The sequence below is a fragment of the Pongo pygmaeus genome, chromosome 1 (genome assembly GCF_028885625.2).
Source record: "Pongo pygmaeus isolate AG05252 chromosome 1, NHGRI_mPonPyg2-v2.0_pri, whole genome shotgun sequence".
NCBI lineage: Eukaryota > Metazoa > Chordata > Mammalia > Primates > Hominidae > Pongo > Pongo pygmaeus.
This window is the reverse complement of record NC_072373.2, coordinates 19714272-20002629: the sequence shown is the minus strand read 5'-3', so window position 1 is coordinate 20002629 and position 288358 is coordinate 19714272. Positions and strand designations below refer to the sequence as shown.

The window sequence follows — 288358 nt, the reverse complement described above, 5'->3', positions numbered from 1 at the left end:
CATAGCAGATATTAGGCCCATCTTACAAATGAGGGGCCTGAGCCGCCCAGGCAAGGGGCTGGCCCAAGGCCAAACCCAGGGAGCAGGCAGCAGCCTTGGTTGCAGGTCCCTCTGCACGGCACAGTGGACGAGGAACTGGGATTTCTGTTGACTGGAATCTTTTTTTCCCCAACATTGTATTATGAAAATTTGTTTTAAGAACTACAAGCAGTTCTGATTTTAATTGGTATAGGAGTATTTTCCATTTAAAAAAAATTTTTTTTGAGACAGGATCTCAGTGTGTCACCCAGGCAGGAGCCCAGTGGTGCAATCATAGCTCACTGCAACCTCGAATTCCTGACCTCAAGCTGTCCTCCCACCTCAGCCTCTCAACTAGCTGGGACTACAGGAGCACACCACCATGCCCAGTTAATTATTTTTATTTATTTATTTATTTATTTTGAGACAGAGTCTCACTCTGTAGCCCAGGCTGGAGTGCAGTGGCGTGATCTCGGCTCACTGCAACCTCTGCCTCTCAGGTCCAAGCGATTTTCCTGCCTTAGCCTCCTGAGTAGCTGGGATTACAGGCACGTGCCACCACGCCCGGCTAATTTTTGTATTTTTAGTAGAGATAGGGTTTCACCATATTGGTCAGGCTGGTCTCGAACTCTTGACCTCATGATCTGCCCGCCTCAGCCTCCCAAAGTGCTGGGATTACAGGCGTGAGCCACCACACCTGGCCGCTAATTATTTTTTTTTAGAGATGGGCTCTCACTATTTTGCCCAGGCTTGTCTCAAACTCCTGGGCTCAAGTGATCCTCCTGCCTCAGCCTCCCAAAGTGCTGGAATTACAGGCATGCTCCACAGCACCCAGCTAGTACTAAATTATCTGGAGTGAGGGGTAAGCTTCTATCATCATTGTGAAACCATGTTTTTTTTTTTTTAAATCTTGCAAGTTTGGTAGCTTGCTTTTTTTGACTCTGCCTCGAGCAAATTGAATTCAGTAAATTAAAAGTATTACGGGTTGGAAGTACATGAGTGAAAACGCATGTCAATTGGCTTTCAGAATGCCTGTCACCGTCTACTTCTCAGCGGTTAAGGCAGTCTGGTACTGACGTGTTGGTTAGATCTTCCTCTCGTTAAGGTGAGAAGGTGCCTGTGAGGCCTTCGTGGGGAGGCTGTTCTCCACACTTTGTGATTGGATCTGCCTTTCTAGCCGCAGCATTTAGTGTATTAATTCTGGCGGCATTCCTGTGCTGTCTGCCAATAAACTATTGACCCACGCTAGCCCTCACCTGTGCTACTCATCTCTACTTAGTCCTTGAGCAAGAGTAGAAGAAAAATTTCATTATTCACTCATGAATTTTTCTTTAATCTGTAACTATGCAATTATTCTACTACTGGCTATCCTCTTTTCCTCTTTTTATTTCCAGGAATAATTTTGGCTTTAAATGCTAGCCTGTTGCTCCAGACTTCTACCATATGTAGTTACATTTTAGGAAACGTCTAGTGGCCTGAAGTTTAGGCACAGGGTCTGGTGTTTGTTCACAGGGATCTTCTGTGGGGATGATACTTTACTCTGGTTTGTTCCATGGCTGGGTGACACTACACAGCAAAGGAATACTTGAGCTGGGCTTCAAGGAAACATTTAGCTATGTGGTCATTGTAGAAAGCACAGATGACAAACGGGGGCTGAGTGTAAGTATCCACAAGTGAGCACAGGTCAAGGCCTGAGGGCAACGCAGGGGCAGGCTGGGTTGCCATGCATTGTCCATGGGGCAGCACGAGAGGCTGTCCTAGGAGGCTGTTGCCAGGATGTATGTGCTTGGTCCAGACTTCCCAGGTTCTCGTCAAAGACCAGACAGCAACCTGGACACAGAGGAACTCCCCAGTTCTTCTGAAATCCTGAAGCTCTAAAACAATGAAACAGAAATGGATGCAGCAGCTGTCATAGGTATTAGTCAATACCTAAGTGTTAAGAACAGTAAAACGTTAACTAATAGCGATGTTAATTTTCACAAAATAGTCATCTTTCTTTTTTTTTTTTTTTTTTTGGAGATGGAGTTTTGCTCTTGTTGCATAGGCTGGAGTGCAGTGGTGTGATCTTGGCTCACTGCCACCTCCGCCTCCCGGGTTCAAGTGATTTTCCTGCCTCAGCCTCCTGAGTACAGGTGCCCGCCACTACACCCGGCCAATTTTTGTATTTTTAGTAGAGACAGGGTTTCACCATGTTGGCCAGGCTGGTCTTGAACTCCTGACCTCAAGTGATCCACCCACCTCAGCCTCTCAAAGTGCTGGGATTACAGGCGTGAGCCACCCCCACACGACCAAAATAATCATCCTTAACTGGTTTGGACCATCTTGCATTAGTAAAATCAAAAGCATGTGTGCACAGTACAATTCCTAGCTGCAGATGATGCAGGCTCACCTCCCACAGCCAACCCCTTAGCCCCTTGAACTGCTTGCGTGAGGACCTCAGACACACTTCTCTGAACACCCCTTTTCATATGAAAATACTGGAGGCAGAGTGTCCTTCCATTTGTGGGTTTCTGTTTTTATTTTTGAGACAGGATCTCAGTCTGTCACCCAGCCTGGAGTGCAGTAGTGCGATCACAGCTCACTGCAGCCTCAACCTCTGGGGCTCAAGCAGTCCTCTTACCTCAAGCCTCCCAAGTAGCTGGGACCACAGTTGCACACTGCCATGTCTGGCTAATGTTTTGTTTTGTAGAGGTGGAATTTCACTATGCTTCCCAGGCCAGTCTTGAATTCCTGGGCTCTAGCAATCCTCCCACCTCGGCCTCCCAAAGTATTGGGATTATAGGCGTGAACCACGACACCTGACCCATTTGTGTTCTTAGCATGCTTTAAGACTGTTCCACGCTTTCCTTTTTTTGCATTTCCCCGTCAAGGTCCAGCTTATGACTAGAGGCAGGCAGTGTGGATGTGACACAGTCTGATCCGTGTCCTGTACCATGTGAACACCTTTGTTCAGTGTATCTGCACATACGGATGTATCAGAAAACTTTTAGGAGCGAAATTGCTAAATCAAAGGCATACTCTTTAAATACCAATAAAGGTACATTGCCCTCTGAAGAACTTGACCAATTTACACTCCCACTTACAGAGCAGGAAGCCCAACCATTTAAAATGCACAACTTTTTAAAAGAGATTTATGATTTATATTTTGTCTTTATTGTAATATTGGCCATCAATTTTATGGTAGCCATGAAGACTGTGTCCTTTTATTCTACAAGTAACAGTCACACAGGCTTCTGGAGCATTGCATTATGACGTACACATTGTGGGAATCCCTGGCAACAGTCCCTGCTGTGGAAGAAAGTGGAGCAGAACCTGGGTCCAGAACAAGGGAGATGAAGTCAGACCGAGGGCTTTCGGAAATGCTGGATGAGCATCAGCAGCAGTCTGAAGATGCTGTACTGTGTATTTTGTTGTGGGTTAACAGAATCGTGTCAAAATTCTGTTCCTAGAAAAAGTTCATTGTTTTAGTGAAAATCCAGGATTTATACCTTATCATCCAAAAATTGCATGCAGAGTTTTAAATATTGTAATGTGCCAGAGCCCCATTCCAGACCAGCAGGCAGTGGAGGGGCCCCGCGCTGTTCTCCTCTCTGCTGCCAGACAGTGGCCTCCTGAGTGGGAAACTCCTAGCAGGAGCCCAAAGAACATTCACTTACAGGACCCCCCAGGTGGCTCAGTTATTAGTCTAGCTTAAGAATCACACAGCTGAGAATCTTCAGTGGGAGGGCATATCTTTGAAGAGTGAGTGAGTGTATTTGTTTCTCTTTTGTTTTCTCTAGGATTATTTTTTAATGGTTAATGCATTCTTAACAGTTTAAAAATCAAAGCCGCATGAAAAAGTGAACACTGAAGGCTCCCTCCCCATCCCATCACTCCATTTCTTCCTCTAGCCCTGCAGGTAACCTCTAGTTAGTTTGTGAATCCTCCCAGAGGTTCTTAACGTAGATACAGATATTTTTATTAGCCTTCCCTTTCTTAAAAGATAACATGTTACATACACCATCTTTTGTACACCTAAACTCTATCTTGGAGCTTTTCCACTTCTCAGTACATTGAGAGCTTTCTCATTAAAGGCTGCATAGGGTTCCATTTTGTGGAAATAATGTTTTCTTTAGCCAGTTTCTTATTGATGAACTGGGTCATTTCCAATTGGGTCATTTCCAGTTCTCTTTTGAGGTAGTTGCAAAATAATTTAGTTAATGACAGCATCCTTAATTTTTGTTTTCACTGATATGCTCCTCTCATTTATCAGAAAAGGTAATAATTTTCTTTCCAATTTAGTCCTTTCCCTATACATTGGCAGGAACCATTTAGAAAATTTGATGGAGGTGGGGAGCAAATCCAACAAGAGGTGTGCAAGACTTTTTATTCATGAAAACTTTAAATCCTGCTGAAATAAATATAGGAAGACCGACCTAAATGGAGACATACTATATTTGGGGATAAAAAGACTCAATATTAGAAAGCTGTTAATCTTCCAAAATTAGTAAATTCAGTGCAGTTTAATGAAACTGCCAAATGGAATTAAAAATAGAATTTGACGTGCTCATTTTAAAGTTCATATTTAGAAAATAACCAAGAAAAGAGAACAAGGTGGGCATGTGGAGACTTGGCCTCCCAGATATAAAATAAACTACAAAACTTGTTTTGCAGTTTAAAAGAATATAGTGAGCTCAGGTTTGTCCAAACTGATCCGTAGAAGAGCAGCATCTAGAAACCTTCCCATGTATCTAAGAAACCTTCCCATGAATTTTTTTTTTAAATGATGTAATACTTTATATCAGTAAGGACTGTTCACAGATGGTGTTAAACCCATCTGCTACCCATTTGATTAAAAAAGGAAGGTTGGGCCAGGCAGGGTGGCTCACGCCTGTAATCCCAGTAGTTTGGGAGGCTGAGGCCAGCAGATGGCTTGAGCCCAGGAATTCGAGACCAGCCTGGGCAACATGGCAAAACCCCATCTCTACAAAAAATGCAAAAATTAGCAAGGCATGGTAGTGCATGCTTGTAGTTCCAGTGACGGGGAGGCTGAGGTGGGAGGATCACATGAGCCCAGGGAGGTCGAGGCTGCAGTGAGCTGTGATCACACCACTCCACTCCGGCCTGGGCAACAGAGTGAGACTTAGTCTCAAAAAGAAAAGGAAGGTTGGATTTTTAATTCATATTCAAAAAAATTAACTTCAGTTGGATTAAAGAGCTAAAACTAGAAGCAAAGTTTTTCTTTTAAAACATTGGAAGACAATATTGCATTTTTTATAATCAAAGGGTCTTTCTGAAAGTGACACAAAGTCCCCCATCTGTAAGGGAAAAGTTTGAGATTTGAGTATGCAAATTGATATTTTCCATAAGACAAAAGAAAGCATAAAGGAAAGCAATGGGCTGTATAAAATATTCACAAAATATCTATCCGAAGATGGATGTCAGATATATAGAGAGACTCTAACAAGATCAGTAACACAGAAAGAAACTCACTTAAAAAAAGTCAGTGCGCTTTTCTACATTTTTTTCCAAAATAAAGGATTGGCAAAGCACATAAGCAGACCATTCATCAAAGAAGATGACTGATTAATAAGAAAAAGATGGTAACATCACTAATAATCAGTAAGGCCAGGCACAGTTCATGCCTGACTTTGGGATCCCTTGAACCCAGGAGTTCGAGACCAGCCTGGGGAAAATGGCGAAACCCCATCTCCACAAAAAATACAAAAATTAGCTGGGCGTGGTGGCACGTGCCTGTAGTCTCAGCTACTTGGGGGGCTGAGGTGGGAGGATCACTTGAGCCCAGGATTTCCAGGCTGCAGTGAGCCGTGTTTGCGCCACTGCCCTCTAGCCTGGGTGACAAAGTGAGACCCTATTTAAAAAAAAAGAATCAGTAAAATGTAAATCCTTGCATTCCTGATGTTGATAATGCATGGCTTCTTTTTAAAAAATGTTCAGTCTTACTAGAGGTTTCTCAATAATTTTTTCGAAGCAACAGCTCCCGGCCTCATTCATATTCCATTTTTGTTTTCAATTTCATTGATGTCTGCTTTTTGTCTTCCTTTGTTCTGCTAGATGTGGGTTCATTTTACTTATCGTTTTCTGTTACTGTGGAAGCTCAGATTATTGATCTGAAACCTTCTTTCATAATAAAAGCACTCAATGCAATAAATTTCCCTCTAAGCACTACATTATCTGTGCCCACATATTTTAATATGCTATAATTTCACTTTTCTCCCCTTTAAAATATTTTCTGATTTCTCTTGAGAATTTGTCTTTGGTGATTTATTTATGACTATGTTGTTTAACTTCCAGGCAATTTCAGATTCTCCTGTTATCCTTCTATTACTGAATTTTAGTTCAATTCCATTATGGTCAGAAACATACTTTGTATGATTTCAGTTATTTTACATTCGTTAAAGTTTATTTTATAAACCAGGATATGGTCTTAGAGATATGTTCCATGTGGCCTCGGAAGAATATATGTATTACGCTGTTGTTGGGTGGAGTGCTATAAATGTCAATTACAGCCACTTGATTAATGATACTCAGTTCTTCCATCTTGGCTAATTTTCTATTAGTTCTATTACTGTTAGGAGTATTGAAGTCTTCAACTGTAATGGTGAATTTGTCTAGTTCTCCTTTGAGTTGTCAGATTTCTTTCACATATTTTGCCTCAGCACAATCTTCTTTGTCATGTTAGCCTTTTTCCAGTAATTCACCTGTCCACCATAGCCATCTGCTTCCTGTCATAACCCTGCTTTCCCTGGGCGTACGCAGAATCCTATGTTCTATTGTTCTGCACTGTCTCATTTTTTAGGGATTATGCTTGCCTCACTTACAATAAGTCCAGCAGGTTTTAGAGAGTGTCGCTATGCTTGTGCGCTATGAACACAGAAGCTCATACACAGTGAAGTTCCGCTGCCAGGTGCGTATACCTTTAAACATGCTGTGTCTTCTTGGTGAATTGACCCTTTTATATAAAAACTCTCTTTATCTCTGGTAATTTCCTTTGCTCTGAAATCAACTTCGCTATTGCTTTCTTTTTTGGTTAGCGTTTTTATGGTCTTTTTTCATTATTTTTATTTTTTTAGAGACAGAGTCGCCCAGGCTGGAGTGCAACGGCGCGATCTCAGCTCACTGCACCCTCCACCTCCCAGGTTCAACCAATTCTCATGCCTCAGCCTCCTGAGTAGCTGGGATTACAGGCATGTGCCACCACACCAGGCTAATTTTTGTATTTGTTTTTGTTGTTGTAGAGACAGGGTTTCATCATATTGACCAGGCTGGTCTTGAACGCCTGGCCTCAAGTGATCGACCCTCCTCAGCCTCCCAAAGTGCTGGGATTATAGGTGTGAGCCACCACGCCCGGCCTGGTCCATCTTTTTCTGTCCTTTGCTATTAACTTACTCATATGGTTGCATTTAAAATGAATTTCTTATAGACATCATATAGCTGAATCATGTTACTTTTAATTGGTGTGTTTATACTATTTACATTTAATGTAGTTACTAATGTGTGTGGTTGCTTTTTGTTCTCTGTTTTTTGTTCTTTGGTTCCCCCTTCCGTTTTCTTTTGGGTTATTTGAACTTTTTGTTGTTGTGGTGGTGGTGGTTGTTGTTGTTGTTGTTGAGATGGAGTCTCGCCCTGTCGCCCAGGCCAGAGTGCAGTGGCGTGATCTTGGCTCACTGCAACTTCCGCCTTCTGGGTTCTGGGTTCAAGTGATTCTCCTGCCTCAGCCTCCTGAGTAGCTGAGACTACAGGCACCCGCCACCATACCTGGCTAGTTTTGTATTTTTAGTAGAGACAGGGTTTCGCCATGTTGGCCAGGCTGGTCTTGAACTCCTCACCTCAGATGATCCACCTGCCTGGGCCTCCCAAAGTCTTGGGATTAACAGGCGTGAGCCACTGCATCTGGCCTATTTGAACATGTTTAGTATTCCATTTTATCTATTATGATTTTGACTATATCTTTGTATAAAGTTTTGAAAGGAAAACAGCCTATTTAGAACCGTTTTTGTCACTTAAATGTACTTGGAATACAGAAACCTTCCCACCATGTGGGTCCCTTTACTTACCCCTCTGTTACAGTTGTCTTATATATTGCATCTACATAGGTTGAAAACCCTATCAGATGATGTTATATTTTTTGCTTTCAAAAATCAAACATGTTATAAAAACTCAAGAGGAGACTAGTCTATCCTATTTTACCCAGATAGTTATCATTTTGGTTGCTTTTCTTCATTCCTGATGTTGCAGGTTTCCTTTTGGTGCTGCTTTTCTCTGAAGGACCAGCTGCCTGTGCAGTTCCTTTGAGTGGGTCAGCTGCTGCCAGTCCTCTCTGTTTTCATGCATCTGACAATGTCTTTATTTCACTTTCATTCCTGAGGGATACCTCATTGGCTAGGAATTGCGAATTGACAGTTATTTTCTTTTAGCACTTTAAAAAATGGGCCACTTCCTTCTGACCTCCTCGGTTTCTGATGAAAATTCTGATGTCACACAAATTGTTGTTTCCCTATAGGTAATGTGTCATTTTTCTCTGGCTGTTTTCAAGATGTCTTTTAGTTTTCAGCAGTTTATGATGTGTCTGGGCATTGACTTCTTTGAATTTATCCTGTTTAGGATTTACTCAGCTTCTTGAATCTGTAAGATTTCACCCATCTTGGGGATTTTTCAGCCATTAATTATACAGATGTTTGTAAAGCTCTGCACTTTTTTTTTTTTTTTTTTTTTTTTTTTTTTTTTTTTTTTGAGACAGAGTCTCGCCCTGTCACCCAGGCTGGAGTGCAATGGCATGATCTTGGCTCACTGCAGTCTCCGCCTCCCGGGTTCAAACGATTCTTCTGTCTCAGCCTCCCGAGTAGCTGGGATTACAGGTGCCCACCACCACGCCCAGCTAATTTTTGTATTTTTAGTAGAGACGGGGTTTCGCCATGTTGGCCAGGCTAGTCTTGAACTCCTGCCCTCATGATCTGCCCGCCTCGGCCTCCCAAAGTGCTGAGATTACAGGCACGAGCCACTGCACCCAGCCAGCACTACACTCTTTTATCGATCTGTGACATGACTGTGAGACCTGTCAGTATCATCCCACAGGTCCCTGAAAGTCTGTTCATTTTTCAGTGACCTTTTTTCTGTTCATATTGGATGATTTTATCAATCTGTCTTTCTTTTGTCATCTCCATTCCATTGAGTCTATCCAGTGAATTTTTAAAATGTTATAGTATTTTTCAGTTCTAATATCTTCCTTTGGTTCTGCTTTATATCATCTATTTCTTTGCTGATAATTTCTATTTTAATATGTTTCAGGAGTGATTGCTTATTTGAGCTTTTTATTATTAACTAAAGTCTATAGTGGCTTCTGTTGTCTTTTCCCATTAGAATTATTTTCATGGTTCTTTATATGCTGAATAATTTGGGATTGTATTCTAGATATTTGAATGTTACATGACGAGACGCGGCTTTTAAGTCCTATAGAAAATGTTGATACTATTGTTTTATTATAGCAGGAAATTGATCTGGTGAGGCTCAGGCCGAAAACTCCAACCTTCTGTGAGTTTTGGTCCCAACGTCACTTCAGTTTTCAAAGCTTTTGCAGTGCTATTTGGATTCATCCCATATAGGCCCCATCTTGTGGTCAGTCTGAGGCCTGACAGGGCTCACCTGCAAGCTCGGTTCTCTGCTGTCTTTGATATGGACTTAGGATCAGCTCTACCCATAAGCACTGTGAACATGTGAGTAGGTGGGGAAGGGCTCAGGTGTTCATAAATAACTTTGTGGAGTCACTTTCTTAAGCTCTTCTCTCTCTGCTCTCTCCCTAGCACTTTCTAGTTCCCTGGGGCTCCCCTTTTTTGGTCCTGTGGCCCAAAATTGCCCACTTCTGCAATTAAGCCATATCCTTCAGAGAGAAAAAAAAAGCATTAGCTCAGCCCCACGCTCTTGGTGATGCAGCTGTACTCAGTGGAGATGTGCGAGGCTCTCCCTCAGGCTTCCGACTCCTGCAGGCTCCCACTGTCAGCCAGGGGGTTATCTGGGAGCTTCAGCACGAAAAAATGGGGAAAAGGAGAGGTAAGGGGGGCATTTCCCCCACTCTCTGAGCTTCAGCTCTTCCTTCCCCTCCTATCCCTCGAGCCAGGCTGCTTCTGGATCTCCGCATCACAGTGCTCACTTTTGTGTTTTGGCCTGTGTTAAGGCTGGATGATACATGAAGAAGAAAAAAAAGGAAGACTCACCACCACTTTAGTGGTCCTTAGAAGTCTAGTGTACCCAATCTGTGCGTTGCTATTTACTTTTCAGAGTCCTCAAATAGCTGTGTGACACAGTCCGTCCATATTTTATAGATGTGTTCAGTAAGAACAAAGTGGGGGAAATGGGTGCTTCCTCCATCTTCCTGGAACTAGAATCTTCCCTAAGATATTAAGGGAAAAAAAATTGGAGAATGTCTATTGCATTATCCGATATTTGTGCAAAAACAAATGTGTGCATGTATCTCCATAGATAAATTCTTAGAAAAAAGGTCTGCAAGTTTACACACAAAACTTAAAAATGGTTTATTCTAAGAAGAGGAGTAGAATTTCGATGAGCAGGGAACTTTCACTTTTAACTCTATACTCTTTTTTTTTTTTTGAGACGGAGTTTTGCTCTGTCACCCAGGCTGGAGTGCAATGGCATGATCTTGGCTCACTGCAACCTCTGCCTTCCGGGTTCAAGCGATTCTCCTGCCTCAGCCTCCCGAGTAGCTGGGATTACAGGCACGTGCCATCACACCCAGCTAATTTTTGTATTTTTAGTAAAGACGGGGTTTCACCATGTTGGCCAGGCTGGTCACAAACTCCTGACCTCAAGTGATCTGCCTGCCTCAGCTTCCCAAAGTGCTGGGATTACAGGCATGAGTCACCACGCCCAGCCAACTCTATACTTCTTGAGTTATTTTAACCATGCATTATTACTTTTGTAACTTTCAAAACAATAAGAAGATGTGATGGAAAAGACTGGGAAAAATTATAGCTCAACTCAAAGTGTATATACACTATTTATCTTTTCCTGGACATAACTAATGTGTCTTGTTAAACATTTATCTACTGAAAAATCCATTTAGGAGTCAATATGATCATACATTTTCTTCAAGTCATTTATGTACTAAGCAGAATTACTTCTCACAAAAGAGTCTCAGCTTGTAATGTTAATTAACTTTATTCACATTTTCCCAAGTAAATACAATATTAACTATAAGCTAAAAACAATACATAGTTCTTAGAAAATACAACCCCGAATTACTGTGTGGCCTGGGCTTTGTGATTATATGTGCCCAGCCTTTGTTCCTCCAGAATTTTAAAGTGAATGCAGTGCTCAAAACAAACTTACAATAGCACAGGGAAACCTTCCCTAAATAAAGTTTTGTTATTAGAAGAGAAATCCAAAAAGAGGCCTCTACTGCCTTCATTCAAGTGTCCAGAATTTCAAAATGGAAATAATATTAAAAGAACAATCGATTTTTTTCCACCTCACACTAGTAGGCTTGAAGGAGGCAAATTTGGACCAAAAATCTAGACATAGCTCCTTGCATAGGGTTTGATATTAAGCACACACTTGCACTGAATAACTCCATATCTACCCTATAGTACAAAAATTCATTTCAAATGCAAACATTGTGAAATGACCAGGTCATATTTTTAAGATCACTCTTTAAAATATCATTTTACTGATCACAAAATTATCTAATAAGGATCTTATATGGGTTAGGTATTAAGTTTGATACCAAAGCAACTATAGCGTCAAGCTACATAAATATTAGCACCATTTTTTATCTAGTCCAGTGAAATGTAAAACTATCCATCAAACTGTTTTTTACCAAAGCAGTCAACAAGAAAAATTGTTTTACTTCTGATATATGCTTTGCTCCTCCTCCTCTTTGCTAGTAATACTTTTGAACACTTTAAAGAAAGTACAGTCGGCCCTCTGTATCCGTGAGTTCTGCATCCATGGATTCAACCAAATACCAATTGAAAATATTTGGGGGAGAAAAGGATGGTTTCACTTGTGCTGAACATGTACAGGCTTTTTTTTCCTTGTCATTATTCCCTAAACAATATAGTATAACAACTATTTACATAGCATTTACATTGTATTAGGTATTTTAAGTAATCTAGAGATGATTTAAAGCATACAGGAGGATGTGTCTAGGATATATGCAAATACTACACCATTTTATAGAAGGGGTTTGAGTATCCATGGAGTTTGGCATCCTAAGGGAGGCCTGGAACCAATGCCCCATGGATACTGAGAGGCGACTGTACCATAACATTCCATTTACAAAGTCTGTGCCCAGAACAGCATTATCAACCTGAAAAAGGATAGTGGAAGACCCTACAGATTTTTTTTAACTTACAAATTGTGCAGAATTATCTTCTGGAAGTTATGGCTTCCAATAACAGCCATCTTGCTTGCTCTCGTTCTTACAATTTAGTCAGCTGAGTTCAAGTGACCCAAGTATAATACCCTTCAAGTTGCTAGCAATTGATCTTCGATGAAACACAATGACAAAGATATTATGTATGAAATGGTATAAATATATGCCTCCTACCTAATACGCAAGTAAGATCACCTATAGCCTATTATACATTTATTCATTTTTGAAATGAATCTTTTGAAGATTCATTTATTCATATTTTTCCAAGTAAATAGAATATTAACTATAACTACTAACTATAATCTTTTAAAGATTCATTTTAAAAGTGAATAAATGTGCTTAGGAATTTTAGGGGGGAGAACATACATATAACCAGAGGTGCCAAGTATTTTAACAGCTCCTAACTAAGGGCAGTTAAAAGACAAAGAATCGATTCCTATTCACTTCTCCTCCTGCGGACTTAATGTCCAGCAGAGTGCTAGACAATATTGCTTCAATATTCTATTACTTTTATATTAAAAGCAGTAACAAAATAAAAAAGCATATTTATGACATTGTTTTAATTAAGAAGTTAAAACCAAAATTTTAAAAAGAGTTTTATGTAGCATTTATTTTAAATATCATTGGGTTCTCCGTTTCAGACTTTTTCAACATGAAAGGTAATTTTTAAACTGTCTCACTGTCTTGCAGGTTGTCCCAAGAATTAGGAACATGATTACAACCACATTCATTTCTAGCATGAAAAGAAAGAATTAGGACCATCAGATTGTTAACAACTATAAAATTTTCACAGGTTCAAAAGGTAATTGGACACTCTTTAAAGAAGAAAGAAAAGAAACCCTAACCAACTAAGGACTTGGACATAAGATGAAGGCTTACAATTCATACTGATTTATTAACCATTCATACACTTTAAAAGTACTTTTAAAATCCCGTTCATTTGTCTTCCACTTAAAAAGAGGAAAAAATTGGCCAATATTTGCCTTCTACGTTTTATCTCTGTCTGGAGTTTTAAGTAGTAAGTACATTAAATATGTTTGTTTTCTAAAGAGAAAAGTCTGGCGGTTCAAAGTCTAGAGGAAGTCGGGTTTCTAAGGCAGTCCGTCAGTGTGGGGCCTGAACCACTCTCTAAGGCCGTCTTTCCTAGATTGTCAGCTGCAACACAAGCCTGAGCTGGATGGCTAACACCGAACATGCAAGAAGCAACTTTAAAGGAACAGTTTTCACAATCAGCTAGCTACACCATCACAAATTGCCACATTAAGGTGATCGTTAGGTACCTGTGTCGTTTAAAGACTTTAATAATAGTTAATACCAAAATTCACCAGTTACTAGCAAGGCTGTTTTGGACAACATGTAAAATTTCCTCTTTTGAAATATACATCTCAATGATTAGGAGAGATCTGTACGGAAACAAATTCACCTCAAAACTATGCAAATATTTAAAAAGTTTTTTAAGCTCACAATACTTCAGTATGTGTTTTCAAAGCTTAAACAGTTATCATGTGTGAAGATTTTATGGGGAATGAAAGCAATATGTTCTAAAAATTGACTATGGTTTTCCAAAGACCCAGAGAAAAATACTAAGGTAATACTCAGCCTCACGTCCACTCACACATCTTCGGGTGCCAAGCTGGCATAGGCAAAGCACCATTATCTCTTATAAGGAACTTAGCACATATCCTTCTAGCAGATTCTTGTCTCCACAGGATGGAGAAGACATCATTCATTTGATGGAAACCAGTGTTTGTTAAAACCATTTTTCTACCACCAAAGCAAACATACTAAAGAGAAGGAGCACTATTTACATAAATTTGTGCCTACCCACACACCGCCATTCTCTCCCATTAAAGTGTAGATAAGATCTACTGGCTAGGAATCAAAGAGTAATGTCTTTCAACCTAAAGTTTGAATACTGTACATCATCAAGACTTTGTTATTGTTAAGTGCTATAAAGAAAAAGAGAAAGTGGGGGTGGGCAGTCTGTCTAACAGGCATCTTCACACTGGTCCCCATCCCAGTGGAACAAGCAATGCCAATGTACCAAGTGCAATTCCAGATTATAAGTTTGAAATGTCATTGCCAGCCATTACAGAAGAGGCAAAAGTCCACAGTGGGTGTATGCCAAAAGGTCAAGTGTGACAAGGGACTGAATCCACAGTATGTATTCTTAAAAAAAAAAAAAAATTTGCAATAAAAAAAGTGAGTCTTTGACTATTCAAAAGAAACTTTACTACTACTCAACACACATATTGTGTTGTGTGCACTTCGTCTATTGGAATGTACTTGAGCTATTAAACTATTAAATAATAACTGCCTAGATGATCACTGAAAGAGAAAAAGAGACCCTCGCCCAGCCCAGATAATTCTTAAATATCACAATCTACATAAAGATGCTGCTGAACTGAAATACAAATAAGTTAAACATTTTCAGGAACTAGCAAAGTTCTAGTTTCATTATACATGGAATCAATAGTAGTGCTGACACTCATTTTTGACTTGATATTCTTTCACAAACAAAACGGCACATAAGGAAAACGAGTCTTACGCTGTAGGATGGAATGATCTTATAGCTATGGAATCTGGAAAGTTATTTAGAACAAGATGATAATAGGCTCTACCTAAGCTTATGAAAAGAATACTGAACTGTAAGCATCTGTTGCCATTTAAAGGCATTTGGTGTCAGTATCTTAAAAGATTAAGATGCTTTAAAACAAAAACCTTATAAGAATATCAAAGATTTAGGGAATTATCTTCATAAATAACCAAATGTCTATGGCTTCAACTGTCTGCCCTACTGCCGAGGTAGGTGACCAATATTCATCAAAATAAAACAATCTTTTACAAATTCCCTAAAAAAAACCTTGCATAATCAGTTGGTTTCTTAAACCTGTGTCCAGTTTCTTTTGATGATTTTTGTTTTGTTTTTCCTTTCAGTCATTTACACGTTTTAAAAGAGGCTGTCCACGCAAGTGTTTCTTTAAGCTCTTGCCGAATAGCACCTCATGTATTCTGTCATCCACGGGTTCTCTGAGGAGGAAGCCTTCATCTTTCTGTTCTTCTCCACATCCACAGAGTGAGCACGCTGCCTTTGAGCAACCAGTTTCCTTTTTTCCACCTGTCTTCTGTTCTTGGCTCGTAATGCTGATTCATGAATCTAAATAGAGTTCAAAATAAAAACACAGTAACTTAAGGGGCTATTATACTAATGTGCAACAAAGGTTGCAATGAAGCTGGCTACTGCCAGGTCAACTGCAGCAGGGCAGAGTCAAGCCCTGCCTCTCTATATAGTTCTTTACATAAAACCTTCCACAGAAGAGCCATTTTCACTTGATGCTGTTCTCACTTGATTCATATCAGGGATAATGAAACTAAGCAACAGCAAATTAAATGTTACACAGAAATGGTAAGCAACTAATTTGCATGTGCCTCTAGAGTTGGCTCTGGAAAACTGTCCGAACTGCTTAGCATTAAACATAAGTATTTAATTAAAGACTTATAAACAGCTCATAAACAGCAGGGAAAATAAAAGAACTTTAAATGTTTAACATCAGTATACCAAAGACATCTCAAGAGATTTTACCACCTAAGATGTCTTATACTACAGACAAATCCTGTTAAAATTAATCCCACGGACTTGTCAGAGATCTTTTGTTAAACGGCAGCTTTGTTGTCTCAAATATCACTCCAAATAACACCATCTGCTAGGGTTCAGATGTCTGTTCAGTGAAATTTTCATTATGCTATTTATCTAGAACTCAAGCAGTTTGCAGTTTCTCTTTCTGCTTCCTTAAACGCATCCTTTGCTTTAGGCTATCGTAACAGTATTAATGCTAACATACATGTTTTGTGACTACACACATGAAGGTCCTCTCATCTGAAATGTTTCCGGGTCTTGACACAGGAGAGACGAGCTAAGGCTAAGTCAGGGGAGGACTAAAGCTCCTGAGAGTAAAATGCATTCGTTATGGATGAACAGGGGAAATGCAGCCATTTGAATTTAATCAGAAGAACAAAAGGGAGTCTATGGCAGATGCCAAGCAATCAATCAATCAGACAAACCAAAGATAAAGAAGTGCCAGGTTATCGAAGCTGAAGGAAGCTGAAACAGCTCAAGAGACCAGTGGCAAATCCAGATGGGCCATCACCAGCCTTGGCTGTGCTGCTCCTCCTGAACTCCGGGCACCCCAGGAACTTGTGAACCCCAACTCTATCTACATCTTTACCTGGCTTGGTGTCACTAAACCCTTCTGGGTAACTCCGAGCCAAAACCCCTCGCTCTGCAGGCCACTAACATGCAGAATCCTCCTTTGGTTAATCAGAGGCTCCATTCTGGAGTTCCCCAGCCCACCATGCTATCCGCTAAGATCTCCCATGGGCCCAAAGCACCCAGTGGCCAAAGGACATGATGCCCGATGACAGGCGCATGGCCCAGCTCGCCACTCTCAAAGGGAACACAGAATCGCAAGGGCCCAGAGCGCACCTCGTGCACAGGAGCGGACGCACAGACGTTGTGAGTCTTCTGGCTTCCGGTATCCGTCTGTTTTTCTCCCCAACCATAAAGAGCAAATGGATGCTTGTTTTCTTTTATTTTACTCGATGATCTTTGGGGACTTTTGACCGCTTTCCTGTTTCCTCTAGCAAATAAGGCACTTGGTTGCTGTCGAGGCTCAGTACTGGTGGGTGATTTGTCAGTCTCTCTTGTTCTGGTTTGTTGTTCAGGTTTATCTTCTACATCTTTCACTGGCAGTGCTTTTGAAAAGAGATAAATGAGATGAAAATACTTTGAAATCAGATTTATATATAATTACTTAAAATATTTATGTTGAAAAATCATAATAATTAAGACAGTAACATTTTCACTTATGGCTCAACTCATACGATCCACTTAAAGTAGAAATACAGGAACAAGTTAGCATAATTTCCAAACCATTTATCTCATTTTAAAATCAACAACAAATATACCAAGATTGAACCAAGCTTATTCAAAAGCAACCACTGCCACTCCGATTCTGAGACTTAGCATCTGGAATGTTAAAAGATAGAGAGCACCACACCCTAAGGGCTTTCTCCACAATCCCCCAAGATAAATCCAATCATCTCAATTTTGCTTTCCTTCACGGAAAGATCTGGATTTGTGGTCATCCTCCAGCAGCTGGAGGTTGCTGTTTGAGTTACTCCACCCGAAAATGCTCCTTCGTCCTTCCGTGCTCCTCCTGAGAGCCGCTTCCTTCATTCAAAAGCCCCTCCGCACAACAGGGAGTGGTTTCCATCGTTACCGCCTAGGTGCGCAGCCAGGCATTCCCCGTGCGAAGAGTTAAAAATGAGGGCCCCGGCCGGGCGCGGTGGCTCACACCTGTACTCCCAGCACTTTGGGAGGCCCAGGAGAGCGGATCACGAGGTCAGGAGATCGAGACCATCCTGGCCAACATGGTGAAACCCCGTCTCTACTAAAATACAAAAAAAAAAAAAAAAAATTAGCCAGGCGTGGTGGTGCACGCCTGCAGTCCCAGCTACTCGGGAGGCTGAGGCAGGGGAATCGCTTGAACCTGGGAGGCGGAGGTTGCAGTGAGCCCAGATTGCGCCACTGCACTCCAGCCTGGTGACAGAGAAAGACTCCGTCTCAAAAAAAAAAAAAAAAGAAGGCCCCAGTTTTAAGGGACTTCCCCAACACTTGCAACGGAAATTATTCCATGAAATCAGGCCTGGGTCTGTACCACAGCCCTAAATTCTGGGGAACCCCCAGTGGTGAATGTGGCTGCCCCACCTAAGGGGAACCTCAGATAGCAAGGATGTACTCCAAAAAATACCTATTCCCCTGAATTACCTTTTATGATTTTCCTGTTTATTATTTTGTAAGCCTTTCTCTTTATGAAATCAGTACGATTCAGTATAAACACTTTGTGAGCCTGTGTTTCCTTCCACCTATGGTTCTGCTGAAGTAAGAGTTCGTGACGGGTCTAGGGCTCCATCTGAGGTGCCCCAGTTGTTTAGGCCACAGGAGACCCTTTGTTTCAGATGCTCCAGAGTTTTGCTCTCAGTCATGATTTTATTTTTTTTGTTTCATTTTTTAGAGACAGGGTCTTACTTGTCGCCCAGGCTGGAGTGCAGTGGTGCGATCATGGCTCACTGCCGCCTCAACCTCCTGGGCTCAGGTGATCCTCCCACCTCAGCCTCCTAGGGAGGCGGGACTACAGGAGTGCATCACCGTGCCCAGGCAATTTACAAAAAAAATTTTTTTTGTAGAGATGGGTTCTTGCTATGTTGACCAGGCTGGTCTTAAACTCTTGGCCTCAAACAATCCTCCTGCCTCGGCCTCCCAAAGTGCTGGGATTACAGGCCTGAGCCACCGCACCCAGCCATCAGTGATGATTTTATAGACTGCTATTACAATCTATATAAGGTCTTATCACCTCTGTAGGACAGAATTTTGCCATTACTTTCAGTTGTGACTCTTCTCTTGCCTATTTCTACTTCCCTTTAAAGTTGAGGGTACCTGCATGGGCAGTGCATGCAAACTGGCACATACTTATAAGAAACCTTTATAGGTCATCTGCCACATCTGCCTTCAGTGATGATCTTGACTCTAGCAAACCATTACATTTATTACTAAGCATTTGAAGGAACAGACACTTCATGTCTGAATCTGGGTGTAATATTCTGCATTGGAGTGCATCATCTCTTTAAACCCAGCACTGGAGTTGCTGGGGATGAGGCAGGACACCAGCCTTCCATTTCATCATGAGACAATATCAATTCACTGCTCAAACGTTTATCTGAGTGATGTGTCCACACGCTCTTTCCTCCTCTTCCCTGGTGTTTAAGAAGAGGAGGAAAGAAGAGATCATCAGGACCAAGACTAAAGGGAAAGAGAAGTGGGGAAGTGCAAGAACCGGTGCAGTGGCACAGTGATACTGAGAGAGAGAACAGAAGCCACCTCGGTCATCTGCACTGATTCACTTCCCCTCTCTTCCTCCTGTTCCAGGCGTGTCTAGCCCAGATCTCCCAGAGAAGCCTGCCCACAGAAGGCAATAAGGATTTCATTGATAGGACAATCTGGGGCTAGCCAGGCAGAGAACAGGAAAGAGAATTCCAGAAAGAGGGAGTGGCTTCTTCAACGGCATGGAGAGAAGAAGAAAGAGGGAATTATAAATAGTTCAAAATGGCAAGTACATAGAGTCTATGGATGAAGGCCTGGGGTAGATAGTGTGGGGGAAATAAAGGCTTTCTATGCCAAACTCAGGCATTTTTATTTTATCTTGGAGATGAAGAATCATCATGGGAGGACTTTAAGCTGAAAACTGACATGGTCCTATTTGTATTTTAGGAATGAGGCCCCTAGCTCCACACGTGGAGGATGGGTGAGATCAGAAAGAGGGGCAGAGAGGCCAGTTAGAAAAACACACTGATCAGACCAGCTGGGAGGTGGTGCCAGGATGTTTTTTTTAACAAGGCCCCTCCAGCCAGGTACGACGGCTCAACCCTGTAATCCCAGCACTTTGGGAGGCCAACGAGGGTGGATCACCTGAGGTCTGGAGTTCGAGACCAGCCTGACCAACATGGTAAAGCCCTGTCTCTACTAAGAGTACAAAAATTAGCCGGACGTGATGGTACACGCCTGTGATCTCACCTATTTGGTAGGCTGAGGCAGGAGAATCGCTTGAACCCAGGAGACGGAGGTTGCAGTGAGCCAAGATTGCACCACTGCACTCCACCCTGGGCAACAAGAGCAAAACTCCATCTCAAAAAAAATAATAATAAATAAATAAAAACAAGGACCCTCCAAAGCAGACAGCCCAGCAACACTGCATCAGACTGACAGGTAGACAGACAGACAGACACCAAGAGGACACCAGGAAGGACCATGTGGGCGCTCAGTTCTGTGGCTCCTGCAGGTGTTCTGAGTGGATGGTCATGCTGTCCTCTGACATAGGCCCCCTAAAGGATGAGGAAAGGGTGCTTGTCACCTTGGATGCAAGACACTCGTGGTCCCGGCGGCCAGACCTTCAACTGGACCTCAGGAGAGAAGATGGCATGGAGATGAAAGCCATGGCTCCCGGTGTGGACCAGGTCACCCAGAAGAAACACAGAGCCGGAAGACAGGAGGTGCAAAGAGGCCCGGAGACACCGTCATTTAATGCACAGGCAAAGAAAGGAGAACCCGAGACGGGAGCAGAGGAAGGGTAGCAAAAGAGTGAAAAAGAATAACCAGGAAAGAGGCTGAGCAAAGAGTTTCAGAAAAAGAAAGTGCAGGCCAGGTGTGGTGGCTCACACCTATAATCCCAGCACTTTGGGAGGCTGAGGTGGGCAGATCACGAGGTCAGGAGATCCAGACCATCCTGGCTAACACGGTGAAACCCCGTCTCTACTGAAAATACAAAAAAAAATTAGCCGGGCGTGGTGGCGGGCGCCTGTGGTCCCAGCTACTCAGGAGACTGAGGCAGGATAATGGTGTGAACCCGGGAGGCGGAGCTTGCAGTGAGCCGAGATCGCGCCACTGCACTCCAGCCTGGGTGACTCCGTCTCAAAAAGAAAAAAAAAAAAACAGAAAAAGAAAGTGCAATTAACAGTCCAAAAATTACAGAGAGATTGGTACAATAAAGATGAAGAGAATTTGCCTTGGCAGCTCGGTGGTCACTGGTGCCAGAGGGGAGGTGTGGGGTGGGGGAACCAGACCCCAGCTGGCTGAGGACTGAACAGAGTGGAGCCTACCCATCCTGGTTCTTGGGGGCTACTGGACTCACCCTCCCCACTAAGGATGACCTAGAAAAGCTAAATGAAATTCAAAAGTGACCCCAGGCTAACAAATGTCTATAGGTACCCAACACAAGAAACTAAAATCTTCTCAGGAAACCCTTAGACCTCAAATTATTCCTAGAAAAGCTTTTCCAACACAAAGACCAGTGTGTTGTAAAGATAACCAGGCACACAGGAGGGTAGGCAAAGAGGGGGACCTGGAGAAGCAAGAGGCCTGAAATCCAAGGAGTCTTATTCAGACTACAAAATAGCTGTGCTTATAGAAAAAGACAGAAGAATTATCTGCAACAGGAGGAGAGAAAAGATGGAAAATACAGAAGAGAAAAGGTAAAACTCATCACTGTAACATTAATATTTATAAAACTCTTTTGTAAAACTCTTGAAATAGTGGCTGGCACAAGAGAAGTGTATATAAGTGTGGTATTATTATATACGTGTGTGTCTGTGTGTGTTCATTTTTGTCCATAGTTCGTGGCTCCTAACTCCCATAGCCCTTGTTCCAGTCTTTTGTTATAATGTTGGGTGTGTTAAACCTCAGGGGCAGGCCCCCAGAAACCGAATCTCTCCTGCTCTCCTTTCCCCTGCCCCTAGGCAGGACTCTAATCTTCCACACCTTCCAATTGTAGCTGAGCTCGGGAGGTTCCTGGAGGCTGGCGAGAGAGCATGGAAGCTTCTCACCCCTTTCCCCATATCTCACCCTGTTCATCTCTTCATCTGTGTCCTTTCTAATATCGTTTTATTATTATTATTATTATTATTATTATTATTATTATTGAGACAGAATCTTGCTCTGCTGCCCAGGCTGGAGTGCAATGGCGCGATCTCAGTTCACTGCAACCTCTGCCTCGCGAATAGCTGGGATTACAGGTGTGTGCTGGGCTCAAGCAATTCTCTTGCCTCAGCCTCCCAAATAGCTGGGATTACAGGCGTGCGCCACAACGCCCTGCTAATTTTTGTGTTTTTAGTAGAGACGGGGTTTCATCATGTTGACCAGGCTGGTCTGGAACTCCTGACTTCAGGTGATCCACCCGCCTCAGACTCCCAAAGTGCTGGGATTACAGGCGTGAGCCACTGCGCCCAGCCTCTAATATCCTTTATAATAAACTGGCAAACATTAAGTGTTTCCCTGAGTTCTATGAGCCACTCCAGCAAATTAATCAAACCTAAACGGGAATCATGGGAACCCTAGTTTGAAGCTGGTCGGTCAGAATTTCCCAAGGCCTGGACTTCCAACTGCTGGGAAGGAGGGGGCAGTCTGTGAGACTGAGCCCTCAACCTGTGGGACCTGACACTATCTCCAGGCAGACAGTGTTGGGACTGATTGCTTGCTTGCTGGTGGGAAAATAGCCCCACATATTTTGGGGCTATTTCAGAAGTCTGTGTTGATTGTTGTTGTGTGACAACAGGAAAGAGTTTGAGAGATTTTTCCAAACAATAAGTATATGTTTCTAAAATCCTGTTTGAAAAAATAGTTTAAAATAAAGACTTCTTCAAGCAAAAACAGCATTATCCACCAGTTACAATGCCCCTTTCTCAGTAATTGGCAGAACATTCAAATAAAAATAAATTCAGTCTCAATTTAGAACTGGCCGGTCCAATACAATAGCCATGAACCACACGTGGTTACTAAATATAAATTTTAATTAATTAATTAAAAGTAAATAAAATTAAAGATTCAGTTCCTCAGTTACACTAGTTATCGTTCAAGTGCTCAATACCCACATGTGGCTAATGGCTACCCTGGTAGACAGCACAAATGGAGAACATGCCCATCATCACAGAGAGAGCTGTACTGAACATCTGATTTTTCAAATGTATTTAAACAGAATTAATAAACGACCTAATGGAGATATATAGAACACTGTACCTAACAACAGCAGAATATAAATTTTTATCAATCGTATATGGAAAATTTATAAGAATCTGCATATCCAAGACCATAAAGAAATCTTAAGATATTTACAAAATTGAAATTATATAGAATGTATTCTCTAACCACAATGTAATTAAACTAGATACAACAAAAAAACTTCAAAAAATCCCTCCCAGTTTTGAAACTTAAAAACATTTCTAGGTCAGGCGCGGTGGCTCACTCCTGTAATCCCAGCACTTTGGAAGGCCAAGGCGGGCGGATCACGAGGTCAGGAGATAGAGACCATCCTGGCTAACACGGTGAAACCCTGTCTCTACTAAAAATACAAAAAATTAGCCGGGCGTGGTGGCAGGCGCCTGTAGTCCCAGCTACTGGGGAGGCTGAGGCAGGAGAATGGCGTGAACCCGGGAGGTGGAGCTTGCAGTGAGCCGAGATCGCGCCACTGCACTTCAGCCTGGGCGACAGAGGGAGACTCCATCGCAAAAAAAAAAAATAAAATTTCTAAATAACCCATACGTCAAAGTGAAAACAGAGTTGCACAAAAATGTGAAGGTACTTAATGCCACTGAGCTGTACACTTCATTTATTTATTTATTTAGAAATGCACCCGGCCAAACTGGACACTTTAAATCAGTTAAAGAAGGTCAGGCGCAGTGGCTCACGCCTGTAATCCCAGCACTTTGGGAAGCTGAGGCGGGTGCATCACCTGAACTCAGGAGTTCAAGACCAGCCTGGGCAACATGAGGAAACCCCGTCTCTACTAAAAATACAAAAAATTAGCCAGGCATGGTGGCGCATGCCTGTGGGCCCAGCTACTCAGGAGGCTGAGGTAGGAGGATCACTTGAACCTGGGAGGCAGATGTTCCAGTGAGCCAAGATGGTGCCACTGCACTCCAGCCTGGGTGACAGAGTGAGATTCCATCTCAAACAATATTAATAATAATTAACAAATAAATAATAAAATGGTTAAAATTGTAACGTGTATTTTATATATTTCAGCACCATTTTCCAAAATTCCAAGTAGTGGTAATAGAAGGCATTCCTTTCTTAATTCTGATATTATTAGGAATGTTTCTAGTTTCCTCATTGAGCATAACGTTTGCATTAGGTTTTTTTGTTTGTTTGTTTGTTTTGAGACACAGTCTCACTCTGTCACCCAGGCTGGAGTGCAATGGCGCGATCTCAGCTCATTGCGACCTCCACCTCCTGGGTTCAGGCGGTTCTTCTGCCTCAGCCACCCAAATAGCTGGGATTACAGGTGCACGCCACCACACCCACCTGATTTTTGTATTTTCAGTAGAGATGGGGTTTTGCCATGTTGACCAGGCTGGAATATATGTTTTCTTTAAAAAATAAATGTTTCCTTATGTGGATACTATACATAAATGTTAAATTTTATGAATTTTTGTGACTATTTTTAAAGATCATAATGAAAATTTGAAAATGAGTTTGAATAAAAATGTTATATGGCAAAACATGCGTGATGCAGCTAAAGCAGTTATCACAGGGAAATTTATAGCCTGAAATGAACATATCAAAAAAGAAAGGCGAGGGCAAAAAAATCAATAAGCATCTATCTCAAAAAGTTAGAAAAAAGCTCTCCCTCTCCCTCTCCCTCCCCCCTCCCCCTCCCCCTCTCCCCTTTCTTCCGTCTCCCTCTCCTTCTTTTTTTGGTCTCCTTCTGTTGCCAAAGCTGGACTGTACTGCCGAAGCTGGACTGTACTGCCGTGATCTCGGCTCGTTGCAACCTCCCTGCCTCGGGCTCCTGTGATTTCCTGCCTCGGCCTGACGAGTGCCTGGGATTGCAGGCGCGCACAGCCACACCTGAATGGTTTTTGTATTTTTGGTGGAGACGGGGTTTCGCCCTGTTGACTGGGCTGGTCTCCAGCTCCTGGCCTTGAGTGATCTGCCCCGCCTCGGCCTCCCAAGGTGCTGGGATTGCAGATTGAGTCTCGCTCACTCAATGCTCAATGTTGCTCAGGCTGGAGTGCAGTGGCGTGATCTCAGCTCGCTACAACCTCCACCTCCCAGCCGCCTGCCTTGGCCTCCTAAAGTGCTAAGATTACAGCCTCTGCCCCGCCGCCACCCCGTATAGGAAGTGAGGAGCGTCTCTGCCCGGCCGCCCATCACCTGGGATGTGAGGAGCGCCTCTGCCGGGCCGCCCCGTCTGGGAAGTGAGGAGCGCCTCTGCCCGGCCGCCCCGTCTGGGAAGTGAGGAACACCTCTGCCCTGCCGCCACCCCGTCTGGGAGGAAGTGAGGAGCGCCTCTGCCCGGCCGCCCCGTCTGGGAAGTGAGGAGCGCCTCTGCCTGGCCGCCCGTCTGGGAGGAGAGGAGCACCTCTGCCCGGCCGCCCTGTCTGGGAGGTGAGGAGCACCTCTGCCTGGCTGCCACCCCGTCTGGGAGGAAGTGAGGAGAGCCTCTGCCCGGCCACCCATCGTCTGGGAGGTGAGGAGCGTCTCTGCCCGGCCGCCCCGTCTGGGAAGTGAGGAGTGCCTCTGCCCGGCCGCCACCCCATATGGGAAATGAGGAGCGCCTCTGCCTGGCCGCCCCGTCTGGGAGGTGAGGAGCGCCTCTGCCTGGCTGCCACCCCGTCTGGGAGGAAGCGAGGAGCGCCTCTGCCCGGCCGCCCCGTCTGGGAGGTGAGGAGCGCCTCTACCCGGCCGCCCATCGTCTGGGATGTGAGGAACGCCTCTGCCCAGCCGCCCCGTCTGGGAAGTGAGAAGCCTCTGCCAGGCCGCCCTGTCTGGGAGGTGTACCCAACAGCTCCGGAGAGACGGCAACCATCGGGAGCGTGCCATGAGGACGATGGCGGTTTTGTTGAGGGGAGTGGGGGGAAGTGTGGGGAAAGGAAGGAGAGATCAGATTGTTGCTGTGTCTGTGTAGAAAGAGGTGGGCATAGGAGACTCCATTTTGTTCTGTACTAGGAGAAATTCTTCTGCCTTGGGATGCTGTTGATCTATGGCCTTTCCCCCAGCCCCGTGCTCTCTGAAACATGTGCTGTGTCAACTCAGGGTTAAACGGATTAAGGGCGGTGCAAGATGTGTTTTGTTAAACAGATGCTTGAAGGCAGCATGCTCTTTAAGAGTCATCACCACTCCCTAATCTCAAGTACCCAGGGGCACAAACACTGCAGAAGGCCACAGGGACCTCTGCCTATGAAAACCAGAGACCTTTGTTCATGTGTTTATCTGCTGACCTTCTCTCCACTATTATCCTATGACCCTGCCATATCCCCCTCTCCGAGAAACACCCAAGAATGATCAATAAATACTTAATTAAAAAAAAAAAAAGTTTAGAAAAAAGCAAAATAAACCTGAAGAAAATTAAAGTAAGGAAAAAATAATAAATTAATGAAAATATACAATAAAGAGAAACCACAAATCTTTAGTGTGGGGAAAAACTAAACAAATTCACAAACCTCTGGTAAGTCTGATCAAGAAACAGAGAAGAAAGTAAAAATAAAAATCAGTTAAAAAAATATAGCAAATTGGAGGATTCAGGTTAAATATGCACTAAAAACCTGTGCCTTATTGTTCCTTAAAGCTTATAGTCTCTTCCTCTCCAAATCCTACTAAAGGAAGGAAAAAAAGGTATAAAGCCACAAGGACAGAGAGCAAGGGAGGTGATGACATCAGGCAAAAGGCATCAGTAAAATTTGGAGGAAAAGAAAAGCAACTGAAGAGGTAAAAATGGCCTCACAGAACTGAGTAGGATGAATCCTAACTGCCAGAGGGAAAGGCCTCCAGGACAGAAGCTGAGTCCTAGAAAGAATCACATGAGCCAGATGTGGTGGCTCACGTCTGTCATCCCAGCACTTTGGGAGGACAAGGCGGGAGGACTGCTTGAGCTCAGGAGTTTAAGACCAGCTAGGCAACATAGCAAGACCTCATCTCTACTAAAAAATAAAAATTAAAAAATAGCCAGGTATAATGACGCACACCTGTGGTCCCAGTTACACAGGAGACTGAGGCTGGAGGATTGCTTGAACCCAGGAGGTCAATGCTGCAGTGAGCTTAGATCATGCCATTGCACTCCAGCCTAGGCAACAGACTGAGACACTGTCTCAAAAGAAAGAAAAAAAAATGAAAGAGTTGTATGAGGTGCCAGCTTCCTCAGAAGGCTAGTGAAGTGGATTCTCTTTTCCAAAAGTTCAGCATCAATCAGCACCCCAGCCCTCATGCTCTTCTGACTAAAATATGGATGTGCTCTGTTGAGAGTTGGGATCCATGGGTCCTCCCCTTGAACCTGGGCAGACTTTTATATTAGGTTGGTGTCAGAATAATTGCACCAAGTAATAACTTCCCCAGCGAGGGTAAAATGGGGTGAGAAAGGGCCTGCAGAGCTCCTGAGGATAAAAGAGAAAAAGCAACACAGCATCCACCTGGGTCTGTCTCCAGACGCTGTCCTTACAGGCCAGCCAGTGTGTTCTGAAGAAGGCCAGGCACAGGAAGAGGTCATGCATGTGAGGGTCCCAGCAACTGGAGCCTTCCAGTACAGGCTGCAGACAAGGTATCTCACTGCCCAGGGCCAACTTCCAGCCCAGGAAACCAGAGCAACAGCAAAGGAGGACAGCAGGCCGGGGGCCTCCGTATCCAGGGGTTCTGCATCTGCAGGCTCACTCAACCATGAATTGAAAATATTCAGGAAAAATAAACAAAAAATAATACAACAATAAAAAGTAATACAAATTAAAAAGATAGTAGAAAAACTATTTACATAGTATTTAATTGTATTAGGTATTATAAGTAATCTAGAGATGATTTAAAGTATCCGAGGGATGTGCACAGGTTATATGCAAATACTACACCATTTTATATAGGGACTTGAATATCCACGGATTTTGGTATCCATGGGGGTATCTTGGATGCAATCTCTCACAGATACCAAGGGACAACTGTTTTTACTAGTTTTAAGCTACTAATTTTCAAGGTAATTTTGTTACACAGCAATTGACACTTCTATATTCTTTCCCCTAGCACATATGCCAGGTGGTCGCTCCTCTCCTACCCAGAAGGTCTGTGGATTTCAGTCTCGAGTAGCAGAAGCAGGGGAGGCTTGGACTTCAGATGACCCTAGGGACAGAAGAAACCAAGGGAAACAGCTTCCTGAAAACAGAATTAGGTGAAAGGCCTCATGGTAAAGGAGACCCCTCCTCAGCACCTTCATCCACCTCTGTTCCCGGGATGCTGGTGCCAGGCTTATTCCCCGTGAGACAGGAGACTGCAGATGCACTGTCTGGGCAGCTCACTCAAGAGACGCTGGCAGGTATACATGTTTGCAGTCCCCAGAGGAACAGCTGGGTCCTCAGCCAATTACAGAAAACAGGCATCCCCCGTGCACAGAGCTCCTAAAAAGCTCTTTCAGGCCTTACTCTTAAATATGAGCAGACAGGCTAAGAGCAAACATCTGAGTACATCCTCTATTAGTAAGGAAGAGACCAAAATTATGCAGAAAAAGGCAAGGCAGGGAATGGAGGACAGCTCTGAAAAGATATTTCTGGCCTTTTTCTTTTCTTTTCTTTTTTTCTTTGTAGGTTAAAAGAAATCTGAAAACAGAATGCTATTTTTTTTTTTAATGTAAAGAACATTATGGATCAAAAATAGATGATCTCTTCGGAATTTAAAGCTAAGGTGAGAATTAAAAATTTCAATAGAAATGTTGGGGAATAAAATTGAAGGGTTCTCCCAGAAAATAGAACCAAAAATTCCGAATTCCAATGTAGAAACATTTTTAAGTAAAAATGTTAGAGGACTGATCCAGGAGGCACACCATCCAACTAAGGATAATTATAGAAAGAGAAAATAAAGCATATGGAGCAGAGAAAATTATTTTTAAACAGGAAAATAGGAAATATCACTGAACTGAAAGAACCTTCCAGAATGAAAAGGGCCAGCCAAATGAATGAAAAAAGACACACACAGGCACATCACAAAATTTCAGAACATCTCCTAAAAAGACATAAAGAATCTCCTAAAAGTTTCCAACAAAACAACAAAAACATGGTGGGGGTCACACACACAAAGCTGGTGTCAGAATGGCATGGTCCTTCTCAACACTATGACCTGAAGCTAGGATTCAGTGTTATTGTAATGCCTCAAATGCTGAGGTTTCCAATCTAGAATTATCTACCTTGCCAAAATATCAATCCTGGATATAATAAAGGCATTTTCAGATATGCAAGGTTACAAAATTTCTAATTCCCACGCAATATTTTACAGGATCTACAGAGGATGTGTTCCATCAAAAGGAAAGAACAGGCCAAGCAAAAGGAAGACTTGAGATGTGCAAGGCAGGGAATCACACAAAGGAGGGAAATGGTAAAGAAAGCCCAGTTCAGCAGCTGTGCCAGGGCTGGACAGCATAAAATCTAGACTGGAACAAGATCAAGGGCTCAAAAAATATATATATATATATATGTGTGTGTGTGTGTGTGTGTATATATATATGTGTGTGTGTGTGTATATATATATGTATATACATATATGTGTGTGTGCGTGTCTCCAAGGGAAAAAAAAAATCAGATGAATAGAACACCTAATATGTCTGACAAATGGCAAGTTTCATAGTACTATCAGGCCATTTCAGGCATTAGTGATAGCTAAAATAAATAAGAAATAAGAAACAGTGATAGGTAGCTTATTTTTTAATAAACCTATTACTGGAGTAGGAGCAAAAAACAAAAACAAAATGAGCAAACAAAAAAGTGGAACAATTATTAATTTCAGGAAAACCATAAATTTTAACAAAAAATGTAATCAGAATATATTACATGGCTCACCTGCAAATATTTACACGGCCATAATTCAAACACAGAACACAGATTAAACAAAGCAATCATATAGTTAATATTGTGGGGATATGGGGAAGAGGAAATGGGTGTTGGTATGTGTCTGGGGGTAGAATAGGGAAGGCAGAGCTAAGATCCTGAGCTAAATCTTCATCTCCCATAATGGGAAGTCAGTAGATAATGTTCACAATCAAAAAGCCAACAGATAACTTTAAATAAAAAGAGGGTGGCCAATGCTGAAAGGAAAGCAAAACTGAGTGAAAGGAGCAAGGGGCATGGGTAGGAAATGGGGCAGGATCATGTTTTTTTTTCATTTTAAGCAAAATGTTTTAAATTACTGCACATGTAAACTTTGCTAAAAATAAAATCTAACCTAAAAAGAAAACGTGACTATGAAGCAAGGAATCAGAGACAGTCTAGAACACTCTTCATAGCATATTGGCTATGGGAGGAAAAGAATCCCATGCTTCACAAGCACTTCCACCCCCAAACCCCAACATACACACACATACACACACACACACACAGAATTTCCTAACAGCTTTTTAGTATCCATCCCTTAAACAAGAATGAGAAACGAAGGATCATTAGATATTTGAGTAAAGTGCCTAACATGAAAATAGAGAATTACCAGCAAAAAGAAACAAAGAGGCAGAAGTGAAAGATTGTGCTGAAGAAACACAGAAAGAGAAGAAAACAAACAAAAAATTCTAATATATATCCTCAGTAAGATAAAACCCTATATGCATGAATCAGGAACAAGATACTGTATTGTAAAAAGAAATAAAAAGAGAAGGAAAGGAGGGAGGGAAGGGAGAGAATAAATGGCAGCCCAGAAAACAATTCAAGAGCTCTTAAATTTAAAAGAAAAATAGGATCCCTCAAATGGAAAATGTAATAAGAGATTTAGAAGATACAGCTGAGAGTGTCACCCAGAAAACAAAACAATAAAAGATGAAAATCTGTCAAGAAAAAACTTAGAAAATTAGAGGATAAAATGATAAAGTCTAATATCCAACTAAGGACTTCAGAAAAAAAAGAAATGGGAAAAAAAACAGAAATAAGAAAATAATTCCAGAAAACTTCCGGGAATTAAAAACATGAGTTTGTCTATAAAGACCCGCCAAGTGCCCAGCAAAGCAAAGGAAAACAGATCTAGATCAAGGAAAAATGTCAGAACATAAAGGCCAAAGAGAAGACCCTGAAAGCTTCCTGAGGGGGACACGTTACCTACGAAAGATCAAGATCAAGAATCGTAACGAGGCAGGCTGTAACATCAGCAGTCATAACACATAAGGAGGAATGCCTCCAGAGTTTCTACGGACAACTGTTCCAACCTAGAATTCCATGCCCAGCCACACTCACTGAATTGTAAGGGCAGAATAAAGCTATCTCTTGGCATTCAAAGAAAACTAACCTCTGAACCATCCTTTCTCGGGAATCTACCAGAAGATGTGCTCCACCAAGAAGGGGTAAACCAAGAAAGAAAATGACATGAGAGCCACACAACAGACTCAAACCCAAGAGAGAAGCCAAGAAAGGTCCTAGGAGGATGGCCAAGGGCCCTCCCAAGATGCCAACCAGGCAGCAGGCCACAGGAGCAGCAGCCAGCCCGGACAGAAGTAGGTCAGGGGCCCTGGGAGGGGCGTCTTAAGATGACGAGAGTGATAGTGAACCTGATGTGTTGGTTGTATTGTGAAAGAAAAAAAGGGAATCATGGGAAATAGTATGGGTCAGCTTTGAGTAACTTTTTCCATGGGCACAATATGGTACATACTAATTATGAATCCAACAAACTCTATGAGGACTGTATTGAGCAGGTGTGGAGACGGGCCGTGTGTGTGTGGGTGAGGAGAGCAGTAAAAAAGAATTAAAGTCAATAGATAATGTTAAAAACTGAAAAAAAAAAAATCAAATGTCAATAAAAGCCATGTTACTTGAAGATACAGAAATAAATACCAAAGGAAAAACCAGGGTGTTATGTATGGCATGGGGCTGATGTGCTTTTGTAATAAGTCAGGTGGAACTATGTGATTCTATGTGCATATATGGCTTCAGGGAAAGTAAGAAATTTTATATTTTGTAGAAACTCAGAAGAGTGCTCATTGCACTAGTATTTAAAACCATCCACTTAAAAACCAGGATATTTAATCTTGTGCAAGCAACACAGGAGTCAAGAGGGCCTTATAGGTAGGAGCAAAACAAAAGATGCTGCGATTGAGTCTTGGAAGCAGAAAACATCCTTTCTTCTTCCTGATGCCTAAACCAGAAATGTTAGCAGGGAAGAAATAACTGAGAGGACGCTATATTTAAGGAAACCAAAATAATCATGAACTCAGAGCTTACCTGAGCTGGTAAATACAGGCACCATCCATATCACAACGCTGCCTAAAAATCGTATTTATATTGCATGCAAATATTTGACAGCTCCATCACAAACAATAAAAGATCGGGGAGAGAAAAGCCATTTAGCCTGATAAAGTACATCTCAATTTAGCTAGCAGATCAGTACCCACAGGAATAATCTGGAAGGCATGTTCCCTACCCCCTCCACCTTCTGTTATTTTCATTTCTAGCAGTGATCACTGAAGCATCAGGATTTGTGGGGATTCACAAGTAACATCATGATGGGAGGAGGCAGCCCTGCCTCCGATGATGAGCTGAAAATAGCTGAAGATGGTAAAACCAAGAGCAAAGCAACCCGGCTCATAGCCGAAATTTCATCTCCTCCTCAGCCTCTCACAGAGAAGCCAGGAAGAGTCTGATTGGCTTGCAATCGGGTAAACAAAAATAAACACATAAATGAATAAAGTCACTGATCCTGAGCTTCCGTTTCTTCATCTATAAAACTGAGATTAGGGCCGGGCATGGTGGCTCACTCCTGTAATCCCAACACTTTGGGAGGCCGAGGCGGGCGGATCACGAGGTGAGGAGTTTGAGACCAGCCTGACCAACACAGTGAAACCCCGTCTCCACTAAAAATACAAAAATTAGCCGGGCGTGGTGGCGTGTGCCTGTAACCCCAGCTACTCGAGAGGCTGAGGCAGGAGAATGTCGGCAGAGGTTGCAGTGAGCCGAGATCGCGCCACTGCACTCCAGCCTGGGCCACAGAGCGAGACTCCGTCTCAAAAAAAAAAAAAAACACACACACACACAGATTAAGGCATGGTCTCTTTTGGGATTGTTTTGAATATTAAATGACAACATACATATTCCCAGATCAGTGACTGAATGTCTAACAGGCTCCCAATACATTTTCCATGTTTTCCTCACTCGAGCCTTTTTAAAATCCAGTGATCTGGAAGGAACCATTGGTTACTCCAGGCTGTACTGAGGCGTTCAACTGGGTCCCCAGCCCTGCACGCCTCTGGGCAGGAAAGGTGAAGGGCCATGGCTGAAAACACGCGCAGCGCCACCGGCGCTTTCGGATCTGGAGAGGCGAGGGAGGATGGGGTGGGACGGAAGGGGAGAGGACCTAGCACTTATAAAGATGCTCTCACAGCCAAGTTATACAACACTCCACGTAAACAAATGCAAAACATTCTTTAGGGACAGCGTAGCGAGGTCGGGGAGTTAATACGGAAAACAACGGCCCCATTCATCAGACAGAAAGCTTAGCTTTGTGGTTCTTAACCTTTTGGGTTACCTTTGAGAATCTGATTAAAGCTGGGGCTCCTCTGATCAAAAATGGGCGCCTAGAAATAAGCAGATGGGACTCAGTGGTTCGCCAAGAAATAAGATGGGATTCAGTGGTTTGCCAAGCCGCAGAGGCCCGCGAGGAAAGACCCCGGACTCAGCCAGCGGCGCTTCAATTGAGTTCACCGCTGGCTCGACCGAAAGCCACCTAATTAAGGAAATAAAGAGTGGCAAAGGCTGCCACCTTCCCTATTTTGTCAAGAGAGACGGATTCTGTCAACCGAAAAAAAAAAGAAGAGCCAGCCCCGAGCGGCGCAAGAAATAAGAGATCAGCTGCTCAGAGCTTACAGCAAACCGTCCCTGCGTGCAGGCCCCTCGCGCTCCCGTGCAGGCCCCTCGCGCTCCCCTCCAGGCCCGGTACCTGGCAGAGCCGCGTCCTCCGCGTCCTCGGCCTCCGCGTCCCCGGCCTCCGCGTCCTGCTCCTCCGGGGCCCCGCGCGCCCGCCGTTCCGCCTCCTCCTGGGCCGCCGGCTCTACGGGCGGCGGGGGCGAGGGCGAGGGCGAGGGCGGGGCGCACCGGGGCGCGGGGCCCCCGGCGCCCGACGACTCTGACGACGCCGAGTCCTCCGAGGAGCCGGCCGGGCCCCAGTCGTCCCAGAGCCAGGGCGCGTGCGCCTGCTCCAGCAGCCGGCGGCCTAGGCGGTAGTGCAGCAGCTCGCGGTAGCACGGCCCGTACTCATCCCAGCGCGGCTCCTGGTAGCGCTTCATGTACTCGCTCTTCACCCCGCTCCCCGGGGACATGGTGCCGTCCGCCGCCTCGAGCCCCAGACGCTCCTCGCTGCCCGCAGCCTACGGGACCCGGTACACGACACAGAGGCCGCCCCGCCCCTCCGCCGGCCCTGCCCGCCGCGACGTTTAAACCCGGAGCCCCGCCCGGCCGGGAGCAGGGGGCGGGTCCCGGCGAGGGCGGGGAGGGGGCGGGGCGGGGGCGGCCTCACCCGGCGGCCGGGACCGAGAGCAGAGGCGGGGACCTGGGCTGCTGGGGTCGAGGGGCGCGCAGCCGAGGAGGGCTGCTCAGAGGGCGGAAGGCAGGGAGGCTGCGGGCTGGGGCGAGAGGACCGCGGGAGACTGGGGCTGAGCGGGAGGAGGAGCGAGGTAGGGGAGCGGCGGGGCCCGTGATCTGGCGGTCCTGGGGTCTCCGGAGGCGTCCCCTGAGCTAGGCGTGCGGTCCCGCGGGGCTGCCTTACCTCCTTCCCGCCGCGCCCGGCCGATCCTCTGTGCCCAGGCCCGAGGCGCGCGTGGCGCAGCAGCTAAAGCGCAGCTCGCTCTCCCGCGCGCTTTCCTCCTGAGCAAGATGTCGCCGAGGCGGCCCGCGCTCCAGCTGCAGGCGGGAGGCGGTGGCGCCGCCTCAGTCCCGGAGCCTCCCCGCGCGCTCCCGGCCCCCGGGCCTCCGCCCGCTCCGTGGGGGCGGCTGCTTCCGTGCAGAGCGCAAGGCGCGGGGGTGCGGGCGTGCCTGCCAGTCCGAGGGGCCCAGGCCCAGGTCCCTGGCCCACTTATTTGAGGTGCCCGTCCACCCTGGTCCCAGCAGACGCTGCCCCAGGCACGCGTCACTCTGCAGGAGTCGTCAGTTAGGGGCAAGAGATGATCCCTCCAGAAATGCAGCCCCCCCAGGCTGCGGCCGGGGGCGACACTCTCTGTCCTCACTCGAAACCTACCCGTTCTTCCTCTCTGTGTTCACAACACCTGTTATTCTGGCTTTAACGCCCTTTTATGTCTACACTCCCCAAATTCTTTTAGATTTTGATCAAAACCATTTCACTCGCTCAAAGACCCGTTTGCACATAAAACCTTGACAGATTCACTTACCTTGTGCAGAAGTATACAACGTTGTCCCATTTGTTACAGTTTCAAAAGTGGCCCCACACTGTTTTCCCTTTTTACACATAAAACCTTCACAGATCCAGTTACCTTGTGCAGAAGTATACAACGTTGCCCCATTTGTTACAGTTTCAAAAGTGGCCCCGCACTGTTTTCCCTTTTTGCTCATAAAACCTTCACAGATCCGGCCGAGCGCTGTGGCTCACGCCTATAATCCCAGCATTTTGGGAGGCCGAGGCGGGTGGCTCAGGAGGTCAGGAGATCGAGACCATCCTGGCTAACACAGTGAAACCCCATCTCTACTAAAAAAAAAAATTAAAACAATTAGCCCGGCGTGGTGGTGAACGGCTGTAGTCCCAGCTATTCGGGAGCCTGAGGCAGGAGAATGGCGTGAACCTGGGAGGCGGAGCTTGCAGTGAGCCGAGATCGTGCCACTGCACTCCAGCCTGGGCGACAGAGCAAGACTCCGTCTCCATTTGTTACACTTTCAAAAGTGGTTCTGCACTATTTTCCCTTTCTTAAAAAAAGAGCCTTGATACAGTAGCTGCAAAAAGATTTGAAAGGAAAAAACTTTTGGAAAATCAAAATATATATAGCAGTTAAAAAGCAGGCCCAGGCCGTGAGTAGCGCTCACGGCTTCCACGTCAGGATTCCCACGAATTCACCTACTTTCTACGTGTCCGCATCCTGCCTCCCACCACCACCCCCCACCTCATCATAGCTAAATGATTCAGAGGCGGCTACTGGCCCAAATGGGGCGAGTCAGACCGCCTGCTCTGAAAACTTGAAGTTACTAGTCCAGTCATTAGCACGGGATTGTGTTAATGGCAGTTTTCTGGACGGAAACTCCAGGATACCCTGCTGCTAATGAGTCTGCGGACGCCATGATTTCTCCCCTTCCCAACTTTATTGTCTATTCCTTGACTTACATTAGGGACATTCTAATGCACTTTCCTTTTGTTTAAACTGGCTGGGGTTGGTTTCTGATGTTTGCAACCAAAGTAGCCTTAGTAAAGATTGAATAAGGTGGGGAAATGGTTATATGTAGTTCTATGGGACATGCAGGACACCATCGGTTTCAGCTTTTGCTGCATAATTCACTCCAAAACTTAGTGGTTTAAAACAGCTGAGATTTATTACTTCTTATGATTCTGAGGGTTAGCTGGTCAGTTCCTCCGCAGTTGGATTCTGATGGAGAGACAGCAGGGCTGGAAGGTTCCAGATGACCTCCTGATATAGTTGGGATAATTCTCTCCTCCAAATCTGAAGTTGAAATTGATCCCCAGTGTTGGAGGTGGGGCCTAGTGGGAAGGGAAGTGTGTGGGTCATGGGGGCAGATCCCTCATGCATGGCTTGGTGCCATTCTTTGGTAACGAGTGAGTTCTCACTCTTTTAGTTTGCATGAGAGCTGGTTGTTCAAAAAGAGCCTGGCATGTCCTCCTCTCTCTCTCTCACTCCCTTTCTCTCTCCATGTAACATGATAGCTCCCCTTCCCCTTCCACCATGATTGGAAGCTCCCTGAGGCCTCACCAGAAGCAGATGCTGACACTGTGCTTCCTGTATAGCCTGCATGAGCTATACATGAGCCAAATAAACCTGTTTTATTTATAAATTACCCAGCCTCCGGTATTCCTTTATAACAGCACAAAACAAACTAGTACACCTCCCTCACATAACTGGCAGTGGGGTGGGCTGTGGGCTGGGCTGTCTTGGTCACATCCTCCAGAAGCCTGGACTGGCATCTCAAGGTCATATACATCTCCTGCTGCATTCTCACGTTCAAAGAAATCACAAGGCTAAGAGTCAAGGGTGAGAAATAAACTTCCCTTCTGCATAAGAGGAGCAGCAAATTCACATTCCAAAAGGGATTGCATACTGGATGAAGGAATTTGCGGGCATATTTTACAATCTTCAACACAACACACACACACACACACACACACACACACACACACAAATAAAAGGGCACTCTGGGAGGCTAAGGCAGGTGGATCACCTGAGGTCAGGAGTTCAAGACCAGCCTGGCCAACATGGCGAAACCTCATCTTTACCAAAAATACAAAAATTTGCTGGACTTGGTGGTGCATGCTTGTAGTCCCAGCTACTCCGGAGGCTGACAGGAGAATTACTTGAACCTGAGAGGCAGAGGTAAGCTGAGATCATACCACTGCGCTCTAACCTGAGCGACTGCACCCTATTTACAAGGGAGGCTTGCAAATATCTGGCTTTTCTAGGTTCTACACTGGCATGGGAATTCATAAAAAGTGTCAAGTAGGTAGGGGATGTCTCCTGAGTATGTTTGTAGTTGGAAGGGGCAGTCAGGGGCTGGGGACGGGGGGAGAGAGAGAGAGAGAGAGAACAGCACCATCCAGAGACGAATGGGAAGGAGAGGGCAGAGGAGGGAAGGAGCACTGTGTGGGAGGAGCGGGTACAGAGCACGTGAATTGGGGAGGAGTCAGGAGGAGTGGGTACAGAGCACGTGAGATGGAAGATTAGCTTTTTCTCAGAAGCAAGGAAGACGGAAGTTGAGGAAGCCCTCGGAGGATGGCCTCCCCTGGCTCAGAAGAAGAAAATTATTGAGATAGGATGGGCTGGCAAGCTGAGGGAGTGATACTGCCAGAGGCTTAGGGTGGAAGGGCTCCGAGAGGTTCAGCCACACCCCCTGAGAGGTGGACAGCCTTCATGTCCCTGTGAGGCTGCCTGTTCTGCTCCTGGCCAGTCTCGGTCGCCAGCAGATTTTCTCCTGTGGAATCTGTATGCCTGTGTGGCAAATATCTATTGTTTATCTTTCAGGAGTCCAGCTCCAGACCCTTTTTTTTTTTTTTTTGGAGATGGAGTCTTACTCTGTCGCCCAGGCTGGAGCGCAGTGGCGCGATCTTGGCTGACTGCAACTCCCCTTCCTGGGTTCAAGCGATTCCCCTGCCTCAGCCTCCTGAGCAGTTGGGACTACAGGCACCTGCCACCATGCCCGGCTCAATTTTGTATTTTTAGTAGAGAGAGCGTTTCACCATGTTGGCCAGGCTAGTCTTGAACTCCTGACCTCAGGTGATCCATCCGCCTCGGCCTCTCAAAGTGCTGGTATTACAGGCGTAAGCCACTGTGCCCGGCCAGATCTTCCTTTCTATTGGCTCCCCAATCTCCATCAGGGGAAGATGCCCCTCCTCGCCCAGGGCTGCCTCCCAGCCAGAGCTTCCTCTCAGCCAGGGCTTCGTCTGCCAAAATTGAGGGCACGAATCCTCCCTCTCCTGCCTATGCCTGGATCTTGCAGCCTGGTTTCTGGATTCTCCTTGGTTTCTCTTAAATTTCCACCCTTTCCATTTTTTCTGCGAGCCTCTTAGGCCAGAGGTCCTGGTACCATCCATGGCCTGTTAGGTTCTGGGTCGCATTGCAAGAGGTGAGTGGCGTGTGAACAATTACCACCTGAGCTCAGCCTCCTGTCAGATCAGCAGCAGGATTAGATTCTCATAGGATTGCGAACCCTTTTATGAACTGTGCATGTGAGGGATCTAAGTTGCGCACTCCTTATGAGAATCTGTCTAATGCCTGATGATCTAAGGTGGAACAGTTTCATCACTAAACCACCCTGCCTTGCTGCCCCACATCTGTGGAAAAATTGTCTTCCACGAAACTGGTCCTTGGTGCCAACAAGGTTGGGGACCACTGCCTTAGGTCATTCCTAAAAGTTCCCTCTTGCTTAAGAAACCAGTCCCAAGCCAGTAACATTTGCCACAGTTCTATCTTTTAATCTCTGCTCATCGGTCCTCATCTCATCTGCAGAACAAATTGACACCCTCGTCCATTGTGGCTGTTCTTCAGTACTGTACGAACAAGGGATTCTCTGGAGGGAGGCTTACCTCATCTGTTCTAGAAATACAATCTTATAGGTTATGCTTATGACTATAGTAGATTGTTTAACATCTAGACCTTACATATGGTCAATTATATCCCAGAGAGGAGTCCTTCCCACCCCATGAGTGCTGTCCAATTTGGTCTTTCTCATCATGTTCTTGTTATTTTAACACAAAGGCAAATGTATAAATGGACACGTATTGCTTCATCTGCTCACTGCTATTCCCTGTCCCCCCTGTGGTTCTTGTGGGGCTGTCAACCCCAGCTTCCCACTCTGTCCCCATCTATAGGGAAAGGGATGTGACCTGGGCTTGGCCAATCAGATCATCTCATGCCCCTGGCAACAGCTGCGCATATGATGGAAGAATCTTTGTCTATAATTGGAATACCAAGAAGTTCTCTTTTGCTGGTGGTCTTTGGCTCAGACAATATAAGCTTGAGGCTATTAAGTGGCACTTTCTCCAGCTATAGGGAGGAAGTCCTTTTCCAGTGGGAGAAGAAGAGGCCAGCCTTCAGCAGGAAAGCAGAGCTCAAAGACAAAGAGAAGGAAAGAGAGTCCCAGTGACATTGGTTGAACCCCTGGCTCTAGCTCTGCCTGAGCCCACAAATATCCTTTCTGTTTAAGCTAGTTTGAATTTTTTTTGGTCACTTCCAAGTGGATAAGTCCTGACATAATAATATGCTATTAGCTCATGTGGGAGCTGGCTGTTAAAAAGAGCTTGGCATCCCTCTTGCTCCCTCTCTTGCCATGTGACATACCTGTTGCCTTTTCCCCTTCTGCTATGGCTGTGAGCTTCCTGGGCTCCCCCACCCAGAAGCAGATGCCAGCACTGTGCTGCTTGTACAGCCTGCAGAACCATGATCCAAAAAAACCTCCTTTTTTTTTTAATAAGTTACCCAATATCTGGAATTCCTTTATATCAACGCAAAATGGACTAGTTCACAGAAGATAAGACATATTAAATATCTTAATTGGAATCAATATTTAAATGTGCTTAGATTCATTTTGAATTGAGGAGGAGTATAAAGAAAACATAAGAATGGATACAAATTAAAATAAAAGAGTTTTTGTTTCCATTCTTTCTGTGGTAGCTGCTATTATCTTAAGTCCTCAAGCGAAGGTAAGGCAAAGAATGCTAACACAGCCCTGCCACATCAACAGTTGCCCCCTGTGCCCTTCTGTGAAGTATAAGCCAGCAGTGACGGTCACAGTTGTGCAGTTTGAGGGATGTAATCAGCACCCTTTCCCAATGCAGCATGTGAAATACTCAGCTTTGAAATGTTGTTATTGGACTGAAGAAGTAATTTCAGAAAACTTTTCACAGTGGGCATCTTTGTGTGGAATGAAGACAGGTGACAATTTCAGGAACCCTACTGTCCACGGCCTTGACCCAGCTGCTACGTTCCAGTGAGGATTTGATTCCACGCACATTAGTGAAAGCTTGCTGTATCCCTGGCTGTGCTGAGGGCAGGAAATGTAAAAGACGCAGGTCTCAAACTTTAGGCTTATTTATTTATGTATTTATTTATTTATTTTTGAGACGGAGTCTTGCTCTGTCACCCAGGCTAGAGGGCAGTGGCATGATCTCGACTCACTGCAACCTCCGTCTCCCTGGTTCAAGCTATTCTCCTGCCTCAGCCTCCCAAGTAGCTGGGATTACAGGCTTATGCTGACATGCTGCGCGAATTTTTGTATTTTTAATAGAGACGAGATTTCGCCATGTTGGCCAGGCTGGTCTTGAACGCCCGCCTCAGCCTCTCGAAGTGCTGGGATTACAGACATGAGCCACCATGCTGGGGCCCTTTTAGATTCATTTAAAGCTCAGTGGTTCCCAACTTTTGGGGGTCATATACTCCTTTGAGAATATGATCAAACTTATGGACTTTCTCCCCAGAAAAAATAAATATACACACAAAACATTTGCCTGCCTGTAACCCTCCCCCATGCCGGCTTATGGATCCCAGGAAAAGAACCTACGTGCTCTATTCCACAGACAAACAACATATAATTAGATGACTAATAGTACTAGCATCCAATGCCTTCTCAATGTCAGGCATTTTACTCACATTAGCTCAATTAATTCTCATAGCAACTCTGTGAGAATTAGAAATAGAATCTATTATGTGCCCATTTTACAGATGATGAAATTGAGGACTAGACCTAATAATGAATAAAGAACTCGATTAAGATTACACAGCTAGCAGTGGTGGAATTGGAGCTCAGAGATGGCTGACTCTGGAGTTAATAGTCATGCGAGGTTGGCCGAGGGATAATTAGCCAGGCGCTCCGAGGCAAAAAATAGAGAAGGTGGAGACTGCAGTCTGCCTCAAGGCAGAGCCAGACTGCCTGAGTTTGAATCTTGGTTTTCCCACTAACTACGCGACTTTGCTCAGGTAACTTCTCTATGCTTCAGTGTCCCTAGGCATGAAACAGAGATAATAACAGTTCCTGTGAGGACTGGATAAAATTGCAGTTTATGAAGTAGTGAGAACTGTGTCTGCATCGAATAAGCAATCAATAAATGGTAGCTCTTTTTATTGTTAAGCAGGATGGCCCCAGTGCTTTGAGGATGGCTCCACATACGAAGGAAGAATGACAAAGAACAGATGTATCCAGAAACACAAGCAGAGAACTGGCTTAGGGTCTTCAAACTGCAGGTGAAGAGTTGTCACTAGTACTATGTAATTTAGGATAGTGAGGAACGAAGAAAACTTGAGTTCCACAGTAGAATAGTTTACTGGTGAGTTTCAAGAGTGAGGTTTTGCCAACCACGGTGGCTCATGCCTATAATCCCAGTACTTTAGGAGGCCAAGGCAGGAGGATCACTTGAGGCCAGGAGTTGAAGACCAGCCTGGGCAATGTAACAAGACCCTGTCTCTTAAAAAATAAAAAATATTACCCAGGGGTGGTGGAGCATGCCTGTAGTCCCAGCTACCCAGGAGGTTGATGTGGGAGGATTGTTTGACCCCAGGATGTCGAGGCTGCAGTGAGCTATGATCACACCACTGCACTCCAACCTGGGTGTCAGAGCAAGACCCATCTGTTTAAAAAATGAGGTTTTGGCTGGGCACAGTGGCTCAGGCCTGTAATCCCAGCACTTTGGGAGGCCCACGGGGGTGGATCACCTGAGGTCAGGAGTTCAAGACCAGCCTGGCCAACATGGTGAAACCCCATCTCTATCAAAAAATACAAAAATTATTCAATCATGACTGGCGCATGCCTGTAGTCCCAGCTTCTCTGGAGGCTGAGACATGAGAATGGCTTGAACCCAGGAGGCAGAGGTTGCAGTGAGCCGAGATCGTGCCACTGCACTCCAGCCTGGGTGACAGAGTAAGACCATGTCTCCAAATAAAATAAATAAAAATAAAAAATAAAAAAATGAGGTTTAATAAAGGGAGAGGGTAAACATGAAATCTGGGAAGCTAAGGAATGTGTGAATAGTGAGAAAATGAATGTAGCTGGTATAAGTCACTCATTTAAAAAGTCTAATACAAAACCAGGCTTGTTATCATGCTGATTTCGTCATTGATGGATTGAAATAAATCAGGCCAGGCAAGGTGGCTCACGCCTGTAATCCCAGCCCTTTGGGAGGCCGAGATGGGCGGATCACCTGAGGTCGGGAGTTCGAGACCAGCCTGACCAACATGGAGAAACCCCGTCTCTACTAAAATACAAAATTAGCCAGGCGTGGTGGCGCATACCTGTAATCCCAGCTACTCGGGAGACTGAGGCAGGAGAATCCCTTGAACCTGGTAGGCAGAGGTTATGGTGAGCTGAGATCACACCATTGCACTCCAGCCTGGGCAACAAGAGCAAAACTCCATCTCAAAAAATATATATATTTGTGTTTGTAAGGGAGTCATGTTGATAACTTTTTGGGGAATTATACTGCGTTAGTCTGCTAGAGCTGCCATAAAAAGGTACCATAGACTGGGTGGATTAAACAACAGAAATTTATTTCTCACAGTTCTGGCTGTGAAGTCCAAGAGCAAAGTGCCAGCATCGTTGGTTTCTGGCAAAGAGTTTTCTTCCTGGCTTGTAGATAGCCCCTATCTCCCTGTGTCCTCACATGGCTGAAAGAGAGTTCTGGGGTCTCTTCCTCTTCTTATGAGGGCATCAGCCCTATCAGATCAGGGCTTAAGTCTTATGACCCCATTCAACTTTAACACCTCCTCACAGGCCCCATCTCCAAATATAGTCACATCAGAGGTCAGGGTTTCAACATAAGAATTTTGGATTAGCGCTTCAACATATGCAATTCAGTTCATCGCACATACTTTGACAGTTTTGGATATCTCATTGAGATGTCCAAGTGGACTCAACTTCCGGAACCAATTAAACTTAATTAACCGAAAAAGTGCACTTCCTGGCCAGGTAAGCCCAGTAGCACCTTTTCTTGGCTCCTAAAGTGAGTCTCAAATGCCAATAGAATTTATCTTCCTTGACTCTGTTTCTCTGTGCATCTCACCACCCGCTCCCCGCTGCCCTATCTCATTACTTTTGCTTCTGTTTCTGGTCCTTAGACAAATTTGTTTCCAGTTCAGATTTGCACATGGCCAAGAATTTATTCCCCAATGGTGGCAGCAATGATTAGGAATGTAGTTTTATGGTCCAACCATTTTGTGATATAGCTAGGTTGATGTGAATCTATTCTCTGCCATGTGAGATACAACAAAGAATTGGGTAAAAACCTTGCTCATTTGTCTGTCTATGAGTTCAAGTGAATTGAGAAAGTATTTCATGGACACTGGAAAGGAAAATGATGCTTTGTAATATGGACTGGCTCTGCTCTAAGCTATAGATTCTAAAACTTAGATCTACAACAAAGAAGGACTGTCTCAGAGTGTTGGTAGAAAGGACTGTACCAGATACTTCTAACTGCTGATGTCTCAAGGAATGGATTTATGACTATAGACTTGCAAGCTGATGCTGCCTAGACAACTGTCAGGATTCAGGACTGAGTGGGGATTTCCAGAACTCTTATTAGTGGTTCTCAACTGGTGTTGATTTTGTGCCCCGGGCAGCATTTGGCAAAGTCCAGAGACATTTTTGGTTGTCACAGCAGGGGAGGGGATTGCTACTGACATTGAGTGGGAAGACAGCAGGGATGCTACCACATACCCTATAAGACACAGGACACTGCCCACAACAAAGAATTATCTGGTTCAAAATATCAGTAGTGCTGAGCCTGAGAAACCCTGTTCTAGAGGCATGTGCCTTTGTTTGGTTATTGCTTAGGAAATGTTAAATTCTGTAAGGATTGATTTAACTTGTGAAATGCAAATGATTTTTTGTTGTTGTAGTAGAATATATATAACATAAAATTTACCATTTTAAGAAAGAAAGAAAGAAAAAAATTACCATTTCAACCATTTGTAAGTGTACAATTCAGTAACACTAAGCGCATTTATGTTGTTGTGCAAATATCACCAATGTCCACCTCCAGAATTTTTCATCATCTCAAACTAAAACTGTACCTATTAAATGATATTTCTCCATTCTCCTCTGCCCCAAGTCCCTAATTATCGCTATTCCATTTTCTGCCTCTATGAATTTGCCTACTCTAGGTACCTCATGTAAGTGAAATTATACAGTATTTGTCCTTTGTGTCTGGCTTATGTCACTTAAAATAATGTCTTCTAAGTTTCATCCATGTTGTAGCAATGTGTCAGAATTTTCCTCTTTTTAGGCTGAATAATATTGTATTGTCTGGATAGACCACACTTTGCTTATCCATTCGTCTGTCAACAGATACTTTGGTTGCCTCCGTATTTTAGCTATTGTACATAATGCTGCTATGAACATGGATGTACAAATATCTCTTCCAGACCCTGCTTTCAATTCTTTGGTATATGCCCAGCAGTGGAATCACTGTATCATATGGTAATTCTATTTTTAATTTTTTTTGAGGAACTGCCATACTATTTTTGACAGAAACTGTACTTTTTTTTTTTTTTTTTTTTTTGAGACAGGTTCTCGCGTCCAGGCTGGAGTGCAGTGGTACAATCTCGGCTCACTGCAACTTTTCCCTCCTGGGCTCAAGTGATCCTCCTACCTCAGCCTCCCAAGCAGCTGGGACCACAGACACACACCACCATACCTGGCTAATTCTTGTATTTTTCGTAGAGATGAGGTTTCACCATGTTGCTCAGGCTGGTCTTGACATCCCAAGCTCAATCAATCTGCCCACCTCAGCCTCCTAAATTGCTGTGATTACAGGCATGAGCCACCACACCCAGCCACCATTTTTATCTCCACCAGCAATGCACAAGGATTCCAATTTCTCCACATCCTTGTCCACACTTGTTATACTCTGTTTGTTTTTTTAATAGTAGCCATCCTGATGTGTGTGAAGTGGTATCTCATTGTGGTTTTGATTTGCATTTTCCTAATGTTAGTGATGTTGAGCATCTTTTCATGGGCTTCTTGGTCTTTTGTATATCTTCTTTGCAAAATGTCTATTCATGTTATTTGCCTATTTTTGAATTCAATTGTTTGTCTTTCTGTTATTGAATTTTAAGAGTTCTTGGTGCGTTTGAATACTAATCCCTTATCAAGTATATGATTTGCAAATATTTTCTCCCATTCTGTAGATTTCCTGTTATTCTACTGATAGCTTCTTTTGATGAACAAATTTTAAAAATTTTTTGTAAGGCTCAATTTGTCTATTTCTTACGTTTTTGCCTGTGCCTTCAGTGTTACATCCAAGAAATCACTGCCAAACCCAGTGTTATGTAGCTTTTGCCCAACATTTTCTTCTAAGAGTTTTAAAGGTTTAGGTCCTACATTTAGGTCTTTGACCCATTTTGAGTTAACTTTTGTTTATGGTGTTAGGTAAGGGTCCAGTTTCATTCTTTTATGTGTGAATATCCAATTTTCCTAGCACTATTTGTTGCAAATACTTTACTTTTCCCATTGAATGGTCTTTGCACCCTTGTCAAAAATCATTTGACCATATATCTGAGGGCTGATTATTGGGCTCTCTATTCCATTGGTCTATATGTCTGGCTTTTTGCCCATACCATACTGTTTTGACTACTATAGCTTTGCAATATGTTTTGAAATCAGGAAGTGTGAGTCTTCCAACATTGTTCTTCTTTTCCAGATTGTTTTAGCTATTCAAGGTCCCTTAAAATTCCATATGCATTTTAAGATGAGTTTTTCCATTTCTGCAAAAAAAACTGCTAGGATTTTCATAGAGATCGTATTGAATCTGTAGGTCAGTTTGGGTAGTAATAGCATCTTATTATGTCTTATTAATAGCGTCTTATTAAGTCTTCCAATCCATTAACATGAGATGTCTTTCCATTTATTAGTATCTTCTTTAATTTCTCTCACCAATCTTTTATAATTTTACCTGTTTTTTTAAAAGACAGTCTCATTATGTTGCCCAGGCTGGTCTCAAACTCCTGGGCTCAAGAGATCCTCTCACCTCGGCCCCCTGAGTAGCTGGGACTGCAGGCACACACCACCATGCCTGGCAACAATTTGTAGTTTAAATGTGCAGGTCTTTTGTATCCTTGATTAAGTTTATTCCTAAGTATTTTATTCTATTTGTTGCTATTGTAAATATTATTTTTTAAAATTTCCCATTGGATTGTTGATTGTTAGATTATAGAAGTGCAACTGATTTTTCTATGTTAATTTTCTATTCTGCAACTTTGCAGAAGTCATTTATTAGTCCTGACAGTTCTTGTATGTGTTGTATGTCTTTAGGGTTTTCTATTTATAAGATCATTTATCTGCAAACAGGTAATTGTACTTCTTCCTTTCTAATTTGAATGGTTTTTATTTCTTTTTCTTACCTATCTGCTCTGGCTAGGACTTCCAATGCTATGTTGAATAGAAATAGTAAAAGAAGGCAACCTTGTCTTGTAACTGATCTTAGGGGGAAAGCTTTCAGTCATTCAACATTGACGGCAATGCTAGCTGCAGGGTTTCATATATGGCCTTTATTATGTTGAGGAAGTTTACTTCCAATCCTAGTTTTTTTCAGTGTTTCAGTTTGTTTTGTTCACAAACAAGTGTTGAATTTTGTCAAATGATATTTTTCTGAATCAATAAAAATGTTCATAGGATTTGTTTCCTTCATTCTGTTAACATGGAGTATTACACTGATTGATTGATTGATTTTTTTGGGGGGGGGATAGGGTCTCACTTCCATCACCCAGGTGAGAGTACAGTGGCACACTAACACAGCTCACTGCAGCCTCAACCTTCTGGGCTCAAGCAATACTCCTGCCTCATTTTTTTATTTTTTTTGTAGAGATGAGGTCTCACTATGTTGCCCAGGCTGGTCTTGAATTCCTGGGCTCCAGTGATCCTTCCACCTTGGCCTCCCAAAATTCTGGGACTATAAGCATGAGCCACTGCACCTGGTCAGATTTATTTTCATAGTTGAACTATCCTTGCATTCTGAGAGTAAATCCCACTTGGTCATGGGGTATACTCCTTTTATTATGCTGCTAATTTTGTTTCATAGTGTTCTGTTGAAGCTCTTTTTTTTGCATCAATATTTATAAGTACAGATTTGTAGTTTCTTGAGCTGTCTTTGGCTTTGGTGTTAGAGTAATACTGGCCTCAAAGATCAAGTTAACAAGTGTTCTCTCTAACATTTCAGCAGAATGTGAGAAGGATTTGGTGTTAAATCCTCTCTAAATGTTTGGTCAAATGCACCAGTGAAGCAATATTGTCCAGAGTTTTCTTTGTTGAGAGGTTTTTGATTACCAATACAATCTCCTTACTACTTAAAGGTCTATTCATATTTTCTGTTTCTTCATGATTCACTCTTGATATCTTGTGTGTTTCTATGAATTTGTGCATTTCATCTATGTGTATACAATTTGTTGGCATATAGTTGTTCCTCTACTCTCTTATAATTCTTTTCACTCCTGTAAAATCAATATGTCCCCACTTGTATTTCTCACTTTAGTAGTTTGAGTCTTCTCTTTTTCATGGTCAATATGCATAAAGATTTGTAAATTTTGTGGATCTTTTTCAAGAATCCCCTTTCATTGGCGTTCTCTGTTGTCTTTCTTTTTTATTTTATTTTTCCATAAGTTATTGGGGTACAGGTGGTATTTGGTTACATGAGTAAGATCTTTAGTGGTAATTTGTGAGATTTTGGTGTACCCATCACCCAAGCAGTATATGCTGAACCATATTTGTAGTTTTCTATCCCTTGCCCCCTTCCATTCTTCCCCCCAAGTCACCAAAGTCCATTGCATCATTCTTATGCCTTTGCATCCTCATAACTTAGCTCCCACCTATCAGTGAGAACATACAATGTTTTGATTTTTCATTCCTGAGTTACTTAGAATAATAGTCCCCAATCTCATCCAGGTCACTGCAAATGCTGTTAATTCATTCCTTTTTATGGCTGTGTAGTATTCAATCATATATGTATATACCACAGTTTCTTTATCCACTCACTGATTGATGGGCATTTGATTTGGTTCCACGATTTTGCAATTGTAAATTGTGCTGTTATAAACATGCGTGTGCAATTATCTTTTTTGAATAATGACTTTTTTCCTCTGGGTAGATACACAGTAGTGGGTTTGCAGGATCAAATGGTAGTTCTACTTTTAGTTCTTTAGGAATCTCCACACTGTTTTCCATAGTCACTGTACTAGTTTACATTCCCACCAGCAGTGTAGAAGTGTTCCCTGTTCACTGCATCCACTCCAACATCTACTTTTTTTTATTTTTTTATTATGGCCATTCTTGCAGGAGTGAGATGGTATTGCATTGTGGTTTTGATTTGCAATTCCTTGATCATTAGTGATGTTGAGCATTTTTTCATAAGTTGGTCGGCCATTTGTGTATCTTCTTTTGAGAATCATCTGTTCATGTCCTTAGCCCACTTTTTGATAGGATTGTTTGTTTTTTTCTCACTGATTTATTTGAGTTCGTTGTAGATTCTGGATGTTAGTCCTGTGTCAGATTATAGATTGTGAAGATTTTTCTCCTACTCTGTGGGTTGTCTGTTTACTCTGCTGACTGTTCCTTTTGCTGTGCAAAAGCTCTTTAGTTTAATTAGGTCCCAACTATTTAGCTTTGTTTTTATTGCATTCACTTTGAGGTTCTTGGTCATGAAACCCTTGCCTAAGCCAATGTTTAGAAGGGTTTTTCCAATGTTATCTTCTAGAATTTTTATAGTTTCAGGTCTTACGTTTAAGTCCTTAATCCATTTTGAGTTGATTTTTGCATAAGGTGAGAGATGAGGATCCAGTTTCATTCTCCTACATGTGGCTAACCAATTATCCCAGCACCATTTGTTGAAAAGGGTGTCCTTTTCCCACTTTATGTTTTTGTTTGCTTTGTTGAAAATCAGTTGGCTGTAAATATTTGGGATTATTTCCGGGTTCTCTATTCTGTTCCATTTGTCTATGGGCCTATGTTTATACCAGTACGACGCTGTTTTGGCGACTATGGCCTTATAGTATAGTTTGAAATCAAGTAGTGTAATGCATCCAGATTTGTTCTTTTTGCTTAGTCTTGCTTTGGCTATGCAGGCTCTTTTTTTGGTTCCGTACAAATTTTATAATTGTTTTTTCTAATTCTGTGAAGACTAATGGTGGTATTTTCATGGGAATTTCACTGAATTTGTAGATTGATTTTGGCAGTATGGTCATTTCCACAATATTGATTCTGCCCATCCATGAGCATGGGATGTGTTTCCATTTGTTTGTGTCATCTATGATTTCTTTCAGCAGTGTTTTGTAGTTTTCCTTGTAAAGGTCTTTCGACTTCTTGGTTAGGTATATTCCTAAGGTTTTTGTTTCTTTTTTTTTTTTTTTTTTTTTTTGCAGCTATTATAAAAGGGGTTGTGTTCTTGATTTGATTCTCCACTTGGTCACTGTTGGTGTATAGAAGAGCTACTGATTTGTGTACATTAGTCTTGTATGTGGAAACTTTGCTGAATTCTTTTATCAGTTCTAGGAACTTTCTGGAGGAGTTCTTAGGGTTTTCAAGGTAAACAATCATATTGTCAGCAAACAGTGATAGTTTGACTTCCTCTTTACCAATTTAGAGGCCCTTTATTTCTTTCTCTTATCTAATTGCTCTGGCTAAGACTTCCAGTACTATGTTGAAGAGGAGTGGTAAGAGTGGGCATCCTTGTCTTCTTCCAGTTCTCAGAGGGAATGCCTTCAACTTTTCCCCATTCAGTATCATGTTGGCTGTGGGTTTGACATAGATGGCTTTTATTACATTAAGGTATGTCCCTTGTATGCAGATTTTGCTGAGAGCGTTAATCAAAAAGTGATGCTGGATTTTGTCGAATGCTTTTTCTGCATCTATTGAAATGATCGTGTGATTTTTGTTTTTAATTCTGTTTATGTGTTGTATCACATGAATTGATTTGCATATGTTAAGCCATCCCTGCATCCCTAGTATGAAACCTACTTGATCATGGTGGATTATCTTTTTGATATGTTGTTGAATTCGGTTAGCTAGTATTTTGTTAAGGATTTTAGCATCTATATTCATCACGGATATCGGTCTGTAGTTTTCTTTTTTGGTTATGTCCTTTCCTGGTTTCGGTATTAGGGTGATGCTGGCTGGCTTCATAGAATGAATTAGGGAGGGTTCTTTCTTTATCTTGTGGAATAGTGTCAAAAGGATTAGTACCAATTCTTCTTTGAATGTCTGGTAGAATTCTGCTGTGAATCCGTCTGGCCCTAGACTTTTTTGTGTTTTTTTGGTAATTTTTAAATTACCATTTCAATCTCGCTGCTCGTTATTGGTCTGTTCAGGGTATCTAATTCTTCCTGATTTAATCTAGGAAGGTTGTATGTTTCCAGGAGTTTATCCATCTCTTGTAGGTTTTCTAGTTTATGTGCATAAAGGTGTTCATAGTAGCCTTGAATGATCTTTTGTATTTTGGTGGTGTCAGTTGCAACATCTCCTGTTTCATTTCTTAGTGAGGTTATTTGGATTTTCTCTCTTCTTTTCTTGGTTAATCTTGGTAATAGTCTATCAATTTTATTTATCTTTTCCAAGAATCAGCTTTTTGTTTCATTTGTCTTTGTATTTTTTTCTTGTTTGTTTCAATTTCATTTAGTTCTGCTCTGATCTCTGTTATTTCCTTTCTTCTGCTGGGTATGGGTTTGGGTTTGGTTTGTTCTTGTTTCTCTAGTTCCTTGAGGTGTGACCTTAGAGCGTCAGTTTGTGCTCTTTCAGTCTTTTTGATGTAGGCATTTAGAGCTATGAACTTTCCTCTTAGCACCATGTTTGCCATATCCCAGAGGTTTTGATAGGTTGTGTAATTATTGTCGTTCAGTTCGAAGAATTTTTAATTTCCATCTTGATTTCATTTTTGACCCAGTGCTCATTCAGGAGCAGGTTATTTAATTTCTGTATATTTGCATGGTTTTGAAGGTTCCTTCTGGAGTTGATTTCCAGTTTTATTCCACTGTGATCTGAGAGAATGCTTGATATAATCTCAATTTTCTTAAATGTATTGAGGCTCATTTTATGGCCTATTATTGGTCTATCTTGGAGAAAGTTCCATGCGCTGTTGAATAGAACAGGTATTCTGCGGTTGTTGGATAAAATGTTCTGTATATATCTGTTAAGTCTATTTGTTCCAAGCTACAGTTTAAATCCATTGTTTCTTTGTTGACTTTCTGTCTTGATTACCTGTCTAGTGCTGCCAGTGGGAGATTGAAGCCCCCACTATTATTGTGTTGCTGTCTATCTCACTTTTTAGGTCTGTTAGTAATTGTTTTATAAATTTGGAATCTCCAGTGTTAGGTGCATATATGTTTAGGATTGTTATATTTTCCTGTTGGACAAGGCCTTTTACCATATATAATGTCCCTCTTTGTCTCTTTTAACTAAGTTTGCTTTCTCTGATATAAGAATAGATACCCCTGCTCACTTTTGGTGTCCATTTGCATGAAATGCCTTTTTCTACCCCTTTACTTTAAGTTTATGTGAGTCCTTATGTGCTAGGTGAGTCTCCTGAAGGCAGCAGATAATTGGTTGGTGAGTTCTTATCCATTCTGCAGTTCTGTGTCTTTTAAATGGAGCCTTTAGGACATTGACATTCAATGTTAGTATTAAATTCAACATGCATTCATCATGCTCTTTGTTACCTGTGTGCTTTTGTTTTTGGTTTTTTGTTTTTACTTTTTAACTTCTATTTTTGCTTTATAGGTCCTGTGTGATTTATGCTTTAAAGAGGATCTGTTTTGATGTGTTTCCAGGATTTGTTTCAAAATTTAGAACTTCTTTTAGCAGTTCTTTTAGTGGTGGATTGGTAATGACAAATTCTCTCAGCATTTGTTTGTCTGAAAAAGACTGTATCTTTCCTTCATATATGATGCTCAGTTTCACTGGATACAAAATTCTTGGCTGATAACTGCTTTGTTTGAGGAAGCTGAAGATAGGACCCCAATCCCTTCTAGCTTGTAGGGTTTCTGCTGAGAAATCTGCTGTAAATCTGATAGGTTTTCCTTTATAGTTACCTGGTGCTTCTGTCTCACAGCTCGTAGAATTCTTTCCTTCATCTTAACTTTGGATAACCGGATGACAGTGTGCCTAGGTGAAGACCTTTTTGCAATGAATTTCCTGGTGTTCTTTGTGCTTCTTGTATTTGCATGTCTAGGTCTCTAGTGAGGCTGGGGAAGTTTTCCTTGATTATTCCCCCAAATATGTTTTCCAAGCTTTTAGAATTCTCTTCCTCCTCAGGAACACCGATTATTCTTAGTTTTGGTCATTTAACATAATCCCAGACTTCTTGGAGGCTTTGTTCATATTTTCTTATCCTTTTTTCTTTGTCTTTACTGGATTGGGTTAATTCGAAGACCTTGTCTTCAAGGTCTGAATTTCTTTCTTCTATTTGTTCATTTCTATTGCTGAGACTTTACAGAGCATTTCATGTTTCTAAATGTGTGTACAAAGTTTCCTGAATTTTGCATTGCTTTTTCTTTAAGCTATCTATTTCCTTGAATGTTTCTCCCTTCACTTCTTGTATCGTATTTTGGATTTCCTTGCATTCGGTTTTGCCTTTCTCTGCTCCATCCCTAATTAGCTTAATAACTAACCTCCTAAATTCTTTTTCAGGTAAATCAGGGATTTCTTCTTGGTTTGTTGGATCCATTGCTGGTGAATTAGTGTGATTTTTGGGGGGTATTGAAGAGCCTTGCTTTGTCATGTTATCAGGATTGCTTTTCTGGTTCCCTCTCATTTGGGTAGGCTCTGTCAGAAGGAAGGTCTGGGGCTGAAGGCCGTTGTTCAGATTCTTTTGTTCCAAGGGGTGTTCCTTTAAGGTGGTACTCTCCCCCTTTTCTTATGGATGTAGCTTCCTGCGAGCCGAACTGCAGTGATTGTTGTCTCTTTTCTGGGTCTAGCCACCCATTGAGTCTACCCGGCTCTGGGCTAATCCTGGGAGTTGTCTGCACAGAGTCCTGTGATGTGAATCGTCTATGGGTCTCTCACCTATGGATACCAGTGCCTGTTCTGGTGGAGGTGGCGGGAGCAGGGGTTGTAATAGGCCTGTTGTTTTTCTTCTCTTTTTATTTATCCCTCCTGTGATTTTTATTTTTCCTTCTGCTCGTTAGCTGTGGGTTAAGTTTTTTCTTCTTTTTCCTATTCCTTAAGACATAAACTTTCGAGATGGGTTCTCACTCTGTCGCCCAGGCTGGAGTGCAGTGGCACGATCTCGGCTCACTGCAGCCTCCACCACCTGGTTCAAGCGAGTCTCATGCCTCAGCCTCCTGGGTAGCTGGGACTATAGGTGCCCACCACCATGCTTGGCTAATTTTTTTGTATTTTTAGTAGAGATGGGGTTTCACCGTGTTGGCCAGGCTGGTCTCGAACTTGTGATCTCAGGTGATCTCCCTGCCTCCCAAAGTGCTGGGATTACAGGTGTGAGCCACAGCACCCAGCTTGGCTGACTTTAATCTGTATCCTTTCACTGTAGTAAACTATAATCAGCCAGGTGCAGTGGCTCACACCTCTAATCCTAACAGTTTGGGAGGCCAAAACAGGAGGATCACTTAAGCCCAGGAGTTTGAGACCAGTCTGGGCAACATAGCAAGACCCTGTCTCTGCTAAAAATAAAAATTAAAAAAAAAAAATTAGCTGGATGTGGTCGTATGTGCCTGTAGTCCCAGCACATTCCTGCCTTGGAGGTGAAGGCAGGAAGATCACTTGAGCCTGGGAGACTGAGGCTGTAGTGATCTATGAATGCACCACTGCACTCCACCCTGGGTGATAGAGCAAAATCTTGTCCAAAAAAAAAAAAAAAAAATTACAACAAAAACAAAAACAAAACAAAACAAAAAAAAACTGTAACCTGTAACTATGGGTATTTCAGCTTTCAGCGAGTTCTATGACTCTTTCTAGAGAATTATCAAACCTTGACAGTGGTCTTGGGAAGCCTCAAATTTGCAATCGGTGTTTGAAGTGAGAGTAGTCTTGTGAACCATGCCCCCTAACTTTATACTGCGACAGACTAAACAAAAGCACACGGTAGATGTAGGAATCAGAGGTTGAGAAAAAAGTATCTGAGGCTTCTGATCATATGACAAAGTTAGGTTAGAATTCCTGTCGAAGAGGTCGGATATAACAAATCCTTTTTCGTGGACCTTCTGAAATTCAGAAGCTGCTGAGATATTGGTTCCTCTACATCCCCTTAGTCTGGAAAGTTGAGAATGCATTTTTTTTTTTTTTTTTTTTTTTGAGACAGAGTCTCACTCTATCGCCCAGGCTGGAGTGCAGTGGCGCAATCCTGGCTCACTGCAATCTCTGCCTCCCAGGTTCAAGCAATTCTCCTGCCTCAGCCACCTGAGCAGCTGGGACTACAGGCTCATGCCACCATGCCGGGCTAATATTTTGTATTTTTAGTAGAGACGGAGTTTCTCCGTGTTAGCCAGGATGGTCTCGACCTCCTGACCTCATGATCTGCCCACCTCGGCCTCCCAAAGTGCTGGGATTACAGGCGTGAGCCACTGCACCCGGCCGAGAACGCATTTATAAGGTTCTAGTGAAGATGAGTTTTTGATCTTGGGAATCAGAGCTGAGACTAGAATTTGTCGTGAATGACGTCATGTTAGTCATTCACACAGGAAGAATATACATTGTATTTTGAGAGTGTGCACCTGATTTAAGCCCCTAGGATGATTCAGGGGGAATACTGCTGTCCATGATTCACAATAAAGGTGTTTCAAATACACGATTTAGATCTACAGGATGTTAAAAGACCAACAAGACTATAGCATCAGGGAGGCTATGGATCCTAGAACCGACGGCCAACGCCATAAGCTTTCCTTGCCAGGATGTGGAAATGCACTATTTTATAATAATTGTTGCTGTTACATAACTCCTCTCTCTGCAGTGGAAAAGTATAATATCTGGAAACAGTTTATTAGCTCTTTCCTTTTCCTAGACAAATCCTTTGTTTTCTTAAAATCGAAAGACACATACCTAACATAGTGGTCCCAGTATAGGAAGAAATAAATGACTCTAGTCATGAAGCATTTACGAGAGTCCTGGGAGGCAGATTTTCCCTTTGGGTAAAGAAGAACTTTCTTACAAATTAAAAAAGACCAGAGCTGTGATTGGCTGTTCTTCCAGGTAGGAAGTAAAAGATCCTTGTTGAAGATTCGAGCCTTCAGTGAATGACTGAATTAGACCAATGGAGTCACTCAGGAGTTAGGAGCAAGCGCTCTGCAGTCAGACAGAGCTGGGCTGAAACCCCGGCTTTCCCTAGCCACTCCCAGTGTCACTCAGATTAGCCATCCACCTCTGTAAGACTTAGTTTCCAAACCTGAAAAATGCGGATAGTGACAATATCTACATCACAGAGGTGTTATGAGGAGTAAGCCAGATAACACACACTGAGGGCTTTACTGTGAGCAGGTGGTTAACCAGCCTCCATTGACACCAGTTAATTTCATTTATTTTATGCCTTGCTTTTTTTTTTTTTTTTTTTGCAAATGAGTCTTTTATTAAAGAAAATCTGATTGGCCAGGTGCAGTGGGTCACGCCTGTAATCCCAGCACTTTGGGAGGTCGAGGCCAGTGGATCACGAGGTCAGGAGTTCAAGACCAGCCTGGCCAACATGGTGAAACCCCGTTTCTACTAAAAATACAAAAATTAGCAGGGCATAGTGGTGCGTGCCTGTAGTCCCAGCTACTCGGGAGGTTGAAGCAGGAGAATCGCTTGAACCCGGGAGGTGGAGGTTGCAGTGAGCCGAGATGACACCACTGCACTCCAGTATGAGCAACAGAGCGAGACTCCGTCTCAAAAAAAAAAAAAAAGAAAAAGAAAAAAGGAAAATCTGATCAATAAAGCTTAAACAAGTGTGCTACAGTTTGGATGTTTGTTCCCTCCAACTCTCATGTTGGAATATGGCCCCCAAAGTTGGAGGTGGGGCTGAATGGGAGGTGTTTGGGTCCTGGGGATGGATCCCTCATGAATGGCTTGGTGCTGTCCTTGAAGTAACGAGTTTTCACTCTATTAGTTGCTGTGAAAGCTGATTGGTAGAAAGACACAGGCACCTCCCCTCTCGCTCTCTCTCTGGCTTCTCTTGCTATGTGATCTCTGCGCATGCCAGCTCACCTTTGACTTCCGCATGAGTGGAAGCAGCGTGAGCCCTCACCGGATGCCCAGGATTCCGGCCAGCAGAATAATGAGCCAAATAACCCTTTTTTTCTTTACAGATTCTCCAGGCTCAGATATTTCTTTAGAGTAACACCAATGATCTAAGACAAAGTGAGATAGATAGAAAAAGTGTTGTTTTAGATGAAACTGAGGTGAGAATGCTCACTCTCTAGAAACGCAGAGAAATCTACATGAGGTTTTTACTTTTTGTTCATCTCATCTGGATAAGGACAATGCCTGTGAGCATTTTCTACTCGGTCAGTGTATCAGACAGGTGTATTCACCACCAGCATCTACAGAAGGCAATTCCAGATTTATTTCTCACCCAGACAAAGAGCAGGCTCTCCACCAGCCAGTAAGTCAGAGATCCAGGACCCCTTCTTGTCACACGGCCATCCCAACATGGCCATCCGTGGTCCCAGGGAGGAGACACACCAGCTCTTAATATCCTTGGCCAGGAAGTATCACGCATCATTTTTAGATCTGGTCACATGAACTCAACTGAAAAAATGGAAAGTGCAAGGGAGCCTGTGGATTTACTCACTGAGCTCTGTCTCTGCCAAGGGCAGCCATCTGGGCCTTCCAAAGCGGGATGGGCCGCCACACTTCTGAGATTCTGTCTGCATGCACTGTTCCCCCTGAAACCCCCTTGTCCTGGTGTCAGGTGGCCGGGCTGTGACTCGTCCTTAAACTCAACTCAAGAATTCAATCCTCAAGACCCTGACCAGCACCAACTCTCAGGAAACACGGAGCACTTCTTCCAGATGATTTTTGGCACACACTTGCATTTCAGGAATTACCCTGTGGAATCCATGTTGTTTGCCTCTCCCTACCAAACTGCAAGGTCTTTGAGGCAGGGACCTGACATCCACTCAACAGATACTGATGAGGCTCCTACTGGGTTCCTGGCACCCATGTAGGGACAGAAGGCACAGCATGAACAAGACCTACCCTCCAGGAGGACACAGAACAAACAAGTGAAAAAGCAAGTAGGATAATTTCTGGGATTGAAGGACATAAACTGGGGGAAGACTTCTCTGAAGAGGGGACATTTGAGCAGAAACTGAAGCTATGCAAACATGGCAAGGAAATGAGCCCCAGGCAGAGGTGACAAAAATGAAAGGCCTGAGAGAAGAAATGCCACAGCTGGCTGGGAGAGGAGGAAGGAGAGTGGTCAGACAGTTCGTGACGGGACCCCCGTGTCTTCCTGATTCCCACCAGCCTGTGACATGTGTGACATTTGTGAGAGAGCAGGATTCAAGAGCTGTCATCCATGCAGTTATCCTTCCTGAACTTTATCCAAGAGTTCTTAATTTCCAATCTTGCAGGAATACCAGCATTTTCAAAGCAAATCACCATCTTAAAATCATGGCTGATACTGAAATCTACTGAGAATTCCTTATCACTGAAAACTTAAAAGCAGAAAGGAAAAAGCAGGAAGAAGGCCAGTAGGCCTTCTTTTTTTGAATTATATTTTTTGAATTTTGAATTATAGTATTTTTAAAGGTTTATATTTTTCTGGATGTTAGTGCAATGTATAATGCAAATTAAAATGCATCTGGGTACAGCTAATTAATTTTTTCTCCTTAATATCCACCTTTTTTTTTATTATATATATTGATATGGTTTGGATTTGTGTCCCCATTCAAATCTCATGTTGAATTGTAATCCCCAACATTGGAGGAGGGACCTGGTGGGAGGTGAGGCGATTGGATGACGGGGGTGTACTTCCTCCTTGCTGTTCTCGTCATAGTGAGAGAGTTCTCATGAGATCTGGTTGTTTAAAAGTGTGTAGCACCTCCCCCTTTTCTCTCTTCCTCCTTCTCTAGCTATGTAAGACTTTCCTTTCTTCCCCTTCACCTTCCATTATGATTGTAAGTTTCCTGAGGCATTCCCAGCTGTGCTACCTGTACAGCCTGTGGAACTGTGAGTCAATTAAACCCTCTTTCTCTATAAATTACCCAGTCTTGAGTAGTTCTTTACAGCAATGCGATAAGGGACGAATACATATTTTTTTAATTTCAATAGCTTTTGGGATACCAGTGGTTTTTGGTTACATGGATGAAATGTATAGCAGTGAAGTCTGAGATTTTGGTGCACCCATCACCCGAATAGTGTACATTGTACCCAATATGTAGTTTTTTATCCCTCATTCCCCTCTCAACCTCCCCATTCTGAGTCTCCAAAGTCTATTATACCACCCCGTATGCTTTTGTGTACCCATAGCTTAGCTCCCCTCCCACTTACAAGTAAGAAAATATGGTATTTGATTTTCCATTCCCGAGTTACCTCACTTAGAACAGTGGCCTTCAGTTCCATCCAAGTTGCTGCAAAACACATTGTTTCATTCTTTTTTATGGCTGAGTAGTATTCCATGGTGTGTATATACACCATATTTTCTTTATCCACACATCAGTTGATGAGTATTTAGGTTGGTTACATGTTTTTGCAATGGTACAGCTAATTATAGGACTAATTAATGAGCATAACCAGGCTTTCATAGTTAGACATCATTATGTAGTGGCATGCTATGAAAACAGAAAACCTTTCATATGTATACATTTGTAGTTAGACCAGGAACATGAAAAGGTACAGCAATGGTCTTCAATTTATTGGGGTCTCTTTGAAAAATCTTGGTATTGTCAGGCACACAGTGGGTCATACCTGTCATCCCAGCAGTTTGGGAGGCCAAAGTGGGAGAATCACTTGAGGTCAGGAATTTGAGATCAGCTGGGCAACATAGTGAGACCCTCATCTCCACAAAAATAATTTAAAAAGTTAGCCAGGCATGGCAGTGCACACCTGTAGTCCCAACTATTCAGGAGGCTGAGGAGGATGGCTTGAGCCCAGGAATTTGAGGCTGCAGTGAGCTATGATCACACCACTGCACTCCAGGCTGGATGAGAGTGAGACTCTGTCTCAAAAGAAGAAAAAGTCTTGCTATTTAATAACTTTTTCCTTTTTTATGTTTAAAGTTTTGAAAATGCAGAGGAAGAATTATTTCAACACCTTTAGCACTGAGTAAGAATTTCTCTCCTTTTTTTTATGAGACAGGGTCTCACTTTTCACCCAGGTTGGAGTACAGTGACACAATCACAGCTCACTGCAGCTTCAGCCTCCCTGGGCTCAGCTGATTCTCTCACCTGAGCCTCCAGAGTAGCTGGGACCATGATGCACACCACCATACCTGGCTAATTTTTGTATTTTTTTTGTAGATACAGTGTTTCACCATGTTGCCCGGGCTGGTTTCAAACTCCTAGGCTCAAGCAATTCACCTGACTTGGCCTCTCAAAGTATTGGGATTACAGGCATGAGCCACGGCCTGGCAGGAATTTCCTTTCTCAACAAATGCAGTTTTTTAATAAATGGTGTCTGGATTAACGAGGCTTTTTTTTTTTTCGAGACAGAGTTTCACACTTATTGCCCAGGCTGCAGTGCAATGGCATGATCTTGGCTCACTGCAACCTCCGCCTCCCGAGTTCAAGCAGCTCTCCTGCCTCAGCCTCTCAAGTAGCTGGGATTACAGGCAAGCGCCACCAACCCTGGCTAATTTTTGTATTTTTGGTAGAGATAGGGTTTCACCATGTTGGTCAGGCTGGTCTTGAACCCCTGACCACAGGTAATCCACCCGCTTTGGCCTCCCAAAGTGCTGGGATTACAGGCATGAGCCACTTTGCCCTGACAAATGCGGCTTTTGTAGGGGTTGAGATTCAGGAATTTAGAGGAATTTTAGAAATCTTCTCTTAGCTGGCTGGACATGGTGGCTCGGCACTTTGGGATGCCGAGGTGGGCAGATCACCTGAGGTCGGGAGTTCGAGACCAGCCTGACCAACATGGAGAAACCCTGTCTCTACTAAAAATACAAAATTAGCCAGGCATGGCGGTACATGCCTATAATCCCAGCTACTAGGGAGGCTGAGGCAGGAGAATTGCTTGAACCTGGGAGGCGGAGGTTGCAGTGAGCCGAGATGGCGCCATTGCACTCCAGCCTGGACAACAAGAGTGAAACTCTGTCTAAAAAAAGAAATCTTCTCTTAGCCAAACTGAAAGTGACAGGTGATCATTGGTTTACCCCATATCAGTGTACTTGACACTTGACAAGTTGTCTTAGTCAGTTTGTGTTGTTATAAAGGAAGACCTGAGACTGGGTAATTTATAAAGAAAAGAGGTTTATTTGGCTCACAGTTCTGCATGCTGTACAATAAGCATGGTGCCAGGATCTGCTTCTGGGGAGGGCTTCAGGCTGCTTCCACTCGTGGTGAGAGGTAATGGGAAACAGGGGTCATAAGGTGAGAGAAGGGGAGCAAGAGATAGAGAAGGGAGGTGCCAGGCTCTTTTTAACAATTTGCTCTCAGGGAAAGTCTCGTGGGAACTGGTAGAGGGAAAGTTCACTCATTACTGTGAGGACAGATGCACCAACCTGATCATGAATACCTCCCACCAGGCCCCACCTCCAACACTGGGATTAAATTTCAACCTGAGCCTTGGCAAGGCCACACAAACCATATTCAAACCATAGCACAAGTAGCCCTCTCTAGTTTCGGAAATAGAGAGTAAAGTTTTCTTAGTTTACTTAAGTGTCACCTCACCCACTGATGGGGTTTCATCTTGTGGAATTCAGAACAGCATTGCTCAATCTGCTTCCTTTGATAGCCTCAGAGCATTTCAGCTGTTGGAGACAGCCATATCCTATCAGTAAGTCATTCATTTCTAACATGAGAAGGGTCCTAACAGACCATCAAGTCAAGCCCTTTGCATTAGCGATGAGGAAATGGAACCTCAGAAGCCAAATCCGTGCCCCTGAGCCCTGGCCAAGCTCACTCCTCGCCTCCCCAGCCTCATCTTTGCTCCTTTACAAATGGCTTCTCCTTGGTGGGAATATGGGCATTTTCTTCTCTACAGCTTCTTTATTTTTTCCTGATTTTTATAATATGCATTTTGTTGGTTTTCTTAAAGTAAAAAACTAAAAACATACATATATTTTAAACATTAAAAAGTTTCTGGCTTGGCGTGGTAGCTCATGCCTGTAATCTCAGCACTCCGAGAGGCCAAGGCAGGAGGATCACTTGAGCCCAGGAGTTTGAGACCAGCCTGGGCAACACCGCAAAACCTCATCTCTACCAAAAATATTTTGAAAGTTTACTAGGCGTGGTGGTGCATGCCTGTAGTCCCAGCTACTCAGGAGGCTGAGGTGGAAGGATCCCTTGAGCCCAGGAGGTCAAGGCTGCAGTGAGACATGATGGCACCACTGCACTCCAGCCTGGGTGACAGAGTGAAAACCTGTCTCAAAAAAAAAAAGTTTCTTTAATTTTGACTCCCCAGTTCTTTTTCACATGAATTGCCAAGATGTTTCCCCCATGGTTAAAAATCTGAATCCAAACTTGACATTTCTCTGGGCTGGCTTTTGACTCATTGGTCTGAGCCCATCATTCCAGGCCTGTCAAGCTTCTAAATTAAATTGGGTCACTGACATACTAGCTTTCCCTATAAGTTTTTTATTATTTACAGATTTAGCAGCAAGTTTAATATTTCTGAACATTGAAATTCAAGAATAGACTACTTCATTCTCCAGGATAATACTGGTCCAGTTTTTTTTCCTTGTATTATATAATTTATTATATATACATAATTACACTTGCCCCCATGCAAATTTAGTGAGAAATAAAAATACAGCAAATCTTCAAAAAGGAATGTGGAAATGACATATGGGGTAGACATATTTAAATCTTGAGAACTCTAGGATTCTAACCACTTTGCAGTATTTTTGAAAGTCCCAAGGTGGTTTTCTCCTTTTAAATTTACATTGTGAATAGATGTTCTGTGGTTGGAAGGGAATGTAGTGATTAAAATTTAACCTACCCCAAACTAAAATCTCTTATGCAACCACATCAAGAGATCCTTAAACATGACCCATGTTCTTGCCTTCAAGGGTTTTCTCCTCTCTTATTTTATTTTTTATTTTTAAAATTGATATATCATAGATGTATATATTTTGGGGATACATGTAATATTTCGATACATGTGTACAATGTGTAATGAGCAAATCAGAGTAATTGGGACAGTGCAGGTTTTTTACTGTAGTTGTTCTTTTACCTGTCCAATTGTGCTACCACCCAGACCATATTTCTTTATTTTATACATGGGATTTTATGTCAAATGCTGTATAAAATGTTAAAATACGCTTTCTATGGGATTCTTCTGAGGTATGAACCAAGTACCACCCTCTAAACAAGGAACAGTGTGAGTTTGGCATGGCCTGCTCTTCTGAACTAGGACAGATTCCTGGCAATCTCTGTATTTCTTCCTAATGTTCGTAAATCATATGCTCAGCAATCAACCCCAGGAGTTTTCAGGAAGCTACGTCAAGCAACCCGACAGTTTCTTACGATCTACTCTATTTTCCTTTTCAAAAAAATGAAGAGATGCCTACCTGATTCTAATCTTTTTGATACTTCTACCATTCTCTGTGATGCATTAAAAATCATTAAAAAAAAAAAGTTTCAAATTATATCCAGGAGCACGGAGCACCATCGGAAAGCAGAGTTCTAGATCATCTGGGCCTGGAGTCTGCAGCTTGGTTAAAACATCTCGCTCTGCCCTGCACTCTGCTGTTACCTCAGAGGACAGCTCAGGATGCTGGGGCTGTGGGAAACTCCGGTCTCCATCGTAACTCATGAAAACTTCTCTGGGGGTGTGAATTGACACAGAAAACTGAGTGCCAGTGAGTTCTCCATGCCCAGTGCAAGTTACTGCTGCAGACATTTTCAAACCAACCAGCTGGGGTCCTCAGGGACTGAACTTTCCCATGGGGCTCCCTCAAGGGCTCAGATGGCATTCCCTGGGCAGCAGGCCAGGGCCGATTAGAGGGTAAATGATACCATGTCCTCCTCCCTAAACATCCAGTTCTGGGTGATGCACTTGCCGAGCCCAGCATCATCGTGTGCCGCATTTATAAATAGCTCCCCACTTCTCTACAGTGGCTTAGGAGCCTTCCTGCACACACAAAAAAAGGGCACTCACTGGATAAGAAAGGAGAGAAATTTTACAGTTCTTTTTCAGCAGGCAGTTTGCATGAAATGAAAGTAGCAAACCAAGCCCTTTACAGAATCAAGGATTTTCAGATTAATTTCCTTTGGGATTCAGATCTGGGGTTTTATGACAACAATGGATTATTCAGCATGTGATGGAAAAATTCCTTAGAGGTTGGGGAACTAAGTTTGAGGGGGAGATGTAAAGAATTGAGATGCAAAATAGAATATTAATATATGACTTAGTTCCTAAAGACACTGATGACCTAATTTGTTTGAGAAGCTGGAAACCCTTTCTAAGCTTTCTTTCTTTTTTATTTTTCTTTTCTTTTTTTTTTTTGGATACAGAGCCTCATTCTGTCACCCAGGCTGGAGTGCAGTGGTGCGATCTGGGCTCACTGCAACCTCCACCTCCTGGGTTCAAGCGAGTCTCCTACCTCAGCCTCCCAAGTAGCTGGAATTACAGGTATGTGCCACCACACCTGGCTAATTTTTGTATTTTTTTTTTTTTTTTTAGTAAAGATGGGGTTTTGCCATGTTGGCCAGGCTGGTCTCGAACACCTGACCTCAAGTGATCCACCCACCTTGGCCTCCCAAAGTGCTGGGATTACAGGCATGAGCCACTGTGTCTGGCCCCTTTCTAAGCTTTCTGATTTGCCATTGCATTCAGCCCAGTCCTCTCACAACACCTCAGTGGAGAGCTCAACAGCATCTTCTCACAACCACTGACGGAGGACTAGATCCGGCTTCTCCTGAGAAACAGGAATGGAATCTACTTGAAGAGTGCCTGGCAGAAGTGATTCAGAGAGCAAACATCCTTACCTGGTGGTATTCCACCTAAACCCGGGCAGAGGGCTTCCATCCACAGCTCGTAGAACACCAAGGGCTGTGGTTTGAAACACGACACACATCACCTGACAGCCGAAATGAGGGACTGAGGCATAGGCTTATTCAGCCACTTTAGGGAACATCTGGAAAAACACAAGCCACAGACACATCTGTGGCTGTTTTTCCAAAGAGGTTTTCAGGAAGTTTTGTATTTATACATTTACTTAAAGGAGGGTGGGGGCAGGTATGTAGGAAGAGGGGCAGACAAGTGGGAACAGTCTTATAGTTAGGTTGGTACAAAATTACAAGTAATGGCAAAAACCACAATTAGTTTGCCCCAACTTAATACATTCTTGTGAGACTTTAGTTAGTGCCTAGAAAATCTATGTTTTTACATAAGAGAAAAAAGAGAGTAACGGAAGAGTCAATTGTGCAGGGAAGGTGGAGGAAGGGAAGGTGGAGGAAGGAGTCTTTGTTCTGCACCTGGGAAGATAAGCATGTAATCCACATTCTCAGTATGGAATGAACAGACTCATTTTAGGAGCTAGACTTGGCTTGTAGACCTCAAGTTACAATTGGCATGTCCTCTTTTATAGGAGGCCAGGAAATAACTCCTTTATGAATGATCTGTGGAGGTGGAGCCCTTCTGGTCCTTCGCAGATGCCTAAGGCCTTCCCTTTACCTTTCCATGGGGACCTGGCTGAACGCTAATGTCAGTAACTGCTGTTCATTTGGAAGAGGATGTTGCAATGACTCGGCCTCAGAGCTTAATCTTCACTTTTGCCTAAGTTTGGGAGGTCCTGAGATCTTCTTTTTTCCTTTACACATCTAAATTGCAGATCTAAGGCATCCAAGATGCTGACCCATCTACTTAGCACTCTGCATGATCAGGAGTGTGAGCTCAAGGCAATTCTGCTCTAAGGATTGATTTTCCCCTGTAGGACACCACCACACTGATGCCCTTATCAATACTTACTGCTTACCACATCCCCAGATGCATTGTATTCCTAGGCCACTGAGCAGTGTTCTCTGCCCAGGGAGCATGCACACCAGAGCTCAGGGCTTGAGGGCCAAGGCCCAGCAGCAAGGGGGTAGCAGAGCCAGGGTCCAGTTTGTGCTGCCCACCTGCAGGTCCACAAGAAGTGAGGGTGCAGCTGGGTCAGAGCAAGGTGGGGAGCCCCATAGAAGCCCCCAGGAAGGATGAGGTCACTCAGGGTTCTCTGATCCCTTGTCCCTCTCCCTGTCTGAGGAGTGCTGTGGGGTGGGGTTGGGGTAAGTCCAGGCTTACAGGAAGAGTAGTAAGTATACTAACACAGTCTGGGCTTCAGGTCCCCACAGAACAGTACAAAACCCAGGAGTCATCTCCCTCTTGGGAGGAAGAGTGTTGATTTCTAAAGAAGAGGCTGGAAATTCTCTCCTGCCTACAGTGGGACAACTGGATAATACACAGCAGAACCTCCTGCCAGAGACAGGGATTCACCACCTGGTGTCCACGGGGAACCCAGCTGCATGTGTGAGCCGGCTTGGTTTCTCAGGCTGACCCCGACCCCACCCACTTCCTCCCACTCTGCCCCAGCTACACTTTAAATCATGATTATCACCTACCTATGTAAGGATCTTGGTTTCCAAACTCACCTCAGGAATCCATGAAAATACCTTCCCTGTGTCTGCCCCTCACCCTCAACCCCAACCCCAAGAGTTGGGCTCTGAGCTAGGCATGGTGGGCATGAGCCAGTAGTTTCAGCTACTTAGGAGGCTGAGCCTGGAGGATTTCCTGAGGTCTGGAGTTCGAGTCTTGCCTGGGCAACACAGCAAGACCCTGAGTCTTTTTTTGTTGTTTTTGTTTTTGTTTTTGTAGAGATGGGGTTTCTCCATGTTGCCCAGGCTGATCTCGAACTCTGGAGCTCAAGTGATCCACCTGCCTTGGCCTCCTAAAGTGCTAGGATTACAGGTGTGAGCCACTGTGTCCAGCCAAGACCCTGACTCAAAAAAAGAAAAAAAAAAAGAAAAAGAGCTGGCCCTGTTTTAATCCAAGCTCAGGAATCTGGGCCCTCAGACTTTACCAAGTCCTCTGAACAAACCTGCTGGCCCCCTCTGTGGTCTGCTCCTTAAAACTGCCATGCTGTTTGGGAAACTGGGAAAAGTGGTCCTGTTATTCTGCACAGCAGCCCCCAGCTTCAAGACTTTGGGCCCTGATATCTGAGTGTGAAGAGACACTATGAAAGAAGGCTCTAAAAGAGTGAATAGTGTTTGACTCTCTAAGTGGTCAGGCCAAATCCAGGCCTTCTCTGGCTCTGCGGTCTGCTGCACAGGCCATGCTCAGGTAGGCTCAGAACCTAGCTTGGGACAAGATGTCCTGGGTTCTGCAAGTTTGGGTCTCTGCACTATGGTGTGAGCTTTTCAAAGCCTGGGCCCATGTCTTTTACTCAATTCAACAAATATTTGCAGCAAATATTCACCAATGTGGCTGCCCAGTAAAGCTAATTAAGCTTCAGTTTTAGGGACATTCATTTGCATAGGTCCCTATCAAGACTCTGGGAGGAACTTTTCAATGCTTATGTAAAAAGTCAGGTTTTGGTAAAATTTGCAAAAGTAAGATATCTTCCCTACCACTTTCCCTTGATTACACTTCCCTCTACATGGGATGGGGTAGCCACAGGGGATTCCGGATCTAGCTAGAGGGATGTTGGGATGGAGATCCTTTAACTTGGATTTGGCGGGCTGTTTGATGATGAGCAGGAAGTGATAGTCACTTCCACACGTAGCCACCTTGGGAAGAGCTCCCACGCCTCCTCCTGCCCACTGTGCTGACTCGCTGGGCGCCCGGAGGCCACGATGCAGCACAGGGGGTGTGCCATGGCCTGAATGTCCCCTACTGAGCCCAGCACTGGGCATGTGAGCAAAGGTGGCACAACAGAGTGGAAATCAATGGTGCCAGAAGCTAGTCTGCAGACAAGCGCTTCGGAGACAGGCAAGTGAGCTAATTCACAAAAAGATATGTGATCGTCCTACATCTTAGGATAACATGGCTTGCAAGGCTTTTTAAAACCTGCAATTGTTATGATTTTTCACTCTAAATGAATTATTTTGAACTTTTTTTTTTTTTTTGGTGTTCCTTTTTTTTTTTTTTTTTTTTTTTTTTTTTGAGATGGAGTCTTGCTCCTTCGCCCAGGCTGCAGTGCAGAGGCCCGATCTCTGCTCACTGCAACTTCCACCTCCCGGGTTCAAGCAATTCTCCTGCCCCAGCCTCCCAAGTAGCTGGGATTACAGGCACACACCACCTTGCCTGGCTAATTTTTGTATTGTTTAGTAGAGACGGGGTTTCATCATATTGGCCACACTGGTCTCGAACTCCTGACCTTGTGATCCGCCCACCTCGGCCTCCCAAAGTGCTGGGATTACAGGCATGAGCCACCGCGCCCAGTCTCCTTTTCTTAAAGAAGCCCTCCAGGCCAGGTGCGGTGGCTTACTCCTGTAATCCCAACACTTTGGGAGGGCCAAGGTGGGCGGATCACCTGAGGTCATGAGTTCAAGACCAACCTGGCCAACATGGTGAAATCCCATCTCCACAAAAATACAAAAATTGGGCTGGTGTGGTGTTGCATGCCTGTAATTCCAGCTACTCAGGAGGCTGAGGCAGGAGAATCGCTTGAACCCAGGAGGCAGAGGTTGCAGTGAGCCGAGATTGTGCCATTGCACTCCAGCCTGGGTGACAGAGCAAGACTCCGTATCAAAAAAAAAAAAGAAGAAGAAGAAGAAGAAGCCCTCTAATATTGTCTGTGCTGTGAGCCTATGGAAACTGGATATGTCTCTAACGGCATGTTCACTCTGCAGACATTCTTCCAGGCAGTGAGCAAAACAGATAAGACACCTGCCCATAGGTACTACCAATGCCTGCAACAATGCTGGCACTGGGCAGACACCTCGTGAATGTTGATGTAAACCCAATGGCACCCTACAAGAGTCAACTTCTCGGGGCGGTCCAGGCCTAGTCCCAACAGCATCCCAGGGTCACTGGGTGTCTTAGTCTGTTTGTGCTGCTGCTGTAAAGGAGTGCCTGATGCTGGGTAGTTTATAACGAAAAGAGGCTTATTTGGCTCACGGCTCTGCAAACTGCAAGAAGCATGGCGCCAGCATCTGCTTCTGGTGAGGGCTTCAGGGAGCCTCCACTCATGGTGGAAGGGGAAGGAGAGCCAGCTTGTGCAGAGATCACACGTCAAGAGAGAAAGGAAAAGATAGAGAAAGGCCGGGCACAGTGCCTCACGCCTGTAATCCCAGCACTTTGGGAGGCTGAGGCAGATGGGTCACTTGAGGTCAGGAGTTCGAGACCAGCCTGACCAACATAGTGAAACGCCGTCTCTACTAAAAATACAAAAATTAGCTGGGCGTGGTGGCGTACCCCTGTAATCCCAGCTACTTGGGAGGAGAATCGCTTGAACCTGGAAGGCGGAGGCTGCACTGAGCTGAGATCGTGCCACAGCACTCCAGCCTGTGTGACACAGTGAGACTCTGCCTCAAACAAAAAAAAAGAGAGAGAGAGAAAGAGGAGGTGGCAGGCTCTTTTACTGAGAGCAAGGACTTACTCACTACTGTGAGAACAGCAGCAAGCCACTCCTGAGGGATCCGTCCCCATGACCCAAACACCTCCCGCCAGGCCCATCTCCAACACTGGAAATCAAATTTCAACATGAGATTTGGAGGGTCAAATATTCAAACTGTAGCACTGGGTCAGGCTTTCAGAGCTGCTCTCTAACCTGTTCCAAGAGGTAGAGTCCACTCTTGACATCAGCCTCCCCCGCCTCTGCCGCAGGGCGGAAAGATAAAGAGGAACCTCCCTCCAGGCCTCTGCAGTGAGTGATGAGCTAGTGTCCCGCAGCCAAGCTCCAAAATAGCTTTCACTGGCCCGTCCCACGACCTAAAATACTTCCATAAAGATGATTTTCTCGTCTGAACGTTTGTGTCCCCGCAAAATTCATGTGTTGAAATCGAATCCCCAGTGTGGTGGATTGAGAGCTGGGGTTTTTGGGAAGTAGGCTCTGCCCTCATAAATGGGATCAGTGCCCTTATGAAGGAGGCCCGAGGGAGCTTGTCCACCCCTTCTGCTGTATGGGAACTCAACAAGGAGGCGCCATCTATAAAGCAGAGAAGCGCTCACCAGACACCTAATCTGCTGGTGCCTTCAGATTGGACTTCCCAGCTTCCAGAACTGTCAACAATAAACTTCCGTTGTTTATAAACAACCTAGTCTGTGGTGCTTTGTTATAGTCACCTACATGGACTAAGACAATGACCTTTTGTGTTTTTTGGGAAACACTCTAAAATACAAGGAATCCCCGGCTTAGTAAAGTCGGTCAATTTATCACTTATGTCTTATCCAGGATGAGAATAATCCGCTCCCTTTTCTCTGTGATTGGAAATTAAGACCGGCTCACTGGAGCAAATGCGTTACCACTTGGGAGAGTGCTTATCAGCCAGGTGGCATCATGAAGGCCCTGGAAGCCAGCCTGTAGGGTAGGAGAGGGTGCAGGGAGTAGGGGATGGGTACAGAAAAGGAAGCAAGAGGGCCCAGAGAACCTGCCCTATGCTGTATAATTGTGCCCAAGCCCCCGCCTCCCCTGCAGGGAGAAGGGCAGTCTCTCCCTCACCCATGGGGGAGCACTGAGTGGCCACCTCTGCGCAGGCCCTCCGCAGGGGCAGATGAGGCAGCCCGAATAGAACCCTCTGCCTGCCTGGCCAACCAGAGCCCACAACACTCCATCTGGCCCAACCGCAGCCGAAGGCGGCACCAACTCGCTGCGCCTTCAGGGACTTGCCAGGGCCACTTGAGTGTGGTAAACATGCATTTTAGGCTAAGTGTTTAAAAATAATTATTAGAAAGGTCATATTTATTGTAGAAAACTGGCAAAGGCTGGGCGTGGTGGCTCATGACTGTAATCCCAGCACTTTGGTAGGCCGAGGAGGGTGGATCACCTGAGGTCAGGAGTTTGAGACCAGCCTGACCAACATGGAGAAACCCCATCTCTACTAAAAATTCAAAATTAGCTGGGCGTGGTGGCACATGCCTGTAATCCTAGCTACTTAAGAGGCTGAGGCAAGAGAATGGCTTGAATCCGGGAAGCGGAGTTTGCGGTGAGCTGAGATCGCACCTTTGCACTCCAGCCTGGGCAACAAGAGCGAAACTCCATCTCAAAAAAAGAAAAAGAAAACTGGCAAAATATATAGAAATAGAAACATTCCTTTAAAAGAAAACACTCATAACCTCCCCATGTGGAGACATGTGCTTCTAGTATTTATTTATTTCATACACATTTTTATTTATTTATATTTATATTTATTTATTTGTTTATCTCTCTATTTATTTATTTTTGAGACAGAGTCCCATTGTCACCCAGGCTGGAGTGTAGCGGCAAGATCTCGGCTCACTGCAACCTCTGCTTCCTGCGTTCAAACGATTCTCCTGCCTCAGCCTTCTGAGTAACTGGGATTATAGGTGCCGGCCACCACGCTTGACTAATTTTTGTATTTTTATTACAGACGGAGTTTCACCATGTTGGCCAGGCTGGTTTTGAACTCCTGACCTCAGGTGATCAGCCCGCCTTGGCCTTCGAAAGTGCTGGGATTACAGGCATGAGCCACCGTGCCCAACTTATTTTTTGTTTTTAAATTTTAATTTATGTATTTTAAGAGACACGGGGGCCTTGCTCTATCCCCTAGGCTGGAGTGCAGTGGTGCCATCATAGCTCACTGCAGCCTCGAAACCTTGGGATCAAGTGATCCTCCTGCCTCAGCCTCTAGCTAGGATTATAGGCCTGTACCACCACACCTGGCTAATTTTTTAATATTTGATTTTTGTAGAGATGGGGTCTTGCTATGTTGCCCAGGCTGGTCTGAAAGTCTTGGGCTCAAGAGATCCTCTGGTCTCAGCCTCCTAAAGTGCTGGGATTACAGGCATGAGCTACTGCACCCAGGTTATACACATTTTAAAAAATAAAACTGGGAGCATGCTGACTTTATGATGTAATATGCTGCTTTTTTATAGAATCTGGCATCACAGTCATTTTCCCATATCACTTCAAAACCTATGAGTATATGCCTCTAGTGGCCACACACAGTACATCATAGAGCACAGGCAGTACATCTTAGACCCATCATGCTAGGCTGTATTGTTACATGACCCATCGCTTCCTACTCAGTTCAGGATTAGCATAAACAGCACAACACTCATTGTCTTCGTATTCACATCTCTGCTGCCTCATTTATTATTCCCTTCAGATAGATTTCTGAAAGTAAGATCACAGAATAAGACATTTTTATGGCTTTTGGTTTTCATTTTCCAAATTGCTTTCTAGAAACGTTTCCAATTTCCATACCTCCAACAGTGTGGGGGAGGGCCCATCTCACCGCAGTTCCCTAGCACATCTCAGAGGTCTGTGTTTGGTTCTTAGTCTGCCAATCTGATTTGTGAAAGGGCTGACTAAGCTGCTTAGATGATCACTACCTTGGTCACTCCTAGTGTTAAATATTCTTCATGTGTATTGATTTAGAGATTTCTTATTTTATATTCCCAGTGCTTCTATATATTATTTACCTTAAGCTCTTATTTGTTTACATATGTCCTTTGCTTGCTTTTCTATTTGGGTCTTTTTAAGGTTAATTTTATGTTTTCTTCAGGTAGGAATATATTAACTGTCTCTCAAATTGTGGCAAGTGTTTTCCCCATTGATTGTTTGAAGATGAATTTGGTGGTTGGTTCTGTCAGTCCCGCCACCTCTGTCTCAGGCATGAGGGATGTCTTCATTGAGCAAATCTATCCAGCACACTGATATCTTTCTTGAAACGCAGCCTGAAGGGTAGTGGGCAAACTGATCCATAATGGATGCTTAAGTCTGCAAACTTCCCTCTACTAAATCAAGCGCAGAACTGATTCATCTGCCAGGTCTTTCTTTCTGGCTGTCAGCTGTGCATGAGGCCTGCACACGCCTCCTCCAGCATCTTCCTCAGCAACCTTACTAAATGCCCCATTGCTTAAGGTCTTAGGCAGCTCCTGTGGAGGGAAAGCCAAACCCCTTGGCAGGATACAAAAAGCCTTTCCTGCTCTGGCCTCTGCCTGCCTTTCTATCCTCATCTCCTCCAGCCCACGCTTAGCCTAAGCTCCAGCAATGCCGGGTTGCTCATCCACAGATCTCTGGGTGAGAAACCTTCTATCCTCAGTATGTTTCCCTATGAAGCTACTGCTCCATGCCCAGGGCTCTCTCGAGGCGGTGCCCCTTTCCGGAAGTCTCCCTCTGTCCACATGCACCTCTCTCCTTGCCCTCATCAGAGTGGCGTGTGCTGTTTGTTTGCTTCTGTCCTGCCAACATGCTGTGGCTGGCTTGGTACTGGGAGCTGGATTTCTTCTCTCTGCAAAGCCCACTTCACATAGTAGGCACGCAATGCAAATTTGCAGAAGGAAAGAGGGGAGGGAGCAGAACAGGTTGTTCCCTGTCTCTATAGATTTTGCATTACAGAAGAGTGCTTTGCAAAGTGTGAGTCCTTCTACCCATGCAGGGCATCTTAGTGGCTGTTGGCGGCAGCGGTCATATTAGGGTTGTTACTATCATCTACTTTAAAATTAAAGTAGGAACCATCTGTAAAGTCTCACACTGAGCAGGCAGAAAAACACAACCTTCATGGAAGAAAAATCTTTCTTGAAGGGTGAAATTTCTCACTTGGCAAGAGAAATGAATATATGAAGCCAAGGTGATTTGTTTGCTAATTGCACTCTCTTTCTAGGGTTTCAGCAGCCACCAGGTGTGAATGTCAAGGGGACCACACCATCTGCTCGATAATTCTCTGGGGGGCCTGTGATTAGATCTGTATATGACATGTCACCCACATTTTACAAGCACAGAATAGAGTGTGTGTGTGCACCATAGGGGCGTCACAAGACAATGCCCTACCAGGGGCTAGGCAGGAGCAGAGCCTGCCGTGCTAAAAACACATTTCTTTGCAGTGTTGAAGGTGGATCTGTTGGGAGACTTTGCCACCCGCCACGTCAGAGGACATCAATGCTGCATCCTGGGTTGGCATCCAGGGTCCTGCCTGCCAGCTCTGCAGGGGCCGCCGCCTTGCCGCCCGCATCCTGCATGAGTGACTTCTCTTTGCCGAATGCTGGAGGTGCAAGGGATGTTCATGAAGGGCCCTCCCCATCTTGTCCCCGCATCAGGCCCTTCTGAGTTGTTTTTTTCCTTTAGGCAGCATTCCCTGTAGGCCTTCCTTATCCCAAGATCTGAAGTGCTAATTGTCAGAGCCATCCTGGGAAGCACATCTCCCAATTCCAGGAGTCAGGAGGCCAAGACCTGGGGCTACAGCAGCAGCACAAGCCCATGGACCGTAGCAACCTAGGCTCTGCCGGGGATGGACGGATACTTCTGTTCCCCGGAGCAAACATTCACCAACATTCATCCACTAGAGTCAGCCGGGACTTGGATAATCTGCAGGGTCCAGGTGTCCTGCCCTAGCTGCTGACTGGATGGGAGCCCCGGAATCTGCATGTTCCCATCCCCCGCAGGGGACTCCAATGAGGCAGCCTGAGGCCCAGTCATCAGGAAACAACACTCTCACTGGGCTGACACACACAGTAAGCAGCAGGAGGGGGAAAAGAGCTTCTAGCATATCAGGCAGCACTTTCGCCACCGCATTCTGGATCAAAATAGACACCATCTCTCCCCCGACATTTATCAGGTCCCTCCCTGCCCCATGCATTAAAGGATGGTTCAAACCAGAGTGGTTTTTTTTTCCAAAAAGGAATTAATGTTGATATTTTTAATTGGATTACATTAGAGTTATATTTTAACTCTAACTTTAAATATAGAGTTACATTTTAACTGGGAGCATGGGTAACTATAAAACTGTTGTTTTTCTAAGAACAGGTCATACATTTGCTTTTTAAAAATTTTTTTAGAAGAGGGTCTCACTCTGTCACCCAGGCTGGAGTGCCCCTCTGTGACAGCCTGCCCAAGGGTGCCAGTGCCAGGCTAACTCCAACCCTTCTGGCCCACCCAGAAAAGGTTACTAGAATGCGAGTCAGAATGGCATTAATAGAGGGACCACCTTAACCCATCAGACACAGGCTCAATCATTAGCAGATGGTTTATTATTACTATTAATCATTTTGGATTGTTTACTATTAGGGCAACAAACTACATGCAATCCAGCTATTCAGGGCACCTTGACCTGGCCAGAGGGCATGGAATTCCTCCCCACCCCCAGGGATGGGTACAATGACAGGTTGGCAAGTGTGGTGGGGCAGACAGTGGAGTGGGCGGCTGGAGGGAGGGGGAGGAGATGCTCAGAGAGCAAAAGGATACAAGTTCAAAGCAGAGTTTTGCCTCAAGCAGGGCTCAGAAATGTGTACCTGCGGAACTGGGACAGGTCACCGGGGGATTAAGAGAGAATCAAGCGTCAGTTACAACCTCCCTGAGCGCAGCCTGGTGCCTCATGACTGAGGCCTGCTGGCCTCGGCCTGAATGCTGACCCTTCCCCTGGTGTCGGGAGGCAGAGGAGTTTTGATGGGGCCACACACCCCCAGCACCAGCAAGGGGACCCCCAGGGAGCCACTGCCCATCTCAGCGTGTGAATAAGGAGGAGTCAGGGCTGAATGCTCTCGTAGGCCATTCCAGCTTTAAGGTTCTGTGATTCTGGGTCAGAGATATTATATATATATATATATATATATATATATATATATATATTTTTTTTTTTTTTTTTTTTTTTTTTTTTTGAGACAGGGTCTCACTCTCACCCAGGCTGGAGTGCAGGGGTGTGATCACAACTCACAGCAACCTCGACCTCCCAGGCTCAGGTGATCTTTCCCAGTCGGTTTCCCGAGTAGCTGGGACCACAGGCAGGCAGCACTACACCCAGAAAATTTTTGTATTTTTTGCAGAGATGGGCTTTTGCCATGTTGCCCAGGCTGGTCTTGAACTCCTGAGCTCAAGTGATCCACTCCCTTTGGCCTCTCAAAGTGCTGAGATTACAGGCATGAGCCACTGCATCCGGCTGAAATTTAATACTCGTCGATTATTTTCACTCAAGACCTAGGGGTAATTATAGGCTAAGGGTGACTCCCCCGCAAAAATCAAAGTATCAGGCAAGTAAAACGGAATGATTTACCCTCAGAGTTCAGCATCAGGCAACATCACTAGTGGAAAATTTTTTAAAGAAATCTGTCTTGGAGTGCTCACTTCGGCAGCACGTATACTGAAATTGGAATGATACAGAGAAGATTAGCATGACCTTCCAAAAAAGAATAAACAAATAAATCTGTCTGCAAAAGCAAATCAGATGGAAAATGTGGCCTCAATCATTCATGAGAGACTGAATGAAAGACTACCCAGGAGGGAACCTCTAGGACCCACCTTGCCAGTGCTTGACATAGTAGATGCTCAATAAGTTTGTTTTTTGAGACAGGGTCTTACTCTGTTGCCCCAGCTGGAGTGCAGTGGCACCATCACAGCTCACTGCAGCCTTGAACTCCTGGGCTCAAGTGATACTCCCACTTCTCAACCTCCTGAGTAGCTGGAACTACAAGCACATTCCACCACACCTGGCTAATTTTTTTTCTTTTTCTTTTTTAGACAGAGTTTCACTCTTCTTGCCCAGGCTAGAGTGCAATGGCACAATCTCAGCTCACTGCAACCTCCGCCTCCAGGGTACAAGCGATTCTCCTGCCTCAGCTTCCTGAGTAGCTGGGATTACAGGCACCTGCCACCATGCCCAGCTAATTTTTTTGTATTTTTAGTAGTGACGGGGTTTCCCCATGTTGGCCAGGCTGGTCTCAAACTCCTGACCTCAGGTGATCCGCCCGCTTTGGCCTCCCAAAGTGCTGGGATTATAGGCATGAGCCACCATGCCCAGCCTCTAATTTTTGTATTTTCTGTAGAGGTGGGATTTCACTATGTTGCCCAGGCTGGTCTCAATAAGTGTTTTGTTTTTTTTAAGTACATGGACATACATAAAATATACCTAAACTACTGTGTTCATCAGAGATTGCTAGTTGCCATCCAAAACCATTCTCCTTTCTTCCATCTTCATTGAACCCCCACTTTTTATTTGAGCATATGCACCCCCAGAATAAAAATTACTTTTCTTAGTCAGAAGTAACATATGATCATATGACCAAGTTCTGACTAATGAGATGTAAGTGGCAGTATCCCATGGCAGCTTCCAAAAGTTTTCCATAAAAGACAGCCGCTCATGTCCTTTCCCTTCCTCCTTCCTTCTGGCTGGAATGTTTGTGTGATGACTGGACCTGTGCAACCATATTGGACCAGGAGGCAACCATATGAATTGAGATCATGCACAGCAACATAGAAGAATCCGGGTGTCTGAGGACTCTATGGAGTAGACTCACAATTCTGGCCCTGGACTACCTACTGCCAGACTTTTATAGGAAAGAGAAATATATTTATATCTTGTCACTAACAATGTCTCTTACTCACAGCCGCATCTAATCCAAACTGATGTACCATGCCATTAGGGATTACAATATCCCTAATCATCTCACACTTTTCCAATAAAACACAAATAAATGTACCCCTGGCCATAAGATTATACATTATCATAGCTAGCATTCATTCCTCCTTACTACAGACCAGATACTGTTATGATAGTAACTCACTGGCTCTAAACAACAAATTATGATTATTATCATTTCCTACTTGGCAAATGACGAAACCAAGACACAAAGAGATTTGATAATTTGCCGAAGGTTCTATGGCTAGTAAATGGTTGAGCTGGGATTAAAACACCATTTCTCATGCGCATGTGAGGATTCAATGAGGGTGCACACTTTCTGCTTTATTCACTCACCTGTACCCACTGACTAGAACAGTGCCTCAGGAGTGTTTACTTACCAAATAAATGCCACGGCAATAATGCCCATTGTCAAAAAATGATAAAAATGAAGAAATACAGACAAACTATTTTCCTATAAGAACGAAAGAGAAAATTTGAGGCTCATCTTGAGTTCTGCCTACAGCTATAGAACTGGGTATTAGTGAGCACAAGACAATTGTTTGCACTCTAAATGCCAAAATACTGTACGCTGAGCTTCCCTGGAACCTGAGAGCTCAACCATGTGAAAATGAAGCCGGATTTTCCTATAATCAAGTTTTAGTTTTGTTTTGAGCCCCTATTTTCTCCCAAGAGCAAATAATCTTGTTATTTCCATACCAACTCCATTAAATGGTTAACGATGAAGTTGTTTCAGGATTTAAATTCAGATATTCCCCCACCCTCACCCTGCTGTGCCCTGAGGATGTGTGGAGACTCTGGGAGACTCAGGCAATGCTGCAAGTTTAGGGAGCGGGTAGGTGATGGCCTCAGTCCACCTCTGCCTGCATTGCCCTTCTGCAGGGGCTTCATCCCCTGCCTCCGAATCTTTCTACTCTGGAGGCTGAGGCAGGAGGATCACTTGAGCCCAGGGGTTCGACATTACAGTGAGCTATTATGGCGTCACTGCACTCCAGCCTGGGGAACAGAGGGAGTATTTTCCCACAACGTTAAGTTACACAGATCTATTAAGTCTCAGAAAGTGCTCAGAGGTGAAGCAAAAACAAACAAATAAAAAACCAAAAAAATCCTAAACAAGCCAAGCTCCGCTGGAGCTGTAAATTCCCTGGAACCACTCTACCTCTGAACTTTGATGTTTAGGCCCCTTTTAGTCAATTTCCTAGTCCTTGCTGAGGAAGCATTCTAATGGGTCCGGAGGGGCTCCGCTATGGATGTGGCTTTGAGGACTTTGCTTACTTCATGACACCTCTCTTTTAAGGGGGCTCACAGGAGGCAATGACGTCTGGCCTCATTTTTATGAATCATTCTGCTTCTGAGCAATTGGCTTCTTTTTCTCACTGGACACCATGAATTATTGTAAACTGTACCTGGATTGTTTTACTCAGGGATGGTAAGACAAACAGGCACAGAAATGACTGTCAGGAAGGAAGCAGTTCATACGCACAGGTCCCTAGAAACAGGAGGCATATCACAGCATGCAGGGCCACTGGTGAAGCACCAGCGCGGGTCAGGAGGCAGGAGGAGGGGAGAACTGTGGGCAAGAGCCTTGATTGTGGTATCTAGGGAAGGGAAGGCAACACATGCAGGCTTGGGCTTGGCTGGTGTCTATTATTTCAGCAGGCTCTGGGACATAGAAACTGTCCCCAGTTGTCTGGTAGCCGGCCCTGTGGTGATTGGGTAAGGGATAGTGGTCCAGATATGACAGCCCCATAGAGAAGGTGGCTGGGGCTGTGGGCTCTGGAGCGGTTGCTTTGCTTCTGAAGGGCGTGCTTAGAGTCCTAGTCCTTTACTATCTCTGGGAACTGGCCAACCCTGGGAGAGGCAGTCTTCCAGGGTCAGTAAGGCTCCCAAAATATCTAAGCATCAGAATAGAAAGACATGATTAGCTGGGTGCAGTGGCTCATGCCTGAAATCCTAGCACTTTGGGAGGCCAAGGCAGGTGGATCACCTGAAGTCAGGAGTTCAAGACCAGCCTGGTCGACATGGCGAAACTCTGTCTCTACTAAAAATACAAAAATTAGCCAGGTGCCTATAATCCCAGCTACTCGGGAGGCTGAGGCACGGGAGTCGCTTGAATCCGGGAGGCGGAGGTTGTGGTTAGCTGAGATCATGCCATTGCACTCCAGCCTGGGCAATAAGAGGGAAACTCCATCTCTCTCTCTCTCTTTCTCTCTCTCTCACAGACACACACACACACACACACACACACACACAAAGATTAATCAGTCATAAAACTACTTGTATGTCCCTCCCAGTATAGCTGTTAATAGTCTCTGACCAAATTTACGGTTCACTCTACACCTGCCTGTGTACTACTAATCCACTCCTACATGTATCTTAGCTTTCCAGTCTTAGGTCCCAGTTTATTCACTTACTTATTTTTTCTTCTATAATCTTGTATAAACTATTTTAAATCTTTCCTGGAATGAGACAATGTATAAAGAAATAAATAAAGAAAAAAAGCATTGCAGCCTCTTGCAAGGCTTTGCACCTTATGAATAAAGACATACGATAATTTTATAAGAAATAATCATGAACCCCACAGTACAACATCCTGCAGCTCATAAAAAAAGGTATTGCAGGCTGGGAGGGAGGCCAAGGCATGCGGATCATCTGAGGTCAGGAGTTCGAGACCAGCCTGGTCAACATGGTGAAACCCCATCTCTACTAATACAAAAATTAGCCAGGCATGGTGGTGCATGCCTGTAGTCCCAGCTACTGGGGAGGCTGAAGCAGGAGAATCACTTGAACCTGGGAAGCAGAGGTTGCGGCGAGCCGAGATGGCGTCATCGCACTCCAGCCTGGGCAACAAGAGTGAAACTCCGTCTCAAAAAAAAAAAAAAAAGAGGCATTGCAGCTAGGTCATGAATGTGACCTCCTATTGTACTGTCATAAATGGGTATTTGTTACACATTTAGTTGAAAATAGCTCTGTCCTGGAATGTAACAGCAAGTTTTAGGGGTAAGGAGGAATTCCGTCTTTAAAGAGCTCTCTGGAGAAATGGGAATGGTAGTTGTCTTCATCTATTCAGGCTTCCATAACAAAACACAACAAATTGGGCAGCTCCAAACAACAGACATTTATTTCTCACAGTTCTGGAGGCAAAGATCAAGGCACGGGCAGATCTGGTGTCTGGTGAAGGTCACTTCCTGGTTTGCAGATGGCCGTCTTCTCATTGTATCCTTACATGGTTGAGAGAGAGCAAGCTCTCTCATTTCTTCTTTGTTTATTTATTTCAATTTGGGGTCTCACTCTGTGGCCCAGGCTGAAGTGATCCAAACATAGCTCACTGCAGCCTCAAACACATGGGCTCCAGTGATCCTCCCACCTCAGCTTCCCAAGTAGCGGGAACTACAGGCACACACCACCACACCCAGCTATTTTTTAAAAACTATTTGGGGAGATAGGATCTCACTATGCTGCCAAGACTGGTCTTGAATTCTTGACCTCAAGTAATACTCCCGCCTCGGCCTCCCAAAGTGCTGGGATTACAGGCATGAGCCACCACACCCGGCCCTGGTTTATGTCCCCTGCTCAACCAGGACAGCGACAGTAGCTGGTTGGAGATGTCTGAGCAGATGGAGAGGCAGACCAAGAAGTTAAACCACTGCACCTGGCCTGCTTCTTCTTCTAGAAAGACACTAATCACAACATGAAGGCTCTACTTTCACGACCTAATTACCTCCCAAAGGTCTCACCTCCTAATACCATCCCCTTAGGGATTCAGGCTTCAGCATACGAATTTAGAAGGAATATGACTATTCAGTTCATAACATTTATTTTATCTGTCAAGGGAATATTCAGAGACAAGGTCTTTCAAAAGGAAAAAAGTTTGTGGGCATAAAAGGGGAAGGAAGCTAGGCTTCAGTAAGACTAGCTCATCCAACAAAAAGTCGAGCAAGTAGTTAACATTTTTTGGTTTTTGCTTTGTTTTGTTTTTTTGAGACGGAGTCTCACTCTCTTGCCCAGGCCGGAGTGCAGGGTCGTGATCTTGGCTCATTGCAGCCTTCGCCTCCTGGGTTCAGGCAATTCTCCTGCCTCAGCCTCCCAAGTAGCTGGGACTATGTGCCACCACTCCTGGCTAATTTTTGTATTTTTAGTAGAGATGGGATTTCACCATCCTGGCCAGGATGGTCTCGATCTCCTGACCTCGTGATCCACCTGCCTCAGCCTCCCAAAGTGCTGGGATTAAAGGCGTGGCCTTAACATTTTGTTTCTAAAGCCCACAAGATCACCATGTTATACCCATCTTTTCATGGTGGAAAAACACCAACTCCTCTCATAATTACCATGCACAATGCAGTGTTACTTCCTCCAACATCAACCCTGCAAAAGTCAGAGATGAGGTTGTTTCTGCTCAGGAGTCCGGGCTTACAGGAAATGCTCAAGATTTTCTTCTTTGGGAACCCAAGCTAGACAGAGTGGCGGTATTATTTTTGTTTTCTATAAAGGCACAAAGTGTTTTTTAATCCCTGTCTGTGGAAAATGATCTGCACACACATTGTAATAAGGGCTGAGCCATGTGCCGATTTCCAACATGATGAATCATTTGTTTACATTTTTATCCATTTCTTTTCTCATTGCAATATCATTTCAGCCCCTTCAAATACATAATCAAAATCAGTGCCACTCCTAAGAGGACACTTTTTCTTCTACTCATATCAGGAAGTTCATGGGACCATATGGAAAAGTGACTTAAATAAAAGTGACATCTGTCATTTTGTATTAGAGAAGTTGAGAACGTCATACCAAGGTTGCTAAATTCTGGTTCTTTCAGATTTTTTCTTATTCCCTGAACACAATCTGAGACATATGAGTCATTACATCTGTTGATCTTACTGAAGCAGAAGAATATCTGGAATTATCACTATTCTTGGGACTTCCTTTCCACCCTATGACTGTCATATTAAAGAGGCTGAACTCAGAGACAGCAGAGTGCGTGTATGCTCACTTTGGCTTCGAAACCAGGCTCCTAAAACCCATACAGTTTCAAAAATCAGCATCTTTACTTGCAAGCACCTGCCTTACCTGAGAATAATAAGCATATTGAAATCTCACAAAAAGACCCAAGGCAAAAGGATCACACACACACCTGCACACGCGTACATGAACATACACACAGAGTTTTGGAAGGGCTCATGCTTTAGCCTGTCTTCCCACCGCTTTCGGAGGAGAGAAAAATTTTCCAGGCAGGGACTCAGGGGCCTGTTCTGCCAAGAAGACCCAACTTTGATCCTAGTTTCTGCCCCGTGGCTCCTGGAGTCTTTGAGAAGTTGCTTGCCTTTTTCACTCATTCGCTGAACACATAGTTGTGGAGCATCTATTTCACCCATTCCAAAATACAGACATTGAACTAGGTTGACTTTAGCTCCCTGACACTCATGGAACATTCAGGAACAGATTTTGGGCTCACTCTGAGTGTGATGCCAATGGGGATACTACCCTTGCTTTGTGTTATCTAGTCTGCTTGCCTCCACTTATATTTGGAGGGGTTCTCAGAGGGGAACTGTTAAGGGTTGAATTGTGCTCCCTTGAAGTTCACATGTTGAAACCCCAATCCCCCGTATCTCAGAGTGTGACCTTATTAGGATTTAGGGTTTTTACAGAGGTAATGGAGTTAAAATGAGGTTGGTCTAATTTAGGGTGGGCTTGAATCCAATATGTCCTGTGTCCTTATAAAAAGGGGAAATTTGGAGACAGTCATCCATAGAAGGAGAATGTCCTGTGAAGATGAAAAGGGCCACCTGCAAGTCAAGGAGAGAGGCCTCAAAAGAAACCAACCCTGCTGACACCTCCATCTCGGACTTCCAGCCTCCGGAATTAAGACAACACATTTCTGTTGTTAAGAGCGCTCAGTCTGTGGTGCTTTGTTACGGCAGCCTCAACCATAGAATACAGGCACCAATTCGAGCCTTTCAAACCCTTTGTCTCATGACACACACAGATGCCCCTGAGCAGACTGAAGTCCATTCGTGTTTTAATGTCTATGCATCCACCAAAGACTTCACGGACTCCACTCATCCCAGTACAGGTGAAGAGGAATCCAGCAGTGGGTGGGGTGGGTAGGTTGTGGCGTCTCTTGGCTTTGGATTGCTGAACTTTCTGTTCCACCCATTCTTTTGAGGGTTATCTGTTGGAGTGCCTGCCCACCCACAGGCCAGTGACCCTCTTCTTTGGGAGCTTTTCTCTTCTCCTCCTTCTATCTGTGACAGCAAACTCCCGTAGGCCACATTATGCTGGGGAACCCCCTTCCCAGCCATTGCTTACTGGACCGGGGACAGAATCTTGATTCCAGCTAGATTTTCTTATTCCTGGAATCATCAACTAGAACTGAGAGACAGCTGAGCTCTGCATATATGACTGGACCTGGAAGTGAATTTGGAGCTGAAGGGTGCCCGTTCCCTAAGAGAGGCCGGAAGAGCCCAGGAAACCGCCGGCATGAAGGGAGGAACAGAGCAGATGGGCCAAGAGAAAGCAGCGGTGGGGAGCGGCGCCCAGGCCAGTCCTAGAGGCTGGCTGCCGGCACCCTCACCATGGCTCCCGCCCACCCCACTTTGCTTAAGCTAGCTGGGCTACTTTCTTTGTTCTCGCTATGGAATTTCTAACATACCTCCTTCTCTTCATGTAGCTAAATACCTCATAATACTAATTAAATAGCTGAAAGCCATCTGCGTAATCCAAAAACATGGATCCATTTCTCTTTTTCTTGTTTTGTGAGACAGGGTCTCATTCTGTCACCCAGGCTGGAGTGCAGTGGCACCATCATAGCTCACTGCAGCCTCAACCCCCTGGGCACAGGCAATCCTCCCACCTCAGCCTTCCAAGTACCTAGGACCACAGGTGCCTGCCACTATGCTCAGCTATTTTTTTTTTCTTTTGTAGAGAAGGGGTCTTACTTCCCAGGCCGGTCTTGGACTCCTGGGCTCAAGTGATCCTCTTGCCTTTGTACCCCAAAATGCTGGGATTACAGGTGTGAGCCACTGCGCCCAACCAGTTCTTAGTACAAGTACAGAAATGACAACTTCTTTTTGGTTGGAAATAAATATAACAGTTAAACGTATGTACTTTATATTAAGCCAGAGTTGAATTCAAGCCCCAGCTCTGCCACTTACTTGCTGGGTGATGTTGGACAAGTTTCTTAACCTCTCTTAGCCTCAGCCTCTTTGTGTATCACACAGGGATGATGATAAGAGTACTTAGCTGAATAGGTTGCCATAAGAAATCAGGTTCACTGCTGGGTGCGGTGGCTCATGCCTGTAATCCCAGCACTTTGGGAGGGCGAGGTGGGCGGATCACCTGAGGTCAGGAGTTGGAGACCAGCCTCAACATGGAGAAACCCCGTCTCTACTAAAAATACAAAATTAGTCAGGTGTGGTGGTGCATGCCTGTAATCCCAGCTACTCGGGAGGCTGAGGCAGGAGAATTGCTTGAACCTGGGAGGCGGAGGTTGCAGTGAGCCGAGATTGCACCATTGCACTCCAGCCTAGGCAACAAGAGCAAAACTCCATCTCAAAAAAAAAAAAAAAGAAAGAAATCAGGTTCACATACAGTGTGACAGGTATGTCTCTAGCCACATGGAAAGATATCCACCATCTCATCTTTATTTTGGATAAGGTTACAGAAGTATGATACCATTTGTTTAATTACTCATATTTACTTGCACTGGAAAAAATCTGCATTTAAACACAGCAAAATCAGATCTCTGAGTGATTTCCACTGTTTTTCTTTTTGCCTCTATTTTCTCATTTTTCAACAAAAACACACATTACTTATATCAAATAAATTAGGAGGACTTTGTGATTCTCTCTCTCTCCCTTCCTTCCCCCCACCTGTCTCTCTCTACCTCCTTCCTCCTTCCCTTTCCTGCTTACCTTATTTCTTTTTTTTTTTCTGCCATTTTTTTTTTTTGAGACGGAGCTTTGCTTTTGTCACCCAGGCTGGAGTGCAATGGTGCAATCTCGGCTCACTGCAACCTCTGTGTCCCAGGTTCAAGCAATTCTCCTGCCTCAGCCTCCTAAGTAGCTGGGATTACAGGTGTGCGCCACCACACCTGGCTAATTTTTGTATTTTTAGTAGAAATAGGGTTTCACCATGTTGGTCAGACTGGTGTTGAACTCCTGACCTCAGGTGATCTGCCCACTTTGGCCTCCCAAAGTACTGGGATTACAGGCGTGAGCCACCGCTCCCGGCCTTTTTCTGTCATTTTTTTAAAAATTATAAGTAATAAAAAAGAAATTAAGAAAAAATACCTTCCTTGGTTGGTGGGGGGTGAGGGAACCTGAAATCTTTTCCTTGGAAGAGTGCCATATTTGTCATCTTTGAAGTCAGACGTAACCTTAAGGATCATTTCATTGAAACACTTCTCTGTACGAACAGACTGAGGAATTAATTCCAAAAATATTTGGACAAGTTACATACCTGCAACTTACCTTAAAATGCATCTAAATATCGTGGGTAGAGGGCTGGCAGGTGGATAAATAGGTGATAAAGCAAGTGTGGCCAAATGTCAGCAGTCGACTATAGATGCTGAGCGCAGGATGTTTGTGTACAATCCTTGCAACATTTCTGTCTGCTTGAAATGTTTCATAATACAATATTAAGAAAACTCACAAATGCATGCCGGTGATAAAAACTCAACTGGGCCAGGTATGGTGGCTCACACTTATAATCCCAGCACTTTGGGAGGCCACGGCAGGAGAGCTTGAAGCCAGGAGTTCAAGACCACCAGCCTGAGTAACATAGCTAGACCTCATCTCTACAAGAATCAAGAATTTTAAAAATTAGCAGGTGCAGTGGCGCACACCTGTAGTCCCAGCTACTCAGGAAGCTGAAGTGGGAGAATTGCTTGAGCCCAGGAGTTTGAGGTTGCAGTGAGGTATGATCTTATCACTGCATTCCAGTCTGAGAGGCAGAGTGAGACACTGTCTCAAAAATAAATAAATAAATAAATAAATGAAAATAAACCTCAAGGGCCAGGTGCAGCAGCTCACATCTGTAATCCCAGTACTTTGGGAGGCTGAGAGAAGCGGATCACCTGAGGTCAGGAGTTCGAGACCAGCCTGGCCAACATGATGAAACCCCGTCAATACTAAAAATCCAAAAAAAAAAAAAAAAAATTAGCCAGGCGTGGTGATGCACGGCTGTAGTCCCAGCTACTTGGGAGGCTGAGGCAGGAGAATTGTTTGAACCCAGGAGGCGGAGGTTGCAGTGAGCGGCAACAAAGTGACACTCAATGTAAAGATAAAAATAAAAATAAAAAATAAAATAAAACCCAAGTGGAACAGAAGTATAGAAAGGAAACAGTACAAGTTCCCTTTCACATCTGCTCTCCACACTCACTGCCCTCCCCAAGGCAACCGCTGCAGACCCCCAGTCCAACCCCCTAAATGTCACCGCCTTACTTTTTAGATGAGCCCTGGAGAAATTCCATTTCTTGCCAGGATCTCATTACAAGTTAGGAGGCTTCTGCCTCCCAGTCTAAGCCCTCATCATCATTCTCCCTGTCACCCAGGGCTTTGAACTGCCCAATATTTCTCTTCACAACCAACAAGCAAGGGAGTCTTAAGAGCTGGTAAAACCCATAAAGTACTCTCAGCCCCATTCATTCAAAGACACTTGAGGGAAGCAAATTTATCATCTCTAGTGACAAGAGTTTTCCTTGCCAGCATGCAATCCAAAAATTGGCTCCAACCATAGAAATGCACACCTACGCTGACTGATAGTGTGTAAATAACTGCACATCCACCTCAACGTGGCCATTCAGAAAGAAGTTTCCTGGCACTGATGAACCAGAAAAAGTGATGTACAACATGCAGATCAGCCTGGAAATTAGAATGTAAATAGTCCTTACAAACTAATAAGGAAAATGGACACACCCTTCAACAAATTGGGAAAGGATACAAACAGGCAAGTCACCAGAGAAAAAATCTGGCCAACAAGCATCTTTCACACACACTCAACAAAAAATAAAGTTCTGACCCAGCAATCCTATTACTGGGTATATATCCAAAGGATTATAAATCATTCTACTATAAAGACACATGCACACGTATGTTTATTGCAGCACTATTTACAATAGCAAAGACTTGGAACCAACCCAAATGCCCATCAATGATAGACTGGATAAAGAAAATGTGGCACATATACACCACGGAATACTACGCAGCCATAAAAAAGAATGAGATCATGTCCTTCGCAGGGACATGGACGAAGCTGGAAACCATCATTCTCAGCAAACTAACATGGAACAGAAAGTCAAACACTTCATGTTCTCACTCATAAGTGGGAGTTGAACAATAAGAACACATGGACACAGGGAGGAAAACATCAGACACCAGGGCCTGTCCGGGGATGGCAGGCAAAGGGAGGGAGAGCATTAGGACAAAAACCTTATGCATGTGGGACTTAAAACCCAAACAACAGGTTGTTGGGTCCAGCAAACCACCATGGCACATGTATACCTATGTAACAAATCTGCACATTCTGCACATGTATCCCAGAACTTAAAAAATACAATAAAATAGGCTGGGCACAGTGGCTTACGCCTGTAATCCCAGCGCTTTGGGAGTCCAAGGCGGGTGAATCACCTGAGGCCAGGAGTTCAAGATCAGCCTGGCCAACAAGGCGAAACCCCGTCTCTACTAAAAAGTACAAAAATTAGCCAGGCCTGGTGGCGGGAGCTTGTAATCCCAGCTACTCAGGAGGCTGAGGCAGCAGAATCGCTTGAACCTGGGAGGCAGAGGTTGCAGAGAGCCAAGATCTCGCCATTGCACTCCAGCCTGGGCGACAAGAGGGAGACACCGTCTCAAAAAAATAAAATAAAGAAAAAAGAAAAAGTAAAGTTCAACTTCACTAGTAAACAAAGAAATACAAGTGAAGTCAACAATTACATTTTTTTCACACATCGGATTTCTAAAGGTCAAAACAATGATAATAACCAGTGTTGGGACAGGTTGGCCCCTTCACACCCCTCCCATGTCCGCCCCTCTTTTTGTTTTACTGATTGACTCTTTTCTACACTTTTTCTGCAGCTGGGGGCTGGCAGCCCACCTTCCCTGAGTCTTTGTTTTCTTCTGGTCCAGAAAGTCACTTGCTTCGGGGGCCTCCTGTTTCTAGGGACCTGCGCATATAAACTTCCTCCTTCATAACAGCCATTCCCGTGCTCCTGTGTCTCTCCAGACCTCAGGAAGCAAATCCTGGGTCCCCTTAAAACAGTTTCTCTGCCAGGAGATGCTTCAGCTGATCTCTGAAGGGTGGGAAGAATGCCCAGACAGGAGGAAGGTTGGGACTCACGGGCAGAGGGAGCAGCTGTGCAAAGGCCTCAGGGCAGAAAAGAGATTGCTTGTTTGAGGGTCTGAAAGAGACCCCAGTGGGCAGAATATGGTGAAGAGGGAGCTACCAGCAGGTGCATCCTCCACAGCTGTTTTATTTGTTTGTTTGTTTTAGAGATGAGGTCTCTGTCACCCAGGCTAGAATGCAGTGGTGTGACACTAGCTTACTGCAGCCTCTAACTCCAGCCTCAAGTGATCCTCCCTCCTCAGCCTCCCGAGTAGCTGAGAATACAGGCATGCACACTGCCCCAGGCCACACCTGAAGATCTGGAAGCCTGTGGTACTTGCAGCTCCTTCTTGGAGTCATTGATGAAAAGGGCAGTGATACAAATCCACACAGAGTGCCCTCGTAAGGCTCGGCTGTGAGCTCCTCACACCACCCACCACAGCCCGAGCAGAGCTCTCGGCCTTCCACCTCTGGAGAGGAATTGCATGAGCTCCTGCTCATAAACAACTTGATATAGGAGCAAATTCTTTTGAAACTTTCATGAAAATGATTTAAGAGAATATTTTTTACCAGTTAGCGTGGTGTTTAATAATTGAGGGCAGAAAGAACCTTTCAAATATTAAACGTTCATGCCCATTTTTCTTGCTATCTGGAGTCTTGTAAACTCTTCCCTCAGTAGATTACCTATTGCATTCTTCATTAGGATTCCACAGCCGAGTTGCCTTGGAGCATTTAGCTGTGATGTGTGAAGTCTCCACTGTGGGAATTGCAACTGTCTTGAGATTACATCAGCTATTGGTGAGGGGACTGAGATACGGCTTCTTTCCTCTCCAAACTGCACTTCTGAAAGAAAACAGGAAGAGAGATAGGTGAGGGAGGAGGACTGGCGAGGGAGCTGGGGGGCAGAGGTGGAGATGAAGAGTTGTGGAGCCCTCATATGCTCCAGGCACTGTCTTGGGCACTTTTTTTTTCCATTTTAACTTTTTTATAGATGTATAATATACATTCAGCAAAGCATCAGATCATGTGCATAGCTTGATGAATTTTCACACACGGTGAATGCACTGGTATATTCCACACCCTAATTAAGAAACAGAACATAACTGGCAACCCAGAAGTCCTTCACTGTCCTCTTTCCATCATCATATCCTCGCATGAGTAATCATTGTCTTATTTATTTATTTTTTTAAGATGGAGTCTCGCTCTGTTGCCCAGGCTGGAGTGCAATGGCACGATCTCTGCTCACTGCAACCTCTGCCTCCCAGATTCAAGCGATTCTCCCACCTTAATTTTTTATTGAGATGAAATTAAGATAAGATTTACCATTTTAGAGTGAACAATCTACTCAGTGGCATTTAGTACATTCACAGTGTTGTGCAGCCACCATCTCCCCCTGGTTCCAAAACATTTTCATCCACCCCAAATGAACCCTACCTCCACTAGACAGTTCTTCCCCATTCCTCTCCTCCCCTGGGCTCTGAGCAGCTGCCTATCTGCTCTCTGTCTATGGGGATGTACCTGTTCTGGACATCCCATACAAATGGACTCATACAATATGTGGCCTTTCATGTCTGGCTTTTCGCTTAGCCTGATGTTTTCGAGACTCATCCATGTTACAGCGTGTATCAGCGCTTCATTCCTTTTATGGCTAAATAATATTCCATTGTATGGATAGACCGCATTTTGTGCATCCATTCATCTGGTGGGGACAATTGGGTTGTTTCCACCTTCTGGCTGTTGTGGATAGTGCTGGTATGAACACGGGTGTACAAACATCTGTTCGAGTCCCTGTTTTCCGTTCTTTGGGGCATATACCTAAGAGTGGAATTTCTGGGTCCTATGATGAGTTTATATTTAATTTTGGGGGAACTGCAAACTCTTTTCCAAAGGAGCCGCACTATTCTTTTCTCCCATTGAATTGTCTTGGCGCCCTTGTTGAAAATCAACTGATCATCACAGATTATACAAGACTCAGACTAATCCAATTAGAGTTACTGCCTCACAGCCAAACAACCTAACATAGGAGAAAATTCTCTCTCTGATGGGGAGAAACAATTCTTTCTTGGAGAGGCCAGCAAGACTCAGACGTGAGTTCAGTCCAACTGGAACCTGAGCACCAGCTACAAATACCTGTCGTGAAAGGATGCAGTGTGCTCCTCTTACATGCCTGGCACCATTCTGAGCACCCTACAAATATTATCTCACATCATCCTCACAGGCATCTCCAGGATACCTAACAGAGGAGGGAACGAAGGCACTGAGAGGTGATGAAGTTTGAGCAAAGCCATGCAGCTGATAATAGGGGGAGCCAGGACTCAAACCCAGGCAGTTTGGCTCCCACCTTTGGGCTCCCAAACACTATACAGGTTGGGTATTCATCATCTGAAATACTTGGTACCAGAGGTGTTTTGGATTTGGGATTTTTTTTTTTTCTTTTGAAACAGGGTCTAGCTCTGTTGCCTAAGCTGGAGTACAGGGATGCCATCATAGATTACTGCAGCCTCGAACTCTTGGGCTCGAGCAATCTGCCCAGCTCAACCTCCCAAAGCACTGGGATTACAGGTGTGAGCCACTGTGCCCAGCCAGAATTTTTTGAACTTTGAAATATTTGCACATATTATATAATGAGATCTCTTGAGGATGGGACCCAACTCTAAACACGAAATTCATTTTTGTTTCATATACATCTTATACACATTGGCTCAAGGTAATTGCATACAATATTTTAGATAATTTTGTGCATGAACCAAAGTTTTTATTTCATTACTCTTTGTGGGCATGCTTGCATGGGGGGATCTGGACATGTGTGGAAAAGATATATTGCAGCTGAAGGGGGCTGGGAGGGCCTTTTCCCCCTCAGGGATGCTGAATAAACTGTGTGTAGTGCAACTGCATTTTGACTGTGACCCGTCATATGAGGTCAGAGGTCAGGTATGGAATTTTCTTTTTTTTTTTTTTTTTTTTTTTTGAGACGGAGTCTCATTGTCACTTAGGTTGGAATGCAGTGGCACAATCACTGCAACCTCCACCGCCCAGGTTCAAGGGATTTTCCTGCCTCAACTTCCCGAGTAGCTAGTATTACAAGTGTGTGCCACCAGACCCAGCTATTTTTTGATTTTTAGTAGAGATGGGATTTCGTCATGTTGGCCAGGCTGGTCTTGAACTCCTGACTTCAGGCGATCCGCCCGCCTCAGCCTCCCAAAGTGCTGGGATTATAGGCATGAACCACCGTGCCAGACCAGGCATGGAATTTTCTACTTGTGGCATTATGTCAGTGCTTAAAAAGTTTTGGATTTAGGAGCATTCGGATATTGGATTTTCAGATAAAGGATGCTCAACTTGTACTAAGTAAGTAAGGTACATATACTAAGTAACTAAGTAAGGAGCCTAACACAGGCCCTGCCAAATCTCAAGCTCTCGAAAAAGAAAAAGGAAAAAAGCCACACGGTGGCTCATGCCTGTAATCTCAGCACTTTGGGAGGCTGAGGTGGGAGGATCGCTTGAGCCGAGGAGTTCAAGACCAGCCTGGGCAACATAGCAAGATCTTGTGTCTACTAAAAATAATAATTTTTAAATTAGGTGGGAGTGGTAGTGTGTTCCTGTAGTCTTAGCTACTCAGGAGGCTGAGATGAGAGGATCACTCAAGCCCAGGGATTTGAGGCTGCAGTGAGCTATGATCGCACCACTGCACTCTAGCCTGGGAGACAGAGCGAGAACCTGTCTCAAAAAAACAAGGAAAAAAAGAGTAATTATTCCTTGTAAAAGGGAATAATAACATCTACCTCATAGGTTTGAGATTATACATGTGCAAGTACTGCTACATAAACTCCCGAGTCCCATTTCAATGTGGCTTCATGAGCTCCAGATGAAGGACCGAGGTTCTGCCAGTTTTTTCACTGGCCACGTCTGTGAGATAACCGAGGACTCCTATTTGTGGAGAGTCCTGCTGGCTGGCAGAGGAACCTTACATCAAGGGACATATTTCTGGTTTAATCTTAAACCAGCTACAATGCCAAAGAATAGAGCAGGGCTTTTTTTTTTTTTTTTTTTTTTTTTTCAAGGCATCCTCAAACTCACTGAAAGCTCAGCCCATCTATTTCTGGAGAGGCTGAGAACACATGGAGCCCCCACACTCACAGGCACGTGCACACACACACCAACTCCACCATCCCACATGCCCAGCTCCAGGAAGCTGCGTTTCCCTTGGAGACGCTTTGTTATTTGGAAAGAAAAAGCAACGTGTGAAAATAAATCTTCAGGTTGCAGAGGATATATCTATAGGATATTGTTGTCATCTTGATATTCAGGAAATGAAGATGCTCTAAATAGCAAAGGAAGATCATTACTGCCTTCCAAGGAGAGTTGGCAAGAACTCCAAAGAAGGGAAACCGAGTTTGCCTCCATCCAAGTAGGATTGATGCATATAACAAATTTGCTTTTGATGTGGAAGTGGTGGAAATGAAAGCGTCAACGTTAATTACCCCAGGGTAACAAGTTTGTAATATGGATCCCAAAGAAAAACATGCCCCTTTGCAACATGGTCTCTATTTAGCCTCTGTAGAAGGGTTGGCCCATCCCAAGAAGAGGCAAATCAGCCCAGGAAAGGATCATTTTTCATAACACACTTTTATCCGTTTTCTATTGCTGCAGTAACAAATTACCACAAACTTAGTGGCTTCCAAAATACAAATGTATTATACTTTAAGAGGTCACAAGTTTGAAACGGGTCTCAAATCAAGGTGTTGACAAGGCTGTGTTCTAGGGGAGAATCCATGAGCCCAGGAGTGAGGCCACCTGCAGTCCTGGGCTCATGGTCTCCTTTTGCCATTGCCCCTCCAGCGCTGTGTCTATTGTCCCACCTCCTTCTCTGACTGACCCTCCTGCCTCCCTCTCATAAGGACGCTTGTGATTAATTTGAGCCCATTCAGAAAATACAAGATGTTCTCCCAACTACAGAGGTCCTTACCAGTCCTTTTTGCCATATTAAGATAACAAGTTCACAGGTTCCAGGGATTAGGACACGGACATTTTTGGGGGCCATTATTGTGTCTACCATTCAACTGTAGCCTTTTCTGCTTCCAAGGGAACAGGTAAGGAGACCACTGTGCCTGCTGCAAACTGAGGCAAGCACAGAAGGGAACAGGGTTGTGGTCCTGTTCTTCCAGGAGCATCATGGAAGATGCAGCATTGAGATTGTAGGGGATGAGAGTAGCCAGAGCAGGTGGCCTTGGACTTGGCGTTCCTTTTTATTTATTTAGGGTTTTTTTTTTTTTTTTTGTACAGGGTTTCATTCTATTGCCCAGGCTGGAGTGCAGTGGTGCAATCATAGCTCACTGCAGCCTTGAACTCTTGGGCTCAATTGATCCTAGTGATCCTCCCACTTCAGCCTCCTGAGGAGCTGGCACTACAGGCACGTGCCACCATGCTCCACCAATTTTTTAATTTTTTGTAGAGATTGGGAGGTCTCACTATGTTGCCCAGGCTGGTCTCGAACTCCTGGGCTCAAGCAATCCTCTCACTTTGGCCTCCCAAAGTGCTAAGAATACAGGTGTGAGCCTCAACACCCTTTTAGAAAGGCCCTTCCTTTCTAAATAACAATGACGGCTACTACCAGTAACTGAACGGCTACTGTGCACCACACACTCAGCTGCGTGTTATGTAGACAACATCACCTTTATCCTCACAATAATCTTGCAAATATTTCTCTTGTTTTATACACAAAGAAGTGGAGGCTTGGGGGAGCAAGGTGGATCCCCCGAGATCACACATCTGGATAGTGATCACTGAGATTCAGTAACCATCAGACTCAGGGTCTGCTCCTAAACATCACACACTGCCTGCTCTCTCCACCCTCCCCATCCCCAGCCTATGGGAAGCCTTCGTCAAGAGGTGCCAGCCCACAGAGGTCACACGGGCCCTGAACATCTGAACTGCATGACCGGGACCCGTGCTCCCAGGGTGGTCCCTGCACATCCTACATTTTCCTGAAGACCGTGAGCTCTTCGGGACAAGAGCAAGGTCTCCCCTTGCCCTGTTATTTCCCCCAGTGGCCAGCAGAGTGCTGGGTACACAGCGGGTACACAATTAGAGCCTATCTCCTTGACTTACCTGCCTCAGATTTACATATCAGGATGGAGCACATATTAAGCACTGCACCCCACATGCCCTCAGCACGGCCCCACCTGGTAAGGTCTTGAGCAGAAGGAAGAGTGAGGACGCCTTCTCCACACAGCCTCTCCTCAATAAGACCCTTCATGCTTCATCCTCCAGGATGTTTTCAGCCAAGATTCTTTCTCCTTTAATCCAGAAGCATCTGGGATCTATGAGCCCTGTATGTCCCTTGGATGTGTCTTCTGTGTCCTCGACTTGCAGAGTGAGCGAGATCTAAAGCTCCAGTGACACAGCCCTTTTGCCCCGCTGCAGAGGAGAGACAAGTGGAAGGGAGCCGGAGCCTGCTCCCACCCTCACCACGAAGTCCTCTACTACAGGCTGTGGGGGATGGTGGCCAGTCACTACCATCGGCCCCAAGGATGGAGGCAGAGCTCAGACCATGACACTAAATTCAGGGCCACTTTTCGGACTGCAGGACCAGGAAGCCAATAGCACCTGGCAGTGGGAGGAGATTGTGCTGCGAAGGAGGAAGACTAGAATGACCTTTTCCTGCAGGAGCAAAGACCAGGTTTCTCATGGTCCTTGTGGCCAAAGCAGCACCTATGGGCACACCTGCCCCTCGGGAAAGGGGAACCTGTGGACGCTAATGATCCAGCCAGGGCACCTAGAGGTTTCCGAGCAAGGACACCCCATCCAGCAGGAGGTGCCTGCATCAGCTCTAAAGTGACCAAGGAGCTACCAGCATAGTAAGGGGGAAGGGTGGCACTCAGAGACCAGAGAAAGGATGCCCAGAAGACAAAGGCCAGACCATGAGGACAGGACTCCTTCCCATCCTTACGAGAGCTGGCTCTGGAATGAGGGGCCATTTTGTGGGGATGTTCCATTTGCATCTGACTCCATTGGTAGCTATATGATGGCAGGCAACTGGGTGAAAAGTAAAAATAGAGTCCTCTTGAGATAGATACAAAAGTAAAAATACATATGTCCTCTTGAGATAGAAATTAGATAAGCAGCCAGGTGTGGTGGCTCATGCCTGTAATCCCAGCACTGTGGGAAGCCGAGGTGGGATGACTGCTTGAGTCCAGGAGTTCAAGACCAGCCTGGGCAACATAAGGAGAGCTCATCTCTACAAATAATAATTTTTAAAAAGTTAGCTGGGTGTGGTGGTGCACGCCTATGGTCCCGGATACTCAGGAGGCTGGGGTGGGAGGATTGTTTGAGCTCCAACAGTTGAGGCTGCAGTGAGCCAAGATCACACCATGGCACCCCAGCCTGAGAGACGGAGCAACGCCTTTTTTTTTTTTTTTTTTTTTGAGACAGAGTCTCGCTCTGTCGCCCAGGCTGGAGTGCAGTGGCGCGATCTCGGCTCGCTGCAAGCTCCGCCTCCCGGGTTCACACCATTCTCCTGCCTCAGCCTCCCAAGTAGCTGGGACTACAAGCAGCCACCACCACGCCCGGCTAATTTTTTGTATTTTTTTAGTAGAGACGGGGTTTCACCGTGTTAGCCAGGATGGTCTCGATCTCCTGACCTCGTGATTCGCCCACCTTGGCCTCCCAAAGTGCTGGGATTACAGGCGTGAGCCACCGCGCCTGGCCTGAGCAACATCCTTAACAGAAAGTAAGGAAGTGCTGGATAAACAGAAGTATTATGGCATGTCAAAAGAACACAGGAGCCAACCCAAAAGAGCTTCAGATGGGCAAAGGTGGAACCATTTAAGCAACAAAATAAAGAACAAATAATCGGATTATAACCCAAGGTACAAAATAAATATATGTACATTCATATTGATGTAAATTATGATTGAATAGTGAGAAGGGGTGGCTCCTCCCTACAAAGGATTCCAAACAATATATTAGATGCATCCCCATCCAGGAGGTAGAGTTTAATCTCCCCACTCCCAACAAGCCTGGGCTCCAAAGAATGTTGTAGAAAAAGCAAAAAATAGTGACTTAAGAGTAGAGAGATCTGGCAGACACCACCTTAACCAAGTGATCAGTGTGAACATTACCAGGGATGGCATGCCATGTACCCGCTGCTAGGATGCCGTGAGAAGGGCATTCCAGCTTTTTTTTTTTTTTTTTTTTTTTTGAGATGGAGTTTTGCACTGTCGCCCAGGCTGGAGTGCAGTGGTGCAATCTCAGCTGACTGCAACCTCTGCCTCCCAGGTTCTAGCAATTCTCCTGCCTCAGCCTCCCAAGTAGCTGGGATTACACACAACCCACCACAACCACACCCAGCTAATTTTTTGTATTTTTAGTAGAGACGGGGTTTCACTATGTTGGCCAGGCTGGTCTCAAACTCCTGACCTGGTGATCCACCCGCCTCAGCCTCCGAAAGTGATGAGATTACAGGCGTGAGCCACCACACCTGGCTGGCACTCCACCTCTTTAGTGTTCTTTCCAAACACCCATAATCCCAGGCTAATCATGAGAGAAACATCAGAGAAAATCCACAGTGAGGACATTCTACAAATCTCCATCTACAAAGGAGTATTACCAGACTTCTCAAAACTGTCAAGGTCACGAAAAACAAGGAAAGACTGAGAATCTATTACAGGCCAGAGGAGAATAAGAAAACATGATGGCTATGTATAACGTGACATCCTCAATGGGATCCTGGAACAGAAAGAGGGCATTCTATGGGAAAACAGGTAAAATCCAAGTAAAACCTGGAGTTTAAGTAATGTGAATGTACCAGGGCATGGTGGCTCACACCTGTAATCCCAGCACTTTCAGAGGCCGAGGTGGGAAGAGCCCCTGAAGCCAGGAGTTCATAGACCAACCTGGACAACAAAGCAAGACCCCTCTCTCTACAAATAATTTTTTTTACAATTAAAAAATAGGCCGGGCGTGGTGGCTCATGCCTGTAATCTCACCACTTTGGGAGGCTGAGGCAGGTGGATCACTTGAGGTCCGGAGTTCGAGACCAGCCTGGCCAACATGGTGAAGCCCCGTCTCTACTAAAAAATACAAAAATTAGCCGGGCGTGGTGGTGCATGGCTGTAATCCCAGCTACCTGGGAGGCTGAGACAGGAGAATCTCTTGAATCCAGGAGGTGGAAGTTGCAGTGAGCCTAGATTGTGCCACTGCACTCCACTCTGGGCGACAGAGCAAGACTCCATCTCAAAAAAAAAAAAAAAAAAAAAATGGAATTTGCCACAACTGATTCTTTAGTGTGATAGTTGTACCAAGGTAATGTACAGTGTTAACAACAGGGGGAACTGGGTACAGGATATATGGAAACCTATGTCCCACCAGAGCAACTTCAAATTTTTCTGCAAATCTCAAATTTGCCCAAAATAAAAGTTTATTTGAATAAAAGCTTGAGTTCTAATTGAGGTTTTAAAAAAATGAATCCTTTTAAAAATGCATTCAATGAACACACATATAGAACTTCACCTGCTCAAGGCACTATTCTAAGTGCAGCACAAATGTTAACTCCTCATTGTGGTATTGTTATCACATGTAACCCCTCTGCTGCTGTCTGGCTCAGCGGGACATTCTCCTCTACTTACTATCCTACCTCTCAGCTCATGTTTGCAGCCTGTGGTCGGCACCATATCAACCAAGGTTGGTCTCAGCCCCTGCTCTGATTGCCATCAAAAAGTGTCGTGCTCTCCACACAGCTCCCAAAAAACAAACAAAGGCCATTCACAAAAGACCTCTGTGTGTATCAGATGTCTCTGCTGTTTCAGAAGCAGCGGTTGGGCAGTCTCCACCAGACACAGAGCCTGGCCTCTGACCCCTCTCCCCCTCTCTCCTCCGCTCCCGCCCTGGTCTCTAGGTTTAGTTCATGCTGAGGTTGGTCGCTTCTTTCATTCACTGTCTCCTACGCAGTCCATGCCACGGGGGATAAGTTTTTCACAAGTGGCTTTTTTTCCCCACAGTGAAGAGACGTGGCCTGGGTCTGGAGTTCCTCAACTGGCAAAATACGACGTGAACAGCTTCTGCACACAAAAAAGGCCCCGAGTTAACTCTGCTGCCTAGGCGAGGGAGGCACCGCGCCGCCAGTCGGGGACGCAGAGCGAGCGCGTCCTCTGGGATTTGAAGGCCGCCCCCGTCAAAATTGGTATTCGGAGGCCTGCGTGTCCCGGAGCTATGGAGCGGCAACCGAGGCAGGAGCTCAGGGCTGGGCGGGGGCGGGGAAAGAGAGACCCTGGAAGTGATTAACGTGTCCCTTGCTTTACAGATGTGGCAGATAAGACCCGAGAGGGAGCGCTGGTCCCCGACGGGCTGTCCCGGGAGGGAGCGAGGTGGGGAGAAGGAGCAGGCCCTGCCCCGAGCACCCCGCAGACTGAGCGTCTGGCGTGCACGGCGGAGGGGTCACCGCGGGGAGGTGACACCCCAGGGTGGTGAGGGCACGCAGATGAGGCTGGCCTGAGGGGTGCCTGCTTTGGCGAAAGCAGTCTGTGGAGGGAGGGTGGGAAGGAGGGCGATCGCGGCCCCAAGCGGGTTGTGCTGCTAAGTCTCCGAGCCGCAGGAAAGGCACCCTAGCCGGATTCGCCCTCGGAAGCCCCAGCTGGGCGCACTCACGCGGCTCACCCGCAGCGTCTCGGGAATTCGCCTCCAGGGCAATCAGCTCTTCGCACAAACCAAGGTGAGGAGCTATCAGATCCAGCCAGATCTGCTTCCTAAGCCTGGCCAGGGCCCTAAGCGCCCGCACCCACCCGCTTAGAGGCGGGCTAGGCTGAGGCATCGCGAACCCGCCCCACCTGGTCAGCTTCAAGGCGCCCTGTTTAGCGTTACTTCTGCGACCCTGGGATGGGCCTGGGCAGGAGCTTGCTTCCCCTGGCTAAACGCAGTCAATGAAGGGGGTTCACTTTCCTAAATACACCGGCCCCTGCCCATATCCCCCGTGCAAAAACGCAGGGCCCCTCTCCCTCCAGTCAATGGTCCTTAGGCGTCGGAAAGGGCAGGAGAGTTCGCTTTCCTCCCAGCCCGAAGCTTAGCCTAACAGGGCCCTGCCTGTGGGGCAAGGTGGGCCCTGCCCTGGATGGGACCCCACCCACCCCTCCAGGAGCAGCAGGTCCCGTTGAGTCACGATATTATCCACCTTGGTAAACTTGCTCGTATGTTACCAAGAGGAGAAGGCTGTTAGGCCCTTGTCAGCCGTGAGCTAGGATAATCTAGAGAACAAAAAGAAGCCATCAGGTGCAGGGTGCCAGAGGGACATCTGAGCAAGGCAGGCCGCATGTGGCCTCAGGGACAGTGGGGATGAGAAATGGCACCTTCTTCATTCTGCCTGGAAGCAGGCAGTGGGCCAGGTCTCTCTCAGCCGGGCTGAGGACCCTGGACAGAGCTCAGATCCGGCTACAGTTCCTCCAGAGTGGGGTGGGAATCCGGTGGGCCCCACCCACTGAGGCTCACCCAGGCTGCAGGAATCCCTGGGACCTAATAATACACACAAATCAGAAAGCGGGCTGCAGGCCCTGGCCATGCAAGGAGAGAAAGAAAGCTGACACCTGTCCTAGCCTGTCCCCACTGGCCTTGCCCTAAAAGCAGCAGGGCGTCTGGTCCCAGAGCCCAAGGCCTCACTGGCTGGGCAGCCAATAGCATCCCTATATCAAGAGGATGAGCACGCTGCAGGGAATGGCAGGCATGTGGCCCAGCTGTCGCAGTGAGCACAGCCCCGTGGGCCTGCCGGCGCTGCCTGCCTCAGGCTTCTCCCACTCCACAGCCTCTTTCCTGCCCCAGGCTCTGGAGCCAGCAGAGGAGCTGCAGTCAGACCAGCTTGGGCACTTTCAGCCTAGTTAGGAAGACCAGGCAATTGTAGGGAGGGGAAGGGGAATAAATACAGCCTGATAATGGGGAGCCTGTGAAATGGAACACAAGGAGGTCGCTTAGATGACAGCAAAGGTAAAAACCTGCTTAAGGAAGGCAGAGGGTACTGTTCTCAACACTGGCTCTGACTGGCGGGATCTAGAGGGAAATGCTCCCTTTTATCTCCCACCCAGGAAGGAGTCTGAGAGCTTCCATGCCCCAGACTTGCCCACCATCCCCACCACCACGTCCCCTCTGAACATTCCATGACACTGGAGACACAGGCTCCATGACTTTATGATCAACCATCAGCCTTGTTTTTCAAATCTACTCAATGGGAATACGTCTAGCTTTCCTCTCAAGCAGGCAGCTCATTAAGTTCTTGGCCCTGGAGGAAAGGTCCCTTCACCCAGCTCAGGGTGGACACAGCCACCGGGCCCTCCCTGAGCCGTCCCTGGGTGTAAGGACCTACGTGGGCTCCTAGGGAGCACGTTATAAAGGAAACTTGGTCACTGCTCTCAAGGAGTACCTGAGATTAAGAAGCCCCAAGTCAGAAAGCTGGTGCCGAGGGTGTCCAAGCAGTTCAAGGCTACCTTCTGCCCAGAGTCGTGGACCCCACGCACACAGCTCCGTGTGCATGTGCAGGAAAGGCAACGCAGTTTGAATTCCTGATCAGAAGGGTGGGAGCACGGTGGGGAGTGAGCTCCCAGGCCTCCCTGGAGCCAGGCACCTGAGGCACTGAGAGACAATGTCCCTGAGAAGGGGCCAAAGTGCAGAGAAGGAGGGGGTGGTGCAGGGGATGGGGGAGGGTGGTGCAGGAGAGCGCAGGGTGTGCACTGAGGCCGAGGGCCCGGGGAGCTCCCAGGCAGGGTCTGGATGCTGTTGTCTTTCCCCCAGAGCATGAGAACCCCGTGGAGATGCCCACCAGAGCCGCTCTTCTGGCTCTTAAGTTTGGATTTCAAGCTGTGCTTACTTATCCAAGGGGCTGGGGGAAAAAACAAGCCCTTTGTCAGCGGCCCTCTTCTTCCTTCTACATTCAGGCAGAGTGCGGGAAGGAAAGGACAGCTGATACCCAGGAGCCTCCAGAAAGGAGAAGGCTGTGCCATGGCCAGACACTCCACCACCACCACCCCAGGCATGGTCCTCGGGCCCTTGGAGCTATGCCGGGGCCAGGACTCCGCTTCAGCGTGCAGGCAGGCCCTGGGAACCTGGGTCTCTGGCATCTTGTTCTGAATGTGGGGATTCTTCCTGAGGACAGAGCAGACATGTACCCATGCCTCTTCTCCACCAAACCCAGGAGCTGGGAGTGAACAGCAGGGCCGGCATCCATCCCAGGCACACAGGGGCACACATCAGCTCTGGCTGCCCATCCCTCTCTGAGCATTGCAGAAAGGGGGGTGCCGCAGGGCTCCCAGCTCACCCCAAGTTCCTCTTAGCAATAGAAAACCTGAATTCCCCTCTTCTGAGTATTTTGAAGGCAACAGGATGTACATGTTCAACATTCATCTTCTGGTTTGAGCTCGTTCTGCGGTTCTAGCAGGGGAGTGGTATACACTTGACCACAGAACAGTTGTCCTCTATCAGAGAAGATCCTCCTCTTCCACCCAGCACGCAGCTTCAGGAGAGATCCACATGGAGCAGTGAGAGAGGAAAGGGATGCTGGCCTAAGCCAGCAGGTGTCAACCCATTCGAATCAACCCTCTGCAGAATGGTAGCCCCAGGTGGCATGCCTGCCATTTGCTCTAATCATCTATTATGTGCACCGCATGATAGCAGCAGCCCCCCACCATCTGTTTAGGATCCTTATTATGTGGGTGTCACATTTAAGTGTCTATTAGCACAGCTTCCCTGAGCCCCTCCTGCAGCTGCTACCACCCTTTGGTGCCAAAGCCCAGGCGGTTGTTCTGGTTGACTCTCTGTTCTCCTTCCCAGAACGCTGATTACTGCTGGGAGGGCTGGCAACTCCCCACAGCCCTCTAGAGCAGCAGCTGAAAGTGCCTGGTTATTAAAAAGGCGAAGAGCTCCTGATAAGAGAGAAGGATCGCTCTATAATTCCTATGTAGACTTCTAAATTATTCCCTCGGCCCTCATCCTCTGCCACCAGATTCCCCTCCACCAGTTGGAAGGCTTAGTTAACAAGTCAGATATGAGCAGGCGCTGATATAAAAATAGAGGCAGCAGTGGGAGCTGGCACTGTGACTCACCGTGTGGCAGGCGTGGGGCTCTGCAGACAGCTGCAGGCCTTATGCCCTCCCCCTCGGCCTCCTCCTCCACTCCCCTACCTCTCCCTGTCCCCTCCTCCCCCCGCTCGCCCTTCCCTGTCCTCCTCTCTCCTCTCCTAGTTCCCTCTCCCTTCCTTCCCTTTCCTCCCCTTTCCCTCTCCCTTCTCCCCTCCCTCTCCCCTCCCCCCTCCCCTTTCCAGCCCCAGAGCACAGGCCTTCAAGCAGACCCTGGGTCCAGCCAGGCTTTTTGAGCAGGTTTCTCATTTATCATTCCCTCGAGGCAGTGAGTGAAATGGGAGGGAATGCTGAAATAGCACAGACTCTCATTCTCCTGTGGGCTTTTTGAGTTTTCTGCAGAGAACATTCTAATAACCCTCCCTACCAGCCCCAAGGCTCCAACAGACTGCGAGGAAGTAAAAGGGCTGCTGGGACCCAGGTTGTACCACAATCTCAGGCCCAGCCTGCTCCCCTCTCCCAACTAGGCACGCCATCTCCAGGGCTCCCAACCTGCCTGGTTCCCCACACCAGCCAAAGCTCCCAAAGGAAGGTGCCCTCGTTGAGCATCCAAATCTGTGAATCAGAGACCTGAGAGCTGTCATTCAGTTCTCCCTCCTACACCCACCGAGGCCAGGTTCTGTGTATACGTGTGTGTATGTGTGTGTGTCTCTCTCTCTCCGTCTCCTTAAAACAGTTCAATGGATTTCCATTGCTCTTAAAACAAAAATTCTATATACATTTAGTAGTGGAGGTTCTGCACAGGCTAGACTGGCCGCCTGTGCCTCCTTGACAACCCCACGCCACCCCTACCTGCTCTCCCAGCTACACTGACCTCCCTTCAGGACCTAAAGGATCCCAGGACCTTGCTAGAGGCGTTCAACCTGCCTTTCAGAGCTGCACTTGCTCTGGAAGCCCTTCCTGACCCGAGGATTTGTCAATGCTGTCCCATGCCACACCCCTCCTTTATAGCATGTGTGAAATGTGCAGAGGCACATTGGTTCAAGTTGCTATTTGGTTGTTTGTTTGAGACGGAGTCTCACTCTATTGCCCACGCTGGAGGGCAATGGCACAATCGTGGCTCGCTGCAACCTCTGCCTCCCGGGTTTGAGGGATTCTCCTGTCAGGCCTCTGAGCCCAAGCTAAGCCATCGCTTCCCTGGTGACTTGCACATATACGCCCAGATGGCCTGAAGTAACTGAAGAATCACAAAAGAAGTGAAAAGGCCCTGCCCTACCTTAACTGATGACATTCCACCACAAAAAAAGTGAAAATGGCCCGTCCTTGCCTTAAGTGATGACATTACCTTGTAAAAGTCCTTTTCCTGGCTCATCCTGGCTCAAAAAGCTCCCCTACTGAGCACCTTACGACCCCCACTCCTGCCCGCCAGAGAACAACCCCCCTTTTGTCTATAATTTTCCTTTACCTACCCCAATCCTATAAAACGGCCCCACCCCTATCTCCCTTCACTGACTCTCTTTTCGGACTCAGCCCACCTACACCCAGGTGAAATAAACAGCTTTATTGCTCACACAAAACCTGTTTGGTGGTCTCTTCACATGGACACGCATGAAATTTGGTGCTGTGACTCAGATCGGGGGACCTCCCTTGGGAGATCAATCCCCTGTCCTCCTGTTCTTTGCTCCGTGAAAAAGATCCACCTATGACCTCAGGTCCTCAGACCCACCAGCCCAAGGAACATCTCACCAATTTTAAATAGGATAAGCGGCCTCTTCTTACTCTCTTCTCCAACCTCTCACTGTCCCCTCAACCATTTTCTCCTTTCCACTCTTCAATCTCTCCCTTTTCTTAATTTCAATTCCTTTCATTTTCTGGTAGAGACAAAGGAGACACGTTTTATCTGTGGACCCAAAACTCCAGCACCGGTCATGGACTGGGAAGGCAGCCTTCCCTTGGTGTATAATCATTGCAGGGATGCCTCTCTGATTATTCACCCACATTTCAGAGGTGTCAGACCACGCAGGGATGCCTGCCTTGGTCCTTCACCCTTAGCGGCAAGTCCCGCTTTTCTGGGGGAGGAGCAAGTACCCCAACCCCTTCTCTCCATGTCTCTACCCCTTCTCCACCTTTCTGGGGGACAAGAAACCCCCAACCCCTTCTCCTTCACTCTTAGCGGCAAGTCCCGCTTTTCTGGGGAAGGGGCAAGTACCCCAACCCCTTCTTTCCATGTCTCTACACCTTCTCTGCTTTTCTGGGGGAGGGGCAAGTACCCTTCAACTCCTTCTCCTTCACCCTTAGCAGCAAGTCCCACTTTTCTAGGGGGCAAGAACCCCCAATCCCTTATTTCTGTACCCCAACCCCTTTCCCGCTTTTCTGGAGGGTAAGAACCACCAAACCCCTTCCCTCCGTGTCTCTACGCTCTCTTTTCTCTGGGCTTGCCTCCTTCACTATGGGCAAACTTCCACCCTCCATTCCTCCTCCTCCTCCTGTGTTCTCAAGAACTTAAAAACCTCTTCAACTCACACCTGACCTCAAACCTAAAGGCCTTATTTTCTTCTGCAATGCCGCTTGACCCCAATACAAACTCGACAGTAGTTCCAAATAGCCAGAAAACCGCACTTTGAATTTTTCCATCCTGCAAGATCTAAATAATACTTGTCATAAAATAGGCAAACGTTCTGAGGTGCCTGACGTCCAGGCATTCTTTTACACATCAGTCCCTTCCTAGTCTCTGTGCCCAATGCAACTCGTCCCAAATCTTCCTCCTTTCCCTCCTGCCTGTCCCCTCAGTACCAACCCCAAGCGTCACTGTCTTTCTAATCTTCCTTTTCTACAGACCCATCTGACCTCTCCCCTCCTCGCCAGGCCGAGCTAGGTCCCAATTCTTCCTCAGCCTCCGCTCCTCCACCCTATAATCCTTTTATCACCTCCCCTCCTCACACCGGGTCCGGCTTACAGTTTCATTCCGTGACTAGCCCTCCCCCACCTGCCCAGCAACTTATTCTTAAAAAGGTGGCTGGAGCTAAAGGCATAGTCAAGGTTAATGCTCCCTTTTCTTTACCCCAAATCAGATAGCGTTTAGGCTCTTTTTCATCAAATATAAAAATCCAGCCCAGTTCATGGCTCATTTGGCAGCAACCCTGAGACGCTTTACAGCCCTAGACCTTAAAAGGTCAAAAGGCCGTCTTATTCTCAATACACATTTTATTACCCAATCCGCTCCTGACATTAAATAAAACTCCAAAAATTAAATTCCGGCCCTCAAGCCCCACAACAGGATTTAATTAACCTCACCTTCAAGGTGTACAATAATAGAAAAAAATTGCAATTCCTTGCCTCCACTGTGAGACAAACCCCAGCCACATCTCCAGCACACAAGAACTTCCAAACGCCTGAACCGCAGCGGCCAGGTGTTCCTCCAGAACCTCCTCCCCCAGGAGCTTGCTACAAGTGCCACAAATCTGGCCACTGGGCCAAGGAATGCCCACAGCCCAAGATTCCTCCTAAGCTGTGTCCCATCTGTGTGGGACCCCACTGAAAATCAGACTGTTCAACTAACCTGGCAGCCACTTCCAGAGCCCCTGGAACTCTGGCCCAAGGCTCTCTGACTGACTCCTTCCCAGATCTTCTTGGCTTAGCAGCTGAAGACTGACGCTGCCCGATCGCCTCAGAAGCCTACAGGACCATCACATACGCTCTAGATAACTCTCACAGTAGAGGGTAAGTCCATCCCCTTCTTAGTCAATACAGAGGCTACCCACTCCACATTACCTTCTTTTCAAGGGCCTGTTTCCCTTGCCTCCATAACTATTGTGGGTATTGACGACCAGGCTTCTAAACCTCTTAAAACTCCTCAACTCTGGTGCCAACTTAGACAACATTCTTTTATGCACTCTTTTTTAGTTATCCCCACCTGCCCAGCTCCCTTATTAGGCCAAGACATTTTAACTAAATTATCTGCTTCCCTGACTATTCCTGGACTACAGCCACATCTCATAGCCACCTTTCTCCCAAACCCAAAGCCTCCTTTGTGCCCTCCTCTTGTATCCCCCCACCTTAACCCACAAGTATGGGACACCTCTACTCCTTCCCTGGCAACTGATCACATGCCCATTACCATCCCATTAAAACCTAATCACCCTTACCCCACTCAATGCCCATATCCCATCCCACAGCACACTTTAAAAGGATTAAAGCCTGTTATCACTCGCCTGCTACAGCATAGGCTTCTAAAACCTATGAACTCCCCTTACAATTCCCCCATTTTACCTGTCCTAAAACCAGACAAGGCTTACAGGTTAGTTCAAGATCTGAGCCTTATCAACCAAATTATTTTGCCTATCCACCCCGTGGTGCCAAACCCATATACTCTCCTATCCTCAATACCTCCCTCTACAACCCATTATTGTGTTCTAGATCTCAAACATGTTTTCTTTACTATTCCTTTGCACCCTTCATCCCAGCCTCTCTTCGCTTTCACTTGGACTGACCCTGACACCCATTAGGCTCAGCAAATTACCTGGGCTGTACTGCCACAGGGCTTCACAGACTTCCCCCATTACTTCAATCAAGCCCAAATTTCTTCCTCATCTGTTACCTATCTCAGTGTAATTCTTATAAAAACACACATGCTCTCCTTGCTGATCGTGTCCGGCTAATCTCCCAAACCCCAATCCCTTCTACAAAACAACAACTCCTTTCCTTCCTAGGCATGGTTAGTGCAGTCAGAATTCTTACACAAGAACCAGGACCGCACCCTGTAGCCTTTCTGCCCAAACAACTTGACCTTACTGTTTTACCCTAGCCCTCATGTCTGCATGCAGCAGCTGCCACTGCTTTAATACTTTTAGAGGCCCTAAAAATCACAAACTATGCTCAACTCATTCTCTACAATTCTCATAACTTCCAAAATCTATTTTCTTTCTCACACCTGACGCATATACTTTCTGCTCCCCGGCTCCTTCAGCTATGCTCACTCTTTGTTAAGTCTCCACAATTACCATTGTTCCTGGCCCGGACTTCAATCTGGCCTCCCACATTATTCCGATACCACACCTGACCCTCATGACTGCATCTCTCTGATCCACCTGATGTTCACCCCATTTCCCCACATTTCCTTCTTCCCTGTTTCTCAACCTGATCACATTTGGTTTATTGATGACAGTTCCACCAGGCCTAATCGCCACTCACCAGCAAAGGCAGGCTATGCTATAGTATCTTCCACATCTATCATTGAGGCTACTGCTCTGCCCCCCTCCACTACCTCTCAGAAAGCCGAACTAGTTGCCTTAACTCAAGCCCTCACTCTTGCAAAAGGACTACGCGTCAATATCTATACTGATTCTAAACATGCCTTTCATATTCTGCACCACCATGCGGTCACATGGGCTGAAAGAGGTTTCCTCACTACACAAGGGTCCTCCATCATTAATGCCTCTAATAAAAACTCTACTCAAGGCCGCTTCACTTCCAAAGGAAGCTGGAGTCATTCACTGCAAAGGCCATCAAAACGCGTCAGACCCCATTGCTCTAGGCAACGCTTATGCTGATAAGGTGGCTAGACAAGCAGCTAGCTTTCCACCTTCTGTCCCTCACGGCCAGTTTTTCTCCTTCACATCAGTCACTCCCACCTACTCCCCTGCTGAAACTTCCACCTATCGATCTCTTCCCACACAAGGCAAATGGTTCTTAGACCAAGGAAAATATCTCCTTGCAGCCTCACAGTCCCATTCTATTCTGTTGTCATTTCATAACCTCTTCCACGTAGGTTACAAGCTGCTACCCTGTCTCTTAGAACCTTTCATTTCCTTTCCATCCTGGAAATCTATCCTCAAGAAAATCACTTCTCAGTGTTCCATCTGCTATTCTCCTATCCCTCAGGGATTGTCCGGCCTCCTCCCTTCCCTACACATCAAGCTCGAGGATTTGCCCCCGCCCAGGACTGGCAAATTGACTTTACTCACATGCCCCGAGTCAGAAAACTAAAATATCTCCTAGTCTAGGTAGACACATTCACTGGATAGGTAGAGGCCTTTCCTTCAGGGTCTGAGAAGTCCACCGCGGTCATTTCTTCCCTTCTGTCAGACATAACTCCTCCGTTTGGCCTTCCCACCTCTTTACAGTCCAATAGCAGACCAGCCTTTATTAGTCAAATCAGCCAAGCATTTTTTCAGGCTCTTAGTATTCAGTGAAACCTTTATATCCCTTGCGGTCCTCAGTCTTCAGGAAAAGTAGAACAGACTAATAGTCTTTTAAAAACACACCTCACCAAGCTCAGCCACCAACTTAAAAAGGACTAGACAATACTTTTACCACTTTCCCTTCTCAGAATTCAGGCCTGTCCTCAGAATGCTACAGGGTACAGCCCATTTGAGCTCCTGTATGGACACTCCTTTTTATTAGGCCTCAGTCTCATTCCAGACATCAGACCAACTTGGACTGTGCTCCAAAAAAGTTGTCATCCCTACTATCTTCTGTCTAGTCATACTCCTATTCACTGTTCTCAACTACTCACACGTGCCCTGCTTTTGTTTACACTGCTCGTTTACACTGTTTCTGCAAGCCATCACAGCTGATATTGGTGCTATCCCCAAACTGCCACTCTTAAGTCTTAAAGTGAATAATCTTTGCTGGCAGGACTTTGCTGAACCTCCTTAGGCACTCTCTAATTAGATGTCCTAGGTCCTCCTAATTCTTAGACTTTTAATACCTGTTTTTCTCCTTCTCTTATTCCGTTTAGTTTTTCAATTCATACAAAACTGTATCCAGGCCATCACCAATAATTCTAAATGACAAACGTTTCTTCTAACAACCGCACAATATCACCCCTTACCACAAAATCTTCCTTCAGCTTAATCTCTCCCACTCTAGGTTCCCACGCTGCCCCTAATCCCGCTTGAAGCAGCCCTGAGAAACATCGCCCATTCTCTCTCCATACTACCCCCAAAAATTTTCGCTGCCCCAACACTTCAACACTATTTTGCTTTATTTTTCTTATTAATATAAGAAGGCAGGAATGTTAGGCCTCTGAGCCCAAGCTAAGCCATCGCATCCCCTGTGACTTGCACATATATGCCCAGATGGCCTGAAGTAACTGAAGAATCACAAAAGAAGTGAATATGCCCTGCCCTGCCTTAACTGATGACATTCCACCACAAAAGAAGTGTAAATGGCCGGTTCTTGCCTTAAGTGATGACATTACCTTGTGAAAGTCCTTCTTCTGGCTCATCCTGGCTCAAAAAGCTCCCCCACTGAGCACCTTTCGACCCCCACTCCTGCCCACCAGGGAACAAACCCTCTTTTGACTGTAATTTTCCTTTACCTACCCACATCCTATAAAACAGCCCCACCCCTATCTCCCTTCACTGACTCTCTTTTCAGACTCAGCCCACCTGCACCCAGGTGAAATAAACAGCTTTATTGCTCACACAAAGCCTGTTTGGTGGTCTCTTCACATGGACACGCATGAAACTCCCACCTCAGCCTTCCTGAGTAGCTGGGATTACAGGCACCCACCACCACACCTGGCTAATTTTTGTATTTTTAAGAGAGATGGGCTGGGTGCAGTGGCTTACGCCTGTAATCCCTTCACTTTGGGAGGCCAAGGCGGGTGGATAACAAGGTCAGGTGGCCTGAAGCAACTGAAGATCCACAGAAGAAGTGAAAATAGCCTTAACTGATGACATTCCACCATTGTGATTTGTTTCTGCCCCACCCTAACTGATCAACATACTTTGTAATCTCCCCCACCCTTAAGAAGGTTCTTTGTAATTCTCCCCACCCTTGAGAATGTACTTTGTGAGATCCACCCGATGCCCACAAAACATTGCTCCTAATCCACCGCCTATCCCAAAACCTACAAGAACTAATGATAAAAAACCAAACACCGCATGTTCTCACTCATAGATGGGAACTGAACATGAGAACACATGGACACAGGAAGGGGAACATCACACTCTGGGGACTGTTGTGGGGTGGGGGGAGGGGGGAGGGATAGCATTAGGAGATATACCTAATGCTAAATGACGAGTTAATGGGTGCAGCACACCAACATGGCACATGTATACATATGTAACTAACCTGCACATTGTGCACATGTACCCTAAAACTTAAAGTATAATTAAAAAAAAAAAAGAACTAATGATAATCCACCACCCTTTGCTGACTGTCTTTTCGGACTCAGTCCCCTTGCACCTAAGTGAAATAAACAGCTTTGTTGCTCACACAAAGCCTGTTTGGTGATCTCTTCACATGGACACGTGAGACAGAGACCAGCCTGGCCAACATGGTGAAACTCCATCTCTACTAAAAATACAAAAATTGGCTGGGCGTGGTGGTGCATGCCTGTAATCCCAGCTACTCGGGAGGCTGAGGCAGGATAATTGCTTGAACCTGGGAGGTGGAGGTTGCCCTGAGCCGAGATGGTGCCACTGCACTCCAGCCTGGGTGACAAAGTGAGACTCTGTCTCAAAAAAAAAAAAAAAAAAAAACAGAGAGAGATGGGGTTTTACCATGTTGGCCAGGCTGGTCTCAAACTCCTGACCTCAGGTGATTCACCAGCCTTGGCCTCCCAAAGTGCTGGGATTACAGGCCTGAGCCAGTGCGCCCAGCCCATGTTGCTGTTTGATCAATATCTGCCTCTCAGCTAGACTGCCAGCTCCCTGAGGGCTGAGACACTGATTTGTAGGTGCTCAGCAAGTGTCGGTTGAATAAATTAGTGAATTAATTGAGGATTGGAGGGGGTGCCAATAAGCAGGGCAATAGCAAGGGAGGGGGTTCTGGATCCGTTTGGAAAATAAGCTGAAGAATAATATCAACTAGATTTTAGATGTCTTAATTTCTCAGACTAAGGAGCAGCACTGCTCCCTCCCATGTAGTCCCATAACCAAGAAAGTGCATGGAGGAAAAAGGACACAGACACTTCCCTGGCTGGGGGGCCACAGTGCCTGTGCTCTCCTGTAGCCTGGAACAATTCGCTTTGCCTCATGGTGCCCCGGGCTGCCCCTTGGAAAAAATACAGCCACCCAGTGCAGGGCTGGGACTGGGTGTGGGAAGTGAGGTGCATCCTCTGTGCTGGTGGTACAAGTGTAAGTGCGGATTCTGGAGCCTCTCACCTCATCCTCATCCTGGCCTGAACCAGTGCTTGCCTTGCCCATGTCAGAAAGAGATCCCATGATAATTTCAGAGATGCTGAGTTTCCTGGCTTAAAAATTCCTGGTCTCCAGTGCCAGCGTGGTGTGGGAAAACACATGCAGCTCCCCCATCCCCCAAACCTGGGAGAATGACCCTGGTAGGTTCCGCCCCAGGGCACCTGGAGATCTGAGCATGGTCTTCCTGGAGCCTCGCTGTACCTGCATGGTCCTGCTTCCACCTGCCTGCCTTGCACTGAGCACTAGAGGCTGAAACAAACATTAGCAGAAAATCCAGATTCTAGAAACAGATGACATGCGCCCTGAGATGATGCCCTAACATGCGCCCTGACATGCGCCCAGGGATGACAGGCATCCTTTTGAAGCATTTACTTGAGAAGTTCAGGTAGGATTAAGTTATTCCATATAACTATATTCCATATCATACGTCTCTGTGCCTGCAGTGGTAGAGATACTCCATGAGTATGTGTTGATGAATGGACAAAACGAAAGGGAGGGAAGAAAGTGGGGGAGAATCTTGAGCTCTGTAGCTTTGGAGGGAGAAAGAGTACAGTGGAGCCTTTTCTGAAGCTCTCAAGGAACATGCCCATGGAAAAATGTGACTCTCCCCCTTCTCCTAGCTTGCTCCCTCATCCTACAGAAAAGCTGCTCCTCCCTCTCCCATGGCAGAATGGTATTGGAGGGGGAAACCCAAAGTGCTAGGCAGAGCTGGGACTAGAACTCAGTCTCCTGAACTCCAAGTGTTCTCTTTCCACTGATGTCTTCTAAGTGCATCCCGAATTGCTCTGGTGCCCGGGGCAGGTCAACGAAAGCAGCAACTCGAGCTCCTTCCAGCAGGTGCCGCCTTGCATCGCCTATGATCCCGTGTGTCATACACGTGTATGATTGTGTATGATCCTCTGATCCCCTGCCCAGCCCAAGCCTCTAAGCTCCTCCATCTGTTGCAGGAGATTGGCCTCTGGTCATCAGCAGGATTGTGAACGGATCCGCCCAAACTTGTCCTACTGGAAAGAGAATTCTGGTCTGCCGGACTAGTAGAGCCTTTCTTTTCTGTTTAATTATTCATTTGTGCCTTTTGATTTAATATTTTTAATGTTAACATAACACGTATTTGTTGAAAAAATAATATTGGTGGAAACAATGAGGTACAAAAAGGTCAGGAAAAGAATCCCCCACTCTTCACCCACGGAAGCTGTCATGATGATTTATCACTTTGACCTACTTTCTTCGTCCCTTTCACCCTTCTTTTTTTTTTTTTTTTTTTTTTTAATGTTCATGGTTCAACTGATCCCTGTTGACACATGGCACATTAGCTTTGGGCTGCCAGGGCTGCAGGCATCTCGGCCTCCCAGCTGGTGTCCTGTCATCTGGGAAAATTTTCAGATTCAGTGCATTTTTAGGCCCAGGAAAAAGGCAACAGCTTTAAAATAAGGCATCAGAATTTGGGGCAAACTTTCGGAAGCCTACATGTGAGATTTGAGATGTTTTTCAGGGGTGGCTAAAGACAAACCTGGGAAGTAGGGTATGTTGAGGTCTATTTTTAGGGAATATGGTGGGCTAAATTCTTGGGATTAACACTCCTATGGAAACCAACTAAAAATGCTTGATAGAACGTTTTTTTTCTTGAGACAGGGTCTTTTTTTTTTTTTGAGACGGAGTCTCGCTCTGTCGCCCAGGCTAGAGTGCAGTGGCGCGATCTCAGCTCGCTGCAAGCCCCACCTCCCAGGTTCTCGCCATTCTCCTGCCTCAGCCTCCTGAGCAGCTGGGACTACAGGCGCCCACCACCACGCCCGGCTAATTTTTTTGTATTTTTTTAAGTAGAGACGGGGTTTCACCATGTTTGCCAGAATGGTCTCGATCTCCTGACCTCGTGATCCGCCCGCCTTGGCCTCCCAAAGTGCTGGGATTACAGGCGTGAGCCACCGCGTCCGGCCAAGACAGATCTTATTCTGCAGCCCACGCTGGAGTGAAATGGTGCAATCTCGGCTCACTGCAGCCTCCACCTCCCAGGCTCAAATGACTCTCCCTCCTTAGCTTCCTGAGTAGCTGGGACTTCAGGTGCATGCCATTACCCCTGCTAATCAAAAAAATTGTTTTTTTCGGGGTGGTTGGGAGCAAGGGAAGGGAGAGCATTAGGACAAATAGCTAATGCATGCGGTGCTTAAAACCTAGATGACGGGCGGGGCACGGTGGCTCACGCCTGTAATCCCAGCACTTTGGGAGCTGAGGCGGGCAGATCACGAGGTCACGAGATCGAGACCGTCCTGGCTAACACGGTGAAACCGCCCCCCCCCCCCCCCCCCGTCTCTACTAAAAATACAAAAAATTAGCCAGGCATGGTAGCGGGCGCCTGTAGTCCCAGCTGCTTGGGAGGCTGAGGTAGGAGAATGGCGTGAACCTGGGAGGCGGAGCTTGCAGTGAGCAGAGATCGTGCGCCACTGCACTCCAGCCTGGGCCAGAGGGAGACTCCGTCTCAAAAAATAAATAAATAAAAAATAAATAAAAACCCTAGATGACGGGTTGATAAGTGCAGCAAACCATCATGACACATGTATACCTATGTAACAAACCTGCATGTTCTGCACATGTAAAATGTGCAGAACTTAAAGTAAAATAAAAAATATATATATATTTTTTGTAGAGACAGGGTCTCACTAGTTGCCCAGGCTGGTCTTGAACTCCTGGGCTCAAGTGATCCTCCTGCCTCAGCCTCCCAAAGTGCTGGGATTACAAGCATAAGCCACCATGCCTGGCCTCAGATATTTTTTAAATCTTCTTATAAACACTGAAGAATTGACGGATGGTAAAGAATTACTAAGCCAGAGCGTGGCATGATGGCACATGCCTGTAGCAGCAGCTACTCAGGAGGCTGAGGCAGGAGGATCGTTTGAGCCCAGGAGTTCCAGATCAGCCTGGGCAACATAGTGAGACGTTGTCTCTAAAAAATAATAAATAAATAAATATTTTTTAAAAATTCAGACCAAAAAAAGAATTGGCCAAAATTTAAGAAAAGCCATAAGGGCAAGGATCCTAGAAATAGCTCTTGTCCAGAGAATGTTTGCTTATTCCAACTACATTGCACTTGGGGTTTAACAGCTTTGCAAAGCCTGGGGCCTCCTTACAGGAAACTAAGACCCTGACGGTCTATACCATTGGGTGAGCTTATAGGAGTGAAGTATAAGCTAACCCTATCCTACACCTGCACTCGGAATTTGCAACTTGTCTTGGCACTGAGCTCATGGTCATGGTATGGAATGCTGATGGTCATGGTATGGGATGGAATGCAAACTTCTAGGAAATGATAAATATAAACTCAGTTCTCATGCATAGTTAGGACAGATTCAAAATTCATATCACCTGGGGGACCAAGAGTCCTAAAGCTTTGAATTTACTTTAACACGGTCTTGGATTAGAAGCATTTTTCTGGAAGAAGCAAACATAAACCCTCTCTGGGGAGAGTCACGTTTATTTTAAGTGTCCTACAAGTAATTCAAGGACAATGAACGTGGCACATTTAAGTGCACATGGCAACAAGGCAGCAGGAGTAAGAACTAAAGCAAAAATAACAGAAACAAACACAATGATTTCAGCTGCTGAGATTATCATATCTGTATTATTATTATTATTATTATTATTATTATTATTATTATTTTGAGACAGAATCTCACTCTGTTGCCCAGGGTAAAGTGCAGTGGCGTGATGTTGGCTCACTGCAACCTCTGCCTCCTGGGTTCAAGTGATTCTCTTGCCTCAGCCCCCTGAGTAGCTGGGATTACAGGCATGTGACACCACACCCAGCTAATTTTTGTATTTTAGTACAGATGGGGTTTCACCACATCGACCAGGCTGGTCTCGAACTCCTGACCTCAGGTGATCCACCTGCCTTGGCCTCCCAAAGTGCTGGGATTACAGACATGAGCCACTGCACCTGGCCTCATATCTGTATTATTAAGAAACTATGCCTGCTCTGTTAAAGAAGTAAAAGATAAAATAACAAATTTTTTCAGGGAACAGAAAACTATAAGAATGTGACCTAGTTGATTTGGAAAATAACAAAACAATTTCTAAAACAAAAAAAATTTAATACTAGAATTTAAAACTCAATGATATTGGTTAACAGGATATTAAGCAAGTTAAAGGAAGAGTTAGTGAACTGAAAGATCAGCTGGAGGAAATTACCTACAATGCCATTCATACAAACCCCCCAATAAAAATACAAAAAAGAAGTTGTAAAGTTGTAAAATGTAAGCAGCCTGGGAAACATAGCAAGACTTTGTCTCTACATTTTTTTTTTTTTTTAGCTGGGTGTGGTGGCACATAGCTGTAGTCCCAGCTACTTGGAAGGCTGAAGTGGGAGGATCACTTGAGCCAAGTTTGAGGCTGCAGTGAGCTGTGATCGTGCTTCTGCACTCCAGTCTGGGTGACAGAGAAAGACCCTGTCTCAAAAAAAAAAAATTATAAAAAGTAAAAATTAAATAAAATGTAAAGAATATCAAGAAGTTTTGACATCCTAGTTTTTGCTTACAAAACAATTTTGCTTCTATTAAAAGGCATGTAAAGTAAAATGCACATCTTAAGGGTATAGTCCTGAATTTAACCTGTATATCCCAATCCTTTATCAAGATAGAGAACATTTTCATCACCACCAAAAGTTTCATAATGCCAGTTATTAATCTCCTTCTCCACTCTCCAGAGGCAACCACAGTTCTAATTTTTTTCCTAGTTTTGCCTATTCTCAAATTTCATATACATGGAATATTACAGTATATACTGCTCTGTGTAAATTTTCTTTTACTCAGCATGTTCTAGGGATCCATCGTGTTGTTTTGTGTATCCATGGTTTGTTCCTTTTTATTGCTGTGTAGTATTCGTTATAAGCCTACACACAGTTTGTTTATTCCTTTTCTTGTTGATGGATACCCAAGCTGTTACCAGTTTCTACTTTTATGAATAAAGCTGCTATTAGCATTCTTGCTCAAGTCTCTTTTTGAACATATGTTTTTATGCTTCATGGGTAAATTCCTAGGGGTGAAATTCTCAGGTATTAGAATAGTTGTATGTTTAGTTTTATAAGAAACTGCCAAATGCCTTTCCAAAGTTGTTGTACCATTTTATATTCCCACTTAACAGAGTATGAGAATTTCAGTTACTCCACATGCTTGCCAATATTTGGTGTTACCAGTCTTTTTAATTTTAGCCATAATCATGGATGTATAGGAGTATCTGATATATCTTTTATTTTGAATCTTTCTGATGACATCAAGGGAATGGGCACTGTACAAAAGGGAATGTCAGCTTGGTGCAGTGGCTCACGCCTGTAATCCCAGCACCTTGGGAGGCTGAGGTGGGTGGATCGCTTGAGGCCAGGAGTTTGAGACCAACCTGACCAACATGGCAAAACCCCATCTCTACTAAAAATACAAAAATTAGCTGGGCACGGTGACATGAACTTGTAATCCCAGCTACTCAGGAGGCTGAGACATGAGAATCACTTGAACCCAGGAGACAGAGGTTGCAGTGAGCCAAGATCATGCCACCACACTCCAGCCTAGGTGACAGAGTAAGTGAGACTCTGCCTCAAAAAAAAGGGGTGGGAGGAATGTCCCACAAATACAATGTTACCCAGCATGCTGTTGACATTGTTGCAAACAAACAAGGGCAAGATTCTTGCCAAGATAATAAATGCGGTTATTGAGAATATTAGGCACACAAGATAAATTCCTAAAACACATTGAAGGAAAAAAAAAGATCAGTAAAAGAAAGAAGCCAAAGAGAAAGGTACCTAGGTTCAACTGAAACACTAGCCTACCTCACCTGGAACAGCACACTTCATGAGAACCAAAGAAGCCTGAGCTGCTGGAACCTATTCCTTATGAAATTGTGCCATAATAGGTGTAAAAAAATTAAGATTTCTGGTTGAAGAAGAAGAGGAGGAGGAGGGAAGGAGGAGGAAGTGGAGGAGGAGGGAGGAGGATGAGGAGAAGAGGAAGAGGAGGAGGAGGGGGGGAGGATGAGGAGAAGATGAGGAGGAGGAAGAAGAGGAGACGAGAAGGAGGAGGAGGAAGAGGAGAAGAGAAGGAGGAGGAAGAAGAGAAGAGGAGGAGGAAGAGGAGGAGGGGAGGAGAGGAGGACAAGAAGTGGGGGGAGGAGGAAGGCGACAGTCAGGTGAACACACAGAGATACATTGAAACACACGGGGAGAAGAAGGCCATGTGGAGATGGAGGCAGAGGTTGGAGTGACGCATCTACAAGCCAAGGAATGCCAAGAATTGCTGGCAACCACCAGAAGCTGGGAGAGGCATGGAAATATTCTCCCTCAGAGCCTTCAGAAGGAACCTATCCTGCCAGCACTGGGATTCTAGGCTCCTGGCCCCCAGAACTGTGAGAATACATTCCTGTTGTTTGAAGCCACTCAGTTTGTGGTACTTTGTTACAGCAGCCAGAAGAACAGAACACAGGCACCATGTAGGAATTTGGACAAAATGGGGTGGTAAAGGCAACCCTGATTATATTCACACCCATGAGAACCACCAATGTCATCTTTGCACCCTTCAAAATTTCCCTTTCCCTCACTCACCATCCGCAGAAATGGTTCAATATCAGGATAAGCCATTAAGAAACTGACAAGGAAGGCAGGGCCAGTCAAGTGCTTGGGGATCCTTCACCCAGTGACAGGCCCTCCAGCTTCCTACGTGATATGGATGGCCTTGGGGGAGCCGCCCATGTTCCTGTCTCCCATAAGCTACCCTGCAGTTGCTTCTGCCACCTCACACCCCTTTTGGAAGTCGCAGCCCATGGCCTGCCCTAACAGTGCTCTGGCTGGGAGTGACAAGGATGCAGGTGGACATGGGACGCCCGTGTTCCCAGCGTGCCACCTGTCTAACCAAGAAAGCAGACTTCCTCAGCTTCTTTTTGAGAGCACATTGAAGCTCAAAAGCTTGTGGTAGCTCCTCAAAAGCCCAAAGACATAGCGACAGTGGTAAAACGAATGCTTTCCAGAGGACATAGCAGGGCAGAAAGAAAATGGAAGGGACAGAAAGGGAGACAAAGAGGAGAGGCAGGCAGGCAGGCTGACCCCATGGGCAGAGCCCATTTCCCTGCAGTCCTTCTGGCTGAGGCACTGCTGGGTGAGGCCATGCCACTTTCTGTGTCCCTGGAGCCCGGGAGAGAAGCAGGCCTTCTTGAGCACAATAAGGGATGTGTTTCCTCCATAAGAACGAGGATCTGGAACTCATCCCATCTTGTCAGAAAGCAATACTGTGCAATGGAGCAGCCTCACAGCCACAACTAACTGCACAGAGTGAGAAACAGCCCAGCACCCACAGAATCCAAACAGTTCACAGTCAGGGGGTGCCCCGGCCTCCTCTCCGCCAGCAGCCCCCAGTGTGCTCTGTGGCAAAAAGAGACTCAAGAAGAGCCTCGTACCACGGTCCATGCCTGTAATCCCAGCTACTACACCAGCCTGGGAAACCTAGTGAAACCCTGTCTTAAAAAAAAGGATGGGGGGCGGGGCAGGGGGCAAGAACAGTGGCTCACACCTGCAATCTCAGTGCTTTGGAAGCCTGAAGCAGGATTGCTTGAGCCCAGGAGATCAAGGCTGCAGTGAGCTATGACTGGACCACTGTACTCTAGCCTGGGTGAGAGAGTGAGACCCTGTCTCTAAAATATAAAAAATAAAAATAAATTTTAACAAAAAGAGCCAAGGCATGAGAGGCTAGTCGTGGTAAGGATCATGGCAGCAGACTCCTAAGGATGGGACATATCTTGGCCTTCTCTGTACCCTTTGCACATAGAAGCTGAGCAATATGGCCGGGCACGGTGGCTCACGCCTGCAATCCCAACACTTTGGGAGGCCAAAGTAGGAGGATCAGTTGAGCCCAGGAGTTCAAGATTGGCCTGGGCAACATAGCAAGACCCCATCTCTACATAAAATTTTTAAAAAATTAGCCGGTTTGGTGGTACATACTTGTAGTCCTAGCTACTTGGGAGGCTGAGGCAGGAGCATCATTTGAGCCCAGGAGTTCAAGGCTGCAGTGAGGTATGATCACGTTACTGCACTCCAGCCTGGGCAACAGAGCTCGACTCTGTCTCTAGAAAAATAAAACAAAAAACCAAGAAGTTGGGCAATACAATAATTCACTAACCCTTTGTACGTTCTGCCACATCTGAGGTGAATGCGATAGACCATGGGACAGATGCAGCAGGAAGGACCTTGATATCCCCAAATTCTAACCTCCAAAGGTTTAAATGAGAGAGCCCAAGGTGTGCCCGAGTCCTGAGACCTTTCATTCTTTTTTCTCAATCGTAGTCGCACGCTTTAATCTGGACACATTGTCTCTTTCCATTTTCTTCTTTCCCCTATCGTTCTCCTCCTGTACAATAGTAATATAGATTTAGTAGGGAAAAATTTCAGTGGCAATTTAATGAGCTTTTATGAGAAGGAAATAAGTCTAGTTAGATCCTTGATGAGTCCTGTTTCCACGTCTAAGGAAACACGATAAGAAATAGGTGGGGGGAATCTCTGTAGCCTTCACTTCTCTCACAGCTCTAAATGGATTCTCTGAGAAGGCTTTTCGGTGGGAAGTCTGCTATGGCATATCCCCTCTGCAAGGCCCAGCACAGTGTTGCCATGCAGGGTCTTGGTTCTTGTTACCACAAACACCTGTGTAGCTGCTGAAAATAGTTATTTCTGTCCTCATGTAGTACAAATATTTGTATATGTTCTAGATTGTTTTTAAAGATTCATTCCTGACCACACCGCACCACAGAAAAAATCCTCTTTCAGGCCTAATATTGGTAACACAATTTACAAAATACCTGTAGCCACAACCCAGTATGAGAGCAGAAAAGATACAGAATACTAATAAAATGCAAGATGCTTGTTTCCTTTTAGGGAAGTGTCAGAAAAGAAATGGCATTTTTGGCCGGGCGTGGTGGCTCACGCCTGTAATCCCAGCACTTTGGGAGGCCGAGGCAGGCAGATCACCTGAGGTCAGGAGTTCAAGACCAGCTGGCCAACATGGTGAAACCCTGTCTCTACTAAAAATACAAAAATTAACCGGGCTTGGTGCACACCTGTAATCCCAGCTACCCGGGAGGCTGAGGCAGGAGAATTGTTTGAGCCCAAGAGGCGGAAGTTGCAGTGAGCCGAGATTGAGCTACTGCACTCTAGTCTGGGTGACAATACGAGACTCCATCTCAAAATAAATAAATAATAAATGATATTTTTTAGATTTCATGCATTTCCAGTAAAAACATGTAATTCATAATTTTTGCGCTTATTTTTGGTAAAACAGTAATGCCAATGGTGGGTTTTAAAAATTGGCGCTTGACAAAATACTATCACAGTATATCGAAAACTTCTGTCAGTTCTAAACTATTATGAGTCATTTACAGATTATGATCATAGGAGAAATAGACCTTACATATCTTACTTAAATCCCAATCGATTTAGGGTTCTAGTTCAAAAATCGTTAGCATGACAGTCAGTTAACACATGCAATAGTGATATTTTACCAGGCTGCTGGCTACATGAATGAATTTATTTATTTATTTTTGAAACAGGGTCTCACTGCATCCAGGCTGGAGTATAGTGGCATAATCTTGGCTCACTGCAAGCTCTGCCTCTTGGGGCTCAAGTGATTCTCCCACTTCAGCATCCCAAGTAGCTGGGACTACAGGTGCACACCACCATGCCTAGCTAATTTTTGTATTTTTAGTAGAGACAGGGTTTCACCATGTTGGCCAGGCTGGTCTCGAACTCCTGGCCTCAAGTGATCCGCCTACCTTAGCCTCCCAAAGTGCTGAGATTACAGGTGTGAGCCACTGCACCCAGCCACGAATGAATTATTTAAGCTATGCGTGTGTAGGTTATGTTTGCTCAGATATGCCTTTGCATATTCAATATTACCAGTATGTTAGTGTATTATTATATCAGATATGTCTATATGTGGTTAGTATTATCAACAAAAGCTGTATACCTCTGATAGACTAGTATTTAGCCCATTTTTAACCTTCATCCACCCTGAGTGGGACAATACAAGGTTTTCAATGAACATGGTATTATATACTTGTTTTATTAAAATCTTAAATTTTAGCAATATTGTCAATTTTCTTGATATCTGGATTTGACAGTACCACACCTTTTGAGGCCTCAAAGATTTCTGAAGTTTTTCAATAAGCCAGAAAATGAGGGATTAAACATGTGACTATGTGGCATATGACATAGCTATTTTATCAATTGCAACTATAAACTTATTTACAAAAGAGTTTATTACTTTGAGTCTGAATACATTATATTTAGGGGCCACTGCTCTTGAGAAACTTGACTAGGAAACATTAAGCTCCTTTTAAGGAATAGGTATTGCACTCTCCCACAGAAATTCAAACTTGATAAATTTGATGCCTTTAAAACCTCTTTTGTGGGTGAGGGTGTTCCTCCTCCGCTTGCTTACCTCCGCGTCTTCCAGTGCGAGCCTCAGCTTCCCATCCCTCCGATGCTTCTTTGCTGCCCTTCTTTCTGGAGCTCTCACTTGGCCCTCCCTCACCTCCTTCCCAGGCCCTGCACGAGGGGTTGTTTCTTTCTACCAGCAGCACCCGGTGTGAAGCAAAGGACTTCCCCATTGGAGAGAGACAATGACAGTCTTCACTTGCAAATTAAAACTCATTTATTAAGCCTGGACATAGTGGCACAGACCTGTAATCCCAGAACTTTGGGGGGCTGAGGCAGAAGCATTGCTTGTGGCCAGGAGTTCGAGACCAGCCTGGGCAGCATAACAAGACCCTGAGACCCTGTCTCTACAATAAAAATAAAAAAGTAGCTGGATGCCGTGGCACATGCGAAAATATTAGCAACTGGGGAGGCTGAGGTGGGAGGACCCCTTGAGCTCAGTTAGAAGATACAGTTGGGCTCTGATCACACCACTGCTCTCCACCCTGGGCGACAGGGTGAGACTCTGTCTCTATTAATAACAAAAACAAAACCAAAATGACTTGTTAAATGCAGAACATAACCCCCTCTCAGATCTGGAGATTCAGTAGGGGAACACCATAGGCGGAGCTGAGATGCCCTCTGAGAAACAGCTCTCCGACCGCAGCACCATGGTCAGCGCCCGCTGCCTGACGGGACCCAGGGCCACCAGCCGAGGCCGCCCCGGCAGTGCCGGCAACTCTTGGGAGCGCTGCGCAGAGGAAGAAATCTGCCTCGCCACACCCCAGAGGGTCAGGTCAGGCCACCACTAGCTGCCAGTGATCTGGAATGGATCTGATCCACTGGGGAAACCGGCAGGGGAGCATGGGAAGATGTAACTTTTGTCTTCCAAGGAGCCCATTCATTTGGGGTATTGTGAAAAGTGACTTAAGAGGATGTGGGGGATGGGAATCCCTCTTCCTGCTCCGCTCCCGCCCCAAGCAAATAAACACGACCACTTTACGCAGCTTAACAGAATGACTTTAATGCTTCTTCAAGTTTTCCATTTTCTTCCACAGGGCTTTGTTTCGAAAAATAGCAAAATGAGGTAATAAGTTAATGTATGTACACGTTATAAACACTGTGTCAGTTTACGATGGCAGCAACGGAAGTTGTTACAAAGAAAGTGACTGCGGGGTGGCTGGATCTCAGCCGCCCCCCCATTGAGAAGATTCGTCGTCCTGAGAAGTCGCGCGCTGGAGGTGGAGTGTGTCTAGAAGCATTTGCGGTGGACGATGGAAGGGCCGGCCTCGTCGTACTCCTGCTTGGTGATCCACATCTGCTGGAAGGTGGACAGCGAGGCCAGGATGGAGCCGCCGATCCACACCGAGTATTTGCGCTCCGGCGGGGCGATGATCTGCAAGACAGCGCGTGAGGTGGAGAGACCTCACCCCGGAGCCCGCCCCGCCGACAGCCCGCGCAGGCCACCACCCACCTTGATCTTCATGGTGCTGGGGGCCAGCGCGGTGATCTCTTTCTGCATGCGGTCAGCGATCCCAGGGTACATCGTGGTGCCCCCCGACATGACGTTGTTGGCATACAGGTCCTTCCTGATGTCGATGTCACACTTCATGATGCTGTTGTAGGTGGTCTCGTGAATGCCCGCCGACTCCATACCTGGGGACCGCGGGGGGGAGCGTGAGCAGAAGCTCGGGGCGCCGGGGGCCGGCGGGGCCTGGGGGCCGGGGCGCGGGCGCGCGGGGCTCACCGATGAAGGAGGGCTGGAAGAGCGTCTCCGGGCAGCGGAAGCGCTCGTTGCCGATGGTGATGACCTGCCCGTCTGGCAGCTCGTAGCTCTTTTCCAGGGAGGAGGAAGAGGCGGCCGTCGCCATCTCGTTCTCGAAGTCCAGGGCCACGTAGCACAGCTTCTCCTTGATGTCGCGCACGATCTCGCGCTCAGCTGCGGAGGGCAGAAGCAGGAGAGGAGCCCTCACTCAGGGCCCGCCGCCGGCCCTCCCTCCCGGGGTGCCGGGGCGCCGCGCACCTGTGGTCACGAAGGAGTAGCCACGCTCAGTGAGGATCTTCATCAGGTAGTCGGTGAGATCGCGGCCCGCCAGGTCCAGGCGCATGATGGCGTGCGGCAGCGCGTAGCCCTCATAGATGGGCACGTTGTGGGTGACGCCGTCGCCGGAGTCCAGCACGATGCCTGTGCGCGCGCGGGAGAGAGTGAGTGGCTGGGGGCGAGGCCGAGGCTGGGCGCTCAGCGCTAGCGGCGGGGGCGGGGGAGGGAGAGGGGCCTGGGGGCAGCGGGCACTCACCGGTGGTCCTGCCGGAGGCGTAGAGGGACAGCACGGCCTGGATGGCCACGTACATGGCGGGCACGTTGAAGGTCTCAAACATGATCTGGGTCATCTTCTCGCGGTTGGCCTTGGGATTGAGGGGGGCCTCGGTGAGCAGGGTGGGGTGCTCCTCGGGAGCCACGCGGAGCTCGTTGTAGAAGGTGTGGTGCCAGATCTTCTCCATGTCATCCCAGTTGGTGATGATGCCGTGCTCGATAGGGTACTTCAGGGTCAGGATACCTCTCTTGCTCTGAGCCTCGTCGCCCACGTAGGAATCTTTCTGACCCATACCGACCATGACGCCCTGCGGAGCCGAGACAGCACGCACCCGTTAACGCCGCTCCGCGTGGCACCAGGCTGGGTTACGCGGGGACCCCGAGCCGGCTCCCTCTGCGGAGGGGCAGCCTGACCTGATGTCGGGGGCGGCCCACGATGGACGGGAACACGGCCCTAGGGGCGTCATCCCCGGCGAAGCCGGCTTTCACCAGGCCGGAGCCATTGTCGCACACGAGGGCGGTGGTCTCGTCTTCGTCGCACATTGTGTCTAATTTCTGCAAGGACAGGAGACCGCGAAGAGGCGCGGTGCATCAGCGCAGAAGTCTCAGCGGCAGGGGGGTAGGCCTGGCTGGCCCCGAAGTCCGCCCTCCCCAGGAACCTAGGGACATCCCCTGCCGGAGCCACTCAAATTCTGCCAGGGCGGCGACCAGGGGGTTCTCTTCCCGACCTTTGCCCCTGGCTAAGGGCTGTCCTGCACCAGGAAAAGGGGCACAGGGTCGTGAGACCACACTGAGAAGTCCTCTGTCCACATAGCGAGGGGAACATGTTCCTCAAGACCTGTCTGCCCTCCCTGCCTGACACCTGCTCCAGGAGCTGGACGCTAGTGCCCATCCTCTCTGCGCCTCCCTGACCACATCTGTCACCTAGGGAGATAAGGCCTGGGCACTGCCTGCTCGCTGGACCAGCGTGAGGGTGGAAGGAGATGCCCATGGGAAAGGCGTTGGCACCCCATCCAGGGAAGAGTGGCCTGTTAGGAACCCTATGACATTTCAAACTCAGAAAGGGCCTTTTCGCCTGTTGGAAACCCAGAGTGGGTGGTCCTGGCTGCTCTCTCATTCGCTCTAGCACTAGTTTGGAAGGGAACTGCCTTGGCGACAACTAAAGCAAAACCGTTTGTCTCCCTAGACACATCCTACATGCCAGGTAAAGCAGCCCAGAGGGGCTAGAGAAAAATTTGGAGACGTCTAATTTCCAGAGGCTGACGGTCTTGTCTCCTTTTTAAAGCGCGTGTGGCTCCGGAGATGAGGCATAGAGCTCAGGGCGCAGGCCTGGGGCTGACCAGGTGAACCGACTGGGTTCTGCCCCGGAGTCCTTCAGGTTCCCCTCGGTAGTGCCCTGTCCCCCTGTCCCCTCCCAACTCCCGCCCTACCTGGGCGGGTAGCTACAACTGCTACTCTCGGCTCGGGCCCTGGTCGCCGCGGGAGGGAAGCGAGGCTTCACTTGGCGCTGTCCGCTGCGGTGGCCGCTTGTCCCTCTGCTCAGGTTTTATATAGCCCGCGGGCATTCCCTCCGCGCCACCCCGCAGGAATGTCGCTGCCCTTCTCGAGCCATATTTGGGTGTTGGGCACTAAAGCCCCCTCCCTCGGCCGGTTCGCGGCCTGGGCCCCCGCCCGGGTCCCCTGCGTTGACCAAAGAAGGAGCGGGTTGGCCCGGTCCCAGGTAACGCGGGCCGGGCCGTATATGGAGTGTCTCCCTAGCGGGTTTGCCCCTCCTGACCCGACCCAGTTGCCCGCTGGAGGGGATGGGGTGGGGCGAGGGTCACCGCGTTCGCCGGTGGGTCCATGTGTGCGCCTGCGCTCCGGGAACCGCACCTGTCCCAAAGGCCTCCCCACCCATGTCCACTCTGAGCGCCCTGGGCGCTCGGGAAGGTGCCTGACTGCTGACTTCCAATATTTCAACTCCTCTTCGGGTTCTTTGCTCAGATCCCCAAACTCCCACTTGCGACTACCGGGAGGAGGGACACGTGTGGAGCGGTGGGCTTGGGAGGATTGGAGAAGCAATCACTCCTGAGTCTCGGCAAGGAAGGAAGGCGAACTCCCTCTCCTTTACGCCCCTGGAACTCCATTTCTCTTTTGCCACCCACGAGCTCCCTGAATCCAAAAAGCTGAGCCACTTCGACCCCTTCCCCCACCGCAGAGAGGGCCACCGGCGGCCGGAGGGCGCGCAGCTGTCGCAGGATAGACAACTGGCGGGGGGAGGCGAGGGCGGAGCGCCGGGGAGGAGGCGCGGGGGCTCCCGGGGATAGGCCTGTCAGACACAAAGCCTGGGCACACGGAGCTGTCCGCCTCAGGGACGCGCAGCGCGCTTGGGTCTCCTAAAGGGATTGAAGGGGTGAAGGTTCCCCTCCTCTAGGACGCACTGGCCCCAGGTTTTGGTGGGTTGAGGCCCCCCCCCCCCAGCCTCTTTGGTGGCACTGTATGTCCCTCTCCTGGGGCTGAAAGACAAGGGTCACAACCCAGGACTGGCTAGACCTGGAGTGGAGGTGGAGGTGGGTGAGGGGCTCTTCCTAGATGAGGCTTTGCTGGTCCTTCCTCCCAATAAATTGGAGGGGGGTGGGAACAAGGACGCGGCACTCTAGGTTGGGTGGCAGTTTTTCCTTCTGCAAAGGCTGAACAAACTCATCTTTATATTTAGAGGATGATGCCTGCCAAGGCCGGGCTGCCTCCCAGTCCACCTTGGAGTCATCATCTACCAGAGCCTGCTGCAGGTTCTATTTATATCACTGATATACGGGGCTATGCCTTTTAGATTTTCTAGAAGGATTTGGAGCTACTTATGGTAAAGTAGAGTGGGGGTCAGCAGAGGTTACCCAGTTGGTGCCTGTCTCTCTCTCTCTCACTCTCTCTCTCTTTTTTCCCTAAGACAAGGACAGTTCTAACCTTGTGGAGGGCACAGGAGCAGTCTTTTGTGATGAACTCAGTGACATGCTTTAAGGGGGTACATCAGTGACGTGGTGTGGGCCAGAACAGAATCACTCATTTTTTGGATGTGCTTAAGTGCGCCTAAAATAGTTGCAATTCACATTTGGTAGTGGAACTCAGCAACTGGGACAGGTGTGGATTCTCTAAAAGGGGGATAGAAGCATATGCGACCCTCCTCTGTAGCCGACATCATGGCAGCTCATCCTAAAAATAAACAAGTATTAACAAAAATGTTTTAGTGAATAAAATACTACCTTCCTAAAAACGATGAGTCAATTAAAAAATAAGGAGTTTGGCTAGTATAGGGACTATGTGGTGAGTATAAAGGCTCCTATGGTTTCATATTTAGTTCTTCCAAGTATTTTGGAGAATAAGAATAATTGACAGAACTGTATTTCCTTTTTAATATCCTGTGTCCTCCTGTGTCAGCGAGTAGTGGAGATACTAGAAAAAAACCACCTAGCAAATGAGCTGCATGTAACGTAAGGGGCTAGCTTACATTTGGGCCTTAAAGGTAGGAAATTTGCTGCCGTTCACTGGATACCTCAATATTTGCGCGCATTCCAAAGGAGAACGGGATTGTCACTATTTTTCAAAACTCTTGCTCAGTTCAACTCTTACCTTTCCTTACAGAAAGCTTTTCTAAGCTCAGTCTGTTACATTCAAAACCACACTAAAAGCTGACCATGATTAAAAACACTCACAAGCGAACAGAGATCTGCTAGTACAGCAAACTGTGGGAGATGGCCCCTGAGGTGGCCAGTCCAGGCATCTGTTCCCTGCCCACATGATTTGCAGCTGGTTTAAATAGTCCCTGACAGGTCACCACAGGCCACCCTCAGTCCCATTCTGGTCTTGTTGCATTCTCATTGGCTTAGAGAATAGACTGAACGGTGGGTGGCAAAGCCACGTCTCCATACATGTACGTTTTGGGGGAGCGCAGCGGCACCCTGCACAGCCTTTTGAGAACTGTCACTAAGTAAAGGTCAGCCATGTAGGGTATGCTTGACAGGGAGTTCCTGCTTCTAAGTTTTCAGGGGCAGCCTCAGCTCTTCATACCCTGACCGGGCCCTTCTGCTACCACTATGCCGGTGTGTTCACACTTCCCTTCTCTCCAGTTGTGCCCCTCAACACTCCACACACCCGTACCCCAGTCTTGCTCAGTTCCAGTCTTCCCTACTGTGTTTCCTATCAATTTAAATACGAATTGGTAAAACACTTTATAATATGCTTTCATGTTTCAATTAACCTTTTAACTCTCCTAAGGTAAATAAGATAGGTATTACTCATTCCAGTTTTTTTTTTCTTTTAAAGAAAACAGGCTTAATGAGCTAAAACACACCCCAGGTTCCACAGCAGCCAGTGGAGGAGACGGGCTTGGGCTGTCCTGCCTTCTACTGCCAGCGGCCAGGGAGGGCAAGGACTGCTGCTTCTCTCTAATCTTCACCAACACTGGGTACAGTTTGAAACAGAACAGGCCCTTGAGGGATCTTTCCCAATAATGAGCCAAAGACATCCTGACATGAAAAGCCGTGGCTTCCCCAGAAACTCAGCTTTGAGGGGCTGGCTGGGCACTCCAAGTTAGAGACATTCCAGGCACAGGGTAGACAAAGACAAACCCTTCTCCTCACAAGCTACTTAAAAAGGTCGGGTCGGCCAGGCGCCGTGGCCCATGCCTATAATCCCTGCACTTTGGGAGGCCGAGGCTGGTGGATCACTTGAGGTCAGGAGTTCAAGACCAGCCTGGCCAACATGGTGAAACCCCATCTCTACTAAAAACACAAAAATTAGCCAGGCATGGTGGTGCACACTTATAATCCCAGCTACTCGGGAGGCAGAGGCTGGGGCAGGTGCACACAGTGCAGTGGCAGGAAAGGTGAGAAAAGAACATTAGAAGTCATTGGCCTGCTCAGTATACACGTATCAATGTCACTGCAACTGAGCAGGGAGAGTCAATGTCATGTTCACCGTATTTGGAGGGCATAAAGATTTTTGTACAAAGATTTATTCTAGCATTATTTAAAACGGTCAAAAAAAAAAAAAAACCATGTGTCTTAATTTTTAAGAGAGCGAGCGAGCTACAGCAAGAGAATAAGGGCTGTTACATTAATTATGGTTCTGCCATATGGTAAAGTATCACGCATTTAAAACATTGTATTCTAAAGAATAATTAAGACAGGTATTCTCAAAGGGGGAAAACTTGGTTCTTAGGGAGTGAAAAAAATTCAGATAGTACAATGGTTTGTGGCTTCCAAAGGCCACAGTACATTTAAAAGATAGTGGGCCAAGTGTGGTGGCTCACGCCTGTAATTCCAGCACTTTAGGAGGCCGAGGCAGGCAGATCACCTGAGGTCAGGAGTTCTTAGACCAGCCTGGCCAACGTGGTGAAACCCTGTCTCTACTAAAAATACAAAAATTAGCCACAGGCATGGTGGCAGGTGCCTGTAATCCCAGCTACTCGGGAGGCTGAGGCAGGAGAATTGCTTGAACCCGGGAGGCAGAGGTTGCAGTGAGCCAAGATCGCGCCACTGCACTCCAGCCTGGGTGACAGAGCAAGACTCCATTTCCAAATAAATGAATAAATGAATGAATGAATGATATACAGTAGGTCTGTGGTATTACACTTTCTTTGGAGTGGGAGGTGATTAGGAAAAACTGTCTAAAAAGGCTCCTCAGGAGGGGTGATAAAAAAAAAAAAAAAGGTCAAGAAACACTGGATTAAGGATCCAGCGAAATGCTCACATCTCCCATGAGAAAAGTAGGTTACAAAATGGAAAAGCATATGCAGTCCAGAACATTCCATTTCATAATGGTGACTAACGTTATTTCCAGCTGGTGGGATTACAAAGGTGTATTTTCCTTTTCATTTTCTACAGTGTTTTTCTTAAAATTTAGAATTACATAATATTATTTGAGACAGGGTCTTAATCTGTCACCCAGGCTGGAGTGCAGTGGTGTGATCATGGCTCACTGTAGTCACAAACTCCTGGGTTCAAGAAATCCTCCCAACTCAGCCTCCCAAGTAGCTGGGGCTACAGGCACACATCACCACACCTGGCTAATTTTTGTGATTTTTTTTTTTTTTGTACAGACAGGGTCTTGCTATGTTGCCCAGGCTGGTTGTGAATTCCTGAGCTCAAGCGATTCTCCCATCTTGGTCTCCCAAAGTGCTGGGATTACAGGTGTGAGCCACCATGCCTGACCCAGTATTATTTTTTTAAAATGTATGTTGGCTTTTAATGAGTGGATTTGTTTACACGGGTATATATATATATATATATATATATATATATATATATATATATGTATATATTTTCAGGCATCCTCAGTATAAAATGTCAGGAACAGGCTACACTGCTTTTGTAGTTAGCCTCAAAATGTCCAGGTGTGTAGGATGTAGGTGGGTGATGTTAGGAAAACTACGATTCAGCCCCTAAAGTAAAAAAAGAAACACAGTTCAATCATTAAAAATGAAAGCCCTCAAAGAGAGGCGTCAGTAGCCTTTACCTCACTCAGGAGTTCGGCAAGTTTTTACTGTCTATCTCCAGGTCTGCTGCAATCCTTGACACCATTCTGTTCAAAAATCCTCAAGACATGCCAGTCCCCATGCCTGCGTACACTCCCCTCTGCTCATGATCACACACAACACTTTACTCTTGTATTCTGTCAAGGTCCCAAGCTGGGACTCTCAGGGCAGCACTTATAGACAGGCGTGATCACGAACCTTTTCCAAGTCAGTAAAGTATCTCTTTCCACAGAAATGTCACACAGCATCTGTATACTTATCAGCTACTTGATTTATATAAAAACCATTAATAACTCTTTGATGAAGACTATGTTGTGAAACCAATTTTTAAAATTCTAGAGAAAAAATTATTCAAAATCCTAGGTCTTAATTTCATTTTTACTGTTAAAATAATTTTTAAAAACTCAACGATTTGGGTGTAATAGCTACTGAGACAGAGAGAAACAGGTTTAAAAGAGTGAGCTTTTTCTTCCCTTGAACAGGATGACTCTACTTCACACCGTAAGAGCAGTCGTTTTACGTCCACGCGATCAGTGGGTTCTGGGGCATGATCAGATCGGCTTTCTTGTGGTACTGTCCCATATACCAGGGATCACTAGGTTTGCAGCAGCACAGGAGGGTGGTGGGAACCTGTGTGTCCCCCAGCACGTTATTACCTGACACGGTCCTACAGGTGAGAAGTGAACACTGACAGCTGACCTCCATGTAAAAGCAAAGCCTCATCTTACGATACAAGTACTCAGCGGTTTCTTACTGGCCATCTGACAAGCTGCTCTTCCTAACTTCTCTTAGTATCTTCCAACATGTTCCTAACCCAGACCCTAATGCTGTCCTAACACACAAGCTGCAAAGAGAACAATACCAGGCTGCTAATTTCTTCCCTTTGATTTACAAACAGCTCCATTAACCTGCTCTTCCAAATATACTCAAGGGCTGGCCTTGCAGCCTGCAGGGGAGAGGGCCTCATGCTGGGCTCTGTGAATCCAGGAACTGGACTCTTCACCATGTTTAACTTCTGACCTTTTCAGCTGCTGGAGCAAGATGGTTAGTGGGCATTCTACTAGGCCAAGGCGTGGACATGCCAGCAACTCCCTGTCCAACCTCTGGCCTTTATTTAAAACCCAGATAAACACTCAGTGAGTGATGACACTGGTCAGGACAAAGTTCTGAGAGAACAGTACTTTTAGTCACATCAATTGCCATATTAGGAAAACCTGTAATGGTTTCTAGTATCATTCATGCTTTTGACTAGCTAGGCAGACTGTGGTAAAGATTCATGAGTCATTCTGAAAATACATGAGGCTGACTGAATCCCCATACTGAAAGATTAGAACTAAACATCAACAGTAATTTCTAGATAGGTTAGAAAACCACATAAATGTTTCATTCACTAAAATACTTTCATTAGTGCTCATTTATTATTTATGTAGAAAAGTTTAAAACGCTCCCGATGAGTTCATCAGTTATCAAGCTCACATGAGTTAGGCCTACTCTCCTTTGGTTTTTCATCTCATAATAAGTCAGCAAAAGTTGACATTTATCTTACTGGACATTTCCCATTAGCCCTAACTGAAACAGATACCAAACACCCTAGATTCTCTTCGCTGCAAAGTATCTGGAGTCACAGCAATGTTAGAGATAAGCTAGTGCAATCTAGTAATTTTCATAGTCACAGAAACTGAGGCCTAGAAGTGATTTGTACATGTGAGTAGCTAGAACCAGGACAAGAACTCCAGAACCTGGGACCACGTCAGAGTAAAAAGAAAAGGCACCGAGTACAGGAACAACAACTGACACATTTCAGGTGGAAAAAACAAGTCACGTAACTGAAAACCAAAATCACAGTTACATAACTATTTTATATTAGCTTCCTACATATGAAGTATAAAAACTCAGCTATACATGTTACGAAACTGTACAAACTTATACTTGTTTATGGCCTAAAATTTTTATAAGGACACACTTATACAAATTTCATAAACAATGGCCATTTTTAGAAAAAGTTATATTTGTCCCTGAACATAATATTCATAATTTGCTTTCAAAACAAACTCGAAGTAAGGATTGGACTTCAAGTTTCCAAGCTGATCCGCTTGTAGCAGGTCTTTCACCTCTGGTAAGTACTCACTGAGCTGAATGCCTATAAACACAAACACAAGAAGTCATTTTTCAATTATTATAAAATGCTCAAATGAATTCAGATGATTGATGACAAAAGCACCTGTGCTTCTATTTAAATATAACGTCACTTTGCTGTTGGGAAATACTCTCTTCTAAATTCCTTCCATCTGTCAAACATACTTTCAAGTCTAACAGTGTGATATCCTTTACAGGGGCTGCCTGAGTGTTTTTCCCTCCAGTGGTCAAAATAGCCATTCTATTTAAAGTGTTTAATAAGATCTGAAACGTTTTCATGTATTCCCAAGCTTGAAAACAAGTATTTCAAACACTTATATGATCCCCTATTTAGGGAATAATTTAGTAGAAACTGTTATGAACACTAGCTACAGGATCTCAAAATGTATTTACAGTATAAATCTAAAATTAGATAGGCAAAAGAATCATTTCTTCACAAGTCATCCATAGAGCTGAAAAGCCAGTGAACATGAACTAAATGGATTGTTTGACATCTGTGTAGTTACAAACAAACATATACAATTTTCTTATTTGACAAATAGAGAAAACTGGATGAAAATTTTCAAATTAATAAGCCAATAATATTTTTATAATTTGTTACATTACCATAAGATTCTCAAAATCAAATACTGGTTTAAAAAAAAAAATACTCAAAGGGCCTTGCATCATTTTTTGGATCTTTTTTTTTTTTTTTTTTTCCCCCAGACGGAGTCTCACTCTGCTGGCCAGGCTGGAGTGCAATGGTGTGATCTTGGCTCACAGCAACCTCTGCCTTCTGGATTCAAGCAATTCTCCTGCCTCAGCCACCCCAGTAACTAGGATTACAGGTGCCCACCACTACACCTGGCTAATTTTTTGTATTTTTAGTACAAACGGTGTTTCACCATGTTGGCCAGGCTGGTCTTGAACTCCTGACTTCAAGTGATCCACCCACCTCAGTCTCCTAAAGTGTTGGGATTACAGGCATGAGCCACTGTGCCCAGCCTATTTTTTGGTTCTTAATTGTAGTTTTTATTTCTTATTGAGTCAGGGTCTCCACTCTGTCACCCAGGCTGGAGTGGAGTGGCACGATCGTAGCTCACTGTAGCTTTAATCCTTCGACCTTCCGAGCTCAAGTGATCCTCCCACCCCAGCTTCCTGAGTAGCAGGGACTATAGGCATGCACCACCAAGCCTGGCTAATTTTTTTTTTTTTTTCTGTAGAGGTGGGGTCTTGCTATGTGGCCCAGGCTAGTCTTGAACTCCTAAGCTCAAGGGATTCTCCTGCCTTGGCCTCCCAAAGTGCTCAGATTACAGGCGTGAGCCACCATGCCCGGCAAAATAAGACTTTTATAACACTATTCTCAACTATTAAATGCTGGTGACTAACTAGAAAAAAATTTAAACTCCATTTAATGAGACATGCATTTTGTTCTATATGTATAATGTATTTCAGGTAACATGTAAAAACAAACCTTGTGGGTAATTTAAATATGTCTGCAGGAAGAATGCACAGGCTGAAGTAGCTGTTGCGCTGTCAATGCCTATGAAATATAATGCAAGGTTATCTGTATCTCCCTACCTTCAGAATCTGTCCTTTAAAAACACTATTGTACATGAAAGCCGTATTAAGAAGGTTCCAAAAGTACATTTGTCCTGTTATTAAAAAACGGCACACCTTATATATGTAAAATATACATAGATAATACACACACACATATATTTTTTTTTTTTTTTTTTTGAGACAAGATCTCACTCTATCACCCAGGCTGAAGTGCAGTGGCACCATCAGAGCTCACTGCAGCCTCCACCTCCTGGGCTCAAGCAATCCTCCTACCTCAGCCTCCCCAGTAGCTGGAACCACAGGGATGCACCCCTGTGCCCAACTAATTCTTCTTTTTTTTTAAACAGGGACAGGATCTCCCTATGTTGCTCCAGCTGGTCTTGAACTACTGGGCTCAAGTGATTCTCCCACCTTGGCCTCCCAAAGTGTGAGCCACTGCACCTGCCTATATTTTTATTTAAATAAAAGTTTCAGCTGGGCGCAGTGGCTCATGCCTGTAATTCCAGCACTTTGGGAGGCCGAGGCAGGCAGATCACAAGGTTAGGAGTTCGAGGTCAGCCTGACCAAAATGGTGAAACCCTGTCTCTACTAAAAATACAAAAATTAGCCAGGCGTGGTGGTGCGTGCCTGTAATCCCAGCTACTCAGGAGACTGAGGCAGGAGAATCACTTGAGCCCAGGAGATGGAGGTTGTAGTAAGCTGAGATTGAGCCACTGCACTCCAGCCTGGGCAACAGAATGAGACTCCGTCTCAAAAAAAAAAAAAGTTTCTACTGTTCTTGTCCTTTATGAAATTATGACTTTCCATTCCTGTTTTTCACCTGTTTTATAATGCACTAAGAATGACAAAAACTACAAAGCTGCCCTTAAATATTAGTGCTAGATACTTAATTAGACACAATTCAGTCTGTGGCATTTTTACAGCTATGAAAGGAAGCTACAAATCTGAAAACTAATGCTTGGAGATCAGTATGGATAGACTCCAAATGAAAGTTTCTTGGTTCTTTTTTTCTTTAGACAGAGGCCAAGGCAGGTGGATCACAAGGTCAGGAGTTCAAGACCAGCCTGGCCAATATGGTGAAACCCTGGCTTTACTAAAAATACAAAAATTAGCCGGGCGTGGTAGCGTGGGTCTGTAGTCCCAGCTACTCCAGGGGCTGAGGCAGAAGAATCGCTTGAACCCGGGAGGTGGAGGTTGCACTGAGCCGAGATCATGCCACTGCACTCCAGCCTGGGTGACACAGCAAGACTCTGTCTCAAAAAAAAAAAAAAAACAACCAAAAAACTGAGCAGTGACACTGTAATTTCCAACAGTACAGTAACAAACCACTTACCATCTTTTAAAAGTTTCTGTAAGATCTTCACAAATATGCTGTCTTTAGATACTTCAATTGGATCATCTTTGCCATCAGAACTGGACCAGCTAGAAAACAAAATCATTATGAGGGAAAAATGAAATCACTGATATAGCTGAAATAAATGATTTGTTTGCTATCATGGTTTTATTTTGATGGCTGTGGGGGATGGAGAATCTGAGTTTTGTGATACTGTTTCAAATCATTTAAATAAAGGCACTTTACATGCTGAATACACTGACAGTTTCTACATTAGATATAAGACATTACACTCTAGGGAACATGCAAGAGAAGCCAAGGAAAATACATTTAAAAAAAGATGTTACACTCAAGGTAGCTACTGACTCAATATAACTCTTATGTATTTGATTTCAAAAACCAAGTAGTGAGGTATCTTTCTGAAGAAAATTCTATTAGTAAGTAACATATTCAGTATGGACCCCAAAGTATGACTCACTGCAGCTTTGAACTCCTCAGCTCAAGCGTTACTCCCACCTCAGCCTCCCAAGTAGCTAGGACCATAGGCATGCACCACTTTGTGCCTGGCTAATTTTTTACTTCTGTGTCAAGACAAAGTCTCGCTATGTTCCCAGGCTGGTCTTGAACTCCTGGGCTCCAGCAAATCCTCCTGTCTTGGCCTCCCAAAGTGCTGGGATTGCAGGCATGAGCCAATGGACCCAGCCAGAAGCTTTATGTAGTTGTGACTATCTACTACTAAAATAAAAATACCAAATCACTGCTCTGTAATCAATGGACATACCTTTAAAATTTTTAAGCAAGAAACTAAGACAAGGAATTCTAATCAAAATGATAGCATCCTTTTGTATGACTGGGATGCGACCAAACAATCAAGTAGGCATAAAGCTACAAGCTTCAGGGACTGACCTCTAAGACTAAACTTAACAGTAATTTTAACTATTTTGGAGTGATCAGAGGAGGGAAGAAATGCTTTAGTAAAAATAACTCTTCTATAATATTTTACCACAGGAAAAAGGAAAATTGTGAGTAGAAGGCTTTTAGCATTCAAGTCATGCTTTGTCTAAAATTCTTTTCCTGGAAAGAATTCGTTCCTTCAACTGATTATTCTTAGTCTTTGCCATTGAATCGTAACATAAACACCATTTCCATAGGTGGCAGTCCTCCTCTGCAGAAAGGATACTATTGTGAGAAAGTAGTACTTGCTGCGTGCAGTGGCTCACGCCTGTAATCCCAGCACTTTGGAAGGCCGAGGCAGACGGATCACCTGAGGTTGGGAATTTGAGACCAGCCTGACCAACATGGAGAAACCCAGTCTCTATTAAAAATACAAAAAATTAGCTGGGCGTGGTGGCGCATGCCTGTAATCCCAGCTACTCAGGAGGCTGAGGTGGGAGAATCGCTTGAACTTGGGAGGCGGAGGTTGCGGCCAGCCGAGATTGAGCCCCTGCACTCCAGCCTTAGGTGACAGAGCGAGACTCTGTCTCAAAAACAAAAAACAAAACAAACAAACAAAAAAAAAAGAGAGAAACTAGTACTTAATGCCTTAGAAAAGGGCACTGACCCTCAAATTGTAGTAACTTAAAAAAAAAAATAGGCCGGGCGTGGTGGCTCAGGCCTGTAATCCCAGCACTTTGGGAGGCTGAGGCGGGTGGATCATGAGGTCAGGAGATCGAGAACATCCTGGCTAACACAGTGAAACCCCATCTCTACTAAAAATACGTAAAAAAAAAATTAGCCACATGTGGTGGCGGGGGCCTGTAGTCCCAGCTACTCAGGAGGCTGAGGCGGGAGAATGGCATGAACCCGAGAGGTGGAGCTTGCAGTGAGCCAAGATTCTGCTACTGCACTCCAGCCTGGGCAACACAGCCAGACTCCGTCTCAAAAAAAAAAAAATTAAAAAAAAAAAAAAATAAAAATAAATAAATAAATAAATAAATAAATAAAACAAAATCATAGCTTCAAGTCTCGTCTGGCATGACAAGCCTTACTTCTGTGAAAATAAGGGATGTGGCCGGGCATGGTGGCTCACGTCTGTAATCCCAGCACTTTCGGAGGCCGAGGCAGACAGATCACAAGGCCAGGAGTTCGAGACCAGCCTGACCAACATGGAGAAATCCTGTCTCTACCAAAAATACAAAATTAGCCAGGCGTGGTGGTACATGCCTGTAATCCTAGCTACTCGGGAGGTTGAAGCAGGACAATCACTTGAACCCGGGAGACGGAGGTTGCAGTGAGCCGAGATTGTGCCGTTGCACTCCAGCTTGGGCAACAAGAGTGAAACTCCGTCACAAAAAAAGAAAGAAAATAAGGGATGCGTATTTCTATGCAAACTGACAATCTAAATTTTAAAATCAAAAGTAGTGATTTATTATATGAGTGGTCCTAAGTCTTTAGGCTATTCTTGCTATTCTTAATTATTAAAATAGAGAAGACCAAGACTAAATAAATATTACTAATGTAACCATTAAAATTTTCATAATACATATGTTACAATATGGTTAGAAGGTTATAAAACTGTTTTACATATAATATCATAATCTTCCTGTGATACTGTGAAGTATGTATTTAGTCTTCTTCCTCACCCCACTTTCTGCTTTGCAACTCCTACAATCCTTAGAATCTCCAGATATGTCTTTTTTTTTTTTTTTTTTTTTAATACTATTTGAGTTGGCTGACAGCTGGTAGCTCCCAGCTAGCTTCAAGATAGGGGCTGGTCACCAGAAAAAGCATAGAGTTGGGACTTTTCAGCCCTATTCCTCAATATCCAGGGAGGGAAGAGGTGCTGAAGGTTAAATTGGTCACCAACTTTAATCAATCATGTCTACATAACGAAGCTTCCATAAAAACACAAAACGACAGGGTTTGAAGAGCTTCCTGATAGCTGAACATGTGGAGGTTCCTGGAAGGTGGAAGGCCAGAGAGGCTTCGGAAGCTCTAAGCCCCTTCCCCCATACCTCACCCCATGATCTCTTCATCTGTATTCTACCTGATACTTTCAGATGCGTTAGAATCAGCATTCCCAGGAGGTTAGGAATTCTTAGTCACAGGATGAGACAGGAGGTCAGCAGGACTGGTATCACAAGACACAGGTCACAGTGACCCCACTGATAAGACAGGATGTGGTAAAGAAGCCAGCCAATACCCGCCAAAACCAAGAGAGTGGTCTCTAGTCGTCCTCGCTGCTCATTATACACTAATTATAATGCATTAGCATGCTAAAAGACACTCCCACCAGCGCCACAACAGTTTACAAATACCGTGGCAACGTTGGGAAGTTACCCTATATGGTTTAAAAAGGGGAGGAGCCGGGTGTGGTGGCTCACGCCTATAATCCCAGCATTTTGGGAGGCTGAGGTGGGCAGATCACCCGAGGTCTGGTGTTCCAGATCAGCCTGACCAACCTGGTGAAACCCCCTCTCTACTAAAAATACAAAATTAGCCAGGCATGGTGGTACATGCCTGTAATCGCATTTACTTGGGAGGCTGAGGCAGGAGAATTGCTTGAACCCGGGAGGCAGAGGTTGCAGTGAGCCAAGATCGCACCACTGCACTCCAGGCTGGGCAACAAGAGCTAAACTCTGTCTCAAAATAAATGAATAAATAAATAAAAATAAAAAGGGGAGGAACCCTCAGTTCTGGGAACTTCTCATGCCTTTCCAGAAAAACTCATGAATAATGCACCCCTTGTTTAGCACATAATCAACAAATAACCGTAAGTATACTCAAGTCAAGCAGCCCATGCCGCTGCTCTGTGTAAAAAGTAGCCATTCTTTTATTTTCTTCTCTAATAAATTTGCTTTCTCTTTACTCTGTGGACTCACCCCAAATTCTTTCTTGCACGAGATCCAAGAAGCCTCTCTTGGGGTCTGGATCAGGACCCCTTTCTGGTAACAATACCCTTTATAATAAATTGATAGGTGTGTGTTCCTGAGTTCTATGAGCTGCTCTAGCAAATTAATCAAACCCAAGGAGGGGGTTGTGGGAACCCCAATTTATAGCTGGTCGGTGAGGAGCACAGGCAAAACCACCTGGGGCTTAGATTGGCATCAAAGTCGGGGCAGTCTGAGCCCTCAATCTGTGGTTGTAGATAGTGTCAGGACTGAACTAAATTAAAGTACATTCAGCTGGTGTCCACCAACAGAACTCACTGGTTGCCTAGTGTGGGAGGTGGGAAATCCCAACACATCTGATCACAGAAGTCTTCTGTTATTGACTGTCGTGTGGTGAGAGCAGAGAAAAAGCAGTTTCTATACTTTCCAAAGAAGCGATACCATGAGTACTTACTTATCTCTCTGAAGAGCTTTGCAAAGGATTTCCAGTTTTAGATCATTTATATTTACATCTTCTTCCTTAACAGCAAAACAAAAAATCTTGATTAAATCCTGGCTTTGAAAGAAATATGTGCTTAAATTTTCATTATGTTAATACTACATACATAGAAGCCAATTAATATCTATGAATTACTTTCACGTTACTCTGTGATGATGATTTTATCAGCAACCTTGAGAGGGGTAAGAGTTTTTCTTTTTTTTTTTTGAGATGGAGTCTCACTCTGTCACCCAGGCTGGGAGTCTCACTCTGTCACCCAGGCTGGAGTGCAGTGACGCGATCTCAGCTCATGGCAACCTCCGCCTCCCTGGTTCAAGCAATTCCCCTACCTCAGCCTCCCAAGTAGCTGGGATTACAGGCGCACGCCACCACGCTCAGCTAATTTTTTTTGTATTTTTAGTAGAGACGGGGTTTCGCCATGTTGGCCAGACTGGTCTCGAACTCCTGACCTCAGGCAATCCGCCCGCCTTGGCCTCCCAAAGTGCTAGGATTACAGGTGTGAGCCACCTCGCCCGGCCTGAGAGGGGTAAGATTTTAAAATAAGGTAATGTAAAAGTCAACATGTTATGTTTTTAAAATCTACCAAATTACTTTCAATCGCATGGACAGGTAACAGAACTACTTATCCTACAGAATTTTCACTATAACCTGTTGAAACACAAGAAACAGCTACTCTTAGGATGAATACTATGAAGATTTTATATACATATATACTTTTTTTTTTTTTTTTTTTTTTTGGAGACAGTCTCACTCTGTCACCCAGGCTTGAGTTCAGTGGCGCGATCTTGGCTTACTGCAATCTCTGCCTCCTGGATTCAAGAGACTCATGCCTCAGCCTCCCAAGTAGCTGGGATTACAGGCGTGCACCACCACACCCACCTAATTTTTTTTTTTTTTTTTTGTATTTTTAGTAGAGGTGGAGTTTCACCATGTTTGCCAGGCTGGTCTCAAACCCCCAACCTCAGGTGATCTGTCTGCCTCGGCCTCCCAAAGTGCTGGGATTACAGGGGTGAGCCACTGCACCCAGCCAGAATAAACTGATACAGTCGTATATTACATTCAGAAACGAATGACTTAATACATGAAAGAGAAAAAAATATTTCAGGACTTTGGAAAGCAGTACTTATTTGTGCACAAAAAAAGATATCCAGGAATGTGTGAGAATTATCATGAAAGGGAGTCTCTTGACCTTGACAGCTTTTCTAAAGAGTTGTATACATTCTAATGATTAAAGGTAGTTGAACCACAGATACAGTTTTTGCTTAATTCATTTTCATGATTGACTAAAAGAGGCATCTCCCTCTTTTTATATATGTATTCAGCTGCCTGAGATCATCTCAAGCGATTTTACTTACCTCATCAATATATTCCAACAAGTCCAAAGCTTTCTTGAAATCATATTCATTAGCTCTTCTATTTTCTTCACAGATATATAGCTATGACAAGTTAAAATAAGGTAGAAGATTATACAATCATGTAACTAATACTAGAGAGATTTATGGAGAAAAGAAGTCATTACATCTTGTAAGGAAGTTGTAGTTTTTTTGTTTTTTTGGGTTTTTTTTTTGAGACAAAGTCTTGCTCTGTCACCCAGGCTGGATTGCAGTGGCACGATCTCAGCTCACTGAAACTTCTGCCTCCCAGGTTCAAGTGATTCTCCTGCCTCAGCCTCCTGAGTAGCTGGGATTACAGGAATCCTTCACCACACCTGGCTAATTTTTGTATTTTTAGTAGAGAAGGTTTCACCCTGTTGGCCAGGCTGGTCTCAAACTCCTGACTTCAAGTGATCTGCCTGCCTTGGCCTCCCAAAGAGCTGGGATTTTAGGCGTGAGCCACTGCGCCTGGCCAGTTGTATTTTTATAGTAAAAACAGCCTCATATTTGGAAACTGTATTGCATCTACCTTAAAATAAACTGTCTTTAAAAAAAAATGCGTATTTTAGGAATGGCACAGTGGCTCATGTCTATAATCCCAGCTCTTTGGGAGGCGGAGGCAGGCAGATTCCTTGAGAACAGGAGTTCGAGACCAGCCTGGGCAACATGGCGAAACCTCGTCTCTACAAAAAGTATAAAAATTAGCTGGGTATGGTGGTGCACACCAGTGGTCCCAGCTACTCCAGAGGCTGAGGTAGGAGGGTCACCTGAGCTTGGGAGGTCAAGGCTGCAGTGAGCTGTGAAAGGGCCACTGCACTCCAGCCTGACAGCCCGAGTGACACCAAGACCTTGTCTCTAAAAAAAAAAATTGAGACCTACAATAAAGTGTACAGTTGATCTATATTTACTTAAAAAATAAAAAAAACACATCAACATGTTACCAACACTTATCCCTGGTTAGATTACAGCTGACTGCATACTCACTTCTGTATTCTTCAAATTTCCTGTAATTTTTATGGTCAGAAAAATACTTACCTTATTAAAAATATCAATTTGAATTTTTCCCATCTTCCTTTCCCAAAAACTATAACTAATTTCATTTTTTAAAAATTGTATGTATAATCCTTTAATAGCAACAATACTCAGACCATTCCAGAAAAAAAGCTATCTGCTTGTGTTCATTGTCTTACAGCACTCAAAAGACAATACTTTTATTTCGTTGTTCTTGAACATTCTTTCTGATCCACCATCTCTGAAATTGGACTGCGGTATTAAAATTAATGATGCATTAGACTAAAATTGGCACTACTTTTTTCTTAGTGATACATAATAGTGAGTTACAATAGATAGTACCTTACATTTCTAAATTAAATATATATTCTATCAGGAGAGGATGTTGTAAATTCAGTTATAACAGGAAATCTGTTACTGATAATGGCTAAAATGCTAATTTTTTAAATTGTTTGCCTTTTCATACAGATAGAACACATTTAAGGTGATCCTACATCACTCTGGCAAAGAGATGCTTCTTCTCTAGACTGCAGCCCATGTTCCGGCTCTGCCCTCAGGGATGTGTTGGGTTGCAGAGGAAAGAGGTAAGGACAGTGCTGCTAGACCATGTAAACTGAGTTCCTTAATCCATTTTTTCTTATAGAAGAGCTTAAAAAGTAATTTTGTGGGGGAAATAAAGTTATTTCATGGTACTTATTTGTCCTATACTAGAAAAGCAAAATATAAGTAATTTCTCCTGGCCACCTAGATAAAGCACCTTTATGTGGAGGTGTATGGGGGAGGCAGATGCTGATTAATTTTTCTCTAATTAGCTTTCTGTTCCCAAGCAGCTTCCAACAACGTTTTTCTAGGGGAGTTTTCTGGAAGGTAGGCAATAGAATGATAACTCCTCTTACGAACTATACTACATGGCCCAACAAACACCAAGAAGGTTTTGAGTTTAAGAAATAGCGTTAAGGATTTGAAAAGCACATACACCAATGAGTTGTGGTGCAGTCAATACTGGCATCGCACTGAGATTTAGCTGTTTCTCCGCCAGCAGCTGTTCAGGTAGGGTCTCCTGATGCAGTAGAAAGCGCTCCTGCTCAGCCATTTCTAGTATTCAAGATGAGAGACGGGGAAAGAGAATATGATGAACTTTGACTTTTGCTGTCATAAAACAAATCTGAATTTTAAAAGAAAAAAATTGCTCCAGAGGTAAACCTATCGTTATTCAATGATCTTAGAATGCTTTTAATTCTTATTCTTGATTGCTGGTTATGTTTACAATATATCCATGGTTTGATCAAAGTCCTAAGAATTATCACAGCAACGAGAAATAGGAGGGGAGAGAATAGGCGAGGAAATACGTTCACTGCTTGAAGAAGTTGGAGAGCAGATAGGAAGCTTATACCTCATGAAATAGCTAAGTGTGGAGATCTCTCCATCATATTTCATAATTCAGTAAAATTTTTCCCACTAGAATTTATAGTATATAGTTGGCCCCTGAATAACAAGGGGGATGGGCCACTAAGCTCCCGTGCTGTCAAAAATCCCAGCATAACTTTTTAAAGAGATGAGGTCTTGCTATGCTGCCCAGGCTGGTCTCAAACTCTTGAGCTTGAGTGATCCTCCTGTTCTAGCCTCCCAAAGTGCTGGGAGGGTAACTTTCGACTCCCCAAAAGCTTAACTGCTGCTGCCAGCTTCACAAATTTCCATTTTTTTCTTAATAATGGTCATTAAGCTAGACTAATTTATATTGAAATGGGGGTAGCCAAAACTGCAGACCTCAATCTGTGGTGCATATCAAGCAATTCCACTTCTTGTAATGTCACGACTTTCCTATGCTTCTTGGGAGCATGTCTAGCTTCACTTAGTGGCACTTCATATGAGTCTCAAGGTGTTATTTAAGGTTTATGGTATTGCATTAAACATAGGAAAAAATACTCGAGAACTATGAGAAATCACTTCTTACTGCAATAGGAAATTTACTTTTTGCTGCAATAGGCAATTTACTGGAGTGTAGACAAACTTCTCACACAGAGATGATCAGAATCATTTTAACTGGATCATCACTTTAATTGGGGTTTTAACTGAATACTGTTTACACTTCAGCAAGCGGACACTCGCCCACAGTAGCAACAGGAGGTGGCTATGAAATTATTACAGTAAGTACAGTATGTATTACAGTTAATTTTGTGATTTAATGCTGCCTATTTACATGGTTTACATTGCCTTCACTGTGAATGGTGCTATGTGAGGTCTGTGTTTGTATGTTGATAAATTTTAACTTTTTATAACATCTGTGTATGTTCTATGGTAGTAAATGATAAAATAGACTACATATGTTTTATGTATTCATAACCTGTCTTTTTCTTAATTTTTTTTTTGGTATATCTAGGCTACACGGTTATACATGGTGTGTGTATATGAGTGTTTTCATGTTGTTGAAAATCTCCGAAATATATTGATTGAAAATAATCTGCATGTAAGTGGACCCATGCAGTTCAAACTCATGTTGTTCAAGGGTCAACTGAGTTTCATTCGCAAATGGAAATGATGTAAAAGCTACCATGAGTCTATCAAGGAAAACAAGACCTGGAAGAATATACAGCACATCTCCTAGGCAGCAAGGGTTATCTCCATTGGATGAGGTTAACAGGGGCTTCTGTTTGCCACAAACTCTCCAGGTTGCAGCCCATGACCTGACTCCGCCCCAGGGAATGTGCTGAGTTGCAGGAAAGGGTGAAAACTGCTAGGTAGCCTCATAAACACAGCATTCACAGCAAAACAGTGACCAAAGCACAGATACTTTCGTTCAAATACTGGCAGCACTCCCCATGATCCTGGTTTTGGAATAATTAAATGGAACATTTTTGTCCATTTCTATACCTAGAAAAACAGACTGGGAGGAAACCTACAAAACAGTACCAGTGGTTATCTCTGGGGAGGTGGGACTACAGACAACTTATTTTTCCTATTGTATTTTTTCTATAATTTACACATTTTCCATGAGGAATTATTTAACTACCGGAAGAGTTATTTTTAAAAAGCCTATCCCCTCCGATTAGATACATTGTGCTAACAGTCTGTAAAATCACTAAGATCTGCAAATGTTCCTTCCCATTGTGTTAAGAAATAAAAGCTAAGAAGTGATCAAATGCAAAGCAAGGAGAAAGAAGAAATAGGAAAGCCTTGTGTTAAAATACTTTGATTAACATGATCTATCTCTGGTGGCCAGGCTAAAATATGGCTTCCCCTCTTAGACTATCAGCCAGTCCCATAGAATATAAACACACGTTTTTTAGAACAGGCCCTACTAGTGCAAAAAATAAAAAGACTGAAGGAAGATTATCCCAAACAGTAAAAAATAATTTTAATAAAAGGGGCTAATACCTACAATTTATTGAGTACTTAATATATGCAAGCCATTTTTCTCAAGACAGTGCCCTCAATCCTTACAACTACCCTTGTTATAGATGAACAAACTGAGGCAAAGGAGCATAAATCAACTATCCAAGGTCACAAAGCTAGTAAGTTCTGGAGAAAATATTTGAAATCCCGATTCTTCCTACTATATCCACTCCCTCAAAAGGAAAAAAATGACAGCGGTATAATTTAAACCCAGATCTTAGGCTGGACTCTGTGGATAAGCCACATAACCAGATATCCATATCTGCATATACTTGATCCAAACCACATAGCTGAGATTCCCCTCTCCAATTTTTATTTTGAAAAATTCTAGGCTGGGTGTGGTGGCTCACGTCTATAATCCCAGCACCTTGGAGGCTGAGGTGGGCACGCTGCTTGAGCCCAGAAGTTTGAGACCAGCCTGGACACACATGGTGAAACCCCGTCTCTACAAAAAAATACAAAAATTAGCCAGGCATGGGAGCATGCACCTGTAGTCCCAGCTACTGGGGAGGCTAAAGCAAGAGCATCACCTGAGTCCAGGAGTTCGAGGCTGCAGTGAGCCATGATTGTGCCACTGTGCTCCAGCCTGGGCAACAGAGTGAGACCCTGTCTCAAAGAAAATAAATAAATAAATAAAAATAAAAAACAGAAAAAGTCCAAATCTACATAAAAAATTTTAAAACGCCAATGTGCACTTTATATCCTCCAGCTAGAGTCATCTGTTGCTGACACTCTGTCCCTTTTGCTTTCTCTATGTATATAGGTAATTTTTTTTCAGCATATGAAGGTTGTAGACATTATGACATTTCATTTCTAAATACTCAGCATGTATCTCCTAAAAACAAGGACATTCAACCACAATACGATTATCAGGCTTATATAATTTAACATCAATACAGTTATATCATCTAATATTAAGTATGTTCAAACTTTCCCACTTGTTTCCAAAACATTCACCATAACTGTTATGGTTATTTTGAGGGTGATTCAGGATCAAGAATCTTGCCCTGCATTTGCTGATGTGTCATGGCTCTTAGGTTCCTTTCATCTAAAACAGCCTGTCTTTGTCTTTCATGTTGGTAAAGTTTTTGAAGAGTCTAGGGCAACAGTATTATACAATGTCCCACCAGCAGGTTATGTCTGATTGGTCTTTTGTAATTAGAATCAGGGTGAACATTTTGGCAAGAACAGGACACACGTGACGGTAGTACATTGCTTCAGGAGTACACAATGTGGTTTGTTTTGTGGTTGATGACAGGGTCTATTAGATCTGTCTACTGATACTCCAAAAACACGGGAATATCCTGTTCCCCTAGTCCCTAAACTCAATGGTCTCAGCATCCTTTGGTGACCAGTTATTCACTGTGGTTGTAGTAGTGACTTCTGCCCTTCTTTCCACACGTATTAGTTGGCATTCTCCTGTAAAGAAGCATTTCACTTGACCCTCTCCCTTTTTGAAAATCACTGTAGACTCATGAATTTTTTTGTTTTATAAACTGTGGAATATATCCTTTACTACCAATCTTTTGATGTTCAAATAGTCCCCAAACTTGAACAGTGGGAGCTGTTCAAGGCTCTTGTATTATTTTAATATCTCTACATTAACCTTGCTTTCTGGCCCAATAAGACTCTCCAAGATTTCGTCAATAAGCCCTCACTTCTTTTACTGGAAAACGGTAGTCAGAAACCAACATATGGAACTAGGTATACTCACGCTACTGGGGTGTCACTGCAAAGAGACAAGAAATATGTATGTGTGTGTGTATAGATAAAATGTATATATATGCGTATGTATTGTGTGTGTGTATATATACACAATTTTATATATACACACACATTTTATTATCTATATCTATCTATCTACATATTTATAGAGAGGGACTTTTTTTTTTCTGAGGCAGGGTTTTGCTCTGTTGCCCCAGCTGGAGGGCAGTGGCACAATCACATCTCACTGCCACCTCGACCTCCTGGGCTCAAGTGATCCTCTCGCCTCAGCCTCCCCAGTAGCTGGGACTACAGGTGCACACCACCACACCTGGCTAAGTTTTAAATTTTTTGTAGAGACAGGTTCTCACTAAGTTGCCTAGGCTGGCTCAATGACCTCCTGGGCTCAAGCAATCCTCCCACGTCAGCCTCCCAAAGTGTTGGGATTACAGGCGTGAGCCACCACACCCAGCCGATGTATTTTTTTAATTGATGCATAATAATTATACATATTTATGGGGTACAATGTGACGCTTCAATACATGTATACATTGTGTAATGATCACAGGGTAATTAGCATATTCATCACCTCAAACAAGAAAATATATTGTTTTTAAAAATCAGATTCTATCTGGTATTTCCAATCCAAATTCAGTAATACAGAGTTTTTCTTCACTGTCTTTCTATATTTGTATCTCCTCTCTGCTTGGTTCTAAAAAATAATACCATCAGGCCTCAGTATCCGCTGACAACTGGTTCTAGGACCCATGGGAATACCAAAAAGCTCAACTCCCTTATATAAAAACGGTAGTTACTTGCACATAACCCATGTACATCCTCCCATATACTTTAAATCACCTCTAGATTATAATACCTAATACAATGTAAATGCTAAGTAAATAGCTGTTATACTGTATTGGTTTTTTTAAAATTTGCATTATTTTGTTTTAATTTTGCATTATTTTTGTTTTAATTTTTTGTTGTTTAATTCTGTTGTTATAATTTTAATTGTCATTGAATTATTTTTAATTCTTTTTCCCCAAATATTTTTGATGTTTGCTCGAATCTGCAGATGTGGAATCCAAAAATATGGAGGGTCAACTGTACTATATGTAATCGTTTTCATCTACAATATACACAAAACAGTTCAGAATTATTGCACCTATACCACACTACCTACAACAAACCCATGTGTAAAGGTCAAGATTGCTTTGTAGTTCTTTTCGCCCTTGGAATATGTATCACTAAGGGTACATAATCAGACCTCTCCATTCAAAATCATTTGAATCCATTCTTTAGGAATTCTTATTTAAAATACAAATTACTTTTCTCTAAAAAAATTCCAAGTATATAACTGAGTAACTACACATGGACATTAACTAAATGCATTCCTCTTAGAGACAGGTCCTGTTTCTAAGAGATAGATCCTGCTAACTGATGACAGGAACACATCATGAGTTAATTGGTGGCATGACCAATTTGTAAATCTTTTTGCTCAAATTCTTTCACCTTCAATTTTTTCTTGCAGTATATCCTCTGAAAAGTCTGAAGCTAATGCAGCCAATTTACTCAAGCCAAGAAGGGTTTTCTTCTTTGCAAAGTAACGAGTTTCCATATTTGCCAAACCCAGAAGTGTTGCATGAGCCTACAATAAAATATGCAAACCATCTTAAGATACTGAGTACCAATTCAAGCTGAAACAAAGGTAAGTAAACCCCAAACTTGTTTTTCTCCCCTAAGCCATATCAATGAATGAAAAGTCAACATTTAGCAAACCTAAAAACACATGTATACATATGTAACTTACCTGCACATTGTGCACATGTACCATAAAACCTAAAGTATAATAATAATAATAATAATAATAAAAGAAAAAAAAAATAAAAAATAAATAAAAAAAAAAAAAAAAAAAAAACTGAGCAGTACCGTAACATTGAGAGTAATTACACAGCAAAATATCAACCATCCTCACTAAATATTGGGAAAAGAGACATGCACAAAACATTTGCTCTAAAACAATTACATATTCACTTGAACATCCTGTCAAGAACAAATTTTAAAATTAATTTGTATGTTTTTACTCATAATTTGAATATTTATTACAACAATATATTCATTGCAAAAAGGCCAATGACTGTTACAGACACATTATTAAAATTTTTGTGATTTTAATGTGATGTCAAATCACGATGGACTACATTTTTTTTTTTTTAGAGAGAGCCTCACTTTGTCACCCAGGCTGGAGTGCAGTGATACAGTCTCAGCTCACTCAACCTCTGCCTCCTTGGTTCAAGTGATTCTCCTGCCTCAGGCTCCTGAGTAGCTGGGATTACAGGCATGAGCCACAGGCACCCAGCCTGGACTACATATTTTTATTGAGATATTAGAAGTAATGGCAATACCATCACAAATTAAGAATGTTTTATGCAAATTATGTGAGAAAATAGGAGTACACATTCTAAATAATCCATAAGAAATGCTTTTAAATTTAAAAAAATTATTATTGTATACTGACGAATTATAATTGTATATATTTATGGATACAGAGTAATGTTATAATATATGTATGTGATGTGGATTCAATCAAGCTAATTAACATGCCCATCACCTCAAATATCTATCATTGTGGTGAGAACATTTCAAATTTGTTCTCTTGGAAATTCTAAAATGTACAATACACTATTATTAACTTTAGTCACCATACTGTGCAATGTATATAAAAAATGTTCCTGGCGTGGTGCAGTGGCTCATGCCCATAATCCCAGCACGTTGGGAGGCTGAGGTGGGTGGATTGCTTGAGCCCAGGAATTCAAGACCAGCCTGGGGAACACAGTGAGACCCTGTCTCTAAAAAAACAAAAATAAAAATAAAAATAATCTTCTTCCTCCTAACTGAAACTTGTACCCTTTGACCAACTTCTCCGGCCCATTTCCCCATTTTTAAATTGGGTTATTTGTCTTCTTACAATTGAGCTGAGTTCCTTATATGTATGTATATATGTATATGTGTATGTGTGTACGTGTGTGTGCGCGCCTATAACATCCCCTCCTTCTGACAGCCACCACTCTTCTGCTTCCATGAGTTCAATTGTTTTGGATTCCATATATGAGTTACTTGTCTGTGTCTGGCTTATTTGGTTTAGTGTAATGTTCTCCAGCTTCATCAATGTTGTTGCAAATGAGAGAATTTCCTTCTTTCTTAAGGCTGACTACTACTGCATTGCGTATTCTATATACAACATCTTCTTTATCATTTACACTGATTGATGGACACTTAGGTGGATTCCATAACTTGGCTATTGTGAAAATGCTGCAATGAACATGGCAGTGCAGGTATCTTTTCAACATACTGACTTCAACTCCTCTGGATATATACTCACAAGCGGGATTGCCAGATCATATGGTATTTCTATTTTTAACTTTTTCGGAACCTCCATACAGTTTCCCATAATGGTTGTACTAACTTACATCCCCACCAAGAGTGCATCAAGGTTCCCTTTTCTCCATGTCTTCTCCAGCACTTGTTACCCTCACCTTTTTGATAACAGCCATTGAACAAATGTAAGGTGATGTCTCATTGTGGTATAAATTTGCATTTCCCTAATGATGAGTGATGCAGAACATTTTTTTCACACATCTATTGGTCATCTGCATGTCTTCTTTTGAGAAATGTCTATTCAGGTCTTTTGCCATTCATTCATTCATTCATTTATTTTGAGACAAGGCCTCACTCTGTTGCCTAGGCTGGAGTGCAATGGTGCAATCTCAGCTCACTGCAGCCTCGACCTCCAGAGCTCAAGTGATCCTCCTGCCTCAGCCTCCCAAGTAGCTGGGACTACAGGTGTGTGTCACCACACCTGGCTAATGTTTTTGTTATTTACGTTTCCTAGGCTGGTCTTGAACTCCCGCACTCAAGAGATCCACCTGCCTCGGCCTCCCAAAGTACTGGGATCACAGGTATAAGCCACCATGCCCAACTCCCTTATATATTTTGGATAGTAACCCCTTCTCAGGTGTATGACAGTAAACAGTATTTTAATTACTAAAATCAAAACTAATTAAAACTACCTAAATAAATTGCACACATCTGCTCCATAGAAAAATCCTTCTTACCTTTTCTAATTCTTGGCTATTAATTTCATGTAACCAGCTGAGATGTTCATGAGCTTGCAAAAAATTTGCCAACTGTCCATGCTGAGAAATGGGCTGAGATAATAATTTGCCTCGCTTTCCTTTCTCCAGATACCAACGGAAGAGAAAGTCTGAAAAATTCTATAAATAACAGAACATAGAATTCATTCATAATAGTTTAAAAAAAATACATTTCTGATAACAAAACATAACTTTGTTCTAAAGGCCTCCAAAACAGAAAACCTGTTCTAAACAATAATTTCCTATATTGTAGGATCTCTTAATTCAATCATCTCACTTGACAAATGCGTACATTCTGATTCAGAAAGGGCATCTTGCTCAAGATCACTGACAAGATTAATGGCAGAATCTAGATGTGCGCTGGCCAATATGGTAGCAACTGGCCATATGTAGCTGTTTAACTTAAATAAAAAATTAGATTGAAATTTAAAATTCAGTTCCTTAGGTATATTAGCCACATTTCAAGTGCTCAGTAGCCCCATGTGGCCAGCGGCTCCCATTTGGACAGCGCATTATCAACAGCTCCGTTATCACAGAAAGCTCTGTGGGACAGCACCAAGACTGTAACATTCCAGAATTCTGCGCTAGCTGGCCACACGGCCTGGCATGATACATCAAACTTTAGAGAGGCCCAAATGCCCAGCCAGTTTTCCCCACTGGCTGTTTGTGGAGTGTTGGGGTGGTGTGGAGGCTGAGCTGGAGAGGAAGACCAAGACGTCCCACAGTCTCACAGTGTTTAAGAGATACTTCCCCTAAAGCAGGGATCCTGCCATGAAAGACTTCTGATACCAGAAATGAAATGAATATTACAAAAGCTGAGACCGAGTCCTGGGCCACCTCTATTCCTAATGAACTGAGTCATCTTCCTCTCCTCTAAATTGCCTAACAGAGAAAAAGGAAAATCCACGAGGGGACAAATAACGTCGATTTCCATACTATGGAGTTTTAAAAATATACAATGTCTAAAATACAATTTAAAAATTACCAGATATAAGAAGCAGAAAACTATGATTCAAGCAACATAAAAGCAGGCAACATAAACAGACTCAAAGATGATCACAGTAAGCACAAAAGAACTTTAAAATAACATTTAAACATGTTAAAGAAAATATAAGAAAAAATGCAAAAATGCATGAAAAGAGAAAGAAAATCCATAAAAATAATTTTAAAATCATGATCAGTGCAAAAAATATTTATTTAGCAATGTTTTGAAATACTAAATAAGCCATGTCCAACAACTGACCTTTTATATGACTTTTTTTTTTTTTTGAGACAGAGTCTTGCTCTGTTGCCCAGCCTGGAGTGCAGTGGCACGATCTCGGCTCACTGCAACCTCCTCCTTCTGGGTTCAAGCGATTCTCCTGCCTCAACCTCCAGAACAGATGGAATCACAGGCACACGCCACCACGACTGGCTAATTTTTGTATTTTTAGAAAAGACGGGGTTTTGCCATGTTGGCCAGGCTGGTCTCGAACTCCTGACCTCAGGTGATCTGCCCACCTCGGCCTCCCAAAGTGCTGGGATTACAGGCATGAGCCACCTCGCCCAGCCCAACAACTGATCTTTGATCAAGTAAGTCATACCCAGTCAATGAAATACTATAATGCCATTAAAAATGCTGCTGTAGAATATTTAATGACATGAACAAATGTTTGCTATGTATCAAGTGAAAAAAGCAGTTGACAAAACATGTTTGTCTATAATACACAGACAGGAAAGACTGAAAATATAAACCAAATGTTTAAAAGGTTCTCTCTGGATAGTGGCATTTTGAGTGATTTTTATCTTTTGTGTTTATAGTGGTTTTCTAAATTTTATACAATATCACTTTTACAGGAATTAAAAAATAAGCTTTTCATAGTAATCAACTGACTGAATAGACTGGCTTTAAGAAACAACTTTAAATTCACTTAAGATAGTGTCACAATGGAAACTTTTTTTTTTTTTAAAGATAGGGTCTTCCTCTGTCACCTAGCTGTAGTGTAGTGGCACAATCTTGGCTCACTGGCCTTGACCTCCTGGGCTCAAATGATCCTGCCACCTTAGCCTCCTGAATAAGTGTGGCCATGGGCGTGTGGTGGCATGTTTTTAAAAAAATTTTTTTTTGTAGAGGCAGGGTCTCACTATGTTGCCCAGGCTGGCCTCAAACTCCTGGCCTCAAGTGATCCTACCGCCTTGGCCTCTCAAAGTGCTGGGATTACAGCATGAGCCACTGAGGCTGGCTGGGAACTTTGTTTTTTAAACAGGAAGCATAATATCCCTCAAGAAAAATGAGAATGTTAGGTGTATTTGTAAAGCTAAGCTCTCTTAAAGTAGTGTTCTATACTCCCGAGTATCTTCTATCCAATTTTTAAGAACTTTACCAATATTCATATACCTAAGTACTTTTATAATAACTAGAAAATATATAAACAGAAATGAAAGTTATATTTTCCAAAGGTCAAAGAATCTTTCAGTAATATTTATATATAAAGAATTGTGTGGTCAGGCGATGGCTCATGCCTGTTACCCCAGCACTTTGGGAGGCTGAAGCAGGAGGATCGCTTGAGCCCAGGAGTTTGAGACCAGCCTGGACAACATAGCGAGACTTTGTCTCTACTGAAAAATGAACAAAATTAGCCAGACATGGTGGCGAGCTCCTGTGGTCCCATCTACCGGAAGGCAGGAGGTGTGGGAGGGGGTGAGGTGGGAGAAGTGATCGGACCCAGGAGGTTGAGGCTGTCGTGAACTGTGATCTCGCTACTGGACAAAATTTACAAAGAAACGCAACATACAAATTACTATCTTCTCATCAAAGTTAACTACAAAAAGATCGTATCATATTCCAAAAGCCCTGATTACAGATTTGAAATGGCAAAGCCATTTCAAGAAAAGGCAACTAAAGGACTCAGTGGCCATATACCCAACACTCATCACCTGATCAGCAAACTGGGTCATGTAGCGCTGGAGTCGGCTCTGGTTGTCAGTCTGCTCACACATTTGTACCAATATATCAAAGTCACAGTATTTCTCTGCTAGAGAAGCAGCCCACAGGTACTGGCCTAGTGTAACTGTGGGAATGAGAACAGATGGGAAAAAATCCTGTTAGCAAAACTTAAAATCTGTAATAAAAAATGTTACTTGAAATTTTATCTTTATTCCTATTATAAACCAACAATCATTAATGGAATGGAAACCTTCCCACTTACTGGCACTTAGTTTCACAATTCACATCAATTCCTTAAAGATGCAAATTCAGGCCAGGTGCGGTGGCTCACACCTGCAATCCCAGCACTTTGGGAGGCTGAGGCGGGTGGATCACCTGAGGTCAGGAGTTCGAGTCCTGCCAGGCCAGTATGGTGAAACCCCATCCCTACCAAAAATACAAAATTAGCCAGTTGTGGTGGCACACGCCTGTAATCCCAGCTACTTGGGAGGCTGAGGCAGGAGAATTGTTTGAACCCGGGAGGTGGAGGTTGCAGTGAGCTGAGATTATACTACCGCGCTACAGCCTGGGCGAGAGAGTGACACTCTGTCTCGCCAAAAAAAAGATGCAAATTCAGACCCTTGTTTCATCACTGCCTCCCCAAAACGCTATTCTCTTCCTTCATGTAAGAGTAAAACAAACTCTTCCCAATCCTAGCCTGGAGTATAATGTGTCCTTGGCCGAACAGCCATACTATCTTATCTGTACCCCTCAAGCAGCCCTCACCAGGCTCTACTTTGCAATCCAGTTATTCATGTAAAGGTCTGTGATGCTAAGCTCTTTAAGGGTAGTCTCCACATGTTGTTTATTTATGTATTTATTAATTATCTTCAGTATCATCTATAGTACTTATACCTAGATAGTACTGGAAAAAAAGTTGAATAAATGAGCACAGAAAGCTGTGCATATTTGCTTTAAGTTCTTTATTACAGTTGGATTAACACTACTACACTGAATATACTGCATTAACTATTCAACCCTTTCATCCATTCAGCAAATTTAAAACTCTTGCCAAGTATCATGAACTTACGAAGAGGAGATAAGAGATCTGATCTTTTCTGTAGGTATTCCATCTCCAGATTGTCATATCTTTCCCGATTACTGGATTTATCCACAGACTTAAGCTGAGAAACATAACCATCTAGGAAGCAATCGATCAGGGCTACCAGTTGCTCGGTCACGATGTTTCGGAGGTTGCTGTCTGCCTGTGGATAAACCACCTTCAGGACAATCTCATGCTGGCGTATTATTACCGTTCGGATGCCACCAGGACCACTCGTTGCTGTGAAATTACACAAAATAACATGGTTAAAGTAAGGGCTCTAGTGATGGCTAAAGGAAAGACTAATGGGCATAAAAATTATGCCTCTTCATCACTGCTGGAAAATTAAATTGAACAGGGATTCAGGTGATACTTGTCAATGCCCTGCTTGAACCCCATCTTCTCCAAGGAGATTTCCTCAGCAAAGCCAGGTAAACATGATTCTTCTTCCTTCTAAATTCCTTTAATGCTACTCCACTTACTTTCTTGTATTAAATCAACACAAAATATAGTCCATACCTCCGGGGCCAGGACCTGCTTCTATGAATAACTATTTGAACTAAAACCTAGTAAATTTGTAAGTACCAGTTGAATACATAAACTATAGAGAGATCGATAAATAAGAGCAAGGGAAGAATAAAGTGATTTTGACAAGAGCTGCTCATTTTGGAGATGGCACTTTTTCATTTCACTTAGAAACCTACAATAGGGGAATAACACAACTTCTAAAAATGATGGGTCATTAGAAATATATTTTGAACAACTGTTAATAAATCAGTATATTACCCGTCCATGGAACATATTCAGGTTCTTTTTCTAGAGATTCTTCTCCTCTATACAAAGAGTTTCTATTTTGGCGATAATGACTAGCAGCCTGCAGCATATCCTGGAAAAAAAGTTAATGTGTTATCACATGCAAAAGGTGATGGATCACAGTATTTCTGAAGATAATTTAAGACAGCAAAGTAAATTAGTAAAAAAAAAAACTCAGGGGCCAGGAACGTTGGCTCACACCTGTAATCCCAGTGCTTTGGGAGGCTGAGGTAGGAGGATTGCTCCTAGCCTGACCACATAGTGAGACCCCATCTCTACAAAAATTTTAAAAATTACCTGGGCATTGTGGCATGCACCTGCAGTCCCAGCTACTTGGGAGACTGAGGCAGGAAGATTGCTTGAGCCCAGGAGGTGGAGGCTGCAGTGAGCTATCATCAAGCCACTGTAAACCCAGCCTGGGCAATGGAGTGAGACCATGTCTCACAAAAAAAAAAAAAAAAAGGGAAGAAAAAAGAAAGTAAGAGAAAAAAGTCAGCACAGATCTGCACGATTACTTTTTGGTTCTTTCTGCTTTTGAAATTTGTTTTACTCCATAATTTAACTTCAGTTTTGGCAAATAATAGTAACCAAAGTAGGAAAATCATTACTACAAGTCCACTAGCTAAAATTAAATGCAACATTTTAGTCAATAGTAAAAGTAGCAAAGTTTTGAGTAATTAAAAAAATAGAAATGAGAAATATTTAGACAGTTATATTAACAATACATTTGTAATCAGGCATGGTGTCTCAGGTCTGTAATCCCAACATTCTTGGAGGCTGAGGCAGGAGGAACTTGTGAGCCCAAGAGTTCAAGGTTACAGTGAGCTATGACGGTGCCACTGCACTCCAGCTTGGGTGACAGTGAGACCTTCTCTCCGAAAAAAACCAACTAAAAAAATTGCAAAGATACAAACACATCTTCCCAAATGAAAGGTTTATTATTCTACCAAATAGAAACTCAGGATTATAGAAATTAATAGGCACCAGGCTAACATTCAAAATACTCATTAGCTGATTAATGATAAAATGACTGACATTTTTCTAACTTTTTTGGGATTAACAAATGTCTACAACCTTATAAATTATCAGCAATACAGAGTAGGAATATGGAAACCACTTCCTTGTCTATCCATGCTCTGGGCTTTGATTTGCTGAAGCCTTTACTATATTTTTGTACCTTGAGAATACTGTTCACATTGATCACCACTTCAGCCCATTCAACGGAATCCATAGGTGTATCCCTCAAGACTTGCTCCTCATGCTCCAGTAAGCACTCACAGATGGTATCTACTTGGGATACCTGAGAGAATACACAGAACTACTTACAACAAAAATTATGGTGATGGGTAACAACTACCCAGTGAGTTTTACTCATTAAGCCATATCCTCAGACCTATAGATGGAGGAGAATTTATTGACAGTTGATGGTAAAAATAAATTCAAAAATCAAGAAAAGTCAGATCTCCTAACTTTTAAAAGTCAGAGTGCCCAAATAAGTCGTATAAACAGGCAAATTCTGGATTGTTACCGAGATTTTATTTAAATGATGATATTATTTATTATAGCTACTCTGCTCAGTGCACCTTTAAATAACACTAGGTTACAGATGACGTCACTTTACAATGTAATACCCCAAACTAATGAACTAATAGACTAAAATAATGACCTCAAAAAATGAACTTGCTAATTTCTTTCTTTGAGGAATTCCCCTTCTTCAGACATAACAGAAACATTTGTAGAATAGAAGCAACATGAGAATAATGAACTAAATACATAACTTCTAACTCTTCCTTTGTCATTAATTAATACATGGAGATAACAGTGCAAAAATACCATCAGGCACTGAAACTCCTGTTTCAAGTTCAAGTCTGCACTTAAGCTTTCCCCCGTTATTTAGAGTTTGCATAGCAATGGACACTCAGAGATAAGAGGAAAGAAAAATCAGATTAGCTGTCCTCAAGGACCTCACAAACTGGCTGAAGGAACAAGATATATAGGCACAAATAAAACATGACCCAAATCAAATCCCTCCCTTTTGCAAACCTTGTTCTTCCTTTTGCATTTCTGATGTTAGCCAAAGGCATCCTAACAGCCCAGGCAAGAAATCTTCAGCACATTTAATTTATAAGATTAAGCATAAGAATATTTTACATTGTTAACATGAAAAACACAATGAAAGCCTATATAATGGCCGGGTGCGGTGGCTCACGCCTGCAATCCCAGCACTTTGGAGGTAGGCGGATCACAAGGTCAAGAGATCAAGACCATCCTGGAAAACATGGTGAAACCCTGTCTCCACTAAAAATACAAAAATTAGCTGGGTGTAGTGGCGCACACCTGGAGTCCCAGCTACTTGGGAGGCTGAGGCAGGAGAATTGCTTGAACTGAGGAGGTGGAGGCTGCAGTGAGCACAGTGAGCAGAGATTGTGTCACTGCACTCCAGCCTGGTGACAGAGCAAGACTCCGTCTCAAAAAAAAAAAAAAAAAAGGAAGACAGAAAAAACATAAAAGCGCATAAAATGCCAAAACACTTGTTAAATTCTCTTATCATGTATATATTCAGTGATTTCAAATATTGCTCATATGCCGTGTCAACATAGTCTGTTCCTTAAGCAGTGAGCTCTGCTTTTCCAGAGCCCTGGGAGGTACAAGGCCTTCCCAAACTGGAGACAGAGGCAAAGTGGAGAGCACACCCTCAGGCAGGCTCTGTATTGTTTTACTTTCTATCAGGGCTGCCAAGTCAAAATATCTTTCTATATGGCCCACCAATCAGAGATTGATTTTGGTTAACCAGCTCGTCCCAAAACACAAATACTCCTTAGAAAGGTAATTTGTCACCCCCAAGTGGAAGGACAGGTAAAAAGAAAGAAAAACTACTATATGCATATAGCTATTGTATTCTCTTTTCATGATCGTTATGACATGGGAGAAAACCTTTAGAACTACACCCCAGAGAAGCTGAAGACCAATGAATGTCATGAGAAATGAAGATAAAATATTATTCTATATTATGTATCCAACTGGTAATTTCCAGACCATTCTCTAATAATTCAGCTAACTGAAACATGTACATACACTGAATCGACAATTATACTTTGCCCTTTGATCCAAATGCAGAATAATGAACCAGGCTCTTGCTCAGTTCTTACAAGTAGTCTGTCATTAATTTTTAAAAATTCATTGTCTTATCATATAAAATTATATATGAATAAAGACCAAAAAGGACACAAAAATGACAACAATTTGACTTGTTAGATCATGAAACTTGAGGTGATTTGTTTTTCTTTCAGATTTCTGGCATACTCTCTAGATTAAAAACAAAACATAACAAAGTGCTTTTCCTTCCATTCCCTAGGAACTAACCCAAATGCATAAAAGCAAAGAATTCACACTAAACACATTTATGGAATCAACAGGAAGACTGAACTTAGGTTATAGTACATCAAACTTAGGTTACAGTACATCAAACATTAAGAAAAAGAGACTTGTCGGCCCAGTGTGCTACATGTTAGAATACAGTTAGGCTATAGGAGGAAGGAAGCAAAATTTGAGACACCAAATGGAGTTTGAAGTTCCTCAAATGCATAAGGAATTCCAAATTTCACAGAGCTGAGGGAAGAGCTGGCACTGTTTCTAAAACCAGATAATTCTGCAGTCTCAGTTAAGACAACAGGTCTAAGTCCTAATGTCACACCTTTAAAGGGAGACAGCGAAGTCTACCTTGCTGCCTCATTAGGCTGTGAAGCTTCACAAAAGCACAAGGACTGCGTCACTATTTCCACAATGTCCAGCTGCCACTGGCTGCCCCGCATCTTAACCATTTCTGTCTTTGAAGTTTGTAGCAGACTTTACTTTTTCTCTGAAAATAAATCTGATTTTACAAGCAAGGTGTAGCAACAGGATCCTAGGAGGTAGCTGAGGAGTTCAGTGAAGGTACTGTTTGCAAAGGTGTGGGCAAGATTAAGGGGTCCAAAAAGGGATGGGGCAGCACCCTAGGATGAGGCATTATCAACCTCAGGCCTGAAGAGGCAAGAGGAAGAGGCAGCTACTGGAAACACAGAGAAAGCAGTTGGACAGGAGGCACCGTCCCTGACAGAGGGGCACAGCCAATGTAAAGTGGGCACAGGCAAGGAAGAAAGCTGGCAGAATAACTACTTCAACTTCTGGCCTTATGGCAGGGCCTCACATTCATCTGACCTGGCAGAAGCCGGAGGGCAAGGGAGCCCACTCAGGAAGGCCACTTTGCTGTGGCAGAGTCAAGAGTAGATCTGCCTGGCCAATAAGGGTGAAACCAGGTCTCTACTAAAAATACAAAAATTAGCTGGGCGTGGTGGCACACACCTGTAGTCCCAGCTACTTGGGAGGCTGAGGCAGGAGATTGCTTGAAGCCAGGAGGCAGAGGTTGCAGTGAGCCAACATTGCACGGTTGCACTCCAGCCTGGCGACAGAGCAAGACTCAGTCCCCCCCTCCCCGCCAAAAAAAAAAGAGTAGCTCGAGAGAGACAAAGGAGAAGATCAGGATGGATGCAGTGGCTCATGCCTGTAATCCCAGCACTTTGGGAGGCTGAGGCGAGTGAATCACCTGAGGTCAGGAGTTCGAGATCAGCCAGACCAACAAGGTGAAACCCCATCTCTACTAAAAATATGAAAATTAGCCAGGGTGGTGGCTGGCACCTGTAATCCCAGCTACTCGGGAGGCTGAGGTAGGAGAATCGCTGGAACCCGGGAGGCGGAGGTACCTGGGCAACAGAGTGAGACTCCATCTCAAAAAAAAAAAAAAAAAAAAAGATCAGCACGCAAAGCAAACAGGTACTTGGAGACAGTTATCGGGGAAAAAAAGTAAACAGGGAGCACTTCTTAGTCAACTTTGCAAGCTCTTCTTTACAGGTAACTGATAAATGATACTTCTGAGTGACACTGTAGCCAGAAAATCTGGAGTCCAATTTAAAATTTCAGTGAGATCTTTTGTGATTTAACTCATCCTCACCCTCTTTCCTGCCTAGGGCATGAACACTAAACGGCACAGTTCTACAAAGCCACATGAAAGAGGACTCATCTTACCTCCCTGAAAAAGACATCTGCAGGAGTCAGGTTGGATGGGATTTCATACTCCCTCTTGTTCAAAGCAATCAATATGGCTGTGTTGACGAGGTCAGAAAGCCGGGAGTGGTGGTTCTTGAGAACAATGGCGGCTGACAGCTTTTCGGCATGCTCACAGAGCAATAGTCGAGTGGCCATAGGTGTCCCTCTAACTGGAAAACTGCCTAGACGTCCAAATAAGCCAATCTTGCAAAAAGGCAAACATATATTCTTAGAAAGCAATTACGGTAACGTGCAAAATACCATAAATGTATTTTCCCCAGAAGCACCCTGGGCAGTCACTGGCCCCAGCTCTCCCCCAGCAAGTCCCTCCAGCTGTCTCTTGTTTTAACTGTTTCTAACACACAGACACTTCAGGCAGGCCATTAACACCCACAAGGAAATGCAGATATTCCTGTTCTAAGAACAGGGTCACTCCAGGGCTTCTGTCCACTACTACTGTCTCTGCATATCATGTTTCCCAAATTATTGTTTATGGTTATCAAAACAGTCACACTGCTCTTTTCGTCTTTTTTGAGACAGGGTTTTGCTCTGTCGCCCAGGCTGGAGTGCAGTGGTACAATCACAATCACAGGTCACCCTGACCTTAAACCCTCAACTCAAGCCATCTTCCACCTCAGCCTCCCAAGCAGCACACCACCACAACAGGATAATTTTTACACTTTATTTTTGTAGAGATGGGGTCTCACTATGTTGCCCAGGCTGATCTTGGCCACAAGATTTCCTGGCCACAAGCGAGCCTACTGACTCGGCCTCTCAAAGCACTGGAATTACAGGTGTGAACCACTGCACCTGGCCTCACACTGCCCTTTACTAGCTGTATCAATTAATTCCCCTAGATTCCAGACTTTCAGAAATCAGAAACTCAGCAACCTCCACCTTCAAGGACTGATTTCCATACCCCTAATGCTGCCGCGAGGGTGGGGGCGTCTCTAACCCTTTGCATCTCCTACTGAGTTGCTTGGTGCCCATCTGTGCTGTGTTATGATCTTCTAGGGGTCTTCCTAAGCTTTCTCATTGCATATGACATTACAATAACCTGAACTAGGAAGGAGCCAAAAGACAGGCATAAATAATGAATACTTTTTCACATTTTAAGTATAATTCTCTTTCGTTAATAAGTGACCTGATTTTCTTATCCTTCATTTTCTATATGCTTTTGTAGTATTTACATGCTAGGAGATACCTTTTTATAACACAAAAGGGGTCACACTGTATATATTGTTCTGTACTTTGTTTTGATAGTATCTTATTTTTTATAACATTGAGATATTCTTATTTTTAATGACTGTGGAATAATTCACTGAATCCTAATGTATTTAACCTGTTCACCTTATTATTTTAAAATAAGAGTTACATGGTCTTTCCTGACTTGAATTTATTTCCTAGTTCCCTCAAAAATATTTTAGGTGTAATTGGCCAGGCGTGATGGCTCATGCCTGTAATCCCAGCACTCTGGGAGGCCGAGGCTGGCGGATCACGAGCAGGAGATCGAGACCATCCTGGCTGACACAGTGAAACCCCGTCTCTGCTAAAAATACAAAAAATTAGCGGGGCGTGGTGGCAGGCGCCTGTAGTCCCAGCTACTCGGGAGGCTGAGGCAGGAGAATGGCATGAACCCGGGAAGCGGAGCTTGCAGTGAGCAGAGATCGCGCCACTGCACTCCAGCCTGGGAGACAGAGCAAGACTCCGTCTCAAAAAAAAAAAAAAAAAAAAAAAAAAATCTTAGGTGGAGTTTTCATGCAAGGTCATCCCAATTGCCTGCTTCACTTTGCTTTGATTGCGGCACTGACAGTGAAGCAATAGCTCTAGATTAAAACTATTCTAGGCCAGGCACAGTGGCTCACACCTGTAATCCCAGCACTTTGGGAGGCAGAAGCAGGCGATCACCTAGGTAATGTGTACAAAAAATACAAAAATTAGCTGACTTGGTGGCACATGCCTGTAGTCCCAGCTACTTGGGAGGCTGAGATGGGAAGATCAGCTGAGCCCGGGGGAGCTGTAGCTACAGTGAGCTATGATCATGCCACTGCACTCCAGCCTGGGTGACAGAGTGAGACCCTGTCTCAAAAAAATTAAAAAACTAAAAAAAAAAAAAAATATATATATATATATATACACACACACAATCATTCTAGTCACACAGTGAATATGATCAGATTACCTCCCTGCTTCTGTAAGGTATGGAAACACAATGTATGAACACAGAGGCTTCCCTCAACATCAGAAAACTAGAGGCAAGGGTACACTGTTCTGAAGTGTTGGTGTTACTTCCACCCCCTTCAGAATGAGAATATGGCCCTGCAGATGCCAAGTTTGGCTCAAGGAGAAAAGGAATATTTCTCTATATTCAGAAATATTCCCTAGGGCTGGGTGCAGTGGCTCAGGCTTGTAATCCCAGCACTTTGGGAAGCGAAGGCAGGAGGATCACTTGAGGCCAGGAATTTGAGACCAGCCTGGGCAACATTATGAGACCCTGTCTCTACAGAAAATAAAAAAAATTACAGGCGTGGTAGTGAGTGCCTGTGGTCCCAGCTACTGGGGAGGCAGAGGTGGGAAGATTGCTTGAGCCCAGGAGGTCAAGCCTGCAGTGAGCTGCGATCGTGCCACCACCTTGGGCAACAGAGACCCTGTATCCAAAAAAAAAAAAAAAAAACTTTCCTTAGTATCTAGTTATACACCTTTTTCCTAATCATCAACATAAATTCTTCCTGATTAGTAAAAGGAGCTCTAAATATTAAAGGAAATAGAAACATAAAAGGCATGGCTGGAATGTGGTTTTCGGAACTAGCTAGATATTGCCTTGGGACAGATACTGCTACCAGCAGCCATGGAACTTCATAAGGGTTCTCTGGAACCCAGGAAGGCTGAGACAAGAGTGCTCATGCTCTCATGGCTTTTGGGCCTCTGATAAATCCATGCTCTTAGTGTGGCAAATCATGTCAGGGCAAGTTCCTGCCGGCCCAGTATGCACATCCTCTTCCAATGAGAATGACTTTGCCCCTCTTCCTATCGAGAGGTACAATCACACTGGGCACAGTGGCTCACACCTGTAATCTCAGCACTTTGGGAGGCAGAGGCAGGCGATCACTTGAGCTTAGGAGTTCGAAACTAGCCTGGGCAACACGGCAAAACCCGTTCTCCACAAAAAATACACAAAATTAGCCAGGTTCAGCACCATGTGCCTGTAGTCCCAGCTACTGGGGAGGCTGAGGCAGGAGAATCGCTTGAGCCCAGGAGGCAAAGGTTGCAGTGAGCTGAGATTGCGCCACTGTACTCCAGCCTGGGCGACGGGAGTGAAACCCCGTCACACACATACAAAAAAAGAGGTATAATAAATTCTTTAATCTTTCATCCCAGCTGTCCTTGTGACTTGCTTTGACCAATGTCACTTTACTGGAAGTAACATTATGTGACATCTGAGATGAGCCCTTAAGAAGCCTACAGCTTCTATGTTCATCCGCTAAGACCACAGGAAGCCAGTCCAGCCCAGAGCAGGATGAGTGACTAAATGGAGGAGAACCACATAGCCTCTGTTGACAGTTGGAACCAACTGCCAGAAAGCGGGAAGAGGCTTGCAGACCCTCTAGCTCAGTGCATCCTAAATGCAGGTCGAGTGATTCCGGGTGAAACCAACAACTGCCTGATTAACCCACAGAATTGTTTTAAGCCACTGTGTTTTGGGGTGGTTTATACAGCAGTAATAGTTAACTGATACACTTGGCTAATTAAACGACCATATCGGGAGAAAGTGTTTTTTCCTCATTAATCCATATCCCACCTAAAATAACAACAAAAAAAGAGAGACTCAATGAATGATTGGAGTTTTCTTGCCAAGAAAATAAAAGAGTAGACAGGAGATAAACCATGCACAAAATTGAAAAAGAATGTGGGATTAAGAACAATCAAGTCATTTCTGAAATTATCTAGTGCTGCACTGTCCAATAAGGTAGCCATTGTCCATAGTGGCTATTTAAGTAAGTTAAAATTCAGTTCTTCAGTTGCTAGTCACATTTCAGCTGTTCAGGCCACATGTGGCCAGCAGCTATCCCACTAGACATCACACTAGGAGAACATTCCCACGATCACAGAAAAGCAATGGATTGGACAGCACTCACTAGAATCTCCTTAACATAAAAAATTAGCCAGGTGTGGTAGTGAGTAGGCACTACTGAGTTTGAAAAACAATCAGGGAAGAGACTGGGCCTGGTAGCTCATGCCTGTAACCTCAGCACCTTGGGAGGCTGAAGTGCAGGGATTTCTTGAGCCCAGGAGTTCGAGACCAGCCTGGGCAACGTAGTAAGGCTCTGTCTCTACAAAAACTAAAAAAAAATTACATGGGCATGGTGGCACAAACCTGTAGTCCCAGCTACCCAGGAGGCTGTGAGAGGACTGCTTGAGCCTAGGAGGTCAAGGCTGCAGTGAGTCAAGACTGTGTCACTACACTCCAGACTGGGTGACAGAGTGCCCTGTCTCAAAAAATAAATATATAAAACAAAACAAACAAACAAAACCCAAAACAGGTTGAAATTCGCTATGTAATGTCTGCAAGCCGCTTTTATTGACGAGGCAAGAATGGGTGAATTTATGTAACAATTCTGTCCAGTAGCAAAACATTTTCTAATTCAGGCACAATATATACGAGGATAACCATTACACAAAAAAAGAAAAGGAATACTTTAAATGAGGATTTGATTCTAATGGCACCTCAAAATTAAAAGTCATATATAAAAATCTGTCAAACACAAAATCAACTCATGAGGTGTTTTTTCACAAACGCACACAGGAAATCTGAATGAAGTCCTGCTTCTTATACCTGGATTAACAGGCTTGTACACAGCCCTGGAATTACGGACTTTTAAATCAGCACAGAAAATGGAAAACGCTAGTCATGCCCCACCCAATGAAACGCCTCAAAATAGAGAGAAGGGACATCCCACTGTGTTGGACAGACTGACAAAGGCAGAGCAGACAGACGTTCTGGCCCGCCCTGTGCCCAGCACCCCGCACTCTTACTTGATGAATGAAGTCCATAAGAAAAGAGTGAGCTTTCATCTTGTCTTCTAGCTGGTGAAGGATAATCAGTGATGTATTGCTGAACCCAGGTGCTTCTGTTAAAACACAGTGATAAAACTTAGAACATAGTAGTTTTACAACTATACTATTTTAATATTAGTGGCTAACTGCTATTAAAATAAAAAGCTAAGGCCAGGCACGGTGGCTCACGCCTGTAATCCCAGCACTTTGGGAGGTCGAGGTGGGCAGATCACGAGGTCAAGAGATCGAGACCATCCTGGCAAACATGGTGAAACACCATCTCTACTAAAAATACAAAAATTAGCTGAGTGTGGTGGCACGTGCCTGTAGTCCCAGCTACTCAAGAGGCTAAGGCAAGAGAATTGCTTGAACCCGGGGAGGTGGAAGTTGCAGTGAGCCGAGATTGCGCCACTGCATTCCAGCCTGGCGACAGAGTGAGACTCCGTCTCAAAAAAGAAAAGGAAAAAAAAAAAAGAAAGTCTATACAAAAGAAAAATATCAACCTTACAATATTATTTATAACATTACTCAGGAGTTTTAAAAATTTAGGAGAAAATTTTGGAGGTTTGATACAATTCATAATGTATTTATTCAAAATGCAAAATACATTTTAATCATTTATAACAATTTAAGCTTGATAGCGCCAACAAAAACAGTCAAAGAAAGGAGATGAGCTCTGATGTTTTCTTCCTAAATCTCTAATGGAGCTTAGTGAACTTGCTAAGAAGTAGGATAATTAGGGAGAGAAACATGTTTGAGACAGTTCCCTGGTATCTGGGGACCCCAGAGTTCCCCTCGAGTTTCTGAGGTGGAAGTAAGCGTAAGAGGGGCAGTCACCTGGGACAGGCAGCAAGACATGTCTTGTCCACTTCTACATATTGACATTTGATCACTGCTACTCTTAGGGGAATGGATCATTTCTATTAGTCAAATATACTGATTATGCCAAAATTATCATTTAATTTGGGGGTAAGTAGGCTGGGTGTGGTGGCTTACACCTGAAATCCCAGCACTTTGGGAGATCAAAGCGGGTGGACCACCTGAGGTCAAGAGTTCGAGACCAGCCTGGCAAACATGGTGAAACTACATCTCTACTAAAAATACAAAAATCAGCTGGGCGTGATGGTGCACACCTGTAATCTCAGCTACTCGGGAGGCTGAGGTAGGAGGATCACTTGAACCCAGGAGGTGGAGGTTGCAGTTAGCTGAGATTGTGCCACTGCATTCCAGTCTGGGTGACAGAGTAAGGGAGACCCTGTCTCCAAAAACAAAAAACAACAAAAAAATTGGGGGGCAGGTAAGTGCCAATTGTCTACCTATGCTACCAATTTTCTTTTAGAAATAAAAGCCAGGAAAGTTAAGTATGGCTAATTAATCTACCTTGGATAGAACAATTAGGATTTGCTCCAATGTTCCTTTAGTTTCTGTTCTGTTATCTAGACCTGTTCTGACCCTTTTTCAAAACATACTATAAGGAAGGTTACCTGGCTGGGCCTGGTGGCTCACGCCTGTAATCCCAGCACTTTGGGAGGCCGAGGCGGGTGGATCACGAGGTCAGGAGATCGAGACCATCCTGGCTAACATGGTGAAACCCCGTCTCTACTAAAAATACAAAAAAATTACCCAGGCGTGGTGGCGGGTGCCTGTAGTCCCAGCTAATTGGGAGGCTGAGGCAGGAGAATGGCGTGAACCTGGGAGGCGGAGCTTGCAGTGAGCCGAGATCGTGCCACTGCACTCCAGCCTGGGTGACAGACCAAGGCTCTGTCTCAAAAAAAAGGAAGGTCACAATATTTAAAAAAAACTGAATTAATATTAAACTGTTTGAGAAGCTAAAAAATATGCTTTAAGAGATGCTTCTAATAAAGAAACCAGAATATGTTCAAAACACACCATTCCGTAATTGAAACGTTCTTACCCTCAGGGACAGACTCAGCCCACCGTGGGTCAGATGCTGGGTAGTCATCCATCAGGTCTACACTGATTTGGGTAACTGCCCTGTCTAGTTCAGAATCAGAATCCAAATCAGAGTGAGAGGAAAAGAGCTCATCAACCACCATTTGAGCATGACCTAAATCTTTTCTGAAATAAAATTGGAAAACACAAGTATTAAGGGAGGCAAAATGTTTTCAAAACTCACTAAGAAAAAATTAATTGTGGAGTACTATTCAGCCAGAAAAAAGAATGAGATCCTGTCATTTGCAACAGTAAGGATGGAAGTGGAGGACATGTTAAGTGAAATAAGTCAGGCACAGAAAGACATGTAACAAACTTTACAAGTTCAATAATTTAACATACATTTTAAAGTAAGAGCATAATTAGAATGTTCACAACACACAAAAAAGATGAATGCTTGAAGTGATGGATATCTCATTTACCCTGATGTGATTATTATGCATTGTATGCCCGTATGAAAATATATCATGTACCCCACAAACGTATACACCTACTATGTACCCATAAAAATAAAAAAAAAAATGTTTAAGTTAATTGTGAAGTTAAATGTAACCTAAAAACCATTTACAGGTTTTGGCTCAAAGTTACTTTTAATAAAATTTATTTAATTAAAAGGGAGAAAACTATTATCCATTCATTAATTCAATAAATACACATTGAATACTTAGAACATGCTAGGCTCTGGACACAGAAAGATAAAAAGACTTAAAAAATAGTCCAGACAATTGAGCAAGCAATGACACAGGTGATAAACACCGACAGAGACAGGGAAAACTTCCTAACAGGTAAAGAGGAGGTCACAGAAGGCTGGGGAGAACTGGGGGAGGGGTATACAGCTGCACACAGAACATACATCCACATCCGTCAGCAAGTAAGCCTCTATCTCAGGAGAGAACTGAGGCTACGGGAGAGGCTGAGATCACCCAGGGAGCAAGAGTTTGGAAAAAAGCTTGCAGGATAACCAATTAAAGGAAGGGTGAGCCCATAAAAAGCAGCAGACTCTTCTAACTTAGAGAGATTAGGGGACAACTAGGGTGTCAATGAACCCACCAGGGGATTAACTATGGCACTTATGAAGAAATGAGGGATACTGAGAAGGGATCAATCACAAAATTAGAGGACACAGTCTTGTAAACCATGTTATGGGGTTTGAACCTAATACCAAGGACAATGGACAGGCACTGTAAAGGAGTGTCACAGTCTGTTCCAGTGTCCCAAAAGATTGCTCTATCATATGGAGAGGGGATCAGATGTCAGATCAGACAAGAGAAAAATCCAGTTAGAAGGTTACTGCAGAAAGGAAAAGACAGGAAAGAGAAAAATCCAGTTAGGTTACTGCTGGATCTGATGTACAGTAGTCCTCTTATCCATGGTTTCACTTCCCACAGTCACAGTTACCTGCAGTCAACTGCAGTCTGAAAACAGATGACAGAGACTGAGAGAGAGAGACCGACCACACTCACATATTTTTATTACAGTACAGTCATCTCTCAGTATACACAGGGGATTAGTTACAGGACCCCCAACATACACCAAAATCCACCCATATTCAAGTCCTGCAGCTGGCTCTGTGGAGCTCCAGTATACCAAAAGGCAACCCTCTGTATAGGCAAGTGAATTTCTGATCCGCATTTGGTTGAAAACACGCTGTGAATTTTTGATCCGCATTTGGTTGAAAACAGCCTGCATATTATGTAGACCCACATAGTTCAAAGCCGTGTTGTTCAAAGGTCAATTGTATATTGTTACGGTTGTTTTATTACTATTGTTCTTAATCTCCTAGGGTGCCTAATTTATAAATTAAACTTCATCATAGGTACATATAGGAAAAACGTATATATATGATTCAGTACTATATGCAATTTCAGGTATCCACTGGGGGTCTTAAGACATATCCCCCTGTGGGTAAGGGGGAACGACTGTATAAGGATGACTCCTCTGCTGTTGCTTTGAACTGAAGAGATGGTAGTGCTTGTCACTGGAGCAGGGGGTAGGGATGGAAGAATAAGCTTTGAAGAAGATAAGCTCAGTTTTGGATACATTGAAACTCAGGTGCCTAGGAAATATGTACTGCTGCTGGACACTCTCCATTTTCATCTAATGGCCTGGGTCATGGTACATCTGTTTCTTCAGAAAATGAAGCCAAGGAGGAGAAAAGATCACCGAGGGAGTAGAGAGAGAGGGAATGTGGTCGACAATAGCGAATGTAGACATCCTTTCAGGTGGTTTAGCCATCAACAGGAACAAACAGATAAGGTGGTAACTCAAAGGACACAAAGTCAAAGACTGGTCTTTTTACAAATGGCAGACTAAATATGATTAATTGCTGCTAAGAAGGAGCCAGCACGAGAAAGGTCAAAGGACAGAAGAAAGGGAGAACTGAAAGGATGTAGTCTTAAGTGAAGCAGGAGAGAGTGGCCTTCAAAACAAAGAGCAATCTCTGACAGGAAGAAGAGTACACTTCCTACTTTATTGGGAGGGAAAGAGGAACAGGATTTGGGATCCAGATACATTCATAGCTAGTAAGCTAGGAGGTACAGGGAGCTCTTATCAAGGACTTCTGTGATCTCTGTGGAGTAGGAAGTTAAGTCCTCTGCTAAGTCTGAGGGAAGTGGGAGGAGACTGGAAAAGGGCTGTCATGGTCCCTTGGTAGAACAGGACACACAGCTGACTGGAGAAATGCAGAAAAACTCTTGAAAACGTGAAAGGCCAGGGTGAAGCTGGTGACGCAGTCATGCTACTGGTTATGAAAATACAAAGGTGACTATGGCAAGATTTAATAAAAAATTACAGAAAAAGTTCCCCAAAACTCTCATGAACAAAAGATGTAGTGTTTTTCGGGCTAAATAAAATGAAAACCAAAATAACATAAAAATTAATTTCAAAGAAATAATGCTATAAAAACAGTAATATTACCTTAGCAAAAAATTAAAACAGATAATAACACTCAAAAGTGTTATCTACCAATTGTGACCCCAGGGGCCATCTGGCAATGTCTGACGATAACTTTGGTCATCACAAGTTGGGGGAAAGGTTGCTAATGGCATCTAGCAGGAAGCGGCTGGTGATGCTGTTAAACAGCGTACAATGCACCGCTGGAGTGCAGTGGTGGGATCTCGGCTCACTGCAACCTCCGCCACCTGGGTTCAAGCGATTCTCCTGCCTCAGCCTCCTGAGTAGCTGAGATTACAGGCATGTGCCACCACACCCGGCTAATTTTTTTTTTTTTTTCCCAATAGAGACAAAGTTTCACCAAGTTGGTCGGGCTGGTCTCGAAGTCCTGACCTCAAATGATCTGCCTGCCTCGGCCTCCCAAAGTACTGGGATTACAGGTGTGAACCACCACACCCGGCCTCAAATGTCAATGTTAATGGGGTTGAGAAATCCTGCTTTAAAGGCACCACAATTCTGTTTGTAAGGAGTCTACATCTTTAAGAGAGCTAGCTGACACTCTCCCAGAAATCATCCCTTATTAAGTCCATAGTACTTCACCCATGCTGGGCAGGATGAGTTCAGCACAGCTGTGCTACAGTGCCCATGACACTGTTCCTGAGGGTACTGCTTGCTCAGGACTTAGATCAGGGGTCCCTTCTTGTGCCTAATAATTTTCCCCTGTAAAACATCTTAAGATGACTACACCAGGTTGAATAGTGTCTCCCACAAATTCATATCTACCCAGTGCCTCAAAATGCAACCTTATTTGGAAATAAGGTTTTTGCAGATACAATTTGTTAAATTACGATGAGTCTAAATCCAATGACTGATGTCCTTTTAAGAAGGCCATGTGGGCTGGGCACAGTGTATCACGCCTGTAATCCCAGCACTCTGGGAGGCTGTGGTGGGCGGATCTTGAGTCCAGGAGTTTGAGAACAGCCTGGCCAACGTGGTGAAACCTCATCTCTACTAAAAATTCAAAAAATTAGCCGGGCATGGCAGTGTGCACCTGCTGCTTGGGAGCCTGAGGCAGAAGAATGGCCAGCTGCTCGGGAGGCTGAGGCAGAAGAATTGCTTGAACCAGGGAGGCAGAGGTTGCAGTGAGCCGAGATCACACCACCGCACTCTGGCCTGGGTGACAGAATGAGACTCTGTCTCAAAAAAAAAAAAAGGCCATGTGAATGTGAGGACAGCTATGTGACAATGGAGGCAGAAACTGGAGTGACACATCTACAAGCCAAGGATTGCCAACAGCCACCCGGAGCTGAGAGAGGTGAAGACAGATCCTTTCCCAGAGCCTTCAGAGGGAGGGCCCTGCTCATGCCTCGCTCTCAGACTTCTGGCCTCCAGAACTGTGAGAGAAGACACTTGTGCTGTTTGAAGCTCCTGGCTTGTGATGATTTGTTATGGTAGCCACAGGAAACAAATCTAATGACTGGTCACTTGCTGCATTATCATTTACATTTTGAGATGCCACAAATCTGACAGAATTTTAATTACAGGATAAACTTGTGAAAGATAAAAACACAGCATTTCAACTGAGATTTTTGAAGATTGAACCATGTAAAAGAACAAGATTAAAAGAATATAATTTTCAACGGAAACAAAAAACTTGCCTAATGGTGCCCCCTTCTGGCGACAAACTAAGCTCAGTAGATCACGAGGTACAGAATGTAAAAGCACTTAGGAATCTGTTGTCTCTGTGAGTGAGCCGCTATGCATCAGATACCAGTATGAGTGGAATTATGGAACCATGGGCTCAGAACTGGGGGAAATGAAGGTAGTACACTCAGCATATTCCTTCAAAACAAAGATCTGACAATAAACTAATGATCCTTTAGCCATTCTAACTCCCACCCCACTCAATACTTCAAAAAGGAAGAAATAGAAACAGAATGGCAGAAATGTTCAGCATCTGTCCAAAGTTTCCCACAGCTAACAAGGGGCAGAGCAGGGGGGCTGGATCACCATTTTCCTGAGTATTTATTCAAATGTGAATTTGCCATACCTTTTAAGGAAAGTACCAGAATACATGAGCAGAATACATGTCTAAGATAAACTGAAATCTGCATTCGCCTTAAACCCAGAAGAGTATTAGAGCAGCAAGTGTGACCAAGTGAGGACAATCACTCCCCACCCCATACGCGCATCTGCTTAGGCACGCTCTCACCACAGCTGGACTTGCTCTGGCCAACAGGACACTAGCAAACGCCATCCAAGCAAAGACTTAAAGAGTGTGCACTGACACTTGTTCTCTTGCCACTCTAGAACCCTGTGATACGTGAGTAAGCCCAGGGCAGCCTGCTAGCTGAGGAGACATCACAGGAAGTAGAGAGCGAGCTGGCCAGCCAATGGCCCAGAAATGTGAGTACAGTAAAGAGCAGCCGGCCCAGCAGCAGACCAAAATGAGTGAGCCTACTCCGAACAGTAAAACTGCCCCGAGTCCAGCCACAACAGTCAAACTGCAGAATTGTCAGCTATGTTAAATGAGTCACTAAGGTTTGTGGTGATTTTGCATAAAGCAAAACTCAACTAATAGGCCAGGTCTAATTCTTTTGCTTTCTTTGAGACAGGGTCTTGATCTGTCACTCAGGCTAGAGTGCAGTGGTGTGATTATGGCTCACAGTAGACTTGGCCTCCCGGGCTCCGATGATCCTCCCAACTCAGCCTCTGAGTAGCTGGGACTAGAGGTGTGCATCACCATGCCCGGCTAATTATTTTTAAAATTTTTCTTTGTAGAGATGAGGTCTTTCTATGTTGTCCAGACTGGTCTCGAACTTCCAGGCTCAAGAGATCCTTCTTTCTCAGCCTCCCAAAGTGCTGGAATTGCAGGTGTAAGCCACCACACCAGGCCATAATTCTTTTATATTACCAATAAAACTTTGTATGCGGCTGGAAGTGGTGGCTCACGCCTGTAATCCCAGCACTTTAGGAGTCAGCCTAAAATCAGGAGTTTGAGACCAGCCTGGCCAACGTGGTGAAACTCCATCTCTACTAAAAATAAAAAAATTAGCCAGGCGTAGTGGCACACGCCTGCAGTCCCAGCTATTTGGGAGGCTGAGGCAGGAGAATCGCTTGAACCCGGGAGGCAGAGGTTGCAGTGAGCCAAGATCGCACCACTGCACTCTAGCCTGGGCAACAAAGTGAAACTGTGACTCAAAAAAAACACAAAAAACAAAAAACTTTGTAAGCAACTTATTTGCACCTTAACATACATAAAAGACCCTTGCAAGATGTCTTATTAACATACATAAAAGACCCTTGCAAGATGTCTTAATGATCACCATTTTTAATGGTACATTGTTTTTCATGAAGTGGAGAGAGTATGTTAGATCCCATGTTTTTTTTCCCTAGCCTAGCTAGCTGGAACACTCCCATGGCTACTAAGTTCAGAAGAACAGTTTATTAAAGTGCTAAAGCTCAAAAAAACATTCTCCTCTTGATAGCATCATTCCTCCAACTTGCTCCCACCAGTCAATAAGTAAGTAGCACATGTCAGTAAAACATATCCTCACACATAAAATAATCCATAATTTAAAAAACATGTTATACCTGCAGTATTGCAGAAAGGCAGCTTTCAGCAACTTGATTTTATCTTCTTGGGCTATAGTTTCATTCTTTGTAGTGGTCTCAAAAATCATACTCTGCAAAATAACAGTATAGTTTAGAGGTAAAGGCATCTGAATATTTTTTTTTTTTGAGATGGAGTCTGGCTCTGTCGCCCAGGCTGGAGTGCAGTGGAGCAATCTCGGCTCATTGCAAGCTCCGCCTCCCGGGTTCACGCCATTCTCCTGCCTCAGCCTCCTGAGTAGCTGGGACTACAGGCGCCCGCCACTACGCCCCGCTGATTTTTGTATTTTTAGTAGAGACGGGGTTTCACCATGTTAGCCAGGATGGTCTCGATCTCCTGACTTTGTGATCCGCCTGCCTCGGCCTCCCAAAGTGCTGGGATTACAGGCTTGAGCCACCGCGTCCGGCCGAATATTCTTAATTATTGGACTAAAAGCTGCACCCATCCTATGATAGCAACTCCGCATATACACAAGCTGTTTGCCATATTGTCTGTACCAGGGGTGTCCAATCTTTTCCTTGGGCCACACTGGAAGAATTGTCTTGGCCCACACATAAACTACACTAACATTAATGATAGCTGATGAGTTAAAAAAAAAAAAAAATTATGTTTCAAGAAAGTTTACGAATTTGTGTTGGGCTGCATTCAAAGCCATCCTGGGCCGCATGCAGCCCATGGGTTGTGGGTGGGACAAGCTTGGTCCGTACCAATCATTCATATACTTATTGAAACACTATAAACAGCACCAAATGATCAACCAAAGTCATATAGAAAAGGTACAGGTAATTCAGGGATTATGTTGTAAGTAAAATAATTTAGAGATTTCATCATAATTAACAGAATCTTTTTATAGGTTTGCTCTTACACATCACAGTGTATACTACCTAAGTGTAATGGTTGATTACAAATTTAAACAAAGGTTTAGAAAAATTTTAAAGAAATGGAATACTATAAAATTGCTTCAGAATGTATAACAGTATTACAATAACCATATGATTACAAAATAACCAAGGTATTAATCCTTTTTGTGAAAAGAAAAAAAAAGTTAAAAATTGTTTCTTTCCTTTAAAACTATACTCAATCACTTTAATTTTGAATTACAGAGGTAGTCTATATATTTCATTCACTATTCAAATGGAAATTACCCCAAACAGTATTAATTATTTTTAGTCTTCTATAAAAGAATGATAAAAATCTTATGGATAGGATATTTCAGGTTTCAAGACAACAGAAAAAAATTGGTAATTTTTACCTGGCTGTTCCTCTCAAAAAATCATCCCAGAATAAAAAGAAACAGAAATACAAGCTCCATGGAAACATCTGTGATACTAACTACAACAAAGGAAGATAGAAAGCAGAAGGAATGGGAAATGGCCCGGCTGACAGGAGATGAGGCCACCTATGCATGGTGCAGGGGACAGGTCCTGAGGATTTGAGGACAATGGAAAAGGGAAGCTCTGGGATGACAGCTGTGCAGATGGAAGGTTTCTGGAGACTTGACTTTGGGAAAAACTACACTGAGGGGCACTCTACAGAACTCCTGGAGTGTGTAAAAAGATTAAGTCACGTATGAAAGGATGAGAAAATACAAAATGAGGTCATTATACACTCCAAGAGTCACACAAAGTTGTATAATAAAGGAAATGTAATCAGTATTTGGCTCAGCAAACCATAAACAATATTCACATTGTCATTACAATGAAAAAAATTTATGTTAGAATGATAAAGGCAGAGGAACAAGTATAAGGTAACCCAAAACCTCATTTTCTATAGTAGAAAATCAACAGATGAATCAGGAGACAGGAATATATGGACATTACTTAGATATATGGAGAAAAACACCAGAATAAATCACTAAAAGGCTTAAACATAGTTGCTTCAGGCAAAGAGGACAGAGGGGATGAGGAAGATAAAAAGAACTAATGTCTGCATCATTAAGTCTTTGAAAACTGTCTCAGTTTTGAGACCATTTGTATAAAATGATCTGACAAAACTAAAAATTAGGTTGGGCATGGTAGCTCCATGCCAGTAATCCCAGCACTTTGGGAGGCCGAGGCAGGAGGATGCTTGAGCCCAGGAGTTTGAGACCAGCCTAGGCAACATAAGGAGATCCTGTCTCTACAAACAGTAAAAAATTAGCCAGGTGAGATGGTGCATGTCTGTAGTCCCAGCTATTGAGGAGGTTAAGAGGGGAGGACTGCTTGATCCCAGGAGGTTGAGGTGAGGCTGCAGCGAGCTATGATTTTGCCACTGCACTCTAGCCTGGGCAACAGAGTGAGACTCTGTCTCAAAAACCAAACCAAACCAAAAAAAAAAAAAATTAGCCAGGCACCTACTGGGAAGTCTGAGGCAGGAGGATTGCTTGAGGCCAGGAGTTTGAGGCTGCAGTAAACTATGATTATGCCACTGCACTCTAGCCTGGGTGACAGCATGAGATCCTATCTCTAAAAAATAAATAACATAAAAACTTCAAATTCTTATACAATCACATTACCTCATTGTTTGGTCCAGCAACTGAAGATGCTAAGGACTCTTCCAGATCTTCTGCCAATATAGACACATTTTCCCTTGAAGTAATAGACACCAGTCCACTGTTTCTAGAAAAAATGATAGGAACACCACCACAGGCACCAGCACCTAAAACACTATCTCCTAAAAGAAAGAAAAACAGAGTCAAATACATCTAACAATAACAACAAAATGCTATGTAAAAGCTACCACCCTAAGCAGAAAATCATCTTGATGATATATTAAGCACATTTTTTCCTTTACAATATTATTCCTACTTCAAACTCATCCTTTACATCCCACAATCAAATGTTAAGAACCGGTTGCTATCTGAAGAAGCAGGCTCTGTGTCTTTCAGCTTTAAGGACAATAAAAACTAGCTTTGCCAGAGAGCAGTCAGTCTAGTAAGCCAAAAAAGAAAATTATTCCTTCTGCAAAACTCAGAAGAGCTTTTTCAATCCTGTGGAGTTCTCTTGCTTAATTCTGACTTCAACTTACCACATCAGTCAATGGGGACTGGAAAAAACAAAAAAGTCTAAGCCTACCTGGCACCTTAGTAACATCCTACCCACGCTCTGTCAAGGTTCTCGGGCTGGGACTAGAAAACCTGGGTTCCATGCTGTTGCCTACCTGGACTCTGTCCTCTGCCCAACCCCTTCAGCTAAGTATCTGCTTGGTTTCTCTTCAATCCTGACCAGCCCCCCTGCAGAAGTCCAGCACCTGAGGCTCTTCTTATCCGGGGGTGTGGAAAAGTTAAAGTACCAACTCAGAATAAGTCACTTTTACTAACTAGGAATAAGCAATTACTTCTCTTGGCATTTGTTTTTGCTTCTTGGCATCTTCTCTTGGAACAAATGTTACTATCTTTGCCTGTAAATATAATAGTTTGGAAATTCTAGTACCCTTTTGGTTTCTTAGTAGGGTTGTGGCTTCAGCTGCTGTAGTTGTGGTATGAAATGTCTCAGAAACATTTGAAAGCAGCATGCTTGAAGTGACACTCAGGGAAAGAGAAAAAAAGCACTCAGAATGACTAATGAGCTCACCAATCATGCTTTCTAAAACTGCTACTGTACCTTGTGCATTAAAGACAATTTTCTCCTGGGGAAGAGAAAATTTCCCAGTTCCCGTGGAGCACACATAGACAGCACTTTCGTTATACAGATAGGCAGTCTGGTTTGAAAAGTTTGGGACCGTCAACCGACACAAAATCAGGTCTTCAGACTGAAAGTTAAATTTAAGATTACATTTAACAAGAAGTAAAACAAAAATATTTGTTTGTATGATTTTTAAAATTCATTTTTGTACATTATTTCATAAAAATGATAAAATAATTCACCAATTCTTTGTAAAAATCTACTAAACACTACCCATGAGATGATTAACAAAACATGACAGAGTAAGTTTACAAACGTCAATTAGACATATATTTTGTTGACTTCCTTATAATTTGCTTATTTTTTTAAATTTTTTTTTTTTTTTTTTTTGAGACAGAGTCCCACTCTGTTGTCCAGGCTGGAGTGCAGTGGTGCAATCTCGGCTCACTGCAACCTCCGCCTCCCAGGCTCAAACGATTCTCCTGCCTCAGCCTCCTAAGTAGCTGGGATTACAGGTGCATGCTACCACGCCTGGCTAATTTTTTTGTATTTTTAGTAGAGACGGGGTTTCACCATGTTGGCCAGGCTGGTCTTGAACTCCTGACCTCAGGTGATCCACCCACCTCAGCCTCCCAAAGTGCTGGGATTACAGGTGTGAGCCACTGCACCTGGCCTAATTTGTTAATTTCCAAAATTAACAAATTTTGAAAACATTTCCATGATGATGACTATAACTAGAAGCCTATGACAAATTCAAGGGAGAAAATGAAAGCACCAAAATTCATTATATTAAGAATTGGCAATTTTTTATAAATGATCCCTGATAAACAAACATTTTGGTTCTTGCCTTACTGCCAAGATATTAATGACAAGAAAACTTAGTTGATTTGTTTACATATAAAATCAGAGGGAGAATAAAAATAAATCTCATTAAATAAAATTAGAATATGCTAAAAATGATAAGCTGTTATTAAAGAAGTAATTTTACAGAAACATTAAATGTGAGGTCCTAGAATTGTTTTTTAATCCTCAAATTCTCTTTATAGTCTTCTGCCCTGGCTGAAATTTTTTCTAACACTGAGAATGTTTTTCCACACTGCGTAATCAGAACACATGATAAAGTTTATTTCTGTTTGACATAAAAGAACAAATCAAAAGATTTTCTTACAGGATTCAATTAAACAAGTCATGTTAAGAGTAAGGATTAAAAAAAAAAAGTAAGAATTTAAGCCAGGAACAGTGATGCACACCTGTAATCCCAGCTACCTGAGAGGACTGCTTGAGCCCAGGAGTTGGAGGCTACCGTGCACTCTGATGGACCTGTGAATATCACTGCACTCCAGTCCAAGCAACACAGCAAGACTTTATCTCTTCAAAAAATAAACAAACAAGGATTTAACAGAATTAGATACTATTTAAGAGTAAATAAAATGAATTTATAGATGTTCAGGTTTTTCCTCATGAATATCGGCTATTAAACATGTTTAATTGCTATTAATGAACTTTAGAAAGCCTGTCTTTCAGTTGTTTACAAGAACTTTGATGAGTATATAACACTGCTGAATACAAATATAATCTTGCTTTGGGTAAAAAGGGGGACTTTTCTATAATATACAAGGCTCTAAACCAAACCCTAATTCCTACAATTCCTACCAGTTTTCTTCCTTCCTTTTTCTTTTTCTTCTTTTTTTAGGATAGGGTCTCATTATGTTGCCTAAGCTGGAATGCAGTGGTTATTCACAGGTGTGAATATGGCACACAACAGTCTCAAACTCCTGGGCTCAAGTGATCTTCCTGACTCAGCCTTTTGAGTAGCTGGGACTACAGGCATGTACTCATCATGCCCAGCTTGGTTTCTTCCTTACTTTCACCCTGGAATTAATCAATACCTTCTTTCTACTTAAATACAGGCATGACAATCCCTCCAAAGATCTAGAGCAGAAGAAACAAACTGCTTTCTGCTAGTTGCTTCCATTCTCATTTTTCTTTAGCCAAAACTAAGCAAAAGAACAAGCCTGAGATGGCAAAGAAAATGCAACAATGTCTAGAAACAAGCTATTTTAAAATATTTCCAAGCCCTGCAGATGAAATCTGTCAAGAAATTTGACCCTGAAATGGGCCATGTGTGGTGGCTCACACCTGTAATCCCAATACTTTGGGAGGCCAAGCTGGGGGAATCACTTGAGGTCAGGAGTTCGAGACCAGCCTGGCCAACATGGTGAAACCCCGTCTCTGCTAAAAATACAAAAATTAGCTGGGCATGGTGGCATGTGCCTACAGTCCCAGCTACTCGGGAGGCTGAGGCAGGAGAACCACTTGAACCCGGAAGGGGAGGCAGAGGTTGCAGTGAGCTGAGATCGAGCCACTGCACTCCAGCCTGGGTGACAGAGCAAAACTCTGTCAATAAATAAATAAGACCCTGAAATGGTTAGAAAAATACTCAACATATTATTGCTTTGTAATTTAACCAATATAAATCTTACCTGAAAAGGTGGATTATATTGAGTGACTTCTACAGTAACTGCATCTGACATTTGGCAACCATTATCTTCTATTGTTATCAGAGAGTAATAGATGAGACATGGATTGTCTGCTGAGTGCCATGCTGCTGCCAAAATCACCAGCCCATCACTAATCAATAAAAAAGGAAGATGTAAAGCCTCTCTAAAAAACAACTTAGGAGTTCCTATAAAATTAAACATATGCTTCCATATAACCTAGCAATCCCATTCGTGGATACCTATCCAAGAGAAAATTAAAAAACAAAAACAAAAAACCAATAACTGTTCACACAAAAACCTGTGTACAAATGACTTTAGTGGCTTTATTCATAATTGCCTAAAACTGAAAACAACCCAATGTCTTCCAACTGCTGAATAGATAAACTGTGGTATATCCATACAAAAGAATATTATTCAGTAGTAAAAAAAAAAAAAAAAAATTACTGAATGAATTTGAAATGTATTATGCTAAGTGACAGAAGCCAGACTCAAAAGGCTTTACACTGTATGCTCCATTTCTATGGCATTAAGCAAAAGGCAAAACTATAGGGACAGAAACCACATCAGTGGTCTCCAGGGGCTGGAGGTGGATGGAGGAGTCGATTACAGAAAGGCACAAGGGAATTTGGGGGGTTATAAAACTGTTCTGTGTTGATTGTTATGGTTAAATGACTGAACTGTGTATCTGTCAAAATTTGTAGAATTAGGGCCAGGTACAGTGGCTGACGTCTGTAATCCTAGCACTTTGGGAGGCCAAGGTGGGCAGATACCCTGAGATTAGGAGTTCAAGACCAGCTTGGCCAACGTGGCAAAACCATCTCTACAAAAATTAGTCAGGCATGGTGGCACATGCCTGTTGTCCCAGCTACTTGGGAGGCTGAGGCAGAAGAACTCTTGAACCCGGGAGGTGGAGGTTGCAGTGAGCTGAGATCGCACCACTGCACTCCAGCCTGGGCGACAGAGTGACACTCCATCTTAAAAAAAAAAAAAAGAAGACTTGTAGAGTTATAAACTAAAGAGGGTAAGTTTTACTCCATATAAATTATAGCTCAATAAATCTGACTTTAAAAAAAGATCAAAACAACCATCTGATCCAGGGATTGGCAAAGTACAGCCCTCCAGTGAAACTGATCTCAAACCAGTTTTTATAAATGAAGTTTTGTTGGAAGGCAACCATACGCATTTATTTATGTATTTTTTTTTTTTTTTTTTGAGACGGAGTCTTGCTCTGTCACCCAGGCTAGAGTGCCGTGGCGCCATCTCGGCTCACTGCAAGCTCCGCCTCCCAGGTTCACGCCATTCTCCTGCCTCAGCCTCCCGAGTAGCTGGGACTACAGGCACCCACCATCACGCCCGGCTAATTTTTTTTTGTATTTTTAGTAGAGATGGGGTTTCATTGTGTTAACCAGGATGGTCTCGATCTCCTGACCTCGTGATCTGCCCGCCTCGGCCTCCCAAAGTGCTGGGATTACAGGCATGAGCCACCGTGCCCAGCTATTTATGTATTTTCTAGGGATGTTTCATGATACCATTGGTGAAATAGAGTAGTTGCAGTAAAGACTACATGGCCGCCAAAGCCTAAAACAGTTACTTTTGGCCCTTTACAGAAAAGGTTTGCTAATCCCTGATGTACTCAGTTATTTAAAGCTTACTTGCTTCTGTCCAGAGAAAAAACATTTTAAAAAAAAATTTTACCTCCAGGCACAATGGCTCACACCTGTAATCCCAACACTTTGGGAGGCTGAGATAGGAGGATCATCTGAGCCCAAGAGTTCAATACCAGCCTGGGCAACACTGTGAGACCATATATCTCTAAAATAAATTTAAAAGGCCAGGTGTGGTGGTTCACACCTATAACCCCAGCACTTTGGGAGGCCGAGGTGGGCGTATCACTTGAGGACAGGAATTCAAGACCAGCCTGGCCAACATGGCAAAATCCCGTCTCTACTAAAACACAAAAGTTAGCCCAGCAGGGTGGCGTGTGCCTGTAATCTCAGCTACTCGGGAGGCTGAGGCATGAGAATCACTTGAACCTGGGATGCAGAGGCTGCAGTGAGCCAAGATCATACCACTGCACTCCAGCCTGGGCAACAGTGTAAGACTCTAACTCAAAAAAAAATAAAAATAATTTTAGGCCAGGTATAGTGGCTTATGTATTTAATCCAAGCACTTTGGGAGAGGCTGTAGCAGGAGGATCGCTTGAGCCCAGTAGTTCAAGACCAAACAGGGCAACCCTGTCTCTAATGCTTAAAAATATACATATATATTTAAAATGCTTTTTAACCATTGGTTATAGAAATTTCAAACTGCTGTATATGTAAAAACAAACCATTTCGCATCTTAAAGCTTATTTGTCCCTTAAGTCTAGCAAACTTGTTGCCCCCAATAAATTAAATGGTTCCTATTTTAGCTCTTCTAAAACATCTAATACTATTACTAGCAACTTTTTTTTTTTTTGAGGCGGAGTTTCGCTCTTGTTGCCCAGGCTGGAGTGCAGTGGCATGATCTCAGCTCACCATAACCTCCGCCTCCTGGGTTCAAGCAATTCTCCTGCCTCAGCCTCCCGAGTAGCTGGGATTACAGGCATGCGCCACCATGCCCTGCTAATTTTTGTATTTTTAGTAGAGATGGGGTTTCTCCATGTTGATCAAGCTGGTCTCAAAGTCCTGACCTCAGGTGATCCGCCCACCTCAGCCTCCCAAAGTGCTGGGATTACAGGCGTGAGCCACCGCGCCCGGTCCTATTACTAGCAACTTTCATTCAAGTCTCAAAAATACTAAAAGGGTGGCAAAGCACCCTCTACTGACAACTAAAAATAAGAAACCAAGCAAGTAACTAAATGACATGACACTTCAAAGCAAGGAATCCTAGCATGGCTCTCATTTTCCTTCTTCACGGTTCTCTTCCCCCAGCTCCCCAAACTTTATCACTTCTGCTTGGACTCTTGAAAGGAATTCAAGAATATTGGTCCATGTTATTCTAAGTGAAGTAACTCAGGAATGGAAAACCAAATATCATATGTTCTCACTTATAAGTGGGAGCTAAGCTATGAGGACACAAAGACATAAGAATGATAATGGACTCTGGGGACTTGAAGGGGACGGGTGGGAGGGGGTGAGGGATAAAAGACTACATACTGGGTACAGTGTACACTGCTCAGGTGAAAGGTGCACTAAAATTTCAGAAATCACCACTAAAGAACTTACCCATGTAACCAAAAACCACCTGTACCCCAAAAACCATTGAAATAAAAATTTTTAAAAATCAACTTTTAAAAAAAGAATATTGGCCCAAACTTGTAACATGTTGGCAGTGTCTCTCTCTCCACAATGTCTCTCTCTCTACAATGTCTCTCTCTTCAATGACCTAGAATTCTTGGCCTCAAGTGATCCTCCTGCTTTACCAGTTAAGTTTTTATGTGAGTATATCCAAAGTAATGAAGTTAAGGTTAAAAAAAAATTCCAAACTTTATATCTAAAATGAAGATATCTAAACTTTGTATTAGTAATCATCTAGTAAAATAATTTATTTATTTTTGTTTTATTTGTCTTAGAAAAAAGGTCTTTCTCTGTTGCTCAGGATAGAGCGCAGTGGTGGGATCATAGCTCACTGCAGCCCCAATCTCCTGGGCTCAAGTGATCCTCTCGCCTCAGCCTCCTGAATAGCTGGGACTATGGTGCACACCATCATGCCCAGCTAATTTTTTATTTTTGTTTGCATGGAGATAGGGTCTCATTTTGTTGCCCAGGTGATCTTGAACTGCTAACTTCAAGCAATCCTCCTGTCTTGGCTTCCCAAAGTGCTGGGATTATATGCGTGAGCCACCCAGCCCAGCTACTCACTGAAATTATAAGCCCAGATTGTAGCTCTGCCCAAATGGACAACAAATCAGTAGGTGGGAATGACTATAAGGAAGACAGACACTATTCTTAAAATAAATAAATGGACCCATATGAGAAATTCTCTGTACAGTTCTGATCATGAGGCCTCAAGAACATAATAGAGTACTAACTGGATCATTTTGAGTAAAGGTAGAGAGGAAGGTCAAGGAGGATAAGGGCTGCACCTCACAGGGACCCTGCTGGTCAGCATGACAAGACTGGGGGAGAGGAGCCCTGGGTGGACCCTGCATAGCAATTCCTAAGCATGCTTCTCATTCTCAACCTCATGCCTCCAATTCAGAAAATTATGTGAAAAATGTCTGCATGGCCAGGCGCAGTGGCTCACGCCTGTAATCCCAGTACTTTGGGAGGCTGAGGGGGACAGATCACGAGGTCAGGAGTTCAAGACCAGCCTGGCCAATATAGTGAAAACCCGTCTCTACTAAAAATACAAAAACTAGCCAGGAGTGGTGGCACCCACCTGTAGTCCCAGCTACTTGGGAGGTTGAGGTGGGAGAATCGCTTGAACCGGGAGGCAAAGGTTGCAGTGAGCCAAGACCATCCCATTGCACTCCAGCCTGGGTGACAGAGTGAGACTCAGTCTCAAAAAAAATAAAAAGAAAAAAGAAAAATGTCTGTATTATATGCCCATAGTGGGCTGTCCTAGCAGTAGTCCTACATTTCCAAAAGTCTGGTAAAGACAAAAACAGGTAAACTGTATTTAATTAAAACACTTACAGAAATTAAACAAATACTATTACTTTTACCTCTTTGATAGCTTTTATAAGGTTTTCAGAGACTGTAAAAGAGCCTACTAATAGTCTAAACAGCCCAAGACAGAGAAAAATTACACAAAGTGGTACAACTGCAATATCCCTCCAAGGAACAAGTAGAATTTGTTCTACTAACCCAAAACATGTAACAAGAACAGTAAAAATTACTCTAAAACTCATAAAAAATAGTCTTTAACTTCTGAGAAGTTGTTTTCTGAAGGATTACTAGTTATATATTTGGATTCACTACGAGCAATGTTACAAATGGTTTTTAGGTTCCATGTGACCTTGAGCATTAAAGTTAAATAGTAACATGGGATAATTAGCTTTATCAGACTAACCTAGGATCCTATGCACCACTCAGAGCACTGTTTCTAAGAGGAAATTTACTCTGAGTATGAACTATGATTAAGTTCTAATTTGTACTACCAAGACAAAGCCTTATCCCATCCTTAACTCAGCATAGCTACAAACGTAGGCCTAAAGCTCCTTGAGCATCAGAAAGAGAGTGGGAAACATGTGCCTGATACCTCCAATAAGAGAAAGATCACAGCACGGGGCAGCCACAGCAGTGGGCAATGACAGGGTCTCAGGCATCTCTTGGCAGTTAAGAAGAGAGGCTCTAGCTGTAAGAGCAGAAAAGCTTTGTCTCTAACGAATGAGACAGCAAGGTAAGAACATACTATTTAAGGCTGAAAAATGCCTCAATTTCACAAATGAACTAGCATCACTCAATAAACAACAGCAACACCATTCAGTAAGGCTTAATAGATAGTATGAGAAGATCAGCACTAAAAGAACAGGCTGGGCACAGTGGCTTATACCTGTAATCCCAATACCTTGGGATGCTGAGGCAGGAGGGTTGCTTGAGCCCAGGAGTTCAAGACCAACCTGGGCAACATGGTAAGACCCTATCTCTACAAAAAATTTTAAAAATAGCCAGGTGGCTGGGCGCGGTGGCTCACACCTGTAATCCCAGCACTTTGGGAGGCCAAGGCGGGCGGATCACGAGGTCAGGAGATCGAGACTATCCTGGCTAACATGGTGAAACCCCGTCTCTATTAAAAATACAAAAAAATTAGCTGGGTGTGGTGGCAGGCACCTGTAGTCCCAGCTACTCGGGAGGCTGAGGCAGGAGAATGGCATGAACCCGGGAGGCAGAGGTTGCAGTGAGCCGAGATCGCGCCACTGCACTCCAGCCTGGGGGACACAGCGAGACTCCATCTCAAAAAAAAAAAAAAAAAAAAAAATCAGCCAGGTGTGGTGGCGCATGCTTGCAGTACCAGCTACTTGGGAGGCTGAGGCAGAAGGATCACTTCAGCCCACAAGATCATGGCTGCAGTGAGCTATCATGGCGCACTGTACTCCAGCCTGGGTGACAGAGTGAGACCCTGTCTCCAAAGAAAGAGCAGACAGTGAGATTGCTCATCATTTTATAATAAACATCAACTTTTTTTTTCCAAACTTTTCTCTATGTTCTTTATGACAAATTAATTCCTTACCAGTTTTGCTTCAAGTCCAAATATCGAATGTTGACTCCTTCTTTAATAGCTTCATAGTTACTTTCAGATCCCTACATGAAAATACCAATAACGTAAGCTTCTCGAGGGCAGGAATGATTTATTTTCACCTTTATATCCCTAGCACCTAGTGAAATGCTTCACCCATGATAACTCAGTTGCTGAATGAATAATGTATACATTAAAAAAAAATTGCTAAGCAAGTAAACCAATGCATTCTAATATTTCTAGAGATTGACTACCCCATTACCACTTAATCTGATAACTATACACTATGTTGTTTATTACGCTGAGATGTGCTGAAATAGAACAAGGGAACCAGCATTATCATACAACCATAAACATGAATTACAGAGATGAATATTATTGTTTCTTACCCAAATAGCATCGGTAATGTTTTCCTTCAGGGCTCTATTTATATCCCAACTATATGCATGTTTTTCTGAAGAATCATCTAATTCCCATTTACTGATGTTTGAACTTGTCAGGCTATAAAAGCTTGATCTCTCTCTATCCCAAAGAACACTTGAAAGCTATTCAGAAAAGAAAAAGAAGTCAAATTCATAGATTAACTTCTAATGTTAAGGAACTATTGTTTTAAAACTCAAATTTCACATATGTGATTAATAATCCTAGCAGAATTCTTCATTTGGGATTTAAAGAAAGAAGTGATTTTGGGCCAGGTGTGGTGTCCTACCCCTGCAATCCTAGCACTTTGGGGGCCGATGCAGGTGGATTGCCTCAGCTCAGGGGTCCAAGACCACCCTGGGCAACACGGTGAAACCCCATCTCCACTAAAATACAAAAAAGTAGCCAGGTGTGGTGGCACATGCCTGTAGTCCCAGCTACTCGAGAGACTGAGGCAGGAGAATCACTTGAACCCGGGAGGCAGAGGTTGCAGTGAGCCGAGATCCCACCATTGCACTCCAGCCTGGCGACAGAGTGAGACTCCATCTCCAAAACAAAGAAAAAAAAAAAGAAAGGAGTGATTCTGAAAAAGCTTGAGGGCAAGGTTGGACTCTATAGGAAGAAGAATACAGGTGGAAGGCCCAGGAGGAGCAGAGCTGAAAGGTGGGAAAGTTACAGCATCTTTGGAGAACAAGTCATCCTGTTACATTGGAATGTAGATGACAAGTCGAAAAGAAGCAAAAATGAGGATTTTCTGAAAAATAATGAGGCCAGGCGTGGTGGCTCATGCTTGTAATTCCAACACTTTGGGATACCAAGGAGGGAGGCTCACTTGAGCTCAGGAGCTTGAGACCAGCCTGGGCAACATAGTGAGACCCTGTCTCTATTTTTTAAAAATAAATAAAAATAAAAAATAATGAAAAATCAGGGACATATAGCAGAGAGTGTTGAATGTGAATCTGTAAGTGTAGCAAGCAAGGGAGATATTATCAATAGCTTCTGAACACAGAATTGTGTTTGAATGCATTTGGCAGAATGTACGTAGTTAGTCATACACGGGAGTGTTATTTTGCCTTTTCAGTATATACTTAATCATGAAGTATAGATATTTGGCTTTTTAAAGCTGGATATACATGATTGTTTTGTGTTAAAAACTCATCACTGATGGGGCAGAAAGGCCAACAGTAAGTAAACTAAGCAGGTACCAGGAGCTTAGGTGAAATTTATCAAGAGTATAGGTTAGGGCATAACATCAAAAGCAGAAAGATGGGGATGGAAATGAGATTGGATAGAAGTTAAATCTACAGCACCTGGTAAATAACTAGTTCACTATAGAAGGAGAGGGAGACACAAAAAATAACAAGGTTTTATACCTGGGTCACTGAGAAAAAGTGATGGTGCTCTTAACAAAAACAGGTCAAAAGAGAAATGAGTTTTATAGGGTTAAGTGAGTGTCAATAGGAGAGATGAAAGAATACAATAAATCTGTTTTTAAACATGTTAAGTTTAGGTTTAAAGAACATTCAAGGAAGCAGGTGATAATTATCTGAAACAAGAGGGAAACAGCACAGTAAAAAGAGCATGTTCTTTAAATTCAGACAGGCCTGGGTATGATCCCCAGCTCTGCCACTCAGCAGTTACACACTTTTAGCCTTGCTGAGGGTGCTTCCTCACTTGTAACCTGGAGGGAAAGGGCGCTACCTTACAGGTTGTCACAATGATTACACGGTATGAATATAACAACTACAGAGCACCGAGCAGCGAGTAGATGGTCCATAAATATTGGTTCCCATCATCCTCCCTTCACTATGCTAGAGTATGGGGCAGAGAAGTCCAGCCAACAGATCTAGATTTCAGTCATCCACACAGCGGGAGGCACGGGAGTAGAGACACGCTTCCGGTTAAATCTAAAAAGTCAAATTAATCTTTAAGAAACACATTTTATATTTTACATAATAGTTTTAGTTCAAAAATGTACTTGTGAGATAATCTGTCTGATTTAAAGATATTAGTGTTACAAGTTATGGGAGAAGGTTAGTATGAACTCATTTCATCATAATAAAAATAGTTCACTAAAAAGACCAAAGGTTTTATTTCGCATACGCTGTTGTCCATATGGAGGCAATACTAACTTCAGAGGATACTTTCAACTTATTGATTTAACTAAGAAATAAGCTTGTAAAATAGTTATTTTATAAACTTACTGTGAGATCACTACTAGGAGATAAAATTCCAAAAAGAGAAGAAACCTTTCGACCAATTCCCGAAAGCATGCCTTGTCCCTGAGGCAGGATATGCTGATGAATCTTTCCTGAGCTCTCAGGTCTCAACCGAATTAGTTGGCTTCCTGATGAAGACAAAATAAAACTTCCACCCTGTGAAAAAAATATTATGAGGTTAGTTCAGTTTAGCATCAAATGCTAAGATAAACAAAACGAAAAATTCTTTGATAGAGAAAAATCATCGTAATTGAAATAAATCTAAAAGAATACAAAACAGAACACTGTTATTTTATTAAAGTAATACATTTCAGAATCCATTCAGTTAATATTATTAATCCTACATAGAAAAACTCTCGTAAGAAAAAAGAAAAACTGGCCGGGCATGGTGGCTCACACCTGTAATCCAGGACTTTGGGAGCCCAAGGCGGGTGGATCACTTGAGGTCAGGAGATTGTGGCCAACAGGGTGAAACCCCGTCTCTATTAAAAATACAAAAATTAGCTGGGCGTGGCGGTGCGCACCTGTAATCCCAGCCACTTGGGAGGCTGAGGCACAAGAATTGTTTGAACCCAGGAGGCAGAGGTTGCAGTGAGCTGAGATTGCGCCACTGCACTCCAGCCTGGGTGACAGAGTAAAACTGTGTCTCGAAAAAAGAAAAAAAAGAAAAAAAAAAAAAACTTTTGTAGCAGAAAAAAATTTCATATTTTTTAAATTCTGATTTTTTAAACTACAAGTTCATCATATTTCAGATTCAACAAATTAGATTATCAGATTTTATTTATTTATATTTTTTGTTTGCTATTTTTTTTTTTTTAGAGACAGGGTCTCGCTCTGTCACCCAGGCTGAAGTGCAGTGGTGAGATCATAGTTCACTGCACCCTCAGTCTCCTGGGCTCAAGAGATCCTCTTGCCTCAGCCTCCTGAGCAGCTGGGACTACAGACACACACCACTACGCCCGGATAATTTTTAAATTTTTTTGTAGAGACAAAGTTTTGCTATGTGGCACAGGCTGGTCTTGAACTCCTGGCCTCAAGCAATCCTTCCGCTTCAGCCACTCAAAGTGGTGAGATTACAGGCATGAGCCACCATGCTCAGCCAAATTTTGTTTCTTTGTGAACCTACAAAGAAAATGCAAGCCATTCTTTATAATGTCCGACAGTTTTTAAGCCACTCTTATGTTTCTAAAAGAAATTCATATCACAAGCTACTATCTGAAATTGATATTTTGGAGTCCTGTGAGAAGAGCCTCCCTTGTTTAACTGTTCAAATCACAGATCCTTACATTCTTCTCTTCCTTGTCTCTTTTTGATTCCTCCCTGGCCTCTATAGTCTCTTCAAAACTCCACATTTTTAGTCATCAAATCTCATTTCTACGGCTGGGTGCAGTGGCTCATGCTTGTAATCCCAGTACTTTGGGAAGCCAAAGCAGGAGTTATTGCTTGAGCCCAGGAGTTTGAGAATTGCCTGGGCAACATTAGGAGATCCCGCCTCTATTTAAAAAAATAAATAAAAATTTATTTCCAAGCCAAATCACAGCTTTCCAATAAATATAAAGGAATATCCGTGGTATACCTGCACTGCTGTTAGGAAACTGTAAGTCTTATCACCTCCCGAATCTACAAAAGTCTCTGTGTAGGTATCTTCACCAGCAAGGCTTGGCCAATAGCGGATGGATCCTTCTCTGGTGGCAACCATGACAGCAACAGCCTCAAAACAAGATCACAACAATCAGCAATCACAATAAAAGAGGAACCCAAAAACCAGGAGTCTGATGGCACTGATATAAAGAAACAGGACAATTTACTATCTGATCAAGAAAAATCAGAAATACGAACTCACCAGTGTTTTGGTTTGCATTTTTCTAACAGCTAATGATGCTGAACATCTCCTTCATGTGCTTATTTGCCATCCCTATATCCTCACAAAGTGTCTGTTCAAGTCCTAGCCCCTATTTTTAAACTGCATTGTTTTCTTATCAAGTTTAGAATTTTAAAAAATATTCCGGATACAAGTCCTTTGCTGGATACATGATTTGCAAATGTCTTCTCTCACTCTGTAACTTGTCTCTTCATTTTCTTGTCTTTGGCAAAGCAACGCTTTAAATTTTTATTTTACTTTAATTTTATTATTAATTTTATCAAACTTTTCTTTTATGGATCATGCTTTTGGTGATTTCCAAGAACTCTGTCTAATCTCAGGTCATGATGATTTTCTCCTGTTTTCTTCTAAAAGGTTTACTGTTTTACATTTAGATCTATGACCCATTTCAAATTAATCTTTGTAACAAGGTATGAGGTTTAAGGGAAAATTCAACACAATACAATACAAATTGGTCATTTGTAATTTTAAAATTACAAATGTTCCTACACTATGCATTGATACAGAGAAAAATCATCGTAAAAAACCATCCTTTCTGAATTGCTTTTGCACCTTTGTCAAAGATCAAATGGGTGCTTTTATGTGGATCTATAACTGTACTCTCTATTCTGTTACACTGAGCTATGTGTGTAGCTCTCTTTACCAATACCACAATGTCTTGATTTCTATAGCTTTATAGTTATGTCTCAATATCAAAGAGGACGATTCCTCTAACTTTAGGATGTCCTTATTGTAAAAAGTTTATTTAAATAAGCTTTTAAGTCACCTACCTGAGTAGAATGTGCTTCACCTGAGGGAGCAGAGTAAGAAAGAGCCACTAAGTCGGCACTCCAGTGGAAATCACTAGGTGGCAGCTGAAGTTCTTTGCAAACTGATAACTGTAGAACAAACCCAAACAGAAAATCTTTCACATCAAATCCAGTATTTTGAAGATGCATCTGATTTCCCTTCTCTGCATATTTTAGATTCTGACTCACTGCTGGAAACACCATTCTACAAATATTCTTTCTTCTCACATCTCCTTTTAATCAGGCTTTCAGTAATTTTAAAACGAAGTATCTTAAGAGATATTGAATCATGAAAACTTAAAGCTAGACCAAACTCTGAACAACAACTATCCTAACCTCTTCCCGGGCTAGAAAAGTCCAGTTAAGAGAAGGTTAAGTAAGGTTAAGATGAGTGCTTAGGCTTCCTATGGAACTTTCCCAATCTACTCTTGATTTGTTCATCTGACATTTAAAATTAGCATGACCAAAGAGTAATTATACCAAATTACCTAGGAAACATTTCTTAGATTCTCAGCCAAATATCAGGATCCCTCAGCTAACTCAGTAAGTCCCCCAGGAATTCTCCCTCACCTATTACTCCTAACCACATACACCCTTTTCTAGGCAGCAGTAACACAGAGTTCAGCAGAAGTGAAGAGTTGAGGTAAGCAGGAGCCCTGAGTTCCAACAGAACATGGCCAAGGAAGTAATGACTGGTAGAAGAGAGTAGTGTATCTAAGCTGTAACAAACAGAAAAAGGTTGCTGAGGATAAGTTACTAGACTTGCAAATGATAACCCACTGTTGGAAGTGGACGAGTAAAAAGTTTAACTAGCAACTGGTATCATATTTTCTTATTTTATTAAGCATCATTCAGTAGGTTCAACAAAACATAGTTCTATCTTCTCAGAAATATGCAAACTCAAAGTTCATTTGCTTATGTGGATAGCATTTAGTCTGATACTTCATTAGGCAGACGGATTAGCATTATATTCATTGGAAATTTCAATGACTCTAATTTTATTAAATGTAAACAACACAGATCTTCAAAAGGGGGAAACTTTTTTCCCAATACACAAATGTGTATGCATGCTCATTATTTCACATCACTATGAAAATGCAAACTCTTAATGCCTAAGTAGTTTCATATTGACTATCCTCCAACTGTAAAAAAATTAGGGTAAAAATTAAAAGTCAATGGCATTGCTCTCCTCTATCCCGTCCCAGCTCTCTAAAGAGCCGTAAATACCTTAGTAATAGGTGACAGAGCAATCTTCCAAATAATGAGCTTCTCTTTGCACACCAGACAAGCCCATCCACCTTCATTTATGTTAATGGTCAGCTGGTCATCGACTAAAGGAAAAAATGAGGTGGGTGATTAATCTTGTAGTATAAATCTTTATTACCACATGCTTTATCAAAAAAAAGTAATTGGCACACTCAGAAAGGACTAATTCACAACAAATACTTTTGAATATTCCAAAATTATCAACACCAAAAACAACAGATCTATTAACTCTGATAACCAACTTTAGAAATATATCTAACGCCTGTAATCCCAGCACTTTGGGAGGCCGAGGTGGGTGGATCACGAGGTCAGGAGATCGAGACCATCCTGCCTAACGTGGTGAAACTCCATCTCTACTAAAACTACAAAAAATTAGCTGGGTGTGGTGGCACATGCCTGTAGTCCTAGCTACTTGGGAGGCTGAGGCAGAAGAATCGCTTGAACCTGGGAGGTGGAGGTTCCAGTGAGCAGAGATTGTGCCACTGCACTCCAGCCCGGGCAACAGAGCCAGACTCCATCTCAAAAAAAAAAAAAAGAAAGAAAAAAGAAATATATCTAAAGGCAAAAAGTGTATTTAGGACATTTAATATTCCTTAATTTTTTGTTACAAACAGACCAGATAGCTTATTTCCTATAAGACATATTTAGGCCAGGCACGGTGGCTCATGCTTATAAATCCCAATATTTTGGGAGGCCACCCTGGGAGGACTGCTTGAGGCCAGCCTGGGCAAAATAGTAAGACCCTCTCTCTTAAAAAAAAAAAAAAAAAAAAAAAAATAGCCAGGCTTGGCAATGTACTTCCCAGCTACTAGGGTGACTGAAGCACAGGAGAACCACTTGAGCCCAGGAGATTGAAGCTGCAGTAAACCATGATCACATCACTTCCACCTGGTCAAGAGAGCAAGACTCCATATCAAAAAATAAGTAAGCAGAAACAACAAAAAAGAGGCCAGGCAGGGTGGCTCACGCCTGTAATCCCAGCACTTTGGGAGGCCGAGGTGGGCGGATCATGAGGTCAGGAGTTTGAGACCAGCCTGGCCAACATGATGAAACCCCGTCTCTACCAAAAATAGAAAAAAAAATTAGCTGGGCATGCGGGCATCGTGGCGTGCACCTGTAATCCTAGCTACTCGGGAAGCTGAGGCAGGAGAATTACTTGAACGTGGGAGGCAGAGGTTGCATTGAGCCGAGATCGTGCCACTGCACTCCAGCCTGGGCAACAGAGCGAGACTCTGTCTCAAAACAAACAAACAAAAAAGAAATATTTAGCAACATTTATAATTTTATCGATAAAGTAACACAAATAACAAACTCATTAACTATATAAAACATTTCAAGGAAAACAATGTTCCTCCAAAAGCACATAATTTTCAAATAAGAGCTCCTTAAAGGAATGATAATTTATTAATTATATGGAGACAAAGAGTTACATTCTCTATTAAGTGACAAAACTAAATTAGCATATGTCTTAAGTACTGGTGGTAAACCTCCACAAATGTGTTAACAGCCCTGGAAATTTTAAGTTGAGCTTTGCTCTTTACTTAAAGAAAGGTAGAAGGGTGAAGTAAAAGGCATAGATAATGTACAAGCAAAAATATCAAACCAAGCCCAGGCTAAGTGAGGCTTTTTGCTCAACTGAACTATCTGCTCAGTAATTTTCTTTTTCTTGAAAGCACAACTCCAGATCCTCGACTGGTGTGCCTTTAAGGGCTGACTTAACAGTAGTTGGCAGGTTTCTAAGTGGGGAAGAATTCTTCAAGTTGACATACCTCTTTGTTTTATATATCCTAATTTCTAAGGACTCTCTGAATTTCTAGATTTGGGGCTGTGTTATTTAATCTAGTCTGTTAAAATATGAGTAGTACATTAAAAGGTTTAAATGTAATTTAAACTGAAATTTTTAGAGGGGAAAAATATACATATATATACAATATATATACACATTTATTTATTTAAAACAGAACAATGTATATGAAGGTTAGTAGTTGTCTGAAAACAACTATCCCTAAAGCTCCCAAGGACCTACAGGCAAGATGTGCAAGTTCCAGTTGATGAGATATATTCCTTCTTCTAAAACAGAGTAATTTCAGCATTTTTTTTTACTGTTATTAACAGTAATATATACAGTAAATAGAGTTATTCACAGTATAATACATTTTACATCACGATACAACCATATACAATTTAAGTAAAACAAACAAAATTTACTAAACGTACGAGATGCATTCTATTTCTTCTTTTTTTAAATGCTGGTCAAGAACCGCTAAATTTTGGTCAACCCTACAATTTGAAAAATACTGTTCCAGAAAAATCACAAAGATCTAGAATTCAAGCCTTAATAAAAATGACTTCAGCAGATATTAAGGATGCTCTGAACTTTGCTCTTCCAGTGTCATCCAACTGCTCATCTTTAAAGTTGCCTTTCTAAGCTTGTGTTGATTGTATCTGTCAAAATTCCACACTAATTCTCCACCAACAGACTCTTCTAAAGGTACACCATGACAACGGTAACGTCATAAATTTCTGCACACAGCCTCTGGGATGCTACAGAGGATCCAGAAATGGAGGTAGGACTTGATTTTACTGCATTATTAAACCCAATAACACGAGGTGCCAGTTTTGGGGTTTAACGGTAAACTTCATAAACCTGCTCAACTCTGTAAACAGGACTGAATTTTGCATATTCCCCCTTTTATCGCAGTTTCGAATACCTGTGGTCAATCGTAGTCTGAAAATATTAAATGGAAAATTCAAATGAACAATTCCTAAGTTGTAAATTGCATGCTGTTCTGGGTAAAGTGATAAAATCTCATACCGTCCTGCCTAAAGGTTGTGAATCAACCCTTTGTGCAGCATATCCATACTGTATACCCCAAGCTTGTCCAACCCACGGCCCAGGGACACGTGTGGCCCAGGACAGCTTTGAATGCGGTCCAACACAAGTTTGTAAACTTTCTTAAAACATTATGAGATTTACACACAGACCTTTTTATTATTTATTTTTAGCTCATCAGCTATTGTTAGTGTAAGTGTATTTTATGTGTGGCCCAAGACAATTCTTCTTCCAAGTGGCCCAGGGAAGCCAAAAGATTGGACACCCCCGAGACTATCCAGCTGTTTGTCACTTAGTAGCTGTCTCAGTTACCCTATCAACTGTCGCAGTAATGCAATGCTTGTATTCTCATTTTAGTTAATGACCCCAAACGAAGTACAAGAGTAGTGTTGCTGGTATATTGTTATAATTGTTCTACTTTATTATTATTGTTGTTCATCTTTACTGTGCCTAATTTATAAATTAAAGTTTATCATAGGTGTGTACATATAAAAAAACACAGTATATATAAGGTTTACTACTATACAAGGTTTCAGGCATCCACTGGGGATCCTGGAAGATATCCCCCAAAGATAATGGGGGACTACTGTACAGTACCTAAAACCATTAAAGACTTAATTTGTGTTCAAATGAACTCATTCTCCTTCTCGAATGTATTATATATCTCAATTACAGTTAAAAAAAAAAAAAAAAAATAGGTGGCCGGATGTGGTGGCTCACGCTTGTAATCCCAGCACTTTGGGAGGCCAAGGAGGGCAGATCACCTGAGGTCAGGAGTTCAAGACCAGCCTGGCCAACATGGTGAAACCCTGTCTCGACTAAAAATACAAAAAATTAGCTGGGCATGGTGGCTCACACCTATAATCCCAGCTACTTGGGAGGCTGAGGCAGGAAACTCGCTTGAACCCGGGAGGTGGTGGTTGCAGTGAGCTAAGATCACACCACTGCACTCCAGCCTGGGTGACAGAGTGAGACTCCGTCTCAGAAAAAACAAAAACAAAAACAAAAAAACAACAACTAGACAGGCCACCCATCTCTCACCATTTACATAAAGGTATACTAGAGAAAACATAAATTTAATCTCTATGCCACATCTAGGCTCCATTTTAAACTGCTAATACAGGTAAATGGAAACATGACACCTACCTTCAGCCAATGTTAGGGCTTCCATGACTTTAACAGGAAGAGAAGATCCAAACGTTTTCACATCATAGTTCACAGACTCAGTTATGGAGTGGTGTGGGAACATTCGTGTTGGTGTTCCTCTAAAGAAAAGAGTCTATATTACCTTACTTGTAACTTAAAATTTTCCATTATCCTAATTTTTTATGTATATATTTTCACAATAAGGAGTTCTTTGAAATAAATTAACACTGGCTCATACTTACCATGTAATTAAATGTAATATTTTTCATGTAAAAAAAAAAAAGAAGACAGGATTTAGGAAAATTTGGCTTCAATCCCATAGACTCTAGTATTGAAATGCATGCCTGTATTCACTTAAACTCCTTATAATTCTGCCTCCTTAGCTGTGAAATAAGGCTTAACTAGACCAGCGTTTTTTTCAAACAGCGGGTCATTTAGCAGATCTCAACATTTTTCAAAGGCAGAAAATAAAACATCAGCTTTTACCATATGTTGTGGTCAAATACATTTTACAAATATTGGCTTAGATGAGATTTAAGCTCATCTGGCTTTCGGGGTTTAAGAATCTACCAGATCTGGCCGGGGCAATGGCTCATGTCTATAATCTCAGCACTTTGGGAGGCCGAAGCGGGAAGATTGCTTGGGACCAGGAGTTCAAGACCAGCCTGGGGAATGTGGCAAGACCTTGTCTCTACAAAAAAAATTTTAAATTAGCCGGGCATTGTGGCACCAGCCTGTAGCCTGGGCGACAGAGAGTGAGACCCTATCTCTTAAAAAAAAAAAAAAAAAAAAAAAAAAAAAAAATCTATCAGATCTGTACAACCAAGCAAGAAATCAAACAGGTTACGAGCATCAGCTGTTACATGGTCTTCAACAGCAGATATCACAGTAAAAACTTTATTTCTTGCTCACCCTCTTAACATTTAGAATATTGTAAAGTCACCGAATAAAAGTTATTCTATGTCTTATCATGAGAATTAAATTAGAAGATGCACATACAGAATGGCTAAGGGCTTTGTTTCCTGACAGAGGATAACAAAGGTTTTTCTTCAAATGATCACAAGAAGAGATTTAAATAAAACAACACACACAGTAAATAAAGCATGCTTTTATTCTCCAACTTTTCGCAACAGGAATAGGAAACACTGACAAGATCAGCACTTTGAAAAGTACTTTTCAAAATATGCCAAAAAAAAAGTCAAAGATACGGCGTATTCTTTCAAAACCACTTCTCAAGTACTGAAAAATTTTACAGATAAATTTTAACCATAATTTCAAGACACAATACTTTGTGTTTCCTGCAGGGAAAAATTAATTTTTTATAGATGAATTCAGAGAAAACTATGCAGAAACACTAAAGTTTTAGGTTAATTATGAACATGGTGTGTGTGGGGGGGAGGGGTGTGTGTGTGATGATTTTACTGGTGCTCCAAACCAGCAGTTTTAGTAACTAAACTACCACAGTACTCTTATCTCACTTATGTAAAGCCTTTTCCTTATAATTTACCTAGAAAGTTAAATTCCGTAGCTAGAAACACTTTAATTACCAATCATCAGATATTAATGTCAGTTGGTATGTTAGGCATTAAACAATGATCTTTCAGGGTTGTAGGTCCTCATTATCACCATCACCTTACATCTGCATCGTGGCAATTCATAATAACTCCTCTGGCTCAGGTGAGATATACTATCGCCATTTCACAGATGAAGAAAATCACGAGTGACTTAAACCAGATCACAGGGGTAGCAGGTGGGAAGTGGATAGCCACTGATGCGAATCCAGTTTGTACTTCACTTCTGCACAAAGGTAGCCATGAAAAATGCAAAGTGGGGAATCAACTGATCAACTGATAATCAAAATGAAGCAGATACGACCTGCAAGAGTGGAAAAGGTCTATTTTCCAATACTGTGGCATTCTCTTCCGCCGCCCCGGTTCCAACGGCTTCTAAAGGCACTAACCTATCCGGCCCACTGCGGCCCGCGAGCCTGTTGGTTGCCAGACCCAACCAGGGAGATCACTTACCGCGAGCTTAGCGAGCTACGCCGGCCGACCGGCGAGAAGAGCACTGGGGAGCTGACTGCAGACCCAAGGGGCAGACCCTTCCTGCTAGCCGTCCGGGGCGTGGAGCCGGGCCCGAGTCCAGCCAGCGGGCCCCTTCGGGACCCGGGACCCGGGGTCCGCGGTGAAGTTGCGGCTGGGAACATGATTCGAAGGAGCAACGACTGGGACAGCGAGGGATCTGGCCGTCAGGTTGCAGCGCGGCCTGCGCGCGGAACTTAAACACTTAAGCGAAGAGATGGCGCGCGATGATGACGTCAGACGCAATGACTCCCGCGGGTTGCGGTCGGAACGCTGGCGGGGGCGTGATCGTGACGTTAAGGGCTGCGCCCAGTCCGCCAGGTGGTCGGGAAGGCAGCCGGCGCCCCCAGATTTAGAACTGTTGCAGTGCCGAGCTTCCAGGGACGTGAAGCCGGAAAGCCAGGCGCCCTTCTTGACTGCGCCTAGGTGGAACTGGCCCTCCAGCAGCTTGAACGTAGCGTCTTTTCACACTGGTAGTTCCTGAGCCTCTTGTGAAATGAAAGATGTTCCTCAGTCCAAACTGAGGACGGAGAAAAGCTGTAAAGCTGACACTGGTATCGCACTGTGATATTTGTTTTCTAGGTTTGCCATTTTCCCATTCAACTTTGAGCAGTCTCATCCACGCTGATGACGCCACAAATCCGTGTCTCTAACCTGGATCCAGCTCAAAACCCCCAGACCCCTATCATTCAGCTCCCTAGGGGACAATTTCACCTGGAAGTCCTGCGAACTCCTCACAATCCACTTATGAAAAGCGCATTCATGTTTTCCTTTAGGACCCCTCTCCTACCACCATCTCTGTTCCAGCCTTGGTAAAACTGGCCAGTTGTCCAAGGCAAAGAGAAGAGCTCTGTATGCAGTCATCCCTCACACCTACCTCCACCCTCAGATCATGGTATACGTTGTAAGGTCCTACGTATCTGTACTAGATCACACATTTGCACTGCCTCTGCCCTGGTTACCTTTCCCTCAACCACTGCGTAGCCTCTTTTCTGCCAGCGGGAGTGAGTGGGGGAGATGGGGAGAGGGTTCCTTACCTGTGTCTAGTCTTCCTCCACTCTATCTTCTCACTGCCAACACAATGAATTAAGGCAAACCTAATGCTGCTCTTGGGCCTGTAAATGCTTCAGTGGCTGACCATTGCCAGTAGGTTATTTGCTAAGCTCCTTTGCAAGGTCCTATGTGATCTAAGTCAGGTTGGCTTTTCTGTCCGTGTTGTACTTCCACCACTTCCCACTTGCACTCCACATTCCAAGAACTTAAAAACCCAAATCTCCCTCCGATGCCCATGTACATGTTTCTTTCACCTGGAATGCACTCCCTGCCTTGTTAGTCCAGAAGGCGCCTGCCTACTTTCCACATCAAGTCAGTTCTGTGCTGCCTTCTCAGTGAAACCTTCCACAGGATTAGGTACGCCTCATCCTTTGTCCTCTCTGCTCCTGTGTGTAGACTGTATTTTTATCCTGCATAATAGTTCGTTTTCATAATTGTTTCTCAAGTACTTCCTTTAAATGTCTTGACAGCAGGAGCAGTGACTTTGTTACCTTTGTGGCACACAGTAACAGACACATAGTAGACTTTCATTCAGCATGTGCTGAAATAAGGGAATAGTTAAGTAAACATTGACGTATCCACATGTGGGAGACCACAGTGTGGGTGTCAGTTGTTGACATTCCCCTGGGAAGCCAGTCATCTATCTGTGCACCAGTGGCATCTGAGCAGTCATCTTGCCAAGGTTACATAGGCTAGCTGCTTTACTCCTTCTCCCATCTGGGTGTCTAACTCAACTTGGCAGCTTGTTGAGTCTTACAGCTCTGAGAGCCCAGTGCATTTCCTCCCTGTTTCATTCTTACAAGGAGGGGTGTGAAATAGGCAATAGAGAGTATTAATAGTTGTGTCTGAGAGGATTGGTGGGATCAGTGTTATTCTTGTGCTTTGTTGGACTGGTTAGTGGTTTCCCCAGCATCCTAATGTAAAAGCTGTTGTTTGCAGAAGCTAGAATGACTTGTCAGCCACCTTTGAGCAAGAACTTGCCTGGAGTCCAAATGTATGGCTATTGAAGGATAGTAAGCAGACAGCACTAAAAGTCATCCATTTGTTATGGATTTAGTGAGTACCTAGCATGCGCCAGGCTATGTGATAATTGCTAAGGCTTATAACTAAACAAAGCCCAGTGGGTCCTACCCTCATGGAGATTACAGACCAATGAGAAAGACAGACGCTGAAAAAATGAACACAAATATCCAGCTACAAGCTGAGATGTGTACTATGAAATAAAAGAGCAAACTGTATGAGAGAGAATCACTGGGGCTACTTATTTTTGGATGGAGGTCTATAAAGGCCTCTGGGAGAAAAGGACATTTAACCTGAGACATGAAGCATAAGAGAATAGGAGGAAGAATGTTTCAGGCAGAGGATCCTTGGCCAAAGGTCCTGAAGCAGCAAAGGACTTGGTGCATTCTAGGGACTTTATTTATTTTTATTTTTCTTTATGATTTTTCTAGAGATTGGGTCTTACTCTGTTGCCCAGGCTGGAGTGCAGTCGCGTGATCAAAGCTCACCACATCCTCGACCTTCTGGGCTTCAGTGATCCTCCTGCCTCAGCCTCTGAGTTGGGACCATGGGCGTGTACCACCACACCTGCCTATTTTTTATTTATATATATATTTTTAGAAATGGGGTCTCACGGCCAGGCACAGTGGCTCACGTCTGTAATCCTGGCACCTTGCAAGGCTAAGGTGTGGGAGGATGGCTTGAGGCCAGTAGTTCAAGACCAGCCCCTGGGCAACGTAGCGAGACCCTGTCTCCCCAAGAAATTTTATTTTAAATTCTAAAAAAATACAATTAAAAAAATGGGGTCTTGCTATATTTCCCAGGCTGGTCTCAAACTCCTGGCCTTAAGTGATCCTCCAGACTCAGCCTCCTGAGTAGCTGGGATTAGAGCCAGGGACTTTAAACAAACAAATCAACCCGAAAGACTAAAAGTAAAGGGAATTGGAGAAATAAGGAGAGACCATGAAGGGCCTTGTAGGCTCTGTCAAATAAGATCCTAGAGAACGCCAGGCATGGTGGCTTACGCCTGTAATTCCAGCACTTTGGGAGGCCCAGGCAGGTGGATTGCCTGAGGTCAGGAGTTCAAGACCAGTCTGGCCAACATGATGAAACCCCGTCTCTACTAAAAATACAAAAAAATTAGTTGGGCATGGTGGTGTGTGCCTGTAATCCTAGCTACATGGGAGGCTGAGGCTGGGGAATTGCTTGAGCCAGGAAGGTGGAGGTTGCAGTGAGCTGTGATGGCACCACTGCCCTCCAGCCTGGGCGACAGAGCAAGAAATGCAAATCAAAATCACAGTGAGATATCATCTCACACCAGTTAGAATGGTGATCATTAAAAAGTCAGGAAACAATAGGTGCTGGAGAGGATGTGGAGAAATAGGAACACTTTTACACTGTTGGTGGGACTGTAAACTAGTTCAACCATTGTGGAAGACAGTGTGGTGATTCCTCAGGGATCTAGAACTAGAAATACCATTTGACCTAGCCATCCCATTACTGGGTATATACCCAAAGGAATATAAATCATGCTGCTATAAAGACACATGCATACGTATGTTTATTGCGGCACTACTCACAATAGCAAAGACTTGGAACCAACCCAAATGTCCAACAATGATAGACTGGATTAAGAAAATGTGGCACATATACACCATGGAATACTATGCAGCCATAAAAAAGGATGAGTTCATGTCCTTTGTAGGGACATGGATGAAACTGGAAACCATCATTCTCAGCAAACTATCGCAAGGACAAAAAACCAAACACCGCATGTTCTCACTCATAGGTGGGAATTGAACAATGAGAACACTTGGACACAGGAAGGGGAACATCACACACCAGGGCCTGTTATGGGGCGGGGGGACGGGGGAGGGATAGCATCAGGAGATATACCTAACGTAAATGACGAGTTAATGGGTGCAGCACACCAACATGGCACATGTATACATATGTAACAAACCTGCACGTTGTGCACCTGTACCCTAGAACTTAAAGTATAATAATAATTATATATATATAAAGACTGTCTCAAAAAAAAATCATAGAGAAAACAGACGGTACCCTCAAGGCTAGGTAGTTAAAAGAATTTAATAAAGGAATGTTAGAGGCTGGGGGTGGTGGCTCATGCCTGTAATCCCAGCACTTTGGGAGGCCAATGAGGGCAGATCACCTGAGGTCAGGAGTTTGAGACCAGCCTGGCCAACATGGCGAAATCCTGTCTCTACTAAAAATACAAAAATTAGCCAGGTGTGGTGGTGCGCATCTGTAGTCCCAGCTACTTGGGAGGCTGAGGCAGGAGAATCACTTGAGCCTGGGAGGTGGAGGTTGCAGTGAGCTGATATTGTGCCACTGTACTCCAGCCTGAGCGACAGAGTGAGACTCCATCTCAGAAAGTAAATAGGCTGGGCACAGTGGCTAACGCCCATAATCCCAGCACTTTGGGAGACTGAGACGGGCGGATCACAAGGTCAGGAGTTCAAGACCAGCCTGACCAACATGGTGAAACCCCGTCTCTACATCACCTAGGTATTAAGCCCCACATGCATTAGCTATTTTTCCTGATGCTTTTCCTCCCCCCACCCTCTCAAAGATGTTTTTTAAAATGGTAACAGTGGCAGGGTGTGTAGTTCACACCTGTAATCCCAACACTTTGGGAGGCCAAGGCAGGTGGATCACGAGGTCAGGAGTTCATGACCAGCCTGACCAACATGGTGAAACTCTGTCTCTACTAAAAATACAAAAATTAGCCAGGCACAGTGGCTCATGCCTGTAATCCCAGCACTTTGGGAGGCCAAGGCGGGCAGATCATGAGGTCAGGAGTTCGAGACCAGCCTGGCCAATATGGTGAAACCCCATCTCTACTAAAAATACAAAAATGAGCCGGGCGTGGTGGCACGTGCCTGTAGTCCCAGCTACTTGGGAGGCTGAGGCAGAAGAATCGCTGGAATCCAGGAGGCGGAGGTTGCAGTGAGCTGAGATTGCGCCACTGCACTCCAGCCTGGGTGACAGAGCGATACTCCATCTCCAAAAAAAAAAAAAAGAAAAAAAAATACAAAAATTAGCTGGGCATGGTGGGTGCATGCCTGTAATCCCAGCTACTCAGGAGGCTGAGGCAGGAGAATCGCTTGAACCCAGGAGGCAGAGGTTGCAGTGAGCCGAGATTGGCCACTGCACTCCAGCCTGGGCAACAGGGCAGGAAAAAAAAAACGGTAGCAGTTCATGTTGAAAAGGCTATGGGGAAACAAGCACTGCTTACTTATCTGTCTGGTGGAATTGTAAAAGTACAATCTTTTAAGAGGACAATTTCTATCAAAAAGCCTTATAATTACTTGGCAATTTCACCTTAGAAATTTATGTGAAAAAGTCAAATAACAAAGACAGTATTGTTTATAATAGTGAAGGAAGTGGAAAGTAACATAAATGGCCAACTATAGATTTATAGTGCATCCACATTATGGAAAACTTAAAAAAAAAATACAAAGATCCTGAGTCTGAAAAAAAAAAGCATTATGAAAAGCTATATTTAAAAGAATACATATGGATGTGAGTAATGAACACTTGACAATGTAGGAAAATATTCATGCATATTTTCTAAAAAGCAGTTTGGTTAAAAATAGTATGTGCAGAGAATTAGGTCAAAGTTGCAGTTACGTAAGATGCATAAGTCTAGAGATCTAATGTACGGCATAAGGATTATAGTTAACAACATTGTATTACATCCTGAAAATTTGCTGAGAGATTTTATAGACTCTTTCCTCAAAAAAACCCAAAAAAGGTAACTATGGAAGATGAAGGATAGGATAATTTGCTTGACTGTAGTTTACTGTGCATATACATATCAACATCCTGTACACCTTAAGTATATAGAATAAAAAATAGTGTGTGCAGTGATATGGTTCAGGACCTACCACCCCAAAATGTGGCACCTTGGCATTTGAGAACACAGTAGAAGCAGGAAGATCATTCTCTGACCTTTTTCCACCCTTCTTCCCTAAAACAGGTCTTAAGACCCTCATTTGAGAGATGCCTTCCCCATACCTGAGGAAAGAAACATCCTTATCTCTGAAGACACAGGGCCACAGAGAAGAGTCTGAACAAACAGGCTTTACCAATTTCCCCCAGTTATTACCATTAGATCAGACCTTTGTCCAGTCATACCTTTCCACAAGTTGTCCACTCATCAACCCTAAGCATAAAAATGCACAAGTTTCCCTGTTTGTTTGGGTCTTCATTTCCAAAGGCTCCTATGTCACGTTAAACTTTTAAATAAATTTGCCTGCTTTTCTCTTGTGAATCTGGTTTCTGTTATAAGGGCCTTAGCCATGAACCTAAGATGGGAAGAAAAGTTATTTCTTTTCCCCTACATGCAATATGAGCACATTTAAATTTTATTAAAATAAATAGAAAAATACCTCCCCAGTGTAGACATGTGTGTATGTGTGAGGCGCCCAGCCAACTTGTGGGTCCACTTGGAGTCGAGCCTCTCCTCTGTACGTCCTTCCCAAAATATCACCTTTGCAGTTAAGATGAAACTTTGATTTATGTGGGACTAACTAACAACTGCAGTCGACAATAGGAAAGCAGCCAGAATGATTCCCTGCCAATGTGGTGGAATTATTAGACTCCCATTCTCACAGCATGGTAATTAATGTGTTAAAATGGAGAGGCACAGGAACAAGGAAGAACGCATCCAGAAATTACCCGCACCCAATCATTTTCAGGGCACTCATCTAATCCTGTCAGTGGAACTTTTTAAGATGGCTCTAAATTTCAGTGTGGTTTAGAAGTCCTTCAAGTAGTGCGGAATTTTTTCACTGTCTCTGGCATCAGTGAGATTTCTGTCAGGCATTTCAGCTTGTTGGCCATGTAGTCTCTGTCACAACTCCTCCCCCTTGTGGCTGTAGGGTGAAAGCAGCCGCAGACAATTCCTAGAAGGAGTAGGCTGTTTATGGACACTGAAATTTGAATTTCATGTATTTTTAATGCGTCATGAGATATTCTCTCGATTTTTTCCAACAATTTAAAACTGTAAAAACTATCCTTAGCCTGCAGTCTATACAAAAACAGCTGTTTGCCAACCCTTGCACTAGCTCTGTGAGGCACAGCTGGCACCCAGCACAGGACCTAGCAAAATCGAAGATGCTCAGTAAATGTTTATTGAATGAATTCAGTGGACAGAGATGACCAGGAAAACCCCATGATGCCTCAGAAATACACTGCAAAGGAACTTTTACAATGTAGTTTTCACATAATTATTTCATTTATATTTGTTTTGTAACATTTGTACTGGTTTTCGCTTATTTATTTACTTTTGAGACAAGGTCTCACTCTGTCTCCCAGGCTGGAGTGCAGTGGTGTGATCTCAGCTCACTGCAACCTCTGCTTCCCAGGTTGAAGCGATTCTCCTGCCTCAGCCTCCTGAGTAGCTGGGATTACAGGCATGAGCCACCACGCCTGGCTGGGAATTCATCTTATTTTATAAAACTGCCAAAGTTATCAAAAATAAACTAAAACCTGGCAGGCGCGGTGGCTCACGCCTGTAATCCCAGCACTTTGGGAGGCTGAGGCAGGCGGATCGCTTGAGCTCAGGAGTTCGAGATGAGCCTGGCCAACATGGTGAAACTCTGTCTCAACTAAAAATACAAAAAGCAGCTGGGCATGGTGGCGCACGCCTGTAGTCCCAGCTACTCCGGAGGCTGAGGCAGGAGAATCACTTGAATCTGGGAGGCAGAGGTTGCAGTGGCCAAGATCACGCCACTGCACTCCAGCCTGGGCAACAGAGTGAGACTCCGTCTCAAAGGAAAAAAAAAAAAAAGATGGATCCCCAAAATGGAGCCCTACTTTTACAAGAATGCACTTACATGGGTTTGACCTACAATGGTTTAACTTGTGATTATTCTTTGGGAACCTGTCAGGCCCAGGGTCAGGGGAGACCTTGAACATAGAGACAAGCCTGGGAGGGTATATAACAAAATGCTGAGCTCAACATGTGAAAATTTTCTTTTGAGTTTCTTCTTGCCTGAAACTGTGTATGTCATTAATGCTGAATTAATTTACAACTTGCCTACGCTTATTTCCTCCTCTGTGAAATGGGGAAGATAAATATTTGTCTAAATTACAGGCTTGTCAAAGTATCAAATGTAACATGCAAACACTCTGGAAACAAAAATGTGATACCAGAACACAGTGTTACAACTACACCTCTTTATGATCCCTAGCTGCATTCTTGTTATTAATTTTCCCCTGCCTTCCCACTCCTTCAAAACTAGAAGCTCCTTGAGGGCAGAAACTGTGCCTTACTCATCTATCATCAACTTCACAGCACAGTTCCTTGTCCCTGATGTGGGTAGAAGATACTTATTTACTGCAGTGAAACAAACAATATTTGTAAGTAGGAAACAAGTGATGACATCAACAAACTTGATAAGGAGGAATGAATGGAACTTTTAATTACATGTTTTTGGATATGTGTAATGTTAGTCTTTTCTTTATTCCTGAATCTACACAGCCAAATTCTACTAAGAAACAATGTAGTGAGAAGTTTTATAAGAAATGACAGACTGCGTCTTTGGTTCCTGGGTCATTAAAAAAAAAAAAAGTGACAGACACAGATAAAGTTCACTATAAATTTTAATCTATGATATAAAATATTACCTAAAGATAAAATTGAACATCATGTATCAGAAAATAAAACATAACAATGAAATGCAATTTTGTAAATACTTCTATGGCACAAGGATTATTTTCCTCAGATTCAACCTTGTAATTGTGTTTTGTTTGCTTTCTGAAAATCACACTTTATAAAGAACACAAGTAGAGCTTGTTAAAAATGATTGTCACAGATGGACTGTTTACTAATTCAAAGAACACTACATTCATTCATATCAATTTTATTAATTATGAAGAATAAAATATCATATTCCATGCTTTTCATGAAATAGTGGTTTCTTCTTCCAGTCTAATCAGGGAACTAATAAATGCTTAGTTCATGGGAAAACTTCCATCTGATTTACATTGACTTAATTACTTCTTAGGGTCTAGCCTCATCCATGGAGAAAAAGCACTTTTTCTTGAGGCAACAGCAAATTAACAGCACTGATACAAAATATGGCAAATTCAATGGTTGTAGCACTGCTTTAGGAATTTTGAGACTATAAATAAAACTATAACCATAAATAAAAGGGCTTATTAATATCTTCTTTTCAGGAGTGATACATTCTGAAGTTTTCTTGTTATTCTGTTGAATAGCAAGGACTTCCAAACTTAAATGTCTTAGGGCTGAAAATTAATTATATTCCTCAAATTTTAGCCTTATTAATGAAATTCCAGAAGTATTATAAAATAAGATTCAATTTGTCTTGAAATTATAAATTTGTAACAGATATTTTTCAAAATACCTGCCTTCAAACAACTTAAATGCAAAAATCATTCATTCTTAATAATACCTAGCAGTTCATGCCTTGCTTCGCAAAAGTACTCATACAAACACGTGAATTTAAAAAACACGTTTTTCTGTTCAAAAAATAAAGCTTCTGCCCTTTTAAAAACTTGTCAGGCTTTCATGTGCCAAAATGTTGAAAACTGCACATATTCAAACACAGTTCCCATAGGAACACATATTCCTCAGCTCTCACACCTTTGAAGACACAGGAGACGGGCAATATAAATGTTCCCTTCTTTCCAGCTGATGTTAAATAGTTAGGTTTGCTTCATGGGATTATTGGAATAAAGGGTTAAATTTTCAATTTCCATTATTCTATCTGTAAAATTAGACTTAAAAGTAGGTAGAATACTACCAGAAGAATTACACAGTGATTGGTAAACTGGCCTAAAATAATCAGGCTTTTTATTTATAATTGCCTTTTTAAGTTGTCATTTGACAACAGCTTCAATCTTTGACAGCAGGCAAAAGAAAATGAGGTGCCATGCTATATTAATTAAAATATTCCACAATAAAAGAAAATACAAAACCTGAAAATAACTTCAGTGCTATAGACATTTAAAAAGTTATAATTATTAAAACTGAATAAAAAGATCTTGAGAACAGGTACATTTCAAAACAATCTTTTACACACTTTGGAAAAAAATAGGTATTTTTCAAATAACTTGATATATGGTTTACGTATTTCATAGTCTCTGAGTTTTGTTTTTTTTTTCTGCAACACTGTTTTGCATTAAAGTCTCATATTGTTTACCAGTAATTGCTTCCTTATGCTGAAATAAAACTTTGTTTGTTCATTAGTTTTCTGTATATCCCATTTGGTTTTGAAAGCAGCTCTTCATTTTTTCCATATTCAGTAATTTTTCCTTGGTCAAGAACAGCAACCATATTAGCATTCTTAATGGTGGACAGACGATGGGCAATAACCAACACTGTTCTTCCATCCATCAGTCGATCTAGAGCTTCTTGAACAAGGTACTCATTTTCGGCATCCAGCGCACTGACACAGGAGCACACACACAAGAAAGCAAAGACGTCAGTGACACCCAGGTGCTTCCTGATACACACATAGCAGCCCTTCCTGAGTAACCAATTTTTACTATGATCAAAATTTCAACTGTTTGGGACTTTCTGATTTCCATAACACTATACTGTGATGTAAGGAGAAAAGCACTCTGCACGGTTACGGCTTACAGAGTGATTAGGATTGATGGCAACCATGTCTGAAGTGGACCCAGAACTCTCAACTAGGACTCAGTCTGCCCACTGCTTTTCAACTGTCATTATTAATTCAGCTTCCCTCACTTTAAAGTAAAGGGGGGAGAAAGCATTTTCAATTGTATCACTTTGAGGTACAGAATTAAAAGTCTTTTGGTGAAGGAAGAATTTGGTTTAATACATATAATTGTATATATTATTAAGATATCCTCACCTGGTTGCTTCATCTAGGAGAAGAATTTTGGGATTCTGAAGAAGGAAAAAAAAGGAAAAGATAAAATAATTTTATTGGAAAAACACAAACTCTCAGCAATAAAAAAGGAATAAAATTCCGACACATGCTACAATGTGGATGAGCCTTGGAAACTTATGCTAAGTGAAAGAACCCAGACACAAAGAATCACATACTGTATGAGTTCACTTATATGAAATGTCCACAACAGGCACTTCTACAGATTGGTGGATATCTGGGGCTGGGTTCAATGCAGGAAATAAGGAAGGGGAGCTGCATGGCTGCTAAAGAGTAGAGGGTCCCTGGGGGGGTGATGAAAATGTTCTAAAATTGTGATGATGGATGCACAACACTGAATACACTAAAAACCAATGAATTTATTTTTTAAATGGGCAAATTATGTAGTATGTGAATTATATCTCAAAGCTGTTACAAAAAACCCCACAAATTACTGTCTGGGATAAGTACATAAATGAAAGAATTAGAGACTATTCTAAATGATCATCAGAGTAATCACTAGACCAGGTATCGTTTATAGCACAGTTTTATCCTGCTGGTCAGTGAGATGGGAATCTAAAATGAGTAAGGTGGCCGGACGTGGTGGCTCACGACTGTAATCCCAGCAATTTGGGAGGCCAAGGCAGGTGGATCACCTGAGGTCAGGAGTTTGGGACTAGCCTGGCCAACATGACAAAACCCCGTCTCTATTAAAAATATAAAAAAATTAGCTGGCCTGGTGGCGCATGCCTGTAATCCCAGCTACTCTGGATGCTGAGGCAGGAGAATCGCTTGAACTCGGGAAGTGGAGGCTGCAGTGAGCCAAGATCACACCACTGCACTCCAGCCTGGGTGACAGAGTAAGACTCTGTCTCAGAAAATAAATAAAGTAAATAAATAAATAAAATGAGTAAGGCTGAGTATGGTGGCTCACACCTGTAATCCCAACACTCTGGCAGGCTGAGTGGGGAGGACCGCTTGAGCCCAGGAGTTCAAGACCAGCTTGGGCAAAATAGCAAGACCCCATCTCTACCAAAAAAATTTTTTTTAACATTAGCTGGGTTTGGTATGGTATGCGCCTATAGTCCTAGCTCCCTGGGAGGCTGAGACAGGTAAATTACTGAAGCCCAGGAAGTCAAGGCTACAGTGAGCTTGCACTGCACTCCAGCCTGGGTGACAGAATGAGACCCTGTCACATTTAAAAATAAAATAAAATTAAAATTAAAAAGATATAGTCTATAACTTTCAAGGTATTGCTTATAGTTAATTTAGAAATAATAAACTAACTTTGGGAGGCCAAGGTGGGTGGATCACTTGAGGTCAGGAGTTCAAGACCAGCCTGGCCAACATGGTGAAACCCCACCTCTACTAAAAATACAAAAATCAGCTGGGTGTGGTGGCGTGCATCTGTGATCCCAGCTACGTGGGAGGCTGAGGCATGAGTATCACTTGCAACCTGGGAGGCAGAGGTTGCAATGTGCTGAGATCGGACCACTGCACTCCAGCCTAGGTGACAGAGCGATACTCTGTCTCAAAAAAAAAAAAAAAAAAGAAAAAAAGAAAAAATGAAAAAAGAAAAGCTAACATGTAAGACCAAAAAAAAAAAAAGACTAATCTGATGTAGATAAAATGTTACAAGTCTAGCTTTGCAAATGAAAACACACACCCTCACAAAAAGGTAGCTACTATTCTTCATATATTATTCACAATAGCCCCAAATTGGAAATGACCCAAGTGTTCATCAGCTGGTGAACAGATCAACAAATAGGGATCCATCCATACTACTCAACAGTAGACGGGAATAAAGTACTGATACAAGCTACAAATTGGAGAAATCTCAAAAACACTCCACCTGTACTAAGTGAAAGAAGCTAGATGCCAAAAACCATATATTGTCTGATTCCATTTATCTGAAATGTCTGGAAAAGCAAATCTAGACAGACAGAAAGTAGATTCGTGGCGTCCTGGGGCTGGAAACAAGGAACGACTGCAAGTGGGCACGAGAGATCTTTTTAGGGTGACAGAAATGTTCTGAAACTGGACTTTGTGTGCAACCAACTCCGCAAATTTACTAAAAGTCACTGGAAAGTACATTTAAAATAAATGAATTTTATATATGTAAATTCTGCTTCAGTAAAGCTGCTTTTTTTTTTTTTTTTTAAATCACCTATAAGCCTGAGAAGAACACTTGTATAACAAAGGGAAGGCTATTGCTTCCTTAAAAAGAGAATGCCTGCCTTTCAGCTAAAATAGCTCTTCCCTTTCCTTCTAGGAATCTTGTCTAAGTACGTCAAGTCTGTACTATTCACTTTAGCAGCTGATTACAGATTGTACAAATATGCATACTTATGCTGTTTTATATTTTGCATTAATAATCACTGTTTCACTGGCTAGACTGTATGCTTCTTGATGGAGGGTCCATGTGTTAAATTCTTCTACCTCCAACAACCTTAGCACAGTACTGGGCTCATGATACCTAAGAATTACTTATTAAATTTGGACAATATACTACACTAACTTACCTTTCACCAGAACTGTCACCTTCCCCCTCCAAGAAAAAAAAAAAACAAACAAAAAACAAGAAAAGGAAGACGACAAATAGTAAATTACAAATTACAAGGTCCCTAATAAAAATAATCCCTAATTTAAAAAACATCCAAGTCGCTTCAGGCTTACCTTTAGCAGAGCACGGGCAATCGCAATCCGCTGTTTCTGCCCACCTGACAAAGACAATATTTAAAAAAAGAAAGCCTCAACAAAAAATCTTAGTAACAGGCTTTTATGGTAAACCATATAGCAATTTGAAGGTAAGCTTCTTCTAGTTAGTCACAGCTGACACAAATAGACCAGAAACCTATTTTAAAATATAGGTTTAAAATATATCAATCCCCAAATTAATAATTATTATCATAGCCAAAATGTATTGAGGACTTCCTATATACCAAGTATTTTCTTTTCTTTCTATTTTTGAGACAGGGTCTCGCTCTGTCACCCATGCTGGAGTGCAGTGGCATCATCACGGCTCATTGCAGCCTCAATCTCCTGGGCTCAAGTGATCCTCCCACCTCAGCCTCCCAAGTAGCTGAGACTACAGGTGTGCACCAACACACCTGGCTAATTTTTGGTAAAGACGGGGTTTTGCCATGTTGCCCAGCCTGGTCTCAAGCTCCGGGGCTCAAGCAATCCGCCCACCTCAGCCTCCCAAAGTGCTGGGATTATAGGCAGGAGCCACAGTGCCCAGCCAATACCAGGCATTTTCTATATGCACTGCATGTATTATTTCATTTAATGTTTTAATTTTAAATAATTTCAAACAAGGTCTTGCTCTGTCACCCAACTGGAGTGCAATGGCATGAACATGGCTCATTGCAGCTTCAACCTCCTGGACTCAAGTGATCCTCCTGTCTCAGCCTCCTGAGTAGCTGGGACCACAGGCCCATACCACCAAACCTGGCTAATTTTTAAAATTTTTTGTAGAGATGGTCTTGCTCTGTTGCCCAGGCTGGTGTCAAACTCCTGGACCCAAGAGATCCTCCTGCCTTGGTCTCCCAAAGTGCTGAGATTGTGAGCCACTGTGTGAGCCACGGTGCCTGGCTAATCTTTTTAAAAATCCTATGAGATAGACCCTATAATTATTCCCATTTTACAGATGATAGACTGAGATACAAAGCGACATGTCCAAGATCTCACAGTTGGTAAGTAGTGGAACTGAGATCTGAACCTACACAGTGCAAGGGGTATGCTCTTAAAAGCATGTAAAGATCTATGCTGTTCATCACTACACATACTTCCTCCCTAGCAGAATATCCAATGTAGCAAGGAAACCAGAAACTCAAGATATTTGCAGGTTTCCAAAGAACACTTGAAATGTCTGGGAGCAAAGGACATCAATGGTGCTGAGACTGATAATTCTAATATTCCCACATTATAGCAATTCTTCTTTTTTTATTTTTTTTTGAGACAAGAGTCTTGCTCTGTCTTCCAGGTGGAGTGCAATCATGGCTCACTGCAACCTCTCGCTCCTGGGCTCAAGTGATTCTCCTGCCTCAGCCTCCCCAGTACCTGGGACTACAGGCAGTGCCACCATACCTGGCTAACACAGCACTTATTCTTTAAGATGTTCTTTTCCCCTCCTCTAGAGGAAAAAATAGTACTATGTGTACATGTACGACACTGAAAGTTACAGTAAGCCACTCTAATCCTGTCTTTTTAAGTTCAAATTCTACTAAAAGTGAGGGAACAAACTGGAAGTAGGTGTGGGAGAAGGTGGGATGGAGTGGAGTCAGCAGAATCTGTGTTGATTCCCTCCCTATCTTTGTCTCACCCCATCCTCCCTCTTTTCCTCCAGGGATGCTACTCCTAAGTCATACTTGGAAAGTCTCAGAGTGCTCACTCCTCCCAACTTAAATTATATATAAAACCCAATTCCATTTTTGGGGATAAAAAACATTCCTTTTTGATTTTATTGGCTGAACATACTTATCAACAGTAGTTGCTGGACATCATTTTATTTCATATAAGAGAGGTTCATCCTCTAGATCTGAGGTGTGTGGTACTGCTAAATGCTGCTCTCAAACAGGAAACCAGTGCACACAAGGAGGGCAGTGAGGAAAACCCTCTCCTGAGCCTCTGATTGGTGAGGGTGTCTGAGTGCCCTGAGGTAGGTCCTTAGAGCAGCCTGCTGATGACTTAGGTCCCCTCTGAGTCATTTGTGGTGCCAGTCAGTACACTGGGAATCTATTACTAGGTGCTCTCTCTTCCTCCCAGAAAGCAAGAGCAGACTGGAACCTCTGGTTACTTCGCTGAGAAACGGAACTGGAGGATCTTACCAGAGGGAAGGACATGCAGAATCTGTGTCAAGGAAGGTGATGTGCTCTTAGGACAAGCCTCACACTTCAATGTTCAATAATTTCACCACGAGCAGTTTACACTGGTTTTCTGCCCCGTTTCTCAGATACGTTTCAGAGATGAAGTAGCAGTTCACTTTTACACAGCAGTCAGGAATTCTACTCCTGGAACATCTCAGATCTATCAAAGACGCCTTTTCATTTACTGCTTATATATATATATTTTTAATCATATACAATAAGCTTAAAACCCTTTTGTTATATATTTTCTGTGGTCTAACTTCAAATGAAAAGTTTAGCATAGGAAAAGACTATTGTTTTAGTCTAATCTGCCAGCCTTCACTGTGACAAAAAGGCACCCACCCTCTGCTCAAACAGAGACAAGTTTTTTTTGTTTGTTTTTGTTTTTTTTAAGACAGAGTCTCACTCACTCTGTCACTAAGAGTGGAGGGCAGTGGTGCGATCTCAGCTCACTGCAACCTCTGCCTCGCTGGGCTCAAGCAGTACTCCTATCTCAGCCTCCCGAGTAGCTGGGACCATAGGTGCTCACCACCACACCTGGCTATTGTTTTGTATTTTTGGTAGAAAGGGCGTCTCACCATGTTGCCCAGGCTGGTCTCGAACTACTGAGCTCAAGCAATCAGCCTGTCTTGGCCTCCCGGAGTGCTAGGACTACAGGCATGAGCCACCATGCCCGGCCAGGAACTTGTTATCTTGCAAGGAAACATTTCAATATTTGTATTGAAAAAAAAAGTGTTTAGCTGAACACTTATTTCTCTTTAAGTTCTACTCATTGGTTCATTTCTGCACTTTAAAGAAATACAAAGTGAGTCTTCTCTCTCCTCAAATTATGGCAACCATAATGTGATCCAGAATGATAGGTGTGGTCTGACATCACAGGGAATCGCTCACTTTGCCTCACAGCCGTGAGTCCATTCAGCAAATTACGGCCCACAGGCCAGACTTGAACCGTGGCTTGTTTATGCACAGCCCTCAAGCTAAGAATGTGTTTTACATTTTTAAAGTTGCTTAAAAACACACACACAAAGAAGGATGTGTGACAGCAATCATATGTGACCCATAAAACCCACAATTTTTTTTTTTTTGAGACAGAGTCTCACTCTGTCTCCCAGGCTGGAGCGCAATGGCACAATCTTGGCTCACTGCAACCTCTGCCTCCTGGGTTCAAGCAATTCTCAAGCCTCAGCCTCCAGAGTAGCTGGGATTACAGGTGCCCACCACCACGCCCGGCTAACTTTTTGTATTTTTAGTAGAGACGGGGTTTCACCATGTTCACCAGGCTAGTCTTGAACTCCTGATCTCAAGTGATCCACCCGCCTCGGCCTCCCAAAGTGCTGGGATTATAGGTGTGAGCCACCGTGCCTGGCCAAAATCCACAATATTTACTCTCTGGCTCTTTAAAGTAAAGTTTGTCAAACCCTGGTCTAGTATGTAGGGAGTAAATAATTCTTCCAATTTCAGCTTTGTTCCTGATGCACATTCCCTGACTCCATGGACAAATCATCCTGCCACTTATTATTTTCTTTAATTTTTGAGGGTCTCAGGTTGCAAAGCACAGTTGTTGTTTTGTTTTTTTTTTCAGATGAAAAAAAGCTTGCTGTGGCTGAGTACTACTCAGAATTTTTGGAACACACATGGGGTAGAAAGTGAAAGAAAACACTGTGGAGTTTTCCACATATAAGAGAGCAAGTGGTAAGGCTAATTTCAAAAACTCTAAAGATGAAAACCTAATTAGAAAAGAATACTGCAATATAGAAACATGTGGGCAGGGCACGGTGGCTCATGCCTGTAATCCCAGCACTTTGTGAGGGCAAGGTTGGCGGATCACGAGGTCAGGAGATCAAGACCACCCTGGCTAACACAGTGAAACCCTGTCTCTACTAAAAATACAAAAAATTAGATGGACGTGGTGGTGGGTGCCTGTGGTCCCAGCTACTCGGGAGGCTGAGGCAGGAGAATGGCATGAACCTGGGAGGCGGAGCTTGCAGAGAGCAGAGATCGCGCCACTGCACTCCAGCCTGGGTGACAGAGCAAGACTCTGTCTCAAAAAAAAAAAAAAAACAAAAAAACAAGAAACATGTGAAAAGTTCTTTGGATATAGAGACTTTGCTACAAAGCAGTAAAGAAATGCACCTGAGAGGAGAACACCCTTTTCTCCAACCACAGTGTTGAACCCTTGGGGGAAATTCCGGATGAAGGCCACTGCATTGGCCACTTCAGCCACTCTCTGGATTTCCTCAGCGGTCACAGAGGAAGGGTCATCAGCACCATAAGCAATGTTCTCAGCAATAGAGCAAGAAAACAAAATGGGTTCCTACAAATTAGAAATAAAACATATTATGAATTTCAAACAGACTTAAAACATGTCTAATAAATTTAGACCTAGAAGTCTTTTTTAAAATTTATGTTTTGCCACGAACAGGATTTTATCATCTGTAGTTCTCACCATGTTGCAGGCAATGAGACCTCACAGCAGGTGCCTGCAAGGCGCCTGGCACAAGGTAGGAACTTCGTAAATGTCAGTCCCCTGCCTTAGGAATCAGGAGGCACCGGGAGACCCCAAGTCCATCTGCATTTTCCAGCTGCCTGCCTTCCACTCAGGACAAAGCGGGGAATCCATCTCCATCCATTACTTTTTGAAATACACACAAATCAGATGGGAACAAACAATTCTGACAGAACCCTATGGAGTAGTCCTAAAAAATAAGCAAACTTCCAGGCTCTTTTCTCCATCCTTAATCATATACACCACTGATGTCCCTACACTCCTGAGCACCCATCACTGTCCACCTGCCCTCACCCAAGTGGAGTGGGGAGAGGATGAGCTAATCACAAAGAGAGGTTCAGAAATGGGGGGAGGCTCAGGTTTGTATGCTGTGTGCACAGCCTGTTAATAAAAATTAAAACAGCTGCAGCAACATTTCCCTGCCCCAAAGGGTCTTGTGAAAATGGCCTTATCAAAGTGACCACATTACATTAACACTCTGCTTTGAAATCTGCAACTTCTTTGCAAGGAGGACTCTGACTCTTGCCATAGTCTTTGCTCACTTCTCCCTGAAACCCATTATGCAGAATAGTAGACTGTGGCTGGTAATGAAAATGGGAAGAATCAGTAAAAGCTAAAAAAGAGTCAATAAAATCTTCTATCATTTCCTCCCCATCCTGTAGACTATCTAGTAATGGTAGTCTCCAGCTTTCAATAAAAAGTCAATGCTTCACCCTTGCTCAGTCATTTAGGGTTTTCAGGAAACAGCGCTACTTGCAAACCTAAACAACCTGCCATGTGAGATGAGCTTAATACATCCCAAAGACTTCCATTCCTTCTCTCTTGAGAAGTTCAAGACAAAAAAAAAAAAAAGCAAAGCAAAAGACAAAAGTAATTTTAAAAGAAAGTGAAATAGAAATGGAAGCCTCTCTTCTTACCTGACTCACTGTCCCAATCTTGGATCTCAGCCACACTGGGTTTAGCCGACGGATGTCATGGCCATCAAGACTAATAGTTCCTTGTTGAGAGGAAAGGAAAGAGTCACTGAGTGTGATGAGGCTGATGACCAACACGGAAGGGATCCGGTGGGAAAATTCCAGACTCATTTTTTAAAGATCAAAATGTACTGAAAATCTCCAGATGGACTCTAAAACTAACATATTTCATGAAATTTCAGAGCTAAAAGGGACTTTCTGGATTGTCCAAGTTATTGTTTCCCTACAGTAGCTGGATGACTATCTCACCGAGTCCATCTGTCCAGCTTGCCTTCCTGTACTCCGGAGGTTCTAGGGAGTTTTCCCAAAACTCCCTAGTGACTTAGGATTCCACCGATAAGATGCACTTGTGCAAAGCTTTAATTCAGAAGGGAGGGGCAAGCCATGAGGCGTCCACTTGTGGCACGAATATTGGCAGAGGTGGCACAGCTCTGAAGCTGGCACCCATGATGGCAACTGCCTAAATTTGTAGCTTCCTGACCATGCCAGTGTCAGCAGCTACCTTGAAGGCCTGGTTCTGGGGTGGAGTTCTGGGAACTGTCCTGGAAGTACAACCTAGAATCTATTTTGTCATTCCTGCCAGTGATTTTTGAGCTCTTGTATTACTCCTTAAAATATCCCTTTCTGTAATAAGCTTAGTTGGTGAGGAATCTGTTGTCTGCAACTAAGAATCTGGTCGATACAATGGCAGAGCTTTTAAATAATCAGACGCTATCTCTATGACTTTTGCTAACAGAATTCTTCACATTGAGGGTGCTCAACAAAACTTGGTGATGATGACAACAGTGACAGCATAAGAAATGCCATTTCTTCTCAGTTAATGTTGTGGAATTATAGAAGCCAGCTGGAAACATTCACAAACTGGCAAAAACTTGAGGTCTTTGACAAAAAAGCACAAAGCTCTTTATAGACTACACATGGCAGACATTTAACTGCAGTTTGCTTTGTCCTGGATTTATTCATTGTGATGAAGAAACTAGAGACTCAGTATTTTTACTTGAATTACAGCAACCTAAATAGGATTCTTTCTTGTCTTTTTTTTTCCTTTTTATGGAGAACAAGGTCTCACTATATTGCCCAAGCAGGTCTCAAACGCCCGCGCTCAAGCTATCCTCCCACCTCTGCCTCCCTAAGAGCTGAGATTACAGGCGTGAACTACTGTGTCCGGCTAACTAGGATTTTCTTAAACTCCAAATTTTATAGCAAGTCAATGGTGAATCAAGAAAGCGATTCCAGAGACAAACAATGTAGTAAGCCCCATTTTAACACAGGTGGTGATTCCGTGGGTCAGGATTTGCAAGTCACATATTTATCTGACATGTAACCAGCTCTCACATTGTTTTAACCAAAAAGCGTAAGCACAAAGACACAAAACGTTCATTTTTTAAATTAAAGAATTTTTTTTTTTTTTTAATAAATAGAGACAGGGTCTCACTATGTTACCCGGGCTGGTGTCCAACTTGTGGCCTCAAGTGATCCTCCCACCTCAGCCTCCCAAAGTGTTGGAATTACAGGTGTGGGGCTCCACATCTGGCCAAAATATTCTTTCTAAATTCATGATTTGATTTTTACTCAGAGTTGTTTGCTTGCTGACATTTTACTCAGAGTTGTTTGCTTGTTTGTAGTAGACATTGTTGTCTACTACAGGGAAGATAGAAAGAAGTAAAATCATGTGCTCTTTGCTCTTAAAGATGTTATAATCCAGTTAAAAATAAAATAAAAACTAGAATGAGAAAAATCATCCATTAAGAAAATCCCGGCTGGGCGCGGTGGCTCACGCCTGTAATCCGAGCACTTTGGGGGGCCGAGGCGGATGGATCATGAGGTCAGGAGATCGAGACCATCCTGGCTAACACGGTGAAACCCCGTCTCTACTAAAAATACAAAAAAAATTAGCCGGGCGTGGTGACAGGTACCTGTGGTCCCAGCTACTCGGGAGGCTGAGGCAGGAGAATGGCATGAACCCGGGAGGCAGAGCTTGCAGTGAGCTGAGATTGCGCCACTGCACTCCAGCCTGGGCGACAGAGCAAGACTCCATCTCAAAAAAAAAAAAAAGAAAATCCCTACTAGCTCAAAATAGCTTCAATGGAACAGTCACATAGAAGTGAATCACTGGCCAGGCGCGGTGGCTCACGCCTGTAATCCCAGCACTTTGGGAGGCCAAGGCGGGCGGATCACGAGGTCAGGAGATTGAGACCATCCTGGCTAACACGGTGAAACCCCGACTCTACTAAAAATATAAAAAATTAGCCGGGCGTGGTGGCAGGCAGGCGCCTGTAGTCCCAGCTACTCGGGAGGCTGAGGCAGGAGAATGGCGGGAACCCGGGAGGCAGAGCTTGCAGTGAGCTGAGATTGCGCCACTCCACTCCAGCCTGGGCGACAGAGCAAGACTCTGTCTCAAAAAAAAAGAAGTGAATCACTGATTGCCAAGTTAACTGTGTGCACAATAAGCACTCAATGGGTCACAGGCAGAGGCAGAGGTTCTCTAGGAGCTCCCTATCGCTCCTGCGCCCAGCATGCGCGCTGGCACACGGTGGTTCTCCAGGGTGCTGCTGGTGTGTAGGGATGTCCAGCGGCACCCCAGGCACCTTCTCCTGGCTGCTGAGCACAGCCTCATCCACCTGCTCCCAGTAGAGGGCATATCCAGAGGAGATACCCGCATGGGAGATGAGGAGGTAGAACTGGGGAAGTCACTCTGGGCTTGAAGAGGTAGGACACATTACATACAAAAAGCTCTAAAGGCCTCTGTATGAGCTGTCATGCCCCTGCAAATGACACCTTCTGTTTGAGGGATTTCTTTCCACCGGCACTTAGAAAAGAAGGTACTCTCACAAAATAAGGTATCTGCATGGTTTGAGCATCTCCCAGGGCGCAAAAGTGGGAGCAGAGCTCGGGAGAGTCCCCCGGTGCTATAGTGTGGTGAACCACTTACCAGAAGCAGGGTCATACAACCTCAGCAGGAGCGAAAGCACTGTTGATTTGCCAGAACCACTTGGGCCAACCAGTGCCGTGACAGATCCTGACGGAATGGAAAGGCTGAAATCCTGAAATATGGGCACCTCTGGGCGAGCTGGATAGGCAAAATGCACGTTCTTAAACTCCAAAGCACCCTGGAAGCTTTTCTCATTTAAGATGACCCCCTCTGAAACATAAAATGGAATATTAATTACTAACAGCAAAAAATTAAACTCAAAAGCTGAACTCGGTTCTCCTACTCATCTGGCTATGGATGGGTGACTCCACCACAGCTAATCCTGGTATATGAGCTCTTAAAGGGCAAGTCAGAAGCAGACCTAGGCTAAATGCTTACCACGTGCCAACTCTGCACCTACTATGTCCAAGGTATTATATACGTAGATGGTCTTACTTGATCCTTACAACCCTGAGAGGTAGAAATTATAATTCCAATTTTGCTGATGAGGACATTGAAGACCACAGACAACAACCTGCTTAAGCTAACAAGTAGTGGAGTTAAGATCCACCCTTGTTAGTCTGGTTTCAAACCCGATGGCCTTCTCTCTACGCCACTGCCTCTGTGTAGCTCCAGAGTTTATCTTACCTACCTGGAATAAATATTTTGAAAGAGTTATGATGAAACGGGGAGCGCTGCACAGCAGCCGCAGAACTGGAGGGGTCAGAGGTCTGTTCTGCCCTGGTGTTCACCTGCTGTGCTTTGGGAGACACCACTGAAACTCTCTCAGCTGGGCCTATTTCCTAGGCCTATCACATTGGAGAATATTGGGCTTTCACTTATGGACCTGGGGCTACCTAACAATGTCCTAGGAAGTTAATAAGCAGTTGGGAGTGGTTACTACTCATAGCCATTTCTCCCGATTCCTGGCTAGTTGGTTTAGGCCCTACAGCTCCAGAGAAGTCACTGATAAGGAAGGAGATGGCTCCAGCCAATGAGTACCAGCCTCCCCTACCCCACACCAAAATGCCAAGAAACTTAGATATTTTCTTATGTCTGATTCCTCCTCCCTTCTTCCCACCATAGCCCTCCACAGAGATGTCAGAATCACTAGGGAAGATCAATTTGGCGGACTAGCTGGGACCCTTCCTAGTCACAGCCCTGGGCCACACTGACTTCCATCCTGCCCTTTGCGGTAACACCCAGATGCAGGGAGGGGAACAGAGGGCAGCACACTATGTGGCCAGCCCATGCATCCAGGGACACCCTGGCCCACAACAGTGCCCCAGCAGCTGTCCCACCCCCTCTCATAGAAAACCTGACCGCCCCCCCGCCCGACCCACCATGCAGCAGGAGCCACATCCTTACTGTGGCTCATCCCTCACGCCCTTGCAGGCAGGGGAAAAGCTGGTCTCATTGTTCAAAGCCACATTTGTTAATCCTAGCAAAGAAACAATCAATTTTCAGACCCACCGTTAAAAGGCAGCTTGGGCTCTCTCTCCAGGAGCTCCCAGAGGCGTCCCCCTGCACCCAGTCCTTTCATCAGCTCCGAGTAGAAAGAGCTCAGACCTGAGGACGAGAAGCAGAATCCACACACATGTCCACCACTGGCACTGGCACTGGCACTGGCCACCACTCCTCCGAAAGGAGTGACAATGATTGCTTTTAATATAAAATCTGTTATCAATATTTTCAAAAAACAACTTGAGGCAGCTTCCTGGGAACTGATACTCAGAATTGCTTGTCTCATACTCTAGTTTTCCTTTGGCTTCTCCTCCAGTTTCATTGATTTTTTTTTTTTTTTTTGATACAGATTATCACTCTGACACTCAGGCTGGAGTGCAGTGGCACGATCTCAGCTCACTGCAATCTCCATCTCCCCAATTCAAGTGATTCTCCTGCCTTAGCCTCCCGAGTAGCTGGGATTACAGGTGCTCGCTACCAGGCCTGGATAATTTTTTTATTTTTAGTAGAGATGGGGTTTCGCCATGTTGGCAAGGCTGCTCTCAAACTCCTGACCTTAGGTGATCCACCCGCCTCGGCCTCCCAAAGTGTGGGATTATAGGCATGAGCCACTGCACCTGGCCACATTTCACTGATTTCTAATAAGGATTTAATGTTTGATCAGGGATTGAAAAACATATATAGTCATACTCATCAACCACTGGATTAAAATCATAATGCCGCAGAGGAAATCTACCTAGTTAAAAGCATAGCAATTTAACTGAAATGTAATGCTATCTCATAATTTAAAAAAATATAAAATACTTCAATGTTGATTTTAAAGACAAATCCACAAAATAATACCTCACCTTCAGGCACTCAATAAATACAACTTTGATAAGCTACTCACATTCTCCCATATACTTCAAGTAATCCCTAGATTACTTACAATACCTCATACAATGTAATGCTATGTTAAAAAAAAAAAAAAAAAAAAAGGGCCAGGCAAAGTGGCTCATGGCTGTAATCTCAACACTTTGGGAGGCCAAGGTGGGAGGACTGTAGAGCCCAGGAGTTCAACACCAGCCTGGGCAACACAGAGAGAACCCTATTTCTACAAAAAATAACTGTAAGGCCAGGCCTGGTAGCATGTGCCTATATTCCTAATTACTTGGGAGGCTGAGGCAGGAGGATCACTTGAGTCCAAGAGGTTAAGGCTGCAATGAGGTATTACTGCCCCACTGCACTCTGGCAGCACTCAGGGCAACAGAGCAAGACCCTGTCTCAAAACAAAAAACAACAACAACAAAAAAACTTTCACAGTAGCAAAAACAAATAAATTTGGTTAATGTTAAACATTCCAGCAATCTCTTTATTTTTATTTTTTTGTGGAGACAGGGTCTTACTATGTTCCCTAGACTGGTCTTAAACTCCTGGGCTCAAGCAATCCTCCTGCCTTGGCCTCCTGAAGTGCTGGAATTACAAGTGTGCGTCACCATCCCTGGTCTCTAGCGATCACTTTTTAAAGTCAGCTTTGAACCATTATTTATTTTTTTTTTTTGAGACGAAGTCTTGCTCTGCTGTGGTGTAGTATTTATCACTGAACCTCTGCCTCCCAGGTTCAAGCAATTCTCCCTGCCTCAGCCTCCCGAGTAGCTGGGATTACAGGCGCCCCCCACCATGCCTGGCTAATCTTTGTATTTTTAGTAGAGATGGGGTTTCACCATGTTGGCCAGGCTGGTCTCCAACTCCCAACCTCAAGTGATGTACCCACCTCAGCCTCCCAAAGTGCAGGGATTATAGGTGTGAGCCACCATGCCTGGCCTGAACCATTTAACAACTTAAACCCCAAATGCAATGGTCTACATCAAATGTGAGGACATTTATTTGTAACATTTTCCCTCAGTGAGGATGCTGAAAAAATACAATTAAAATATTCTATGGTATGAATATTTACGCAAGATACAATGGACTAAGATTTTTAGGCTGAATTAAAAATGCATTTGGCAAAAATAGACCCCCATGAACAGTCAACTGATTTTTGACAAAGAAGCAAAGGCAATACAATGGAGATGCAATGGCAATATACACATTATCTTTTTAACAAATGGTTCTAGAACAACTGAACATCCACATGCAAAGAAGAAATCTAGACACAGACCTTACACCTTTCCCAAAAACTAATATAGAGTTAATTACAGACCTAATGTAAAACACAAAACAATAAACTCCTAGAAGGCAATATAGGAGCAAGTGTAGATGACCTTGAATTTGGTGATGACTGTCTAGATACAATACCAAAGGTACAATCCATGAAAGAAAGAAGCTGGACTTCATTAAAATAAAAAATGTACGCTTTGCAAAAGACAATGTGAAAAGAAGAGGACCAGCCACAAACCGGAAGAAAATATCTGTAAAAGACCTATCCAATAAAGGATTGCTACCCAAAATATACGAAGAACTCTTAAAACTCAACAATACGGAAACATGAAGACTTACTTAAAAATGGTCAAAAGTCCTGAACAGACAACTCACCAGAGAAGATATACAGAGAGTAAATAAGCATATGAACAGATGCCCAACATCATATGTCATCAGGGAAATGCAAACTGAAACAACAATGAAATACCATGCATCTATCAGAATGGCTAAAAGCTAGAACGCCGACGCCACCAAATGCTGGGGTGGATGTGGAGCAACAAGAACTCTCATTCCTTGCTGGTAGGGATGCAAATGGGACACACACTTTGGAAGGCAGTTTGGGAGTTTCTTACAAAACTAAAATTTTTTTTTGTAAGAAAAAAAATTCATTCAGTCACCATAGAGATGTCAAAAATTGCCAATGCTGGCCAGGTGCGGTGGCTCACACCTGTAATCTCAGCACTTTGGGAGGCCAAGGTGGGCAGATCACTTGAGACCAGGAGTTCAAGACCAGCCTGGCCAACATGGTGAAACCCTGTCTCTACTAAAAAAAAAAATACAAAAATTAGGCCAGGCGCAGATGGCTCATGCCTGTAATCCCAGGACTTTGGGAGGCCGAGGCAGGTGGATCACCTGAGGTCAGGAGTTCAAGATCAGCCTGGACAACATGGTGAAACCCCTTCTCTACTAAAAATACAAAAAAAATAGCTGGACGCAGTGGCATGCACCTGTAGTCCCAGCTACTTGGGAGGCTGAGGCTGGAGAATCGGTTGAACCTAGGGGGTGGAGGTTGCAGTGAGCCAAGACTGCGCCACTGCACTCCAGCCTGGGTGACAGAGCAAGACTCCATCTCAAAAAAAAAAAAAAAAAAAAAGGGCCGGGCATGGTGGCAGATACCTGTAATCTCAGCTCTTTGGGAGGCTGAGGCACAAGAATTGCTTGAGCCCGGGAGGTGGAGGTTGCAGTGAGCTGAGATGATGCTACTGCACTCCAGCCTGGGCAACAGAATGAGACTCCCTTTAAAAAAAAAAAAACCTTGCCAATGCTGACTACATTGCAACATCACAGAAGGGTATTGAGAAAAGTTTTCAATTAGCAATAATTACACCTCGGATAAACCTCATTGCCTACGATACTGCCACTGTGCTAAGCTAAACATATTCTTACCATCCAATCAAGCAGTTGTACTCCTTGGTATTTACCTAAATGAGCTGAAAACTTCTATCTACACAAAAACCTACACATGGATGTTTATAGCAGCTTTATTCATCATTGCCAAAACTTAGAAGCAGCCAAGTGTCCTTTACTAGGTGAATGAATAAACTGTTGTACATCCACGCAATGGAATATTATTCAGTGCTAAAAATAAATGAGCTATCAAGCCATAAAAAGACATGGAGAAATCTTAAATGCATATTTCTATGAAAAGAGCCAATCAAATGCTACATATTGCATGATTACAAATATATGACATTCTAGAAAAGGCATAACCATGGAAACAGTAGGTTGCAGAAGGGTGATGAATAAGCAGAGCTCAGAGGATCTTTGAGGCAGTGAAACTACTCTGTATGATACAGTAATGTTGGATACATGTCATTTTGCATTTGTCCAAACCCACAGAATGTACAACACCAAGAGTGAACCCTAATGTAAAGTGTGGACTTTGGGTGTAATGCTGTGTCAATGTACGCTCTTTTTTTTTTTTCTTTTTTGAGACAGAGTCTCACTCTGTCACCCAGGCTGGAGTGCAGTGGCGCAATCCCAGCTCACTGCAACCTCCGCCTCCCAGGTTCAAGCAACTCTCCTGCCTCAGCCTCCCGAGTAGCTGGGATTACAGGCATGAACCAGCACACCCAGCTAATTTTTGTATTTTTAGTAGAGACAGGGTTTTGCCATGTTGGCCAGGCTGGTCTCGAACTCCTGGTCTCAAGTGATCTGCCCGCCTCAGCCTCGCAAAGTGCTGGGATTACAGGAGTGAGCCACTGCGCCCAGCTGTAGGTTCATTAATTGTATCAAATGTGCCACTCTGCAGAGGATGTTAATAGGGAGGCTGTGCATGTATGGGGGCAGGGGTATACACCCCTATCTCCACACAATTTTGCTATGAACATAAAACTACTTTGAAAATGGTATTAATTTTTAAAAAGAAGGGAGGGAGGGAAGAAAGAAAGAAGAGAAAAAAAGTAAGGCTGGGCATGGTGGTGCACACCTATAATCCCAGCACTTTGGGAGGCCGAGGCAGGAGGATCACTTGAGCCCAGGAGTTTGAGACCAGCCTGGGCAACACAACATAGCAAGACCCTGTCTCTACAAAAAATAAAAATAATTAGCTGAATATGGTTGTGTATGCCTGCAGTCCTAGCTACTCAGGAGGCTGAGGCAGAAGGATCACTTGAGCCCAGGAGGTCGAGGCTGCAGTGAGCTAGGATTGTGCCACTGCACTCCTGCCTGGAGACATAGTAAGACCCAGTCTCTAAAACAAAACAAAACAAAAAAGAAGTAAAGGGAAAGAGTCAGAAGTAGTTTAACATAGTAAAGAGCTTTGATTCTGAAGAACAAAAGCACAATGGCCTTGGATAAACAAAATGCAATCTCTCGCTATAATGAAATATTATTCAACCATAAAAAGGAACGACGTACTAGCCCAGTTGCGGTGGCTCATACCTGTCATCCCAACACTCTAGGAAGCAAAGGTGGGCAGATTGCTTGAGCCCAGAAGTTCAAGACCAGCCTGGGAAACATGTTGAAACTCTGTCTCTACAAAAACTAGCCAGGCATGGTGGCGCATGCCTGTAAGTCCCAGCTACTCAGGGGGCTGAGGTGAGAGGACTACTTGAGCCCAGGAGGTCAAGGCTGCCCTACTGCACTCCAGCCTGGGTGACAGAGCAAGCCCCTGTCTCAGGAAAAAAGAAAAGAAAAAAAAAAAAAAAAAGGGAATGAAGTACTGATACGTGCTACCATGTAGATGAACTTTGAAAATGTTATGCTAAGTGTAAGAAGCCAGGCACAGGAGGACATGTATCGTATGATTCCTTTTATATGAAATATCTACAATAGGTAAATACATAGAGACAGAAAGCAAACTGTGGTTGCCAGGAGCCGGCAGGAGGAAGTAAAGTAGACAGACTGCTTAATGAGTACTGGTTTTCTTTTCGGTGATGAAACGGTTTGGGAGCTAGATGGAGATAGTGGTTGCACAGCATTATGAATGTACTAAACACCACTGAATTGTAAACTTGAAAATGGTTAGGTTTTGCTTTTCTTCATACAGTACTTCTGACTTCATCTTAGCAGAGAATGTACTTAGAATCATTGGGGTTTTTACCCCTAGTATGCCTTTCTAAGCAGAAACCAAAATAAAAATTCTTATTGAATAAATAAAATAGAATTTCTTGCTTTGCAGATTATAGAATCACTTTAGACAGTGATTCTATAAAAGTATAAAATTACTTTAAAAACATAAAAGCATGGCTGGGTGTGGTGGCTCACACCTGTAATCCTAGTAATTTGGGAGGCTGAGGCGGGCAGATTGACTGAGCTCAGGAGTTCAAGACCAGCCTGGGCAACATGGTGAAACCCCATCTCTATTAAAAAAAAAATCCAAAAAATTAGCCAGGTGTGGCGGCACGTGCCTGTAGTCCCAGCTACTCAGAAGGCTGAGGCAGGAGAATTGCTTCAACCCCAGAGGCGGAGGTTGCAGTGAGCCGAGATCATGCCACTGCACTCCAGCTTGGGCGAAAGAGTGAGACTCCATCTCCAAACAAACAAACAAACAAACAAACATAAAAGCACTTAAAATCTAATTTAAGTTGTTGGGCATTGGTGGTTCAGTGGTAGAATTCTCACCTGCTAATTCAAGTTGTTGGATTAAATTCCTATCACCTTAGGCATCTATGTTATAAATGTGGAAGAACTGGTGGCAACAGATGTACACTGACCTACCCATATTTTCTCTCATCCCTCCTTGCACCAGATGGCAGATCCTGAACAAGACAGTTGACCAGAGTTGTGGGCTAGCCTGTGGTTAAGAAAGCCAAATTACCCAATCTCTGCATGCAGACAAAGCCTTAGCAGCACCTCCCATAACCAGTGGTGGTAACTGACCATAGCAATGGATTAGAACTGTGTTTTCCAACCCATTCTGTGCAAGGCACAGTTGTGAACTTGTCCATTGTGAACAGAGAGGGCAACAGAACAACCACAAACAGAAATAACTTCTATCATGCCAAATGGTTCAGAGCAGGGAAGAGGAGGGGCTGAGAAAGATCATGTCTAACGTGGCAGAAAACATTAAGATGACGGGAGGCCAGGGAGGAAACCTGGAATGTGAACAGAAAGGCCAGGGAGAGGGGAAGTGGGGTAGGTAGTCCAACTTGAAGGAGGATGGAAGACCTAAGGGAACAGGACCACAAGAGGGTGTGAAACCTCCAGCCCAGCAGGCTCGATCCAGGAAATGGAGAGGGAAGAGCTACATGCTGTCTGTGGGTCCTCCTGAACTGGTCCACCTTCTCGTTTCCCAAACCATCCAGCACCCCATAACATCTTAAAATCAGTTTTTATTTAAGACCAGCCAGCAGAACTAAAATGCTTTTTTCAGGGGTCTCTGAAAATCTCATTCCAGAAAAAAATCCTCACTTGCCTGCAGATGTCTACGGAAATGCCTCTACCTTCAACAATTAGACAGATACAAAACCCTGAAAATAAAACTCTCTGGTTGAGGCAACACCATAGGATACCTGATAATGTTCCATTAATCAGACCTTAAGCTACTTACCTGACCTTTCCATCTTGATTTTCAAAGACAAGAAGGGAAACAAAAACCAGGAAATCATTTGTCCCAAGTTGACTGGGGATGCATTCCTGCTTTCCTTCATCCGGGAATGAAAAATAAAAGCTGAACTCTTACAGATTCTTAATAAAAGCAGGCAACTCTGTTTCATGCACTTGATAATTTACAAATATTTTCTGATTGCTCATTAGTTTTGAATATGGTCGACTTTGTGCAAAAGGAATTTTATTCTCCACTGATTTGCCAATCACGAAACCATGACTAACACAGGACTATGGGTTTCCGTGTCCACACCTGCTCAGCGCCACCCTCCTTCTGCCTGCACCTGTGAGCAAGTGAACAAATGGTCTGAAGACACAAGCTGGGAAATACCACTCCAGAGTGATGCTGAGCTATAAGAGGCCTCCAAAGATCCCCAAACTTCCCAACCAAGGAGCTGTTTGCTCACCTGCTGGGGAGGGTCACACTCATTTTACTTCTTTAAAAGCCCAGTTGGAATAATAACATTCTAGGAAATGCTTTTTCAGTTGAAGTTAATTGAAGTAATGTGAAAGTTCAGTTTCTCTTTCAGAAATGATGCTCTGATTTTTAATTTGTAACACCCCAAGCCTATTTAAATTATTTACCTCCAATGCTTATTCCAACCCAGAAAGCATACATTAGGAAGGAAGAGAGTTCACCCACGGTCATGTGGGCACTGCCCATCAGCAGCCCTCCTTTGTACAGGACAGAAAGCACGATCAGGTTTCCGGAGAGCCCAGTCTGTCGAATGAAGAAAACACCGAAGTCAGGTGGGAATCAAGGACCCAGAATGCGAAAAGCATGAACACGGCCTGTCATGTCCCTTTTTCATTCAACTGTCACAGCAAGATTTTTCCACAATATTAATTTCACCTGAGTTTCAAATTATAAATGGTTTTGTAATATTGCAATAATGAAGAAAACAATCTCATCACCATGAAAACCTACAAGCTAAGTCTCCCATCAGATCCCGATTTTATCCCATCTACTCAGTTTGCAAAGGATAAAAGTAATATTAAAGGTTCCTTCCCTAACTAGAGGAAACAAGTAAATATCTACTGTATGGGTTTATATAATATGATGAGATGTTCTGGGCAAGGACACCAGCCTGAGGAGCTGGACTCCTGTATCTATGGCCTGCTTTTACCTTGGTTACATGTGTGGTTTTCTTAGGTATAGGGGAGGCCTTCTCCAGGCCACTGCTCCTTATCTGTTAATCATAGCAATGATGGAATTGCCTCTGAAGTTCTTTTCAGTTTATACATATCTTGAATTTTCCCTCATGGTGATTTTCTATTTCAGTGTCCTATTTGAGTGCATTGTGATTGATTTTTTATACTTGTTTCTTGAAACACATTGAGGTGATTTTGGTTAATCCTCAGACTTTGCTGGCATCAGAATGACCTGGAAGGCCTGTTAAACAGATTGCTGGCCCCAGTTTCCTACCCAGCAGATCGGGGGTGGAGCTGAGTCTTGGTGAGGCAGACCAGTGCTCAGGCAAAGCTGATGCCGCTGGCCTGCACCGCACAAAGAATCAGTGCCCGATCACACCATGCACTGACTTTTCTCTAAGGACATTTACTTGTTTCTTCCTTTTTCACAAAAATATTTTAAAGAAAGTCAGTCTCGGCCTTGAAATTAAGACTAAAATTTAAAAAATTAAAATTATTTTCTACTTATGCTGAGCACCACAGAATAAAACTCTCACCATTCTAACATTTGCCACTTTCACTTTTTCCAAAATGATCTACTTACCGCTCCAAAGAAGCCAGCCCGAGCGAATGCCTCTTTCCTTGCTAACTGCATTACATGGTCCACTTTGATGGCATATTTCTCTATTTCAGTCATTTCTTTCCCAAAAGCTCGAACAGTTCTTACATTTCCAATACGTTCCTCAGCTAGCTGGGAGAATAATAAATACATTTCAGGAGGAGAAGGGTCATATTTCAAGAGCTTCTAGAAGCAACAATAAAATGTGGTTCTCATTTTGTTATTAAAAAGAAAAGAAATAGTGATAGTAAGAAGTGAGAACTCCATAAAAGACACTATCAATGGAAAGCCACTCTCGATACGTGACTAAGTCAAAAAAGAGTGACAAAGCAGAGTATACAAAACAATCCTAGTTTTGGGGAAACAAAATCTATACCTAAACATATCAGAAAAACATATAGGCAGAAAAATACGAGTATATGTAGATGCAGAAATGCATTTTTATGCAGAGAAAAAGACAGACTCCAAAATGTTAATAATGTTAATTCTAAAAGACAGGATTATGCGTGTTTTTGTTTTCTCTCTTTATATTTTCAAATTTTTCAACAATAAACATGCATGGTTTTTGTAACATGAAAGTATAATGATTATTTTTAATTTTTCTTTTTTTTTTGGAACGGAGTTTCACTCGTCACCCACGCTGGAGTGCAATGGCGCAATCTCAGCTCACTGCAACCTTCACCTCCCGGGTTCAAGCGATTCTCCTGTCTTGGCCTCCCAAGTAGCTGGGATTATAGGCACAAGCCAGCACGCCCAGCTAATTTTTCTATTTTTAGCAGAAACAAGGTTTCACCATGTTGGCCAGGCTGGTCTCAAACTCCTGACCTCAGGTGATCCACCTGCCTTGGCCTCCCAATGTGCTGGGATTATAGGCATGGGCCACTGCGCCTGGCCATTTTTAATTTTTGAAAAGATAACGTTGCACAGCACTGCAAAGCTAGATTTATTAAATTAATGAAACACTTATCTAGTAACTACTTTCAAAACCTGATTAACTGTTTTGTCCTATAACAAATAGTGATAGTGGCTAGGTATGGTGGTTCATGCCTGTAATCCCAGCACTCTGGGAGGCCAAGGTGGGAGGATCACTTGAGCCCAGGAATTTGAAACCAGCCTGGGCAACACAGTAAGATCATGTCTCTACAAAAAATTTTAAAAATTAGTGGGCATGGTGGCATGTGGCTATAGTCCCAGCTACTGAGGAGGCTGAGGTGGGAGGATCACTCGAGCCTGGGAGGTTAAAGCTTCACTGAGCTGTGATTGTACCACTGCACTCCAGCCTAGAGTGCATGAAAAAACTTTTCTCATGTACCCTGTCTCCAAAAAAAAAAAAAAAAAAAAAGAAAGAAAAGAAATAGTGATAGTAACAAGTGAGGACTCCACAAAATGTTTAGTGAAGTTGGATCTACTTTGAGATATGGGTAGAAATCTAGTCTAGAAAACAGAGTAGTTTAAGTTTCTGGGATCTTGGGGTAATTTCTAATGAAAGGAAAGGCAGTCACTTTATTGAAAAACCTAAGTACATCCCTTAGGATCTGCCCTCTAGGATCCTGGCTGTGACCCCATTCTGCTGGAAACCACACGGACGGGAAGGGGCCTTTACCTGAGTGGCTTGTGCCAGGGAATCCTGAGTGACTTTGGTCAGTTTCCGTAGATATCGCCCATAAATTACAGCAATGATTGACACTGGAGGCACCACGCTCAAAACAAAGGTGGCCAGATTAGGTGAGACAAAAAACTGTCAAAAACAAAAAAAATTCAGAGGTGTTTGTTACATTGGGTGGCAAGGCATTCTCATTACCTACGATAGGGGAGTGTGTGTGTGGGTGTGTCTGTGTGTGTGTGAGTGTGTTTAAATTAACAGCAGGCTTGAAGGTACTGTCCCCAAGTTGTTACATCCTGTTTTGGTGGAATTTTTCAGACATCTTTATTCTTCACAAAACTCCATAAATATTCAGCATGCCACATAGAAGAAATGTGACAAGCAATTGCTGAAGAAAGAATCCTCAGGCCAATACTAGATCAGACCATGCTGTTTAACAACAGAGTGGGAAGAGACAGGATGGGAGTTTGGCAGAGGCCCATTCTGCTCCACGCTTCAGTCCACCTCAGGAGTTGTGTATTCAGGACTGAACCACCTGCAGGCACTGAACAACCACAACAACATGTCCCATCAAAATGACCAAGATGGTGAAGTCACCAAAAAATCCCACATCGGGTGGGGTGTGGTGGCTCACGCCTGTAATCTCAGTACTTTGGGAGGCCGAGGCAGGCGGATCACCTGAGGTCAGGAGTTTGAGACCAGCCTGACCAACGTGATGAAACCCCATCTCTACTAAAAATATAAAAATTAGCTGGGTGTTGGGGCACACGCCTGTAACGCCAGCTACTCGGGAGGCTGAGGCAGAATTGCTTGAACCCGGGAGGTGGAGGTTGCAGTGAGCCAAGACTGAGCCACTGCACTCTAGCCTGGGCAACAAGAGCAAAACTCCGTCTCAAAAACAAACAAACAAACAAAAAAAACCGCATATTGCACGACAAACAGTCAACAGAGGACTTGGAGAACACAACAAGTCGAAGAAGAATTAGAGCTGCTTTCACGGCTCAGTGGACTGAAGTCAGCAGGATGGATCTGTTCTCAACATACTGAGAAGCTTCTAGCAATCGGAATTGCTGAAAGAATAACCTAACTTCTAGATGTAAGTAACAGAGGGTTTTCCTGTCAACCTTGCAATTTGGTGATTGTACTTTCAATAGTACTAGCATCTCTTCGACAAATTACTAAAATCTACCATATCTCATCTGCACAGAAAATAGTATAATCAGTACAAGGCTAAATAATACCAAGGAAAAACTGCAAACTGAAACATAAGTGGATTGATCAACCAATCATTCACTCATTCATTTACTCATTCAACAAGTTGTTACTGAGAGCCCACGTTACTGAGTGCAAGTACTATTCCAGGCACCTGGGAGATAACCAACCCTCAGAGTTTTCATGCAAGAAAGAAGAGGTGAGACTTACACAATAAACAAGTAAAAGAAAGAGAAAGTATCACTGCAGATGTAACACGATCTTGGAAGACCTCTCCACCAAGAGGGAAGAGCCATTGCATAAAGGCCCTGAGGCAGAAAGGAGGTTGGCACCTTCACAGAGGAGCAAGCAGATGTGCATAGGAATGTCCCACCCTGAGAAGACAAGTCCATCAGGACACCTGGGGTGAGCCTTGGGGAACATAATCATATCTCTGATGGTCACCATCAGGACATGAGACCAAGAGGGCAGGTCTAACACTTCTGGGGCCTGAACACAACTGATGTCAAATGAACCAACTGGACAGGTGTCCTCTGTGTGGGGCAGGCACAGTCCATCAAGATTGTCCTAGAACTGTCCCAGAACCACCCCCCTCCCTTCACTCTGGTTCCATACTTAATGAAAAGACTTCTGATGACTAATACAGCTGTTGGGAGGTGTACCCAACAGCTCCGAAGAGACAGCGACCATCGGGAGCGGGCCATGAGGACGATGGCGGTTTTGTTGAAGAGAAGGGGGGGAAGTGTGGGGAAAGGAAGGAGAGATCAGATTGTTGCTGTGTCTGTGTAGAAAGAGGTGGGCATAGGAGACTCCATTTTGTTCTGACTAGGAGAAATTCTTCTGCCTTGGGATGCTGTTGATCTATGGCCTTTCCCCCAGCCCCATGCTCTCTGAAACATATGCTGTGTCAACTCAGGGTTAAATGGATTAAGGGCGGTGCAAGATGTGCTTTGTTAAACAGATGCTTGAAGGCAGCATGCTCTTTAAGAGTCATCACCACTCCCTAATCTCAAGTACCCAGGGGCAGAAACACTGCAGAAGGCCGCAGGGTCCTCTGCCTAGGAAAACCAGAGACCTTTATTCATGTGTTTATCTCCTGACCTTCTCTCCACTATTATCCTATGACCCTCCCATATCCCCCTCTCCGAGAAACACCCAAGAATGATCAATAAATACTTCATAAATTAAAAAAAAAAAAAAAAAAAAAGAAAAGACTTCTGATGACTAATACAGGGCGCTGGCATCATAATGAAGTGTTTTGAATAGCAGAAATGGGCTAGGCATGGTGGCTCGCACCTATAATCCTAGCATTTCAGGAGGCTGAGGCGGGCGGATCACTTGAGCCCAGGAGTTCAAAACCAGTGGGCTGGGCAACATGGTGAGACACTGTCTCTATAAAAAATACAAAAATTAGCCGGGCATGGTGGTGCACGCCTGTAGTTCCAGCTACTCAGGAGGCTGATGCGGGAGGATCACTCGAGCTCGGGAGGCAGAGGTTGCAGTGAGCCAAGATGACACCACTGCACTACAGCCTAGGCAACAGAATGAGACCCTGTCCCAAAAAAAAAAAAAAAAATTGAAATAGCAGAAACACAACTTAATGGTGGGAAGGCCCACTATGTAAATTAATAAATTGGCAGCATGCCATACACAATATCAGGTTCTCATAATTGGACTTCCCCTATGTCAGGTCCCTGAGTTTGTGCAGGAGAAACAAGGTCACATTTCTGATCCTCTAGATCCAAAGATCAGATCCTAGGTGAAGCCACTTCCTGAGGCCCTTTTACAGACTGAATGGAAATTCCCCCTGAAATTCACATGTTGAAGCCTTAACCCCCAGTATGGCTGTATTTGAAGATGGGGCCTCTAAGAAAGTAACTAAGGTTAAATGAGGTCGTTAAGTATGGGGCCATGATCCAATAGGATTAGTGTCCTTATAAGAGACACTCTAGAGCACACTCCCTCTCCACTGTGTGAGCACATCACGGCAAGATGGCAGCTGCCTACAAGCCAAGAGAAAAGGCCTCAGAATTAAGCTATTTTGCTAGCACCTTGACCTTGGACTTCTAACCTCCAGAATTGTGAGAAATACATTTCTGTTGTTTCAGCCACCCAGTCTGTGGTATTATTATGGCATCCCAAACAGACCCCTTTGACTTGCTCATCTGACCTACATTGAATTCCCTTTCCTTGTTACAAAAGGTACCCCAAGTGATTTTTCCCAGCTTGAACTCTTCCTGATCCCCAAAACTATTCATATTTGGAAAATGGCATGTTAGTGCAGGAAGGGTCCTCTTCCAGAGGTTTGCTTCTCTCTTAGCTGGAAAATCATGAGATTTCAAAGCTGTTTTTCATTCCGTAAGTCAGATCTAATAGGCAACACACCGTTCCTCTCTGAGTGCTTCATGGGACACAAAGGACAAAATCCAAGCTTTTCCACTTGCGAGAAAGGATTATTTACAGTTCTTATTCCACGAGTCTAGAACTGCACTGCCCAAAACGATAGCCTTACATGGCTACTGGAAACTTGAAATGTGGCAGGTATGACTGAGACACTGACTTTTTAATTGTATTTAGGTTTAATTAAAATTTAAAAGCCTATACTCCATTCAGTTATTGGAAAACTATTAAGTATGTCTGGAAAACTTGAGTATGTCAAACTACTTTTTCAATTGTATATTTTATAAAATCTAAATATAGATCAAGTACTTTCAATGAAAATTTAGCATCCGAATTAAGATGCTCCATAAGTAGAGAATACACACCAGATTTGGAAATTCAGTTGACCTTTGAACAACACTGGTTTGAAATGCATGGGTCAACTTATACACAGATTTTCTTCCATCTCTGCCACCCCTGAGACAGCAAGAACAACCTTTCTTCCTCCTCTCAGTCTACTCAGTGTGAAGACAATGAGAATAAATACTTTTATGATGAGCCAGGCGCAGTGGCTCACGCCAGCAATCCCAGCACTTTGGGAGGCTGAGGCAGGCAGATCACGAGGTCAGGAGTTCAAGACCAGCCTGGTCAACATAGTGAAATCCCATCTCTACTAAAAATACAAAAAAATTAGTGAGGCGTGGTGGCTGGCGCCTATAATCCCAGCTACTCGGGAGGCTGAGGCAGAAGAATCACTTGAACCCAGGAGGCGGAGGTTGCAGTGAGCCAAGATCGCGCCATTGCACTCCAGCCCGATGACAGTGCAAGACTCCATCTCGAAAAAAAAAAACAAAACAAAACTTCTCATGATAATCCACTTCCACTTAATAAATAATAAATATACCGTACCTTCCTTATGATTTTCTAAATAACACTTTCTTTTCTCTAGCTTACTCTGTTATAAGAACATAGTATATAATACATATAACATACCAAATACATGGTAATTGACTGTGTTATCAGTAAGGTTTCTGGTCAACAGTAGGCTATTACTAGTTAAGTTTTTGGGGAGTCAAAAGTTATACTTTCATTTTTGACTGTGTGGGGTTCAATGTCCCAACTCCTGCATTGTTCAAGGGTCAACTATAATATGAAAGAAATAATATAAAATATCTCATTAATAATTTTGATATTAATTACATATTGAGATGACAATATTTTGTTTATACTGGCTTAAACAAAACATTATTAAAATTAATCTCAGCCAGGTATGGTGGCTCAAGCCTGTAATCCCAGCACTTCAGGAGGCCGAGGCAGGAGGATCACTTGAGGCCAAGAGTTTGAGACCAGCCTGGGCAATATAGAGAGACCCTGCCTCTACAAAAAAAATATATATATTCTTTAAATTAGCCAGACTTGGTGGTGTGTGCCTGTAGTCCCAGATACTTGGGAGATTGAGGTGGGAGAATCACTTTAACCCAGGAGTTTAAGACTGCAGTGAGCTATGATCTTGCCACTGTACTCCAGCCTGGGTAACAGAGTGAGACAGTCTCTAAAAAAATTAAAATTAAAAAAAAAAATTAATCTCATTGGCTTCTTTTTGCTTTTTTAAATGTGGCTACTAAAACATTAAAATCACATATGTGGCTTGCATTGCCTCTCTAATGACCTGCAGCACTGGGCTGAATAGAAATACTGGTTGAAGAGGTAAGGCAAGCAGACAGGACAGGCACAAGCCACCCAGTTAAGGAAAGGAAAAAAGGCCATGGGAGTGAAGAGCTCTCCCCTTAAAAGGGCACAGTTTGACTTACACACAGAGGAATGGAATTTAGTCACCGCTTGGTGCCACCCACAGGGTAGTACCCAGTGCTCCTTCTACCTGATGCTCTTTTCTGCCTTAATACCCCAGGTACACACATCTCAGAATATCCAGCAGTAACACAACAGTTCATTTTCCAGATAATTACTCATTCTGGAGAAATGAAGGTATAAGAGGCCATGCAGGCAGAGGCAATCCCCACGTTCCAGCAGCCTCTGCAACAGCACTTTTGGCCCTAGGCACTTACAGAATGATGCAAACCGCTCAGCTTGAGCTCATCTCACACTTGAGAGGCCTGGTGCAAGCCAAGCCCCGGCAGGAAGGTACCAAGGGGAACCAGGCCCACATACCATCATACTGATGCCTACAGAAGCCTGGGCCCCGGCCCTGAGCCCATCTGAGAGGTTTTCAGTCACTGAGCGCCCCAGGAGTGCAGTGTCTGATGAGAGGCGGTTAATCAATTCTCCTGTGCGAGTCTTGTCAAAGAAAGCAACCTCCTGCCTCAGAATGGAGGAGAATAATGAAGTTCTCAGCCTATTCACAATGCGCTGACCTGCAAAAGCAAACACGAACAAGCTCACCAAGGGTAAAGACATCCATTACCGTTATGGGGCAGCCACCTACTGTGCAGCAGCTTGGCCTGGAGTTGTAACCCTTCTGAGCAATGCAGCCTCTGAGCATGTCTGCTGCACTGTATCCCAGGGGTGGAAAGAGACTTTCCCAAACCAGGCACATTAACTGTCATGCACTACTAACACTACTTTTCTCTTATTAACTACAGACTGTGGGCGCTAGTGAGAGGATACAGGAATAAAATAAATATAACATGACTCAGAAGCTTTTTTTATTTTTACTTTTTTTTTTTTTTAAGAGACTGGGTCTTGCTCTATCACCCAGGCTTGAATGAAGTGGCACGATCACAGTTCACTGTAACCTCAACCTTGTGGGCTCAAGCCATCCTCCCACCTCAGCCTCCTGGGTAGCTGAAACTACAGATGTCCGCCACTACACCCAGTTAAATTATTTTTATTTTTTGTACAGACGGAGTCTTGCTATGTAGCTCAGGCTGGTCTCAAACTCATGGGCTCAAGCAATCCTCCTGTCACAGCCTCCCAAAGTGCTAGGATTACAGGCATGAGCTACCACACTTGGCCGAGATTTTTTTAAGGTATTATTTACAAAGAAGTTTTATTACATTAACTTCCAAAAGCTCATTTTGTTCCTCCCTGGAAACCCTTTCCTGTATTGAACCTTCAAATGGCAAGAACTGGTTAATTATCCACAGAGATAAATGGAGAGCAACAGACTCCGAGTTGGTGTCCCAGGTTCTCTCATTATTGTGGCAGTGACCTGCCTGTAACAACGAGACCTCTTCAGAGAAATACTAACAAAGTTATCATCCCAGCTGCTACTTAAGGAGAAACACAAGCATGGGGCATGTAAATGGGTTTCTGAAGCCTTCAGGAAGCCTCAGAAGTCCAGCTTCATGGCCAGGGGCCTCATTTTCTTTTTTTTTTTGAGATGGAGTCTCGCTCTGTCCCCCATGCTGGAGTGCAGTGGTGTTATCTGGGCTCACTGCAACCTCTGCCTCCTGGGTTCAAGTGATTCTCCTGCCTCAGCCTCCTGAGTAGCTGAGATTACAGGCACACACCACCACGCCCGGCTAATTTTTGTATTTTTAGTAGAGACAGGGTTTCACCATGTTGGCCAGGCTGGTCTCGAACTCCTGACCTCATGATCCACTTGCCTCGGCCTCCCAAAGTGCTGGGATTACAGGCATGAGCCACGGCACCCAGCCCAAGGGGCTTATTTTCAAACCTCCCATAAGACCAACATGATTGCCCTTACAGCTCAACTTCAACTATAAAAGAAGAGTTGAGAAGAGAGTGCTTGATCTAAAATAAACTGTAACTCCAACATCTGGGCAGTCATTGGACTCTATCCCCACTTAATGGGATGCCAGGAAGAGAGGAAGAGAATGGAGCCTGCAGCACATGAGATTTGAGCCCGAACAAACCCACAGGACTCTACATCTTCTTCAGGATGACTCACATCCCTGAGAGGAGAGACTGTTACCTGAAGTTTGCATGAGGTAGACACGAATGGCATTGGCGGCAGCACCACACAGAAACACGGCACTGAGCCCAAGGCAGAGGCGGGTCAGGTTGTCGCTGTAGTCCACAGTGGGGCTGGTATAGATGACATCGATGATCTTCCCCAGGAAGAAAGGGGCAGACATGGAGATAACACTGGACATCGTGAGAAATCCAACCGCAGCTAGAAAACACAAGCACTCTCAATGTTCAGGGTGCTTCAGCAAAGGGGCTGCGGTGCTGAGTCCAGGAGGCTTCCTTGCCAAATAAGCTGTTTTCAGAGTATGCATTGATCTCAGTCTCTAGCAGTTTCCTCCCTTTTGTTCCTCAACCTCTGACTCAAGGGAAGAACCAAATAGTTCCAGGTGAGAACAAGCAGGTTGACTAAGGAAGTTAGTGATCATATCTGAGCCAGAGAAGATGACTTCTTAGTCTGATCAACTCTTCCTCACCAAGAAAAACTGGGAGCCAACTATGGAACCCGTTCTGGCCAGCCCCTCCCTCCCCATCTCTTGATTTTGGTGTTCATCTCAGATCGTATTTTTCCTCCATTCATGCTATAGATGCTACACTCCTTGGCATCTAAATATACTGTAACTTGAAGATCAAGCTGTCTAGTTAAAGCCCTTGATTACATCTAGTATCTCAAAACACTCTGTCTACGGTCATACACTCTGAACGCACCCAATCTTGTCTGACCTCAGAAGCTACGCAGGGTGAGGCCTCATTAGTACTTGGATGGGAGACTGCCTGGGAATACAAGGTGCCATAGGCTTTAAACAAACAAACAACCCATTCTAGATAACTTTTGGAAAAGTTTCAGAGATCATTACACAGAAGCAAATGTCAATAAAACATGTAATATATTGCTTCTTAATATTATATTATTGCTTTGCGAAATATCAACATGATATGAAAATAAATATGAACAGAATTGTTCATGCACCTAAAAAACAGGCAAACAAGATAGAGTCTTATCTGAAGAGAAAATATTGGCTTGGCACAGTGGCTCACGCCTGTAATCCCAGCACTTCAGGAGGCTGAGGCGGGTGGATTGTTTGAGCCCAGGAGTTTGAGACCAGCCTAGACAACATGGCGAAACCCTGTCTCTACACAAAATACAGACATTAGCCAGGATGGTAGCATGCACCTGTAGTCCCAGCTACTCAGAAGCCTGAGGTGGGAGGATTACTTGAGCCCAGGAGGTCGAGATTGTAGTGAGCCATGATTATGCCACTGCAGTCCAGCCTGGGTGACACAGCAATACGCTGTCTCCAAAAAAAAAAAAAGGTTTAGAAAATCCACATGAATAGGCCAGGTATGGTGGCTCATGCCTGTAATCCCAGCACTTTGGGAGCCAAGGCGGGTAGGTCACTTCAGCTCAGGAGTTAAAGACTACCATGGCCAACATGGTGAAACCCTGTCTCTGCTAAAAAAAAAAAAAAAATACAAAAAATTAGCCAGGTGTGGTGGTGCGCATCTGTAGTCCTAGCTACTTGGGAGGCTGAGGCAGGAGAATCGCTTGAACCCGGGAGGTGGAGGTTGCAGTGAGCCAAGATTGTGCTGCTACACTCCAGCCTGGGTGACAGAGCAAGACTCTGTCTCAAAAAAAAAGAAAAGAAAATCCAATTAGTAACAACACATATCACAGATAACTGCATCCATAATAAGAGAAATGCATTTTTTTAAAAGATAGTGATGGGGGTCTCACTATGTTGCCCAGGCTGGTATCAAACTCCTGGCCTCAAGCAGTCCTCCCATCTCAGCCTTGCAAAGTGCTGGGATTGCGGGCATGAGCCACTGCACCCAGCCAAAAGTATTACTTTTATATAACCTTAATGAAGAGTCCAGAGCAAACTCAGTGCACACTGGACATTTAGTCGACAAACAGAGTTCTAGGAAAAACATGGGCCTTTTTAAGTGGAGAACATTTAGAACAATTGCTCTCGCCCCTCCTTAAGGTCTTTATTCTAAAGTCCCCTCCCCAAAAAGGCCTGCTCTGACAGCCTCACTTAAAATACAGACACCCTACACTACCCACCTCACTCCCTCTCCATTTGTGTTCTCGAAGCTCCTACCTTTCAGCATTCTAAATGTTTCACTTGTTTTAGTTTCTCTCCCCATTAGGACATAAAAGATTTTGGTCTGGATTGTCACCGATTGCCTACAGTGCCAGGCACATAGGAGAATCTCAATCACTATTTTGTTGGATGAACAAACAAATAAATTGAACTTTGGCAATGGAAGCAATAACATCTATCAGATCAAAATTCTTCAATAGCCTAAGCAGAAATGTGAGTTCTGGCAGCTCATAAAGTCCATATGCCTGGCTTAAAAACCCATAATCACAATCTAACTGAATAATAGGAAGCTGGGCAAGGGTCACTTCATTTTGACGTAAAGCCCGGGGTCTTGTTTCAAAGCACCATGCTTCTTACAACAGTGCCCAAAGGGGCTTGAAGGCCCAAAGGACGGGGAGTGTGTCTAACTTGAGGTTCCGAGTACCTCAGCCTCGATGAACTGGCAGCTCCAGAAGGAGTCATCCTGGCGAATTCAGGATTCAGCAGAAAATTCTTTTTGTCCTTCATCAGTAGCTAATCTCTATTCTTTCGCCTCAGTGAATAATTCCGAAAGCACAGTGTATGTGACCTGCTATATAAAGGTCCACCTCTTCCCTCCTCGTCTAGTTTTCTAAATCAGTTACGATTCTACAATAATCCATATGACATGAATGAAATGCCCCCTAATTATGATTCTGAGTCTTGTTCTCACATAGTAATAATGCTGATTACAAAGAGGAAGTAATTTACCTGAACCCAAATTAATTTCAGGGTATCCCCCCAACACTTTTACTTTTTAATAATCATTTAAAAATTATCAGCTTGTTTTACTGTCATTTGCTTCTTTGTCCAATTTGAATGTAAGAAAAGTAAAAGATATTTTTCAGCTTTTAGTTAACTGGATTCTTGTTAATCAAGATCTGACTACATATCACTGTCTTCTGATATTAATGAATACTATAGACTTGCTCCATAAACATCATTTCAAATTCCACCACAAGCCCTGGACACAACTGAGCATACTGCAATTCTGAAATTCTCCCACACCTTTTCTCCATAGTTAAGTCTCTTGATTGCCCCCACTCTTGCCTGATGCGGCCCCAGCAACTTCTCCCATTATCTATTTCTTGACAGATATCTTCAAGTATCTTTCTGTTACCTCATTCTACTGAATTGCAGCAAAGATGGAAACAAATACCCTTCAAAGGAAAGGGGAAGGAAAATCTGAACTGCAGATTGCTGGACAACAGGGCTGGATAGAAGGACAGAGGCTGGGGGTGGTTGGAGGAAGCTGTACACTGTGCCTACCACCTGCCCACTGCTGAACACGGCACCCATCTGGTTGTATCAGGCAGGTACAGCAATCCCCACTGTCATTCAAGGACTCAAAGACAGCACTTCAGAGTCCTCACCATTATCTGAAGGATCTGGCATCCATCATCTTAAATCCTCCCTTTCACCCTCATCCTCGTTTTTCAGACGGGAATCTCGAACACAGAGAGGGAGCCTACGCAAGGTCTCCCAGTTTACACAACGCAGAATCACATTCTGCGACAAAGCCTGTCTTTGGCATCTTCCCATGTCCCAGGCAGAGGAAGCAGCACAGGCCTCACCTTCAAGTCAGGGAAGGGAGCAGAAAGCCTGGCAGGATGGAGCAGGGGCAGAGACCTCATGGGTGCACAGGAAGGAGAACTGAGAAATGAAATGAAGCCTCTAGATTATAGGAAGGATTTTGTGGCAAGGTCGGCTTAACAGGGCTTTACACTGGGGAATGATACAGCCAGATTTGCTTTTTTTTCTTTTGAGATAGAGTTTCCCTCTTGTTGCCCAGTGCAATGGCGCAATCTCGGCTCACTGCAACCTCTGCCTCCCAGGTTCAAGCAATTCTCCCGCCTCAGCCTCCCGAGTAGCTGGGATTACAGGCATGTGCCACTATGTCTGGCTAATTTTGTATTTTTAGTAGAGATGAGGTTTCTCCATGTTGGTCAGGCTGGTCTTGAACTCTCCACCTCCGGTGATCCGCCCGCCTCAGCCTCCCAAAGTACTGGGATTACAGGCGTGAGCCACTGCACCCAGCCAGATTTGCATTTTTAAATGATCCACTCTGGCTACAGAGCGAAAGGAGTGGCCAACAGGGCGTTGTTCTAGTGCCCTAGGTGAGAAGCAAACTTAGGGTGAAGTAGGTTGGGGACAGAGGGATAAAGGGCAGAGTAGAGGACTGCAGATATTTTTAAGAACTAGGACGTGATGACTGGTTAGATGTGAGCATTTTTCCTCTCTGAAAAATGGGAGGATTTAGGATGATGAATGCCTAACCTAGGAGGGCCATTCTGAGGTTGAGTTGGTCGGGATTGCGTCGGAACCCTGACCAACTCAACCTCAGAACTGGCCCTCTTAGGTTAGGCGTTCATTATCTTAAATTCTCCTTTTAAGCTCTGCCATCTAGCTGCTTGACCTTGCATAAGTCACTCCATCTCTCTGTGCCCAGTTTCCTCATTTGTAAAATGGCAATAGAAACAATCCCTCCCTCACAGAATTATGAGTAAACTAGACACATATTCAAAGCATCTGGTACAATGCCCAGGGCTGAGTACACAAGAAGTATTAACTATTATCTTTATTACTATCGTTATAAGAATGACCTACGTCTCTGGCCAAGGCCAAGAGGTTCACACTGCAGTCTCTCTCACTCAACCAAGAGACAGAAGAGGAAAGATGCTTTGCAGAGAAAGGTAACTTTGGTTTTTAGACATGTTGGGACACATTTCCACGGATGCGGGTGGGTGTGATGGAGAACACAGGAGTCGAGGGTATAGGGGAGATGGAGGCTGAGTGAAGGGTAGAGAATAAGTGAGGACATGAGCGGCTGACAGATGAGAACGGAAGAGAGGAAGAAGCCAGAGACTCCAGGTTCTGGAAATCTGGAGAAGAAATCCGGAGAAGAAAGATCCGAGGCCCCCATGTGTCTGGTGCGAGATCAGACTGTCTCTGTCCATGCTATTAGCATGCTCTAGAGTTAGGAGTACCCCAAAGACAAAATTAAAATAAAACAGTTAGGGGTACCTGTCCCATGAACCACAGGAGGGCTCGCCATGGACTCTTAACAGACATACGATGGGAGCCACCTAGGTAATTTAAACTTCTCTAGTTGCCACACTATAAAAAGGGATACATAAAATTAATTTTAGTAACATTTTACTTGACCCAATATATCCAAAATATTATCTACACATGATCAACATAAAAAATTAGTAAGATATTTTACATTTTTTCTCTACTGTCCTTCTAGAATCTGATGTGACAGCACAGCTACAGAATGCTCAGTTTCTCTGAAACAATGTATTTCCGTAGCACACGCACATCCCTGGCTTTTGGGGGCAGTTCCGATTTCAAAGGTTCATCCTCCCCAGCCCCCACAGGGCACTGTCCCTGCAGGATCTCCACCCTCACTGGGCTTCAGGAAGTAGCTACTCTGGCCTCCTTGCCCATCATACCCACTGCTTTTGTCACTATATTCACTGTGGTCACTCACGGTCCATCTTCATAAAATACAACTACAAACTCAGCAAAAGCTGCCAGCAAGCTTCAGGTTCTCAGAGCAGTCCTGCCCTCAAAACACACACCAACCCCTTATCAGTAACTGCAGTGAGAGGAGCCCTCCCGAGTCCTCCACACAGGCACCAACTGAACACACCCCAGCGGAGGGGATATATGTGTACAGTCCACCGTTGGGAGGTGTGGGGGAGGCATGCTGCCCACCCCCGCCGCCGAAGCCCCCCACCCAAAGAACCTCCAGGAGGCAGCTTTGCCCTAATCTCACAGTACTGTAGGGGCCCACATTTGCTCCTAAAACCCTGCCCCTAACTCACTCAGGTCAGAGCCTCCTCTATCTGCCAGGCACAGCCAGATGGTTCTGATGAAGTGTCGCTTATCCCATCAGTCCACACCCTGCTCCTCCTCAAGCACCAGCATCTTTTAAGAGTCCTTCTGCCAAAGTGATAAGATGGAGAATTATCAGTGAAAAGGGACCTTACATCTGTATGAAGATAGCAGCGAATTCCTCCCCAAAGGGGCGGCTTAGGCCTTCCTTTAGGAGAGGAATGTAACACAGTTATGATAAAACTGCTTTCGGCACACGTCTGTATATATTTCATGGTAGACTGTGTTTTTAAAGTTTCTGATGCAAACTACTTATCAAAGTTTTCTGTTCACACAGTTTAGGAGGCATACCCAGCAAAATGCTGAGACAGATGGAGGTATTATTATTAAAATATAAAGCTGCATTTTTGAAAAAAGATTTTTGTATTTGTTTTTCTAAAAATTAACAAATTAAAATTGGAATTCCTTTTCAGCTCAGCTTTTTTAGTGTTTTGATTAGAAAATACACACACACAATTGCTCTTTACCTCCAGCATTTCAAAGAGATATGCCAACACCTCAGGATGCTCTTAGAATGATAAATTACACATTTTTTTTAAAATTACAAATTAACCATGACTCCCACTTCCTCTTAATCCTAACTGGCTTTAATACATAATGACTTCTCAGGAAATCATACGTCTAAATAAGGGCTTTTTATCAGATATCCTCATAACATACAATATGTATTTATCTGTTTGAAAAGCAAAAAAAAAAAAAAATAGTGTGCCAACCCTAGGCTTGTTTCTTCAAATTATATATTCATAATTTCTCAATGTGGTGGAACAAAATATATTCTGTTCTTAAAATAAAAAGAAGGCCGGGTGCGGTGGCTCACACCTGTAATCCCAGCACCTTTGGGAGGCCAAGGAGGGCAGATCACCTGAGGTCGGGAGTTCGAGACCACCCTGACCAACATGGAGAAACACTGTCTCCAAAAATACAAAATTAGCCGGTTATGATGGCACATGTCTGTAATCCCAGCTACTTGGAAGGCTGAGGCAGGAAAATCGCTTGAACCCGGGAGGCGGAGGTTGTGGTGAGCTGAGATCACGCCATTGCACTCCAGCCTGGGCAACAAGAGCAAAACTCCATCTCAAAAAAAAAAAAAAAAAGGTACAAGCTGGGTGTGGTGGCACATGCCTGTGGTCCCAACTACTCAGGAGAAAGAGGCAGGGCTGCTTGAGCTGAAGAGTTCGACACAAGTCTCAGCAACACAGTGAGACCCCTATCCCAGAAAAACAAAAGAAATAAAAAAGGAGGCAGTCTTGTCTTGTTTAAGGCTGTCACCAAAACATGCTAGCATGGCAGGATATCTGGGGACAGAGTGAGGGCTCACAGGAACAATGGTCGTGGGATAAGCAGGACTGGGCACGTGTAGGCCACCAAAGCCTGACACCTAAACACCCTTCCTGACATCTAGTATTTCAGAAACAAAACAGAACTGGATTTCCTTACACTTACTTTGAGTCACATACAGAAGTGGTGGGCGCACCCTATGATGCTTAGGGTTTCTAAAGGCCTCACTCTGTGCCTGGTGGTATGGTCATTTATTCCTTCACTGAAGGCACTCTGAGCGCCTGCTCTGTGCTGTGCACATGCTAACAACTAGAGGAAGATAAATTAGTCCCCGTCTCAAGCAGCTCAAAGTCCAGTGAGAGCTCCTAGTCTCCAATGTTTTTAAAAACAGGAAAGAGAAAAAGATATTTTACATCAAAATCTACACTCAACCAACTGAACAATGAAATAATTCTCTTTATACCCGAGTGATACCAAGAGCCCCCTAAGCTTTCATAGCAACTGGCAGATGAAAAGTCGCCACCCTAACTGCTCTCCTCCACTGTGCAAACCTACTCTAAATCCCAAATCACTACTCAGGAGGGTCCTTTCTAAAGCAATGGATTTGCAGCAAAGAATGCTTTTCTGGTGTTGCACCTGACAACCTCACAGGCCCCCTTCCACAGCCCACAGGTGCAGGTTTACCTCTATACATACGAATATTTCACAGATGCTTCTCCCCGCTAAGCTAGAAGCCCCAGCAGAAGTGGGGACCATGTTTCCTTGTGCATGCCACTGTAACCCCAGGGCCCAGTCCAGAATGAGGGCTCAACAAATGTTTATAGAAGGAATGAAGATTTAGAGAAATCGAAAAAATTTTAGATCTTACAAGGCCCTTGCATCTAAACACTCCTCCAATTATGGCTAAAAAATGAGGAGCTATAGAAAACTGTTCTATTTAAATTTTGTTTCTAAAAACATTCATTGTGGCTTCTTTAAAAAAGTTAATTACTGAACAGATCACTGGTTGGTGTGGACTGTTGAACACTGCTGTAACTTCCTGCTTACCACTTAGCACAAGAGACAAGTCTGAAAGTTTTGCTTTCCCCTGTGAAAGCATTGGCGACTGCTTGACAGACTCGCTTAAAGCAAATAATGTTTTTTTTGGTTTAAAAAAAAGTATAAATGCCTAATAACAAAATAGGCATATTTTTGGCTAGAATTTTTTTTTCCAAAGAAAAACCTCCAGCTCATTTTGCTGCCTAAGCCAAAACAGACGCTCCCACTAAGTTGGTGGCGGAACAGACCCAAAGATTCCAATAATGACATACATAACGTGTGTCAACAAGAAAACAAGTGTAAAATCTGCAAACGAGTCCCCAGCTAAGGCGAAATCTTGACAACGCTACTCTGAGGTGAGCTATCCCCTCCCTCCTCCGGGGTTAGGAGTGGCCCAGGAGAGGCGGCGGTGACAGGCGCTCTGCGGCCCGGCCGTGTCCCTCTCGGCGCCCCGGGACCCCGCGCGTGGAGAAGGAGCGGCCCGGGGGAGGGAAGTGGCCGGGGAGGGCCCTACCTGCCAGCCTCCGGCGCTCAGGGTACGCCAGCCCCAGGAGCTTCCGGGCCTCCGGGAGTCCGGCCGCCGCGGGGCGCAGCCGACCCTTGTCCCCTGGAGGCGCCGCCTGCCCGCGCCGCCAGGCCTCGTCCCCTGCCCAGGCGGCGGCTACGGGACCGCCCGGGAACCGGGCGCGCGGGAGCCGAGGAGCGCCTGGCCCGGCAAAAGCCCCGCACCTGCAGCTGCCGGGTCCCCGAGCCCACAGCCCCAGGAGCCGCGCGAGGCCCAGGCCGCCCCCCGAGGCGCCCGGACCCCCGCCCCGGCAGCCGCTCCTCCAGCGGCGCGCGGCTCCAACGCCCCAGAGCAGCGCGGGCCCCGCGCCCCATAGCCGCGCCGGCCTCAGGCCAGTGAACGGCGATAGGGACCCGGGGACGCGGCTGGACGCGGCCCAAACGCAGGCTACCGGCAGGAGCCGACCTGACTCGGCTGGGCTCGGTGGCGCGAGCAGCCCCAACGGCCAGGCAGGGGGGCCGCGCATGGCGCTGCGTGCGACCCGTACGCCTCAGCTCCCCGGCCAGGCGCGCGCAAGTCCGAGGACCCTCCTGGTCCGGCCCCGAGCAAAGGGCGTGGACGCGGTGGCGCCCGCTCCTCCCCGCTGGCTGTCACCCGCCTTATCGTGCCTGCACCCCCCGGGCTGCGCCCGCCCCCGCCCCATCCTCGTCCGCGCGGTGCCGCGCCCCTCCGCCCCACTCCGGGGACTGCAGCTACCCGGACCTTGCAAGCCACCCTTCCGAGCGCCCCCAAGCCGCTCGGGTGCCCTCCCTGCAGCGCCCCCAACTGTCCGCTGGCGGAGGAGCGCCGGGCGCGCCAGCTGGGACGAGGCCCGGGAAGCCCAGGAGCACGGCTGCGCCTGCGTACTGGGCGCGGGGAACTTTTTCGCGCTTCGCCGTCCCCTCTGGTCTGAACTTGGGAGCGACACGAGCTCTTTCTCACGCCGGCAGACCGGGCGCGCAGACGCGACCACACGATGGCCGGCACAAGGATGGGGCGGGAGGACAGAGTGCTGGAGACGGCGTGGGGCGGGTCCGCGGCCCGGGAGACCCATGCTGGGGCGGCCCTGTCACCCGTCTCGCTGCCAAGCACAGGGCTGAGGTGCGGAGGGACCACTGAGAGGACTTCGCTGCGTGTCAGCTCAGCTCTGGACGGCGTGGAGGAGGTGGTTGGCGAATAGTGAAATGTATATAACTTTGAGAAGGGAAGAGATAGTTTCTTTTTTTTTCCTTTTTTTTTTTTTTTTTCTTGAAACGATCTCGGCTCACTGCAACCTCCGCCTCCCAGGTTCAAGTGATTCTCCCGCCTCAGCCTCCCAAGTAGCTGGGATTACAGGCATACGCCACCATGCCCGGCTGATTTTGTATTTTTAGTAGAGACGGGGTTTTACCATGTTGGTCAGGCTCTTTTCGAACCCCTGACCTCAGGTGATCCGCCCGCCTCAGCCTTCCAAAGTGCTGGGATTACAGGCGTGAGCCACCGCGCCCGGCCCGAGATCGTTTCTTAACTAGAGCAGAAATTTGAAGACAGGCGTGGTCGAGGCATTCCCGCTGCTCGAAGTGGAAAACACCAATCAGAAGGCAATGCATCTTAATACACGTGCATGGAAAGACAGGAGAGAACATTAAAACTCACTGGGACACTTTATGGAGACTTCATGGGGGGGATATGTACCTGGGGTACAGTGAGTCGTGGGTAGATTTTTGTAGACTCCTAGGTATTTTTACTGGACTTGGACAGGGTGACAGTTGCAAATTTTATGGGTTCACAAAACAAAAAAACCTCAACAATCAACATAAACATTTTAGTGCAATATTTTTAAAAATCAAAATTAATTAAAAAAATCCATAATGAACAAAATATAAAAAATTTTAATTGAGTATCCACTCCTGACCTTTCACAATCCTGCCTCTCTTCTCTCGCTCTAATCCCAGCCCTGGAAACTTTATTTACAAAAACTGACAGCAGCTGCCCTTAGTTTGGCAGCTGGAAAATGGGAAAGAGAAATTAAGAGGAAGGTGAGATTTGGGTTAAAGTTGTCACTTTCTCTTCAACTGGGAGGGTATCAATCCTTGATGTTTCTTTAGTTGGGCTCAAAAAGGAGGTAGTGGCCGGGCACGGTGGCTCACACCTGTAATCTCAACATTTTGGGAGGCTGAGGCAGGCGGATCACGAAGTCAGGAGTTCGAGACCAGCCTGACCAACATGGTGAAACCCTGTCTCTACTAAAAATACAAAAATTAGCCAAGTGTGGTGGAGGGTGCCTGTAATCCCAGCTACGCAGGAGGCTGAGGCAGGAGAATTGCTTGAACCCGGGAGGCGGAGGTTGCAGTGAGCTGAGATGGTGCCACACTGCACTCCAGCCTGGGAGACAGAGCAAGACTCCGTCTCAAAAAAAAAAAAAAAAAGAGGAGGTAGCGGCCGGGCAGTGGCCCACACCTGTAATCCCAACATTCTAGGAGGCCAAGGCAGGCGGATCACTCGAGGTCTGGAGTTCGAGACCAGCCTGGCCAACGTGGTGAAACTCCATCCCTACTGAAAATACAAAAATTAGCCAGGCTTGGTGGTGCATGCCTGTAGTCTCTGCTACTTGGGACGCCGAGGGAGCATAATCGGTTGAATCCAGGAGGTGGAGGTTGCAGTGAGCTGAGATCACATCACTGCACCCCATGCACTCTAGCCTGTGTGACACACCAAGACTGCATCTTTTCAAAACAAAATAAAAACAAACAAACAAAAAACACAAAGAGGAGGTAGCAAGATGCATGATGAAACAATCCCATTTCTTTTCAGAAGTCTCCTCATAAAACCTGACTTAAAAATTTTTCAATTAAAATAAATTTTGCATTATTTGATTACTGAGACTTTTTAGCACATCTTTAAATTTTGTCCCTGGTAGAGTGCCTTAAGTATATGGTTCTGGTAGGTAAGGCGTGAGGTGGAGGAAGGATGGATAATAGAAAGTGTGGGGTTAAGTCGGGCCTTAAATGTGCCTGTAAAATGAGCAGTAAGCATGTAATCCTCTAAAGTCCAACCTCTTAAACCCAGGGGACATGGAGTCTCGCCTCCCTACCGCCCCCCCCACAACTTTCCTGCCCCCAGGGTGACTACAATTCAAGCTAGTCTCTCATCAGTGCAGAAGTTCTAGAATTGGAGGTATAGTGTGAAATCAGCTCCACTGATATTTATGAGTAAGCATATTCCTTTTAGCAAATATGTTATGCAGTGACTTCTGAAAAGAAGTGGGATCATTCCTCATCATGCATCCTGCTACGTCTTCTTTGAGCCCAACTGAAGAAACATCAATGAACGACACTCTCCCAGTTGGAGAGAAAGTGACAATTTTAACCCAGACCTAAGCATCATCTTTCTCTTACCCACTTTCCAGAAAACCCCTGCTGCTGCAAGGGCCAGGAAATGTCAGACTGGCCTTCCCTTCCTGCCTTCCCTGGCATGGCATCCCACTGCCTTTTTCTGCCATTGCTCTCTAGGGCCTTCGGTCAATAGAAAAATAACTCAACTGTAGCTGATTAAAAAACAAAACTTGGCCAGGTGTGGTGGCTCATGCCTGTAATGCCAACACTTTGGGAAGCCAAGGTGGGAAGATCATTTGAGGCCAGGAGTTTGAGACCAGCCTGTGCAACATTGGGAGACTCCATCTGTACAAAAACTAAAAACGTAAAAATTAGCTGGGTGTGGTGGCGTGTGCCTATAGTCCCAGATACTTGGGAGGCTAAAGTGGAAGGATTCCCTGAGCCCAGGAGGTCAAAGCTTCAGTGAGCTGTGATTGGGCCACTGCACTCAAGCCTGGGCAACAGAGTGAGACCCTGTCTCAAGAAAAAAAAAAGAGAAAGCCTATAATCCCAGCACTTTGGGAGCCCAAGGTGGGTGGATCACCTGAGGTCAGGAGTTCGAGACCAGCCTGGCCAACATGGTGACACCTCATCTCTACTAAAAACACAAAAATTAGCTGGGTGTGGTGGTGGGTGCCTGGAATCCCAGCTACTGGGGAGGCTGAGGGAGGAGAATGGCTTGAACCGAGGAGGCGGAGGTTGCAGTGAGCAGAGATCACACCACTGCACTCCAGCCTGGGCAACGGAGCAAGACTCTGTCTCAAAAAAAAAAAAGAAAAGAAAAAAAAGTCTATGGCTCTTAAAAGTACAATGGGGAATGAATATTAGCAGAAGGATCACCTGGACCTATATAGCCATCACACCAAAAAAAAAAAAAAAAAAGAAAAGAAAAGAAAGATGACCTACTCTAAATATACATACATATGTTTATATAACATATATATTCATATATATATGAATTATTGCTTTGCATTTCTATGACCTTCTCTTCTCACTTGAAAACAAGAATAACTTCACTGCCTCTATTTTTTTTTTTGACACGGAGTCTCACTCTGTCGCCCAGACTGGAGTGGGCTCACTGCAACCTCCACCTCCCAGGTTCAAGCAATTCTCCTGCCTCAGCCCCCTGAGTAGCTGAGATTACAGGCGCGCACCACCACGCCTGGCTAATTTTGTATTTTTAGTAGAAAAGGGGTTTCACCACATTGGCCAGGCTGGTCTCAAACTCCCGACCTCCAGTAATCCGCCTGCCTCGGCCTCCTAAAGTGCTGGGATTACAGGCATGAGTCACTACGCCCGGCCCTTCACTGCCTCTTTAGAAATTAGGATCAAGTTCCTAGGCCTCTGAAACAAGCAAAAAAAAAAAAAAAAGACACAAAACAAAACAAAAAGTGCTCTAAGGTGTGTTTGGAAAAGAATAAAACAAGCCAGTTAGATGTGATTGGATTAATAAAATACCAGAGCAAAGCAAGAAAGGGCTGTGTATTAATGCCAAGAGAATAACAAAAGTTTAAGTCCTGCCCACAAGAAAGACACAGAATGCTGTTGGTGGAGGTGTGACTGAACCAAGAGGTAAAATCTGGCCCTCTGAAGAGACTCTTAATAGGTTTCGTGGCTAACAGGTATTGAATTCAAAAGGGACTTCTTTTGATGCAACTTGAGAGCTGTTGGGATTACTTCAAGAGCATTCCACCTGTGGGTGCTTGTCCCTCTCTAAGGGTGGCGAAGGAGGGAGCCCACATGGACAGCAGGAACGGGTACACCATAGCGCAAGAAGCAAAACAAAGGCTCTCTGGTCGGAGTTTGTAAGCTGATTGGGGGTGTCATTTGACCCTTATTGGTACATTCTTTTTCTTTCAGCTCAAGCCTGCAGCTCATCATGTCAAGGGTAGGGTGTCAGGACTGTGGCTGAAGATAAAGGAAGCAGCTCAGTGAAGCATGCACAGCAAAGGCGTGGAATCCACATGGGGCAGGAGTGCTTTGTAAATTCCTCTGAAGAGGTTAGGATCGAAGCTTTTGGCAACTCACCTGTACTGTGTGATTACAGTGAATGCTGAGGGTGTAACTTTAACCTCTTAGCACTATGCCTTAGGCAGGTGAGTGCACTGTAGGTAGAAGGCTTTACCATCTTTAGCTTTTACATTTCTTTCTCTCACCTTCTCACAAAAGAGCCCAAAGAAAGGTTGATGTGGTTTGAATTGTGTCCCTCCAAATAAGATATGTTGAAGTTCCTAACTCCCCAGGACCTCAGAATGTGACCTTATTTGGAAATCGGGTCATTGCAGATATAATGAGTTCATGTAAGATGAGGTCATATTGGAGCAGAGTGTCCTTATAAGACAGCTATGCAAAGACAGACGCACATAGGGAAAACGCCATGTGATGAGAAAGGCAGAGGTGGAAGCTACGCAGCTGCAAGCCAAGGAGAATGCCAGAGATTGCAAATCACCAGAGGCTACGAAGAGACATAGAAGGACTCCCCTGCAGCCCTCCTGCTAATACCTTAATTTCACACTTCTAGCCTCCAGAACTGTGAGATATTTTATTTTATTTTATTTTATTTTTTTGAGACAGAGTCTCACTTTGTCACCCAGGCTGGAGTGCAGTGGTGCCATCTCGGCTCACTGCAACCTCTGCCTCCCAGGTTCAAGCGATTCTCCTGCCTCAGCCTTCTGAGTAGCTGCGATTACAGGCCTGTACCACCACGCCCAGCTAATTTTTGTATTTTTAGTATTTTGTAATTCTGTATTTTTAGTGGAGACCAAGTTTCACCATGTTGGCCAGGCTGGTCTTGAACTCCTGACCTCAGGGGATCCACCTCAACCTCCCAAAGTGCTGGGATTATAGGCCTGAGCTACCCGCTTGTTCGTTTAAGCCATCCAGTTCCTGGCACTTTGTTATGGCTTACGGCAACCCTAGCAAACGGATACAAAGTCCTGACATCAGTATCTTGAATAATACTGCAGTAGATGTTCAGTATTTGTCTATTTACTCATGTTTGGCCAAAAAAGCAACTGAGTTACTGAGGCTGCTTTAGATAGTCAGTTTGCTGATCTTATCTGTTACAATACTTACCTTCATTTTACCGCAAGTATGTTCAACAGCCATCTAGATTTCAGACTACACAAAGAACCTTGCAGGATGTAATGAAATGTAGCTCAGGACTCTTCTACTACAAACAAGACAGTGAGCCTGATTCTACATGTTTTACAATATTTAGATACATAGGGGAGCGGGTGAAAAAAATTAGATACAGTATTTTTTCATATGTTAAGAGTCTGAGGTTGGACTCAGACAAATAGAAAAAGCATCCATACCCTATCACTTGTTTATGTTTTAAAATTAATATTATTTTTAATTGACAAGTCATAATTGTATACATTTATGGGGTACAATGTGATGTTTTGATAAATGAATACAATGTGGAATGATTAAAAGCAAGCTAATTAACATTTCCTTCACCCCACTTATTTTTGTAGTGAGAAATTTGAAACTTACTCTCTTAGCTATTTGAAATATACATTATTATTAACTATAGTCATCCTGCTGTGCAATAGAGCTCAAAAATTTATTCCTTTCTAAGGGAAACAAATGTATCCATCTTTAGAGTATCACACAGAGTAGTTGCACTGCCCTAAACATTCTCCCTGCTCTGCCTATTCACCCTTCCCTTCTTTTTTTTTTTGTGTGTGTATATATGTGTACATATATATATATATATATATGATGGGGTCTTATATATAAACCCCCATCTATGTTGCCCAAGCCGGTCATGAAATACTGGGCTCAAGTGATCCTCTCATCTCAGCCTCCCGAAGTGTTGGGATTACAGGCATGAGGCACCACACCCAGCCCTTCCCTTCTTCTTAACCTCTGGCAACCACTAATCTTTCTATTGTCACTATGGTTTTTTCTTTTCCAGAATGTCATACAACCAGAGTCATATAGCTTTATGAGAGTTGCTTCTTTCACTTAGTAATATGCACTTAAGTTACTGCCATGTCTTTGTGTAGTTTGATAACTGATTTTCTTTTTAGCACTGAATAATATTTCATTGTCTGGATGTACCAGTTTGTTTATCCATTCACCGACTGAAGGACATCTTGGTGGCTTTCAAGTTCTGGCAATTATGAATAAAGCTGCTATAAACATCTTTGTGCAGGTTTTTGTGTGGGCATGAGTTTTCAGCTCATTTGGGTAGATAACATGGAGTGCAGTTACTGGATTGTATGGTTAGTGTGTGTTTAATTTTATAAGACACTACCAAACTGTCTTTCAAAGTGTCTGTACCATTTTGGGTTTTCACCAGTAATGAATGAGAGTTCCTGTTGCTCCATATACTCACCGGCATTTGGTGTTGTCAGAGTTTTGGATTTGAGTCATCCTAAGAGATGTGCCGGCTGGGTACAGTGGCTCATGCACCCTCCCAAAGTGCTGGGAGGCCAAGACAGGTGGATCATCTAATGTCGGGAGTTCGAGACCAGCTTGGCCAACATGGTGAAATCCCGTCTCTACTAAAAATACAAAAAATTAGCTGGGCGTTATGGCAGGCACCTGTAATCCCAGCTACACGGGAGGCTGAGGCAGGAGAATTGCTTGAACCCAGGAGGCAGAGGTTGCAGTGAGCCGAGATAGTGCCATTGCACTCCAGCCTGGGCAACAAGAGTGAAACTCCATCTCAAAATTAAAAAAAAAAACAAAAAAAAACAGTGTGCCACTTCTAGGAATTTAAGGTACATTTAAACTCCCACATGTGTAGAATGATAAATATATACAAAGAAACTTTCTGTAATATTGTTGGTAATAGCAAAAGACTGGAAACTACTTTCCAGCATTAGTGCATTAGTTACATAACTTGTAGTATACCCAGGCAATGGAAGACTATGCAATCCTCAGAAAGAACGAGGCAGCTCTACACGTGCTCACTTGGTACCATACCCTAACATGTATAATGAAAAAGCAAGGTGCAGGATTGTGTGTACAGCATGCTGTATTGCACACACAGGATGAACAGGCAAAGCACATATTACACAAATATGGCTATATTTGTGTAAAAAATTAAAAATGTATCAATGTACACATACATGCACTTATATTCATGTGTTCATTGAATATCTTTGGGAGGATACACCAAGACCTCTGGGGAGAAGTAAATAACTGAAGTATAAGGGTATGTGTTCCTTTGTAGCTTTCAAATTGTATACTATTTATTCAAAAATAAATAAATTTATTGAATAAAAAAATCAAAAATAATAAAAGATAACCTATGTATTATAGAAAAAAAGGGAAGAAAAGTGCAAAAATACCAAAGAATTGCTTGAAAAATACAAAGATTTCTAAATGCCAAGAGAAAATTTAAAAATAGAGCAAAGAAAACACATCACATGGGCAAAAACAAAGCAAATAATCATGTACACAGTAAAATTTTAACAAAAAATGAACAAATGGGAATGGGTTTAATCTATGAAATGAAAATGTTTCCAATTTGGCTACAAAACAAGATCAACTATATTCTGTATGTAAGAAAAAGGCTAAAAATAAAGGAATGGGGAAATGAAAACAAGTGCTGTGGTATTTTTTTTTGGGGGGGGGGATGTGGGGAACAGGGTCTCACTTTGTTACCTGGGCTGGAGTGCAATGGTGCGATGATGTCTCACTGCAGCCTCAACCTCCCAGGCTCACGTGATCCTCCTGCCTCAGCCTCCCAAGTAGCTGGGACTATAGACACGCACAACTATGCCTGGCTATGGTTAGTTTTTGTATTTTTTTGTAGAGACAGGGTTTCACCATGTTGCCCAGGCTGGTCTCGAACTCCTGGGCTCAAGTGATCCACCTGCCTCGGCCTCTCAAAGTGCTGGGATTACAGGCATGAGCCATCATGCCCGGACTCTGCTGTGGTCTTGATATTAAAGTAGAACTTAAGCCAAAATGCATCAAATACGAAGAAGTACATGTTTTAAAGTGAAAGCAACAATTACCAACAACGAGTACCTTTGGAAGGAAAAATAACAGAAAATGCAAGGAGAAACGGAAGCACGCCAACAGCATGCTTTAACACGTCACTCTTAGAAGTCAGACCAAGGTCAACTAAATGTGAGTGAGGACATAGAAAATCTAAACAACAAAATCAATAAGGTAGAGTTTATGGATATATATATTTAACTTTATACCCCAATAATAGAGATTCAAGTGCTAATAGAATGATCACAAAAAATGATCATATATTATGTCACTAAAAAGCATAAGTTTCATAACAACACACTCTGATTACAATGCAATATAATTCAGAATTAATAACAAATCAGAAAAGCACACTTAACAGCAGAATTTTTTTAAAAAAACACGTTTCTATTAAACAACTCTTGAAAGGGAAATTACGAATAAAAATTATAGAATTTAAATAAATAAATTATAATTTAAATACAAGTTGAGCATCCCTAATCCAAAAATTTTAAATCTGGGCTAGGCATGGTGGCTTGCGCCTGTAATCCTAGCACCTTGGGAGGCTGAGGTGGGAGGATCATCTGAGGTCAGGAGTTCGAGTCCAGCCTGGCTAACATGGTGAAACCTCGTTTCTACTAAAAATACAAAAATTAGCTGGGCGTGGTGGCAGATGCCTGTAATCCCAGCTACTTGGGAGGCTGAGGCAGGAGAATCGCTTGAACCCGGGAGACGAAACGCATGAACCCGAGAGGCAGAGGTTGCAGTGAGCCAAGATTGGGGTCACTGCACTCCGGCCGGGGTGACAGAGCAAGACTCCATCGCAAAATAATAATAATAATAATAAATAAATAAAATAAAAGTTGAAATGCTCCCATATTCAAAACTTTTTGAGCACCAACATGAAGCCACAAGTTACCCTGAACATATGTTTTTTTACTTTTTTTTTTTTTTTTTTTGAGACAGAGTCTTGCTCTGTTGCCCAGGCTGGAGTGCAGTGGTGCAATCTCAGCTCACTGCAACCTCTGCCTCCAGGGTCGAGCAATTATCGTGCCTCAGCCTCCTGAGTAGCTGGGATTACAGCCACATGCCACCACACCAGACTAATTTTTTGTTGTTGTTGTTTGTTTCCAGACAGGGTCTAGCTCTGTTGCCCAGGCTAGAGTGCAGTGGCACAATCTTGGCTCACTGCAACCTCTGCCTCCTGGGTTGAAACAATTCTCCTGCCACAGCCTCCCAAGTAGCTGGGACTACAGGCATCTGCTACCATGCCCGGCTGACTTTTGTGAGGTTTTTTTTTTCAGTAGAGATGGGGTTTCACCATGTTGGCCAGGCTGGTCTCGAACTCATGACCTCAAGTGATCCGCCCACCTCAGCCTCTCAAAGTGCTGGGATTATAGGTGTGAGCCACCGCACCTGGCCCAGACTAATTTTTTTCTGTAATTTTAGTAGAGACAGGGTTTTACCATGTTGGGCAGGCTGGTCTCGAACTCCGACCTCAGGTGATGTGCCTGCCTCGGCCCCTCAAAATGCTGGGGTTATAGGCATGAGCCACCGCACCCGGCCTCTTTTACTGTATTAATAGTATCTTACTTTTTTTTTTAACTGTTTTTAGCTACTTACGTGTGAATAAGTATAAGAAAATGATTGCTATCGGTAGCATATATATTCAGTGTCATTTACATTCAGAATGATGGTAATGCTGAACAATCACAGGTGGTCCAATAAATGAATTTCATATTTAGACCTGGGTCCCATCCCCATGATATCTCATTATTTATATGCAAATATTCCAAAATCCAAAAATATCCAAAATTTGAAACACTTCAGGTTCCAAGCATTTTGGTTAAGGGCTACTCAACCTGTACTACATATATGAATCTGTAGGATGCATTTAAAGTAGTCATCAGAAGAACAGCAATAGCCTTAAACATTTATGTAAATAGAAGTAAAACAGGCCGGGCACTGTGGCTCACATCTGTAATCCCAGCACTTTGGGAGGCCAATGCAGGCCGATTGCTTGAGCCCAGGAGTTCGAGACCAGCCTGGGCAACATAGTTAGACACCCAGCTCTTTAATTAAATTAAATTTATTTATTTATTTATTTATTTATTTATTTTTGAGACGGAGTCTCGCTCTGTCGCCCAGGCTGGAGTGCAGTGGCGCAATCTCGGCTCACTGCAAGCTCCGCCTCCCGGGTTCACGCCCTTCTCCTGCCTCAGCCTCCTGAGTAGCTGGGACTACAGGCGCCCGCCACCACGCCCGGCTAATTTTTTGTATTTTTAGTAGAGACGGGGTTTCACCTTGTTAGCCAGGATGGTTTCCATCTCCTGACCTCGTGGTCCACCCGCCTCGGCCTCGAGAGGGGTCTTGCTCTATCACCCAGGCTGGAGTGCAGTGGCACGATCTCAGCTCACTGCAGCCTCCGCCTCCCAGGTTCAAGCAATTCTCCCTCCTCAGCCTGCCGATTAGCTGGGATTACAGGGGCATGCCACCACGGGGTTACAGGGGCAGGCTACCACGCCCGGCTAATTTCTGTATTTTTAGTAGAGATGAGGTTTCACCGTGTTGGCCAGGCTGGTCTCAAACTCCTTACCTCAGGTGATCCACTGGCGTCGGCCTCCCAAAGTGTTGGGATTACAGGCGTAAACCACCGCACCCAGCCGTCTTTTTTAAAATTTTAAATTAAAAAAACATATAAAAAATTTTAAAAAGAAAGAAAACAATAAAAATTAATGAATTGTATTCTCAACCCAAATAGCTAGAAAAAGAACCAAAAAGTTAACCGAAAGAAAGCACAACGTGAAGAAAAAGAGGCGAGAACGACCCCTGGACCACCCAAAGCCCGCGCGCCGCTGCATCCCGCGCCCACGCCCACGTCCACGTCCCGCTGCTATCGCAGCCGCCGCAGCCATCATTTTCAAGAGAAAGACTGAAGGGGATACTAAAGGAGGAGATAAAGGCAAGGTGAAGGACCAACCACAGAGAAGATCCGCGACGTTGTCTGCTAAACCTGCTCCTCCAAACCCAGAGCCCAAGCCTAAAAAGGCCCCTGCGTGGAATGGAGAGACAGTACCCAAAGGCAAAAAGGGAAAAGCTGTTGCTGGCAAGGAGGGGAATAACCCTGCAGAAAATGGAGATGCCAAAACAGACCAGGCACAGAAAGCTGAAGGTTCTGGAGATGCCAAGTAAAGTGTGTGCATTTTTGATAATCGTGTACTTCTGGTGACTGTACAGTTTGAAATACTATTTCTATCAAGTTTTATAAAAATGCAGAATTTTGTTTTAATTTTTTATTATTATTATTTTTAAAGCTATGTTGTTAGCACACAGAACACTTCATTGTTGTTTTGAGGGGAGGGGCATATGTCACTAATAGAATGTCTCCTAAGCTGGATTGATGTGGGGAAAACACCTTTCCCTTCTAGTTTTGAGAGACTTCCTCTTGGCTCCCAGGAGGAGGGATTCCTGGACTTTGACACACGTGGCCACCTTGGCACAAAAGCCTTGTGGTATGGAAAAACAAATACGTTCTTATGTCCTCTTCTCCCTTTCCATCTTTCAGCATACACTTAACTCCCTTAAGCCCAGACATCTGTTAGGACCTACCCCAGTCATTAGTTACCAGTGTGTCAGGCAACCTGGACTTTCCAGTGATGCCACTGAGGTGGCACCTGTCAAAAGAGCAGTGGTTCCAGTTTCTAGACTGTGGGTCTTCAGAAAAAATCTGCCATTGTCATTTCACTTCCTGAAAGTCAGGGTTGGCTTGTGAAAAGTTGTTAAACAACATGCTAAACGTGAAATGTCAACCCTCACTCTAAACTTTCCCTGTTCAGAACATCAGATGAAGACTTCATTGGGTTTTATAGTGGCTTTCTGATTTTTGGTAGGCCATTGAAGAAGGGAGTTTGAAAGTTGTTGTATACTGTTAACGATTGTCTGCCCATGTCCTGCCTGAAATACCATGATTGCTTATGGAAAGTATCTTTAATAAAGCTGGATACAGTCTGGCTTGGAAGAAAAAAAAAAAAAGAAAGCACAAGGAAGGGAATAATGAAATAAAAGCAGAAATTAATGAGATGGAGAATAGAGAAATAACAGACAAAATACTGTTTAAACAAAATACTGTTTTTTGGGAAATAAACACAACAAAGCATTCAAACCACTGACTTAATTAATAAAAAAAGGAAGAAAGACCGAATGAAATCATGTGCTACAAAACAACAACATTCTGGTTAACAATGGACGACATATAGAACAGTGGTCCCATAAGACTGTAACACCATAATTTTTTTTTTTTTTTTTTTTTTTTTGAGACGGAGTATATCTGTCGCCCAGGCTGGAGTGCAGTGGTATGATCTCGGCTCACTGCAACCTCTGCCTTCCGGATTCAAGCAATTCTCCTGCCTCAGCCTCCCGTGTAGCTGAGATTACAGGCACCTATCACACCCGGCTAATTTTTGTGTTTTTAGTAGAGACAGAGTTTCGCCATGTTGGCCAGGCTGGTCTCGTACTCCTGACCTCAGGTGATCCAGCTGCCTCAGCCTCCCAAAGTGCTGGAATTACAGGCATGAGCCACCGTGCCCGGCCATGTAACACAGTGTTTTTACTATACCTTTTCTATCTTTAGATATCTATCTTTAGATATACAAATACCATTGTGTTAAAATTGCCTACAGTATCCAGTACAATCACGTGCTGTACAGGTTTATAGCCTAGGAGCAATAGGCTATACCATATAGCCTAGGTATGTAGTAGGTTATATCATCTAGGTTTGGGTAAGTGCACTCTATGTTTGCACAGTGAAATTGTTTAATGATGCATTTCTCAGAATGTATCCTTGTTGTTAAGTGACACGTGACTTCTTTTTTTGTAGAGTAGGAGTCTCATTATGTTGCCCAGGCTGGTCTCAAACTCCTGGGCTCATGTGATCCTCCCACCTGGAGCTCCCAAAGTGCTGAGATTACAGGCATGAGGCACTGCGCTCATATCTGTATGATGAGCATATCTTATGAAACCTCATAGAGATTTGCATATCTGCAAAACAAGATATGATGAGGGAGAAATACTTGTTGATAAGAAATTTATAAAACCGTAAGAGGGCTGGGCCAAGTGGCTCATGCCTATAGTCCTAGAACTTTGGGAGGAGGGCAGATTGCTTGAGCTCAGGAGTTCGAGACCAGCCTGGGCAACATGGGAAAGCCCTATCTCTACAAAAAATACAGTAAAAATTAGCTGGACGTGGTGGTGTGCACCTGTAGCCCAGGAGGTTGAGGCTGCAGTGAGCCAAGATTGTGCCTCTGCACTCCAGCCTGGGTGACAAAGTGGGACCATATCCCCCCCCAAAAAAGAAAATCAGAGACATTTTGTAAATCACAATGTACATACATTTGAAAATGTTCATGAACTAGATAGTTATATAGGAAATCACAGTTCACCAGAATTTTCTAGTGATAGAAAACTTAAGCAGACCAATTTCTTTTTTTCTTTTTTTTTTTTTGAGATGGAGTTTCACTCTTGTTGCCCAGGCTGGAGTGCAGTAGCGTGATCTTGGCTCACTGCAACCTCTGCCTCCCAGGTTCATGCAATTCTCTTGCCTCAGCCTCCCGAATAGCTGGAATTACAGGCACCCGCCCCCATGCCTGGCTAATTTTTGTACTTTTAGTAGAGATGGGGTTTCTCCATGTTGGCCAGGCTGGTCTCAAGCTCCTGACCTCAGGTGATCCGCCCGCCTTGGCCTCCCAAAGTGCTGGCATTAAAGGAGTGAGCCACTGAACCCAGCCTATATGCCTTAGTTCTAAACCAGCATTTTAGAGAAAAATACTAGAGGCATGTTTATTAAAATCAGGAACAGGAAAGGGCACTGAGTGTCCATGAAGATGAGCGCATGTGTGGCATCCATCTCTGGCAATATGGCCAGTCCATTTAGGTGCCTATGTTTCTACTCCCAGGGTGGCTGATGACAAAGGCTGGCTAATGTCAACAGGGGGATTCACTTTGTCTGTGCAGTTATCGGTGCGTCTTCAGAGGTGGATGCTTTCTGCTGAGCACAGCATGTACTTCAGAGATCATCCCTCTTTTTACCCATTCCCATATGCCCACCCAAATGCCTTTTCCCCGGACCTCCATGTCCCTGGCCTTCCAGGTTCCTGACACAGGTCACTTGCTGCTTCCCGTGAGTCCAGATGTATTTTTTTTATCTTGGGCTGCTTTTCTTTCTACACAACACACATACCCAGGTGCATGCTCAATGTTTTGCCCCTTGGGAAGGGTTCCTCTCTCCACTGTCTTTCAAGGTCACCCGAGTGTGGCTACAGTGGCGCTGCCATCCATCTGTGGCTTGAACTTACTCACTGAGCCAACCCAAGATAAGTCAATTTTGCGCATTTTCTTCCTGCTTCAACTGGTTGTATGAGACCCTCCCCTCTTTGCATATGGCCATTAGTGTAAGTTGAGGGAGGGGTACTGGTGTGACCATGGTGGATGAACAAGGTTTGGCTACCTGCTCATGTGGCTTACCTGTACCCTGTTGTCCTGCTTGGGCTCGATCCAGATGTATGATTTCCATTTTATGATAGATTGTCTCTGGGCTTGCCTGATCTTATGATTTGATGAGTTTGTCAGAAGCCAGAAGTCATGACTAGCAGTTCTGGATTCACAGGCACTTGCTGTTCCATGGTCAAACGTTCAGTCTCTTCCAGGGCCCAGTAACAGACAGGATATCCTTGTTCCAGGTCCCCCGAGCCTGCACTGACTCTCCCTCTAGAGTCTGGCATCAACTCCTTACTGAATCTCCTCCACCGTTGATTAAACTCCTTACTGAATCTCCTCCACCATTGATATCTCCAGCATCTTTGGGCCTGCTGAACCATATGGTCCAAAGCAAGGCTTCTTTGCTTGCAGCCTGGGCCTGCTGCAGAGCTCCTTCCTGCTCTAGGCCGCATTCAAAGTGAGGAGTGTTCTGTGTCACTTGGCATGTGGACTGGAAAAGTAGTCCTGAGTGTGGAACTGTTGCCTCCAGGATCCAGTGAGGTTTCATTCTTTGCGGTGAAGGATGCAAGAAGTAGCAATTTGTCTTTTACGTTGCAGGAGTATCCCAGTATGCCCCTGACCGCCATACCCCTAAATATCATATTGATAAGGCAAGCCCCTAAATCTTTTTATGGTTTATCTCTCACCTTCCAAAGTGGGTCTTACAGAGGGCTTACGGCACGCCTCCAGCATGTTTGCCACTTCCTGCTTATACTGCTGGGATCAGCATGATGTCATCATTTTTTTTTTTTAATTTTATTTATTAAATTTATTTTCTCAATTTGCATGCCATTGTTGTCATGTATATTCTTTTTTCCTTTTAAACCCTATAAAACAAGTTATTGTTATTTTTGGTTTATTTGGTTTTTTAATTATTATTTTGACAGTAAATATTTGTTCAAACGCACCTATATTTTTTGAGGCAGAGTCTCACTCTGTCACCCAGGCTGGAGTGCAGTGGTGCAGTGTTGGTTCACTGCAACCTCTGCCTCAGGGGTTCAAGCAGTTCTTGTGCCTTAGCCTCCTGAGTAGCTGGGATTACAAGGGCATGACCACACCCAGCTTTTGCTTTTTTTTTTTTTTTTTTGTATTTTTAGTAGAGATGGAGTTCACCTTGTTGGCCAGGTTGGCCTCGAACTCCTGACTTCAAGTGATCTCCCCACCTCAGCCTCCCAAAGTGCTGGGATTACAGGTGTGAGCCACTGCTCCTGGCCTAAACTCACCTACATATTTACTGTTACATTCACTTTTGCATTTCAGACCCTCTATCTGGGATCATTTTCTTTCTGCCTGAAGTATATTATTTAGAATGTATTTAGTGAAGTTCTTTTGATGGCAAATATTCTTCTTTTTTTTATTTGTCTGAAAATGCTTTATTTTACCCTTATTCCAGTAATAGAATTCTAGCCTAACAGTTACTTTTGCTCAGCCCATTGAAGATAGGTTACTACTGTCTTCGGGCTTTCACTGTTGTGTGTTGCTTTTTTTTTTTATGAAGTATTTATTGATTCTTGGGTGTTTCTCGGAGAGCGGGATATGGCAGGGTCATAGGATAATAGTGGAGAGAAGGTCAGGAGATAAACACATGAATAAAGGTCTCTGGTTTTCCTAGGCAGAGGTCCCTGCGGCCTTCTGCAGTGTTTGTGCCCCTGGGTACTTGAGATTAGGGAGTGGTGATGACTCTTAAAGAGCATGCTGCCTTCAAGCATCTGTTTAACAAAGCACATCTTGCACCGCCCTTAATCCATTTAACCCTGAGTTGACACAGCACATGTTTCAGAGAGCAGGGGGCTGGGGGAAAGGCCATAGATCAACAGCATCCCAAGGCAGAAGAATTTCTCCTAGTACAGAACAAAATGGAGTCTCCTATGCCCACCTCTTTCTACACAGACACAGCAACAATCTGATCTCTCCTTCCTTTCCCCACACTTCCCCCCCTTCTCTTCAACAAAACCACCATCGACCTCATGGCCCGCTCCCGATGGTCGCTGTCTCTTCGGAGCTGTTGGGTATACCTCCCAGACAGGGCGGCCGGGCAGAGGTGCTCCTCACCTCCCAGACGGGGCGGCCGGGCAGAGGCGCTCCTCACCTCCCAGACGGGGCGGCCGGGCAGAGGCGCTCCTCACTTCCTCCCAGCCGGGGTGGCAGCCAGGCAGAGGCGCTCCTCACCTCCCAGACGGGGTGGCCGGGCAGAGATGCTCCTCACCTCCCAGACAGGACGGCCGGGCAGAGGCGCTCCTCACTTCCTCCCAGCCGGGGTGGCAGCCAGGCAGAGGCTCTCCTCACCTCCCAGACTGGGCGGCTGGGCAGAGGCGCTCCTCACTTCCCAGACGGTGTGGCGGCTGGGCAGAGGCGCTCCTCACTTCCCAGATGGGGCAGCCAGGCAGAGGCGCTCCTCACTTCCTCCCAGACAAGGTGGCGGCCAGGCAGAGGCGCTCCTCACCTCCAAGACAGGGCGGCCAGGCCGAGGCGCTCCTCACTTCCCAGACGGGGTGGCCGGGCAGAGGCGCTCCTTACTTCCCAGATGGGGCGGCCGGGCAGAGGTGCTCCTCACTTCCTCCCAGACAGGGTGGCAGCCGGGCAGAGGCACTCCTCACCTCCCAGACGGGGCGGCCGGGCAGAGGCGCTCCTCACTTCCCAGACGGAGCGGCCGGGCAGAGGCGCTCCTCACCTCCCAGACGATGGGCGGCCGGGCAGAGGCGCTCCTCACTTCCTCCCAGACGGGGTGGCCAGGCAGAGGCGCTCCTCACCTCCCAGACGGGGCGGCTGGGCAGAGGCGCTCCTCACTTCCCAGACGTTGGGCGACTGGGCAGAGGCGCTCCTCACTTCCCAGATGGGGCGGCCGGGCAGAGGGGCGCCTCACATCCCAGACGATGGGCGGCCAGGCAGAAACGCTCCTCACTTCCTAGAAGGGGTGGCGGCGGGGCAGAGGCTGTAATCTTAGCACTTTAAGAGGCCAAGGCAGGAGGCTGGGAGGTGGAGGTTGTAGCGAGCCGAGATCACGCCACTGCACTCCAGCCTGAGCACCATTGAGCATTGAGTGAGCGAGACTCCGTCTGCAATCCCAGCACCTCGGGAGGCCGAGGCAGGCAGATCACTCCAGGCCAGGAGCTGGAGACCAGCCCGGTCAACACGGCGAAACCCCGTCTCCACGAAAAACACAAAAACCATTCAGGCGTGGCGGCGCGCGCCTGCAATCCCAGGCACCCGGCAGGCCGAGGCAGGAGAGTCACAGGAGCCCGAGGCAGGGAGGTTGCAGCGAGCCGAGATCACGGCAGCACAGTCCAGCTTCAGCAACAGAGGGAGACCGAAAAAAGAAGGAGAGGGAGACCGAAGAAAGGGCAGAGGGAGAGGGAGAGGGAGAGGGAGAGGGAGAGGGAGAGGAGAGGGAGAGGGAGAGGAGAGGGAGAGGAGGGAGAGGGAGAGGAGGGAGAGGAGGGAGAGGGAGAGGAGGGAGAGGAGGGAGAGGGAGAGGAGGGAGAGGAGGGAGAGGGAGAGGAGGGAGAGGAGGGAGAGGGAGAGGAGGGAGAGGAGGGAGAGGGAGAGGAGGGAGAGGGAGAGGAGGGAGAGGGAGAGGGAGAGGAGGGAGAGGAGGGAGAGGGAGAGGAGGGAGAGGGAGAGGGCATCATTTTAATATACCAGTGTTTTGAGGGATATAAAGAACTCTGCTGCAATCTCTTTTAAGCATAGACACTCTTGTTAGAGAGCACTTGTTGGAGGATGAATTATGTTCCCTGCGAAAGTTCATATGTTGAAGTCTTAATTCCCAGTACTTCAGAATGTGACTGTATTTGTAAAGGGCCTTTAATGAGGTAATTCATGTTAAATGAGGCCATTAGGGTAGGCCCTAATCCAATATAACTGGTGTTCTTATAAAAAGAAATTAGGACACAGATGCACACAGAAGGAAGCCCATGTGAAGATACAGGGAGAAGACAGCCATCTGAAAGCCCAGGAGAGAGGCCTCAGGAGAAACCACCCCTGCTGACACCTGGATCTCGGACTTCCAGCCTCCAGAACTGCGAGAGAATGAATTTCTGTTGATTAACCCACCCAGTCTGTAGTACTTTGTTATGGCAGCCCTAGACTAACATAGCACTGATTACAATCATCAGGCAGCAGAAAAAACATCTTTCAGTGGATTACTTAAGAGAGAGCATTTAAAATCACAAACTTAAGAAAGTACTGATACTATGTATTGTTTTTTATGTATTTTTTGTTTATTTTTTGACATAGGGTCTCACTCTTTCACCCAGGCTGTAGTGCAGTGGTGCTATCATAGTTCACTGCAGGCTTGACCTCCTGGGCCCAAGTGATTCTCCTGCCTATAGGTGCATGCCACCATGCCTGGCTAACTTTTAAAGAAATTTTAGCAGAGATGAAGTCCCCCTTTGTTGTCTAGGCTCTGATACTGTGTATTGGAATAGAGAAAAAGCAACATCTATCAGCTCTTTGCTTGTAGTGGTGTTATTTATAACAAGAGACTTTGATTATAGCTGAAATAGGCTTTAGACATGATTGCCTAAACTTTCCAATTCACATGTGAGGAAATGGAAGCCCAGAGAAGTGACTTTTGCTGGAGTAATGCTATCAATGGTAATTTACGGAATTCTTTTCATAAGTTAACCTATTATATATCTAATATAATTTATTTATTATTCTTTTCTTTTTTGAGACAGTATCTCGCTCTGTCACCCATGCTGGAGAGTCTTGCTCTTTCACCCAGGCTGGAGTGCAGTGGTGTGATAATAGCTCACTGTAGCCTTGAGCTCCTGGGTTCAAGCAATCTTCTGCCTCAGCCTCCTAGGTAGCTGGGACTACAGGTGTGCACTACCACACCCTATTATGACCCAGGCGTGACCCCCATCATCCAGGCATGACCCTGTCATTTTTTTTTTAAGAGACAAGATCTTGCTATGTTGCCCAGGCTGGTCTTGAACTCCTGGCCTCAAGTGATCCTCCCACCTTGGCCTCCCAAAGTGCTGGTATTATAGGTGTGAGCCACTGAGCCTGGCACTAATATAATTTTTATCATATCATCAGCCTGATAATCTGCATTTTACAGACGAGGAAACAGAGGCACAGAAATCATACATGGTTTGCTCAAGTAGGTCGTGGCCCTGGGATGTAGATGGGTCTGACTCCAGACATGTGCTGTCAGTCACAGTGCTGCCCCAAGCTGCCCTGCAGTGAGGACCTTGCTCTTCCCACCCACCCTCTCGCCTTTTCAGGAGCTGTAGCTTGAGTTAGGGGGTTTATAATTTAGTAAATGGATTCCTTGAGGCCTTAGAACATTCAGATACCTGGAAAGGTTGGCTACCTCCTCACTGATTGTGTCAGGCTCATAAAGAGGCAGAAAAACATAGCAAATATCTCCACTATAAGATGTGTGTTTTTCTTTTTTCTTCTTCTTTTTTTTTTTTTTTTTGAGGTGGAGTTTCGCTGTTGTTGCCCAGGCTGGAGTGCAATAGCACGATCTTGGCTCGTCACAACCTCCGCCTCCTGGGTTCAAGTGATTCTTCTGTCTCAGCCTCCCGAGTAACTGGGATTATAGGCAAGCGCCACCACGCCAGGCTAATTTTGTGTTTTTAGTAGAGACGAGGTTTCTCCATGTTGGTCAGGCTGGTCTTGAACTCCTGACCTCAGGTGATCTGCCTGCCTCAGCCTCCCAAAGTACTGGGATTACAGGTGTGAGCCACCGCGCACAGCCAACGATGTGGTCTTAAAGCACTACAAGAGTGATTAAGGAAAATAGTTGGTCAAGCTGATGTTATGGCTTTGTTTGGGGCCATATCATCTGATCAGATCATATAAAACATGACAAAAATAAGATTTAAGTTTCAGACTAAGTGATGAAATTTGCCATAAAACTTGATTTTCAGCAATGTTTTAAAGAAATTCAGTTTAAGAGAGAGAGGAAATTTGTTTATTCTTATTAGTCTAGATCCAGGGCATTAATGTTAATGAGGATTTCTTAAACTGTTGGGCATATTTATAAAGAAATAGCAAAACCCAAATCAAAACAATTTATCAGGCAGGCTTAGCAAACATTTCAATTTAACAGATGTCTGAGTAGCTATCACGTGCAAGGTCAGCCTCTCTGTTAACTGAAAAATGGAGGTACCAATTGAACAAATCTGGATGTATGATAGTCACTCTCCATCAAATAGACCTCATAACTTCTTCCTGAAGTGGGTGCCATCTAGGAGCAATTAGAGGGCTTAGTTGAAGTAGTGCTAAATGTAACAGCATTTTGTATTCGCTCATAGTTTCTGAACCGCACTTAAACACTCTCCTCTTGCCGGGCGCAGTGGCTCACGCCTGTAATCCCAGCAGTCTGGGAGGCTGAGGCGGCCGGATCACCTGAGGTCAGGAGCTCGAGACCAACCTGGCCAACATGGTGAAACCCCGTCTCTACTAAAAATACAAAAATTAGCCAGGTGTAGTGGTGGGTGCCTGTAATTCCAGCTACTAGGGAGGCTGAGGCAGGAGAATCGCTTGAACTCGGGAGAGGCAGAGGTTGCAGTGAGCCAAGATCGCACCACTGAACTCCAGCCTGGGCAACAGAGACTCCATCTCAAACAAAACAAAACAAAACAAACAAAAAAACACTCTCCTCTTTGAATTTGCAGAACACTGAATCTAGAGGTAGGAGGCTATGCTCCACCACCCAAAGTGATTGCCAATTTCTCTGCCAGGAGTACTTCGGGTATTCTTCATTAAGAGGCTAGATCCATGGTATTACTGTCCAGAGGAATTTCTTAAACTATTGCACACACAAGCAGGAGAATCTAGAGCAAACATTGCTGAAGTTCAACCTACTAGCAAACATTTCAATTCAATGATGTTGAATCCCCACTATGAGCAGGGCATCTATTAACTGAAAAATGGCGTTATCAGGTGAACACCACCTCTACCTAACTTATCAATGAATCTCTGGTATCTAGCATAATGCCTGGCACACAATATGTATTTTTACAAGTGGTAGCTTTTATTATTCTCTGATTTCTTCTTTTCTTTTCTCTTTCTTTCCTTCCTTCCCTCCCTCCCTTCCTTCCTTCCTCTCTCATTTCCCTTTCTTTCTTTTTCTTTCTTTTCTTTTTTCTTTTTCTTTCTCTTTCTTTCTTTCTTTTTCTCTCTTTCTTTCTCTCTTTCTTTCTCTTTCTTTCTTTCTTTCTTTTTCTTTCTTTCTGTTTCTTTCTTTCTTTCTCTCTTTTGACACAGTCTCACTGTCACCCAGGCTGGAGTGCAGTGGCACAATCTCAGCTCACTGCAACCTTCGCCTCCTGGGTTCCAGCGATTCTCCTGTCTCAGCCTCCCAAGTAGCTGGGATTACAGGCATGCGCCACCATGCCTGGCTAATTTTTGTACTTTTTTAGTGCAGGTGGGGTTTCGCCATATTGGCCAGGCTGGTCCCAAACCCCTGACCTCAGGTGATCCGCCCGCCTCGGCCTCCCAAATTCCTAGGATTACAGGCGTGAGCCACCATGCCCAGACCCTGATTTCTTCTTGTGTCTACTCCCACCCTCCCTCTGAAAATGTCCCAGAGCCCAAGAATCTATTAGCATTTTACTATAGCTTTGTTTTGGCTTAACGCTGATTGTAACCTAAGGGCAAATCTGCTGCCACACTGTGGCAGCAAAGAAATGAAAAGAAGTGTCTGGCAGAGCAGGGGAGAAATTGTGTTTCCTCCTTCTCAAAAGGTTCACCTTTGCTATTCACCTTCATCATTCACAAGAAGGTGAAAGGTTGCCAGGAGCGAGGAGGATCTACAGGACTTTTGAAAAGAAATGTACTGACCTTTGGCTGTAAAAACTGTGTCATGAGAACAGAAAGCCCTGGGAGAGTAAGTCAGAAAATAGAGAAAAGGGGAAGGGAAAATAACTCCTGGCCTGCCTCCAATTCATTTAAATATTGCTCAGAGCTCAGCAGAGTGGGATGAGAGACACTGGCAAGAGGCTGTGCTGCAGTTAATGAGAGAATCTCAGGTGTCCTTATAATGGCACTGTTCTGGATCGCAGCTTGGATGAGCGCTTCACATAAATGCAAGGCCATTTCAGGACTTCCCAGCTGCAGTCTGCAGGCCCTCTGTGTGCTTTGGCGTCTGCAGCTGGAAGGAAGCCCGCACAGCTCCCTTCTGTCCTCTCATTGTTCACAGGACAGCCATTCATGGGATCTATGGCGCACTCTGTGCTAGGGCAGAATGCCAGGGAAGAGCTGCCTGTCTTCAGCGCCCTTGCTGGGAACCACACGCCAGAACCCGACCCTGCTATGCTTTGTGCTTCAGGCAGCAGGACCCCACCCCTAACAGAGTCTCAAGTCAGACACTAAGCGATGATCGCGATTTGGGAACTCAGCCAAGAAAGAAAAGACATACAGCTTGAAAACAATGTGGGAAATGGCCGAGAAAGAGAGGAAGATAAGAAATAAAGAGGGGTCTCCGAAGAGTGAGTTGAACTTTGGTTGTGACAGGTTCTCAATAGTACCAAAATCCATGAACTTTTTTTTGAGGATTCAAAAAAGTTTATAACTAAAGAGAAATGTTTCTAATTAAGGAGACAGTTTTCCGTCTTTTGGGAGATGGGGTTGGTTTGTTTGTTTGTTTTTGATTTCTCTGTTATGCCTTTATATAACGAGACCTCAACAAAGGTAATGATCATGAAGTAGATTACTACATGTACAGCACACTATGTTTCTGGGCATTTACTTATGGCTTGATATCTCCCCAAATTACCTTTTTCTTCTTAGCTTGAGCAGAAATTACAGTATCTTGTCCCTCATTATACTTACCTATGGTTTTATTTATTAATTTTTTTTTTGATGGAGTTGTACTCTTGTTGCCCAGGCTGGAGAGCAATGGCGTGATCTCGGCTCACTGCAACCTTTGCCTCCCAGGTTCAAGTGATGATCCTCCTGCCTTAGCCTCCTGAGTAGCTGAGATCATAGGCGCCTGCCACCATGCCCAGCTAATTTTTGTATTTTTAGTAGAGACAGGGTTTCGCCATGATGGCCAGGCTGGTCTCGAACTCCTGACCTCAGGCGATCCACCTGCCTCAGCCTCCCAAAGTGCTGGGATTACAGGCATGAGCCACCACGCCCGGCCTATTCTTCTTTTTTTAAATCTAAATTTTATTTTTAGAGACAAGGTCTCCCTCTGTTGCACAAGCTGGAATGCAGTGGCACAATCATGGCTCACTGCAGCCTTGAACTTCTGGGCTCAAATGCTACTCCCACTTCTAACTCCTGAGTAGCTGGGAATATAGGCACATGCCACCACGTCTGGCTAGTTTTTAATTTTTTTTTTTTTTTGTAGAGACAGGGTTTCACTATTTTGCCCAGGCTGGTCTCAAAACTCATGGCCTCAAGCAATCCCCCCAAAGTTCTGGGATTACAGGCATCAGCAACCGCACCTGGCCTGGTTTTATTCTGGGAGGCAAAAGTATTTTACCAACATAAATTTATGAGCCATCAGAACAACTTGTGAGTTAATTCAGATTTGAACTTTGTTTTGTAGAAAGTCACACACTTTGAAACATTGATAAATCCAGTAATATTGGCTTAATCAAGAAAGAGCATTTTATGGCACGGAGTATGCAGGCATTAAAAATTGTCTTTCAAAAAAATTTTGGACACACTTTTATAAGCATAAGTCTCATTTTAAAAAACATCAAAAGAAACAAGAATAATTCAAAACACAAAAGTTGGTGCATTGAGTTAATATTTGCGACCCTCTTCCAATAAATTCACCCTTAAAAGTCCTACAGACAGTTGAGTTGAAGTCTCCTCAAAGTCAAAAGGAATCCAGACTGCAGTTTTGTTTCATGAATGAATAGCTATCTTTTGCCATACATTCATTTACTCAATCATTCAATAAGCATTATTGAATTACTGCCAATTATAGGCCGTTGCATCTTACTTTTTCAATTTTGGGGAGTAACGACTTTATTGAATTCACATACCATACAATTCCTCTTCTTAAAATGAACAACTCGGCCAGGCACAGTGGTTCACGCCTATAATCCCAGCACTTTGGGAGGCTGAGGCGGGCGGATTACCTGAGGTCAGGAGTTCAAGACCAGCCTGATCAACATGGCAAAATCCTGTCTCTACTAAAAATACAAAAATTAGCTGGGCATGGGGGTGCATGCCTGTAATCCCAGCTACTAGGGTGGCTGAGGCGGGAGAATTGCTTGAACCTGGGAGCCAGAGGTTGCAGTGAGCTGAGATGGCGCCATTGCACTCCAGCCTGGGCAACAAGAGCGAAACTCGTCTCAAAAAAACAACAATAAAAGTACAACTCAATGGTTTTAAATATATTCAGTATTGTGCAAATATCACCAAAATCAATTTTCATTACCTCAAATGACCTTCCAATTTAACATTTTCTCAAGGCAAAATTGCTGACTTTCCCATATTTTTAGTAAGAGATGAGACTTTTCACTTACTATTTCTAAGTTACATTATGGTGTCATTTGACTATTAAAGTTTAACCCTCTTAAATGCTACTTCAATTATTTTCTTCCCTCAGACTTGAATTTAATTTTTTGTATGATCTAAGGAAGCAGAGGGTTTTACATAATAACTACATGCATACCTATGAAGGGTGCTTTATCTTTTCTTTAATTTTTTATCCTGGGAAAATATAATCACATACAAATTACCATTTTAACCATTTTCGTTCATTTTTTCACTTGATTCCTCAAAATATCACAACTCTCCCCACCTCCCAAACCCACTGTCAATTTAGACTGAGCATCTTCTTGCACAGCCAAAAGCAGAACAAAGCGTCAAGGAAAGGAGGGAGCTGGACTGCAGCTTAGCGGAACCAGAGGCCAGGTGTGGTTGTGCTCTTGAATCCCTGCTGCCCAGCAGAGCGCCTGACGTGGCTGGTGACTAGAGGGGTGAATACGGTGGTGGATCTCAGCCAGGAAGGTCGGGAAGGACAGCAAAATCCCAGAGAGGACCGAGTCAAGCCCGGCAGCCTCTCCTTCCTCCAGCACTGTTCTGGCACAGTTCCACCTCTATATTTTGAAGAAGTTACTCCAGATGATTGAGTTATTCTGAAGCAGGAAAACATTAATATTGAGTATGTGCTATGGGTGGGGCCTATATTCTTTATGTCATTTAATCTTGCCAACACACCTGGTAGGTATAAATACGTCCACATTCACAGGTGAGCCAACAGGCTCAGGGAGGCCAAGGACTTACCCAATGCCACGGCACACCTCACTCGAGCTGGAATTCAACAGCACATGTCACCTCTCAGGCCTTAGCATTCCATACTCTGCAAATAAACACTGGATCCCTCTCCCTGCACCAGCCCAAACACAGCAAGCCAACTAAAACACCCTCCCTTCCTCCCTAAAAAGCCCAGCTTTCTTTCTATAGATGTGCACATTTCATAATATTTGAATTCAGTGTCTGCAATGCTGCAGAGAGTAAATTGTGCATACTATGGTTTTTTTCCTAGACCAGATTGACAGCAGAGGCTGCTGAGCTATGAGAAAATCAAGTCCAGGCAAAAGGAGTTAGAATTACTGTGATTTTTACCAGACAATAGCCAGCATCAGTTGAACTCTCTAGAGTCCATCACCTTCTTGTTTTATTTATTTATTTATTTATTTATTTATTTATTTAGAGACACAGTCTCGCTGTGTCACCCAGGCTGGAATGCAAAGGCGCAATATCGGCTCTCTGCATCCTCCACCTCCCAGATTCAAGCGATTTTCTTGCCTCAGCCTCCTGAGTAGCTGGGATTATAGGCACGCACTACCACACCTAATTTTTGTAGAGACGGGGTTTCACCATGTTGGCCAGGCTGGTCTCGAACTCCTGGCCTCAAGTGATCCACTCACCTTGCCCTCCCAAAGTGCTGGGATTTCAGGTGTGAGCCACAACGCCTGACTCACCCTGTTGTTTTAAAAAAGACTGTTATCAAAGCTGAGTGTTGTGAACAAAGCCTGATGCATAAATATTAACCTGAGTGAACCAAAATAAACCACATTGGCTAAAGTGAGTGTAGACTGAATGGGCTCATAAGCTTGTTCTTTTATTTACAACCTACCTCCCTGTCTCTTTTCTTTCCTTCCCCACATGGAACACTGAGGAAGAGCCTTGGTAATTCAAGGCCAGGCCTGCCCCCAGGACTTCTGACCCCAGCCTACTCCACTGCCAGCCTCTTGTCCCCACTTTGCACACTGCTTATCAGCATTCAGACGATCCCTACTGCCCTTTCCAGCTTGCACATAATGGCCTCACTAGTGGGCCATGGAATTAATTAGTGGGTAGTGACCAATATTAAAAATTTCACCTCACAGTACATCTCGCATAGAAATGGTTTATTTATTTATTGATATATTTTTTGAGACAGAGTCTCACTCTGTCGCCCAGGCTGGAGTGCAGTGGCACAATCTCAGCTCACTACAACCTCCGTCTTCTGGGTTCAAGTGATTCTCGTGCCTCAGCCTCCCAAGTAGCTGGTATTACAGGCGCGTACCACTGTGCCTGGCTAATTTTTGTATTTTTAGTAGAGACGGGGTTTCACCATGTTGGCCAGGCTGGTCTAGAACTCCTGGCTTCAAGTGATCCACCCGCCCCGGCCTCCCAAAGTGCTGGGATTACGGGCGTGAGCCACTGCACTTGGCCAGAAATGGTTCTCTTATATACTACCCTTTGTTGAGCCTCATATGTAATTTAAAAATTTGGGGGAACATTTCTGAAATCAGGAGAGAATAGGACTGATAACGGGATGGCATCTTGCCAGAGGGTGGTTGTGACATTTGAAGTGGGTTGTTAGTCCAGGTGGCGGGACTGCATCACTGCTGTCTTCATCAGCTTGGTCAGAAAAATTTTGAATGACAATTTAAGGAAGGAATATAAAGCGTGAAAGTCTGTTAACACCTTCTGCTAAGATCAAGGTTTCGGGGAGCACAGAGGGGAATAGTTAGACACTGACGACCAACTCAAAAAGTTGGACTTGGTGTGAGGAAGTTTTAGGAACACCAATACTAGTGGATTTCACTTATATTATAAAAACAATGTACAGTCTAAAGGTAAGGGCTTTAAATAAGCATAAAATAAGCTGGGTGTGCTGGAGTGCATCTGTAGTCCCAGCTACTCAGGAGGCTGAGGCAGGAGGAGTGCTTGAGCCTAGGAGTTTGAGACCAGCCTAGACAATCTAGTGAGGCCTTGTCTCTTAAAAAAAAAAAAAAAAAAAGCAAACACAGACATAAAATAAAATTAACTTCTAAGTGAAGAGAAAGCATTCTTCATCTAATTGACAGTTTTAAAAAATGGTATATAAGATAACGGTGCATCTTCTAATCAAAGGAGTCTCAGATTCGGTAAACATAGCATATGTGTATGTCAGGACACAGTGTGAAATACATTTATTACTGTGGGTTGAAGTCTACAAATGTGGGTTGAAGTGGGTTGAAGTCTACAAGTGTTAAAGTCCCTGCTCTGGGAACCTTCATTAAAACAAATACATAAAACCAAACAAAACCAACGAGCAGACAGAACAATTATTTCTTGCTTCCATACCACCTTCAGTAATGTCTTCATCTCGGCTCCCCTCAGCTGCCTGAAATTGTCGGCAACCCCAAATCCTCTCTCCACTCCTCATCTCCTTCTCACTCTTTTCTTTTTTTTTTTTTTGAGACGGAGTCCTGTTCTGTTGCCCATGCTGGGGTGCAGTGGTGCGATCTCAGCTCACTGCAGCTCACTGCCTCTTGGGTTCAAGTGATCCTCCTGCCTCGGCCTCCCGAGTAGCTGGGACTACAGCCATGTGCCACCATACCTGGCTAATTTTTGTATTTTTTGGTGGAGTTGGGGTTTCACCATGTTGGCCAGGCTGGTCTCGAATTCCTAACCTCAGGTGATTCACCCACCTCGGCCTCCCAAAGTGCTGAAATTACAGGTGTGCGCCACTGTGACCAGCCTAATGTGGTTAAATTTAAATGAATAAAATAAGAAAATCAGTTGCTCAGTTGTACGAGCAATATTTCAAGTGCTCAGTAGCTACACATGGCTAGTGGCTGTTTTGCTGGACAGCAGAAATTACAGAACATTCCCATCCTCATGGCACATTCTGAAGGACAGGACAGAACTCCAGAACATTCCCATCCTCACATCACATTCTACAGGACAGGACAGGGCTGTAGAACATTCCTTTACTGCAGTCACATTCTACAGGAAGGCACACAACAACATAACAGTCCCCTCCTCACATCACATTCTACAGGAGGGAGCAGACCTGCCCCACATTCCACAACCACAGCACATCCTACTGGGCTTGCTCTCTCTAGACACTAGTTTGCTGTTGCTCGTGTTTTACAAGCATCTTTTCACATTCTGTAGCATGCCTTTTCATTCCTTTTGTGGTGTCTTTGAGTAAGAGATGGTTTACAATTGAATCCATCTTTCCCTTTTGGTTAGTGCCTTTTCATTTCTTTAGAAACTTCCGGCCAGGCGCGGTGGCTCACACCTGTAATCCCAACACTTTGGGAGGGAGAGGTGAACGGATCACCTGAGGTCGGGAGTTCAAGACCAGCCTGACCAACATGGAAAAACCCTGTCTCTACTGAAAATACAAAATTAGCCGAGCATGGTGGCGCATGCCTGTAATCCCAGCTACTCGAGAGGCTGAGGCAGGAGAATTGCTTGAATCTCGGAGGTGGAGGTTGTGGTGAGCCGAGATCGCGCCATTGCACTCCAGCCTGGGCAACAAGAGCAAAACTCCGTCTCAAAAAAAAAAAAAAAAAAAGAAAAAAAAGCTGGGTCCTGTGGCTCACACCTGTAAGCCCAGCACTTTGGGAGGCTGAGGCAGGTGGATTGCCTGAGGTCAGGAGTTGGAGACCAGCTTGGCCATCTCTAATAAAAATAAAAAAAATTAGCTGGGTGTGGTGGTGGGCGCCTGTAATCCCAGCTACTAGGGAGGCCGAGGCAGGAGAATTGCTTGAACCCAGGGAGGCGGAGGTTGGAGTGAGTTGAGATCGTGCAATTGCACTCCAGCGTGGGCAACAAGAGCAAAACTCCGTCTCAAGAAAAAAAAAAAAAAGAAATTTCCTCCTGTTTCAAGGTCACAGGGATACTCTTTTAAGTGCCTCAGTTTCATATAACCTTCTTCTGTTTTTCTTCCTTTGTTGGCTACTCCTTTCTGACCTCTGAGTTTTAGTGGACTCCACAGCATACGTCTAAGTTCTCATCCCTTCTCACTCTATCCTGTTATCCTTGGTCAGCACATTTATTTGCAAGGCTTCAAATTCCAATTACATGCCAGTGACTCTTGGGGAAGATATTGTGCTTGACTCCAATGTTCACTTTCCCCCTATTATGTCAGGATTGGAGGACTGCCCTCAACTTATTACAAGCCAATATGGCTATACCTCGTCAGGGACTGGTTCAATGACTGAAGGCCTAATCCAAACTGGAGAGGTTTAAGGGGCTGCTCTTAAGAGTGAAGAATAGGAAGTGAGCTCACACTCCCCCTAGACATGAATGAGGACTGTCTGGCCCTAGTCACAGTTGGTAGCCCTCTCACAACCTTGGGAAAAGCCAGCCACAGAAGAGGGCAAAGGTGAGGTATAGAACAGAGGTGGGCTCATAGTGAGTTGCGCATGAAATGCACCTGAGCCCTCAGACTTTCCATTATAGTGAACCAGTAAAATCCTTACTTAAAAAGGCCACCTGGAGTCAGATTTCGGTCCCTTGTAGCAGAAAGCACTCAAATGGAAACAATTCCCAAATGAGCACAAGCCCAGACCTCTCCTGAGCTCCAAGTATGTCTACCCAAGTGCCTATCTGCTATCTTCATGTGGTTCTCTGATAAGCGTCTCAAACTTACGAAGTTCAAAACTGAACTCCTGATCCTTTCCCCTGAACCTCCTCTTCATCCTTTCCCCTGAACCTCCTCTTCATCCTTTCCCCGGAACCTCCTCTTCATCCTTTCCCCGGAACCTCCTCTTCATCCTTTTCCCGGAACCTCCTCTTCATCCTTTCCCTGGAACCTCCTCTTTCTGTAGTTTTGCACCACAATAAATGGCAACCCAGTCCAAGTTGTTCATAACAGAAAGAGGCGGGTCATCCATAATTCTTTTTTCTCCTCCCTTCCCCCATTCAACCCTGATACAAGGTCCAGCTAATTCTATCTCTAAAGTGCTCATTGGACCTGTCCATGCTCTCCACTTCCACTGTGGTCCACATCACCCTTGAGGGACCCTTGGCCCTCCCTTTTATGACTACTGTAACCGGTCTCCTTGCTCTCACTCTTACGTCCTCCAATTTACGTTCCTCACAGTTGCCAGTGATTTAAAAAAATTGATAATTATTTTATTTTCTATAGCGTGGCAGTAAAAAGAATGGGCTGTGCAGCCAGACAGATGGGATAGTTATCTATTGCTCTATCTCATCACTTGTTTGCCTGCCTGCCTGCCTTTCCTTCCTTCCTTCCTTCCTTCCCTCCCTCCCTTCCTTTTCTTTTTTTCTTTTTGACAGTCTCACTCTGTTACCCAGACTGAAGTGCAGTGGTGCAATCTTGGCTCACTGTAGCCTCAACCTCCCAGGCTCAGGTGATCCTCCCACCCCAGCCTCCCAAGTAGCTGGGACTACAGGTGCCTGTCACTACACCCAGCTAGTGTGTGTGTGTGTGTGTGTGTGTGTGTAAATAGAAACAGGGTTTCGCCGTGTTGTCCAGGCTGATCTCAAACTCATGGGCTCAAGGGATCTGCCTGCCTCAGCCTCCCAAAGCGCTGGGATTACAGGTGTGAGTCGCCTGGCCACCTCATGGCTTCTGTGGTCAGGAATCTGGGCATGCCTGAGCTGGGAGCCTCTGCCTCAAGGCCAGCCACAAGTCTGCAATCAAGGTGTCAGCCAGGGCCTTTGGTCTCATCTGAAAGCTGAACTCGGGCAGGATCTGCATCCAAACTCATTCAAGTGGTTGGTGACAGGATTCACGTCCTTATGAGTTACTGGTTGGAGGCCTCATTGAGTCGATTGCCCCGCGGGCAGCTGGTATCCATCATCAGCTGTGCCCTGACATGTTTGGCACAGATCAGGCTCAGTAAATGTTGAGTTATCCTCATGTTAAAGTGGAATTGCGGTGGTAAATGTGCTGTCTCTGTCTTCCTGTCACTGGTGATACCCAGGTTGAGGCTGGATCACATCACTGTCCTCTTCTACATCCTTCAGTGGCTTCCATCCCATTGAAGATAAAACCAAATTCCCGCTGGTGCCCAAGGCCCTGCCAACTGTCCAACCTTTTCTTACACTGCCTCAGTCCCACTGAGCTTCTTTGAGTGCACCAGTCTGTTTCTCATTTTGGGGTCTGCACATCATTCAACTCTGCCTGGCTAACTCCCACTTATCCTCTAGGTATAAGCTTAATTACTACTTCCTCAGAAAAGCCTTCTTTGAATGCTTAATCTAAATTAGATCCCCTGGTATATATTTCCATAATGCACTGGATTGTACTTACTACAGCTTGAAATTATATCTTTATGGTGTTTTTGATTAATACCTGTCTCTCGGCCAGGCTCAGTGGCTGACGCCTATAATCCCAGCACTTTGGGAGGCCGAGGCAGGTGGATCACTTGCGGTCAGGAGTTCAAGACCAGCCTGACCAAAATGGTGAAACCCCGTCTCTACTAAAAACACAAAAATTAGCCGGGCGTGGTGGTGCACACCTGTAATCCCAGCTACTAGGGAGGCTGAGGCAGGAGAATAGCTTGAACCTGGGAGGCGGAAGTTGCAGTGAACCAAGGTCACACCATTGCACTCCAGCCTGGGCGACAAGAGCAAAACTCCATCTCAAAATAAACAAACAAACAAACAAAAGCAAAAACAAAAACCTGTCTCCCTCTCTAAACTATAAACTCAAGCCAGGGACTATATCAGTTTTGCTTTCCACTGTATTTCTACCCACAGATACAATGTCCACTCATAGTAGAAACTCATATTTTTATATACAAATTTCTTTTAGGCTAGGTGCGGTGGCTCATGCCTATAATCCTAGCACTTTGGGAGACTGGGGTGGGAGGATTGCTCGAGCCCAAGAGTTTGAGACCAGCCTGGGCAATATAGTGAGAAAGCTCACTTTTACAAAAATTTAAAAAATTAGCCTAGCATGGTGTGCAAATCTGTGGTCCCAGCTACTTGGGAGACTGAGGTGGGAGGATCACTTGAGCCTAGGAGGTGGAGGTTGCAATGAGCCATGTTCACACCATGGTACTCGTCTGGGCAGGCAGAGTGAGATTCTGTCTCAAAAACAGATGAAATAAATAAAAATTTCTTTTAGAGATTTCAGTCGATCATAGGTAAGTTAATAAGTTGTCCTTCAATTAGTCAAATTGACAAGAAACATTTGTGTTCCTGGCCGGGCATGGTGGCTCATGCCTGTAATCCCAGCACTTTGGGGGGCCAAGGCAAGTGAATCACCTGAGGTCAGGAGTTTGAGACCAGCCTGGCCAACATGGTGAAACCTCATCTCTACTAAAAATACAAAAATTAGCTAGGTGTAATTGTACATGCCTGTAATCCCAGCTACTTGGGAGGCTGAGGCAGGAGAATTGCTTGAATGCGGGAGGCAGAGGTTGCAGTAAGCCAAGATCATGCCACTGCACTCCAGCCTGGGTGACAGAGTGAGACTTCGTCTCCAAAAAAAAAAAAAAAAAAAAAGTGTGTTCCCTAAATTCTATAATAGAGACTTTCTGTTTAGCCCAATGCAGTTTCAGACTCACTTTGCTGCTATGTGAGGTGTCAATATGAACTTTTGGCCAGGTGCGGTGGCTCATTCCTGTAATACTAGCACTTTGGGAGGCTGAGGCAGGTGGATTGCCTGAGGTTAAGAGTTCAAGACTGGTCTGGCCAACATGGTGAAATCCCATCTCTATTAAAAATACAAAAAATTAGCCGGGCATGGTGGTGTGCACCTGTAATCCCAGCTACTCGGGAAGCTGATGCAGGGGAATTGCTTGAGCCAGGTGGAGGTTGCGTGAGCTGAGATCGCGCCACTAGACTCCAGCCTGGGTGACAGAGCAAGACTCCGTCTCAAAAAAAAAGAATTTTTGGTCTGGACTGGGCTGGGTAGATAATGAACACCTTTCTAAAATATGCGACTGAGAGCCAAGTTGAAGCACAGACTAATCTTTTAATCCGTACACTTAAACACCAATCTTGGCAATAGCAAAATCAGAAGCCTGCCATGCTCAATACATTTTCTTATGCCACCAAGATATTTTAAACATGTAAATAAAACAAACAGAAAGGTGGTAATCATATCCTTAGAAGCTGAATCTTGAATACAAAAACTTTAAATTGTTCCCTATTTCATCTTTATTCATTGCTTTAATTTTCTTCCATTTGGCCAGTCTCTTGCCAAATTAACATTACAGTCTGATTTTCTGAGTCTGTCATTCTAAGAAATTTCAGCTGGTTATTTTTACATTTTATTAAAAAACTTTTTTTTGAGACACGGTCTTGTGCTGTCTCTCAAGCTGGAGTGCAGTGGTGTCATCATGGCTCACTGCAGGCTCAACCTCTCAGGCTTAAGTGATCCTCCCAGCTCAGCCTCCCAAGTAGCTGGGACCACAGTAGTGAGCCACCACGCCCTGCTATTTTAAAAAAAATTTTTGTAGAGATAGGGTCTCACTGTGTTGCCCAGGCTGGTCTTGAACTCCTGGGCTCAAGTAATTCTGCCTTGGCTTCCCAAAGTGCTGGGATTACAGGTGTGAGCCACCATGCCTGGCCTCAGCTGGTTAAATACTTCTGCACCTTATACACATTTTAGAGATTTATCATTGTGGTTCAGAGTAACAAAATATTCTGAAGTTTCTTTCTTTTTTTTTTTTTGAGACGGAATCTCGCTCTGTTGCCCATGCTGGAGTGCAGTGGCACAATCTCGGCTCACTGCAACCTCCGCCTCCCGGGTTCCAGTGATTCTCCTGCCTCACCCTCCCAAGTAGGTGAGATTACAGGCATGTGCCACCAAGTGGGTCCAGCTAATTTTTTAATATTAGTAGCCACAGGGTTTCACCATGTTGGCCAGGCTGGTCTCGAACTCCTGACCTCAGGTGATCCACCTGCCTCGGCCTCCAAAGTGCTGGGATTACAGGCATGAGCCACCGCACATGGCCTGAAGTTTCTTTTAGCCATATATTGTTTAGGTCTGTTCTTACTGCCAGGTCCTGATCCTGTTTGTTGCTGCTAGTTTTGGGCAGAGAGAAGCAAGAGTCTCGTAACTTTGGCTGGGAACATTTAGTTACTCCTAACCACAGTTCCATCTTTACCTGGTACTGCAGGAATGAAAGGAGACAACAGAGTAGGGATAAAAGCAGGAGCTCTGCAGCCAGAATGCCCAGGTTAAAATCTGGCTTCCTCGACGACCAGCTGTGACCCTTGGCAAGTGACTTAATCCTTCAGCGCCTCGGAATCCTCATCTGTGAAATGGGGTTAAAAATACACTCCCCTCAGAGGGTTTTTGAGATAAAATAAGTTAATTTTCGTAAACCTCTTGGAGCAGTTTCTGGCCCATGGTAAGTACTACCTTATTAAATGGTAAGTACATGCTTATTAAATATCCTTATTTCTTTTTAGGAGGTTTTTAAAAAATATTTTTCTATCTCCATGGCTACACCCTCCTGCTAGAACCTAAGGATACTGAATCTATGGAGCATATTCAAGACCTGTGACTATTCCATATCAGATGTGGACGAGTAACAGAGCGTTGCTGCCATTAAGTATGTCATCTACAAAATGATGCATGTCCTGCGCGCCTACCCTTCGGAGAAAAGAGCGCAGTCTCTCTGCACTAACCCACAAACACACACAAAACCTTTCCAAATCATCCTGTCAGAGATGTACTTTCACTTCAGAGAATAATTCTGTCCAACGTAGAGATTTTGTTGTTTCTGGTAATATACCACAGCATCTCACCTAAGGGTTTGCTTATTACGGATCAGAACACATTTGAATTCTAGGCTTTACGTGCAGAACACACGGAAGGTGATGCCATCAGGCTACTACCAAAGGATCCTTCTTCCAGTGTCTCAAATATATGGATTTTATAAATAAGAAACATTTCTGATTAATCAGCATTGTAGGTTCAAGTAAAAAAAAAAACTGGCATAGAATTCCAGTCTTCCTACTTAATTTCCTAATGATTCTTGGTGTCCTTGTCAGAAAATTATTATTTTTTTCTTTTTTTTGAGACAGTCTCGCTCTGTCTCCCAGGCTGGAGTGCAGTGATTCGATCTCGGCTCACTGCAACCTCCACCTCCCAGGTTCAAGTGATTCTTCTTGCCTCAGCCTTCTGAGTAGCTGGGATTACAGGCGCCCGCCACCATGCCCGGCTAATTTTTGTATTTTTAGTAGAGACGAGGTTTTGCCATGTTGGCCAGGCTGGTCTCAAACTCCTGACCTTGGGTGATCTGCCTGCCTTGGCCTCCCAAAGTGCTGGGATTACAAGTGTGAGCCACTACACTCGGCCGAGAAAATTATGTTTTGAAGTTCACTTTACTTTGAACGAGTCCTTTATCTGGAATTGTTCGATACATAGTTTGAGTTTATTAAACAGCCCAGTTCTTATGCCCCTTGGAGATTTTATAGTGGGGTCTTTGAAAGAAGTGCGAAGTAGGATCTCATCAAATGACTCTAGATGGTGAAATATATGTGGTCTCCAGTCAGCAACTATCAATCTCGGATG

General features: G+C 44.1%; 4 protein-coding genes, 1 long non-coding RNA gene, 1 other non-coding gene and 1 pseudogene across 11 annotated transcripts; 2 read left to right on the top strand and 5 right to left on the bottom strand.

The window, feature by feature from the left end:
• Positions 1 to 11176: 11176 nt before the first annotated feature.
• Positions 11177 to 34894, bottom strand: CCSAP (centriole, cilia and spindle associated protein). 2 transcript variants are annotated; one of them, XM_054488280.2, is made up of 4 exons: positions 34707 to 34894; positions 33882 to 34308; positions 16890 to 17158; positions 11177 to 15563 (listed from the first exon to the last, which is right to left on the bottom strand). In XM_054488280.2, the coding sequence occupies exons 2-4, from the start codon at positions 34258 to 34260 to the stop codon at positions 15387 to 15389; spliced, it is 825 nt and encodes a 274-aa protein (XP_054344255.1). In that variant the 5' UTR covers positions 34261 to 34308; positions 34707 to 34894; the 3' UTR covers positions 11177 to 15386. The 2 variants fall into 2 exon arrangements, with proteins under 2 accessions (XP_054344255.1, XP_054344265.1); XM_054488290.2 differs by lacking the exon at positions 34707 to 34894 and having other exon boundaries at positions 33882 to 34377.
• A 40982-nt stretch (positions 34895 to 75876) lies between these two features.
• LOC129023467 (U6 spliceosomal RNA) lies at positions 75877 to 75937 on the top strand (annotated as a pseudogene).
• Positions 75938 to 123115: 47178 nt separating this feature from the next.
• Positions 123116 to 126275, bottom strand: ACTA1 (actin alpha 1, skeletal muscle). Its single transcript, XM_054445421.2, has 7 exons — positions 125862 to 126275; positions 124846 to 124986; positions 124415 to 124739; positions 124141 to 124302; positions 123865 to 124056; positions 123592 to 123773; positions 123116 to 123513 (listed from the first exon to the last, which is right to left on the bottom strand). The coding sequence occupies exons 2-7, from the start codon at positions 124972 to 124974 to the stop codon at positions 123370 to 123372; spliced, it is 1134 nt and encodes a 377-aa protein (XP_054301396.1). The 5' UTR covers positions 124975 to 124986; positions 125862 to 126275; the 3' UTR covers positions 123116 to 123369.
• A 6462-nt stretch (positions 126276 to 132737) lies between these two features.
• On the bottom strand, positions 132738 to 200473 carry NUP133 (nucleoporin 133). Of its 2 annotated transcripts, XM_054445258.1 has the most exons (27): positions 200170 to 200473; positions 198146 to 198264; positions 194128 to 194231; positions 192883 to 192990; positions 191807 to 191941; positions 190216 to 190386; positions 187981 to 188136; positions 187586 to 187656; positions 181412 to 181559; positions 178908 to 179055; positions 177821 to 177978; positions 175308 to 175399; positions 168784 to 168947; positions 166848 to 166942; positions 161793 to 162017; positions 157909 to 158031; positions 156705 to 156804; positions 155907 to 156158; positions 154828 to 154961; positions 151873 to 152031; positions 149270 to 149405; positions 143640 to 143758; positions 141635 to 141715; positions 140235 to 140299; positions 135951 to 136039; positions 134529 to 134597; positions 132738 to 133079 (listed from the first exon to the last, which is right to left on the bottom strand). In XM_054445258.1, exons 1-27 carry the CDS (start codon positions 200349 to 200351, stop codon positions 132943 to 132945), a joined length of 3540 nt encoding a protein of 1179 aa, XP_054301233.1. In that variant the 5' UTR covers positions 200352 to 200473; the 3' UTR covers positions 132738 to 132942. The 2 variants fall into 2 exon arrangements, with proteins under 2 accessions (XP_054301233.1, XP_054301275.1); XM_054445300.1 differs by lacking the exon at positions 134529 to 134597.
• Positions 200474 to 200533: 60 nt separating this feature from the next.
• On the top strand, positions 200534 to 206390 carry LOC129010668 (uncharacterized). The gene is made up of 3 exons (XR_008493054.1): positions 200534 to 200780; positions 202219 to 202335; positions 206282 to 206390. It is a non-coding gene; the product is annotated as an uncharacterized LOC129010668 (long non-coding RNA).
• A 2503-nt stretch (positions 206391 to 208893) lies between these two features.
• Positions 208894 to 251665, bottom strand: ABCB10 (ATP binding cassette subfamily B member 10). 4 transcript variants are annotated; one of them, XM_063671314.1, is made up of 13 exons: positions 251561 to 251665; positions 241962 to 242162; positions 240236 to 240438; positions 234476 to 234610; positions 232858 to 233004; positions 231708 to 231843; positions 223902 to 223997; positions 222450 to 222659; positions 219461 to 219540; positions 218171 to 218351; positions 213846 to 213889; positions 211155 to 211189; positions 208894 to 210722 (listed from the first exon to the last, which is right to left on the bottom strand). In XM_063671314.1, the coding sequence occupies exons 2-13, from the start codon at positions 242140 to 242142 to the stop codon at positions 210491 to 210493; spliced, it is 1680 nt and encodes a 559-aa protein (XP_063527384.1). In that variant the 5' UTR covers positions 242143 to 242162; positions 251561 to 251665; the 3' UTR covers positions 208894 to 210490. The 4 variants fall into 4 exon arrangements, with proteins under 4 accessions (XP_063527384.1, XP_054297748.1, XP_054297750.1 ...); XM_054441773.2 differs by lacking the exon at positions 251561 to 251665 and adding an exon at positions 250808 to 251469; XM_054441775.2 differs by lacking the exon at positions 251561 to 251665 and adding an exon at positions 247102 to 247189.
• LOC129022893 (U4 spliceosomal RNA) lies at positions 227310 to 227445 on the bottom strand. Its single transcript, XR_008496590.1, has one exon. It is a non-coding gene; the product is annotated as a U4 spliceosomal RNA (small nuclear RNA).
• Positions 251666 to 288358: the final 36693 nt, after the last annotated feature.

Excerpts from the sequence above, each read along its gene's own strand:
- ACTA1 (XM_054445421.2), bottom strand. The coding sequence starts at position 124,974 with ATGTGCGACGAAGACGAGACCACCGCCCTCGTGTGCGACAATGGCTCC. Across the intron at positions 124,303-124,414 it reads CGCCTCCGGCAGGACCACCG|GCATCGTGCTGGACTCCGGC; the intron begins GTGAGTGCCCGC and ends GCGCGCGCACAG. Across the intron at positions 123,514-123,591 it reads CCAGCACCATGAAGATCAAG|ATCATCGCCCCGCCGGAGCG; the intron begins GTGGGTGGTGGC and ends GCTGTCTTGCAG.
- ABCB10 (XM_054441773.2), bottom strand. The coding sequence starts at position 251,324 with ATGCGCGGCCCCCCTGCCTGGCCGTTGGGGCTGCTCGCGCCACCGAGC. Across the intron at positions 242,163-250,807 it reads TGAGCGCCGGAGGCTGGCAG|CTGCGGTTGGATTTCTCACG; the intron begins GTAGGGCCCTCC and ends TGTGTTTTCTAG. Across the intron at positions 219,541-222,449 it reads GTTGTATGACCCTGCTTCTG|GAACTATTAGTCTTGATGGC; the intron begins GTAAGTGGTTCA and ends CCTCTCAACAAG.
- CCSAP (XM_054488280.2), bottom strand. The coding sequence starts at position 34,260 with ATGTCCCCGGGGAGCGGGGTGAAGAGCGAGTACATGAAGCGCTACCAG. Across the intron at positions 17,159-33,881 it reads GGAGGACGCGGCTCTGCCAG|CACTGCCAGTGAAAGATGTA; the intron begins GTACCGGGCCTG and ends TCTTTTCAAAAG. Across the intron at positions 15,564-16,889 it reads CGTCCGCTCCTGTGCACGAG|ATTCATGAATCAGCATTACG; the intron begins GTGCGCTCTGGG and ends AACTCTATTTAG.
- NUP133 (XM_054445258.1), bottom strand. The coding sequence starts at position 200,351 with ATGTTCCCAGCCGCAACTTCACCGCGGACCCCGGGTCCCGGGTCCCGA. Across the intron at positions 177,979-178,907 it reads AATTGTCTTTAATGCACAAG|GAGATAGTGTTTTAGGTGCT; the intron begins GTACAGTAGCAG and ends TCTTTCTTTTAG. Across the intron at positions 149,406-151,872 it reads ATAGCCAAGAATTAGAAAAG|GCTCATGCAACACTTCTGGG; the intron begins GTAAGAAGGATT and ends ATTTTATTGTAG.